Source organism: Loxodonta africana, chromosome 1 (genome assembly GCF_030014295.1).
Source record: "Loxodonta africana isolate mLoxAfr1 chromosome 1, mLoxAfr1.hap2, whole genome shotgun sequence".
Lineage (NCBI taxonomy): Eukaryota > Metazoa > Chordata > Mammalia > Proboscidea > Elephantidae > Loxodonta > Loxodonta africana.
Window position 1 is genome coordinate 110,634,138 of NC_087342.1, and position 288,358 is coordinate 110,922,495.

The 288,358-nt window shown below is 38.7% G+C and overlaps 2 protein-coding genes and 1 pseudogene across 2 annotated transcripts; 2 read left to right on the plus strand and 1 right to left on the minus strand.

Moving 5' to 3' along the window:
• Positions 1-43,422: 43,422 nt before the first annotated feature.
• Positions 43,423-44,558, minus strand: LOC100655968 (vacuolar protein sorting-associated protein 29-like; annotated as a pseudogene).
• An 18,224-nt stretch (positions 44,559-62,782) lies between these two features.
• CD2AP (CD2 associated protein) lies at positions 62,783-207,734 on the plus strand. Its single transcript, XM_003404448.4, has 18 exons — positions 62,783-62,920; positions 109,644-109,804; positions 131,893-132,046; positions 143,608-143,708; positions 147,012-147,132; positions 164,829-165,016; positions 167,155-167,233; positions 167,642-167,736; positions 170,434-170,538; positions 172,790-172,826; positions 173,942-174,004; positions 185,197-185,362; positions 186,202-186,344; positions 191,848-191,960; positions 192,671-192,775; positions 193,922-194,106; positions 198,534-198,597; positions 204,798-207,734. The coding sequence occupies exons 1-18, from the start codon at positions 62,917-62,919 to the stop codon at positions 204,837-204,839; spliced, it is 1,926 nt and encodes a 641-aa protein (XP_003404496.2). The 5' UTR covers positions 62,783-62,916; the 3' UTR covers positions 204,840-207,734.
• Positions 207,735-261,467: 53,733 nt separating this feature from the next.
• LOC100655690 (adhesion G-protein coupled receptor F2) lies at positions 261,468-279,320 on the plus strand. Its single transcript, XM_003404151.1, has 8 exons — positions 261,468-261,539; positions 266,079-266,121; positions 266,871-267,025; positions 268,150-268,383; positions 269,329-270,690; positions 276,519-276,560; positions 278,980-279,039; positions 279,210-279,320. Exons 1-8 carry the CDS (start codon positions 261,468-261,470, stop codon positions 279,318-279,320), a joined length of 2,079 nt encoding a protein of 692 aa, XP_003404199.1.
• Positions 279,321-288,358: the final 9,038 nt, after the last annotated feature.

Genomic DNA, 288,358 nt, shown 5'->3' on the forward strand with positions numbered 1-288,358 from the left:
GATCTCTACATGTGCTAAACTACATAGAACTGTATACCAAAAAAAAATTAATGTATGATAATTTTAAAATAAAAAAGTATATATATATACATATATACTTTTTTCTTTTTAAATTATAGTACATTAGAATTTATGTGTATGTATATGTAGATATCTCTCACCATATATGAATACATGTATACACATCAAACCAAACCAAACTTGTTGCTGTTTACTCAATTCTGACTCACAGTGGTGCTATAGGACAGAGGAGAACTGTTCTATATGGTTTCCAAGGCTGTAAATCTTTACAGAAGCAGACTCCCACATCTTTCTCCACGGTGCGACTGGTGGGTTCAAACTGCCTACCTTTTGTTTAGCAGCCAAGCGCTTAACCATTGCACCATCAGGGCTCTCTCTATCTCTTTCTGTCCCTGTCTCTATATACACATATATCCCCCACATGTCTGTCAGTTTGTCGTACTGTGTGTTTGTGTGATGCTGGAAGTATGCCACCAGTATTCAAATGCCAGCAGGTCGCCCATGGAGGACAGGTTTCAGCTGAGCTTCCAGACTAAGACAGACTAGGAAGGACCCAGCAGTCTACTTCTGAAAAGATTTAGCCGATGAAAACCTTATGAATATCAGTGGAACATTGTTTGACATAGTGCTGGAAGATGAGCCCCTCAGCTTAGAAGACACTAAAAAGACAATTGGAGAAGAGCTGCCCCCTCAAAGTAGAGTTGACTTTAATGACGTGAATGGAGTCAAGCTTTCTGGACCTTCATTTGCTGATGTGGCATGACTCGAAATGAGAAGAAACAACTGCAAATATCCATTAATAATTGGAACATGGAATGTACGAAGTATGAATCTTGGAAAATCGGAAATCATCAAAAATGAGATGGAATGGATAAACATTGCTATCTTAGGCATTAGTGAGTTGAAATGGACTGGTATTGGCCATTTTGAATTAGACAGTCATGTGGTCTACTATGCCGGGAATGACATCTTGAAAAGGAATGGTGTTGCATTCATCAACAAAAAGGACATTTCAAGATCTATCCTGAAGTACAGCATTGTCAGTAATAGGAAAATATCCATAATCCTACAAGGAAGATTGGTTAATACAACTATCATTCAAATTTACACACCAACCACTAATGCCAAAGATGAAGAAACTAAAGATTTTTACCAACTTTGGCAGTCTGAAATTGATCGAACATGCAATCAGGATGCATTGACAATTACTGAAGATTGGAATGCAAAAGTTGGAAACAAAGAAGGATTGGTAGTTGGCAAATATGGCCTTGGTGATAGAAACGATTCCTGAGATCACATGATAGAATTTTGCAAGACCAACGATTTGTTCATTGTTCATTGCAAATGCCTTTTTTCACCAACATGAATGGAGACTATACACACGGAGTAGATGGAATACACAGGAACCAAATCGAGTACTTCTGTGGGAAGAGACGATGGAAAAGCTCAGTATCATCAGTCAGAACAAGGCCAGGGGCTGACTGTGGAACAGAACATTAATTGCCCGTATGCAAGTTCAAGTTGAAACTGAAGAAAATTAGAACAAGTCCATGAGAGCCAAAGTACGACCTTGAGTACATCCCACCTGAATTTAGAGAACATCTCAAGAATAGATTCGATGTGTTGAACAGTAACGACTGAAGACCACACGAGTTGTGGAATGACAAAAGAAAGCAAAAGGTCATTAAAAAGCCAAGAAAGAAAGAAAAGACCAAAATGGATGTCAGAAGAGTCTGAAACTTGCTGTTTAACGCCGAGTAACTAAAGCAAAAGGAAGAAATGATGAAGTAAGACAGTTAAACAAAAGCTTTCAAAGGGCAGCTCGAGAAAACAAAGTAAAGTATTATAATGACATGTGCAAAGACCTGGAGATGGAAAACCAAAAGGGAAGAACACGCTCTGCATTTCTTAAGCTGAAAGAACTGAAGAAAAAATTCAAGCCTAGAGTTTCAATATTGAAGGATTCTACGGGGGAAAACATTAAATGACTCAGGAAGCATCAAAAGAAAATGGAAGGAATACACAGAGCCACTATGCCAAAAAGAATTGGTCGACATTCAACCATCTCAGGAGGTACCATATGAGCAGGAACCAATGGTACTTGAGGAAGAAGCCCAACTGAACTGAAGGCATTGGTGAAAACCAAGGCTCTGGGAATTGATGGAATACCAATTGAGACGTTTCAACAAACGGATGCAGCACTGGAAGTACTTACTCATCACCGCCAAGAAATCTGGAAGACAGCTAGCTGGCCGACCAAATGGAAGAGATCCATATTTATGCCTATTCCCAAGAAAGGTGATTCAACCGAATGCGGAAATTATCGAACAGTATCATTAATATCACACGCAAGTAAAATTTTGCTGAAGATCATTCAAAAATAGCTGCAGCAGCATATTGACAAGGAACAGCCAGAAATTCAGGCTAGATTCAGAAGAGGACATGGAACCAGAGATATCATTGCTGATGTAGGATGAATTCTGGCTGAAAGCAGAGAATACTAGAAAGATGTTTACCTGTGTTTTATTGACTAGCCAAAGGCTTTGACTGTGTGGATCATAACAAATTATGGATAACATTTCCAAGAATGGGAATTCCAGAACACTTAACTGTGCTCATGAGGAGCCTGTACATGGATCAAGAGGCAGTCGTTTGAGCAGAACAAGGGGATACTGTGTAGTTTAGTCAGGAAATGTGTGCATCAGGGATGTATCCTTTCACCATACTTATTCAGTCTGTATGCTGAGCAAATAATCTGAAAAACTGGACTATATGAAGAAGAATGGGCCATCAGGATTGGAGGAAGACTCATTAACAACCTGCCTTATGCAGATGATACAACCTTGCTTGCTGAAACTGAAGAGGACTTGAAGCATTTACTGATGAAGATCAAAGACCACAGCCGTCAGTATGGATTACACCTCAACATGAAGGAAACAAAAATCCTGACAACCAGACCAATAAGCAATATCATGATACATGGAGAAAAGACTGAAGTCAAGGATTTCATTTTACTTGGATCCACAATCAACACCCATGGAAGCAGCAGTCAAGAAATCAAAAGACACATTGCATTGGGCAAATCTGCTGCAAAAGACCTCTTTAAAGTGTTGAAGAGCAAAGATGTCACCCTGAAGACTCAGGTGCTTCTGACCCAAGCCATAGTGTTTTCAATCACCTCCTATGCATGTGAAACCTCGACCATGAATAAGGAAGACCGAGGAAGAACTGACGCCTTTTAATTGTGGTGTCGGCGAAAAATATTGAATATACCATGGACTGCCAAAAGATTGAACAAATCTGTCTTGGAAGAAATACAGCCGGAATGCTTCTTAGAGGCAAGGGTGGCAAGATTACGTCTGACACACTTTGGACATGTTGTCAGGAGTGCTCAGTTCCTGGAGGACATCATGCTTGCTAAAGTAGAGGGTCAGCGAGAAAGAGGAAGATCCCCAATGAGATGAGTTGACACAGTGGCTGCAACAATAGGCTGAAGCGTAACAAAGATTGTGAGTATTGCACAGGACTGGGCAATGTTTAGTTCTGTTGTACATAGGGTCACTATGAGTCGGAACCGACTGGATGGCAGCTAACAACAACAACATACATATATACATGTATGTAGCACAAACCATTCAACTAATGGGAGTAGAAGTATTTTAAAAAACTGTAAACTGGCCAGGAGGAATTTGCATGACAGTATGTCATGGACAACTGTCAGAATGAAGACTGGCTAAACTGGAGATTTGGTTAAATGAAGATCAATTTAACCTCTTGATCTATGTACTTTCATAGTTCACTCTTAGTATATTATTGTTTGAATTCTCTAGATTAAAAATCTCAGTATAAATGTCCTTCATTCTTCATGGACAATCCATTATGGAAAGACAGTAACAGTTTTTTGGTGATTTTAAAGCCCCAGGCATACTTTCCCCATGGGCTAATTCGAATTCTTTCTTAGCTTAAACTTCTCAGTTTCTCTTCACTGCCCTCACTTAAATTCTATGACCTTCACCACTCCCCTGTGGGGAATGCCTTATGTAGTGTTAGCACAGTCAAGGTCATGAGGGACTGCTTATATCTATTGATAGGAAGCACCCTGCAAACCCTGCCCATCACCCTGACAGAGGCTTGCTGCTTTCACAAAAGAAAGACGAGTGACAGCACGGAAGAGTAGCTCCATGAGGCATCCACAAGCACTGACCAATGCTTTTGAATACAGGCTCTACTGAGGCCAGACCTTGGGAATATTTCTTCTGAATTAGATAGACACCTATCTGGGGAACTCAGTATTTCCCGGTGTCTATCATATTTTTCTTCTCCAAAAATCCCTGGTGGTGCAAATGGTTTGCATCTGACTACTAACGGAAATATTGGGGGGTTAAACCTACCCAGTGGCGCCCTGAAAGAAAGGCCTGAGAGTCTGCTTCCATAACGACTATAGCCAAGAAAACCCTATGGAGCGGTTCTACCCTGTAACACATGGGTTCATCATGAGTCACAATCTACTCAATAGCAATGGGTCTGGTTTTTGTATTTTTATCATCTTTTCCTTCTCCAGAAGTCTCAAAGGAAGAATGTACTCTTCTCAAACACTAATAAGCCTCCTGTGTTCTGAACTTTACCACCTTTTCACAGTCAAAATCTCCTCCTTTTCTACAATGGAACACATTTTTCTATACTCCAAAACCATTTATCCTTTTGTAATCATTTTCCCCCCATGGAATCAAGAAAATATTTTGCTATTTTTTTTTTTGTTGTTCTTCTTTGCTTTTTATTTTTTTGTTTTGTGCTTTAGGTGAAAGTCTACAGCTCAAATTAATTTCTCATTGAAAAATTTATACACATATTGTTTTGTGACATTAGTTGTATTCCCCACAATGTGACAGCACACTCCCCCTTTCCACCCCAGGTTCCTGTGTCCATTTGACCAGTTCCTGTCCCTTCCTGCCTTCTCATTCTACTTTTGGACAGGAGTTGTCCATTCGGTCTCATATATCTGATTGAACTAAGAAGCACATTCCTCACATGTATTTTTTTTTTTTTTTATCTAATCTTCTTCTGAAGAGTGAGCTTCAAGAATGGTTTCAGCTCTGGGTTAACAGTGTGTTCAGGGGCCATAGTTTCGGGAGTTGTTCCAGTCTCCTTCAGACCATTAAGTCTGGTCTTTTTAGGTGAATCTGAATTCTGTTCTACATTTTTCTCCTGCTCTGTCCAGGACTGTCTGCTGTGTTCCCTGTCAGGGTGGTTATTGCTGGTAGCTAGGGACCATCTAGTTCTTCTGGTCTCAGGCTGGTGAAGTCTCTGGTTCATTTGGTCTCTTAACCCTTTGGGCTAGTATTTTTGTTTCTTTGGTTTTCTTCACTTTCCTTTGCTCCAGGTGGGATGAGACCAATAGATGTGTCTTAGATGGCCGCTCGCAAGCTTTTAAGACCCTAGACACCACTTTACAAAGTGGGATGTAGAACATTTTCTTTATAAACTATGTTATGCCGATTGACCTAGATGTCCCCTGAAACTATGGTCCCTGGGCCACAGCCCCTGCTACTCTGTCCCTCATAGTGTTTGGATGTGTCCAGGAAAATCCTTTGCTTTTGCTTTGGTCCAGTTGTGCTGACTTCACCTATGTTGTGTGTTGTAATCATTTTTGATGATTTAGATCATCTTACAATGGATGGAAAAATGTGGGGAGACTTCTTCATGCCTCATGTGTAGACAGTTGTTAAATCATTCGTTAGGTGCCTCTTCCATAATAAACAAATGATGACCTTACTTTTTCTAGATATTTATTTTCTATTCCTTTAACATTGTTGTTGCTCTACTCTGAAACTTTTCTGAAGGATAGGTAGAATTTTCCGTCTGGATACAGTGTGCTGTTAAGAGTACATCTGTCTACTTAAATCAATATATGGGAACCTCAAACCATTTGAGACGTATAGAACAGAATCTGCAGAGAGCCGAGTCCCTCCCAGACACTGTTGTTGTTTGTTGTTAGCTGAGACCCTGTGTGTTACAGAGCAGAACTGCTCCGTAGGGTTTTCTTGGCTATAATCTTTACAGAAGACGTTCACCAGGACTTTCTTCTGTGGGGCTGCGGGGTGGGTTCGAACCACCAACCTTTAGGCTAGCAGCCAATTGCAAACCACTTCCACCACCCAGGCTCCTTCATCCCAGGTATTATAGGATGGTTTGGGAGAAATCAGTTAGTATCAGATCATGACTGGGGCATTTCTTTTTCTATAGAACTCTTCTACCTGATGAGAGGAAGCTGCAAAAAAAGTCTGGAGCAGGAGAAACGGAGACCACAAGAAAGTCCCACTGGCTCGGTTGTCTTTAGCTGCCCTAACTCTGACCTGAAAAGAACTCAATATTGGTCTGTCAGAAGGAAGAGCATGGCAATTGCCTGGTGAAGAACAGATACTATGAAAGGGCCAGATGCCATCACATGTCTCTTCTCCCATACTTTACGAACACTCACAAGCACTTCTTGGAAGTCAAGGCTTTGAGCTCATCAAATTCAAGTCTGGGCTCATGTGCAAGATTTAATAATACCTGTCAAGGACACTGGAAACCCTGGTGGCATAGTGGTTAAGAGCTACAGCTGCTAACCAAAAGGTTGGCAGTTTGAATCCACGAGGTGCTGCTTGGAAACCGTATGGGGCAGTTCTACTCTATCCTATAGGGTCACTATGAGTTGGAATTGACTCAACGGCAGTGGGTTTATCAAGGACACTGGGGAAAGCGTGGGAATAACAAGGAAGTTTTGATTTAAAAGCCATATGATAATTAGACATTTTGCATGGAGATACCTAAAAGTCAGCACTAGCTAATTTTAACAGAGTAAACTTCTGGAAAATGCACAAGAAAGTAACTTCACTTCTGAGTTGAAATCTTAGTTGTTTATATATCCACTCCTGTCTCACCTACCTAGTTTCCTTAAAAAAAAAAAAAATACATTTCCTCTGCATAATTTCCCCAGGTCCGTTTCTCCTCTTTTAAAATAATGACTATACTATGTGGAATATGACTTTCATTAATAAGGCAAGTGAAGAGTTAATTCATCAAAATATTTATTAACCCTTACTGTGTGCAAGACAGGATCCCTGGTGGCACAGTGATTAAGTGCTCGACTGCTAACCAAAAGGCTGGCAGTTCGAACCCACCAGCTGCCCTGTGGTAGAATGATGTGGCAGTCTGTTTCCAAAAAGATTACTGCCTAGGAAACCCTTTGGGATGGTTCTAGTCTGTCATACAGGGTCTCTGTGAATTGAAATCGACTTCACAGCAATGGGTTTTTGGTTATAATCAAGACATTGTTAGGCTCTGGGGCTACAACTGACAAGGTTTCTGCAGGTCCTGCTCTTCTGAAGCTTACCCTCTAGAACAGTGTTTCTCTACCTTTTTTTTTTTTAATTGTCCCCCTAAGGAACTGTTTTAGACATTTTTTTTCTTAACCACTTCCACCATGAAATTTTAATACCACAGATACACTGTGTCAAGAAATCAAAAGACGCATTGCATTGGGTAAATCTGCTGCAAAGGACCTCTTTAAAGTGTTGAAAAGCAAAGACGTCACCTGGAAGACTAAGGTGCACCTGACCCAAGCCATGGTATTTTCAGTCGCATTATATGCATGTGAAAGCTGGACAATGAATAAGGAAGACCAAAGAAGAACTGACGCCTTTGAATTGTGGTGTTGGTGAAGAATATTGAATATACCATGGACTGCCAAAAGAAGGAACAAATCTGTCTTAGAAGAAGTACAACCAGAATGCTCCTTAGAAGCAAGGATGGCAAGAGTGAATCTTACATACTTTGGACATGTTGTCAGGAGGGATCAGTCCCTGGAGAAGGACATCATGCCTGGCAGAGTACAGGGTCAGGGTAAAAGAGGAAGACCCTCAATGAGGTGGGTTGGCACAGTGGCTGCAACAATGAGCTCAAACATAACGATTGTGAGGATGGCTCAGGACCAGGCAGTGTTTCGTTCTGTTGCGCATAGGGTCGCTATGAGTCAGAACCGACTTGATGGCACCTAACAACAACAACATATCTGTGCTTTATATATAAAACGATTTTTTGCCCCCACGAGCCAGTTTTTACCCCACAGGGGGTGATATTACCCCCACTGAGAATGCATGCTCTAGAAGGAAAGACAATAAGCAGATAAATAAGAAAAATACCTGTGATAAAGGAAATGAAAGTGACTAAAAACAAGGGCATGGTTACTTTAGACCAAGATGTCATCCAGTTGTTTGTGCTGAATAAAAGAGAGAAAGGAAACAGTTGTAAGGATAAACCCTTCTGATTTCCATTTCTTCTCTACCTCACTTAAACTGGAAATATAGGATTGTTTCATCATCCCTTTTTTTTTTTTTTTTTTGCGTGCAACTATAAGCCTGGAGGTAAGCATCTGGTAAGGATGCCCATAGTTTCCTGGTCCTATTTTCCCTGGAGCTTAGTTGTTAAAGCACCTCATCTTAAACTTGAAAGATAAAGATTAAATGTAATTCACGACGTACAAATAACTTCTCTTTTCCTATTTTTCAAACAAACTCACGTTAAGCTGTGCTGCCTCGCTTAAAGAAGCTTTTCACTCTAAGCAGCAACTTTGCCGAATACCAGACATGTGTGGAGTCCAGTCTACTTTCTCATTTACTTTTATACAACTCTGAATGGATCATTGTTCTTTGGTAGAAGTATGAGACAATCAAAGATAAATTTAACCTGCTGCAGTTGTGGTACAACAAAACATGGGTGTTTGCAAAATGTTCTCTCCACATAGGGGTGCGTTCCAACAAAATGATGAAAGCAGTGTGGCTTATGCCGAAGAGTGTATAATGTTCTGGCGAAGAGCATGGGCTTTAAAGTCCAGACCACTGTCTGCAGGTGGGCAAGTTATTTCACCACCCTGAGGCACAATTTATCCAACTATAAAATGGGAATAAAAACATTATCGTATTGGGTTGTTATAAGAAATAATGAAAGTAAAATATACAGTGAAATCTGTGAGAGGCGGAACCTAGTGGGACTACCCTGTTTTTCTGGGTCTCCCATGTTTTCCACTTTTGACAGGCACAGTCTTTGGACTTTTTTATAGCTAGTAGTGGAAAATATTTGAGTTTTACTTCTCTCACAGGTTTCCGCCTTACACAGGCTCTGGCTTTCACAGGTTTTACTGTATAAATTATTTACTATAATACTTGGAGCATGGTAAGTTCTCTTGCTGTTATTATAAGTGTTTCTATAAGCTAACTATGTTTTGTTTGGGCAATTCTTTCAACTTTTGCAATTGTTAGAGTAAAAAGAGATTCAGATTTGGTTAAAATCAGAGCAGGATCTCTGGCATTTAATCTTGAGTGACATCTTGCCTAATATGCCCTTTGATTACTCTTGCCCTTCGATTACATTTATTGATATGACTAAATCGATCTGCTATTTTATTTGACTCCCTCAACTGCTAAGTAACATTCATAAAATGTAATTTTTAGTACTCTTCATCCAGTGTCACGAGATGGTGAATTAATACTAATAGATTTGTCAGCTTTAGTCCTTACATAGGCTTACACATTTGAGTTCAGAAATCAAGAAAACCAAACCCATTGTCATCAAGTCAATCCTGACTCGTAGCAACCCTGAAGGACAAAGTAGAACTGCCCCGTAAGATTTCCAGGGCTGTAAATCTTTATGGAAGCAGACTACCACATCTTTCTCCCGTGGAGCTGCTGGGGGTTCGAACCACCAACCTTTTGGTTAGCAACCAAGAGCTTAGGGCTCCCGTAGTTGAGTTCCAGGATGTTCAAAAACAAACTGTCTGTCTTCCCAACCCCTCCTTGAGTCTGTATCAGTTCTGGGATCTCTATTCTGGTTATTGGCATCTCCATCTTGATAATCACCTGTGCTAATGCTCAAGGTCATCTCTTCTCATGCCCAGTCGAATTTCTCTCCATTTCTATGCAATATTTCTGTTATGTTCTCCTGCCTATCCATTCTCTTTCCAAAACCTAGCCAAGTACATTTCCTCAAGATAGATGCTATTCTAAATGCCAGATATGTGCTCAGGCACAGTGTAAGGGATATTCATCATGTCTGGGGCCACCCAGCAAGTTTAAACACCATTCTTATGCTTGGGGAATTTCCCGTTTTATCACTCTTGGCTCAAGACAGAAGTCAGGACTTGCTGTCTGGGCTCAGCTTAGTTAGAGTTGAAGGATGTGGCCAGAGGCAGATCTTGGAATTGTGGGGCTTCAAGTTTATACAAATGTGGGTGGAGGAATTTCTTTAAGAAAAAGACTACAAAACTATAAATTTAAAATTTGGCTTAAAAATTAGGTACTTATTTAGACTGAGAAAAAAACAAAATAAATTGCAAATTTAAAAAAGTTGACCGATACCACAAACATCACAAAATCAAGAAAAACAATGTCTTTTTCAATTAATTAACTGCCTAAAGCACCTCTGTAATACCTTTTTCTTTACTTCTTTAGCTGCATACTGACTGCCTTTTCACATGGCAATGGTTTTGTAGTATCTTCTAAAAAGAATGAAAAGATAATTTCGCCTTTCTTTTAGCATGGTTGATCAAAAACAATTTTATTATTATTATTATTTATAGTTTACAAAGGTTTCTTTAAGCTTCCCAGTGCATTGTTGGCACAATTCTGTAAATTAAGTAAATGTGACAGGGGGAGTCAGTTTTGGTTACAATACCTTGCTTTTACAAATTTTACATAAATGTACAGCCATGTGAATATCTTTCTAGGGCTCTCCCAGAGCCTTGGAAGGGCCTTGTGCAAAAGTGGGACCCTGACGCTTAAGGGACATTACCAAACCAAAACCATACCTCTTGCCGTTAAGTCAATTCTGACTCATAACAACCCTATAGGACAGAGTAGAACTGCCCCATAGAGTTTCCAAGAAGCGCCTGGTGGATTTGAACTACCAACCTTTTGGTTAACAGCCGTAGCACTTAACCACTATGCCACCAGGGACTCCTAAGTGACATTAGCTTCCTGGTAAACCCATCTCTGCATGTGGCTTAGGCTTCACCAGTTGGACGTAATTACCAAGATTTCAATTCAGAAGTGAGCATCCCCAGAAAGCAGGAGGACTCGAAATCTACCATTTCGCAAGAATGACAACAAAGGCACCAGCTCTTCTAGAAATCCTTAATGCAATTTCTGGTGTTAAGTCTCCAGAGCCTTTGGTGTAGGCTGTGGTATCTGTGCCAAGCAGCAGCTATAGTGTCGTCTCCCCTGGAGCAACCTCACAGTTTTTGACATGGGCATTGCTCCTGGATGTAGAGACCCTACAGATCCTGACTCTCTGGCCCTCTTGGAGATTCTATGAGATACCAAACATCCTTTATTTAATTAAAGTTATTTCCTGCCTAAACTAGCTAGGATAGCTTCTGTGTGTATTCAGGAATCCTGACTGACACCCATGGGAGTGTGCTCTACAGGACTAAGATTGGGGCTAAGGCGACATGAGCTTACATGAGACAATGGAATAATCCAAAGATGGAAAAGCAAATCAAAGCAGATTCCATGGGAGAAAACCAGTGTCCAGATAGCAGAAAAATATGGATGAAGATCAAATAAAAGGGGCCCACTTAAATGCTAACAAGCGGCCATCTAAGATGCATCAATTGGTCTCAACCCACCTGGATCAAAGGAGAATGAAGAACACCAAGGTCACACAATAACTATGAGCCCAAGAGACAGAAAGGGCCACAGGAACCAGAGACTTACATCTTCCTGAGACCAGAAGAACTAGATGGTGCCCAGCCACAACCGATGACTGCCCTGACAGGGAGCACAACAGAGAACCCCTGAGGGAGCAGGAGATCAGTGGGATGCAGACCCCAAATTCTCATAAAAAGACCAGACTTAATGGTCTGACTGACACTAGAGGAATCCCGGCGGTCATGGTCCCCAAACCTTCTACTGGCCCAGGACAGGAACCATTCCCGAAGACAACTCATCAGACATGGAAGGGACTGGACAATGGGTAGGAGAGAGATGCTGATGAAGAGTGAGCTACTTGTATCAGGTGGACACTTGAGACTGTGTTGGCATCTCCTGTCTGGAGGGGAGATGGGAGGGTAGAGAGGGTTAGAAACTGGCAAAATTGTCACAAAAGGAGAGACTGAAAGGGCTGACTCATTGGGGGAGAGTAAGTGGGAGTATGGAGTAAGGTGTATATAAGCTTATATGTGACAGACTGACTTGATTTATAAACGTTCACTTAAAGCTCAATAAAAATTATCTAAATAAATAAACGGGGCCCAGAGTTGAAGGTAGATACCAGGGAGCCAAGACTATAGATCCGTAAAAAGAAATGAAAGCAAAGGAAGTTGAGAAAAGGCAAATATGGGTAGGTCAAGGCTCCCTTTGGTAGACCAGTAGTTGGGTGGAGTTTGGTGGTGGGTATAGGGGTTTAGGGCCCTTACAAAAGAAAAGGAAAAGACAAGACAATATTATAATTTAGGCTTTCATTAGCTGGAAACGCAAAAGCCTTCTAACCTCCTCTTACCTTACTATCTGTCCTCCAATATGTTCTTTACAAGAAAAATAATTTGGGGCCATTGTCATTGCCCTGCTTAAAAAATCAATTGGAACTCTTCAGCTTCGAATTCCTGACTCTCCCTCACCCAGGTCAATCCCTCTGTCCAACTTACTCCACATTAATCTTCTCATATTCTATGCAAGAGCCACACCAAGCTATTTGTTGTTTACTGAACATGCACTTCATTTTCCCTTTCATTTGCTGTTCTTCCTGCCTGGGATGCCCTTCCTGCTGTGTCTCAGCACATGCAAATCCCAGTTCAAATGCTGCATACCTTCTTCAGCAGCAATCTTTTCTCTCGAAACCTGTTAACTGTACTTCCCATGTTACATTTCGCTTCCCATCCTGCATTACAGTTATTCAGGAACATATTTTTATTCCCTCTAAGAAACCATGGAAACCCTGGTGGCATAGTGGTTTAGCGCTACGGCTGCTAACCAAAGGGTTGGCAGTTCGAATCTGCCAGGTACTCCTTGGAAACTCTATGGGGCAGTTCTACTCTGTCCTATAAGTTTGCTATGAGTCGGAATCGGCTAGACGGCACTGGGTTTGGGTTTTTGGTTTTCAGAAACCATAAGCTCACTGTGGGCTGAATTTTTGGCACAGTGCCTCATTAAAAAAAAAAAAAATTCCAAATAAACCAAATCAAACCCACTGCCGTCAAGTTGATTCCAACTCATGGCTACCCTATGTTTGTCAGAATGGCTGAGTTTTTAAAAGTAGATCGCAGGTCTTTCTTCCAAGGTGCCTCTGGGTGAACTCGAACCACCAGCCTTCCAGTTAACAGCCAAGTGCTTAACTGTTTACACCACCCAAGAACTCGGCAAATGTAGTTTAAAAAAACCGAACCCACTACTGTCAGTTTGGTTCCGACTCATAGCGACTCTATACGACAGAGTAGAACTGCCCTATAGAGTTTCCAAAGAGTACCTGGTGGATTCGAACTGCTCACCTTTTGGTCAGCAGCCGAGCTCTTAACTATGATGCCACCAGGGTTCCGCTCATACCTTATATGTGCCCAAAATTGTGTTGAATAGAAAGTTGAATGAGGCAACTCTTGACATGTGATTTTTGTGCGCTACCCACAGTTTCTCAATTCATCTAACCTTAGAATGTAGATCAATCAGACATATGCTATCTTTTGAGTCTTAAAAAAAACAAGCCTTATTATTCCCCAGAAAAAATTTTTAACAACCCATTAAAACAGCACTGCTGCTATGAGCTAGCTGTTGAGAACATAAAGTAAAAAAAAAATAAATAAAGTAGTAGATACTAATACTTAATTCAAGACTTCTCACAACTGTAAGGGCTAAAATATAATATGGTAATAGTTTTGAAACAGAAAATCCATTTAAATATTAGTTTATTTTTAACCTTAAATGTTAATCTAAGGTTATGTTTTAAACACAATTTTCAGTTACTAGAAACATCTAAATTTGCTTTTAAAACACTTAATTTATGATTCCCTGTATTTTTAAAATTTAGTGGAATCATAAAATCTGCTTCTTATGATTCATTTGTTCATTTTTACCCCAAGCACATAAATCCCCCTTTGAATTAAAAGTTCTTTAAATATCTATAGGACCTAAAGCAGGGGGCCTCATGGTAGGAAGAGGGCAGGCTTTGAAATCAGACAACAGGAGTATGAGTCACAGTTCTGTCACTGACTAATAAAGAGTGTTTAGGAACATTGCCTAATCATACAGAGCATTGATAATATGGAGATAATAATCCCGATCATATAAGATTGATTTAAAAATTAAGCAAGGGACTACAAGGCCCCTGACACAAAAGTTCCTGACACAAAAGAGATGCTAGCTGAATGTTAGGGATTTTTTCCCCTTAGTTTTCTCTTCTTCAGCCTGACCAGTTCATTGGTTGTCATTGAGCAGTCTCTGAGTCATAGCAACTCCATGTGTGTCACAGTAGAACTGTGCTTAGTGGGGTTTTCAATGGCTGATATTTTGTAATTAGAATGCCAGGCCTTTCTTCTGAGGCACCTCTGGGTGGGTTCCAACATCCAAACTTTCGGTTACCAGTCGAGTACATTAACCATTTGCGCCATCCAGGGACCCCTTCTTCAGCCTTGTTGTTGTTAGGTGCCGTCGAGTTGGTTCCAACTCAGAGCGACCCTTTGCACAACAGAACAAAACACTGCCCGGTCCTGCACCATCCATACAATCGTTGTTACGTTTGAGCTCATTATTGCAGCCACTGTGTCAATCCACCTCTTTGAGGGTCTTCCTCTTTTCCACAGACCCTGTACTTTGCCAAGCATGATGTCCTTCTCCAGAGACTGATCCCTCCTGACAACATGTCCAAAGTATGTAAGACGCAATTTCGCCATCCTTGCTTCTGAGAAGCATTCTGGTTGTACTTCTAAGGTAGATTTGTTCATTCTTTTGGCAGTCCATGGTATATTCAATATTCTTCACCAGCACCACAATTCAAAGACATCAATTCTTCTTCGATCTTCCTTATTTATTGTTCAGTTTTCACATGCATATGAAGCGATTGAAAATACCATGGCTTGGGTCAGGCGCACCTTAGTCTTCAAGGTGATATCTTTGCTTTTCAACACTTTAAAGAGGTCCTTTGCAGCAGATTTACCCAGTGCAATGCGTCTCTTGATTTCTTGACTGCTGCTTCCATGGCTGTTGATTGTGGATCCAAGTAAAATGAAATCCTTGACAACTTCAATCTTTTCTCAGTTTATCATGATGTTGCTCATTAGTCCAGTTGTGAGGATTTTTGTTTTCTTTATGTTGAGGTGCAATCCATACTGAAGGCTGTGGTCTTTGATCTTCATTACTAAGTGCTTCAAGTCCTTTTCACTTTCAGCAAGCAAGGTAGTGTCATCTGCATAAGGCAGGTTGTTAATGAGTCTTCCTCCAATTCCGATGCCCCATTCTTCTTCATTTAGTCCAGCTTCTTGGATTATTTGCTCAGCGTACAGATTGAATAGGTATGGTGAAAGGATACAACCCTGACACACACCTCTCCTGACTTTAAACCAATCAGTAACCCCTTGTTCTGTTGGAACAACTGTCTCTTGATCTATATAAAGGTTCCTCATGGGCACAATTAAGTGTTCTGGAATTCCCATTCTTCGCAATGTTATCCATAATTTGGTATGATCCACACAGTCAAATGCCTTTGCATAGTCAATAAAACACAGATAAACATCCTTCTGGTATTCTCTGCTTTCAGCCAGGATCCATCTGACATCAGCAATGATATCCCTGGTTCTATGTCCCCTTTGGAAACCGGCCTGAATTTCTGACAGTTTCCTGTCAATATACTGCTGTAGCCATTTTTGAAAGATCTTCAGCAAAATTTTGCTTGCATGTGATATTAATGATATTGTTCTATAATTTCCACGTTTGGTTGGATCACCTTTCTTGGGAATAGGCATAAATATGGATCTCTTCCAGTCAGTTGGCCAGGAAGCTGCCTTGCATATTTCTTGGCATAGATGAGTGAGCACCTCCAGCGATGCATCTGTTTGTTGAAACAACTCAATTGATATTCCATCAATTCCTGAAGACTCATTTTTCGCCAATGCCTTCAGAGCAGCTTGGGCTTCTTCCTTCAGTACCGTTGGTTTTGATCATATGCTACCTCTTGAAATGGTTGAACATTGACTAATTCTTTTTGGTATAATGACTCTGTGGGTTTCTTCCATCTTCTTTTAATACTTCCTGCATTGTTTAATATTTTCCCCATAGAATCATAGCCTTACCAAAACCAAACCCAAACCCATTGCCGTTGAGTCAATTCTGACTAATAGTAACCGTAGAGGACAGAGTAGAACTGCCCCATAAGGTTTCCAAGGAGCAGCTGGTGGATTTAAACTGCCAACCTTTTCATTAGCAGCTGAGCTTTTAACCACTAGCCACCAGGGCTCCTCTTCAGTCTTAGGATCTCTAATTCCACACATGTTCCTCGCAAGGCCTGGTTTACTGGTCTGCTCTCCATCCTAATCATCCACTCAATTTGATCAATATTGCTCTTATAAGATGAATATTAAGATACCCCCAAGTGTGACATGACCATTTCACAGAACAAGGGGAATATGACTTGGCATGATCTTGATTTTATATTTCTATTTTTACAGTACCTGATAGCCATATCATACTTTGACTAATTTTAAGCTTTGTGATTAATTAAATAACCTCTTCAGAACTTTTTTAATGCAACCTATGGTCAGGTCACATGTCCATTTCATAATTGAGGATCAATGTAAACAATTTCACTTACCTCTGTTAAGTTTCAACTAACGTATTTAAGTCCAGAAAATTTTACGTTGCCCAAATCACTTGATTTTGCTAATCTTTAAAAAGGTATGGGGGCAGACTGGTGGGAGGGGCACTAAGCAATAACTTCAGGAGATTCTATTTACCCTGATTTAATTGCGAAACAAACACCTCCCCTGGTGATCTGTAAAGAAGGACATTATATTTCTGACTACGGGGAGGAAAAAGGATGATTTTGCACTTTGCCTGTGCCAAACACAGCCACCATGTGTAATTAAACTTCACAATTAAACTTGGTAATTGAAAACTAGAAATATATTCTTTTTTAAAAAAGATCATTTTAAGGACAAAGAAATGGAAAAAATGACCTTCCTTTAATTTCTATAACAGAAAAACTCTGTGTTTTAATTAAATATTTTGTTCCACAAATAGCACCGTCCAAAAACTTTGATTAGTAACTAATACTCTTGCTCTATTGCAAAAATATAATAAATTTAAGTTTCTCAGAATCTGTGCAGATAAAATTATATTTTTCTTTGAGAACATGTAAAATAAAACAATTTAAGATAAAAACCTTTTGAGTAACTTCTCTATATAGAGGCCACGAGCAATTTTGGTTTTTCTTTGTTAGAAACTCATAGGAAATATTTTGGAAATATTTTCCCTATAGGTATCAAATACAATTTTAAAGGGAAGGGTGTGAATAGAAACTTACTCAACACAAAATTTCTATAAAAGTAAAATAATTGCAGTAAATTGAAGATGTAAGAAAAATTCTGATAAAAATACATTTTTAATTTCAGGCCACACTTAAACTTTCATTGTTCTTCTGCTTGTGGTTCTCAGTATTCCTTTGCTGCTCCATTCTTCCTCCAGACCTGCACCTTTGCCCAACTTCGAATGCCTCAGCTCCTGTAATGCTTAACTACATTTTCAAAGCAGCTTCTGCACTATATTTTGTAAGTGTTTATGATATACATTTATGAGCACATAGGCCATGCTGATCCCCTGCATAGAAAACTCATATTCACCATTTGAGGAAGTGGGAGTTTTACCCATTTTAAATGCCTTGACAGCTTCAAACCACTATATTTCATTTACATTAATTTTTTTATTCTGGAAATGGGAAATGTCACACTGAGATATTCTAATTTCATACATTCTAGGGCAAACTTTTGCAAGTGAATTCTTTCTTTTCAACCTTAGCAAGCTAAACTAAGAAGAGGGGTTATCAATCAATTTTAATATTTAATGCTTATCTAATATTTTTCTGTCACCCCCCCCTTCCCACTCTAGTGAAACCCACTGCCGTCAAGTCGATTCCAACTCATAGCGACCCTATAGAACAGAGTAGAACTGCCCCATAGAGTTTCCAAGGAGTGCCCGGTGGATTCAAACTGCTGACCTCTTGGTTAGCAGCCATAGCACTCAACCACTATGCCACCAGGGTTTCCACTCTAGTGAAAGCAGGGAATTTCGTCTATTTACTGTTATCTCCCCTGGAACCTAAAACTGTAGCCAGCATATAAAAAACCAAACTAAACTCATTGCCATTGAGTCAATTCCTACTCATAACGACCCTGTAGGACAGAGCAGAACTGCCCCATAGGGTGTCTGAGGAGCAGCTGGTAAATTCAGATTCAAATTGCTGACCTTTTGGTTAGTAGCTGAGCTCTTAAAGACTGCACCACCAGGGCTCCACCTGTCATATACCAAAAACCCACTGCTGTCAAGTCAGTTCTGACTCATAGTGACCCTATAAGATAGAGAAGAACTGCTCCATAGGGTTTCCAAGGAACACCTAGTGGATTCAAACTGCTGGCCTTTCGGTTAGCATCTGTAGCTCTTAACAACTATGCCACCAGGGTTTCCAGTTTAATGTTAGACCTTCAAAATTTCCAACTAATATATATAACCAGAAATGATAAGCTATGCTACCAAGTTGGTGGGTTATACATGGGGTATTATCATATGAATCTGCCAGTTAGAGACAAAGTTGAACAGACATCATTTCTGCCTTCTTTGTGGATATTATGTCAAGACCCTTGGCTTTTTGGGATACTATTATGCAAGAAACCTATGGAAGTTATCCTTTTGCCAGAGGTTGGGGGAAGAAAAGGGGAACAGTTAGTGCTGCACTGTCCTCTTTGACATGGGCACATCACTCACTATCTTGTCACTTTTTTGTATACTGTGGCCAAAATTAGTAAAAGCAATCTGGGTTTTTATGGTATTACACCTCTGGCTTCTGAAGGTTTTTGTGTTTCCTGTGGGGCTGCACTGTTGAGTATTTAAGCAAAACCAAAAAAACCAAACCCAGCGCCATTGAGTCAGTTCTGACTCCTAGCGACTCTATAGGACAGAGTAGAACTGCCCCATAGAGTTTAAAAGGAGCACCTTGCAGATTCGAACGGCCAACCCTTTGGTTAGCAGCTGTAGCACTTAACCACTACACCACCAGGGTTTCCAAGCAAAAACAGAGGAGTTAAAAGAACTGTACAGTTCTGTGCTGGAAAACTCTAAGAAATTTCAAGTTATTTTTGTTAATAAGTCAGGCATAATCAAAACCCTGGTGTTGGGTTTTATTTTGATTGCTTATCTTCTCATGTATTAGTTCTTCAGAAATAATAAATTTTTACTTTTCATTTTAAGGATTTCAAAACTTTAATTGTTGGGGATTATAAATTGCTTTTTTTAATTACTATTAAGATACAATTTCCTAATTTATGGTCATTCTCTCAATATCAACAGAACTTAAAATGAGAAAGTTATCACTTTATATGTGTCAATCTACTTGACCACTTACATTTTCTAGAAAGTATAGTCTAGAAACTGGATAAGAATATTCTAGGAACTGGAGTCCAGAATTTCTGAATCCTTGATTTAAAATCCTAACTATTCAGAACACCAACCTTCAAAGTTAGCCAAGAGACATTTTGAGGCCAACGTGGCAGTATAGAGAGAAGCACCGTGTTGTCCCTCTGCAAAAAAGACACAAAAACTAAGTAAAACACACACAAACATCAATCCTAGAACTCTAAGTACCAAATGAAGGAATAAAGAACTCAAACAATCTCCAGATGGAATAAGAAACTGACAGAGAACAGAGAACAAGGAGAGCTCCAGAGATGCCAAGAATCAAAGTAGCTCACACAACCAACCTATTTGGGCATACCAAAACAAAGCAAGAAGCTAGGACACAGTAAGCAAACATAAAGCAAATAAATATAAGAACTTATTGATGGCTCAGAGACAACAGTCAATATCAAATCACAGAAAGAGGCAGATCATGATGGGTTCAGCAAGTGACCAAAACAAAGAATCAGGAAACCTACCAGAGGATGATAAAATCTGGGAATTACTGGAGGTAGAATTCAAAAGATTAACATTCAGCGATCAAGAAGGAAATCACACAAAATGCAGACCAAGCCAAGGAATACATGAAGCAACAGAGGAACTTAAGAAGGTTATACAAGAAATAATGATAAATTTAACAGGCTGCAAGAATCCATAGAGAGATAGCAAATAGAAATCCAAAAGATTAACAAAAAAGTTTCAGAATTAGACAACTCAGTAGAAAGTCATAGGAGCAGAATTGGGACAATGCAAGTCAGAATTAGTGAGATTGAAGATAAAGCACTTGACATCAATTTATTTGAGAAAAATCCAATAAAAGAATAAAAAAATGAAGAAACCCTAAGAATTATGTGGGACTGTATCAAGAGAAATAACATATGAGTGACTGGAGTACCGGAACGGTTGAGGATAACAAAAGAATAGATTTGATGCATTGAATGCAATTGACCAAAGACCAGAGAAGTTGTGGAATGACATCAAGGACATCATACCTGAAGAAAGTAAGAAGTCATTAAAAAGACAGGAAAGAAAGAAAAGATCAAAACAGATGTCAGAAAAGACTCTGAAGCTTACTCTTGAACATCAAGCAGCTAAAGCAAAAAGAAGAAATGATGAAGAGAGCTGAATAGAAGATTTCAAAGGGTGGCTCAAGAAGACAAAGTAAAGTATTATAATGCCATGTGCAAAGACCTGGTGTTAGAAAACTAAAAGGGAAGAACGTGTTTGGCATTTCTCAAGCTGAAAGAACTGAAGAAAAAATTCAAGCTAAAATTCTCACAAATGAAGCAATAAGCAACATCATGATAAATGGAGAAAAGATTGAAGTTGTCAAGGATTTTATTTTACTTGGCTCCACAATCAACACCCATGGAAGCAGCAGTCGAGAAATCAAAAGATGTATTGCATTGGACAAATCTGCTGCAAAAGACCTCTTTAAAGTGTTGAAAAGCAAAGATGTTGCCTTGAAGACTAAGGTGCGCCTGACCCAAGCCATGATGTTTTCAAGCATCTCATATGCACGCAAAAGCTGGAGGATGAATAAGGAAGACCAAAGAAGAATTGATGCCTTTGAATTGTGGTGTTGGTGAAGAATATTGAATACACCACGAACTGCCAAAAAAACGAACAAATCTGGCTTCAAAGAAGAATAACCAGAATGCTCCTTAGAAGCGAGGATGCCAAGACTATATCTCTGTTGGCCCTAACAGGGAACACAACAGAGAACGGAGCAGAAGAACAGTGGGATATAGATCTCAAATTCTTATACAAAGACCAGGCTTAATGGTCTGACTGAGACTAGAAGGGCACTGGGTGTCATGGTCCTCAGACCTTCTGTTAGCCCAAGAGTGGAACCATTCCCAAAGTCAACACTTCAGACAGGGATTGGACCAGGCTATAAGACAGAAAATGACACTAGTGAGGAGTGAGCTTCTTGGCTCAAGTAGACACATGAGACTATGTGGGCAGCTCCTGTCTGGAGGGGAGATGGGACAGGAGCTGGCTGAACAGACATGGGGATACAAGGTGGAAAGAAGTGTGCTGTCTCATTAAGGGGAGAACAACTAGGAGTACCTAGCAAGGTGTGTATGAATTTTTGTATGACAGGCTCACTTGATTTGTAAAACTTTCACTTAAAACATAACAATAATAATAAAAAGACTATGTTTCACAAACTTTTGACAGGAAGGATCAGTCTCTGGAGAAGGACATCATACTAGGTAAAGTAGAGGGCCAGTGAAAAAGAGGAAGACCCTCAACAAGATGAATTGATACAGTGGCTGCAACAATGGACTCAAGCATAACAACGATTGTGAGGATGGCGCAGGATCAGTCAGTTTTTCGTTCTGTTGCACATAGGGTTGTTATGAGTCAGAGCTTACTCAATGGCACCTAACAAGAACAACATACAAAACCAACAGCCAACATTCTTAATGCAGAGAGGCTGAAAACATTCCCCTTGAAAACGGCAACAAGACAAGCATGGCCTTTATCACCACTCCTATTTAACATTGTACTGGAAGTCCTAGCTAGAACAGTAAGGCCAGAAAAAGAAATAAAGGGAATCCGAATTGGTAATGAAGAAGTAAAACTCTCCCTATTTGTGGATGATACGATACTATACATAGAGAACCCAAAAGACTACATGAGAAGACTAGTGGAACTAAATAGAAAGATTCAGCAAAGTAGCAGGATACAAGATAAACATAAAAAAATCAGTTGGATTCCTATACACCAATAAAGAGAACTATGGAAAGGAAATCAGGAAAACAATACCATTTATAATAGCCCCTAAAAAACACAAAAAAACTTAGGAATAAATCTAGCCAGGGATGTAAAAGACCTATACAAAGAAAACTACAAAACACTACTGCAAGAAACCAAAAGAGACCCACATAAATGGAAAAACAAACGATGCTCATGAATAGGTGGACTTAATATTGTGAAAATGTCAATTGTACCCAAAATAATCTACAAATACAATGCAATCCGATCCAAATACCAATAGCATTCTATGAAGAGATGGAAAAACTAATCATCAACTTTATATGGAAAGGGAAGAGACCTTGGATAAGTAAAGCACTATTGAAAAGGAAGAATGAAGTAGGAGGACTTGCAATACCTGATCTGAGAACCTACTACACAAGTATGGTAGTCAAAACAGCCTGGTACTGGTACGACAACAGACACATTTATCTATGGAACAGAACTGAGAACCCAGATGTAAATCCATCTACCTACGGTCACCTGATCTTTGACAAAGGCCCAAAGTCCATTAAATGAGGGAAAGACAGTCTTTTTAACAAATAGTGCTGGCAAAATTGGATGTTTTTCTGCAAAAAAGTGAAACAGGGCCCATACGTCACACCATACACAAAAATTAATTCAAAATGGATCAAAGACCTAAAAGAAAACCAAAACCTATAAAGATCACAGAAGAAAAATAGAATCCACTCTAGAGGCCCTAATACACGGCATTAACAGAATACAACCATAACTAACAACACACAAACTCCAGAAGGTAAACTAGATAACCGGGATCTTCTAAAAATTAAACACTTATGCTCATCAACAGACTTCACCAAAAGAGTAAACTGAGAACCTACAGGCTGGTAAAATTTTTTGGCTATGACAAACCTGACAAAGTTCTAATCTCTAAAATCTACAAGACAATCCAACATCTCTACAACAAAAACACAAATAATCCAATTAAAAAATGGGCAAAGGCTATGAACAAACACTTTGCCAAAGAAGATATTCGAGTGGCTAACAGATACACGAGGAAATGCTCGCAATCATTAGCCAGTAGAAACAAGCAAATCAAAACCACAATGAGATACTGTGTTACCCTGACATTACTGGCACTAATCAAAAAAACAGAAAATAAAAAATGTTGGAAGGCTGTGAGGAGACTGGAACTCTTATACACTGCTGGTGAGAATGAAAAATGGTACAACCATTTTGGAAAATGATAGGGCACTCCCTTAAAAAGCTAGAATGATCCAGCAATCCCACTCCTGGGAATATATCCTAGAGAACTAAGAGCTGTCACATGAATAGACTTATGCACACCCGTGTTCATTGCAGCAAAAAGATGGAAACAACCTAGGTGCTCATCAACAGACGAATGGGTAAACAAACTGTGGTGGATACACACAATGGAATACCATGCAATGATAAAGAGCAAAGATGAGTCTGTGAAGCATCTCACAACATGGATGAATCTGGAGGTCATTATGCTGAGTGAAATAAGTCAGTCACAAAAGGACAAATATTGCATGAGACCACTACTATAAAAACTTATGAAAAGATTTACACACAAAAAGAAACAATCTTTGATGGTTACGAGGGAGGGGAGGGATGAGGGGGAAAATACTAAATAGACGATAGATAAGTGGTAACTTCGTGAAGGGTAAGACAGTACACAATACTGGGGAAGCCAGCACAACTTGTCCAAGGCAAGGTCATGGAAGCTCCATAGACACATCCAAACTCCCTGAGGGACTAAATTACTGGGCCAGGGGCTGTGGGGACCGTGGTCTCAGGGAGCATCTAGCTCAACTGGCATAACGGACCACAAGGACCCCAGCCTCCAGCAGACTAAGTCCAGCACAACTAGATGGTGCCTGGCTACCATTACTGACTGCTCTGACAAGGATCACAATAGAGGGTCCCTGTCAAGCTGGAGAAAAATGTAGAACAAAATTCTAACTCATACACACACACACAAAAAGACCAGACTTACTGGTCTGACAGAGACTGGAGAAACCCTGAGAGTATGGCTCCTGGACACCCTTATAACTCAGTAATGAAGTCACTCCTGAGGTTCACCCTTCAGCCAAAGATTAGACAGGCCCATAAAACAAAACAAGACAAAATGGGTACCCCAGCCTGGGGGCAAGAATGAGAAGGCAGGAGGGGACAGGAAAGCTGGCAACGGGGAACTGGGGGTCAAGAAGGGGAAAGTGTTGACATGCCGAGGGGTTGGCAAACAATGTCACAAAACAATATGTGTATTAATTGTTTTATGAGAAACTAGTTTGCTCTGTAAACCTTCAACTAAGGAACAATTAAAAAAAAAAAGATTTTGAACATCCGCTTAAAAAAAAAAATTTTAGCCAAGAATAGTAGCTGATGCAAAGGTTGGTTTTATATTTTAATATCATCCTGTGTTTTCTTTCTCCAGGCCAGAACTGAGAATTTCTTAAGAAAGTTTGACTATTTGATCAAAGGGAGGTGCGTTCAGGGCACATTCGGCAACGCCTATGCTTCACTACACCAGCTCAGTTTTCTTTCTCTCGTTTTGTGTCTCCAGTGCCACTTTTCCAAAAATATGTGAAAACAGCAGTGATTAAAAAGGAATGTGGCCCGTTCTTTTAAGTGTAGCCAGTGAGGGTTAAAAGTGTACCACTTGCAATCGAATTTTTTTTCTTCACACTCAGTGCACTTAACGATGAGGTAAATTTGATCGCATAGCTACTTCTGTAGCAGCAAAGAGGCTTTCAGATCTTTGCTGTTTAAAGAACCGTCATTAACCATTTGCATATTAAATTAGATGGTAAGCAAAGTGTCTTCACTTTTAGGCTCTCAAGAAGCCGTGGACAAGTTGCTATGTATTTTAACTTGTTTCTCCAGGGCAGTGGTTTTCTTTTCAAGCCACCATTTATTCCCGGTCACTGAACTCTAAGAAGGCTGGGGACAGGGGGGAGCAGTTACTTAAAATGAGAGGAGAACAGTGTCTGTGGCTTCTTACCACCCAACAAGAAGCTATTGGACATTTCTGAAATTGCACATAAGCTTCCCCATAGATTGTAGGAAATGGCACTTCAAATGAAATTTTCCTCCAGGATCATTAAAAAAAAAAAGGCTGCAGTTTCAGGATTCAATGAACATGCCACAAGCAGCCTGCCAAGTCCTGTGACTCACAGACACATGACGCTTCTGCTGGGAGCACGGACAGGTGAATGCAGACTTTCTGTTTGCTAACTTTGTTTGCAAAATCGGTCTAGTGGAGCGGGGGTGGGTTTGGATCTGGGAGACCTGAGATTCCATTCCTGCTCTGATATCTACAAGGGAAACTTGGGCGAGTTTCTTAATCCCCCCAAGCCTCTGCTTTATCAGATGGCACGGAAAACCACACCAGGAGATCCACAGTCCATTTGTAAGCAATCAGGGAGACCATGCAGAGCAAGGAGATGGTGATAAGACACCGGGAGACGGTGTCAGGAGAAATGTGATGAGACACCGGGGCGGCAAAACTAAATGCCCTGTGGAGTGACCTCATGGTGTGGTTTTATGTGTGGTCTGAGATTAAGAAATTCACCTGAGCCGTGGAGGCAGGGGTGGGAGACTGCAGGGTAGGCAGCACCCTGACGACCACATGGAGACTATGTATGTGTGGGTCTCCCCACCTCCCAAAAAAAAGAGAGGACGCTGGTAGGAAAAAAAAAAAACTTATTCATTGCCCTTGTAGAGTTCCCTCCTCTGGCATTTCTGTGTCCACTGGGGGCCCTGTTCTCTAGGATTTACTACCAGTATGGGAACAGACCTGACAGAATCAGTGAAACAACTGGGACACAGTATAAGATAAGGTATCAGGAGGTGACTAGGCACCCTAAAGCAGAGTGCAGCCTGTGCTGCAGGCAGTCAGGAAAGGGACATCCAACATGGCCCAGCCAAAAGCAGCACAATTTACCTTCACTGAGGACCAGTGGGCTTTTCTCCACAACCCAGTGAGGGTGGGTATGGTGGTCTCCACCACGTAGCTGAGGAAACTGAGGCTTACAGAAGTTAAATATCTTGCCCAAGGTCACATAGTGTCTCAGTCATCTAGATCTGCTATAACAGAAATACCACAAATAGATGGCTTTAACAAAGAGAAATTTATTTTCTCACAATCTAGTAGGCTAGAAGTCCAAATTCAGAGCGTCTGCTCCAGGGGAAGGCTTTCTCTCTGTTGGCTCTGGAGAAAGGTCCTTTTCATCAATCTTCCCCTGGACTAGGAGCTTCTCCATGTAGCAACCCTGGGTCCAAAGGACACACTCTGCTCCTGGCACTGCTTTCTTGGTGGTATGAGGTCCCCAGTTCTCTGCTTGCTTCCCTTTCTTCCTATCTCTTGTAAGATAGAAGGTGGTGCAGGCCACACCCCAAGGAAACTCCCTTTACACTGGATCGGGGATACGACCTGAGCAAGGCTGCTACATCCCACCCTACTCCTCTTTAGCCACAGGTAGAGATTATGATTTACAACACATAGGAATTTCACAAAATGGAGGACAACCACACAATACTGGGAGTCATGGCCTAACCAAGTCGACATGTATTTTGGGGGGACACAATTGAATCCGTGAAACACAACAAGGAGTTAAGGCTCAAACTCCAGTGAGTCTCACAGTAGAGCCCAACTTCCTCTTAACCATGAGAAAGTTGTGTGTGTGTCTGTGTGTGTACGCTTGTCTGTCCATGTGCGTGCAGCAGGTGTATGTGTGCATGTGTGTGCATATGTGTATGTGCGTGTGCTGGAAAAGAAGGAGCAGCAAGTGAGGGAGGACTCCTGGGCAAGGTGGAACTTGTAGCTAGTTTCAGCATCCCCTGGGGGGAAGACTCTGGCCAGACCAATGACATGTTAAAGTCCCTTTTTCCCCACTTTCCAGCCCTCAGCCCCCAACTCCATTTCACAGGAGGGCCCAAAGCACTTTCTCTTTAACCAGATTTTCCCTAACCTTCTCTCATGGCAGGCTTGGTCCCCAGCAAGATCCATATCTACTCAGCCCCTCATTGGCCCTAGGGCCTCTACTTCCAGCCCTGCAGGTCCCAGGAAAATCTGGGTTTCCAGCATCTGCCCAACCCTCTCCTCCCAAGGCCCACATGGTGCTTGAAGCTCCAGAGCCTGACAGGGGTAGCCCCCTCTCAGCCATTCAGATGGTTCCCTTTCCCCAGTCTCCCCAAACTGCTGTCTGGACATGGGGTTGCCATGAGTCGAAATCTGCTGAAGTGTCTCCGGCAACAGCAACAGCATCCAAATTTAAAATGCATATGCACTTGGTCCAACCATTCCACTTCTAGAAGGGGTGCAGAACAAATTTTACTCTTTGTTTTATAATGGAATATACTATTGAAATTTTTCCAAGTTTACATATTATTTTTTAAAATTTATTCAAAAAGTGTACTTTAATGAGGACTTTCATAACCACAACACACTTGTTAGTGATCATAAGTCTTCTAGGTACTCAAAATACCTACCCAACATCAAAATAGAAAGCTTTCTATAGTTTTAAGTATATCGAAGTAGTGTTATAAACTCTTATGATAAAAAAAAAGGAGTCTAATATAGTAGGAAGTAAGGAGCCAAAGTGGCACAACGGTTAAACACTCAGCTGCTAACTGAAAGCTCCTCAGTTTGAACCTACTCAGCAGATCCCTGGGTGATCTGCTCCTGTAAAGACTACATACAGCCTAGGTAACCCTATGGGGCGACTCTACTGTCACATCAAGTCACTATGAGTCAAAAATGAACTTGACAGCACCTAACAACAACCATAAAAGGAAATAAATAAAATCTGAAGTCAGATACGGATTTAAAGATCTGGGTCTGCCAATTTATAAATTTAAGCAAATTATATAACCTCCCTGAGCCTCAGATTCATTAACCGAGAAATAGGGGTTTTAACACTGTACTTACAAGGCTGTGTGTAAATTAAATCATATGATCCATGTAAAGTGCTTTTTATACAGCAGGTACTCAATAAATCATTTTTAGCCATCATCCACCCTAATCCCCAGCCAAGCACCATAATAAGAGATAGTTTACAGTATATTGACTTTATTCAGACAGTATTTTCATGCAAATATGTGGCTCTTTCATTGCTAATGTAGAAAATACATGAAGAGACTTCCTGAGCAGAGTACACCAGTCTGAACCCAAAGGCAAATGGGAGTTATTATACAGGCCTTTTTCTAATTACCAGATGTTCCGATCCTTTTCTGCCAGGTTTTCCTCATCACCTGCCATTTGTATACACATCTTTCTTCATTGGTGTTTCTTTATATATAACCACAGCTTTCAGCTTCACTGAACTCAGATAATGTTTGCGGGGGGTAATGTGTTTTTAGCTAGTAGACAGATGGATATGGGGTAAGCATAAGTCTTTGTTGTGGGTGATGGTGTTTCTTGCTTGCCAGGGACTGAAATGAATCAAGGAAGCAGATCAGGCTGCTGTTGAGTCAACTCTAATTCATGGCAACCGCATGTGTATCAGAGTAGAACTGTGCTTCATAATGGTTTTCAACGACTGATTATTTTGGAAGTAGGTCACCAGGCCTTTCTTCCAAGGCTCCTCTGGTAGACTTAACCTCCAACCTTTCGGTTGGTATCCAAGGGTGCCAACTCTTTGCACCACCCAGGGTGCAAATAGAAGCAGATAGGTTATACTAATACAATACATGGCATGTGTTTAGTGCTTTATAATTTTTCCACATTCCTCATTGAATAAGGTTAGCATTGTTATTCAGCACTCTCCTGCCAGCTCTGAAGAGGGTCTCTAAGTACCTTGCAAGTAGACCAACAGCATCAGCTGAAATTGTTAGAAATGCAGAATCTCAGCTGCCCCCTTCCCAAATGCTGAATCAGAATCTGCATTTTAATAAGATCCCTGGGTGACCTGGGTGCACAATACAGTTTGAGAAGCTCTGATGTAGGGAACAGCTAGGTCTTTAATCTGCCAGTTGCCTAGGATTACTATCTTGAGATGTCTTTTATGTAACTGTGAATATATTCAAAACCACACGGTTCGGAATAAGTTTACTACGTCTTCTTGGTGGGGCATAATGTCAGTCACCTTTCAGAGGCTTTAGAAGCACTCTGTTTACTGGAATCAGAGTCCACCCACCACTGCCGTCGAGTCGATTCCGACTCATAGTGACCCTATAGGCAGGGGTATTATTTTTCTCTTTACCACCCTGTTTCAAAACATTAGGAAGATTTTCCACTCTGAGCACCTCTCAATTCTCTAAAAAAAAAAAAAAATTTACAAAACTATAAAATGTTCCCCAGCCAGTGTTACAGGAGTTCAGATTGCTAAAGGCAGTGATGGGAATCTGGTTTGGTTTCTATTTCTTAAAAAGTTTACAGGGTTGTGGTTAAGGGGCTTGTTCATTACTGTCACTTGATTCGCCACTCGGCTGACACCTGTTAGCCACTATTAAGTTTTAATCAATATACATCTTATATCCTTTTAATTGTCAGTCATATATTTTTGCATTTATATTCACAATGGATTGTTGGCTAAAAACCCAGAAACAAAAGAAATACTAATGTCCAAGTAGAAGATACCAATGAGACCATAAATGTGATAGTAATAATTCTCCAAGTTATTTTCAGGTTAATCTCCGGATCCACCAGATGCAGTCATCAAATAAAATGCATCGATTGCTTCAAAAATCAAAGTTAAATGTAGAAACATCATGAGGATTATCGACAATGTGACTTTTCATTTACTGGACACAATTCTCACACAATGTGCTATTTGTAGGGAGGTGCTCAGACCTCTATTATCTGATCATTTATAAACTAAACACAGGCATAAAAACAAAGTTAATTTTCTCTCATGTGGAAAATGCAAATATTCCAAACACAGATTTATAAGAGCATTTATTAATTTTTGATGCCATAGCAGTTAAATTTCATCTACATTTTCATGTTAAATTTTCCCCAAAAGTACCACAATATGCCTTTTTTTTTTAATTAACTTTTATTAAGCTTCAAGTGAACGTTTACAAATCCAATCAGTCTGTCACATATAAGTTTGCATACATCTTACTCCGGACTCCCACTTGCTCTCCCCCTATTGAGTCAGCCCTTTCAGTCTCTCCTTTCGTGACAATTTTGCCAGCTTCCCTCTCTCTATCCTCCCATCCCCCCTCCAGACAAGAGATGCCAACACAATCTCAAGTGCCCACCTAATATAATTAGCTCACTCTTCATCAGCATCTCTCTCCCACCCGCTGACCAGTCCCTTTCATGTCTGATGAGTTGTCTTCGGGGATGGTTCCTGTCCTGTGCCGACAGAAGGTCTGGGGAGCATGGCCACCGGCATTCCTCTAGTCTCAGTCAGACCATTAAGTATGGTCTTTTTATGAGAATTTGGGGTCACAATATGCCTTTTAAAATTGATCTGTTGCTAAAGAAAGGTATCTTGTATAATTAAATAATCTAATAATATATTTCTTGCAATGGAAAAACAGTGGGAAAGTATTTTTATATATGCTGGTTATTATTAAGGACTTTGTATAATGACTTTTGTAATACAATATTAAATAATATGCCGACCTAAAGTAAAATATTTTTAACTTAAAACCTCTTCTTTAGTATTTTATTTCTATTTCTTAAAATATTTATAGGGTTGTGGTTAATGGGGCTCAGATGTGCTTGTTCATCACTCTGTCAGTTGGTTTATCATTGAGCTGAGACCTACTAGCCACTGTGAAGTTTTGTATTATACCACACAAAAAGATGAAGTTATTTTTTAATTCCTAAAAGAGTTCAGGTAATCATATATTAATATGGAAAAAGTTTGAGGTCCAAAAAGATTGGAAGAGTCTGCTAAGGTGTCTCCAATCTTCTTTCCAGTCCTTTTCTGATATACACAGGGAGTTTCAGCTCTCTCCGCTCTGCCAACACAACCACTACCACCAGCTGCCATGGAGTTGATTCGGATTCATAGCCATCTCCTATGTGCCAGAGTAGGACTGTGTTCCATAGGGTTTTCAGTGGCTGATTTGGTGGAAGTAGATGACCAGGCCTTTCTTCTGAGGCACCTCTGGGGGGACTCAAACCACCAACTTTCAGTTAGCAGCCAAATGCATTAACTATTTGCACCACCAGGGAAGTCCTCTCCACTCTAAAAACAAACCTGTCAATTCTAACTTGTCAATTCTAACTCGTGGCAACTCTGTGTGTTGCAGAGTAGAAGTGCTCCATAGGGTTTTCTAGGCTAGGGTATCTCCAATCTTCTTTCAGATCCTCTTCTCAAACACACAGGAACTTCCTGCTCTCTCCACTCTTCCAATACCACCACTACCACCACTCGCCATAGAGTTCATTCTGATTCGTGGCCATCCAATAAATGGCCATCCCTTGGCTATTTATTATAACAGAAGCAGATCACTAGGCCTTTCTTCCATGGTGTCACTGGGGGAACCCGTTCCTCCACTCTGCTCTCTGTTTAAACTCTGCTCTCAGAAAGGAGCTGATAAATTTACACCCACATATGACTGAAGAATTTAGTGTTATTAACTGTTGACTAATTTTAATAAAAGGAAAAACCTTAGAATTTTTAGAACCCAAGCCACTGGAAACAAATTGGAGATGAAGCCTTTGAAACCACCAGCCTGCTTCACCTATTTGTAAGGCCTGTCTAGCTGCAAATAGTTTGAGTATTTAGAAGAGAATGAAGCATACAATAGTGTGTCGGTGTCATCATGGAAGTAGGTGGTGTGCAGAACTCTGTCCTTGATCCTACTAGAAATTTGTGTATTAATAAAATGTCATGTCAAATTTCTAGACGACATGAAACTGATAGAAAGAGCAAGCAGATTGAATGGCAGTGAATCATAATCTAAAAAGATCACTGAAAGGTGAATTTAAGATTTAATGGGCACAAAATTAACCAAACTTGGAACAAAAGATGCCACTACACCACCAGGAAAAGATGGGTGAGATGCAGTCAATAGCAAACTGAGCACCTAAAGTGCTCACTGCTTCTTTATACAAGTACAGAGTCTAGAACAGCAGGTGGTGGTTCTCTCTCTTCTGTTCTGATCAGGGCATCTGACACATTTTAAAGTCTTGTAAAAAACCTGGAATGGAGAAGATCAACCAGGATGGTAAAGGTTCTTAAAACCATATCAGACACTCAACAACAAAAAGACAAACAACTAAATTTAAAAATGGGAAAAGGACATGAACAGAGACTTAACTAAAGCAAGCATCCAGACAGCCAGCAAATACATGAAGAAATGCTCACAATCATTAACCTTTAGAGAGAAGCAAACCAAAACTACAATGAGATACCATCTCACACCAGTAATAATGGCATTGATCAAAAAAACCCAGAAAACAACAAATACTGGAGAGGTTGTGAGGAGACTGGGCTTCTCGTACACTGCTGGTGGGAATGTAAAATGGTACAACCACTATGGAAAACAACATGATGCTTCCTCAAAAAGCTAGAAATAGAAATACTATATGATCCAGCAATCCCACTCCTAGGTATATATCTGAGAGCAATAAGAACCATGACACAAATAGCCACATGCACACCCACGGTCACTGCAGCATTATTTACAATAGCAAAAAATGGAAATGGCCCATCAACAGAGGAATGGATAAACAAACTGTGGTACATGCACACAATGGAATACTCTACAACATTAAAGAATAATAACGAATCCATGAAACATCTCACAACATGGATGAACCTGGAGGGCATTATGCTAAGTGAAATAAGTCAATCACAAAAGGACAAATATTGTATGAAATTACTATTATAAAAAGTCAAGAAAAAGTTTTCACAAAGACAGAAGAATTCTTTGATGGTTATCAGGGATGGGGGAGGGAGGAAGGAAAACCACTAACTAGATAGTAGATGCATACTAACTTTGGTGAAGAGAGAGATAATACACAATGTAAGAGAAGTCAGCACAACATAATCACGGTAAAGGTAGACGCTGAAAGATAACACAAGAGTACCAGGCAACAACGGTAAATACTAATACAATCCTGCAACAATAGTAATAAACAATGATGCACGAGTGAATATATAGGTAGATATTTAAACTGAAAAGGGATGGGAGGGCATGTGGAAGTACACCCACATACATATATATATGTACATGCTTCAAACATACCCATGTATGCAATAGTGCACACAGAGAACACAGTCATGAAAACTTCTTAGCCATAACCATATACTTCCCGGGACTGAGATACTGGGCTTAAGGGCTAGGGACCACAGTCTCAGGGGACATCTAGGTCAATTGGCACATCATAATCCATACAGACAATGTTCTACGCCGTACCTTGGTGAGTAGGATCTTAAAAGCTTATGAGTGGCCATCTGAGATACAACAGCTGGCCTTTTCCCATCCTAAGCGAAGAAGAGTGAAGAAAACCAAAGACTTAAGGAAACAATTAGTCGAAAGGGGTAATGGGCCACATGAACCATGGTCTCCACTAGCCCAAGACCAAAAGAACTACATGGTGCCCATTTACCACTACCAACCACTCTAACTGGGACCACAACAGTAGGTCATGGAAAGAGTGGGAGAGAAATGTAGAGCAAAATTCAAACTCATAAATAAGACCAGACTCACTGGTGTGATAAAGACTGGTGGAACTTCCAAGACTATGGCCCTTGGACAACCATCCTTCTAACTTGGAACTAAAATCATTCCTGGAAGTCACTTTATAGCCATATTGTTGTTGTTGTTGTTATTAGGTGCCTTCGAGTTGGTTCCGACTCAGAGCAACCCTATGCACAACAGAATGAAACACTGCCTGGTCCTGAGCCATCCTTACAATTGTTGTTATGCTTGAGCTCATTTTTGCAGCCACTGTGTCAATCCGCCTCATTGAGGGTCTTCCTCTTTTCTACTGACCCTGTACTCTGCCAAGCATGATGTCCTTCTCCAGAGACTGATTCCTCCTGACAACATGTCCAAAGTATGTAAGATGCAGTCTTGCCATCCTTGCCTCTAATGAGCATTCTGGCTGTACTTCTTCCAAGACAGATTTGTTCTTTCTTTTGGCAGTCCATGGTATATTCAATATTCTTCACCAACACCACAATTCAAAGGCGTCAATTCTTCTTCGGTCTTTCTTATTCACTGTCCAGCTTTCACATGCATATGAAGCGATTGAAAATACCATGGCTTGGGTCAGGCGCACCTTAGTCCTCAAGGTGACATCTTTGCTCTTCAACACTTTAAACAGGTCCTTTGCAGCAGATTTGCCCAATGAAGTGCGTCTTTTGATTTCTTGGCTGCTGCTTCCATAGCCATACAGTAGACCAAAAAACAAACAAACAAACCCATTGCCATTGAGTTGATTCCGACTCATAGTGACCCTATAGGACAGAGCAGAATTGCCCCATAGGGTTTCCAAGGAGTGAATGGTGTCTTCGAACTGCAGATCTTTTGTTCAACAGCCGAACACTTAACCACTATTCCACCAGGGCTCCATACAGTAAACAGGTGTATAAAATGAAAAATAATACCAGTGAAGTATGTATACCTCAAAACAATCAACTATACGAGTTCCAAAGGGCAGCATTTGCCCAAAAGCAAAGTTCAGAAGGACAGTCGGGACAGGAAAGCTGGGCAAATGGATGTGGGAAACCTAGGGAGGAAGGCTGAAGAATGCTGACACATTCAGGGATTTGCAACCAATGTCATGAAACAAGCTGTGTATAAATTGGTGAACGGGAGATTAATTTGTGCTGTAAACTGGCACCTAAACAACAATAAAACGTTCAAAAAAATTATTAGCTGGAAACAATTGAAGGAACTGGATATATTAAAGTTGCAAAAGGGAAGACTCTGGAATAAGAGATTTGTCTTCACATTTCTAAAGTGATCATTAAGAGAGAAGGATTAGACTTATTCTGTAAAGCCCTAAAAGGGCAGCATGCAACACAATAATATGAAGAAGAACTTTCACATTCAGAGCTACCTGAAAATAAGTATCTTTGCTTCACGAAGTAGCTAATTCCAAATTAAGGGAAACAATAATTTGTATAGTTGATTTAGTGTTTGTAACCTTTATAGCAGAGAAAGCTGTGACTACTACAAATCCAGAGTCAAAAATGGTTACTTTGCTCTCTTACACAGTGTGTACCATGTGTCAGAGAGTGTCCTAAGGCTTTACAAATAACAACTCATTTGATCCCCAAGACAACATGACATATGTACTATTATAATGGTCATGCTATAAATGAGGGAACTGAGGCACAGAGAGGTCAAGTAACTTTCTCAAGGTCACACAGGCAATGCGTGGCAGACTCATTCTTTGTGGTCATAATACCCTATCTTTCATCTTTTATTATAAAAAACCCAACCCCCTTTCTTGGACACTCCATTCTGTCTATCCTACATTATAATGCCAAATGATCCAAAACTAATTTTATTTAATTTTCCCTCGATTTCATTAAAATTCACATTCCCTGGTACAACTGCTATTAGGAAAAGTCCAAATCTGATTTAAACTAATTCATATCAAAGGGTACTAAATCATGGATATATTCTGATTTCACATACTTATTATTGCGTGAGTTTTCACATTTTAAAGGAGAACCCTTGTTATTTTAAAGGAATTCATCTCCAATGTAATTGCTAACAAAATTTGTTATTGTTGTTAGGTGCTGTCGAATGGGTTCCGACTCATAGCAACTCTATGCACAACAGAACAAAACACTGCCCAGTCCTGCGCCATCCTCACAATCTTTGTCATGCCTGAGCCCATTGTTGCAGCCACTGTGTCAATCCACCTCGTTGAGGGTCTTCCTCTTTTCTGCTGACCCAGTAATTTACTAAGCATGATGTCCTTCTCCAGGGGCTGATCCCTCCTGACAACATGTCCAAAGTATGTAAGATGCAGCCTCACCATCGTTGCTTCTAAGCAGCATTCTGGTTGTACTTCTTCCAAGACAGATTTGTTCTTTCTTTTGGCAGTCCATGGTATATTCAATATTCTTTGCCAACACCACAATTCAAAGGCATCAATTCTTCTTCAATCTTCCTTATTCATCGTCCAGCTTTCACATGCATACAATGCGGTTGAAAATACCACGGCTTGGGTCAGGCACACGTTAGTCTTCCAGGTGACATCTTTACTCTTCAACACTTTAAAGAGGTTCTTTGCAGCAGATTTGCCCAGTGCAATTTATCTTTTGATTTCTTGACTGCTGCTTCCATGGGTGTTGATTGTGGATCCAAGTAAAATGAAATCCTTGACATTCAAGTTAAATGACATCAAAATTTAGGAGGGTTGGATTTGGGGCCCAGCAGAAGAGTCCTAAATCTCAAACATCCAGCTTTAAATACAACAGTTCTGGTTTTGTATGTCAGGGCTGTGCATAAGATCTCATTTGTGAAAATAAAGGAGATTCCACTGCTTTAAATAAAAATAAATTGAAGCCACTGCTCTAATCCATGAGGGCCAATGAACTTTCTGGCCGTTTTTCCCTCCCCCTTCCCTCTGTCAAACAACATCGCCCCACCTCCACATGGTAGCACTTCAGTTGCTCCTTGCAAAGACCTGTCCTTCTGTTCCCTTAAAGATTACAGACAAGAAATCCCTACAGGAGCTTACAGACCAAGGGCAGAACAACTCTGCATTCTAAGAACTTCATGAAGATGCCGAGAAAGTAGTTTTGGAGCAGATGCTTTGAGCCTCTGACAATATGAAATTACACTGCACAGGTGAGCATTCCGGCAACAGGATTATTCTATTTGATACCTGATGCCAATGGCCATATTTGCCAGCATCCTGGCCTCAAAAGGGGCTTTATTAACCAAACTAAATGCTTATACTGGGCCTTACAGAAGCTGGAAAATCAGCAGCCACCTCCCTTCATGCCTAGTCCCACAGCAGCATTCCTTGGGCCACTCTCAGAAAAGCCCTGAGTCATCTGGGGGCCTAGGCTTTAAAGCAGTTTCTTCCTCCACGCCCAGTGAGTGCTCCAGGTCATCATAGGGGTATGTGCAGATTTCCACAGGCACATATTTGTATTTTGAGAGAACCTGAGAATTATCTTCCTGGTTCTAGTCAGTGATTAACTTTTGCAGGCAACTCTTCTACCAGTAAAACAAACTCTTCTACAGCTAGTTTAATTATACACGTGAGCGCGCGCTTGCGCAAGACATCAAGGACCTGATTTAAGTGTTTCCGCATAGTGACACACCCCTTTTCCTGACCAATCAGTGACCTGATTCAAAAGGATTGACTATTATTGAGTCACTAACAACAACAACAACAACAAAAACCATTGTCATCTAGTGGATTTCAACTCATAGCAACACTGTAGGACAGGGTAGAACTGCCCCATAGGGTTTCCAAGGCCGTAAATCTTTATCAAAGCAGACTGCCACATCTTCCTCCTGTGGAAGAAACCTTTCTGCTAGCAGCTGAGCCCTTAAACACTGCGCCATCAGGGCTCCTACTGAGTCACCAGTGAAAACCAAAGTCCTACTCTCACAGTAATTTCTCAACTGCCATAGAACAAGAATCAGCATACCTTCTCTGAGATGCTACACTGTGTCACCTGTTGTGGTTGTTTGGTGCCACAGAGTCAGCCCCCAAATTCTGGCAACTGCCTGCAATCTAGGTGCTGCATAAACTGTTTCCCACTTACTCCTTTACCCTCTGGGAGTACACAAGCCAATTCAGTGACCTGTGCCCAGAGGGATCAACAACTCAATTGCAGTTACCAAAACCAAAACCAAACCCAATGCCATCGAGTCGATTCCGACTCACAGCGACCCTATAGAACAGAGTAGAACTGCCCCATAGAATATCCAAGGAGCGCCTGGTGGATTTGAATTGCCGACCCTTTGGTTAGCAGCCATAGCACTTAACTACTAAGCCACCAGGGTTACAGCAGTGTTCAAAACACATTCCTCAGAGGAAAACCTCAGGCTACCATTTCTGGAATTTCCTAGGGAAAGTTTTCACTTTATGTTACTAAGAGGGAGGCTCTATCACAATGTACATTGAAAACGTACATGGTCTAGTCTCTGAGAAAGCAGTTTCAGGGAAGACTCTATGATGAAGGTTTTATATGTATTTGATGATTATTAAGTGGATATTTCTAGTTGTGCCCACTTTTGATTTCAGTTCCTCATTTTAACTGATGGCTCAGACTTTGCTATTTGAAAGACCGTGTCCAACTATCAACTCAAACTGAGCACAAATCAACTTGATATTTTCCCCAACCACAACAGCATTTCCTCGGGATTCCCCATGTCTGCCCTCAATTCTTTAAATAAGTCCTTCTACTCCATGGCACTGTTTTTTTTTTTTTTTTTTAAGTTCTCAAGCTCAGCCTTATATCTGATTTACTCTTCAGCTCAGCATTATATTTGATTTACTCTTCAAAATATTTTCAGTAATAATGTACTCTAATGCCCAGTATAAACATTTTGCTTGGTTAATAAAGCCCCTTTTGAGACTTATTTTGCCGGACTATCCTATAGAACTGTTCCCTGTTTGGCATCCTGCCCATAATTCTTGCAGGTGTCAACAGTGAAACTGTGGTTCCTGAAGATGGGAGCTCTGTCCAAATGGTAAGCCTTAACCAAGTGATGGATAATTACAGTACGAATCTTTTTTTTACATAAGTCAGCCTTTTGTGTATATATTAGTTAACTAGTCACCCTAAGAAATGGGTAAGAAAGTAAGAAATTACAGCAAAATGCAACATAAAGAAAATATCTAGATAGCAGCAAAGATTATTTTTATTCATATATGATGAAAAAATTAATAATATAAAACTAAATTCCAGTAATCATTGATCACTGCTGCACCTAACTATGATCTTCCTCAACTGGGTCAAATAGAAAACACACTTATTTCAGTAAGTGCTTATTGGTGTGGTTGCTAAACCGTGGCCTATAGAGCAGCTATCTCAGAATCATTATCTTTTTATTTTAAATTATTGGGTTTTGTTTTGCCCTACCAAATTAAAAAATATATATATTTAGCTTTGAATAACTAATACTCATGCAGAGTACAATTCAATAGTTACAAAAGGACATAAAATGAAAAGTAAGTGTCCTTCCCATCCCATCCTCCAGAAAGTCAACTTCCCTCCCCAGATGCATCCACTATACTAGCTTATTGTGTTTTCTTCCAGAAATATACCACGTGTTTCTGGCAGGTATCTTGTTTAATATCCATTCTCAATTTCTTTATAATATGCCTTCCTGTATTGTAGAGCCCTCGTGGCACAGTGGTTAAGTGTTATGGCTGTTAACCAAAAGGTCTGCAGTTTGAATCCACCAGTTACTCCTTGGAAACCCTATGGGGTTGCTATAAGTTGGAATAGACTTGATGGCAACAGGTTTTTTTTTGGGGGGGGGGGTTCTTGTACTGCAGAGGCTGTTGTTGTCAGGTGTCATAGAGTCGGTTCCAGCTCATAGCGACCCTGTGCACAACAGAATGAAACACTGTCCGGTCCTGCACCATCCTCACAATCGTTATGCCTGAGCCCATTGTTGAGGCCACTGTGTCAATGCATCTTACTGAGGGTTTTCCTCTTTTTCACTGACCCTCTAATTTGCCAAGCATGATCTCCTTCTCTGGGGACTGGTGCCTCCTGATAACATGTCCAAAGTATGTGAGACATAGTCTCACAATCCTTGCTTCTAAGGAGCATTCTGGTTGCACTTCTTTCATTTGTTTCTTCTTTTGGCAGTCCAAAGCTAAAAATACCATCTCCTAGACTTCAGTATAATCACAATTCCTGATGTGATTTTAGGCTTCTCTAATCAGATGCAAAGGAGCCCTGGCAGCACAGTGGTTAAGTGCTCAGCTGCTAACCAAAAGGTTGGTCAGAGGTTTGAATCCTCCAGCAACTCCGTGGGAGAAAGATGTGGCAGTCTGCTTCCATAAAGATTACAGCCTTGGAAACGCTATGGCACGGGCAGATCTACCCTGTCTTATAGGGTTGCTATGAATCAGAATCGACTCGACGGCAAGGGTAATCAGGTGCAGAAGTCCCTGAGTAGCGCAAACGGTTAACATGCTTGGCTGCTAACTGAAAGGTTGGAGGTTCCAGTCCATCCAGAGGTACCTTGGAAAATAGTTCTGGTGCTCTATTTCCAAAAGACTACAGTCATTGAACACCTTATAGAGCACAGGTCTACTCTGAAACTCACAGGGTCACCACGAGTTGAAATCGACTTGGTGGCAACTGGTTTGGTTTTTTGTTTTTGTTTTGTTTGTTTAATCAAATGCATTTGTATGATACTTGATCTCTGAACTGAACAAACGGAGGAGAAAGACAGGGCAGGAAGCATTCTTTCTACTCATGTGGATCATGGCAGAGGCAACACGGATCAACAGGGTAGTGTCAGCTTCCCAGTCTAGTAAAGGCAGCTTTCTGATAGTCGCAGAGGTGGTGTGGGTTCAGCTGACAACAGCTCTGCTGCAGCTTCCAGATCCCATAGACACCCACCTGACCATGACATGGGGGCCAGGGTTCTGGTGGCCTAGTTCTGTAGTGTGCTCTTTGGAAATGAATCCTGGAGCTTAGCTCAAGTTCAGTTAGTTCTCCAGACAATAGTTCTGAGGCTATTGAAACGAATTCCTTTCTGCCTTACCTAGCTAGAGATGATGTTTTCTGTAACTGAATCTTGACTTATAAAATATATATAAATACACACACTGTGCTAGGTAGAATAATGCCCTCCCCCAAATGTCTGCATCCTAAACCTCGGGTTTGTGAGTATGTTATGTTACATGGCAAAGGGGAATTAAGGTTGCTAATCAATTGAATTTAAAATAGAGAGATTATACTGGATTATCCATGTGGATGCAATGTAATCACAAGAGTCCTTAGAAGTAGAAGAGATAGGCAGAAGAAGAGCGTTGGTCAGAGGGAGATATGACTACTGAAGAATGATCAGAGGGATGCAAAGTCACTGACTTCAAGGATGGAGGGAAGTGGCCATAAGCCAAGGAATGTGGGTGGCCTACAGAAGCAGAAAAAGGCAGGGAAACATTCTCGCTTAGAGCCTCCAGAAAGAAACGCAGCCCTACAGCACCTTGATTTTAGCCTAGTGATACCCATGTCAGACTTTTAATCTACAGAGCTTTGAGAATACTTCTGTGTTGTTTTAAGCCACTAAATTTGTGGTAATTTTTGAGGGCAGCAATAGAAAACTAATACATAAAAAAAAAAAAAAATGCACACACAAATGTATGTATGCATGTGTGTATATATATTTACACAAATGGTAGTATAACCTGTTCTCTATTCTGCGCCACGCTTTTTCAGTTAACATTTCTTGGTGATTATTCCATGCAAGTGTATACAGAGTTGCATTGTATTCCCTTGTATGGTTGTATCCTCATTTATTTAACATGCCTCCATTTATGGACGTTTATGGACTTGACAGCACCTAACAGCAACAACAAATGTTGAGTCAGGACTGATACCATGGCAGTTAACAACAACAATGTTGTTTCAAATATTTTTCTATTACAAGCAAAAATAATAAGGAAATTAAAAAAATTCAGAATCTCATGCCTAAATTTAGTCTTGGATAAAGGAGCCCTGGTGGTACAGTGGTTAAGCACTAAGGCTGCTAACCTAAAGGCTGGCAGTTTGAATCCACCAGCCATTCCTATGGGGCAGTTCTATTCTGACTCAAGAACAACAGGCTTGTTTTTTTATTTTGGGTAAGAAGTAGGAATCTGTATTTTAAAAGTGTTATCCGGGTAATTTTGAAGTTTAGCCATGGCCAAGGTATTCAGCCAAATATGCTATTCAGCTTCAGGCTTGACCTCAGGCTTTGGAAGGCAAAATAGCTGAATGCCAACTTAACATTATTTTTAGTATGGCTGATCCCTTGCACGATCAATCATCATGCAATTATTTAAGCTGCCATCAACCTAATGTGTAACATAGTAATAGGCACAAGACAGGTCACTGAATTTATTATTCACTTATAAATATCAATGGACAATCTAGATGTTACTAAAACTTGTTGCCATCTCATCACTTCCACCTCATAGAGAGTCATAGCAACCCCACAGGACAGGGTAGAACTGCCTCATGGGGTTTCCAAGGAGCAACTGGTGTATTCAAATCACCGACCTTTTGGTTAGCGGCCATAGCTCTTCACCATTGTGCCACCAGGGCTCCAGATGTTACAAGGAGTGAAATTTTTTTTTGTGTTTTATAAGCTGAATTTTTCAGTCACGTGAGGTATAAATGTATGCTTATTATTGCAAGAGTAAAAGACTGCAGTACTGAGGGATCATTTTGAAAACTGTTGCTTGTATGTGCAAAACAATTAATAAGAGATTTCAAATGGTTAAACAAATACGGAACTATAGTCAGAGTAAAAGTAAAGATTTAGAAAACATTTGGGAACTACATTATATCCTTTTGGTGCCAATAAATACTCATAGAGTTTTAAAATAACAATACAAGGAAGAAAAAGAGACTGCATTTCCTCAAATTTGAATCTTTGTAGAAGTGTCCAGAACGCTGGCATTTAAGACATTAAACACAGTAATGTTGAGGAACTATATTTGATTTTTAGTTATTTCTTTACAGTTAAACAATCTTTCAGAAAAAAAAATTATATTTGGGAATTCTTTCCCTCTTGTGATGATAAATTAAATATAACCCATTGCGTCAATTCAATTCTAACTCACAGCGTCCCTATAGGACAGAATAGAACTGCTCCACAGAGTTCCCAAGGCTGTAATCTTTATGGAAGCAGATTGCCACATCTTCCCAGTGGACTGACTGGTGGGTTTGAATCTCTGACAGTTAGCAGCCCAATGCTTAACCACTGTGCCACCAGGGATCCTTGATAAATAATGTCAATTCTACCACCTCAACATTTCATTGGGAAAACTTTAAAATTACATACAACAATATCTGTGTTATCTTCCATTTAGATAACAAATGAGCCTTGGTGGCATAATCGTGAAGCGCCTGGCTGCTAACTGAAAGGTCTGTAGTTTGAATCCACCAGCCGCTCTTTGGGAGAAAAATGTGGCTGTCTACTTCTGTAAAGATTATAGCCTTGGAAACTCTATGGGGCAGTTCTACTCTGTCCTCTGGGGTCGCTATGAGTCAGAATCAACTAGATGGAAATGGGTTTGGCTTTTGGTTTTTATTTCATTTTATTTTTAAATGGAAGATAAAAGTTTATTTCTGAGTGGAAAAGAGAAAAGTATATGCAAGAAAGTCTAGATTCCTTCTCCTCACGCACTGCTTTCATAATAAAGCTCCAAGTATCAAGTTTGAAGATATTTACCAGGATAAACATTTTTTTTTTAACAGCTGATCATTTACTATGTGGTGGACACTTTTTCATAAAAATCATATACTGTGAACTAAATATATTCTTAAAGCTGACAAGAAACTTACAACAATTATGTACTAACAGAGAAGATACTATATTTTACTGCAAAATATTATAAAAGTGATACAATTTTGTGGCTTTAAATGTTTAATTACTTGATTTAAACAGGGGAATGGAAAAAAATAAAACTTTAGGATTTTTTGTATTTGATTGATTCTCCTTTCACGTCCTCTCTAATTAGTTGGTGCACATAAGTGACAACTGTTGAAGTCTGGACATTCATCAACACTAATGAAGGAATAATGTTTGTATCTAAGGCATCTGCTCCAGTGGCAGAACCTGGGTTAATGTCGAATTTATTTTCACGCTTCAAATTTGTGTGTGTGTCCCAAGATAAGAATGTTCACATCAAACTGCCTCTGCAACAGGGGTAAGCTGACCATATCTCCCTACAGAATAACTTGATGTCCAGGGATCAAATCAATTCTGAAATGTCCAACAGTCACAACTTTCTGTTCTGCATAATTCAGATTCTCACCGAAGTCTCCTTTCACAATATGAACATCACTAGCTAGAGCCTTGAGATAGTCGTAACTCTCTTTAGCACAGTTTCCCAGTGCAGCGAATGTGCTGAATCTTTCTAGACACCAGCTGCAGTTTTGTTTTTTTTTTTTTAACATAGCTGGCAAATTGTTGCAGCGGTGTGGGATGCGCAGATCTCCTAACACCAACACCAACTGGAGACAGAACAATCTTCATCTTTAAAGAGGGGTCCTCTGTGCCCAACCATCCTGTCACTGGGCTTCGCTTAGTCACCATAACTGCTGCCACCCTCTTCCTCAGGCTCCTCGGCACTGGTTTTTAGATAATAATACATAGAAGAAATTTAAGAACGAGAAAAAAATAAGAAAACTCAAATACTCTTTTCTCACTAATCGAACTACAAAACAAGATTTTAAAATAATGCTCTGAGAAGAGAATTCCGAATAGTTTTGAATTTATGGTTTTGAATTGTCTTAGCTAATTACCATTGCTGATGTCAGATGGATCCTGGCTGAAAGCAGAGAATACCAGAAAGATGTTTACCAGTGTTTTATCTACCATGCCAAGGCATTCGACGGTGTGGATCATGACAAATTATGGATAACATCGCAAAGAATGGGAATTCCAGAACACTTAATTGTGCTCATGAGGAACCTGTACTTAGACCAAGAGGCAGTCGTTCAAATAGAACAAGGGGATACTGTGTGGTTTAAAGTTAGGAAAGGTGCGCATCAGGGTTGTATCCTTTCACCATACTTATTCAATCCGTACACTGAGCAAATAATCCAAGAACCTGGACTATATGAATAAGAATGGGGCATCAGGATTGGAAGAAGACTCATTAACAACCTGCAATATGTAGGTGACACAACTTTGCTTGCTGAAAGTAAAGAGAACGTGAAGCACGTACTGACGAAGATCAAAGACCACAGCCTCCAGTATGGATTGCACCTCAGCATAAAGAAAACAAAAATCCTCACAACTAGACCAATAAGCAACATCATGATAAACAGAGAAAAGATTGAAGTTGTCAAGGACTTAATTTTACTTGGATCCACAATCAACACCCATGGAAGCAGCAATTGAGAAATCAAAAGATGCGTTGCATTGGGGAAATCTGCTGTAAGATACCTCTGTAAAGTGTTAAAAAACAAAAGTGTCACCTTGAAGACTAAGATGCACCTGACTTAGGCTATGGTGTTTTCAGTCGTCTCATATGCATGCGAAAGCTGGGCAATAAATAAGGAAGACCGAAGAAGAATTGATGTCTTTGTATTATGGTGTTGGTGAAGAATACTGAATATACCATGGAGTGCCAAAAGAACGAACAAATCTGTCTTGGAAGAAGTACAGCCAAAATGCTCCTTAGAGGGAAGGATGGTGAGGCCTTGTCTCACGTACTTTGGACATGTTATCAGGAGAGATCAGACAGTCCCTGGAGAAGGACATCATGCTTGGTAGAGGGCCAGCAAAAAAGAGGAAGATCCTCAATGAGAAAGACTGACACGGTGGCAGAAGCAACAGGCTCAAGCATGACAATGACTGTGAGGATGGCATAGAAACGGGCAACATTTCCTTCCGTTATGCACAGGGTCACTATGAGTCAGAACCGACTCCACGGCACCTAACAACAACAAAATTACCACTGGAGAAGGAGGGAAGCTTAGAAACTTGGTAGCAACATTACAGCAACACCCTATCTAGGCAAAGCCAGACTAAAAGTATCTTGTTCAATCACCTACTTCTGTTAAAATAAGCATATATTTAGCTTTGCAAAATATGCACAAGACTGACCACAGGAGCCAGAGAGCAGGAGAGATTATCGTCCCTGCTCTATAATGTTAAATTAAAAAAAAAAAAAGACTTCTAAAATGTTAATAAAATTGGAATAATAATTTTTAATTAAAAATTCTGATTTATTTTTGTTTGCCAGAATTTCAAGCTATGATGGTGATATCTAGCTCTGTTCATAAGTTTTGATAAATATTGGTTTTAATACTCAATCAGTTGGAATTTAGCCAAAATTGTGTTTGATGCACCTTTAACTCTGCAATCAGGCTTACCCACTGCCATCAGATGGATTCTGACTCATGGCGACCTTATAGGACAGAGTAGAACTGCCCCAAAGGGTTTCTAAGGCTGTAACCTTTACAGAAGCAGACTGCCACATCTTTCTTCCACCAGTCAGGCTTAGGAACTACTTATTTATGGGATATTTATCTGTGCCAGGTCTTGGCTAAACTGGCAAAAGGAAAATAAACATCTACACAGGGTTACACAAGGTAATTTATTAACAATGTTACCTGGCCTAGAGCTTGTTTTTGATATTTACTCACTTTTTCTTGCACGAGCAACAGCCTTTTGTAATTCTAAACATTATAACATTTTACATTCTGAGGATGAGTAATTAGGGTGAGGGGGAGTGCTTAATACAATTGTATATTAGGATACATTATGAAATAGTGAAATACAGACATGGAATAGATCAGAGTCAAGAAATTGATCGAGTATACTTAGAATTAAGTGCAGATGGCATTTTTCAAATCTGTGGGAGAAATATGGATTATTGTTTCCAAGCGTTATGAATAGCTAGTCATTAAAGAGAAAACAAACACACCTGAATTTCAACCTTATTCATCTACTGTCAAATCCAGTTTAGATATCATAATTTTAAATGTAAAAATAAAATTGTAACATTGCTAGAAATTTTAGAGTTTGTGAAAATTCAGTGAGCTGTACACTTACGACACATAGTTTTGTGACTACATACTATTCAACAAAATCTTTAAAACTACAGGTAATTTATTTTTATAATTTGGGAGGAGAAAATGTCGTTTATCTGTAACATAAAATTCAACAGTCATTTAAAAAAGGATTGATAAGTGAACTACATGCAGTTTTAAACTTTCTAAATGGCAGAAAAACACTATGAAAAGTCAAACAAACATCAAATTGGGAAAAGGTCTTTGCAACAATTTGACAAACTGTATCAAGCAGGCTGCAGCCAGGAAAAGAAACCTGTAACCATCCGGATTCCAACACGGGGTAACTCCATGTGTCAGAAATAGTTTGCACTAGGCTCTAACCAAAAGGTTGGCGGTTTGAACCCACACAGTGGCGCCATGGAGACCTGGTAGTGTAGTGATGAAGAGCTTGACGGCTAACCAGAAGGTCAGGAGTTTGAACCTACCAGCTGCTTCTTGGAAACCTACCAGCTGCTTCTTGGAAACCCTGCGGGGCAGTTCTACTCTGTCTTATAGGGTCATTATGAGTCAGAATTGACTACACGGCAATGGTTTTTTTTTTTTTGGTTTTAGTGGTGCCACAGAAGAAAGGGTGATCGGCTTCTGTAAAGACTACAGTAAAACAAAAACAAAAACAAAAAAAAACCTATAACACATGGGGTCCCCACGAGGAAAAGAAAGACCACTTTAAATATTTGAAACAGAAAAAATCTAATACAAAAATTGTTTTCATAGGTGATGGAAGAGCTGAAAACCCAAACAGGCACCTCAGAAATTATCAAGAGCAGAAAGCCACTTTGCTTTAAGCTGGAGGGACCCAGGGTCACCCAGCTGAAGCCAAAACAACATGAAATCTCTCTGGTGGGAGCAGAATACACAGAGAAGACACAGTGGCTGCTGGAGTTGCTCCTTGAAGTAGGGAAAAGGATAGAGTAGAAACGTCCTGGCATCTCCTGCCGGCTGCCCTCTGTATTAGTTTGCTATTGCTACTGCAACAAATTATTACGACTCTTATTATCTTGCAGTTCTGGAGGTCACAGATCTGAAAATGGTCTCATTGGGCTAATATCAAGGAGTAGGCTGGGCTGCATTTCTTACTGGAGGCTCTTGGGGAGAATGCTTCCTTGGCTCGTCCAGCTTCTAGAGGCCGCCTGCATTTCTTGGGTTGTGGCCCCGTGATCCATCTTCAAAATCAGCAGTTGCCTGTTGTGTCAGTTTCAGGTTTCCATCTTTCAGGTTCTCTTGCTTCTGTCTCCCTGTTCCACTTTTAAGGACCCTTGCAATTACACTGGGCCCATCTGAATAATCCAGGAAAATCTCCCTGTTTTAAGGTCCCCTGATTAGCCACCCTAATTCTATCTGCAACTTCATCCCCCTTTGCCGTGTAAGGTAACATATTTAAGGTTCTGGAGATTAGGACAGAGGCATCTTTTAAGGGGCCAATATTTTGCCTACCACACCCTCCAGTCTTCCACCAAGGCTTCTCTTTGGTCATATGTAGCTGGAAGCCTCCTGATAAGGAACCCTGGGAAAGCAGTCTGCAGTGGTAAACTCCCCACCCCCACCTCACACATATCTGAGAGCAAACGAGCACCTGGAAAAATGACTAACACTCCTACAACAAAGAGTTCATATAAATCAATAAGAAAATGATAAATAACAAAATAGAAAAATAAGCCAAGGATGTGGGTTGGCAATTTTTAGACAAAGAGGTAAAAATAGCCCATATACAATGCAAAGACTCTCAACCGCCATAATGTAAATTAGAACAATGAGCTATAATCCTTCCCCTTCCAGATGGACTAAATTCAAAAGATTGTTAACACCAGTGTTGGCGATAGCATAGACTATTGAGGAAGTATAACTTGGTACAAATTTTTTGAAAGACAATTTGGCAACATCGAATTGAAATGTAAATGTGCTTGGCTTTTGATCTAGCAATTCTACTTCTATGCAGAATGTTACACATGTGTGTAAAAATGTATATACAAAGATATTCACTGGGGCAGTATTTATGGTACCAAAACAAACACAAAACAACCTGGGAATAACTCAAATGTCCATTGATACAGAATTGGTCATGGTTCAATAATATAATGCCCTCCACCATCTGAAGGAATGACCTGATAAGGAAATAGAATGCACTGATGAGGAAACATGTCTATTGTTGGGTGAAAAAAGCGAGTTACTGACCAATATGTGTAGTATAATCGTAAAACATTTACATGTTCACACACGAGTAAAAATTCTGGTTGAATATAAACCAAGCTGTTAACAGGGCTTTTCTGAAATAGCGGATTTTGTGGGACTTTCGTTTTCTACTTTACAGATTTTTATATTTTTTGAACTTCATACAACAGTAATTTTTATATAATCAGAAACAAAGTATAAAAATGTGAACACTGATTAATAAATAGGTTTAAAAACAGGCTAATTTTTTATTCATACTGGATAAATTTGCTTCAAGTTTTCATTATATTAAAAAAAAATTTATCCTGATTTATGGTTAAAACATTCACTCCCCCTTCTCTCAAATGAATGAATAAATGAAAAAGTCAATAATAAAGAAGAGAATTTTTTTCCCCCTCCTCAGGCCTCCTTTTGGCTAGATTTTCTCTCTCTCACTAAATTGTTTAAATTAGAGACTTCCTCTTTCTCAGGGTTCTCCCCCCAAAAGACAAAACTGCCCCTGTGGCTTTCAATTCCTGTCTCTACAGTCTCTGCCATGACTTGCCTTTCCCTTTTATTTTAGTTTAAGTAATATTTAAAATAGACTCATTAAATAAAACTTACACTTAGAGGAAGAGAAACCTATAGATGAACTTATATTAATGAACATATATTAGAAGTAGGAATTCTCTTGGCATATCATTTTCCCAGGCCTTGGAAAACATGCTAGTGTTACAACACAACTCTGCTGTGTGGTGATCATACTACCTTTCTATTTTGTAAACACTTTATTTAATTGTTTAATTGGGTTCTGAAACATTCAGTGTGTCTTTGAGCCCCTGGTTCTTGTTTCTTACCTGGCTTCAGATTAAACAACACTCAGGTAGTGATTAGTTTCCTAAACAGCTGGTCATGACTCTTTAATATGTTTTGAGCCAAACCTTGTGGTGTTGTAATAGCCTGAATTTCTTCATTCTTTGTAAACTTTCTAGGGGTGAGAGGTGAAATTTGAAGAATAAGCTGGCGGTGCATTTGTGGAGAGAGATGTATATGCGTATGAACACAAATATGTGTTTATGTGCAGAAAGGCTAGGCTGTTGAAGCCCAGACTTCACCTCTTGGGAGTGGCGGCTTGGGATGAAGACTATAGGATAGACTGTTCCAGCATTTCTCTCATACTATCAGCATTTATTTCACTGCTTCCCCCACCTTCCCAGTAAGTCTTAGAAAAAATTACGACCTTATGATAAAAAGCAATACAAACCTGTTGCTGTTGAGTGGATTCTGACTCATGGGTGGCCACCCCATGTGTTTCAGAGTAGAACTCTGCTCCATAGGGTTTTCGATGGTTGATTTTCTGGAATTAGATCACCAGGCCTGTCTTCCAAGGCACCTCTGGTTGGGTTCGAACCACGAACCTTTTGGTTAATAGTTGAGCACTTAATCATTTGCACCACTCAAGGACTTTTTTGTGATGAATAGAATGTATCTATTCTAAATACACTTCTTCAGCTTTTTGAGATTATATTTCTAAGAAAATTCAGGTATTTAAAAATTAATAAAAAGTATTGCTTAATTGTTTAACAGGGACAGTCTTTATAAAAATTAGATAATAAAACACTCAGTTAAGCACACATTTTAGGCAACCACATCTTGACCATTACCTCCAGGAAGAGTTTGCCACAGAGCGTAATATTCATTTATAAGACAGCATTCACAAGAAGGATCTGAGGTAATTACTGAAGTAATAATGCCTTGATTTGAAATCGTGAGCACACTGACAAGTAATTTTGAATTGTCTTTATATTATTAAATTTAGCACATAGTTATTGAGAGCTTTCTATCTGTTAATAGCTGGCAAGAATGCAAAGGTAAGTAGGACATAACCCCAGTCTTCAAGGAGATCACACTCATAATAGGAGATAACCATCACATGAGAATAGTTATATTGCAAAAAGAAAAGACACTAAATGTCCAAGGAGAGGCATCATCACAATATTTATAAGGAAGGAGAGAACACAATCAATAAAGAGCGAGTCAGGTAGAAGGGAGCATGTGAGACGTAACAGTGAAGATTTGTGTACTTACCCTGGTGGCACAAAGGTTAAGCACTCGGCTGCTTATTGAAAGGTTGGTGGTTTGAACCTACCCAGTGACCCTGTGGGAGAAAGACCCGGAGGGCAATCTGCTTCTGTAAAGATTACAGCCAAGAAACACCTATGGGCCAGTTCTACTCTGTCACACTGGGTTGCCATGAGTCGGAATCTACTGGAGATCACCCAACAGCAACTTGTGAAATGCAGCTTCCTCCATTAGACCATAAGCTCCATAAGAGTAGGAATTGCATCTCCTTTACTACTTCTATACACCTATCAATACAAGCACTTTGTACAAGGCCTGGCACAGAGTAGGTCCTCAACAGATGTTTAAAGGAGGAAAGAGAAATTAGCACTGAGTACCTACTACATCCACCACTCATCTGTCAGTTTCTTGTGCTCTGGTGGGTTGCACTCTGTTATGATGCTGGAAGCTATGACACCAGTATTTCAAATATTAGCAGGATCACCCACTGTGGACAAGTTTCAGCAGAGCTTCTAGACTAAGATAGACAAGGAAGGTCTAGTGATCTACTTCTGAAAATTAGTCAGTGAAAACCTATGAGTCACAACAGAATATTTTCCTATATAGTGCTAGAAGATGATGAGTCCCCTAGGTTGGAAGGCACTTGAAGTACACAGTGGCCACAACAATGGACTTGAGCACACCAAAGAACATGAAGATGGTGTTGGACCAGGCAAGGTTTCATACTGTTGTACATGATGTTACCATGAGTCACGGCCAACTTGATGGCAATTAACAACAACAACACCTACTATGTGCCAGGTCCTTACCTGGTTGATCCATGTAACAAACCACTGAAGGAAGATTCCTTCTGCTCTTCCCCCCACTTTCTCTCTTTCCTTCTCTTACCCTTTAAATAGAGGAAGAAAGCACTATTCAAGGAGCAAATTGACCTGATGGAGGCTGGGGCATCAACTACAGAATTGGTCCTGAGTGCAAGCACTGACTCTGTCGTGTTATAACTATATGATCTTAAACCCATTGCCACTGAGTCCATTCCAATGCATAGCGACCCTGTACAACAGAGTAGAACTGCCCCATATGGTTTCCAAAGCTATAACCTTTATAGTAGACTGCCACATCTTTCTCCCACGGAGCGGCTGGTGGGTTTGAACCACCAACCCTTAGGTCAGCAGCCGAGCGCTTAACCACTGTGCCAGATCTTAGGCAAGTTAATTAACTCAAATCTGTTTCCTTCTCTCTTTTTTTTAAATTTCTTTTTAAATAATATTTTATTGGAGCCCTGGTGGTGCAGTAGTTAAGAGCTTGGCCACTAACAAAAAGTCAAGCAGTTCGAATCCACCAGCCACTCCTTGGAAATCCTATGGGGCAGTTCTACTCTGTCCTATAGCGTCACGATGAGGCAGGATTGACTCAATGGCAACGGGTTTTGGTTTAATATTTTACTGTGTTTTAAATGAAAGTTTATGCAGCAAATTAAGTTTCCATTTAACACTTTCTATACAAGTTGATATTTTTCACAATGTATCAACATTCTCATTATTTTTGTTCTGGTACTTCTATTACTAGTAATCCAGTTTCCCTGCCCCCTTACCTTGTCATCTTTGCTGTAGAGTAATTGTTGTCCATTTGGTATCACATAGATGATTTTTTAAAGAAGTACAGTACTCACAGGTGATATTCTTTATGAGCCAATCTGTTATTTAGCTAGAAGGTGACCTCAGGGGGTAGTTTCAGCTCAAGGTTTAAAGAGTATCTCAGGGCAATAGTCTCCAGGAGTCCTGTAGTCTCAACTGGTCCAGTAAGTCTGGACTTTTTAAGAATTTGAGTTCTGTTCCACATTTTTCCCCCATGTTATCCGGATCCATATATTGTGTACCTGATCAGAGTGGCCAGTAGTGGTAGCCAGGTACCATCTAGTTCTGGTCTCAGGGTAGAGGAGGCTGTGGTTCTTGTAGACCACTAGTCCTGAAGACCAGTTCCTTCTCTGAATCTTGGGTTTCCTTCTTTTTCTTTTGTCCCAGATGAGTAGGGACCAATAGTTGTGTCCGAGATGGCTGCTCACAAGCTTTTAAGATCCCAGACGCTACTCACCAGACTAGGACGTAGAACATAAACTTTATGGACCATATTATGGCATTTGACTAAGTTACCTCATGAGACTATGACTCTAAGTTTTCGAACCAAGACTACTAATCCTGTGAGGCAAGTGATTATGTCTAAGAAGCATCAGATTCTGTGATCCTTATTTGTTTTATTACATATATATATATATATACACATACATATACACACATGTTCATATATATACATATACATACATGCACACACACACATATATATGCATACCTACCTATACACATATATGAATTTTGGTTGTTGTTTTTGCAAAATTATATGTAGCATAGTATTTACCAAAACATCTTTGTGTGTGTGTGTGTGTATGTGCATGTGTTTGTATGTATAACCTAGTAGCATCAGTTATCTTGGTTAAGCTGTGCACATTTCTCCTCTATAGGGTGCTACCTTTCCCATTACCATAAAGAAAAAGTAACTACTGTCTAAAGAATGAATATTCCCCCCACTCCTGGTAACCACCAATAAATGTTGATCTTTGTCTATATATGTGTTTTTGTCATTTTACAAAAGTGAGATCATACAATATTTGGAATTGATTTATTTTGCTCAGCATATTGTCTTCTGGGTACATCCATGTTCCAAGATGCTTTCAGAATGCATTTTTCTTTATGGCTGTGTAGTATTCCATTGTATGTATATACCACATTTTGCTTATCTGTTTATCTGTTGATGGACACTTAGATTGTTTCCACCTTTTGGTTGTTGTGAATAGTGCTGCTATGAATATAGGTGTATATATGACTATTTGAATTTCTTCTAGTAGATCCCTAAGGTATATACCAAGGAGTGGAATTGCTGGATTATAGTTCTAATTTTTTGAGGGAACACCATACAGTTTTCTATAGTGGTTGTACCATTTTACATTCCTACCAGCAGTAGATAAGGATTCCAATCTCCTCACATCCTCATTAACACTTGTGGTTTTTTTTTTTTTTTTTTTTTAATCAGTACCATTTTCGCAGGGGTGAGATGGTATCTCATTGTAGTTTTAATTTGCATCTGTCTAATGTGAGGATTTTTTCATGTGTTTGTTGGCTGCTTGGTTGTCCTCTTTGGTGAGGTGTCTGTTCATGTCCTTTGCCCATTTTTTAATTTGGTTATTTGACTTTTTATTGTTGAGTTGTGGAATTTTTATACACATTTTGGACATTAGACCCTTATTGGATATGTTGTATCCAAAGGTTTCCTGACCTTTAAAATTGGGATGATAATACAACTACTCATAGGGTTGTAATGAGAGCCGTGCCATATGAGACATAGGAAGTGCCTGGCAGTTAAAACAGTCAGATGATATTAGCTGTTATTAACATTTTTGTTGTTAGTAATACTTTCAAGCTAGAAATAATGTTGTCTACTTTGCAGATTTATTTTAAGGAATAAATTAAGATTACATGCTATTAACACACAGAAAACTTTGTTTTTTGTAATAGTCTCAAGATGCCCAAGGCTATTCCAAAGTAGAGAGAGAGAGATTTGGTGGTAAGATCAAACAGGGTATGTGTGTGTGTGTGTGTGTATATATATATATATATATATATATATATAGGGCTTACTAGGCTGGGCAAACTGGATTGACAACAAAAGGTCAGTGTTAAAGGGTTCGGAGAAATACGGCATGAGATAGAGAAAAAGGGTGGGGAGGGAAGAATGAAAAAGAAAGATGCGGATATAGTCTAGGAAATTAAGGAAAAACAGAGATAGTCCAAGGATAAAATTATGATGGTTCACAAATTAGAGACTTGACTAAAAAAATCCAGTGCCATTGAGTCGATTCCAACTCACAGCGACCCTATAGGACAGAGTAGAACTGCCGCATAGAGCTTCTAAGGAGCGCCTGGCAGATTCAAACTGCTGACCTTTTGGTTAGCAGCCATAGCACTTAACCACTACACCACCAGGGTTTCCAGAGACTTGACTACTGAGGGGAAAAAACAAAACAAAACAAAACGGGCATGGTCCATGTTGAAGAAGAAGCAAATATGCAAGGAAGGAGACAGGGAGTGTGCATGGGATCACTTAGAATGACTCAGGCTTCAGGGTTATATGGCCTCAGAAATGGGGAGGTTGACAGGTAAGGTTTGATTTGAAGTAGCCGTCAGATATCTAAGTGGATGTGAGCAAAGGCAGATGCTGGGTGAGGTGGTATGAGCCAGCAAGGAGGATGGGAAGACCTGCTTATGAACCGCATAGAGAATGTGGTGCAGTTGTGGGAGTGGGGGGATGTGGCCAGGAAACAGGCAGAACGGAATGTGAGCTCTCAGGAATATGCAGAGGTGAACGTCTTGGTTTATGAGATTCTTTTGCTTTAACAGTCATTTAATTCTGGGCATTAAAATAATGTCAGAACAAGCAGTTTAAAAGCTCCCTTGTCAGATGGGTTATAATCCTCATTGTATTTATGCAGTCAAGGAAGTTAAGTGGCCATCTGAAACAAAGTTTTCACTTTTTGTTTCAGAAACAACTTATAGCCAGGTGAGCAGAAGCATAGAAATGTAATGACTTGATGATAAAACGGTAATGTCCAAGGGATAATAATTTTTGATGGAACCCTGTATTGAACATTGTCTTATTATTTTTTTAAATCCCTTTTTTCGTAATTTATGCACTCTCACAAATGAAGGGAACACAGATTTACTAATATTTATGTCTTAAGCTACCGTGTGGTAAAGTAACTTATGATATGGACAAGTACAGTGAAACCTGTAAGAGCTGGAACTAGATGGCTCTGCCTTGTATTTCCGGGACTTGCAAGTTTTCCACCTTTGACAGGGTACAATCTTACCACTTTCTATCACTCGTTTTAGTGCACAATATTTGAGTTTTCCTTCTCTGCCAGGTTTCCACCTTATACAGTTTCCAGCTTTCACAGGTTTTACTGTATCAGCTTCTAACTATTAGGCAAAAGGTCATTTGTATTTACTGCTTAAAATGTGCAAAGAGATCCAAATTAGAATAGGTACTGCGAATGCGTTATTAAGATGAGAATGTCCTTACTTTATTGGTCTGTGCCATGATTCTAATTCAGCTTCTTTGCAATAAAGTGAATTTTATTTAAGTAAGTTCAAAACATATTTTAGCCTTCTTAGCTAGAAATCATACTCCTTGAAGGTACAGGTTGAGTTTGCAGGGTTCCATGGCTCAGTGTCCAGGATACATATGAAAAATCCGTTGCTGTCTTGAGATAACTCTGACTCATGGCAACCCCCATGTATGTCAGAGTAGAACTGTGCTTCGCAGGGTTTTCAGTGGTTGATTTTTTTCCAGAAGTAAATCACCAGGACTTTCTTTCAGGAGCCTCTGGGTGGACTCCAACTTCCAACTTTCCAGTTAGCAGCTGAGCATGTTAACCATTTGCACCACCCAGAGACCCAGCATATATAGCGCCTTCTACGTACGAGGTACTGAGAACATGTTTACTAGTTGGTTGACCTTATTGAGGGCTTAATCAATGCCTACTGAACCAAATTTTTCGTATCTAATTTTTTGAGATATGTGTGATTTTTTTTTCTTCTGTGACTATAGATCTGGCTGAAAGAGCAAATCAGTTACATACTTAAAATCCCACATCAACTGCCTACGAATCCTAGGATAAGACCTCAAATCATTCCCATGGCACACAGGGCCCTCTGTATTTGGACTCTGGTTTCCAGCATCTGCCCCACTCACCCCCACCCCAAGGCACCCTGGGCTTATGATTATACACTTGTCTGTTGTCTTGGCTATCTGACTACCCTCCCCCATCCTTTGGCTTGGATAACTCCAATGTACCCCCAGACCACAACAGCCTCCCTAAGTGCGGGGGCAATATTTTTCCTTCTCTGTATTTATGACAGAGCAACTGCTGCTCTATAGTGGTGATCCGTAAAAGTCTGTTGAGTTGAATGAACACATACTTATGACTGAAAATTCTTCACACGATTTGTTGTTGGTTATCATTTAGTTGATTTAATTGCGACTCATGGTGACTGTGTGTGTGAAGAGTGGAATTGCCCCATTCGGTTTTCAAAGCTGTGACCTTTTTGCATCAGATCACCAGGCCTATCTTCTAAGGCATCTCTGAGTGGGTTTGAACCATCAACTTTTTAGCTAGTAGTCAAGTGCTTAACAGTTTTCACCACCCAGCTGCCCTTTTTACATGATATTAGTGTTTAGCCCTTTTTACATGATATTAGTGTTTAATTTAGCTGGTTATAAATTTAAAAGAGGAGCCCTGGTGATGCAATGGTTAAGCACTTGGCTGCTAACTGAAAGGAAGGTCCGTGCTTCAACCCATCAGGCGCTCCTGGGGAGATAGATGTGGCAGTCTGCCTCCATAAAGATAAAAGCCTTGAAAACCCCAGGGGACAGTTCTACTCTGTCCTATAGGGTTGCTGTGAGTAGGAACTGGCTCAGCAGCAATGGTTTTTTGTTTTTTTTTTTAAATATTTTTTTGAAAAATGCAAATATATTTGCCATTGAGGAAGCCCTGGTGGCACAGTGGTTGATGTGCTCATCTGCTAACTGAAAGGTTGGCAGTTTGAACCCGCCAGCCACTCCACAGGAGAAAGATTTGGCAGTCTGCTTCGGTAAAGGTTTATAGCCTTGGAAATCCTATGGGGCAGTTGCACTCTGTTCTACAGGGTCACTATGAGTTGGAATAGACTTGACTGCAGTGGGTTTGGTTTTGTCATTGGGGTTACTTAAAATATCTGGCCTTGTGAAAAGGGCTTGCTTTAATATTTTGATAGAATGGTGCTTCTTCAAGTAGACTCCCTTTGAGGGCCTGTGAGGTTCCTACGACTTATCACAGGCCAGCACTGTAATGAATAAAGTGTAAATAACTTCATTAAAAAGGTTCTTGCATTTGGCAAGGTGGTGAGTCATTTGGATGGGGTCAGCATGTTTTTTAATTAAACTAATTCTTCATGTGCAATAATGAAAAGTGCTTAGAGTGGTCATATGCCTGAGCACATCCCCAAATTGCTAGCAGAGTAACAAGATTTTGTTACAAGCTGATGGGTCACCATTTAGAGCAGGAAGATTTTTCTGCTTCAGTGACCTCACAGTTTAGGTATTGTAACTCAGAGTATTACTTCCTGCAATTGTTTTCCAAAGAATGATTTTTAAAATTCAGGTTATGCATCGATGTAATTTGTCTTTAAGTACACAGTAAGTTAGCCAACCCAAAACAAGATAATAAGAAATTGACCAAGAAACAGTACTGTGAAACTAAGAAGAATAAAGATACAAAACCCGAATTAGTTGTGCATAAGATTTGAGCTAAATGAGTTCTTTAAAGATAACATAATGAAGTTTATATTTAACTTATTTTCCTGGTCAAAATACTTTTAAAGGGAAGAAGGTAGATATCTATTTAATTTAGATACCTTGTGGTAAAATCCTGAGAAAACATCAGGAAGAACTAATGGCAGTTTGGCATCTATTAGATTGGACTGAAATTGTGTCAGTCACGCAGAGATTGTAATATTCTCTTTGACGCAAGATTAACATGTTGAGTATTTAGCAGGAAAAGAGGTTAATGCAGAGAGTGGTTGGTGTTAATCCAGTTTTCCTGGAATACAAAGAAGGGTGAGGACCAAAATGAAAAACGAACCCATCGCTGTCGAGTCGATTCTGACCCACAGCGACCCTATAGGACAGACCAGAACAACCTCACAGGATTTCCAAGGCTGTGGTCCTTATGGAAGCAGACTGCCACATCTTTCTCACACAGAGCAGCCGGTGAGTTCGAACCACTGACCTTTTGGTTAGCGCCACCAGGGCTCCTTGTAGGGTGAGTACAGATGGATGTAAACAAATCTAATTCAGTATGAGAATAGTAATTAAGGCAAAAAAAGGCAAAAAAAAAAAAATCTGTTTTTAGCTGAAAGGAATTGAGGTCTGTTGAAACAAGTATCATATTAAACCAATGATACAAATTGATTTGAAGTTTATTTACTATATGATTTGCAAATCGGGCAACACTTCTGATTAGAGAGTCAAAGTGTTCCAGAGATGAGAGAATTTCTAAAGACTCTTATACCCCATTTTATGGACAGAGCCATGGAAACAGGCCTGAAGTGCTTTCATAATGACAATTTACCCTAAAACACAGTTTTCAGGCTGATTCTGGAATTTTTGTTTCCTGAAAGTGACTGAATTCTTCAAAAGAGCACAAGGCCCAAGGCAAAATGGGCTTTACTAATTAGCAAGAGTACTGCTTGATTTAAAGGTGGCTTTTTTTAGACCAGTCTGCTCAAAGCTCAACTTTCAAAAGGTCACCCACCTCAGGCAATGGCTTGGGTGGAGTACTCCAACTCCATGGACCCCAGAAATCTTGATTTCAGAAGAATTAAAAACTGTTTTTCAGGTTAAATCTAATACATGTGTTAAGTATTAGAACATCTTCTCACCATATTTTCTTTCATCCAGCTAATGTTTACTACTGGGGAAAACAATGTTTTGAGCTGGGGAAAGTGTTAGGCATACAAAAATGTATAAAATGTAGTACTGTGCTTCAAAGGCCTCTTAAAGCTGGGTAGTAAGACTCATAGCAACCCCATAGGACAGAGTAGAGCTGCCCCACAGGGTTTCCAAGGAGCAGTTGGTGGATTCGAACTGTCAACCTTTTGGTTAGCAGCTGAGCTCTTAATCACTGTGCTACTAGGCATCCTATACATATACATAGGCATACACACATATATACACATGTACATACATATATATTGTTATATATAGTACTTTCACACACACACATATATTCCTGTATTTTGAATTTATACTTTCAAAGGACCTTTTTTTAAATTTCGCTTTAGGTGAATGTTTACAGAGCAAATTAAGTTTCCCATTCAATAGTTTGTATATAAAGTGTTTCATGACTTTGGTTTCATTGCCCACAATGTGTCAGCACTCTCTCCATTTCCACCGTGCTTTCCCCATTTTCTTGTCTTTATTTTCTACCCTCTCCTGCCTTCTCATCTTTGCTTTTAGGCAGAATTTTTTCCCCCCAAGGGAGACCTTCTTATAGTCAAATCCAGTGACCTTTTTTCCCTTTGTCTGTCTTCCTTGACTTCTCTTCAGTTCTATTCACTGGACTTTCCTCTAGAAATGTCTAGGATCCTAGAGGAATCTAGGTCTCTTCTAACATTGTATTTTTGTCTCTTTCCATGAATCCTCTTCTGCCTCTCTCCAGCTCCATTGTTTCAAACCTTAAACGGTGTACTTTCTTACGTGCTGCTGGAGCCACACAGATATCATAAAAGGTCAGGAATATTCTGTTTGCATTTCCACATCCACTCCTTATTTCTAGGATTCTTCTGGGTTGGGACTATTACCCTCCTCCAAGCTTTAGTTCAATTCATACCGTCTCCCTGAAATCTACATTCCCCATAGTAATTTATTTTCCTTTAAATTCTTTGTTAGGATGCAAAGTTCTTGACGACAAGGACTGTACTTAAGCTTTGTTTGCTTGGTAGGGGACAATGAACATAGTTAATAATAAATAAAAAGCCCATGTTCCATGGTTTCAATGCAACACAGCTAAGAGGTATATCTTGTTTGGGTGTGTACACTGATTTTTTCCCCTCTGCTTTTTGGCCTCTGCTTATCAGTTTGACAATTCTCATAATAAAAGCACTATATGCAACCCTTTTTAGAAGTCATAAATGAATTTAAAGACAGCAAAAGTAGGCCTATCGGATATAGTAGGAATGGATATTTACAAGGTTGCTACTATGTGCCAGATGCTGTGATTCGCACCATAAGAATAATTTATTTTAACAGATTCAGGAATTGAAGTCTAAAAAGGTTAATTTATGCAAGGTTTCACAAAAAGTAAATGGTTGTGCTTAGTTTCATAAACCCAGGTCTGCCAGTTTTACTGCTGGATAACTGTGAGAATTAAATGACATAATTTCTTTAAAAGGCACCAGGTACACTGGTTGGTGTTCAATAAATGTTGCTCACCAAATACACACATACCTGCTCAGAAATTGGGTCTATTTAACCAGGATGGATAAAAAAAAGACTTGCTGAATTAATCATACTTGTCTCTAAGAAAGGCTCATGTTCTGATTACAATAATCTTACAACATCCTTCATTTTGAGGGTAGAAAACATGCCTGATAATATTTCAAATTAAGATATATATAATTATTATGAAAAAAATTTATTATTTTTTTATATGTACATATATATAAATAAAATTTCGGATCAGGTAACTATTCACACATTCACAAAAGAGATTTAGAAAGTTGTCTTCAGCTGACTGTGACTAAAACCAAAAAAAAGCAAACCCGTTGCTGTTGAGTCTACTGCAACTCAGGGTGAACCTATAGGACAGAGTAGGACTGCCCCATAGGGTTTCCCAGGAGCGGCTGGTGGATTCGAACTGCTGACCTTTTGGTTAACAGCCGAGCTCTTAGCCATTGTGCCTTAAAGGCACCCAATTTATTCCCGCAAATCCGCATTTTTTTAGTGCCTATTCACCGCACCCCGCCCCCCGCCAAAGAACAAATGTTTCTGATCCATAGGGAACTCTGCAAGGTAAACTGCACGGTCCTGGCAACAGCAGGGCCTCTGAGGGGCGAAAGCGGGCGGGCTCGCTCTCCCCCTTGCCATCTCTTTTCTTTTGGTTCCCCCAGAGCCTAACTCTTGGGGAAAGCAACACCTCCGCGGAAAATGGGGCAACCTGGGCTCACTTTGCCTATCAGCAAAAACCCTTTTTATCAAGCTGAGCGGACAAACCACACAAAACGCCCGATCTAGCAGGCTGAACCGCAGGGCAGAGGACAAACCGCAGTTTCCCCTTCATCCCCTACTCCTCCGCACGCCGCACCTGGACGCGGGCGGCGCGCGACCCGGGGCCGTGACGTCATCGCACCTGGCACCAGACCGGCGACAGGGAGAAGAGTCCGAACGCGGCGGGGGCGGGGAGGGGGTGCGGGGAGAACATGGCAAGTTCTCGCGAGACTTGATTTCTCCTCGGCCCGGCTCTCGGCATCTTCCCAACCTCTGCCCGGGTCTCCGCTTCAGTTTTTGGCGTCGCGTTCTAGAACTACGGGCGCTGAGGGAGGGGCGTGCGCCGGGGCCCTGGGCTGGGAGGTCGCTCCTTGTCGGAGCTGGCGACCCGGGTGAACCGTCAGGTTCCCACCCTCCTGCGCGGCTGACCGGGTGGGAAGACCACCATCTGGGCGTGCGGGGAAGGGCCCTCCCGCCGCCGTGGCTTCGGTGGAGGCCGCGCGTGAGGAGCTGCCGCCATCGCCGCTTCTTCACGGGCGGCTGACGGGACTGGCCGGAGAGCGTCGCGGGCGGATGGAGGCGCCTCCTCGCCCCGCCTGAGGTCGGGAGGGGCGTGAGGGGCGCGGGCCCGCCTCCTGCCTCCTGCCGCAGGAGCGGCCGCGCGAACAGCAAGCCGGAGGAGGAGCAGTGGCGCCGGGCTTCTCCCCGCGGGAGCCCCCAGCATGGGTAAGAGGCGCGAGGATGTTCTCGGCCGCCCGGCCGGACCCTCCCGACCCGAGGGGGCGGGTCCCCTTTTCGGACTCGGCTGGGAGGGGACCGGGATCAACCCCTGCTCGGCGCCACCCCACCCTCCCCGCCGCCCCTCTCGCTCTACCTTCCACCTTGCTCTTCTGGAGAGAAACTGGGCGGAGGGCTCGCTGGTGCTTCTCGCGCTTCCCTCCCCGTCTCTTTCCTGCACTCGGGAAGGGTTGGGGGCGGCCGCCTCTCCTCGCCCCATGCCCGGCTGAAACCGGCGCCGGGCTCCCTTCCCTCCGACTCGCCCCCCCTTCCGATGGGGGAGGGTGATGAAAAAACTTGAGAAAGTAGCACTTTCTACGTCTTTATCTTTTGCGAGGCTTTGTTCTTAGAAAAAGAAAAAATTTTTCCTGCCAAAACATCCAAGGGATGCCTCAAGGACAAGGAGACTTTGAGTATTTACTCTGCTGGTTCTACCTAGGCAAGTGTGTTGGCGCTGAAATATTAAATCTTCTTCTGAGGTCTGGGCTGGAGTTTGATAGGATTTCAGTGTTGAGCCCTTAGAGGAGCAGTTTCCTGTTTGGGGTTAGACTTCTTTACTGGAGGACAGAAAAGTACAAGGTCTTAGGTTATGTATTGGGTGTTTTAAAGTTTTGTTTGGGACTAGAGAAAGTGGAATGCATTGCAGGCTGGTTTGAAAAGGAGTTTTGTTGAATAGTGTAACAATTCAAACAATTCATTTGATAACAGAGTTCGGTGTGGGCAAGGCACTCCCTCAATCCTTTAAAAATTAAAGACACTTTAAAAGAGAATAACTTTAAAAAATGAAATTCGTGCCACTGTAAGGCAGTGTTCTGTAAGAGTAATTTCAACTTTGGTTTTCAGAGGAGGATGCTCTTTTTATTGTAGTTGAGGAGTTGGTACTGCTTCATATCAACAAACCATTAACCAAAATTAATAATTCATGAAACAAACGAATGGTTTAGAAGCAGAATACAGAGTACTGCTGATGTGGCACCCTCTGCCCACACTTCCTAGTGGGGGATACTTTAGGCATAGTGTTTATAGACACTTGCCTTGCTATTCTCTGTTTTCTTAGACTTTCTACTTTTATGTCCCTCCTTCCCCTGTACTTTGAGGAAACTTTTATGCATAAAGTACACTTGAACTCAGAAAGAGTAAAACTTCTGCTATTTGGGACTTTCAGATTAATGCCTTTCTAATTGATTAATTGAGCTTACTAGATAATTGAGGAATTGCTCCTTTAAGCATCAAATTATAAAACCACTTTAACTGTTTTGGATGAAAATCATACTAAAATTAAATATACAATTATTTTCTGTCCTGAATAGAATACAGAATACAATTTAACCACTTTTGATGACCTTGGGTCGTTATCTTTGATGATCCGTTACTGTGATGCGTTGAGAATCTGTTGGTTTCTATGTAAGACTGTTGATCTTGCTTTTTCAAGTTATTTAAAAAATTTTATTTTCTGCCTTGCTACTGTCCTCCTTCACCCTCTCTAATTTTTTTAGAAGTGTGGAAATCACATTCAATTTTGTGATTCTACCTACATATGGGGAAAATAAATAGGCAGTGTGTGAGGACCTCTTTTGAGAAAAATGTCAATACCCGATCATTGGAGTATCTATTTTGATTGTCTAGAGTCACTTTCTTAGTGATTTCTTTGCTGTGTTCTGGTTAGGTGGATTGCCAGATAGTCCTGGTGAAGTGCCAAGTTAGCAACAGAATGTGTTTTGAAGGTCTGTTACCTGGGGGGATTTGTGATTAACGTTAAAAAAATATTCATCAAACATTTCTATACGAATGTGTAATTTAAACTTATCAGTCATGTATTAATTTGTATTAAAATTCTCAAATTAAATTTCATTTAAAGGGGGTTTCTTCTTTAATGTAAATATTATTTGCTTGGTTTTCTTTATTAGCAGTCTATTTCTTGTGATTTAATCTGACAGCTTAGAATATTTATGTATTATTTGATCTAATTTGTCACAAAATGCAAACATCTTAAGTGCCTTTGTTTTGAAATAATGGGGACACCTATTAAGTGATGGTTCTTACTTTGAGGCAGTGTACAGCTAGCAAATTATGAGCGCGGTCTCTGCACTGGGACAGGTGAAATCCTGGCTCTTCCACCTACTCTCCGTGTGACTGCGCAAATTACTTCTCTGTGCTTCATTTCCTAATGTGTAAGTGGGATAAAAGTGTCTACCTCATAGGTGGTTGTTGTTAGTTGCCATTGAGTTGATAATGACTCATGGCAACCCCATATGACCCCCATTTGTGTACAGTAAAATAGAACTGCTCCATAGGGTTTTCAAGGCAATGACCTTTTGGAAGCAGGTTACCAGGCCTGTCTTTCAAAGCGCCTAGCAGTCTATTGCTTAACCATTTGCACTGCCTGGGGCTCCTTATAGGTTGTTAGGGGGATTGAATGAACTAATACTTGTAAAGAGCTTAAAACAGTGCCAGTGCTGGTGGTGACAGTTTTTGTTTTCAAATGATTTCCTTAATTCTTGCACCAACTGGAAAAAAAAAAATTCTGAATTTTTGACCTTTACTAGAAGCAGTTGAAACCTCTCAACTGATATTCCATCAATTCCTGAAGCCTTGTTTTTCGTCAGTGCCTTCAGAGCAGCTTGGACTTGTTCGTTCGGTACCATTGGTTCCTGATCATATGCCACCTCTTGAAATGGTTGAACATCGACTAATTCCTTTTGGTATAATGACTGTGTGTATTCCTTCCATCTTCTTTTGATGGTTCCTGCTTTGTTTAATATTTTCTGCATAGAATCCTTCACTCTTACAACTCGAGACTTGAATTTTTTCTTCAGTTCTTTCAGCTTGAGAAACATCGAGCGTGTTCTTCCCTTTTGGTTTTCTATCTCCAGCTCTTTTCACATGTCATTGTAATACTTTACTTTGTCTTCTAGAGCCGAGCCGCCCTTTAAATCTTTTGTTCAATTCTTTTACTTCATCATTTCTTCCTTTTGCCTCAGCTGTCTGACGTTCGTGAGCAAGTTTCAGAGTCTCCTCTGACATCCATTTTGGTCTTTTCTTTCTTTCCTGTCTTTTCAGTGACCTCTTGCTTTCTTCATGGATGATGTCCTTGATGTCATTCCACAACTTATCTGGTCTTCGGTCACTAGTGTTCAATGCATCAAATCTGTTCTTGAGATGGTCTCTAAATTCAGGTGGGATATACTCAAGGTCATATTTTGGCTCTCATGGACTTGCTCTGATTTTCTTCAGTTTCAGCTTGAACTTGCTTATGAGCAATTGATGGTCTGTTCCACAGTCGGCCCCTGGCCTTGTTCTAACTGATCATATTGAGCTTTTCCATCATCTCTTTCCACAGATGTAGTCAATTTGATTTCTTTGTGTTCCATCTGGTGAGGTACATGTGTATAAAAAAAAAATAGTCACCATTTATGTTGGTGAAAGAAGGTATTTGCAATGAAGAAGTTGTTGGTCTTGCAAAATTACACCATTTGATCTCTGGCATTGTTTCTGTCACCAAGGCCATAGTTGCCAACTCCTGATCCTTCTTCTTTGTTTCCAACTTTCACATTCCAATCACTGGTAATTATCAATGTGTCCTGATTGCATGTTCGATCAATTTCAGACTGCAGCAGCTGATAAAAATCTTCTATTTCTTCATCTTTGGCCTTAGTGGTTGGTGTGTAAATCTGAATAATAGTCGTATTAACTGGTCTTCCTTGTAAGCGTATGGATGTTATCCTATCACTGACAGCATTGTACTTCAGGATAGATCTTGAAGTGTTCTTTTTTGACGATGAATGCAGCACCATTCCTCTTTAAGGTACTCACTCGTCTATGCCAAGAAATACGGAAGACAGCTTCCTGGCCAACTGACTGGAAAGATCCATATTTATACCTATTCCCAAGAAAGGTAATCCAACCAAATGTGGAAATTACAGAATAATATCATTAATATCACATGCAAGCAAAATTTTGCTGAAGATTGTTCAAAAACGGCTGGAGCAGTATATCGACAGGAAACTGCCAGAAATCCAGGCTAGTTTCAGGAGAGGATGTGGAAGCAGAGATATCATCCCTGAAAGCAGAGAATACCAGAAAGATGTTTACTGTGTTTTATTGACTGTGTGGATCATAACAAATTGTGGATAACATTGGGAAGAATGGGAATTCCAGAACACTTAATTGTCCTCATGAGGAACAGTTACATAGATCAGGAGGCAGTTGTTCGGACAGAGCTAGGGGGTACTGATTGGTTTAAAGTCAGGGGAGGTGTGCGTCAGGGTTTATCCTTTCACCAAACCTATTTAATCTGTATGCTGAGCAAATAATCCGAGAAGCTGGACCATATGAAGAAGAACGGGGCATCAGGATTGGAGGAAGACTCATCAACAACCTGTGTTAAGCAGATGACACAACCTTGCTTGCTAAAAGTGAAGAGGACTTGAAGCACTTACTACTGAAGATCGAAGAGCACAGCCTCCAGTATGGATTGCACCTCAACATAAAGAAACAAAAATCCTCACAACCGGACCAATGAGCAACATCATGATAAATGGAGAAGAGATTGAAGTTGACAAGGATTTCATTTTACTTGGATCCACAATCAACAGCCATGGAAACAGCAGTCAAGAAATCAAACGATGTGTTGCATTGGGTAAATCTGCTGCGGTGGACCTCTTTGAAGCGTTGGAAAGCAGGGATGTCACCTTGAAGACTAAGGTTCACCTGACCCAAGCCATGGTATTTTCAGTCTCATCATATGCATGTGAAAGCTGGACAATGAATAAAGAAGACCGAAGAAGAATTGACGCCTTTGAATTGTGGTGTTGGCGAAGAATATTGAATATACTATGGGCTGGGCAAAGAATATTGAATATACTGTGGGCTGCCGAAAGAGTGAATGAATCTGTCTTGGAAGAAGTACAATCAGAAAGCTCCGTAGAAGCAACGATGGCGAGACTGCGTCTTACATACTTTGGACACGTTGTCAGGAGGGATCAGTCCCTAGAAAAGGACTTCATGCTCGGCAAAGTATAGGGTCAGCGGAAAAAGAGGAAAACCCTCAACGAGGTGGATTGACCCAGTGGCTGCAACAATGAGCTCAAACATAGCAACGATTTTTAAGAATGGTGCAGGACCAGGTAGTTCTTTCACTCTGTTGTGCATAGGGTCACAATGAGTCGGAACCAAGTATAGGGCACCTAACAGCAACAACAACAACACTAGAAAGAGTGGTATGGATTTTGAAGGATGAGTGGGGTGAGAAAATTTTGTACTAATGAAGAAATGGAATTTTATGTAAGTGATATAACCTTGTAGAACTTATGTAGGAAGGTAGTGTTTTTTTTTTTTTTTCAGTTTTGAGTGTACTGTGAGAAAGCTCATTAGTTGGTAGTAAGTTTAGTAGTTAAGGGAAAGCTTTTAAGTGAGATGAGTACTGGAAGAGACTTATGTTGAATTTTATGTTAAAGTTATGCTTTTAGTTCCAACATTTGTTAGATGTGGAAAAACGCCTATCATTACGAAGCTTGAGGTATTTTGTGAAAGATCTTGGGGAGGGCTTTGGTGAGATAGAAGTGTGATGCTTTTTCATATTTCAGAAGTACAGATTGAATTTCTCTTGCTAATTTAGATGAAGTTATGAACTTTTTAGCTTAAATATATTTTATAAATCTACATGCATATCATTTAAAGTCAGTATGTTTAAATCATGAGATTATTTTAACGGACAGAAATTTTTGGTTGGTTTAGAGATGACGTTTGCACTTCTGTAGTAATTTATTTCTGTAATTTACTTGAGGAACCCTGGTGGAGCAGTGGTTAAACTGTTGACTGCTAACTGAAAGGTTGGCGGTTCGAACCCACTAGCCACTCCACAGGAGAAAGATGTGGCAATCTGCTTCTGTAAAGATTACAGCCTTAGAAACCCTATGGGATACTTCTGCTGTGTCATATAGGCTGCTGTGAGTAGGAATTGACTGGACAGCAATGGATTTGGTTTATAATTTACTTTGTTGCACTATTTAGAGAAAAATCCTGATTCGTAGGGTTAAGTAGTTGTAATGGAAATTGCCTGCTAATGATTTACCTTTGAGTCTCAGGATTTACTTCAGTTAAACTAATGGAGAACATGAAAAGGAACCCTGGTGGCACAGCGGTCAAGTGCACTCGGCCGCTAACAGAAAGGTCGGTAGTTCAAACCCACCGGCTCTTCTGAGGGAGAAAGATGTGGCAATCTGCCTCCATAAAGATTACAGCCTTGGAAATTCTGTGTGGCAGTTCTGCTCTCTCCTGTCGGGTCAGTATGAGTCGGAATCAACTTGATGACAACGGGTAGAGCATGAAAGAGGAATATTAGGAAGTTTTTGTCTCAAAGTTGAATCACAAATCTAATAAGTCATGGCATGGTGGTTAAGAGCTACGGCTGCTAACAAAAGGTCAGCAGTTTGAATCCACCAGGCACTCCATGGAAAATATGGAGCAGTTCTACTCTGTCCTATTCAGTCGTTACGAGTCGGAATCAACACGATGGCAACGCGTTCGGTTTGTGACCAGATTTCTTAAGTGTTTAAACCTTTGAGTAGTTTAAATTCCGTAAATCACATTAAGAGTGAAAATTCACGTTACTATTATTAGATATTGCCATATAGAAACCAGCCTGGGGTTTGCCATACATTTCTGTAAATGAGGGATGTCTTGGGCTGGGTTCTCTAGAGAGAGAGAGATGAGAGAGAGGGATTTATCTCAAGGAAATGGCTCACGCAGTTGTGAAGGCTTCTCCTGACTCATGTAGCTGCAGGGACTGACGAACCCAAGATTGGCATGTCAGATGGCAGACCATTGGCTCACAGGCTGTGGAGGCTGACAAATCCAAGATTGGTGAGTAAGATGGCAGGCTGCTGGCTCGCAGGCTGCAGAGGTCAAGACTGGCAGGCAGTATGGCAGTATGACAGGCCACTGATTCAGGTCCGAGAACTGGAGGTCAGATGATAACTAGCCGGATACAGTATCTAGAGCGAGCAAGTGAACTTTGCCAGAAGGTCCGTGTATATATATATTGGATGCGGGCTACACTCTTGAGGAAACTCCCCTTACAACTGATTGGCTGATCACATCAGATCACATGAAGAATGATTATATCATTACATAACTGTCAAACTGCTGAGAATCATGGCCCAGTCAAGTTGACACACAATCTTAACCATCATAAGGGGTTTGGAAAGTAAAATGATGTCACATTAACTTGATAAGGTGATCTTACTTTTCAAGGCATTTAAGATTAAAATAAAAAGTTATGAAACATGAAGTGTTTTGGTTCATGGCTGTATTGCCAATCAAAAATATCCCCCAATTTTTATTTACACAAATCCAAATCTTTGCTCTTTCCTCTCCTCTATCATGGAATATCTTTCTCTTGTGTTAAATGTATTTTGATTATTATAAAAGTGTTTCAATTTTTAATATTTATGTACATGTATTGTGTCAAGGACTTGAAGATAGGCAGAGATTTGGGTGATAATAAGACAGGTCTACAGATACAAGGAGTGATCAACAGCTCTTGCCCTCCTAGGTAAACTGGTGAAGCAAATTGTGAAAGATCTGAAAGCTTTCAGAAAGTTTGTGTTCAGAAAAGAAAGGGTTGTTACTGAAATTTAGGTAGATTGGGTAATCAACATTAAGGTGGAGATAGGACTTGCTTAGTTTTAGGATTTGATATTCTACTAATATGCAGACTGGATTTTAGCAGAATTTAGCCTTGGTAGTGCAGTGGTTAAAGCAGTCAGCTGCTAATCGAAAGGTCAGCGGTTCAAAACTACTAGCAGCTCCACTGAAGAAAGATGTGGCAATCTGCGTCCACAGAGACTTAACAGCTTTGGAAACCCTATGGGGTTGCTGTGAGTCAGAATGGACTCAATGGCAGTGGGTTTTTTTTTTTCTTTTGGTTAGGGATGAAACAGTCCTGGCAGCCAGTAAATAAGTGGACTTCTAGATGGAGGAGTGGACAGAACACTGGTCTGAGAAATCCAGGACTTTGAACTGGTTAGTTCTGGTTTGAACCCCTGCTGAGAATTCGCATTTCTAACAAGTTCCCAGGAGATGCTAATGCTGCTGGTTAGGGACTGATTCTGAGAACTTCTAGTAAGTTCTGGTTCTCAGAGCTTACTATACATAAGAATCACCTGGTGATCTTGCTGAAGTATAGATTCTGATTCAGTGTATCTGAGTGTGGAAATATAAATTCTCAGCAGGGGTTCAAACCAGAATGAACTGGTTTGAAACCCCCCTGAAGAGATCTGGTTGTATGGATCTGGAGGTCCATACATGCCTACAGCTGGCTTGTCAGTATTAGGGATATGTAGGAAAAGGCAGTGTGTAGGGCAAATAGGTGGAGCAGGTCAGCTTGGTGTGGGAGTGAAAATTTTTCTTTTTTTTTTGATAGCAGGCACTAACTAGATGTTCAGACTGACATCTGGGGGGAAAAAGGAGGAAAGAGGATCTGATAGGCTTTAAAGACCTAGCCACAAGAAAATGAAATTAGACAGGGTCCAGATTTCTTATGAGAGATACAAGGTAGGGGTTTGTTCCCACAACAAGAACTAACTTATTGAATTTCCTATCTTGGTCCTTCCTGTTCTACTTCTCAACTTACTTGCAAAACAAAGATGACTAACAGTATCTATTGTAGTACTCTGTTAGTGACATTTAGGTTCTTTTTGATGATTCAATGTCCAGGTAGTTCCAAGGGAGTGACTTTGTAGCATGTAATCACTAAGGGGTTTCTAATGGAAAAATACTTTCAGTATGGCAGTAGTAATAAGGAGCCCCTCAGTGGTGTAAAAGGAGCCCGGGTGGCACAGGGGTTAAAGCACTCTGCAGCCAACCTAAAGGTTGAGGGTTCAAACCCACCAGCTGCTCAGAGGGGGAAAGATTTGGCAGTCTGCCTCTGTAAAGATTACAGCCTTGGAAACCCTATGGGCAGTTCTACTCTTTCCTACAGGATCATTGAGTCAGGATCGATTTGACAACGATGGGTTTTTTTGTTTTTGTTTTTTTTTTGAGTTTTGTAAATGATTAATGAGCTCGGCTGCTAACTCAGAGTTTGGAGGTTTAATTCTACCCAGAGGTGCCTCAAAAGGAGGCCTGACAGTCTTCAGAGAAATCAGCCATTGAAAAGCCTGTGGGAATAGTTACTACTCTGATACACATGGAGTAACCATGAGTCTGAGTTGATTCCACGGCAACTTAAAAAAAAAAAAAGGTAATAAACAATTACCTCCAACATTGAGAGAGGATGGCTCTCTTACAGGGTCACATCAGCAACAATGAAAGGGCCAGTTTATGAGAGATTAATCAAGAAGTGTTTGCCTTAATGTGAGGAATGTGCTTTTAATGCTATGCTAGGTACTAGGGGATTTAGAAGAAATAAAAGCTTTAGAACTTCAAATAGTTTCTAGCACTATTAAGGGTTGGACTTACTAGAATTACCTGGGCTTTTTTGGATTTCCCACACCCCTAGAAATTCTGATATAAATCCTCTTGCCTCTCCCTCCATCCAGTTATTTGTGTCATAAATGTGTTGGGATGGTTTCTAGTGTTGTGGTAGGAATAAGATTTAAACACGATGGAGATAAAACTTAACATGTGAAGCCATTAGAAATCCAAACTGGAGGAAATGTAGCACAGTAAGAGAATATGTTCTAGTTTCAGAAATGTTAAAATGTAGTAGGAGAAACCTAAAGGCCAGGGTATGGATACCTACTTTGGAGTACAAATAAGATTTGTACATTTCTGGTTAGTTTGATATAGAGGGTACTTAGCGGTAGCCAAGATATTTTTTTTTATACTACTGACAATGAGTCTTTAGAGTGAAGCCTTCACTTGAGTTGGTATCTTTGAGATACCTTTACCTGAGACGTTGAAACTGTCTTAAGCTTCTTAGCCTTCCATCAGTGCCCCAGTACTGAGGAGGCCAGAACTTTACTTAACGTTTGTACTTACTTTGTTAACTATAAGGAATCTCATTAATATTTATCATGATTATTGTAATAATTAAGCACCAAATTGTTTGCTTTGTATTACAAGTGTAGAAGTTTATATAATTGTAAATTTGAGACTGTATGTTGTTTTTAGCTGCCATTGAGTCAGCTCTGAACTCCTGGTGATCCCACGTACAAGTGAATGAAACGTTTCCCTGTCCTGTGCCATCCCTGTGATCAAGTGCCACTCTGACCATTGTGATCCATAGGATTTTGATTGACTTATTTTTTTGGAAGTAGAGCACCAGGTCTTTCTTTGTAGTCCATCTTAGCTTGAAAGCTATGCTGAAACCTATTCGGCATCATAGCAACCACTGACAGATGGGTGGTGTCTGCACATGATGTACATTGTCTGGAGATTGAACCCGAATCTCACTGCTGACCAAAAGGTTGGTTTGTTCAAACCCACCCAGCGACTTATGGGAGAAAAACCTGGCAATCTGCATCCTTAAAGGTTACAGCTAAGAAAACCCTATGGGGTAATTCCCTTCTTTCACATGGGCTCGCCATAGTCCGAAAAACTTGACAGAATACAACAACTGCCACATGGAAGGTGAGACTTCTACCACCGAACCTGCTAGGGTGCCCTGAGACCATATAGTCCTGATTAAAGCACAGTAAAACTGGGAGCCATGAGTTGGAATCAACTCAGTGGCAATGGGTTAGGTTTTGGTTTATTGTATTTTTAGAAAACGGTTAAAGCTGGTCTTTCAAATATGGAATATTCTATATAGGTCTGCGTGGGTAGGTTCCCTCCCCCCATTCTTGGAAACAATTTTTAGTTTATTTCGGAATGTGTTCTCCTAAGATCAAAGTCGTGCACAGGCTTTAATTAAAATTCCTGCCCTGCTGTGGCAGGTTGCACTCTGAATACTTTGCCCTGCTGTTTAGGGGTGTGTGTGTGTTCATGTGAGCGCTATGTAAGACGAAGAATTCACTTTTTACTTACCTGCTAATTAGGCAATTCTTATCAAACATGTTTTATGAAGCATCTCAGAAAAATTACCTTAAATTGTGAAAGTACATCTTTCGAGAGATCAGAATTTTAAGAACGAGTGTGAGATAGAAATGTAAACACTGTATTTTAAATCTAAAGATAGCTCTTTTCACATTAAATTATCCTAAATTCCTTATGTTCTGTGAATTGAACTTATAATCAGAACCTCACAGTTTAAAGGCTAATTAGAATCTTCTTTGTTACTCTCATTTCATGTGTAAATGACCTAACTTGTCCTGAGCTCATTGTCACCAGAGACCACATCATTTAGTTTATTATATTTCAAAAACTTAACATTCTTAATAACCAGCATAAAATTGGAAGCCTGCTGTGTGTCCAGTAAGTCTGTGGTTCATTCATGCTTTAATTTGAACTAATTGAGTCTAACAAATACAAAATTTGAATATATTGAAATATGCCCACCTAATGAAAAAGGAACCCTGGTGGCACAGTTGTTAAGGGCTTGTCCGCTAACCAGTTCTAATCTACCAGTTGCTCCTTGAAAACCCTATGGGACAGTTCTGCTTAGTCCTATAGGGTCACTGTGAGTCAGAATCCATTAGCTGGCAATGTTTTTTTTTTTTTTTTTTTAAATGGCAACTAGCAACAACAAACCAGGATAACAGTGTTGCCTAGTGGAGTTACTGTTTCAGATTGCTAGATATAATTTAACTATCTTTCTAGAAATAAATTCTTTAATCCTCATTGGCACTCTTAAATTGTAGTCACTAATATGGAATACTAAGCATTTTGTCAGGTGGGTCTGCTGATTGCCTACTCCATGTATGTTTCATTCATAATATTACATGTTTCTAGTAAATAATGGGAAAATTACTTATTGTGCAGATGAGAGACATTTCTGTATAAGTCTATAATGTGTCGTGTTAAACCAAACTCAGGCATAAAGGCTTAGTTTGCTTAAAAAAGTTCTTTTAAAATAACCATCTTAAATGTTATTCTTTGGCATACCAAATTGACTCAACTTTGAGGAGCATTTTGGCAATATGTAACCAGTCACAAAGCTTAATAATCCCACTTTGGGAGTATATCTCTAGAAAATTAAACCAAAAGAGGGGGAGTAATGTGCAGGTTTGAATAATGTTTAGAGGCACAAATCAAAATAGCATATAAACGTTGATGATAATTATAAAAACTATTTTACCGTGCCAAAAGGAACGAACAAATCTGTCTTGGAAGAAGTACAACCAAAAGGCTCCTTAGAAGCAAGGATGGCGAGATTGCACCTTACATACTTTGGACATGTTGTCAGGAGGGATCAGTCCCTGGAGAAGGAAATCATGCTTGGCAGAGTACAGGGTCAGCGGAAAAGAGGAAGACCCTCAATGAGGCGGATTGACACAGTGGCTGCAACAATGAGCTCGTTTCATTCTGTTGTGCATAGAGTCACTATGAATCGAAACTGACCCCATGGCACCTAACAACAACAACAACAACAAATTTTACAAAACAAAATATGAGAAGAAATTTAGTTTGGTGTATGTTTAATGTACATTAGATTGTTTTCCCATTTCTTATATCAGTTTACTTCATTGAGGCAGTTCTGGAGTTGGTCAGATAATCTGGAATTGTTTCTGGGCTTTGTAGTTTATTAGCTTTATATGATTTCTCTCAGTTGTAATTGGCTCATCTTTAGAATAACCCAAAACCCAGTGCTGTCGAGTTGATTCCGACTCATAGCGACCCTATAGGACAGAGTAGAACTGCCCCGTAGAGTTTCCAAGGAGCGCCTGGTGGATTTGAACTGCCGACCCTTTGGTTAGCAGCTGTAGCACTTTAACAACTACGCCACCAGGGTTTCCATCTTTTGAATAGTGCTATCTAATAGAAATAATAATGCAAGCTACATATGTAGTTTAAAATGTTCTCATAGTCATAGTAAAAATGAAAAGGTGGAATTAATATTTTGGATATATTGGGGTAAAGAAAATATCAACATATATTCAATATAAAACATTTTTGGTGAGATAGTTTATTTTCTTCCCTTATTTCTCTTCCTGATATGTGTGGTATAGTTTACATTTCTTGACCATCTCAGCATAAACTAGCCACATAGTAGCTGGTCGTTACCATATTCAACAGTGTATTTTAAAAGTATAGACCTTACAGGTTTGGAAATTGAATGAAAGTATGTATGAAAGTATTTTTAAAACATTATATGACTATAAATCATTACATAAAGAATTACACGATTTGGGATTTGTTAATATAATAAACCATTATGGTATTACCTGATTTATTAAGTAATAAATTAATAAAGTAGTTTAAATATATTTTATGTCAAAAAATGCTCAGGTTAATAGATTGCATGTAGTAAGCCTTATGTTTATTTCATTCTCCTTTATAAATAAAATGTGATTTTTTTTTGCAGATGACCTACTGGTGTGTTAGAGAATTTGAAGCTTTTAAGTGACAGTTTTTTGGATTACTACTTAGAAGCATAATTTGGCCTTAGTAATAAGAGGGCTGTTCCTTCACTTTATGATGCTTATTTACTTCAGAGATAATGAAAATTTAAGAGTGATATTTCATAAATGCAATTGGTGAAGGACTCAAAAGGAAAACAGAAATATTTGTGATGTAACAAATTTCCAAAAATAACATGGGAAAAGCATTTCAAAAGTTGTCAGTTTTAAACTTGCAAAATTTTATGAGGGGTTTTGTGATGAAATTTTTCTGGGAAAAGGGTCTATATCTTGGATTTTCAATGAGATTAGACATCTGTGATAGGAAAAAAGTTCTGAAGGATTGTTATATAGCTTTTATGTGATCTCTTTTCCATATTGTAGCATCTTTTTTTTAAAATTGTGCTTTAGGTGAAAGTTTACAGCTCAAGTTACAAAAATTTATACACATATCGTTATGTGACCCTAGTTGCAATCCCTGTAATGTAACAACATGCTCCCTCCCCGCTTTCCACCCTGTGTTTCCGGTGTCCATTCAACCAGCTCCTGTCCCTTTCTGCCTTCTTATCCCGCCTCCGGACAGGAGCTGCCCATTTAGGATCCTGTACCTCCTTGAACGGAAACCCTGGTGGCATGGTGGGTAAGCGCTACAGCTGCTAACCTAAAGGTCGGCAGTTCAAATCCGCCAGGCGCTCCTTGGAAACTCTATGGGGCAGTTCTACTGTGTCCTGTAGGGTTGCTATGAGTTGGAATCGACTTGACGGCAACGGGTTTGGTTTTGTTTTTTTTTTTTTATCTCCTTGAACTAAGAAGCACACTCTTTTTCTTTTTTAGTTTTTATTGTGCTTTAAGTGAAAGTTTACAAATCAAGTCAGTCTCTCATACAAAAACTTTATATACATCTTGCTATGTACTCCTAGTTGCTGTCCCCCTAAGGAGACAGCACACTCCTCCTTTCCACTATTTTCGTGTCCATTTGGCCAACTTCTGACCTTCTCTGCCCTCTCATCTCCCCTCCAGACAGGAGCAGCCCACATAGTCTTATGTGTCTACTTGATCCAAGAAGCTCACTCCTCACCAGTATCGTTTTCTATCCCGTAGTCCAGTCCAATTCGTGTCTGAAGAGTTGGCTTTGGGAATGATTCCTGTCTTGGGCTAACAGAAGGTCTGGGAACCATGACCTCTGGGGTCCTTCTAGTCTCCGTCAGACCATTAAGTCTGGTCTTTTTACGAGAATTTGAGGTCTGCATCCCACTGCTCTCCTGTCCCTCAGGGGTTCTCTGTTGTGTTCCCTGTCAGGGCAGACATCAGTTTTAGCTGGGCACCATCTAGTTCTTCTGGTCTCAGGCTGATGTAGTCTCTGGTTTATGTGATCCTTTCTGTCTCTTGGGCTCATAATTACCTTGTATCTTTGGTGTTCTTCATTCTCCTTTTGTCCAGGTGGGTTGAGACTCATTGATGCATCTTTGATGGCCGCTTGCTAGCGTTTAAGACCCGAGACGCTACTCTCCAAAGTGGGATGCAGAATGTTTTCTTAACAGATTTTATTATGCTAATTGACCTAGATGTCCCCTGAAACCATGGTTGGCAAACCCCTGCCCTTGCTACACTGGCCTTCAAAGCATTCAGTTTATTCAGGAAACTTCTTTGAGAAGCACACTCTTCATGAGTATTAGTTTATGGTTTATAATCCAGTCTAATCTTTGTCTACAGAGTTGGCTTCTGGAATGATTTTAATTCTGGATTAACAGAGAGTTCGGGGGCCATGTTTTCTGGGATTCCTCTAGTCTCCGTCGGACTGTTAAGTCTGGTCTTTTTACTTCAGTTTGAGTTCTGCACCATGCTTTCCCCCCACTCCGTCAGGGACTCTCTATTGTGTTCCCCTGTCAGAGCGATCATTCGTGGTAGCCGGGCACCATCTGGTTCTTCTGGTCTCAAGCAGATGGAGTCTTCAGGTTAGTGGCCCTTTTGTCTTTTATGCTAATATTTTCCTTGTGTCTTTGGTGTTTTCATTTTCCTTTGTCTCAGATGGGTTGGGACCAGTTGATGCATCTTAGATGGCCGCTCACTAGCTTGTAAGACCCCAGACACCACTCACAAAAGTGGGATGCAGATCATTTTCTTAATACTTTGTTATGCCAGTTGACCTAGATGTCCCCTGAAGCCATGGTCCCCAGACCCCCACCCCTGCTACTCTGTCCCTTGAAGTGTTTGGTTGTATTCAAGGAACTTCTTAACTTTTGGGTTAGTCCAGTTGTGCTGGCTTCCCCTGTATTGTGTATTGGCCTTTTCTTCACCTAAGATAATTCTTGTCTACTATCTATTTAGTGAATAACCCTCTCTATCCCTCCCCACTCTTGTAACCATCAAAGAATGTTTTCTTCTGTGTTTAAACCTTTTCTCACGTTCTTATAATAGTGGTCTCATAAAATATTTGTCCTTTTGTGACTCATTTCACTCATCATAATGCCTTCCAGATTTATCCATGTGTTGAGATATTTCACGGATTCATCATTGTTCTTTATGGTTGCAGAGTATTCCATTGTGTGAATATACCATAATTTGTTTATCTGTTATCTGTTGATTGGCACCTAGGTTGTTTCCATCTTTTTACTATTGTGAACAGTGCTGAAGTGAACATGGGTGTGCATATATCTGTGTGATAGCTCTTATTTCTTTAGGACACATTCCAAGGAATGGGATTGCTGGATGGTATGGTACTTCCATTTCTAGCTTTTTAAGGAAGCACCAAATCGATTTCCAAAGTGATTGTGCCATTTTACATTCCCACCAGCAGTGGGTAAGTGTTCCAGTCTCTCCACAACCTCTCCAACATTTATTATTTTGTGTTTTTTGGATTAATACTAGTCTTGTTGGGGTGAGATGGTATCTCATTGTAGTTTTGATTTGCAGTTCTCTAATGGCTAATGATCATGAGCATTTCGTCATGTGTTTGCCATCTGCCTGAATGTCTTCTTTGGTGAAGTCTGTGTTCACATCCTTTGTCCATTTTTTAATTGGGTTATTTGTCTTTTTGTTGTTGAGTTTTTGCAGTATCTTGTAAATTTTATAGATTAAACCCTGATTGAATATGTCGTAGCCAAAAATTTTTTCCCAGTCTGTAGGTCGTCTTTTTCCTCTTTTGGTGAAATCTTTTCATGAGTATAAGGTGTTTGATTTTTAGAAGCTCCCAGTTATCTAGTTTCTCTTCTGGTGTTTGTGCATTGTTAGTTATGGTTTGTATTCTGTTTATGCCATGTATTAGGGCTCCTAGCATTGTCCCTGTTTTTTCTTGCATAATCTTTATCGCTTTAGATTTTATATTTAGGTCTTTGATCTAGTATGAGTTAGTTTTTGTGCATGGTGTGAGTTATGGGTCTTGTTTCATTTTTCTGCAAATGGATGTCCAGTTATGCCAGAACCATTTGTTAAAGAGCCTGTCTTTTCCCCATTTAAGAGACTTTGGGCCTTTGTCAAGTATCAGCTGCTTGTAGGTGGATGAATTTACATCTGGATTCTCAGTTCTATTCCATTGGTCTGTGTGTCTGTAGTTGTACTAGCACCAGGCTGTTTTGACTACTGTGGCAGTATAATAGGTTCTAAAATTAGGTAGTGTGAGGCTTCCCACTTTGTTCTTCTTTTTCAACAATGCTTTACTTTTTCAGGGCCTCTTCCCTTTCCTAATGAAGTTGTTGATTTGTTTCTTCACCTAATTAAAAAATGCCGTTGGAATTTGGATTGGGATTTTATTGTGTCTGTGGATCGCTTTGTGTAGAGTAGACATATTCATAATGTTGAGTCTTCCTATCCATGAGCAAGGAATGTTTTTCCACTTGTGTAGGTCTCTTTTGGTTTCTTGCAGTAGCATCTTGTAGTTTTCTTTGTATAGGTCTTCTACATATCTGGTTAGATTTATTCCTAAGTATTTTATCTTCTTGGGGGGAGGGTGGATAGCTTTAATAAAGATAAATTTATTCTCTTACATTCTAGGAGGGTGGAAGTTTGAGTTCAGGGTGCCAGCTCCAGGGGGAGGCTTTTTCTCTCACTGTCAGCTCTGGGAGAAGGTCCTTGTCATCAGTATTCTCTGGTCTAGGAGCTTCTCTATGCAGGGACCCTGGGTTCAAAGGGTACATCCTGCTTCAGGTACTGCTTTCTTGGTGGTATGAGGTTCCCATGTCTTTCTGCTCGCTTCTCTCTCTTGTATCTCCAAAGAGATCGATTTAAGACACAACCTAATCTTGTAGGTTGAGTCCTGCCTCATTAACATAACTGCCTGTAATCCTGCCTCATTAACATCATATCTGTTGCTGTTGAGTAGATTCTGACCCATAGCGACCCTATAGGACAAAGCAGAACTGTCCCATAGGGTTTCCAAGGAGTGGCTGGTGGATTTGAACTGCCGACCTTTTGGTTAGCAGCTGTAGCTCGGAACCACTCTGCCACCAGGCCTCCCATTAACGTCATAGAGGTAGGATTTACAACACGTAGGCAAATCACATCAGTTGACAAAATGGTGGACAATCACACAATACTGGGAATCATGGCCTAGCCAAGTTAACACATATTTTGGGGGGACACAATTCAGTCCATTACAGCATGTGAGAGTTGGATAATGAAAAAGGAAGAGAAAAGAACTGATGCATTTGATCTGTGGTGTTGGCAAAAAATATTGAATGTACCATGGACAGCCGCAAGAACTAGTAAATTGGTTTAGAGTAAATACAACCAGAATGTTCTGTAGAAGCAATAATGGTGAGACTTTGACTTGGTTACTTTGGACATGTCATTAGGAAAGACAAATCTTTAGAAAAGGACATCATGTTTGGTAAAATAGAAGGCCAATGAAAGTGAGGGAAACCCTTGTGAGATGAACTGACATAATAGCCCGAACAATGAACTCAAACATACCAGCTAGCGATCATGATGATGGGATAGGACAGGGCAAAGTTCCGTTCTGTTGTATAAGTTAATCATGAGTTGGAGCTGATTTCTATGGCAACTAATAACAATTAAGTAGAGTTTCTCACCCTTAACAGTATCATATTGCTGTTTCGAGCCAGATAATTTTTTGATGTACAGGGTTGTCCTGTGCATTGTAGGATGCTTAGCAGCATCCTTAGTCTTTACCTACTAGATGCCAGTAGAATCCTCCCACCTGTGACAACCAAAAATGTCTCTAGATGTTGCCAGATGTCCTGTGGGGCTAAATGAATGATTTCTTTAATAAGAATCATCACAGAGCTGGTTGCTATAAGGTAGAGGTTAAAGATGCCCCAAATGTCCAACTTCACCAGCCTGCTGTACTACTCCATCATCTCTAACGTCAACTATTCCTCCTTTTCTCAGTATTCTTTATCCTGCCTTTGCGTTCAGTAATTCACAGCAACGTCTCACAGAACTCATGATCTGTTCTTATAGTTAAGTAGTTTATTAGGGAAGTAACAGGCTACAATTGGGGAAATCAGAATAAACTTGGAAGTAACAGGAACAACTCAGGAGACAGGGTATAGTTTGCCAGTCAGAAGGGCTTCCAAGATTGCTCTCAGCTCCTCTTGCTACCAGGCCTTTCACTGCGACCTACTGCCACTGGGCTCTGCCGTCCCTCAGTTCTCACAGCTGCTTCTCACTGTCTCATGTTGTTTCTTTTTTTATATATAATTATTTCTGTCATTTTTCTACTTTATTTATTTATTTTTTAAAATTGTACCTTAGATGATCTACAGAACAAACTAGTTTCTCATCAGTTAGTATACACGTTGTTCTGTGACATTGGTTAGCAACCCCATGCCACGTCAACATTCACCCTTCTCAACCCTGGGTTCCCTATTACCAGCTTTCCTGTTCCCTCCTGCCTTCCAGGGCTGGTGCGCCCCCTTAGTCTTGTTTTGTTCCATGGGCCTGTTCCGTCTTTGGGTGAAAGGTGAACCTTAGGAGTGACCTCATTACTGAGCTGAAAGGGTATTCGGGGGCCACTCTCAGTGTTTGTCCAGTTCTGTCAGGCCAGCAAGCCTGGTCTTTCTTTTTGAGTTAGAATTTTGTTCTACATTTTTCTCTAGCTCTGTCCTGGACTCTGTATTGTGATCCCTGTCAGAGCAGTCACTGGTGGTAGCCAGGCACCATCTAGTTTTACTGGACTCAGCCTGGTGGAGGCTGAAGTAGATGTGGTTACTTAGTCCTTTGGACTAATCTTTCCCTTGTATCTTTAGTTTTCTTTATCCTTCCTTACGCCTGAAGGGATGAGACCAGTGGAGTATCCTAGATGGCCACTGACAGGCTTTTAAGACCCCAGATGCTACTTACCAAAGTAGAATATAGAACATATTCTTTATAAACTATGGTATGCCAATTGATCTAGGTATTCCCCGAGACCATGGTCCCCACAGCCCTCTGCCCAACAATTTGGTCCCTTAGGAGTTCGGATGTGTCTATGGAGCTACCATGACCTTGCCTTATACTGGTTGTGCTGGCTTCCCAGGTATGGTGTACTGTCTATACCCTTCACCAAAGTTGCCACTTGTCTATTAAGTGTTTTTCCATCCCTGCTCCTCCCCTCCCTGGTAACCATCAAAGATTGTTTTTTTTTGTATGTAAACCTTACCATGAGTTTTTACAGTAGTGGTCTCATACAATATTTGCCGTTTTGTGATTGACTTATTTCACTAAGCGTAATGCCCTCCAGATTCATCCATGTTATGAGATGCTTCACAGATTCATCATTGTTCTTTAACGTTGTGTAATACTGCATTGTGTGTACGTACCTCAGTTTGTTTATCCATTCATCTGTTGATAGGCATCTAGGTTGTTTCCATCTTTTTGCTCTTGTGAACAATGCTGCAGTGAACATAGGTGTCCAAATGTCTGTTCGTGTGACCACTCCACACGAGCGGTCCAGGATGTATTCTCAGAAGTGGGATTGCTGGATCGTATGGTATTTCTAGCTTTCTAAGGAAGTGCCGTATTGTTTTCCAAAATGGTTATATCATTTTACATTCTCATCAGCAGTGCATAATAGTTCCTATCTCCCTGTAGCCTCTCCAACATTTTTTATTTCCAGTTTTGTTGATTCGTGCCAGTAGTGCTGGGTTGAGATGGTATCTCATTGTAATTTTGATTTGCATTTCTTTAACGGCTAGAGGGAAACCCTGGTGGCCTAGTGGTTAAGTGCTACGGCTGTTAACCAAGAGGTCGGCAGTTCAAATCCGCCAGGTGCTCCCTGGAAACTCTATGGGACAGTTCTACTCTGTCCTATAGGGTTGCTATGAGTCGGAATTGACTCAGTGGCAGTGGGTTTGGGTTCGGTTTTTGGAATGGCTAGGGATCTTGAGCATTTCTTCATGTGTCTCTTGGCCACAGGAATGTCTTCTTTGTTGAAGTGTCTGTTCATTTCCTTTGCCCATTTTTTAATTGTATTGGCTTTTTGTTGTAGAGGTGTTGGATTTTCCTGTAAATTTTAGACATTAGACCTTTTTCTGATTTTTAATAGCCAGAATTTTTTTCCCTGCCTGTAGGTTCTCTTTTTATTCTTTTGATGAGGTCTTTTGATGAGCAGAAGTGTTTAATTTTTAGAAGATCACAGTTATATAGCTTATCCTCTGGAGCTTGTGTGTTGGTGATTGTGGTTTGTATCCTGTTAATGCCTTGCATTAGTGCCTCTAGCTCATGTTGTTTCTTGCTGTCTTTAGTGTTACAGCTTCTTCTGTCTCTGTGTCCCTCTCTCAAAACCTCTGTTGAATGAACTGCTTATATAGGAAGCTTCTTATCAATTTCAAGGTGTTACCGCCTCCTTCATCCCCCAGCAAGACCGTTAACTAACCAATCCCCTAGATAGGCCGTAGTCACCTTGTTTGCATACTAATTAACTAATCCCTGCAAGGGTTTTTGCATACTTTATTTGCATAGTCCCAGTCAGTTATTTTATGGGAGTTATAAAACCATGGCCAGAAGGGCCATATAAAAAGAGAAACTCTGAAGGGGGCACTTTATCCCTATTGAGAACCACTGCCATAATATAAATCAGTTCTGAATTTACATGCTATAAATCTAGTTACCCTGAGAGAGACGGTTGTTAGTTTAGCTCCAGAGCACATGTTTTTGGGGTTGAGTTGTCGTCCTGCTGCTACTCTTGTTGTGTGCTGTTGAGTCTACTCTGACTCGTGATGACCCTAGGAGCTCTCTTTATTGGGAGTAGAGGGGTGGGGCACGTGTGTATCGGTGTGGGCACACGTACACACATGCGCTTCATTTTTTTAAATACTGTTTTAGACACTGTGTGGATCGTGTAGTTTTTCTTATTTTGCCTAATTATGCAAAAAATTAGATTTCCCAAGATTACACTTGTCCTGTGATAGACCCAGCTTGGTTATGGTGGCTAATTACCCAATTATGCAGTTGAAGCCTCTTTATTGGCATTTTATTTAGAACCCTATCTATTTGAGAAAGTGTATTACTCGGTGCCATCTTTGAGCTTAATGTCATTTAGGAGTGTTTTTTAAATAGTGGAGCATTGTAGGCTTGATTTGTCTTCTCTGGCAGTTTTGCAAGAATAACCTGTAAATAAATGTCTACTTTTGGGAACTGATTTTGAGGCCGTTTTAGAACACTTTTTTATTTTATTCCTATATTATTGGTCTTTTGATGTTTTAATCTCTTGAGTAATTCATATGATTTAAAAAATATATTTTTATTTTTTAAAGCATTTTTATTGAAGAATGACATATATACTGAAAAGTACACAAATCAGTGGATTATCTGTAAGTGGACATGGCTATGTAACCATCACCCAGATCAAGCAATAAAATATTACCAGCCCCTCAGAAGTCCCTCTGACGATTGTTTTTCATTGTATGAATATACTAAAAACCCAACCCAGTGCCCCCAAAATGAATATACTACAAGTTATTTATTCACTCTACTTTTGGTGGATGTTTGGGTTGTTTCCAGTTTGTGTGTATTGTGAATAATACTGCCATGAGCATTGTTTTACTGTATCTTTTAGTGCAGTGGGCACTCATTTTGATTGGGTGAATGCTAGGAGTGAAGTTATGTCTGTATAAAGGGTTTTTTTTTTTATATGTCAGGGGACATATGTACCTACAATTTTAGTAGGTAATGCCAAACTCTTTTCTAAAGTGGTTGTAACAATTTCTGTTCTCATCAGTTATGTAGGACCCTTCCTGTTGCTCCACATTCTCACCAGCACTTACCATTGTTTTGTTTTTGTTTTTTAATTCTTTTTTATACTTAACATCACATCATGAACATTTTCATGTGTTATCTTTGTTTCATTATTCTTAATGGCTGTGTAGTTGTATTGCATGGAGCAGGGGTCAGCAAACTTTTTAATGTGTTTGGGACTAGTTAGTAAATATTTTCAGCTTCATGGGCCGTACAGTCACTGTCACAACTACTCAACTCTGTCATTGTAGCAGAAAAGCAGCCATAGACAATATGTAAGTGAGTGGCTTTGTTTTGATAAAACTTTATTTACAAAAATAGGCAGTAGGTCAGATTTAGCCCACAGGCCGTAATTTGCCAACCCTTGGTAGTTGGAATTGATTCCACAGCAATGGGTTTGGTTTTTTTCGGTTTTGATATTTACTCAGGAGCGCTGGTAGTGCAGTGGTTAAGAGCTCGGCTGCTGACCAAAAAGTAGTTAGACTCCACCAGCCACTCCTTGGAAACCTTATGGGGCAGTTCTGCTGTGTCCCATAGGGCTGCTATGAGTTGGAATTGACCTGATGGCAACGGGTTTGATTTTTGGTTTGATATGTATTCAATTTTCTAATTATTATAGCTTTCAAACTTGTTTTTAACCAGAGGAAAAAAAAAAAAAACTTAAATCCACAACAAACATCATCCATATATTAAACATCCATTCTGAGCTGAATAAGAACTACAGCTGCTAACCAAAAGGTTGGCGGTTCGAATCCACCAGGCGTTCCTTGGAAACCCTGTGAAGCAGCTCCACTCTGTCCTCTAGGGTCACTGTGAGTTGGAATCGACTTGACAGCAACAGGTTTGTTTTTTTGGTTTTTATGACCTGAATGGAGCCCTGGTGGCAAAGTGTTTAAGCACTTGGTTGCTAACCAAGAGGTTGGTGGTATGAACCCACCAGACACTGCCCCAGAGAAATCTGTGGCAGTCTGCTTCTGTGAAGAATTATAGCCTTGGAAACCCTATGGGGCAGTTCTACTCTGTCCTTAGGTCTCTATGAGTCAGAGTCAACTTGGCAATGGGTGGTTTTGGTATGAGCCGAATACTATGCTAGGTTTTAATAACCTGGGAGTGTACTACTCGTGGATAGATTCTTCATGGATCTTGAATTCTAGTTGAGGTAGACTGTCAATCACGGGAAAATGTGAATCCTAATTAGAACTTAATGTGTAAAACAGACAAAAGCATAACTATTTGAATTGGAAATATGGAATCCAGAATTTTAATGACTTCATCTGCTTTTGACCCCACTGGTTGTCGCTCTGTTTAACTCTAGGACTTTACTGAGCACAGCTTGAAAACTGTGAGCCAACTGTCAGCTGTTGGTGGTTGAGTGGTTTTTGTTATTATGCCACCGCTTTGAAACTTTTTGTATATACGTCTTTGATCATATTCTTTTCTTTATGTTTTAAAATTTTATTAATTTTGTTGTTGAGGATATACACAGCAAAACATACACTAATTCATCAATTTCTGCATGTACAGTTTGGTGACATTGCTTACGTTCTTTGAGTTGTGTAACCATTCTTACCCTCCTTTTCCGAGTTGTTCTTCCAGTAATACAAACTGACTGCACCCTAATGTTCCTATCTAATCTTTTGGCTTGCTGTTGTCAGTTTGATTCCATAGCTGTAATTTTTTTTTAATAGGAATTTGTACATTTTGTTGAGAGTTTTAGACATAACTTTGCAGCAAGAACCAGCCCTGTTTTATAGGTTCGCACGTGTGTCTGGGCCTTTGAATTTGGCCTAACTCTGCACTGGCTCTTTTATAGTGTTGAATTGATAAATCTCTTTATGTATTCTACTTTCTGGTGCCTCCACATTATTTTTTTGCTCATCCTAAGAAGTTTCTTTGAGGTATTCAGTCTTTTGAGATGCTTTGGAAGTGGGTTGCTGGTTAAGCTACCATACACATGCTACTTCTATTGGAGGAAGTTTAATAAAACCGGTCAGTAAAATAAGCATAATTTCAGTGTTTGGTTTTAGAGTATGGATGTCAATATATTGGCAAACACCTTTTTATGTAGGCTGAATTTATTTGGAGGTTTGTTGACTTTTCTAATGTAGTTTAATCTGAGAAATGTTAAAGTATAATGCTTTAACATAGATTTAAAAGTACCTTTTTTACAGCAAATTAATTTTTAAAGAATAAGTTAATCTTACTGGAAGAAACACTTGTGTACTGTTTTGAAGTAAAAATAGGACTTTTGTGTAGAGATTTGTTGAACCATCCCTGCATACCTGGTATGAATCCCACTTGGTCATGGTGAGTTATTTTTTTGATATGTCGTTGAATTCTATTGGCTAGAATTTTGTTGCGGATTTTTCCGCCTGTGTTCATGAGGGATATAGGTCTGTAATTTTCTTTTTTTGTGGTGCCTTTTTTTTTTTTTTTACCTGGTTTTGGTATCAGGGATATGCTGGCTTCATAGAATGAGTTTGGGAGTATTCTGTCCTTTTCTGTGCTCTGAAATACCTTTAGTAGTAGCGGTGTTAACTCTTCTCTGAAAGTTTGATAGAGCTCTACAGTGAAGCCATCCGGGCCAGAGCTTTTTTTGTTGTTGTTGGGAGTTTTTTGATTACCTTTTCAATCTCTTCTTTTGTTATGGGTCTATTTAGTTGTTCTACCTGTTTGTGTTAGTTTAGGCAGGTAGTGTGTTTCTAGGAATTCATCCATTTCTTCTAGGTTTTCAAATTTGTTAGAGTATAATTTTTCATAGTAATCTGATATGATTCTTTTAATTTCAGTTGGGTCTGTTGTAATATTGCCCATCTCATTTCTCATTCGGGTTATTTGCTTCCTCTCCTGTTTTTCTTTTGTCAGTTTGTTTAGTCGCTTATCAATTTTGTCAAAGAACCAGCTTTTGGTCTTGTTAACTCTTTCAGTTGTTTTCTGTTCTCTATTTCATTTACTTCTGCTCTAATATTATTATTATTATTATTTTTTCTGGTGCCTGAGGGTTTCTTTTGTTGTTCTCTTTCTATTTGTTCAAGTTGTAGGGACAATTCTTTGATTTTGGCCCTTTCTTCATTTTGTATATGTGTATTTATTGATATAAATTGACCTCTGAGCACTGCTTTTGCTGTGTCCTGAAGGTTCTGATAGGAACTGTTTTCATTCTCATTGAATTCTATGAATTTCTTTATTCTATCCTCGATGTCTTCTATAACCCAGTCGTTTTTGAGCAGGATATTGTTCAGTTTCCAAGTGTTTGATTTTCTTTTCCCTGCTTTTTCTGTTATTGATTTCCACTTTTATGGCCTATGTTCAGAGAAGATGCTTTGTAATATTTTGATGTTTTGGATTCTGCTGAGGCTTCCTTTATGACCTAATATATGGTCTATTGTAGAGAATGTTCCATGTGTGTTGGAAAACGAAGTATACTTGGTGGCTGTTGGGTGGAGTGTTCTGTATATGTCTATGAGGTCAAGTTGGCTGATTGTGGTATTTAGATCTTCCATGCCTTTATTGAGCTTCTTTCTCCATGTTCTGTCCTTCACTGAAAGTGGTGTGTTGAAGTCTCCTACTATAATTGTGGAGGTGTCTATCTCACGTTTCAATACGGTCAGAGTTTGTTTTCTGTATCTTGCAGCCCTGTCATTGAGTGCATAAATACTTAATATGGTTATATCCTCCTGGTATATTGTCCCTTTAATCATTACATAGTGTCCTTCCTTGCCCTTTGTGGTAGATCTAACTTTAAAGTCTATTTTGTCAGAAATTAATATTGCCACTCCTGCTCTTTTTTGATTGTTGTTTGCTTGATATATTTTTTTCCATCCTTTTAGTTTGTGTCTCTAAGATGTGTCTCTTGTAGGCAGCATATAGACAGATTGTGTTTTTTTAATCCATTCTGCCACTCTCTGTCTCTTTATTGGTGCCTTTAGTCCATTTACATTCAGTGTAATTATGGATAGGTATGAGTTATGAGTTTAATGCTGTCATTTTGATGTCTTTTTTTGTGTGTTGTTTACAGTTTGTTTTTCCCACTTAATTTTTTGTACTGAGTAGTTTATTCTTTTCCTCTTATTCATTGTTGTTGATTTTGTTTCTGCTGAGTCTCCATGTTTTTCTTGTATTTTACTTTGATGAGTAGGATTGTTAGTCTCCTTTCCGGTTACCTTAATATTTACCCCTGTTTTTCTATGTTTAAACCTAAGTTTTATTTCTTTATATCATGTAGAGATTTGTTAAAATAAGGTGAGTAAAAGGTAAGTCACTTCAGTATAATTCTCCTGCAAGATGGCTAAAATAATTTAAGGAGTACTTTAAAGAGTAGTTTATTGTAGTGAACTGACATTTTACTGTTGGAACATATTCTTTGCCACACCCTTCATAACTTACCACTATAATATTTTGAAGAAAAGGTAAAATATTGTAAAGGATACTGGAGTACTTAGCAATTGTTCTCATCCAGATATACCAAAACAAAAAAAACAAAAACATACTCCGTGCCTTTGAGTCAATTCTGACTCATAGTGACCTTATAGGACAGGGTAGAACTGCCCCCAGAAGGTTTCCAAGGAGCAGCTGATAGATTCGAACTGCCAGCCTTTTGGTTAGCAACGGATCTCTTAACCACAGTACCACTAGGGCTCCCATCCAGATATAGACACTATAATTAAGTAGATTGCTAAGAGTTAATACTCCTATTAAATTGAATGTTTAAGTAGTTAAAAAAAAAAAAATTTATTTATTTATTTTTTAAGTAGTCAGGTTCGTTGTTGTTAGGTGCTGTCAAGTTGGCTCTGACTCACAGTGACCCCGTGTACAACAGAACAAAACATTGCCAGGTCCTTTGCCACCACTTGTCTGTGAGTTTGTCTTACTGTGGTGTCTTGAGTGTTGCTGTGATACTGGAAGGTATGCCACAGGTATTTCAAATACCAGCAGGGTCACTCATGGTGGGCAGGTTTTAGTGGGGTTTCCAGACTACATCAGACTAGGAAGAAGGACCTGGCCATCTACTTCTGGGAAAAAAAAAAAAAAAAAAAAAAGGCCAGTGAAAACCTTATGGACAGTAGCAAAACGATGTCTGGATATAGTGCTGGAAGTAGTCAGAAACTTGAAAAATAGTGCATTTGTAAGTCAGGATTTCTTGTTTCGTATGACTTGTTGTGTGGAATTTGCAGTTTCTAAGAGTGATATTGGAGTAATTTGTGAGATTGGGGATAACCTTTTCATATTGAATTTGGTCCCCAACTGTATTACAAGAGAATCCTATCAAAGAAAGAGGAGGGAGAATGGGATTTATGCCTTTTTTATGATGCCTGTAGGGTTGAAACAGTTAATACATCAGAAATCCATTAGCTGACTCTACAGCTAGGTGAAAAGTTTTGGTGTGTACTGTGGAACATAACGTGGCATAACGTCAGGCAGAGATACTCTCCTGGATTACCCTGGAATGAAACTCTCATTGGAAAGGAATGGCATTATAGTAAGGAACACTGTTGAATAATTAGGGTTCTGCCGCACTAACATTCTGCAAACACAGCAGACATGGGATACAGACTTTAATAACATATTTCTGATTATAAAATTGTTTATCTGTAAGAGACCTGTAAACCTATATTGAGTGCCTTATTCATTTGAAATTTTATTGTGCATATTTTCCTAAAACATAATTTTTTTTAATAGTTAAAGCCTATAATTTTACCATATTTAATTAAAGCAGTCAACTATTGTTTCATACGGAAGTTACTTCAGATTTTTAGTATGTCAGTATTTTTATGATGGAAAATTTTGCTTTTGAAATTATGTAATTTATATTTTTCATAAAAAAGTAAGAGAATTCAAATAATGATAATGTGGGGAGACCTACCCAGAGATATTTCCCTATCAATGTGGTTATATATCCTTCAAGACTTTTCTTATGGTATATATTCCAGTGTATAAATACATATATACTTTATTTTTTACATAATTTGAAACCTGTTTTTTTCTCTTGACAATACATTGTAAATATCTGTCATTTTCTCTCTGTCTCTCCTAAGTAAATAGCCCTATTCTAACTAAAAGTAATACATTTTTTAAGTTAAGTATTTGGACAATTTAGAAAGTTAAAGAAAATTTTTAAAATTCCAGTTATCTCACCACTCAGAAATAACAACTGTTAACATTTTGGCTTATGAATTTACTCAGAAATTTCTAAGCCTGTGCCTTTTTGTCCTTTTAGGAAAAATAAGACTGTATGATACATGCCATTTTATAACATACTTTTCATTTGTCATGAACAACTTTCTGTGTCTACTTGTATAGAATTAGCATAATTTGTTTCGCCATATCCCTCTTGATGTCAGAAATATTATAATTATTTACTCTTAATAGTGTTACAGAAAGATAGGTTACTTCTCTACATGGTTGTTCTTTATTTTACTCGCCAAGTTAACACACAGGAAAATGGACTTTTTGGGGATGTACAGTTCTATGAATTTTGACGCATGTATAGGTTCTAGTAACCAGCACAGAATCAGTATAGAAATGTTCTAATACCTCAAAAAAACTAACTATCCCTTTGTAGTCATAGCCTTCCTCCACCCCAACCTGTGTCAATCATGGACCTGTTCTCCGTCTCTATAGTTTTGTCTTTCAGAGAATGTCATATAAATGGAATCATGGCGTATGTAATCTTTTTACGTTTGCCTCTTTCAATTAGCGTAACGCCCTTGAGATTCACAGTCTTTGTTGTGTGTATCAATAGTTCATTCCTTTTTATTGCTGAAGGGTATTCCACCCATTTTATGAGCATACTACAGCTTGCTTATCCATTCATTCATTGAAGGACATTTGGATTTTTTCCAGTTTTTGGCAGTTAAGAATAGAACTGATACGTGCCAGAGGCTCTTGGTGTCCTATATCCTTCCCTTTTCCCCACCTCTGATTTCATGAAGGCTCTGACTTTGACAATTTCCACTGCAGGTGGTAGGCTTTGGGCCTCTCTGATTTTCTGTTTCAGAGCCTTCTCACAAATGCCTGTTTAGCCTTCTTACAGGCACCAGCCTGGCAGTAAAGGGACTTAACACCACTGGGGGCAGCCCTCAACCAATGGGGGACCTGAGTTAGTGGACAAATGCTCCAGCTTCCTGTTGTTCAGGTGGACAATTCTGGGAGACATTCTGTACACTTCTCAGAAGTCTTCCTCTGTAGAATCACACCCTCTATGATGGCTTTTCCTTCTACTTTGTCTCACTCTTCCCTCTCCTTCACTCCTGCTGCCTAGGGTCACTTCCCAAATAAAAAACCTGTACCCAACAGACAAACAGAATAGAGCATAGAGCTTTGTATTCTTGTATATATACGTGAACATAGATTTTATGTGAATGTAAATTTTTACTTGGGTTTTAGAGTACATATGTAAAGGTCACTGAGTGGCACAAATGGTTTCACTCGACTGTTAACCTAAAGGTTTGGTGGATTGAACCCACCTAATGGTGTTGCAGAAAAAGGCCTGGTGACCTGCTTTTGCAAAGACTAGAGCCAGGAAAACCCTATAGAGTGAGCAGTTGTACTCTGTAACACATGGGCCTCCATGAGATGGGGGCTGACTTGACAGCAGCTGGTAACAACAGAGTATATGCAGCTAGGAGTGGGATTTCTGGGTCGTATGGTAAGTGCATGTTTAATTTTATAAGAAACAGCTAAACTGTTTTCCAAATTGGCTGTACCATTTTGTATTGCCACCAGCAATATATTAGAATTCCAGTTGTTTCAGATCCTTGTCTGTGTTTTTTATTTTTTTATTTTAGACATTCTAATAGGTGTGTGGAAGCCCTGGTGGCGTAGTGGTTAAGTGCTACGGCTGCTAACCAAAGGGTCAGCAGTTCGAATCCGCCAGGCGCTCCTTGGAAACTCTATGGGGCAGTTCTGCTCTGTCCTATAGGGTCGCTATGAGTCGGAATCGACTCGACGGCACTGGGTTTGGTTTTTTGGTTTAATAGGTGTGTAGTCTCTCATTATGTAAAATTGGTATTATTTCTTCTTTAAATATTTGGTAGAATTTGCTAGTGATACCATATGAGCCTGGAGATTTTCTTTTTTTCTAACAGATTTTTAACTGCAAATTCAATTTTAAAAATAGTGTTCAGGTTATATTAAACCAAACTACCAAACTTGAAATTTTGTGTGTGTGCAGCCTTGTTTGTAGTTTTCCTTTATTATCTTTTTAATGAATGTGAGATCCATGTGATAGTCCATCTTTCATTCCTAATATTGGTAATTCGAATCCGCCTCCCTTGGTTATACTTTCTAGAAATTTATCACCTTTATTGATTTTTTTTGAAGAACTAGTTTTCATTTCATCGATTTTCCTCTGTTTTTCTGTTTTGTGTTAATGCTTTTTAAAATTTTTATTGTGCTTTAGGTAAAAGTTTACAGAGCAAATGAGTTTCTCATTCAAAAATTTATACACAGATTGTTTTGTGACGTTGATTGCAGTCCCCACAATATGTCAGCACTCTCCCCCTTTCACCCCTGGTTCCCCGTGTCCATTAGTCCAGTTTTCCTATCCCTTTGTGTCTTCTTGTCTTTGGTTTTGAGCAAGTATTGCCTGTTCGGTCTCATATACTTGATTGAGCTAAGAATTAGCGCATTTCTCACGTGTTGTTGTTTGTTTTATAGACTTGTCTAATCTTTGGCTGATAAGTGGACTTTGGGATGGCTCAGTTGAGTTAGCAGGGTGTCCGGGGACCATAGTCTTGGGGGTTCCTTCTTCTCTGTCAGACCAGTAACTCTGTGTCTTTTTTTTTTTTTTGTGAATTTGAATTTTGTTCTACATTTTACCCTGCTCTATCTGGGACCCTCTATTGTGATCCCTGCCAGAGCGGTCGGTGATGGTAGGTGGGCACCATCTATTTCTTACGGTCTAGGCTGGTGGAGGCAGTGGTTCATGTGGTCCATTAGTCCTTTGGTCTATTATTTTCCTTGTGTCTTTGGTTTTCATCATTCTCCTCTGCTCCAGATGGGATGGAACCAATAGATCTATCTTAGATGGCTGCTTGCAACCTTTTAAGACCCTGGGTGCTACTCACCAAAGTAGAACGTAGAACATTTTCCTTATGAACTTTGCTATGCCAGTTAACCTAGATGTCCCCCAAGACTATGATCCCCAGCCCTCAGTCTTGGTAACTGGGTCACTCAAGGTGTTTGGATGTGTCTAGGAAGCTTCTGTGACTTTGCCTTGATCAAGTTGTACTGACTTCCTATATATTGTATGTTGTCTTTTGCTTCACCAAAGTTGACGCTTGTCTACTATATAGTTCTTTTCTCATTTTGACTATTTTATATACGTCCGTTTTATCTGCTGTCAGCATATCTGTTATACTTTTAAGAAGTTGGTTTTTTTTTTTTAATGTTTATCCTGGAATTTGTAATTCAGATTTGTAATTAATCTAAGCCCACCTTCAAAAAGCACTTTACCTCATCATGTGTAGAGCGTTTCCAACTCCTCTCTCTGTCCTGCATTTCACCTATCCAAATTCTGTAATTACCCAGTACATGGTTACTATTATATGTGGACAGTTATCTTTTAGATCAGTTAAAAATAAGAAAAATAAAGATTTTGTTTTACCTTCGTTTGTTCCTTCTCTGACACTCTTCCATTCCTAACATAGGTTCAAGTTTCTAACATTTTTTTTCTCCCCAGAGAACTTCTTTTAACATTTCTTGCAGGATAGGTGTGTGGTGATGAGTTCCTGTTTCTGTTTGCCTGAGAAAGTCCTTTACTCCTTTACTTTAGATAATTTCATTGGATATAGAATTTTAGGTTAGTGTTTTTTTGTTTTATTTAACACTTTAGATATTTCATCCCTCTTGTTGCTTGCATGGTTTCTAATGAGAAGTCTGTTGTAATTCATATCTTTGTACCTCTTCATCACCAGTTTCCGTCGGGTCAGTTCTGACTCATGGTTACCCCACGTGTTAATGGAATAGGAACTGTGCTTCATAGGGTTTTCAAGGCTGTGCCCTTTTCAGAAGCAGATCGCCAGGCCTATCTTCTGCGGCACCTCGTAGTGAGTTCTAACTGCCAACCTTATGGTTAGTTGTTGAGTGCTTAACCATTTGCACTACCCGGGGGCACCAGGTAGGTACGCCTCCCTCCACCCCACTTCCTTCACTGACATTGTTCCATAGTTCTTGGGTGTTCTCTTCTGTTTTTTTCATTTTTTTTTCCTCATTGAGTTTCAGCTTGGGATGTTTCTGTTGGTCTGTCTTGAAGCTCACTGGTTCTTTCCTTGTCCCTGTCTGGTCTACTGATGAGCCCATGAAAGGCATTTTTTAGTTCTGTTAGTGGTTTTGATTTCTAGCATTTCTTTTGATCATTTCTTAGAGTTTCCATTTCTGTGTTTACCTGTCTGTTCTTACATGTTGTCTATTTTTTCCTTTTAGTGCCCTTAACATATTAATCAGTTGTTTTAAATTCCCTGTTTGATAATTCTAGCATCAGTGTCATATCTGAATCTGGTTCTGATGCTTGCTTTGTCTCTTCAGACTGTTATTTCTTCCCCTTTAGTATGCCTTGTAATTTTTTTGAAGACCAGATATGGTGTATTTGGTAATAGGAATTTAGGTAACTAGAGCTTTAGTGTGACGTTTTGTGTTCATCTAGCAGGGAGTAACAAGAAGTTGAACAGTATGTAATGTTTGTTGTAGCTCTAAGTGCCAGAGGCTCAAATTTCTCTAATGTCCTTATTTTTGTCGCCTGTGTTGTCTTTGGTTTTCCCTAAGAATTACTCCTCAGATAGAACCTGTATGTTGCAGCTCTTTCGGCTCTAATCCACTGTTACTACCCTGGAGGCCCACTGGAGTGATGGTAAAGTGTGGAGGAGGGGTCGCATTCTTTAATCTAACAGCTAAATCTCAGTCTTTTAGTGGGCCTCTGTTCTTGGGCTCTGCCTTACACAAGTATTTGCTAGCTTTTCCTCTCCCCCTCCTTAAGAGAGACAGAGAGGTTAGAGGGGACTGGGGTCAAAGAAGTGCCCTTCCTGCAGGTGGGCTAAGTTAGGCCTTGGTAAAGTGTTCTCCCCTGGATAGTAGGCCTTTGTTATGGAGAATGCTCTGGGTGTGTTTCACAGTAGTTAGTTTACTTTACCCCTCCCCTGCCAGAACCAAAGGGAATCTTTCTTGGCTCTTCACCAGGAGAACCTGGTAGGTTTCCTGAAGTTGAAACCAGGGAAATGTGGGGACTCTCCTAAGACTGGGACCGACAAGCGCTTACCACTCTCATGCTGTTGTACACTGAGTCCAGCAATCCGTCAAAATTACCATTTATATGTTCGTAGTGGGTTGAATTGTGACCTCTCCATAAAAGATATGCCCAGTTCCTAACCCCCTGTTACTGTGAATGTGACATTATTTGGAAATAGGGTCTTTGCAGATTCAATTAAAAGCCTCAAGATGAGACCATCTGGATTTAGGATGAGCCCTAAATTTAAGGACTGATGCTCCTTGGAAACTCTATGGGGCAGTTTTACCCTGTTCTATAGGGTTGCTATGACTCGACGGCACTGGGTTTGGTTTTTTTGGTTTTTGGTTTTGATGGTAGTAAGGAGAGGGAGATTGAGACACACGGACCCAGAGGGGAAGGCCATGTGAAGACAGAGACAGAGATTGGAGTTATGAAAGCCAAAGAATGCCAAGGATTACTGACAGCCACCAGAAATTAGGAGACAGGTATGGAGAGAATTCCCTCTCTTGGAGCTGCTAGAAGGAGCCAGCCTTGTTGAAAATTTCATTTCATACTCTGGGCTCCAGAACTGTGAGAGAATAAATTTCTGCTGTTTTAAACTGCCCCATTTGTGGTAATTTGTTATGGCAGCCCTAGAAGACTTAGTATTGTTTCCACCAGTTTGTAACTCAGTGACTTCTACCCCAGGCAAGTAAATTTTGTCTGTGACTTTCCAGCTATGCTTGTCTTTCTAGATTTTGGAGTGGTGGTTTGCCCGATGTCCTCAATTTTCTGATAGGTCCAAGAAAGATTTTCAGTTTGTTCAGCCTTTTTTAAAAAATTTTTGTCGTGCATTAGATGAAAGTTTACAGAATAAATTAGTTTCCCATTGGATAGTTTGTACATAAAGTGTTCCCTGACATTGGTTTCATTTCCGACAATGTGTCAGCACTCTCCCCATTTCCGTCCTTGGTTCCCAGTTTCCTTTCACCCGATTTTCTACCCCTTCCTGCCTTCTCACCATTGCTTTTGGGCAAATGTTGCCCTTTTGCTCTCTTATAATTGTTCTAAGGAACATGTTCCTCTAGGGTGTTATTGTTTCTTTTATGGACCTGTGTCTGGTTTGACTGAAAGGTGATTTCTGGGAATGGCTTCACTTCCAGTTCAGAAGGGTGTTGTAGGTTCCTCTAGTCTCTCTCAGACCAGTAGGTCGGGGCTTTTTTGTGAATTTGATTTTTTGTTCTAAAATTTTTCTCTTGCTTTGTCTGGAACCCTCTATTGTGATCCTAGTCAGAATGGTCCTTAGCTTTTTTCTTGTAAGGGTGGGAGTAACAACTTCAAGCTTTTTACATGTTGGAGCTGAAACTGGAAATTGAGATTTTTAATCTTTTCATTCTTCCTCCCACAATGTTTGGCATTTTTGTACTCTTTCTGATATTTTAGCGATTACTATACTCATTCTTATAAAAGTCTAATGTTAATTTGACTCGATGGCAACAGGTTTTTTTTTTTTTTTGGTTTTATGCCATGCAAGGATCTTAGAACACTTTTGCTTAACTGAATTTATGCTACTTCTGCTTATTACTGTAATCTTTCTGTATTTTTAAACCCCTCAAATTATTATACATTTAATATTTATATATTATAGGTTACCATTTCTTTTACCTTTCTTTCCTTTCTGTATCTCTGACACATTTTACATATTGGATCTTTTTCCTTTTCTTTGTTCTGCGTTGAGAACATCCGTAAGGGAGTTTCTTTTACTGTGGCAAGCTCCCAGTTTTTGTCAGAAGTGTCTTTAGTTTTTTAGTTCATATTGAAGGATATTTTCTCTGGTGTAGATTTTGTTGTTTGCAGTTTTTTCTTTCTGCATGTTGAAAATATTAATATGCTGCCTTGTGGATTCCATTGTTGCTGCTGAGAAGTCAGCTGTCAATCTAAGTGTTGCTGTTTTTTTCCTCTTTGTTTTACTGTTTTGGGTTTGCAGATTTTTTGTTCATAATGCTTGGAATTGTTTGGACTTCTTGATTGTTCAGAAGCTCGCCCAAGCCTTGGTGTCCAGAGTTTTTATTGGGGAGACGTAGTTGACTGCCCGTGTGGTGGACCTTTAGTCTCCAGACATACAGAAGATACTGTGTGGCCCAAAGCTCCCATCGTAAATTACATTGTTAGACTGTCCAGTGTAGCTGATGGCCCCCAGGGAAAAAAAAAATGTTCTTCAAGAGATCACTTTCAAGGAGATGAGGGCAAAGGCCAGACCTCACTTTGGGTAAGGTGAATTCTTTACTACACATAAAGTAAAAGGAAATAGTAAACAGCATCTCATATTCATTCAAGCAGAAAAACTTTATTAACATTTTGAAATGTTACTCTTTAGACCTCCTTCTATGTATAGTTTTGTTTCTTTTTACAAAAACAGGTTGGTACTATACATATGTTTTATGACCTTTTTATTTAGGATTATATTATAAATATAGTTGTATAAATAAATATAAAACAACAAGAATTTAACCTTATTTACCATATGGCATTTTCTCTAAAATAAAATAATAGATTTTCTTTGCGATATTGAATTTCTTAATTATAACACATACATACGTGTGTTACACTTTTGCTATAACATTGGACAAGCCACTTTAATGCTTGCTTCTTTTTTTAAAAAAAAATCTTGCCAAAGGAATACCTGCATATGGTATTAAAAAAAAAAAAAAAGGCACTAAAATATTAAAGGACTTAAATGAAAAACAGTATTTTCTTACCTCACTGTTTTTTACTCCTATTCTTGTTGTCCAGAAGCTTTGGAAACCCTGGTGGCATAGTGGTTAAGTTCTATGGCTGCTAACCAAGAGGCTGGCAATTCAGATCCACCAGGTGCTCCTTGGAAACTCTATGGGGCAGTTTTACTCTGACCTATAGGGTTGCCATGAGTCAGAATCAACTTGACAGCAGTGGGTTTGGGTTTTCGGTTATCCTCCATAGGGTTACCACTTTAAACTGTCTAAATTGTTCTTTTTTTCTTTTTCATGTCTAAATAATACATTTCTGATCCAAATTCCAATGACATTTTTAATGAGGTGGAGAAACAAATCACCAACTTCATATGGAAGGGAGAGAGGCCCTGGATAAGTAAAGCATTACTGAAAAAGAAGAACAAAGTGAGAAGCCTCATACTACCTGATTTTAGAAGTTGTTATACTGCCACGGTAGTCAGAAGCACCCTGGTGCTGGTACAACAGATACATAGACCAATGGGACAGAATTGAGAATCCAGACATAACTCCATCCACATATGAGCAGCTGATATTTGACAAAGGCCGAAAGTCCATTAAAAGGGCGAAAGACAGTCTCTTTAACAAATGATGCTGGCATAACTGGATATCCGTCTGCAAAAAAATGAAGCAAGAGCCATACCTCACACCATGCACAAAAAACGAACTCAAAATGGATCAAAGACCTAAATATGAAGTCTAAAACAATAAAGATCATGGAAGAAAAAATAGGGACAACGCTAGGAGCCCTCATACATGACATAAACAGTATACAAAGCATGACTAACAATGCACAAACACCAGAAGAGAAACTAGATAACTGGGAGGTCCTCAAAATCAAACACCTATGCTCATCCAAAGACTTCACCAAAAGAGTAAAAAAATTACCCACAGACTGGGAAAAAGTTTTCAGCTATGACATTTCCAATCAGCGTCTGATCTCTGAAATCTGCATGATACTGTAAAAACTCAACAACAAAAAGACAAATAGCCCAATTAAAAAATGGGCAAAGGATATGAATAGGCATGTCACTAAAGATGACATTCAGGTAGCTAACAGATAGATGAGGAAATGCTTACAATCAATAGCCATTAGAGAAATGCAAATCAAAACTACAATGAGATACCATCTCACTCCAACAATGCTGACATTAATCCAAAGAACACAAAATAATAAATGTTGGAGAGGTTGTGGAGAGACTGGAACATGTATACACTGCTGGTGGGAATATAAAATGGTACAACCACTTTGGAAATCGATTTGGCGCTTCCTTAAAAAGCTAGAAATAGAACTACCATACGATCCAGCAATCCCACTCCTCGGAATATATCCTAGAGAAAGAAGAGCTTTTACACGAACAGATATATGCAAGCCCGTGTTCATTGCAGCACTGTTTACAATAGCAAAAAGATGAAAGCAATCAAGGTGCCCATCAATAGATGAATGGATAAATATATTATGGTGTGTTCACACAATGGAATACTATGCATTGATAAAGAACAATGATGAATCTGTGAAACATTTCATAACATGGAGCAATCTGGAAGGCATTATGCTGAGTGAAATTAGTTGGTTGCAAAAGGACAAATATTGTATGAGGCCACTATTATAAAAACTCAGGAAATAGTTTAAACAGAGAAGAAAATATTCTTTGGTAGTTACAAGGGTGGGGAGGGAGAGAGTTATTCACTAATTAGATAGTAGACAACTATTTCAGGTGAAGGGAAAGATAACACACCATACTGGAGAGGTCAGCACAACTGGACTAAACCAAAAGCAAGAAGTTCCCGTAATAAACCGAACGCTTTGAAGGCCAGCGTAGCAGGGGTGGGGGCTTGGGGACCATGGTTTCAAGGGACATCTAAGTCAGTTGGCATAATAAAATCTGTTAAGAAAACATTCTGCATTCCACTTTGGAGAGTGGTGTCTGGGGTCTTAAATGCTAGCAAGCGGCCATCTAAGATGCATCAATTGGTCTCAACCCACCGGGAGCAAAGGAGAATGAAGAACAGCAAAGACACAAGGTAATTATGATCCCAGGAGATAGAAAGGGCCACATAAACCAGAGACTACATCAGCCTGAGACCAGAAGAACTAGATGGTGCCCGGCTACAACCGATGCCTGCCCTGACAGGGAACACAACAGAGAACCCCTGAGGGAGCAGGAGAGAAGTGGGATGCAGATCTCCAGTTCTCTAAAAAGGCCAGACTTAATGGTCTGACTGAGACTAGGGGGACCCTGGAGGTCATGGTCCCCAGATCTTGTGTTAGCCCAAGATAGGAATCGTTCCCAAAGCCAACTCTTCAGACAGGGATTGGACTGGACTGTGGGATAGAAAATGATACTGGTGAGGAGTGAGCTTCTTGAATCAAGGAGACTCATGAGACTATGTGGGCAGCCCCTGTCTGGAGGAGAGATGAGAAAGCAGAGGGGGACAGAAGCTGGGTGAATGGGCACAAAAATAGAGGGTAGAGAGAAGGAATGTGCTGTCTCAATGAGGGAGAGCAACTAGGAGTATATAGCAAAGAGTATATAAATTTTTGTATGAGAGTGACGATTTGTAAACTTTCGCTTAAAGCACAATAAAAATTAAAAAATTCCTACTGCTTTTTTTATTTAATACTTTTAAGTTTTGAGTTGTTGATATGCTAGGTAATAATTTATCTTACTTACTGTAATCTCTCACCTTTTCTCCGTTTATCCCAACATAGTTCTGTTTCTCTATTGTGTGCCTTCTAATTTAAGAGTATATACATATACCTTTATTTCTTTTTCCAGCAACTAATACAGTATTTCTCGACTAACGAAGATATTAGCACCTCTATTTTTTCCTTTACCAACTGTTCCTTCCCCCATCCTTTTACTTTATCAAGGCTATTTAATGTTTGTATTTTGTTCTGTAACCATAATTTAGTCCTTTTGTTATGCTATAAGTTGATCCTCAAAGATAGTAGCTTCTACATTATTAAAAAAAAAAAAAAAAACCCAGTGCCGTCGAGTCAATTCCAACTCATAACGACCCTATAGGACAGAGTAGAACTGCCCTATATGTTTCCAAGGAGCGCCTGGCAGATTTGACCATGTAAATACTTTTCACTGTGCAGCCAGTTAATACATATGATTGTATTTCTGTGTTCTGCAACTGTGAATTTTCAGTAGTCTCTAATTGTCTTTATTACTTTTTTTTTTTTTAAAATCTGGCTTCATTGTCCCTTTGAGTTCCTGACTCTTAAGATAGTATAAAATATCACAACTTATCTCTCACCTCTCTTTCTCCCCAAATACCTCCTAGAGCTTTCTGTCTCCTAAGCGCTTAGTCTAGACTGTTTGTTCTTTAGATTTGTTGCACAATCACTGTCTTGGCACTTCTTTTCTTATTCTCTAGGATTGATTCTGCTAGTTCTTTAATTTCACATCTTCCTCTTTTTTGGTTTATGTTCTTGTTTTGCTGAATAACATCATGCAGTTTCATACACGGGAGTTTTCTGTGTCCTTGCCTGTGTGAAAGTGATTTTTACAGCCTGTATTTCCCTGTTGATTTGGCCAAATGTGGAATTAGTTTTCCTTTAATACTTCAGTGGATTTGTCTATTTTTCTTTCTTTCTAGAATCTGGTATTGCTAACTGGAAAGTCTTCTAATATGGTTCTCATTCTTTTATAGATACACTTTTTAATTTCCTCTTAGAGAGCTTTCTAGGATCTGTTAATCCTTATGAAATTTCACCTACATGTAAATGCTTACTTTGTTCATTTTACTGGACACTAATGAATCTGAGTTTGAAGATTTTTCATTTAACTTTGGGTTTTTTCTTGTATTATTATTTTATTGTCAAGTCTCCATTTTATTTTTTCCTGATCTGTTTATTGGGTATTAGATTGTCTGGATTGATACTCTGTGTCTTATTTTTAAGGAGTCCTGGTGGTGCAGTGATTAAAGCACTCAGCTGCTAACTGAAAGATCAGTGGTTTGAACCCACCAGCTACTTCGCAGGAGAAAGATGTGGCAGTCTTCTTCCATAAGAATTTACAGCCTTGGAAACCCCATGGGGCGATTTTACTCTGTCCAATGGAGTCACTATAAGTTGGAATTGACTACGGAAGGGGTTTGGGTTTGGTCTTATTTTTGCTTTCTTAATTTTCTTTATCTTTTGTCGATCTTTTTGGGAAAGATTTCTTGGATTTATCTTCCACTTCTGAAAACAAAAAATGGACTAATAAGACATGTTGGAAGGCATTAAAATTTCCAGAATTAAAAAAATTTTCTTATATCTTTTTCCGTAGTGTTCGGTTCTGATTTTATTAATTTTATTGTATCTTGTTGAAGATACGAATTTGTGCACGTGCTTTTAATTTTTTTCTTTTGAAACAGTAAGTTGTAGAAATGTAAATACAGTATAATTTTTTTCCCCAGACTGATGTCTTTCAGCTGAATTCTTTAGTGCGTAATTTCTATAACTGAGGACCTTTTATATAATCATAACCATCAAATTTAATAAATTAATATTGGTTTATTTACATCTGTAAAGATTCATGGTTTCTATTACTGTCATTATTTATTTTGGTGCTCACATTGCCCTGATTGACCAGTGGGAGCCCTTTTGATCTCACTTCTTTGTGTTCATTTGATATAGCCTCATCTTTCTTTTTGCTCTTTCTTGCTGTCTGGTACACCACAGTGTCCCAGGGTTACCTGGTACTTTTCTTGCCTTAGGCCTGGAATTGGCCATTTTTCCAAAGATTCCTGGTTCCTTTTAGTAGAAAGTTGTATGTATAAAATTTGGACATGAGGTGTGCTCATTGCTGTTGATTTGTTGCTGGTTTCAGGCTCTTTCAGTGGACGGAGCTAGGGAATGTGCGTGTGTGGGGAGCGTATGTGTGGATGTGTGTATATGTCTACATACCTGGATAGATACATGCATATACATACATTTATATCTATATTTCTCTGTGTGTATTGAAAACCATAAGTTCATGCTGATATTTCTCATTCCAATCCAATAGCACAGAATTTATTTTAGCTTTCTCCCTTTCTATATTTGTAACTCCCTTCTCTGACGTAGAGAAAGTTGGCTTCCATTATCCTTAATGTATTTACTTATTTGATCAATCTCCTTGGATGTAACCAATCTCCCATCTCTGCTGTTGCTCTCCACCCTTGCATGGACATGCTCCTCTTCTGCTTGGACTCCGATTCTTTATTCCAGGCTGCCTGTACCCTCCCAGCCTCCTTGCATTGGAAACCCATCCCTTATTCCACTTGGGCTTTGACATCCCTCAGTCCCACCCAGCTTGGACTGACATGCCATACTATGTTCCCTCTCTGCATGGGTGTCCTCCTTACTCTGCTCTGGCCCTGATACCTCCACTGCAACCCCAGCCTTGGATATCTTCCTTACTTTTCTTGGACTCTAACCTTCCACTCCACACACTCCCTTTTCCCCTTTTCTCCCATACCTAATAGATTTAGGACTAAGTTATTCTGTTAGGTTGGTGTGGAGGGTTAAATTTCTTCCAGGGCTGGTTTTTCATGATAAATTATTGTCTGGTCTTATTTAAGAACCAAAAACAAAAAGCATTATTTGCGTAAAATACGATATATTGATGTGCCTACAGATACACCTATGTATGCTCACGTGTATACACACATACACCTTCTTATACACATGCATGAATACTTATCTATGTAACCACTCATGTATTTTTTGTTTGCCAGATTGTATATGTTATAGCATTTACCAATAAATGCCCCTTATTCTTGTCTATTTCTTAGTGTCATTCTGTACCTTGATATATTGTGTTCACTTCACTAACATTTGGTGTTGCCTTTCCCATCACCAGAACTCAGGTGTCTACTGTCTAGAGAGTGATCCCTCCCTTTTCCTCCTCCCATCCCTGGTAACTACCAAAGAATGTTGATTTCTTTACATATATCAATTTTCGCCATTTTATAAAAGTGGGATCGTATAATATTTGTCCTTTTGTGCTTGATTTCTTTTACTCAGCATATCTTCCAGATTCATCTGTGTTATGTTTTGCAGACTCATCATCATTTTTTGTAGCTGTATTGTATTCCATTATATGTCTATACCACATTTTGTTTATCCATTCATCCATTGATAGGCACTTAGGTTATTACCATCTTCTTGCTATTGTGAATAATGCTGCAGTGAACACAGATGTGCATATGTCTATTTGTAGCACTGGTATTAGATCTATAGAATACATACCTAGGAGTGGGATTGCTGGATCATAGTTTATTTCTAGCCTTTTGAGGAAGCACCATACCATTTTCCATACTGGTTGTACCATTTTACATTCCCACCAGCAATGGATAAGGTTTCCAGTCTCCCCACAACCTCACCGTCATTTGTTGTTTTCTGTTTTGTTTGTTTTGGATCAGAACCATTTTTGCAGGGGTGAGATGATATCTCATTGTAGTTTTGGTTTGCATCTCTCTGATGGCTAATGATCACGAGCATCTTTTCATTTATTTGTTGGCTGCTTTAAGGCCCTCTTTGGTGAAGTGTCTGTTCATGTCACTTGCCCATTTTTTTTTTTTTTAAGATTTATTAGATGCCTTTAAAAAAATTTAATTTATTTATTGTGTTTTAAGTGAAAGTTTACAAATCAAGTCAGTCTCTCATACAGAAGTTATACACACCTTGCTGTGTACTGCTGGCTGCTATCCCCTTAATGAGACAGCACATTCTTCCTCTCCACCCTGTTATTCCCTGTGTCCATTCAACCTGCTTCTGTCCCCATCTTTCTTCTCATCTCACCTCCAGACAGGAGTTGCCCACATAGTCTCATGTGTCTACTTGAGCCAAGAAGCTCTTTCCTTACCAGTATCATTATCTATCTTATAGTCTAGTACAGTCCCTGTCTGGAGAGTTGGCTTTGGGAATGGCTCCAGTCTGAGGCTAACAAAGGGTCCGGGGACCATGCCCTCCAGGGTCCCTCTAGCCTCAGTCAGAGTATTAAGCCTGGTCTTTTTATGAGAATTGTGCGATCTGCATCCCAGTGTTCTCCTGCAGCATCAGGGATTCTCTGTTGTTTTCCCTGTCAGGGCAGTGATCAGTGGCAGCCGGGCATCGTCTAGTTCTTCTGGTCTCAGGATGATGTAGTCTCTGGTTTATATGGCCCTTTCTGTCGCTTGGGCTCATCTTTACCATATGTCTTTGGTGTTTTTCATTCTTCTTTGCTCCAGGTGGGTTGAGACCAGTTGAGGCATCTTAGATGGCTGCTTGCCAGCACTGAAGACCCCAGACACCTCTCACCAAGTGGGATGTAGAGCGTTTTTTCTTAGTACATTTTGTTGTGCCAATTGACCTAGATATCCCCTGAAACCGTGGTCCTCAAACCCCTGTTCCTGCTACTCTGGCGTTCAAAGCGTTCAGTTTATTCAGGAAACTTCTTTGCTTTTGGTTTAGTCCAGTTGTGCTGACCTCTCCTGTACTATGTGTTGTCTTTCCCTTCATCTAAAATAGGCCTAGTGTACTAATTAGTGAATATGCCTTTCTTTCCCTCTCTGCCCTCGTAACCATCAGAGAATATTTTCTTCTATGTTCAGACTTTTTCTGGAGTTCTTATAATAGTGGTCTCATACAATATTTGTCCTTTTGGAACTAATTTCACTCAGCATAATGCCTTCCAGATTCCTCCATGTCATGTTTCAGAGATCCATCATTGTTCTTAATCATTGCGTAGTATTCCATCATGTGAATATACCATAATTTATTTATCCATTCATCCGTTGATGGTTACCTTGGTTGCTTACATGTTTTTGCTGTAGTAAAGAGTGCTCCAGTGAATATGGGTGTGCATATATCTGTTTGTGTGAAGGCTTTTATTTCTTTAGGATACATTCCAATGAGTGGAATTCCTGTATCATATGGTAGTTCTATTTCTAGCTTTTTTAAGGAAGCACCAAATCGGTTTCCAAAGTGGTTGTACCATTTGACATTCCCACCAGCAGTGCATAAGTGTTCCAGTCTCTCCACAGCCTCTCCAACATTTATTACTTTGTGTTTTTTGGATTATTGCCAGCATTTTTGGAGTGAGATGGTATCTCATTGTAGTTTTGATTTGCATTTCTCTAATGGCTAATGATCATGAGCATTTCCTCATTTATCTGTTAGCCATATGATTGTCTTCTTTGGTGAAGTGCCTGTTAATATCCTAATTTGTCTTTTTGTTGTTGAGTTTTTACAGTATCATGTAGATTTCAGAGATCAGACGCTGATTGGAAATTTCATAGCTGAAAACTTTTTCCCAGTCTGTAGGTAATCTTTTTACTCTTTTGGTGAAGCCTTTCGATGAGCATAGGTGTTTGATTTTTGGGAGCTCCCAGTTATCTAGTTTCTCTTCTGGTGTTTGTGCAGTGTTAGTAATGTTTTGTATACTGTTTATGTCATGTATTAGAGTTCCTATTTTTTCTTCCATGATCTTTATTGTTTTAGAATACATGTTTAGGTTTTTGATCCATTTTGAGTTCATTTTTGTGCATGGCGTGAGGTATGGCTCTTGTTTCATTTTTTTGCAGATGGATATCCAGTTATGCCAGTACCATTTGTTAAAAAGACTGTCTTTTCCCCTTTCAGTGGACTTTCGGCCTTTGTCAAATATCAGCTGCTCATATGTGGATGGATTTATGTCTGGATTCTCAATTCAGTTCCACTGGTCTATGTGTCTGTTGTTGTACCAGTACCAGGTTGTTGTGACTACTGTGGCGGCATAATAAGTTCTCAAATTGGGTAGTGTGAGGCCTCCCATTTTGTTCTTCTTTTTCAGTAATGCTTTGCTTGTCCAGGGCCCCTTTCCCTTCCATATGAAGTTGGTGATTTGTTTCTCCATCTCAGTATATAATGTTATTGGTATTTGGATTGGGATTGCATTGTACCTATAGATCGTTTTGGGTAGAATAGGCATTTGTACAATGTTGAGTCTTCCTATCCATGAGCAATGTATGTTTTTCCACTTACGTAGGTCCTTTTGGTTTCTTGCAATAGGTTTCATAGTTTCCTTTGTATAGGTCTTTTACATCTCTGGTTAGATTTATTCCTAAGTATTTTATCTTCTTGGGGTGCTGTTGTCAATGGTATTGATTTGGTGATTTCGTCTTCGATGTTCTCTTTGTTGTTGTAGACCTTTGCCCTGTTTTTGATTGAATTGTTTGTCATTTTGTTGTTGACATTTTCTTTATATTTTTGAGATTAGACCCTTATGGAATATATCGTTCCCAAAGATTTTTTCACAATCTGTTGGTTCTCTTTTTAATCTTCCGATAGTTTTTTGATGAGCATAAGTATTTAATTTTTAGTTAGTCCCAGTTATCTAATTTGTCTTCTGCTGCTCCTGAATTTGTAGTTGTGTTTGGTAATCTATAACTGAAAACAGTTAGGTTCCATAGTTTTGTCCATGTATTTTCTTCCAGGAACTCCTTAGTTTAGCTTTAACATTTACGTGTTTGATCCATTTTGAGTTAGTTTTTGTGTATAGTGTTAGGTATGAATCCTGTTTAATTTTTCTGCAAATGGATATCCCGTTTTGCCAGCACAGTTTGTTGAAGAGACAGTTTCTTTCCCATTGAGTGGACTTTGACTCCTTGTTAGAAATTAGCTGCCCATAGATGGATGGATTTACTTCTGGATTCTCAATTCTATTCCGTTGGTCTGTGTGTCTGTCATTTAACCAGTGCCAGGGTGTTTTGATTACTGTGCCTGTATAATACGTTTTGAGATAAGAGAGTGCGAGGCCTCCTACTTTGTCTTCAATATTGTTTTTACTATTCGGGGCCTCTTTCTTTCCCATATAAAGTTGGTGATATGTTTCTCCCTTTTGTAAAGAATTTTGTTGGAATTTGGATCGGGGTTCCATTATATCTGTAGATCGCTTTGGGTGTATTAGGGTAACCAAGAAGTTTATTGTAATACAGTCAAATATTTAAAATCATTGAAACAGGGCTTGATGATCTCTTTGTAGTGTTAACTATTCTGGCTATGCATGATTCCTTAGTTGTAAGTTTATTAGTATGGTTTATAGTATTTTGTGAATTAGAGCTTATACTTTTTTTTCTTTTTTTAGTTGACTATATCGTGGAGTATGACTATGATGCTGTACATGATGATGAATTAACTATTCGAGTTGGAGAAATCATTAGGAACGTGAAAAAGCTACAGGAGGAGGGATGGCTAGAAGGAGAACTAAATGGAAGAAGAGGAATGTTCCCTGATAATTTTGTTAAGGTGAGTGTTCTCAGTTAAATTTCTAGCTATTGCTTTATAGAATTTAAGCTTCATGTGTTAAGAAATATATTTTTTAAAATGAAAATATTTTAAGTAACTTTTTACTCGGTATAATATAAAAAAAAAAAGGTGGTTCAAGTACTTCTGTAATGGGCATTATTGTTGCTTAATGTCCTGGTGAATAATAATACTGTGTATGTATGGATGTATGTATGTGTCTACCTTTTTTTGTTTTTAATGAATAATAGTTTACATTTGGGTGACACTTTGTAGTTTAGAAAGTAGCTTTGTTGCATGCATTATCATTTGAGCCCTGTAATAGTCTTGGAAAAAAAAGTAGGGTACGTACTAACCCCTTTTTAAATATGGTGATATTTAGACTGAGAGGTTAAATGATTTGCTGGTATTGAAGAGCTAAGACAGAACCTGAACTGAAGACTCAGTTGCCTCTTATTCACTGGTCTTACCCTGGTATCTTGCTTTTCATGGTCTTTCAAGAATGTACTAGATCATTATTTTTGTAGCAGTTATCTGAGCCGATATCAAAGTAACAATTACTCTTCAACTAACAACAAACATTCCTTTTTTTTCCCAATAATTTTTATTGTGCTTTAAGTGAAAGTTTACAAATCAAGTCAGTCTCTCACACAAAAACCCATATATACCTTGCTATGTACTCCCAATTACTCTCCCCCTAATGAGACAGCTTGCTCTCTCCCTCCACTCTCTCTTTTCGTCAGGTTCTGACCACCTCCACCCTCTCATTTCGCCTCCAGGCAGAAGATGCCAACATAGTCTCAAGTGTCCACCTGATCCAAGAAGGTCACTTCTTACTAGCATCCCACTCCAACCCACTGTCCAGTCCAATCCATATCTGAAGAGTTGGCTTCGGGAATGGTTCCTGTCCTGGGGCAGCAGAAGGTCTGGGGGCCATGACCACCGGGGTCCTTCCAGTCTCAGTCAGACCGTTAAGTCTGGTCTTATGAGAATTTGGGGTCTGCATCCCACTGCTCTCCTGCTTCCTCAGGGTTTCTGTGTTGTGTTCTCTGTCAGGGCAGTCATCGGTTGTAGCTGGGCACCATCTAGTTCTTCTGGTCTCAGGCTGATGTAGTCTCTGGTTCATGTGGCCCTTTCTGTCTCTTGGGCTTGTAATCACCTGTGTCCTTGGTATTCTTCATTCTCCTTTGCTCCTGGTGGGTTGAGATCAATCGATGCACCTTAGATGGCCGCTTGCTAGCATTTAAGACCCCAGATGCCACTCTCCAAAGTGGGATGCAGAATGTTTTCTTAATAGATTTTATTATGCCAATTGACTTACATGTCCTCTGAAACCATGGTCCCCAGGCCCCTGGCCCTGCTACGCTGGCCTTCGAAGCATTCAATTTATTCAGGAAACTTCTTGCTTTTGGTTTAGTCCAATGTGCTGACCTTCCCTGTACTGTGTGGTATATTTCCCTTCACCTAAAGTAGTTCTTATCTACTATCTAATTAGTGAGTACCCCTCTCCCACCCTTCCCCCTCCCCCCTCTCGTAACCATAAAAGAATGTGTTCTTCTCAGTTTAAACTATTTCTCCAGTTCTTATAATAGTGGTCTTATATGATATTTGTCCTTTTGCAACTGACTAATTTCACTCAGCATACTGCCTTCCAGGTTCCTCCATGTTATAAAATGTTTCACAGATTCATCACTGTTCTTTATTGATGCATAGTATTCCATTGTGTTAATATACCATAATTTATTTATCCATTCATCCGTTGATGGGCACCTTGATTGCTTCCATCTTTTTGCTATTGTAAGCAGTGCTGCAATAAACATGAGTGTGCATATGTCTGTTGGTGTAAAGGCTCTTATTTCTCTAGGATATATTCCAAGGAGTGGGATTGCTAGATCGTGTGGTAGTTCTATTTCTAGCTTTTTAAGGAAGCGCCAAATCGATTTCCAAAGTGGTTGTACCATTTGACATTCCCACCAGCAGTGTAGAAGTATTCCAGTCTCACCATAGCCTCTCCAACATTTATTATTTTGTGTTTTTTGGATTAATACCAGCCTCGTTGGAGTGAAATGAAATCTCATTGTAGTTTTGATCTGCATTTCTCTAATGGCTAATGATCGTGAACATTTCCTCATGTATCTGTTAGCTACCTGAATGTCTTCTTCAGTGAAGTGTCTATTCATATCTTTTGCCCATTTTTTAATTGGGTCATTTGTCTTTTTGCAGTTGAGTTTTTGCAGTATTACGTAGATTTTAGAGATCAGGAGCTTATCAGAAATGTCATAGCTAAAAACTTTTTCCCAGTCTGTAGGTAGTCTTTTTACTCTTTTGGTGAAGTCTTTGGATGAACATAGGTGTTTGATTTTTAGGAGCTCCCAGTTATCTAGTTTTTCTTCTGCATTCTTTATAATGTTTTGTATACTGTTTATGCCATGTATTAGGGCTCCTAACGTTGTCCCTATTTTTTCTTCCATGATCTTTATCCTTTTAGATTTTATGTTTAGGTCTTTGATCCATTTTGAGTTAGTTTTTGTGCATGGAGTGAGGTATGGGTCTTGTGTCATTTTTTTGCAGATGGATATCCAAAACATTCCTTTTTTTAGTAAATATTCTAGGCACCTTTGGCAGAAAAAAAAATGTTTAAAACTCCTAAACTTACTACATACTAATAAAATTCTCAATGATTTAGAGAGGGAAAAATGTAAGGAATATCTTTATATTTACATTTCACTTATTGTCTTATTTTCTGTTAGTTTTCTTATACCCAGCCACATTGTCTGGCCTCATTAGATTATGATTGTGAGTTTTGGGGAGCTAGATGATGCCTCATTTGTTTTTTTAACTTGCATTATAGTTGTTAGTGGAATGCCTGGACAGTGTAAATATGTGTTCCCTGTATAAAATCTATGCTTTTGGTGGTGGTTTCACATCCGGGTATGAACATATTCTTTACTCTTAATTGATTTCAAAGAATATGAATACTAACTATATTTTTCTTCTTAAAACAGAAAAGTTATAAGTAGGGAATTAAATTTAGTTGGAAAGGCCACTTTGTTTTATAAATAGATTTCTTTTTTTATAACTTGTAATGGGATGTAATGTATGTAGCATGGGAATTCGTAGTGCAGTGAATTATTTAATATTGGGCCTTTTAGCTGTGGGTGGTGTTGCAACTCCCACAGTGATTGTGTGGGACTATGCAAATAAGGTATTTGTAGCCCATCAGTTGGATTAGACAGTCTGCTAAGAATGCAAATAACGTTCATGGAGCCACTGTGGAGGTGGGGCCATGCAAATAAGGTATGTGGAACCCTAATGAGGAGACTGGTCAGTTTTGCCATCCTGCTCGGTTTGAAAAGAGAGCAATTCCAGACTGAATCCAGTATAACTAGGTGTTCTTGAGTGAGGATGGGATGCCCAAAACTGCTGGAACCACCTTGAGACAAGAAGAACGGTGTATGTGATTAGGATAGAAGAGAGGAAAGATGAAAATGAGTTGGATGCTTGCAGGATACATCAAGCTGCTAAATTAACCAACCTGAGAACCATCATACCCTCTAAACTTTTTGTTATAGGAGGTAGTTTCTTATGAATTAAGTATGTGTTAGATAGGATTTCTATTCGCAGCTGAAAACATCCTAACCTGGTAAAGGAGTCAGCAAGAGATTTTAACAAATTTCTGAAGGTGCACGTATAACCAATAAAACCAGGAAAAAGAAGTCCTGAAAACTTAAGGGAGATATAACTCAGGATGCCAAAGTGCTCTGCAGAACCCCAGAAAAGACTAGAAATTCAGAAAAGGAGAGCTCACATGAAATGTAGAGCTGAAAACGGGAATTTCTTAAGTCTTAAGAGCTAACATCCATTATCAACCACAGTGACTCTAAGGATAAGATCCTAAGCAGCCAGGTATTTTCCTCCCCAAGTGAAAAACTAAAGGGTTAATTTTGCCAAAAAAGCGGTATACTACTTTGGATGAGTGCTGGTTTCTCAGAGTGATGACTACTGAATTCCAAAATTTAGAGATCCTCACAGCAGTGGCCTATTTCCCACCTGCTAATTCTAAAACAAAACCCTAAGACCTACCCACATCTGATGCTGCTGCCATGCTGTTTTTGCAGTGTTCTATGACTAAATTTTCTATAAAAAGCCATTTTTCATGAAGAAAAAATTTCTAAAAAGGGATGAGAGGCCAGTGTCATGGCATACTATATAACCCATCAATATACCATTCTACAGAGGAGAAAACAGAAATTACATGATTTTCCCAACATCACACTGCCAGCAAAGGGCAAAGCTAGAACTTCGCTCAGTTTAAATTCAGTTATTCTGACTCCAATTCTGTAAGAATAGTGACGTGGGGCATCTGACCTCGTCCACCTTCAAAAGGGGAAAGAATCATCAGCATCAACAGCCCATGGCTGACTCCTATTAGGTGGACGTAAAACATGACTTCCACCCTCCAACCTTTTCACCAGTTCTGACACCAGCCACGTCTCCCACAGCACTCTGTACTCTCTGCTGGGTTTGCTAATTTGTTGCAGTGGCCACGTAGAACTCACAGACAATACTCACAGTTAAAGGGTTTATTAGGGAAGCAACAGGTTACAATTTAGGATCATGAAGGACTCAGGTATAGCTCCTTGGCCATGCCTACAGGCAGTCCTCTCCCTCGGTCCCTGGGCCCCTCAGGGTGGCCTCTGCCCTGCTTGGGCAAGTTTTATAAAGCTCTTTAGGTCCACTGAGAAGTGCCCAGAGGCACCCCACTCTACCAGGAAGCCTCCTGCCCAAGGCGCTTAGCTCTATCGCCTGTAAGTCAGCACACCCATTGTGGCTGCCTTGCATCAGGGAACAGGAGTCCTGCTGCGCCATCTTGTGCCAGTCTTCTGGTTCTGCTTCTGCTGTTCTATGCTCTTGCCTTTTGGCTTCTTGCACTGTTTCTGGTGTTAACAGCTCTTTCTCTCTCTGTCTCCTGGGTCTAGGAGCTTCTCAGCGCAGGGTCCCCGGGTCCAGTGAGTGCACTCCATTCCCATCTCTTTTTTATTAGTGGTAGTGAGGGCTCCCCTTTCTGCCTCTGGGATTTTAAGTCTAGCAGCTTGGCAAAACTGACCAATCCTCTTGTTAGGGCTTCATATACCTTATTTGTATGGTCCCACCCCAACAAAGGTGCCATGCACCATATTTGTAGTATCAGCAAGCTATCAAATCCTCTTGGTGGGCCACAAGCACCCTATTTGCATGACCCCACCCAGCCTTTTGAAGAGAGTTAAGGGACCATTGCGAGAAAGGCTGTATAAAAGCAATCTATCACACTGCAAACACTGATTAAAAAAATAAGTTAAAAATATTTATATAGTTCTCTAGATAATGTGATGATGATAAATGGTAGCGGTAGCAAGAATGATCCATCATGAGACTTTATGTTGAAATATATTTTCCTTTCCCGTTTCAGTTTAACTGACGCTATAACTTGAATTTAATGAACTGCCTGCTGATAAAGAATGCAGCTTATTAGTATGCTAGGTAATACAGGGAAACAATCTAGGATTAAAAATCAACCACACGGTACTGAATTAGAGTTGAAGACATTAGCATGAACTCATGTTTAGTTTAAAATATGCACTGATAGTTACAGAAATAATTATAGATGTGTGTACGTATATGGATTAGTATACAGACATATGTTTCTTAGCTCTTTCCACTAGGAGGGCCTTAGAAACAGTGACACCCCAGTAGCATGTGCATACTCAGTGCCCAGATCTTGGTTTCTAAATATTATTCAATAAAAGGAACCAGGACTCCTTGGGAAAATGGCTACTTTTAGTTCTGGGGCAAGGAAGATATAAGATGAGCTGCAGCATCATGTAGTACCAGAAAGTAAGGAAGTGCTGAAAACAAAACAAACAAAACCAAAAGGATGAGGCCATGTCAAAGGGAAACGGAAGTCAACCTGATATAACTCCCAATGTCCAAAGCTGGAACAATTGGAGCAAGAAAATAAATAACATAGTGTTGAGATTATTTCCCAAGGTGTATTTATTTATAGCAGCATGGAGATATATATAGATGAAAAAATGTATATATGGAGCTCTGGTGGCACAGTGGTTAAGAGGTCAGCTGCTAACCAAAAGGTCTGCAGCTCTGATCCACCAGCTGCTCTTTGGAAACCCTATGAGACAGTCCTACTCTGTCCTGTAAGGTTGCTATGAGTTGGAATTCACTTGATGCAACGAGTTTTTTTTCTTTTTTTTTTTTTAATCTATATATATCCCCATGTCGCTATAAATAATGACTGAATAAATAAATGGGGGAGAAATAATAAATTTTATAGAAGAATTTCAAATAATGTATGTAAATACTCCTCCCTCCAGAAGTCCCCCTTAAGTGTGGGCTGGACTTAGCAACTTGTTTCTAAAGAATAGGTAGGTGGAAAAGGAAACAGTAGTAACTTTACAGTAGAGAAACCTGGCAAATACTACCTTAACCAGATGATCAGGGTTAAGGTCATCAGTCACAATTCGATATCATGTATCCCCTGATGTGATGTGAAGGGCACTGTACCCCTGGTAACTTTCCCAAAAACCTATAACCACAGTCTAAGCATGAGAAAAACATCAGACAAATCCAAATCCAGGAGCATTCTTCAAAATACCTGACCTGTACTTTTCAAAAATCGAGGTCATAAAAAACAATGAAAGATTGAAAAACTGGTATTAGCCAGAGGAGACAAAGGAAACATGATGACCAAAAGCATTGTGGAATCCTAAAATTGGGTTCTGGGACAGAAAAAGGATACTGGTGGTAAAATTGATAAAATATGAAAAAAATCTTGAAGTTTAGTTGATAGTAGTGTACCAGTGTTACGTTTCTGAATTTTGACAAATATAACATGGTTATTCAGGATGTTAACATTAGGGGAAATTGGGTCAAGAGTATATGGTAACTCTTTACTACCTTTGCAACTCTTTGATAATCTAAAATTATTTCAGAGTAAAACTTTATTAAAAAAAGCCATAACAACAGCGGTGGATACTCTACAAATTAGTAAAGCTGTTGGCTTTATCACTTCAGGCGTTGTAGTTCATTGTCCACTTGAAAATAAGCCTTATAGAATGATTTTGGGAGCCCTGGTGGTGCAGTGGTTAAGCGTTTGGTTGCTGTCTGAAAGCCCGGTAGTTTGAACATACCAGCCAAATGTTAAAGAAAGAAAGAAAGACTGACAGTTTGTACCAACCCCGCAGTACTGGGGAAGAAAGACCTGGTAGTCTGCTTCTGTGAAGATCACAGCCTTGGAAACCCTATGGGGCAGTTCTACTCTGTCCTATGGAGTTGGTCTGAGTCGAAATCAACTCAGCAGCAACAGATAGAGTGATTTTAAGGAGCATACGCTATTTTGTAAATGTACAAAGCTCACATCTTTCTTACTGTTTTAGATAACTATACTAAAGAGCAGTGATATTTAATTTGGTCTGGAAAATGTATTAAAAAAAACAAACCTGTTGCCATCTAGTTGATTCCAACTCATGCCTGCCCCGTATGTTGCAGAGTAGAACTGCTCCATAGGGTTTTCTTGGCTGTAATCTTAACAGAAGCAGATTGCCAAGTCTTTCTTCCCTGGCAGTGCTGGGTGGGTATGAACTGTCAGTCTTTCTTTAGGTTAGTAGTCAAGAACAAACCATTTGCACCTAACGACCTTGGAAGATTGATAGAAAGGTCAAATCATTTTTTGTGGCCTATTGTAAAAAACTTTAAACTGTAGTTTTTTTGTGACAAATATCCAATTCACTGTCCATTTCCAGTGTTAGACAGACTTTACATAACCCAAGAGTATTTTACAGAGAATATAGAACAAAGATCTATGAAATTAAGGTACATTTTTTTCGTATTTTCAAAATGTCACTTTGCATTAAAGAGATGGAATATTACAGATAAAGTTGAGGCATTCTTTGTTCCCCTTTTTCATTTCTTTTCCTCTGGAGAGCTACACAGTGCTGAAGTTGTATGTATCTTTCCAGTAGTTTTATACATACATACCTATGCATAAACAAATAGTATTTTGTGTGACTTAAACATTTATATAATTATTGTGTCAGATTGCAATTTTTCTTTATATTTAACATGGAATTTCAATATGGATACATGATACAGTCTCTTCTGCTTCAACTTGTATTTCATAATGCTTGTTAGCCCTTGTTAATTATCTAGTGCTGCTATAACAGAAGTACCACAAATAGATGGCTTTAACAAAGAGAATTTTATTCTCTCACAGTTTAGGAGGCTGGAAGTCTGAATTCAGGGCACCAGCTCCAGGGGAAGGCCTTCTCTTTCCTTCTAGCTCTGGGGTAGAAAGGTCCTTGTCATCAGTCTTCCCTTTGTCTCGGAGCTTCACAGTGCAAGGACCTCAGGTCCAAAGGATGCACTTTACTTAGTCCTGGCACTACTTTCTGGTGGTATGAGGTCCCTGTGTCTCTCTGATCACTTCTCTCTTTTATATCTCAAAAAAGATTGACTTAAAATACAACCTAATCTTGAAGATGAGTCCTGCTTCCTTAACATAACTACTGTTAATCCCGCTTCATTAACATCATAAAAACCTGCCAATTCTTTGAAGCTCAATAAAAGTTAATAAAAAAAAAAAAAACCCGCCAATTCCAACTCTTAATGACCCTATAGGGCAGAGTAGAACTAGCCCCATAGGGTTTCCAAGGAGTGCCTGGTAGATTCAAACTGCTGACCTTTTGGTTAGCAGCCATAGTACTTAACCACTACGCAACCAGGGTTTCCACTTAGCTCTAAAGTGATTGGTAAATAGAGGAATGATATCAGGATAATGGGGAAGTTGTGTTAGTTCATTTTCTAGGTAAGTGTAGCTGTAATAAAGAGTGTCGAATTATAATTTCAGCAAGAAAGGCAAATGGTCTAAATAGGAGTTCTTTTGACTCTTAAAAAAACCCTTTTTTTTCCTCATTAAGTGAGCATTTGTACCTGGGTATCTTCCTCAAATTTATACACTACAAGCATTCTGAGGGCTCTTAAGTCCTGTTGCACAGACCTCACTTCTGTCTGGATTTTCTTAGCATTCACAAGTCAGCATTTCCACTTCATCGTCTTCATGCATTTTTAATATCTTTGAGGCATCCTTCAGTCACAGCGAACTGCCTCTTGGGCAGTCCAAGTTAGCAAGTATCTCTATATCTTAAATTTTATCATGCTTTAGGTGAACATTTACAGCACAAATTAGTTTCTCATTCAAAAATTTATACACATTGTTTTGTGACATTGGTTGCAATCTCCACAATGCGTCAGCACTCTCCCCCTTACCCTTTGAACCCTGGGTTCTCTGTGTCGATTTATCCAGTGTTCTTGTCACTTCCTGCTTTCTCGTCTTTACTTTAGGGCATGTGTTGCCGTTTGGTCTCATATACTTGATAGAATTAAGAAGCACATTTTTCATGTGCGCTATTGTTTGTTTTATAGACCTGTCCAATCTTTGGCTGAAAGGTGGACTTTGGGACGGCTTCAGTTCTGAGTTAGCAGAGTGTTCGGGGTGGGGGGCTTAGTCTCGGGGGTTCCTCCAGTCTCTGTCAGACCAGTTAGTCTGGTCTTTTTTTGTGAATTTGAATTTTGTTGACATTTTCCTCTGCTTTGTCTGAAACCCTCTATCATGATCCCTGTCAGAGCAGTTGGTGGTGGTAACTGGGCACTATCTAGTTCTTCTGGACTCAGGCTGGCGAAGGCTGTGGTTCATGTGATCCATTAGTCCTTTGGACTAATATTTCCCTTGTGTCTTTGGTTTTCTTCATTTCCCTTTGCTCTGAACGTGATGGGACTAATAGATGTATTTTAGATGTCTGGTTGCAAGCTTTTAAGAGCCCAGATGCTACCCGAGTTTCTGATTATTGCTGTCAATCTGTTGGCCTGTTTAATCTGATCTATCTCATCAGTTTTTATTTTTTAGTACTAAGTTTCAAAGTTATGTGGGTTTAGAGTGGTCTACCCCAATGGGTACTGGGTTACCCCAACCCTACTTTTTGCGTAATCATTGGTATTTTTAGTGTATGATTTTGAACTTTTTGCATAATCAATGGTATTTTAGTCTGTGACTTTGCAGAATGTCTCATTGTAGGAATGCATGTGTGGCATCATAGTGGTGTTGGTGAAGAATATGGAATAGATTGTGAACTGCCAGAAGAATGAACAGATCAGTTTTGGAAGAAGTACAGCCAGAATGCTCCTTAGAAGCTAGAATGCTCTTAGAGACTTGTTTCGTCTTGCTTACTTTGACATGCCATCAGGAAAGACCAATCACTAGAAAAGGACATCTAGCTTGGTAATGTAGAGGGTCGGTGAAAAAGAGGGAGACCCTCAATGAGATGGTTGATACACTAGTTGCGACAATGGGCTCAAACATAGCAGTGACTGTGAGGATGGCGCAGGATCAGGCAACGTTTTGTTCTGTTATACATGAGGTCACCTTGAGTTGGAGCTGACTTGATGGCGATTGTTGACCTCTCTTGTTACTGTTGTTAGTCGCTGTCGAGTTGATTCCAACTGTTAGTGACCCTGTGTGTGCAGAGTAGAACTGCTGTACAGGGTTTTCAAGGCTGTGACCTTTCAGAAGCAGATTACCAGGCACCACTTGAGTGAATTTGAACTGCCAACCTTTAGGTTAGTATTCGAACTATTTAATTTTCAACAGATGTATAATATTCTGTTGTATGGGTGTATCACATTTTATGTATATTAGGGCAGCTTTCCAATTTTAGTTATTAAAAGCAATGCTGCAGGGTGCGCCTGACCCAAGCCATGGTATTTTCAATCGCATCATATGCGTGTGAAAGCTGGACAATAAATAAGGAAGACTGAAGAAGAATTGATGCCTTTGAATTGTGGTGTTGGCGAAGAATATTGAATATACCATGGACTACCAAAAGAATGAACAAATCTGTCTTGGAAGAAGTATAACCAGAATGCTCCTTAGAAGCAAGGATGGTGAGACTGCGTCTTACATACTTTGGACATGTTGTCAGGAGGGATCAGTCTCTGGAGAAGGACATCATGCTTGGCAAAGTACCGGGTCAGCAGAAAAGAGGAAGACCCTCAACGAGGTGGATTGATTGACACAGTGGCTGCAACAATGAGCTCAAGCATAACAATGATTGTAAGGGTGGCGCAGGACCAGGCAGTGTTTTGTTCTGTTATGCATAGGGTCGCTATGAGTCCTAACTGCTATGAGTCCTAATGGACTCAATGGCACCTAACAAGAACAACAACAACAAAGATATGCACATATATTCAACTCTACTTTGTTACTTAAGTAGTTGAACCAATTTAAACTTTCGCCAGTAGTATAAAAGAGTACCTTTTTCCACATTCTCACTAGCATTTGCTACCCTTAAAACTTTTTTTTTTAAATCTATAGGTGTGCAATAGTATTCACCATGTTTTGGTGTTTTCATTTTCATGATTACAACTGCAGTTAGGTATCTTTTCACATATTTATTGGCCATTTAGTTTTTCTTTCCTGCGCACATTTTGTTCGTATGTTTCTGCTTACTTTTTTGGTCATTTTCTCGTAGACTTGTAGTAATTCTTAATATATTTTGAATACTGATCCTTTGTCTTCTTTCTGCTTTTATGCCTTTTATCCCTCGTAAGTGGTTTTTGTGCCTTGTCTAAGTATAACCTAATTGCAGGAAGGGTTTAATGATAGCCTTTGTCATGGATTGAATTATGTTTCCCCAAAAATGTGTGTACCAGTTGAGTTGGGCCATGACTCCTGGTATTGTGTGATTTCCCTATATGTTGTAAATCCTGCCTCTGTGATGTTAATGAAAGAGGATGGGCCGCAGTTGTGTTAGTGAGGCAGGACTCAAACTACAAGATTGGATTGTGTCTTGAGGCAATCTCTTGAGATTTAAAAGAGAGAAGCAGGCAGAGAGACTGGGGACCTCATACCACCGAGAAAGCAGTGCCAGGAGCAGAGCGCGTCCTTTGGACCCCAGGGTTCCTGTGCAAAGGAGCTCGTAGCCTAGGGGAAGATTGATGAGAAGGCCAACAGAAAGAGAAAGCCTTCCCCTGGAGCTGACACCCTGAATTTGGACTTTTAGTCTATTTCACTGTGAAGAAATAAACTTCTTTTTGTTAAAGCCATCCACTTTTGATATTTCTGTTATAGCAGCACTAGATGACTAACACAGCCTCCTTTGTTTTCTTTATTAGTTCTAAAATTTTGTTTTTCAATGTAATTCTTTTATCAGTCTCTTTTTTTTATATGTAGTATGAGGGTGGCACTAATTAAGCATTTTTTTTGCACATGAAAAAAAATTGAAAAGCCTACCCTTTTCTCATTGACTTGCAATGTTTAATTTAAGAATTAAACCAGAATTGAGAATATTCCTTGCTAGTTTAAAAAAAAAAAAAAAAAAAATTTTTTGTTTTTTTTTTTAGTTTATCACCAAAGGCACTGGTGGCGCAGTGGTTTTTGAGCACTCGAGGGTTGGTGGTTTGAACCCATCAACCGCTCCGCAGGAGAAAGATGGGTAGTCCGCTTCCATAAAGATTTATAGCCTTGGAAACCCTATAGAGCAGTTCTACTCTGTCCTGTAGGGTTGCTGTGAGTCAGAATTGCTGTGATTTTTATCACTGTTTTGATCTAGATGGTCAAGTGTCTGATTTATTTGTTGGTATAATATTTTGAATTTTAATATCAATGTCTTAGTTTGTTGACATTTGGCACTCTGCCATTGCAGTTGCTGCTTTGTCATTGAGATGAAGCAACATAAATGCACTTCAATAAACAAATCCTTAGCAATTTACTACAGTACTTTATAAAGTGTTTTGGGGTGTGGTAAGGAAAGTCTTTGCCCACAGTTTGTTTTTTTGAGGGAGGTCACAACATGAACACAAAAAGAGAAATAGCAATGCTTCATATGGCTGCGTGTCAGATGTGTGGTAAAGATTATAGATGCTAAAAGAACCTGGAAAAAATATTTGTTTCTCAAGGGGCGGGCAGGGCGGGGGGTGGAAAACGAAAGTACAAAGTATTGTGGTCTATGTAGCCAAAGCCAAGTCTTTTGCCAACTACCATACTAGAGATAAATCAGGAAGAAGAGAGCATGACATTGTGAAAAGAGCAGGGGATTTGGAGTCAGGAGGTGTACACTTCTTTTTGGCTTCTGACTCTCCCCTCTTTCTCTCACATACCCACAAGCATACCTACTGTGTGTTTTTCAGAAAGGTGCTTAACTCTAGAACGTTTAAGTTTTTTCCCATGTAAAAGTAGGGAATCCCCACTTCTTGGGTTTCTACTAGGAACTAGATTTTGTATGTCTTGCACATGAATACATGGGGGATTTTATTTTTTCATTCTGTTACCTCCTTGCTCAGGAGCTGCCTACCATATCTGAAAGGGGATTTTGGAGAAGAAAATCATCTGTATCACTGATTTAGTTAACAAATGTTTTTTTGCCAGGTATTATTAAATCAGATGTTAATAATAAAATAGATAAATAAGGTAGAACTTTTCTAATTGCCCTTAAAAATAAAAGTTTTCAAGGAAAGAGAAAAATAGAGAGTAATTAAATGAGAAAATATAGTACAAGTGATTAACCTGATTAGTCTATTTCTGTTTCCTTAAACCAAATCTGTATTCTCGGTGTTGGTGGTGGTGGCCGTGGAACAGATCAAGTCTATTTCAAATGCGCTGACTGGATGAGAAGGCTAGACGATTGAAAAACAAACAGAACTTTTAGTGTGTTAGGATTTGTTTAAGTTGTAGCGTCTTAGGGCAGAAGTAATTTTGATAGGCCTCTCTTCTGTGGAACCAAAGTCTTATATTTACAAAAAGGATCTGGTGAAAGTGATTTTTGTTGTTGTTGAGTCCTTTAGAATGGAAACAGTAGTTCTTTCAAGATTAAACCAAAAAAAAAAACAAACCCATTGCCATCGAGTCAGTTCCAACTCAGTGACCCTATAGGACAGAGTAGAACTGCCCCATAGGGTTTCCAAGGAGTGCCTGGTAGATTGAAACTTGTGCCCTTTGGTTAGCAGCTGAACTCTTACCACCAAAGTTTCTCTTTCAAGATTAAAACCCAAAACAAAAACAAAAACAAACCCACTGCCATTGAGTCCATTCTGACTCATAGCAACCCTATAGAACAGAGTAGAACTGCCCCATAGAGTTTCCAGGGAGCGCCTGGTGGATTTGAACTGCCAACCTCTTGGTTAGCAGCTGTAGCACTTTAACACTACGCCACCAGGGTTTCCCTTTCAAGATTAGGGGACTAAAATATGTCTTCAGAGAGTTGCTTCATTTACTAAGAAGGGAGAGAAAGCAGACATCTGTTTATTAAAAGTTGACAATTTGTGTCCAAGTCCTGGTAAAATTATTATTGGTAAAACTATATTTGGAAATCAGAATTTTTGTTGAAGACCTTGGGTCTAAATCTAAACATTATTTTACTCAAGAAAGAAATCTGTGGTGAAACAATAAAATGAGTCGTCTTAGAATCCAGGCTCCCAACTTGGCCTTTGTTGACACTTGCAGGGGAGGGGCTTCTTGTTATTGCTGGATGGGGGTTCAGAATCCTCACTCAGCCTCCACTGATACCACCCTGACTGGGAGGGGCAGGTGTGCCTCATTACCACCCTCCATGTGGCCTCCACTGACTTGGTAGAGATGAAAGTCCAGGCTCTCCACTTGGCTTTCTCTGACACCATTCCAGTGGCAGGCGGGGATGCCTCCTTACTGCCTGGCATGGAAGTCCAGGTTTCATGCTTGGCCTTTGCCGTCATGCATGGGGATGGAGCTACAGTTTTTTTCCCCTCTGTGGTAGTTGGCTGCAGTAGAGCACTTATTGTCTAAAAACTTTCAGTCCTGCTAGGCTGCCCCTTTCCTGGTCCTGTGGCTACAGCGAGTGGGCTTTTCTTGGAGCTTTTTTTTTTTTTGTCTGTGACCTTGGCATTCCAGGGTTGCTTGCTTTTCCAGTACCCATTCTGATAAAAAAAAAAAAAAAAATTCTGATAGAGGAGGCAAAAAGAATACCCAGGGAACTTACTGCTGGGAGGTTCCAGGGTCCCTAGTTCTTCTTTCCACCTTTCAGAATCTTTTGTTTTCTGTATACTGTCCATGGTTTTTAACTGTACTTAGTGGGAGAAATAGGGAAAAGCACATTGATGCCATCTTTCTATAAGGAAATCTAGATGATAATGCATTTTAATAGAGATGGTAGTGCACATCCTTAACAGTTGTTTATCTTGCTTGAAAATAAGGCTAATTCAGGTGAAGAATTCAAAATTATAGAAGAGCTTCTCCCTTTAGAAGTGGTATAGAGGAATAGCTGTTTTTCTTAAGGTGTTATAAAGCTGTGTTCAGAAGAAAATGTAATTAGTTACCATTAACACAATAATAGGTCCAACCCCCCCAAAAGGTAATAAGTATAATTGACCCCCTTGTCTTTTAAATTATGACTTTGCTTCTAAAGAATGAGATAACACATGAAATCACCTAACAGAGCAATTGACTAGATAGTTGTAGTTACGTAATAAATGTTGATGGACTCTGATTTCACTGATGAGGTTCGTCTGAATAGAGTGCATAGTCTGATCACCTGAGCAGGGTAGAGGAGGGTAGGGAGAAGGGGAGGAGCAATACTGTAGAAAGTTTAATTGGTAGTTTATTTTACAAGTTTTGAAGCACAGAGAGTTATGGAGAAAGCAGAGAAATATCAGTGAAATATCAAAAAAGGTTAACAAAATTTTTACTAATTAAAGAATGTTAAAAGGACAGTATTTATGGATATGGTAATCTGTGAGCTGCGAAGCTCCCTTCTTTTGAACTTTGTACTGATCTTGGAGGTACTACAGGTTATTACGTGACCTGTTAAGATGTTTTTACTTCAGTGCTTTAAAAAATAAGTATGTTCCCAGATGTCTCAATTGCTGGTAAGTGACTTGCTCTTACTTTTATTTTTAAATTTAAAATGAATTTTTGGGCTTTTTTCAAGACGCCCCTAAGCTTAATAACATGTTTTAGACTGTTTGTATCAAGGAACAAGGAAGCAAAAATGATTCACACGTAAGTATTTCAGGAAGCTGACAAGTGAGTAAAAATAATTGGGATTTTTTTTTCTTAGCTGTGACCTAAGTTCCTAGCAAAATATTTTTCCACTTTAAAAAGAAAGATTTGAATAATTGAATCTGCTTAAAAAATTAGACAATTTGAAACACTTATCTTGCATTAAAAATGTTTGTCACTTTATCCCTAGGTTCTATAAGCTGAATGTTAGACATCAGATCTTTAAATGTATTAAAAATTCTTTTTTAAAAACCACTTTGAAAGAAAAAAAAAGTAGCAGTATGGGAGGGGGATGATGATTTGGTGGATGTGGGTACTTTGGAAGGGTCTCATTGTTATAAATTTAATGTCATCACATTATTTTTCTAGAAGAGTACTGATTTATTTTTTGAATATATTGGTATTCCACTGTTCCCATCAAGAAGACATGCTGTTTAAAGAAATGCCAGTTGGGTTTTATATGCCCTTTATTTTTGAAAATCCTTTACTTTAGTTCTTTTGGGTAAACCTCAGTGATTTCTCCAAGTATTATGAAATGTATTCATGACAACAGTTTAGAAAACTATCTTTTTAACAATTAAATTGAAGAAGAACATTTGGAGTTTGATTTATTGTCATTAATTGGAGATAGAGTAATGGAGAAAACAACTCTGTAGATAACAAAATACTAAATGAAAGTTAACATTACTTAGTTATTAGGAATCATAATAAAAACAGTAGAAGAAACATTAAAGTTATGTATAGTTATTTATGATAAATCATAGTACATATTCTGTTATAGTATATAAATTATTAAATATTTTACACACAGACTTGGGTTATTTTAGATAATATTCTGAATTCCATGTAGACTGTACTCAGTGAGTTAGAGAAATGGTTTAATGTTGGTAATGCCAGAAAAGATAGGTAAGGATTTAGGCTTGCTCACATGACTAAGACCTATCTTTTTCCAAATGCCCTATAACAATTTATAGGGCTGTTATTTGTGGTACACCGAATCTTTTATTAAAGAAAAAAAAAAAAAAGTAATACATATTGAAACAAAAATTCAAGCAATATAGAATATCTCTTGTGAAAAGAACATTTTTATCTTGTAACCCTCCCCCAACCTCCTTTGAGTCTTAGAAATTTGGTAGATAACATTCAAGACAATTTTCCAAAGAAAATGTTTTAAACTGGATTGCAATATATGTGCTCTTCTTATATTACTCTTCACACTGTAAATACAAGTTCAAGACATTACGTAAATCATTACCCAGGAATTAATCTGGAAAGTTAAATTCTAATTTTTCTCCTTAAGAGGTTAATATATTTTATGTCTGCTAAGATATCTCAAGATAGTTAAAACTAAACAGTTGTTTTTGAGCCACTTCTAAAACTCATGGCGACTTCATGTATGTCAGAGTAGAATTGTGTTCTGTGGAGTTTTCAATGGCTGACCTTTTGAAAGTAGATTGCCAGGCCTTTCTTCCGAAGTGCCTCTGGCTGGATTTAAACCACCAACCTTTTGGTTAGTAGACAAGTGCTTAACTGTTTGTGTCACCTGGGGTCTTCTCAGGTTGGTTGCCACTGTAGAAATAATTTAAACCAGGTATCAGGGAAGCTAGAGTACCAGAAGCTGGGTATCTGGGATATATTCTCGGCTTACTTCTTGGACAGCGCTCATTGCCTGTTTGTCCCTGCCATCTGTGGCTTCAAGGAGTCTAGGGACTTTGAGAGAAGGATCTCCTATGCAGGCCTAATGTCTTTTGAGTCAGAGGATCATAGACAGAATAGATTCTCACTCCCTGCAGTTTTTATCCTGAGCCCTTTTTATCCTAGGGCTGAAAGCACAAATAAACTCAAAACCAAAACCTACTGCCATTGAGTTGATTCTGACTCATAGTGACCCTGTACGACAGCGTAGAGCTGCCCCAGAGTTTCTAAGGAGTGCCTGGTGAAAGCACAAATAGTATTTCTTAAATCAATAAAACTAGTATGAAAAAGTATGACCATTATAAATCATTAGAGATTTTCAATCCATTTATTGTGTGGTATGTTAGAAAGAATATGGTTAAGAGAACAGTTCTTAGTGTTTTCCTCTATACTTCACTTGCCTCTTGTTAACATTCATGAGGTAGAAAAAAGAAAGGAGTAGGATGCCACTGACAGTGAATGTACATAACTTTTTCCCCCTCTTTTCTTCCTCTGCCTTTTCCAGGCAGGGATGGGGAAGTTGAAATAGGGAGGCCATTTGTCCAAATTGGGAGAGACAACAATTATGTGGAGAAAAACAGATCTGGGGAGAAAATTAAATTTAGAATCTTTGAAACTGGACCTGCTGATATTATATCTGCCATTGTTGTTTTCCTTACTGATTTTGATATGTTCGCCTTCAGAGCATAGGATGCACTAATTTCATATTAAGGAGATTTTCTTTGGTCATTTTACTTTGCACTTAAGGATTTTTGGTAAATATCCAATTTAATTTAATCATAATAAAAGAAAAATCTAATAAGTGGTTAAGTGGTTAAGTGCTACAGCTGCTAACCAGAAGGCTGGCAGTTCAAATCTACCAGGTGCTCCTTGGAAACTCTATGGGGCAGTTCTTCTCTGTCCTGTATGGTCACTATGAGTCGAACTTGACTCAGCGGAAATGGGTTTTTGAAGTAGTTCCTTCTAGAATCATTCTTTATATACTATTGCTTATATTCCAAAAAACAGAATAACTTTAGGAATAGCATAAAACTTTTTGTCAGGTTGGAAGCTTAGGTCAGTCATTTCTAGACTAGTTTTTAAAATGTGGACTAAAACTGACTTGGTCAAAGACAAAACAGCCTGCTCCTTCTTATTTTTTATTAACATCACCTTTTTGTGTGCATCTTCTGGTTTATGTTTACATAAAGTAGGGGGTATTAGTTTTACATAACACTTCTGGAAATGCTGAATATTAAGTTAAATATAACTTAGTATATTCCTTAGATTTTAATTAGCATAAGAAGAACTATAACTCTTTTTAGGGATTTGGTGATTAGCTAACCTGTATCTTTCATTTGAGAAATATAAAGATAAAAAAAAAAGTAGCTACTGTCCTCTAATCTGAAGTCCCTGGGTGGTGCATATAGTTGGTTAATGGAAAGGCTGAAGGTTTGAGTTCATGCAGAAGTGCCCAGAAGAAAGGCCTAGTGATCTGTCTCTGAAAAAATTAGCCGCTGGAAACTTTACAAAGCACAGTTCTACTCTGACACATACGCTGTGAGCTGTGGTTAGGCTGACAGCAACTGGTCCTCTAATCTGGTTTTTATTTTTCTCTGTGACCTTTAACTCCGTAAAATGGAAGTTAATTGCTTTCTGTTTTCAAGCCATGATGCTGCACTAACCATGATCAGATAACCAAAACTGATAACCAAATATATCTATACATTAGATATATTACAATCTTAAGGAGTGATTTGCTAATTTTGTTGGTTATTGTCGTGCATTGAATTATGTCTCCCCCCCCATGTGTGGATCAATTTGGCTAGGCCATAATTCCCAATATTTTGTGGTTGTCCTCCATTTTGTGATTGTAATTTTGTGTAAAAGAGGATTAGATTGGAAACCCTGCTGGCGTAGTGGTTAAGAGCTATGGCTGCTAATCGAAAGGTCGGCAGTTGGAATCCACCAGGCACTCCTTGGAAGCTCTATGGGGCAGCTCTACCCTGTCCTGTAGGGTCGCTATGAGTCGGAATCAACTCAACGGCAACGGATTTGGTTTTTGGTTATGTAATACCACCCTTACCCATGTCACATCCCTGATCCAATGTGAAGGGAGTTTCCCCGGGGGTATGGCCTGTACCACCTTTTATCTCTCTAGATAAAAAAGAAAGGGAAGTGAGCAGAGAGGGGTACCTCGTACCACCAAGAAAGCAGCACCAGGAGCAGAGTGAATCCTTTGGGCACAGGGTTTCTGTGCAGAGAACCTCCTAGTCCAGGAGAAGATTGACAAGAAGGACCTTCCCCCAGAGCCAACAGACAGAAAAAGCCATTCTCTGGAGCTGACACCCTGAATTTGGACTTGTAGCCTACTAGACAGAGAATAAATTTCTCTTTGTTAAAGCTATTTACTTGTGGTATTTCTGTTATACCAGCACAGATGACTAAGACAGTTTATCTTTTTGGTTTGTTTTTGGGTTTTAGTTTAGTTTCTGGTTAGTGCACTCAGAGTTGAGTTCAAGCATTATGAGTTAATTATCATAATAGATGAAGAATAACTAGGTTTTTTCTAGACTTTTTTAGCTTACCCTTCTCCATTCACTTACATTTCTCACCCTATTCCTTATCTGTGAAACAAAACTAATCTATCTGTCTGTCTATCTAGTACATTCTTATTTATGTGAGATTATCCATATTGTATGTTTTCTTGGCCAATTTTGTGTGACATTATCCACTGTGCAGGAAGCTTTCACATTTGGAGAATGATATTCAGAGTTTGCCGTGTCGATATATGATGGCATCTCTAAGTGAGGACTTTTTTTTTTTTTTACTGAATCTCATTGAGTCACTTTCATAGTCAGGAAAGGAGGTTGGTAGAAAATAGATCCTAGATGGTACAATATATTTTATTAACTGGCCGATTAGGTAAAAAAGAATTAAAGGGCAGAGGAAGGAACACTGGAGGCCTTATTAAAGCTTCATAGGTACTCTGTAAAATTTGTTGTAGACAATAATAGCCAAAGGTTTTTTTCTGGGGGGGCAGGGCACTGTCTGTCTTTTTCAAACACAGTACAATTTGAGTTACCACCATAGAAGATTATTTATCTTTATCCTGATGTCTAATATCAGAATAATTTTATATTGTTGGAATACAGTTTTTTTTTGTTAGCTATACGTGTGGTAGATATCTTCTGGTTTTTCAGTTTGTGTTTTTACTTAATAGTTACTTTCAATGAACAAAAATTCATAATTTTAATATCAAATGTATCAGTCTTTTCCTGTATGGTTTGTACTTTTTAATGTCTTAAGAAAATACTTGCTTAAGTTACAAAAGTATTTTTACTATGTCTTCTAATATTTTTAGTTTTATTTGATACATTTAAGTTTTTAATTCACCTGGGCTAGGTTTTGGGTATTGTGTGAGGTAGGGATCCAGTTTTATTCCCTATCCCCCAAATATGAAACGTTAGCCTCACGAGCACCATGTATCTAATAATAATACTTACGCTTTTTATTACCATTGGAGTAAGAACCTTTGCTGACTTCATACTCGTCGAGACTTCTGTTTAGCTGTCATGTGTGGTATGATCACATAGGTTATTTATAGTCTTTTCTGATTGATTGATGCATTCTTTGTGATTACTCAGTGCTTATGTACCACCAGTTTTTTTTTTTTTTGAAGGTCACCCCTGTTCTTATCCCTCTCTGAATCTCAGATGACTTAGAGCAGGGGCCATCAAACTACAGTCCATGGGCCAAATCAACGCCACCTGTTTTTATAAGGCCATGAGCTAAGAAAGTTTATAAATGATTGAGAAAAAATCAAGAGTAATAGTTTGTGACATGTTAAAAAATTATATGAAATTGAAATTTTAGTGTTCACAAATAAACTTATTGGAACATAGCCATGTTTTTATGACTTAGTAATATATGACTACATTTGCACTACAATGGCAGAATTGAGTAGTTGCAACAGAGAGTGTATGGCCTATAAATCCTAAAATATTTACTATCTAGGCCTTTATAGAAAAAAATCTGCCCAAACCTGACTTAAAATATACAGTGCTTATCTCTATATCTTAGGGTTACTTTGTGTGTTGGCATAAGGGTGGTGTTTCAGTCTCCCTTTCTTTACCTCCATTGCCAGTTCTGGTAAGATTTAAAGTCATAATGAGCCACTGGTACCAAAGTGTGTTGCATTCTTCAGATGTGTTTGGGCAGAGAACAAGGTTGAAAACTATGAATACTATGATTTATGTAACACTCACTGTACCTGGTTTTATTTGAGAGTTTAAATAAAATACAATTTAATTAACCTATTTACTGATACTCCCTTTTATAGGAAATTAAGAGAGAGACAGAATCCAGGGATGACAATTTGCCCATCAAACGGGAAAGGCATGGGAATGTAGCAAGTCTTGTACAACGAATAAGCACCTATGGACTTCCAGCTGGAGGAATTCAGCCACATCCACAAACCAAAAACATCAAGAAGAGTATGTAAATACTTTCTTTTCTGTTTAATGTCATAAAAATAGAAGAATATTTTATAACCATTCATAAACAATGTTAAGAAAAATTAGCTCAGCCTTCTGCAGCAGACCACAGTAACTTTTTACTTCTTACATTATTAGATATTGGTCCAATCTTCATTTTTAGTTGTGTATAGTCAATAACATACTGATAGTCAAGCATGAGTAGCTGACAGTCTTCTATAGGAATTACAAGTTAAAATATAAGGCTTTATTATTAGTCTTACAGACCCCACTAAATGGTCAACACTTCGCCTCAGTTGCTTTCTAATACAGTTTATTTAACGGGACGCTACAATGTCTGCTGATCCTCACACAGTATAGATAGAAGAATTTTGATAGTCCTTTTTCTTTAGTGGTTAAACATATGAGCATATACAATGAAAACTTTGAGAGCTGGAACTCAACAGGACTGCTCATATTTTTCTGGATCTCACAGGTTTTCCACGTTTGAAAGGGTGCAGTCTTACCACTTTTCTGTTGCATGTTTTAGTAGAAAATATTTGAGCTTTCCTTCTCTGACAGGTTTCTGCCTTACACAGGTTCTGGCTTTCGCAGGTTTCAAGTTTTCAAAGGTAACTGGCCTAGCAAAGTGCCTTTTAAATATTTTGCACTTTTGTAAATATGTTGAAAGAACAAAGCTAACTTGTCGTGTGGAGACCACCATGTTTGAAATCAGATGGAATTGAGTTTGTCTTGTCACCTTGGACAGAACATTTAAATTCTCTTGAGTTTTATTAATATGTTAGAAAAGGCCAATACCTGATTTCACAGAGTTATTGTGAAGAGTAATCCAGTAGTTCAATAAACATTAATTCTGTGGCTGTTATTCATTATTCAATCCAAGTAATAGTAATTTTTCGTTTGTTATTTGCCAGACACCGAGCTCTGGGCTGCTGGTGAGACATTGGTAAAGAACACAGATAATGTTACTTTTCTCAAAGAACTTATAGTCTTAGGAAAGATTTATTTAAAAAGTACAAAACATTCAACATGTATGAAGGAGTACAAGATTCTACAGGAGCAGATAACCAAGTGTTTTAATACAGTAGAACCTGAAGCCCCTTGAGAGATTGAGTGCTTATTACTATTTTCAATTTGATTTGATAAGCAGTAAATAAATATTTAATCACATATACCTTAGATTAGTGGCTTTGAAATTGTTGTCTGTAAATCCCTTGTGATACTGAGTAGTCTATAACAAAGACATTTTGTTTATATAGATTTCACAAATTGGAAATTTAAGACAGTTTATGATTTTTATGGAGTCCCTTTATATCTCTAATAACTTGTTACTTTCTGTGCCACTGTCTGTTAAATTTGAGGAAACCTCTGCTCTCTGAGTTACATCATATTTTGATAATTGTTATGAAGAGGGAACAGGTTTTCTGACACTGACATAAACCAATAAAAAAGATTTTATGCGTTCTTTATTCCCCAGAAAATGCAGTGCCTAAACAGTTTAGATATTACCCACACTGCTTTCACTCCACTCTCTGAAAATGGACAGTTTCAGTTGCTCTGATGGTCTTGGACTCTGTAAAAACGAAATGGGGAAGGTGTCTGACCTCCTCCAAAACCCTACAAGGGGGAGGGAGAACCAAAATGAACAGCGCAGGGCTGATGCCCATGAGGTGGAGGCCAGACAAGCCTCCTCTCTACCATCTTTATTAATTCTGATGCCAACCGTCCCTCCTACAGCACTCCCTACTGGGTTCAATAATTCATGGCAATGGCTATGTGGAACTCACAGACTGTACTCACAATTATGGGGTTTATTAGGGAAGTAACAGTTACAATTGAGGCTCAAGAACTCTCAGGATACAGTTCTTCCATCAGGATAGCCTCTCCCCAGCTGTGCTCACAGGCATGCCTCTCCCTGGCCCTCAGTCTCTGCTCAAAGGCACTCAGCTTTCTCACTCCGTGGGCTGGGAAGCGCACTACACCATCTCCTGCTGCTGGGTCTCTGCTGCTGCGTCTGTCCTGCTGGTCTCTCCTTCCTTGATGGTGGTGGGCTCCCCTCCTCTGTTCTGAAATTGGCTCTCTTTAAGGCAAAACTGACCAATCCTTTTGGTAGGCCGCAGTTACCCTATCACACAATCACCTGGGTAGAGTTACAAGCCCATGGCTAGAAAGGCTACACACAGAAGTAATCGCACTACAGACTTTGAACGTCTGTTTGCTCAGGGGACAGAAAAGCAGAGTATGTCCTCATCCTGCAGCTTAATATCTATATGGAATTTCTGTGTACAGGGAGAAGTTTTTTTTTCTTTCTTTTTTTTTTTTTTGTGCTTTAGATGAAGGTTTACAGACCAAAAGTAGTTTCTCATTTAACAGTTAATACACACAGTTTTGTGACCGGGGTTGCCAACCCCCCCACTTGTCAACAGTCTCCCCTCTTCAGCCTTCAGTTTTCCATTTCCATTCTTCCAGGTTTCCTGTCCCCTCGTGCATTCTTGTCCTTGCCCCTGGGCTGGTGTGCGCCCATTTAGTCTCATATACAGGTTGAGCTATGTGTATTAATGTTTATTGGCCTGCCTAATCTTTGACTGAAGGGTGAACCTCAGGAGTGACTTCAGCACTGAGTTAAAAGGGTGTCCGGGGGCCATACTCTTGGGGTTTCTCCAGTCTCTGTCAGACCAGTAAGTCTGGTCTTTTTTTGTGAGTTAAAATTTTGCTCTACATTTTTCTCCAGCTCTGTCCTGGGCTCTCTATTGTGATCCTTGTCAGAGCAGTCAGTGGTGGTGATGGCCAGACATCATCTAGTTGTGTTGGACTCAGTCTGGTGGAAGCTGTGGTAGTTGGACTATTCTTTATGTCTTTGGTTTTCTTCATTCTCCCTTGCTCCAGACAGGGTACAGGGAGAAATTTTAAGCCCGTAGAAGAGTTATGATCTCTGCCAATAGTAAAATCCTGTTACAGCTTTCTTTAGCTTTAGTGAACTACAAAGGGACAAATTTCTTTTGAAGTAGAGGCTAGACAGAAAGCTTCAAGGTTATAAATATTTTATTCATTTTTGTCTCCTAATAGGAAAGGACATAGTAATTTTCACCTTCCTTAAGAACATTGGACAAAAGTCTTCTTGTTAAAAGGAAAAACCATTATGTAGTTGGTTGCAGAGGCTTAAACTTTTTCCTAAGGATCCTTTATAACTTGTTTTTAGATGCATGTGTTGAAAGGACTAAATTGATCATTTGGTATCAGCTCACATTTAAAACAGGATGCAGGTTGTTTTTGCCTTCCTGTTATTTATATATTATTGTTTACATTTATTAGATCTGAATTTTTTTGTTGCTATTAGTTTACATCATATCCCTAATTCACAAAATAAATAATTTATTCAAAGGTGGCTCATTGCTGGGTTAAATAGTGGTGGAAACTACTAACCAATATTATACTAATATTTTCAAAACAAAATAGAACAAAAATCCAGAATTTTTGTAAAGGTCAATAGTGCAGTGTGAATGTTCAATTTAAATCTCTGTGTGCAGAGAGAAGTGAATCTGTATGTGTACTGATTTTGTCTAAACAACTGAAAAGGAGAGGTTTAAATAGTATGATCTTGAATGTCTAGAAACTGGTTTTTATTGGACTAGTAAGCCATTTTTCCCTAGTTACCTATGTGTTGATTTTTTTAGTAGAACTTAGTCATGAAACCATTGAAACTTTTGCTATCATTTCTCAGTTAAACATGGTAACTTCTCAGGTTAAACAAACAGGTATTTTCTAGAGCAAGCACAGAATAGTGTTTCCCAGGATAAAGTTGATTACTATAGTTGCTAAAGTTAAAGAGATCGAATTTACACTTTTTATACCAAATACAGGTACAAGACACATTATTGCTGAGGTGCTTGCAAAATCAGTCACAATGATAAGAGCAGTTTATTTTGCTTAGAAAGTAAAAAAAAAAAAAAAGGTGTCTTTTGGCATCACAAATCTAAACGGCATTCAGTGTGAAGTGTTAGTAGTTATTTCACTTTACATTTGGAAGAAATTGACGCCAGATGTGAATCTACTTTTGGTGTGCGTGAGGGAAGACATCAGTGCTTGCTTTGTTTTCCTTATTACTGGAAACTCGCGCTGCAGAAGTGTTGTTTCATCTAGTTAATAATTATTTTGAATGTAAAAAATACATAGTGATTTGTAGTGATGGATGACTAGTGTGTGTACTGAAAGAAACGATGTTACTACGTGGAAAATTAGCGACAAGACTGCCAGGCTGCCCAGTGTTCTATTCCTAGAGAACAGTTGGTGGTAAACGGTATGCCTCCTGATGTGGAGTGAGTGCTGAGGAAAACAATGAAAATTCTGAATACTGTCAAATTGTGGCCACTGAATATGAATCTTTGCATCATACATTTTTTTTTTTGAAAAAATGGTCATGTATATATGTTCAGGCTCTGCTTTTTGACACTGAAATATTCTGACTCCTAAGGAGAAAAAGACTCATTCAGATGATTCCGGCCCAACCCCGAAGCCCTTAGATGAATGGGGTAGGGTATTCTAATTTTCTCTTTTGAAAATTTGTAAGAATAATTATACAGTGAACATAGTGCTCTCTTCGTCTAAATTTGCTGATAACACTTGCCACATTCACTTTATCTACAGCTACATTACTTTACTGAATATGGTGAAAGTACTTTGTAAGACATGACACATCATCCCTAATCACACGAGAATTTTTTTTCCCTAAGATTTTGAGTGTCTTACTCAAGGGGTACATCTCAGCAATATATCTAGTATTTTGAATAGCTTGAATCTTTCATTTAATGGGCTAAATATTATAATCTTTTTATTGAGGAGGAGAAGAGAAAGAATTTTTAAAGAAGATTCACCTGTGTAGTAAATGTCCAAGTTGTTGTGTTTCTTAACATTTGTTGATTTGCTTTGCTTTTTGGAGAAGGAAATTCATGAAAACTTTTTGACACATTAAAAAATTTAAATGTTACAATAAAACCTGAAGCTATTTCTTTCTAGACCCAAATAGAACTAAAAAGTGGATCAGGAATCCTTTTACTGCTTTTTCTGAAGGTTAAGTGTTTATAACCTTCCAGCTTCTGAGTGTGGCATACTCTTCATTTTAGCATTTGATGGAAGGATTAAAACAACAGTCTTCAATGAGAAATAGTTCCATAGTTTAAGAACTCTGTTTGATCTGAATATTTAGAACTATTTTTCAGAACCATAAAATACTTAAAATTTTTGATGACCTACAATTGAAAAATAAGGTATTTTCTGTTTCAGTAGAAAGAGAATAAGAAAAACAATGATTTAAATGATTGCCAAATTTCAGTTTTTTAAAATATAAGGCATTTCTGAAAAGTTTTTTTGAAATTTTTGAACACTTATTTACTTAACGCCTTATCACCTGAGGGTACCAAGATCATGAGAAACACTGTTAGTGTAAGACACTTAAATCATCTGTCAAGTAAAGCTGGGTCTGGATCCTGAGTCAGAACTTAGTCTAGCTGGGGAAAAACATCAAACTGCTGTAAAATAAGGATGATACTAATAATTACCTCATATGATTTGTAGGTATCATGACATGAAAAGTACTTATTGTAAAAAGTGCTTGATAAATGCTTGTAATTGCTATTATAATATTTTATTCTATTAACATTCAGAGGCATACATAATGTGCAGTGATGATTCAAATGAAGAGACAGTTCTATAGTGGGGTTGTCTAGCAAGGTGTGTATAAGCTGCTGCTTGAAGTACGATGTGTGATACACATCGAGACTGGGAAATAAGGCATTTTAGGTAGACTTGTTACCTTTGACAAAGATGCAGAGGTAAGCAAGGACATGGTATTTTCAGGAAATAAGGATCAAATGTGGCTAGATTGTTTGAGCTGTGTTACTTTGTAAAGGAGGTGGCATGATATAGTGTAAAGGTAATAAATAGGTTTAGGAGTCAGAAGTAGGTATAATTCTAGTTTTGCCTGTTTTTAACTCTACGATCTTGGGCAGATTATTTAACTTCTGAGTTTCTGTTTTCCTTATCAGTAAAATGAAGTCTTTATGATCTGTTGTCTGGTAAACATTTGTGAAATACTTCACAGTAGTAGCGGGACTTAAAAGACATGAAGTATGTCCCTGTTTGGGTATATATCCTTCATTCTCTCCCTTGTTAATATCTTTACTTATAATTTCTTTATAGATCTGTAAAGCTGTGTGGAGGTAACTTATGATAAGAAAATACTAGTCATAGTTATTTTTAAAAATTAACCTAATTTCTTATATTGGTAGTTTGTATCGGTAACTGTTCTCCCGCCCCCCCCCCCTTTTTTTGTACTTAGCATGGGTTCTGATACATTTCGAAATTTCATAAATACTTATTGACCAATATGTATAGGTAAAGGACCCCTGGTGGCAGAATGGTTTAGTGCTTGGCTGTTAAACGAAAGATTGGCAGTTCAAACCCATCAGCCACCCCGGGGGAGAAAAGTCCCAGCGATCTTCTCCTGTAAAAATTACAACCCAGGAAACCCTAGGGACAGTTCTACTTTGTCTTACAGGGTTGCTATGAGTTGAATCAACTCGATGCCACACAACTACACCATCCACATCTGTGGGTAGACTGTGTGTGTAATTCGAAATGTGAAAAATCTCCAAATTCCTTTATGTTACCAGTTACATTAACAGGTGAATTTATTATAGGCCAAACCACAAAGACCCAAACCTGTTGCTTGTCAAGTCAATTCTGACTCATAGCGACCCTATAGGACAGAACAGAGCTGCCCCATAGGTTTCCAAGGAGCAGCTAATGTATTCGAACTGCTGACCTTTTGGTTAGCAGCAGAGCTCTTAACCACTGCACCACCAGGGCTCCTCAATATAGGCAGTCACCTTAATTTATAAGTGAACAGTATTTTAAGTAGGGAATCATGTGAAAATTTTTTCTTTTTTTAAATAAGTGACACACATTTTGTGGTAGTAATGGGAGTTGTTAAGATGTTTTTTTCCAGTGTGGCAGTTTCTTGTGAAAAATGGAAAACACTCCGGAGAATTATGCTTAAGGTGAGATGAAAAAAAGTCAAGCATAGCTTTTTGTTAAAATGTAACGAGATCACTCAGTTAATTTACATGCTTTGAAGGGGGTTAATTAATACTCTTTGTTCATCTTAACTCTGATTTTAAAAGATATTGATACTTATTAAAAAAATAAGCAAATCATTTTTTAAAGAATTATCAGAAAGATAGAAAGGATTTCCTTCTTTGAAGAGCACCTTAGCAAAATAAATTTTTTTCTTTGCAATAATATTGTTTTTCCCTTGTCTATGAAGTGCTAACTGCAGAGAACACATTTATGAACAAATTTTTTCAAAGCCACTGCATCAGTTTGCAAAAAAGTACTTAGAAACAATTTTTATCTCTAGTGTAAGGGATGAGAAGCTTTCCAGCAGTAGGCATAAAACTCTTCTAGTATGCGGTCGAGTCGATTCCAACACATAACAACCCTATACAACAGAGTAGAAATGCCCCATAGCGTTTCCTAGGCTGTAATCTTTACAGGAGGAGATAGCCAGGACTTTTGCCCACAGAATGCCTGGCAGGCTCTAACCACCGACCTTTTGGTTAGCAGCCAAGTGCTTAACCATTGCACTACCAGGGCTCCTTTTGCGTAAAACTGCTATTCTTTAATTATTACTTAAAATTTTACCCTGACAACTGATGGAAGGTGACATTTGAAAAATTTTGTTGTGAACTCTAGGCTAGTTTTAAAATCATGAGCAGGATTTAGCTTGTTTAGTTTCTTTTATTGTAGAGCTTTTTTTTTTTTTTTTTTTAAATCAGATATAATTGTGAATTTCTTTAGGAAGCACAGGGAAAGCCTATTGCTAAAGTGAAACCTCCAATATCACTGTTTCTTATTTGGAAGTTCTTGATTCTTCTGATTGTCATGTCTGTTTTTCACCTTTGCCAGGCTGTTGGTTGCCTTTAATTCACCTTCTTTTTTTTATGTTATTTTGGGGGTTCAATTAGATTTATTTTTTGTCCTGACAAACAGTTGCATAGATTCATATCATGTTGGAGCTAAAGTAACTGTAATAGTTATCTAGTCCAGCTCTTTTATAGTTAAGGAAATTGATTCCTAGAGACTTTAGGTTAAATAACTGGCTATAGCTCCTCACCAGAAGGTCAGCAGTCTGAATCCACCAGGAGCTCCTTGGAAACTCTATGGGGCAGTTCTACTCTGTCCTGTAGGGTCGCTATGAGTCAGAATCAACTTGACGGTAGCAGGTTTGGTTTTTCTGTTTAACTGGTTAATGACAGCTAGTACTGAAACCCAAGTCTTCTGACTTCCAAGCCAGTGATGTTTCTATTGTTGATGGAGTCTTTCTTTACCGTGTAAAGTTTATTTGGAGATGGCTTATGACCGTGGTTTGATGCAGTAAAATTCTACTTAGCTAGATTACTTCTCAGGATGATTCTTCTTTGCTAGTAAAAAGTCTCCTTAGAATCTTATATTTGGTGTTGTTAGGTACTGTCGAGTTGGTTCTGCCTCATAGCGACCCTGTGTACAGTAGAAGGAAACACTGCCCAGTCCTGTACCATCCTCACGTTGCTATGCTTGAGCCCATTGTTGCAGCCACTGCGGCAGTCTGTCTCACTGAGAGTATTCCTCTTTTATGCTGACCTTCTGCTTTACCAGTATGATGCCCCTCTCCAGGGACTGGTTCCTCCTGATAATATGACCAAAGTATGTGAGACGAAGTCTTGTCATCCTTGCTTCCAAGGAGCGTTCTGGCTATACTTCTTCTAAGACAGACTTGTTTGTTCTTTTGGCAGTCCATGTTATATTCACTATTCTTTACCAATACCATAATTTAAAGGCACTGATTGTTCTTTGGTCTTCCTTATTCTTTGTCCGTCTTTCACATGCATGTGAGGCAGTTGAAAATACCATGCCTTTGATTCTTCAAAGTGATGTCTTTTTAACACATTTTTTAAAGAAGTCTTTTGCAGCAGATATTCCTAATGCAATAAATAGTTTTGATTTTTTGACTGCTGCTTCCACGGCTGTTGATTGTGGATCTCAGTAAGATGAAATTCTTGACAACTTCAGTCTTTCCTCCATTTATCATGATGTTGCTTATTGGTCCAGTTGTGAGGGTTTTTGTTTTCTTCATGTTGAGGTATAATCCATACTGAAGGCTGTAGTCTTTGACCTTCATCAGTAAGTGCTTCAAGGCCTCTTCACTTTCAGCAAGCAGGGTTGTGTCATCTGCATACCACAGGTTGTTAATGAGTATCTTCCAATCTTGGTGACACCTTCTTCTTCACATAGTCCAGCTTCTCAGATTATTTGCTCAGCATACAGATTGAATAAGTATGATGAAAGGATACAGTCCTGACGCATGTCCTTCCTGATTTTAAATCATGCAGTATCCACTTGTTCTTTTCAAACGACTTCCTCGTCATCTGTGTACAGGTTTCTCATGAGCACAATTAAGTGTTCTGGAGTTCCCATTCCTCACAGTGTTGTCTATAATTTGTTTTGATCTATACAGAGGAATGCCTTTGCATAGCCAATAAAACACAGGTAAACATTTTTCTGGTATTCTCTGCTTTCATCAAGATCCTTCCTATATTAGCAACTCCCATTTCATTGGTAAAATTGTTTCTTTGATCTAGACTATCTGCCACCTTTTTCCCACCTTCTTGCATCTTGTTCATCTTTCATTGTATAACTGCTACCGTGTTTTCTTCAAAGCCTTCCACATCTGCTCCAGTTCAAACCTCCCCTTTCTATAAAATTTTAGGATATGGGGCCCTGGTGGTACAGTGGGTAAGTGTTTGGCTGCTAACCAAAAGGTTAGCAGTTTGAATCCACTAGCCACTCCTTGGAAACCCTATGAGGTCGCTATGAGTCGGAATTGACTGGATGGCAACGGGTTTGGTTTTGGTTATTTAAAATAGTACCCAGCTGGCACAAATGGCTTTCTCTTTGCTGCTAACTGAAAGGTTGGTAGTTCAAACCCACCCAGCGGCACCACAGAAGAAAAGGCCTGGTGACCTATTTCTGTAAAGATTACAGCCAAGAAAACTCTACAGAGCCATTCTGCTTTGTAACACATGGGGCTAGCATGATTTGGAACCAACTCACCAACACAAGACAACAACAACAAAGTATTTTACTATCTTATTGTATATTCAGAAACCCTGGTGGTATAGTAGTTAAGTGCTATGGCTGCTAACTGAGAGGTCGGGAGTTCAAATCTGCCAGGCACTCCTTGGAAACTCTATGGGGCGGTTCTACTCTGTCCTATAGGGTCGCTATGAGTCGGAATCGACTCAACGGCAGTGGGTGTTGTATATTCACTTGCTGATACTAGTGCTTCATGTGCATATTTCCTGTCTCCTCAAGTCCTGTTAGTTCCTTAAGTATGCATTTAAATTATTAAGACAAATTTTGTTACAATTTTTGCTGGTAGGGATGGGGTTGATAGAATGTAGGCACTTGGATGATATTGGTTGATGTTCCTGCCATTTGTTAATTCAGAAATATTTATGAATACCTTTAGGTTTACTGTAAGCCAGGCACTATGCTAGATGCCCTGGTGGCACAGTGATTAAGAGCTATGACTGATAACCAAAAGGTCAGCAGTTCAAATCCACCAGCTGCTCCTTGGAAAATCTATGGGGCAGTTCTACTCTGTCCTATAAGGTCGCTGTGAGTCAGAATTGACTTGAAGACAACAGGTCTGGTGTTTTTTTGTATGTTAGATGAGTTTGTTAACAGAGCAGTTGACAAACTGAATGCCCAGTTTTCTTTATCCTACAGAGTAGAGGGGATACATGCAAGAAAATGTCATTATGATAGAATGAAAGGGAAAAAAAGTCAATTGTCAATAGAAGGCAGGTTGTTGAAGCCAATAGGGCAAGTACAGAATGCTGTGGAAGCACAAAGGAAGAGTACCTAAGAAGGCTATCTGGAGAAAATGCCTTCTAACCTGAGGTTATGATGAGTTGAAGGCAGACAAAGGTGGGCTTCCAGGATGAAGGTAAAGTGTACCTGGCTGAAGAAAAGTATATTTAATTCTCAGAAGGAATAGGGCATGCCATTTTCAAGAAATTAAAGGTCAGTGTGACTAGATCATCGTAAGTATTTCTAGACTTTGATCAGGAAGTAGAAAATCACTGTCCTGTAAAATTTATTTATGATTAATTTGTTGTACCAACAGTGTCTTTTATAGTCTGTATTTCTAGTCTGAGAATTGTCAGTGGATATTTTGCTTTTGTGTAATTGGTGGGATCAGATGTGTAAATAGATTTCATTGCCAGGAGCCTTAGATCCTTTTTGTGTTGGTTTGAATTGATTTGAAGATGAATAGACTAGTATGGGAGCTGAATGGAAGCTAACTAGGATTGATTGTGGTTAGCTGTTTAGAATGCTTATATGTTCTCTTTTTATTCATTCACTTCAGCCCTGTGAATGTAAATACAGCATGTAAATAAAGATGCTATTGTTTATTTTAATGATCTTTCAACGTGTAAGTTTTTATTATATCCTTCTTTTAGAGACCAAGAAACGTCAGTGTAAAGTTCTCTTTGAGTACACTCCACAAAATGAGGATGAACTGGAGCTGAAAGTGGGAGATATTATTGATATTAATGAAGAGGTAAGGAAAACATGTGTTAGAGATACAGCAGCAATTAGAATTGATGCTCTGAGAAACGTGCTTTGTAACAATATTTTTTTCTATGAGAATTTTTGCACATTTTATTGTTTTTAACATAAATTTTAAGATACAGACTTTAAAATGATCTTTAATGATTTTATGTAAGATTGTATTATCTGTAGAAATAAAGCTTTAAACATCTTTGCTATACCTAATATTTGTCTACTGTATTTGAATCTCTTACCTTTAGGAATAAAAAATTTTTTTTTCCCTAAAATTTGATGCAATCAAAGTAGCTAAGCCCATAAATAAGCCTTTCCTTTGATTCTGAATTCACTACAGGTATGAAGCAGTGAAATAGAAGGAATTTTTTCTAAGTTTTAATATCATAGAATGAGATTTTAAAAATATTTTAAAAATATCTTGTCACACCTCCGCTTTTACTATTGAAAGACTATTAAAGTTTTATTTGGCAATTGAAGATCTCATTTTCAGAGTGTATGTATTGATATCATATATTGTTGGAAAGATTGATTTTTGTGTCCTAATGCCATGTAACAATTTATCACTAATGTTTCTTATGTTTAGGTCAACTTCTGATGTGTTTATATAAAAAATAATTCTGTTTTATTTCCATCAACACTTATTGAGTCTGAATTATGTCCTAAGCATTGTGCTAAGTGTTTCACATTTATCATTTCCTTTGAACTTTTCAACAACCTAATGAGATAGGAAATTTTATGCCCATATTACATATGAAGAGATTGAATCAGAAGATAAGTAATTGCCTGTTCTAGTTACTGTTTTATAAAAAACCACCCCAAACTTAGTGGCAAAGACCAACAGTTTCATTAAGCCCATGGGTTGTGTGGGTCAGAAATTCAGGAGGAGCACAGCAGAGATGTGCATCTCTGTTCCATGATGTCTGGGTGTCTCAGCTGGAAAGACTCAAGGCACACGACTGAAATCATAGGAAAGTCCCGTCAATCACATGGTTGGTGCCTTCAGGGCTTGAAGACTAGGACTGCTGATCCAAGAGCTGTTGTCTTAGCTTTGTTACAATATGGGGGCCTTAAGCTCAGGATAGTTGAACTTTTTACACAGCCATTCAGGGCTTCATTTCAGAGAATGTGTTGATAACTGTGCTGCCTTTTATAATTTAGCCTTGGAAGTGATAACAGCGTCATTTTCAGCACATTCTGTTGGTCACAAATGCATCATAAGCCACATAGATTGAAGGAGAAAGGGACGGAGATCACCGCTTCTTGGTAGGAGAAGTGTCAAAGGTCACATTGTAGATGATTATGTGGGATGGGATATTTTGTTGCAGCCATCTTTGCCCAAATCCATGTGCTGAGTATGCAGGTGAGTCAGGATTTGAACTCAGGCAGCCTGTTTTTGGAGTTAGTATTCTTTACCCTTATACTACTTTTTCTTCGAAGAATTCGTTAATCAAATAACACTAACTGCCTAGTTGCCACCAGTTTGAAGTTCCATGTACAGATAATAGTCTGCTCTTGTTTCTCTCTCTCTCCTGTCCCAGTTTGATCTACAGACCCTCAATCACACCTGGTTTGAATCACTCCCAATTCTTCAGTGCCTCCTGAAGTCTACTAAAAAGTCTGAACTCCTCACACTTACTGCCTTCTCCTTATTCTTGCAAACAGTTTGTATTTCAGCTCCATCTTCCATGAATTAATCCTTTATTTTTTTCTTTTTTTTAATTGTTCTTTAAGTGAAAGTTTACAGACAAGTCAGTCTCTCATACAAAAATTTATATACACCTTGCTATGTACTCCTCCTAGTTGCTCTCCCCCCAATGAGAGAGCACATTCCCTTTCTCCACCCTGTATTCCACCTGTCCGTTCAGTCAGCTTCTGTCTGCCTCTGCCCTCCCACCTCCCCTCCAGACAGGAGCTGCCCACATAGTCTCATGTGTCTACTTGAGCCAAGAAGCTCACTCCTCACCAGAATCATTTTCTATCTTATAGTCCGGTCCAGTCCCTGTCTGAGAAGTTGGCTTTGGGAGTGGTTCCTGTCTTGGGCTAACAGAGGGTCTGGGGACCCATGACCTCCAGAGTCCTTCTAGTCTCAGTCAGACCATTAAGTCTGGTCTTTTTACGAGAATTTTAATCCTTTATTTTTTATGCCACCACATTTTTTCCCCATGCTTTTTACCCCTAAAACTCTTATTCAACCTTTAATATGCAACTCTTTCATCATTTCTTTTTAGGAGTCCCTTTTTTGATTCTTTCAAACCCCTCCTCTATGCTGCTACACCGTTCTGTGGATACTTTCCTGGAGCACCTCCTATAACTACCTGCATATTTTTGTTGTCTTCTTCTGTTTTTCAAGGACATGGATTTTATGCAAATTTGTATCTTTAGCGGTGAACACTGGCTCATACATATTGAGTGCCTGTTGGATGAATAACTTATTAAAAGTTTGCTTTGTAATTCTAATGAGGTAGAAAATTAAAAAAAATACTTTAAACAGAAAATGAGCTTTTTTTGCAGCTGCGATAGCATATGTACTTACTGCTGCTAAGTGAATTTTCACAGTGAACAGTTTACTTTAAAAAAAAAAAAAGATTTTACACATTAAATCATCTTAGCATCCCTAGCAGAAACTATTTAAACACTTATTAAATATTTAATTAAATAGCTTTATGGAAATTATGTAACCTTGTTATTAATGGGCGCTGGGTTATTAATGGGTGTAAATATTTTTTTCTAAAGAGTTTGGTTTATGAAACTAATTCTGGTTAAAGGGCATGGGAGGGGAGCTTAGTAGAGCCAGGCACCTGGATTTTTAAAAATAAGTGATTCTTCTGTTAAGAATCACTGTTTGAACAAAAGGCTTAGTGATTTTCTCTGTGAATTAGGAAGCTATATTCTTATATTCATCAGCCTTTTCAAATCACAAATTTCCAAATACCTTAAATACTATTTGTTATAAACTGGGGCTCAGTAGTGTTTAAGAAAGTGAAATTCCAGAATAATCTAGTTCTTGCTGTTAAAACATAACACCTGATTATCTGATATTTTCATGGAAATTACTTCATAGATGGCAGTTGAGTACAAGCTCTCATTGTGAGCGCTATTGATGATGATTTATTCCATGTCATTCAATCCATTTATATTTAGCTTAATATATACTTTTTCCTTGTTGTGTTTTCTTATAGTTTTAAAGGTTGTATCACCAACTTTTTGCTTATTCCTTTATTTAGCCTATTTTTCTCATAGGAAGAAGACTTTTACTTAAAGTACCCTTTTATTATTCTTGAATTGTGAACTCTTTCAGGTAGAAGAAGGCTGGTGGAGTGGAACCCTGAACAACAAATTGGGATTGTTTCCCTCAAATTTTGTGAAAGAATTAGAGGTAACAGATGATGGTGAAACTCATGAAGCCCAGGAGGACTCAGGTAGACTATTTGAACAATTTAAATTGATTTAAATAAACTTTATATATGATCTAGTTTTTATTATGTATTTTTTAAAACTCTGTTCTTATTTGGTAACTAACCCAAATCCAAACCATTTGCTGTTGAGTCAGTTCTGACTCATTGTGACCCCATTACGGAGTATTACAGAGTAGAGCTGCTCTGTAGGGTCTTCTGGCAGATCACCAGGCCTTTCTTCTGTGGTGCCACTGAGTTGGTTTGAACTCAGCCAAATCTTGGAGTTAGACGTTGAGCGCAAACCCACTTGGTAACTAAATGTGTAATATTTTGAGCTATTGGCTTCACTTTATCTACTTTTAGAAAATTACTTATGATAGGGGCCTAAAGTGAACTAAATAGGCAAATAATTTAATATTTTTCCTTTTCTGAATTTCGCTTCAACCCTAAGTAAGCATTTTGTACTCTGATTAGAAATGATTTGATATGTTTCATCTGATTTTTTTCCCAGTTAAGATATGTACAATTTTGATCTGCTGAGTTTGAAGATGTCCTATCTATTGCAGAAATTTTTAATTTTTTTCTTAAATAATATCTTTTTTATTGTTGTCCATATTCACACTATAGATTCCTCTTTCCTCTGTGCGCCAGAATGTCATATTATTTGTGATTGCTGTCATTTAGAGACTCATACACATTCATCTTAATTTGATCATCACTGAAGAGTATGATTAAGAAAAAATTTCCCCAAAGCCAGGTTTAAATTTTCTATTTTCGAGAATTGCTATGAGATTTAGGAAATTTTTTTTCTGCAAAAGAGGAATTGAATTTTTAAGTGGTAATGAAGAATAAGTAGATCTTTTTCTTGATGGAAAAGTATATATAGTGAAGATTTTTCAGGGATTTGTGCTGGTATTAATATTACTTGGCAGTTTTGCTAGGGCATTAGTCACCCTCATGGTAGGGACCTTGTCTTAGTCATTTTTGCTTACCTGTAGTTTTTTTTGTTTGCAAAATATGAATAATGATATTTATCTAAAAGGATTGTGAGAATTGGCAGGACTGTTTATAAAAATAACACTTGTAACATAGTAGATTGCTTTTAACTATTCCTTTTGCTTTCTTTTATATCTTCAGTGTTTTATACATGGAAGGTATAAATAATTTGAAATTAAGTAGGAAGATAGTGTAAGGTTTTATGCATAGGAAATGGATTTATAAGCCTCTGTGGAAACTGTGGTGGCGTAGTGGTTAAGTGCTATAACTGCTAATCAAAAGGGCAGCAGTTTGAATCCAGCAGGTGCTCCTTGGAAACTCTATGGGGCAGTTCTGCTCTGTCCTATAGGGTCGCTATGAGTTGGAATCGACTTGATTGATGGCAGTGGGTTTGGTTTTGGTTTTTGAAGGTACTCAACAGTAAGGGATAAATTTTAGAGGAAAAAAGTTCATATAATTTAAATTTAATAAATTTTGGTTTTGGTTTTTGGGTGTACTCAACAGTAAGGGATACATTTTAGAGGAAAAAAGTTCATATAATTTAAATTTAATAGGTGATGTGGTATTGAATATAATTTGATAAAAGAGACATGGAGATCATTGTAGATTACTCCTAAAGTTCATGTGATGTGTTTTTAGTTCTACCATTTTAAACTTTATCCAGAGTTTCCTAAAACTTTTATTTTCATGCATAATTACGGTTTGTTTGCATATAAACAATTTATGCAAGGTTTTTTTTTTTCCTACTCTTCAATAAGTCTTGAACCTGGAGAAAAGCCAAGTAATGAAACTATATAAAATGGCATGAGGAGATAAAGCAAACTTAAAAACATGTAGATATTGAGCTAGAAACTCCTAGTATAACACCCTCATTTTTTAGCAGAGAAACAAAGACTTTGAGAAGTTATGATTTACGTATTTTTCTACATACATATTCTCCTTACAAGAACCAGGACTTCTAAGAATTTTGGCTTTCAGATTCCTTCTTGTGTACTTTCCTTGCTACTTCTGACCTTGTGGGTCCATCCTTTCAACGCCAGTGTGGTGATGTTTTTGAAACATTTTTTAACTTGGAGAAAAATCACAAAAATAGTATAAAGAGCCCCCATATTTATATATACCGTTTACCCATAGCCACCGATTGTTAACATTTTGCCCTGTTTGCTAATTTATTATTTACTCTGTCTTAGTCATCTAGTGCTGCTATAGCACAAATACCACAAGTGGATGGCTTTTACAAAGAGAAATTTATTCTCTCACCATCTTGTAGGCTACAAGTCCAAATTCAGGGCATCAGCTCCAGGGGAAGACTTTTTCTGTTGGCTCTGGAGGAAGGTCCTTCTCGTTAATCTTTCCCTGGACTAAGAGCTTCTCTGTGCAGGAACCCCGGATCTAAAGAATGCACTCTGCTCCTGGTGCTTCTTTCTTGGTGGAATGAGCTGCTTACTTCTCTCTTTTATATCTCAAAAGAGATTGGCTTAAGACACCATTCTAATCTTGTAGATCTCATCAATGTAATTGCCGGTAATCCATCTTATTACGTCATGGTGATAGGATTTACGACACACAGGGAAATCACATCAGATGATAAAATGGTAGGCAGTCATACAAGGGAATCATGACCTAGCCAAGTTGACAGATATTTCTGGGGGACACAATTCAATCCATGACACTATCTAAAAAAAAACCAGAACAAACCAGTTTCTGTGAAGTCAGTTCTGACTCATGACAACCTCATGTGTACAGAATAGAAATGTACACCATGGGGTTTTCAGTGGCTATGACATTTCAGAAACAGATTGCTAGCCCTTCCTTCTGAACCCACCTCTTGGGTTTGAGCCACCAACCTTTATGACTACTAGTTGAGTACTTAACAGGTTTCACTACCCAGGGACACTTACTCTATATATCAGTATATTTTTTACTTTTACCGTTTAGTTCTCAAGTGTGTATTTCCTAAGAACAAGGCCATTCTTTTATGTAACCATAGTATAATTATTAAAATTCCTCCCTCTAATTCCAATTAATACCACAGGGTACATTCTAGTCTCCGGTAATTTTACTTTTAAGCTCATCAGCAGTAGAGATGAATGAAATGAATAATTGAGCTTGCTTTAAGGGAATTTAATTTTCTTTATTAAAAAAAACCCAAAAAACCTGTCATCATTGAGTTGATTCCAACTCATAGCAACGCTATAGGACAAAACACAGCTGCCCCATAGAGTTTCCAAGGCTGCCACATCTTTCTCCTATGCAGTGGCTGGTGGGATCGAACTGCCGACCTTTCAGTTAGCAGCTGAATGCTTAACTACTGTGCAACCAGGGCTCCTTTTAATTTTCCTTATAGGTTTTAGCTATCTGTGCTTTTGCAAACCATACCATGTTGCTTTTGAACATAAAGGCAGTCTAGTACTAGACTTGGAAGGATGAATGCTTAAAGAGCAAATTATAATCTTCATTGTTATCAATAGACTGTGATGGGTATGGAAAACCCAACATCAACTCATCATCAGTTCTAACAGAACAAGGGTATACCACATGGCTTAAAATCAGGAAAGGTGTGCATCGGGATTGTATCATTTCACCGTACTTATTCAGTCTGTATGCTGAACAAATAATCCAAGAGGCTGGACTATATAATGCAGAACACAGCATCAGGATTGGAGATTAGTTAACAACCTTGACTTGCTGAAAGTGAAGAGAACTCAAAACACTTACTGATGAAAGGACAAACTACAGCCTTCAGTATGGATTACAGCTCAACATAAAGAAAACAAAAATCCTTACAACTGGACCAATAAGCAACATCATGATAGACAGAACATTGAAGTTGTCAAGGATTTTCTTTTACTTGGATCCACAATCAGTGCCCATGAAAGCAGCAACTAAGAAATCAGACAACATATTGCATTGGGCAAATCTGCTGTAAAAGACCTCTTTAAGGCCCCGGATAAGTAAAGCATTGTTGAAAAAGAAGAACAAAGTAGGAGGCCTTACTCTACCTGATTTTAGAACCTGTTATACCGCCACAGTAGTCAGAACAGCCTGGTACTGGCACAACAACAGATACATAGACCAATGGAACAGAACTGAGAATCCAGACATAATTCCATCCACATATGAGCAGTTGATACTTGACAAAGGCCCTCAAAAAGTTAAATGAGGAAAAGACAGTCTTTTTAACAACTAGTGCTGGCATAACTGGATATCCATCTGCAAAAAAATGAAACAAGACCCGTATCTCACTCCATGCACAAAAACAAGCTCAAAATTGATCAAAGACCTAAATATAAATTCTAAAACGATAAAGATCGTGGAAGAAAAAATAGAGACACTGTTAGGAGCCCTAATACATGGCATAAACAGTATACAAAACATTGTTAAGAATGCAGAAGAAAAACTAGATAACTGGGAGCTCCTAAAAATCAAACAGCTATGGTCAACCAAAGACTTCACCAAAAGAGTAAAAAGGCTACCTACAGACTGGGAAAAAGTTTTTAGCTATAACATTTCCGATCAGCGCCTGAACTCTAAAATCTACGTGATACTGCAAAAACTCAACTACAAAAAGACAAATAACCCAATTAAAAAATGGTCAAAAGATATGAACAGATACTTCACTAAAGAAGACATTCAGGTAGCTAACAGATACATGAGGAAATGCTCACGATCATTAGCCATTAGAAAATGCAAATCAAAACTACAGTGAGATTTCATCTCACTCCAACAAGGCTGGCATTAATCCAAAAAACACAAAATAATAAATGTTGGAGAGGCTGTGGAGAGACTGGAACACTTCTACACTGCTGGTGGGAATGTCAAATGGTACAACCACTTTGGTAATTGATTTGGTGCTTCCTTAAAAAGCTAGAAATAGAACTACCATATGATCCAGCAATTCTACTCCTTGGAATATATCCTAGAGAAATAAGAGCCTTTACACGAACAGATAATATGCACACGCATGTTTATGGCAGCACTGTTTAGAATAGCAAAAAGATGGAAGCAACCAAGGTGCCCATCAATGGATGAATGGATAAATAAATTATGGTATATTCACACAGTGGAATACTACTCATCAATAAAGAACAGTGATGAATCTGTGAAACATTTTATAACATGGAGGAACCTGAAAGGCATTATGCTGAGTGAAATTAGTTGCAAAAGGACAAATATTGTATAAGACCACTATTATAAGAGCTTGAGAAATAGTTTAAGCTGAGAAGAAAACATTCTTTTGTGGTTACAAGCGGAAGGGGGGGAGGGAGGGAGGGTGGGGGAGGACTATTCACTAATTAGTAGATAAGAACTACTTTAGGTGAAGGGAAAGACAACACACAATACAGGGGAGGTCAGCACAACTGGACTAAACCAAAAGCAAAGAAGTTTCCTGAATAAACTGAATGCTTCCAAGGCCAGCATAGCAGGGGCAGGGGTTTGGGGACCATGGTTTCAGGGGACATCTAAGTCAACTGGCATAATAAAATCTATTAAGAAAACATCTGCGTCCCACTTTGAAGAGTGGCATCTGGGGTCTTAAATGCTAGCAAGCAGCCATCTAAGGTGCATCAATTGATCTCAACCCACCTGGATCAAAGGAGAATGAAGAATACCAAGGACACAAGGTAATTACGAGCCCAAGAGACAGAAAGGGCCACATGAACCAGAGACTACATCATCCTGAGACCAGAAGAACTAGATCGTGCCTGGCTACAACCGATGACTGCCCTGACAGGGAACACAACAGAGAACCCCTGAGGAAGCAGGAGAGCAGTGGGATGCAAACCCCAAATTCTCATAAAAAGACCAGACTTAATGGTCTGACTGAGACTAGAAGGACCTCGGAGGTCATGGCCCCCAGACCTTCTATTGGCCCAGGACAGGAACCATTCCCAAAGCCAACTCTTCAGACATGGGTTGGACTGGACAGTGGGTTGGAGAGGGATGCTGGTGAGGAGTGACCTTCTTGGATCAGGTGGACACTTGAGACTATGTTGACATCTGCTGCCTGGAGGGGAGATGAGAAGGTAGAAGGGGTTAGAAGCTGGCGAAATGGACACGAAAAGAGAGAGTAGAGGGAGGGAGCAGACTGCCTCATTAGGGGGAGAGTAATTGGGAGTATATAGCAAGGTGTATACAAGCGTTTGTGTGAGAGACTGACTTGATTTGTAAACTTTCACTTAAAGCACAGTAAAAATTATTTAAAAAAGAAAAAAGACCTCTTTAAAGTATTAAAAAGCAAAAATGTCACCTTGAGGACTAAGGGGCGCCTGATCCAAGCTGTGATATTTTCAGTTGCCTCATAATGCAGTCGAAAGCTGGTCAGTGAATAAGGCAGAGTGAAGAAGAACTGATGCCTTTGAATTATGGTATTGGCAAAGAGCATTGACTATACCATGAACTGCCGGAAGAACAAACAAATCTGTCATGGAAGACATACAGCCAGAATGTTCCTAAGAAGTGCGGGTGGCAAGACTTTGTGTCACATACTTTGGACGTGTTATTAGGGGGGACCAGTTCCTGGAGAAGGACATCACGCTTGGTAAGGTAGAGGGTCAGCAAAAAAGAGAAAGACCCTGGATGAGATAGATTGACACGATGGCTGCAACAGTGGGCTCAAACATCGCAACAATTGTGAGAATGGCACAGGACCAAGCAGTGTTTCTTTCTGTTGTACATAAGGTCACTATGAATCAGAACCGACTCAACGGCACCTAACAACAACTGCTATAATTTTAGAATAAAAACAGAGGCAGTTTAATTAAGTGAATATTTCTTAAGCTGTGCTGAAGTTGTGATGGTACAAAATCCATCCCGCAGTCTAAAAGGTTAAGGTCTAGGCCTAGTGGATTTAGACAGATACAAACTCAAGCAAGTATAATTAGATCATAGAGTAAAATGATCTAAGTTTCCTTAGGTACGTACAGGAACTGTTGGAGGATATATTTCTAAATGGAATACTTCACAAATTTTCATCTTTTCAGAAAAGTTTCAGGAAACATTAGGAATATTATCTGTGACTCTGTAACTATTTTAGTTTGAATGTTATCTTCTAAACTCCTTTTTTTTCCCCCTTCTCCTAACTGTCCTTTGCTTTGTTTCCCTTACTGTCCTTTATTCATACTCTTACGATGGCATCTATACCTATCATACATGTTTACGTATCTTTCCTCTCCACAGGATTTCAGCTGTTTATGGGTGGAGACCCTGCCTTTTCTTCTTTCCCCACTGCGTCTTTATAAAGGCCCAAATCACTGATTTATTTTGTTTGTATTCTAGAGCTTTATGTTTTCTCTTACGTCACTTAGATATTTTTTGATAGTGTTGCCGCTTGGGGAAGCATAGTGTAAATAGAACTTGACAATCTATGTATGGAACAGGTAGCCCTCATACCAGTTGATTGTGTCATCTGTTTCCTGTGTCACAAGTGTATGGTATTTGTGGTTTCTAGGGAGAATAGATAAATCTCTGCTATGGCTGTTAGTGTACTCGTATAAAGCATTGCACTGTGAGAATAAAGTCAGAACTTGATCATTTAGTAGTATTTGTGTGACTGTTGTATTCCTAATTGACATGATATCTTGATTATAAAGAGGGATGGAGTATTGTTTTCTTCATGTTTCTTGGTTCATAAACACCTTTGAGAAGTGGGTAAAAGCCATGCACTGTTTTAAAAATACATATAATTTTATGAATAAAATTTTACATCTCATTTCATACGATTCATGAGTTGTTTTGATATACTTTTGAATTTTTTGAATAGATAATACATTCTCATAGTTCCAAAATCAAACTCTATAAACAGGTGTACCTTAGAATACTTGCCCCATCCAAGTGTTCTCCTCTGCTCTCTATGAGAAAGCATTTTTATTTTCTTTTTATCTTTCTGGTGTTCATTTGTGCTTATATGTACAAAATCAAATGTTCATATTTTCTTTTTTTCTTAAACAAGGTAGCATGCTCTGGTGGCCAGAATATGTTGCAGTTAAAACAATTTGAAAATTTTATTAAAACAACATAGTCACTTAGGGACCCGGACTTATAAAGGCTCTGTCCATCTTGACACATGGTTAATGCTTATAGAGGCAGGGAAAATAGAGCATGGCTTTTAAGAATCCCTTTTTTAAAGCGAGTTAGATTTTCATAATGAGAAGAGCATGAACTTCATGGCTATTTAGTATGACTGGTGGTACACGGTGGCCTTCTTGTTAGTTAAAGTTTCCATTTTTAAGTTGCCTCCCATTTCTAAGTGTTCTTCCACTGTATGTTTTCTGTTTAATTTTGTAAAGAGCTTACTAGGATTCTAAGTTTTCTAAGACTCTACTCTAACCTATATGAGTCAAACAAAGAATCAAATAATTGAATTTTTATTTTTGGTCTTTCTCGTTTGGTGGCAGAATCAGGTGTCTCATATAAAGCTTACTCCTAATTTTTAGGTGATGTATGAATGGAGCTTTAGCACAGTGTCTAGCAAATTTGTAACCACAGTAGATACTGGTTCTTTTTATACCACATTACTTCATTTCTTATTCCTTTCCCCTTTTCTTTTCTTTTTATATAAAAACCCATTGCTGTCAAGTTGATTTCAACTCATAGTGACCCTACAGGACAGAGTATAACTGCCCCCATAGGATTTCCGAGGAGCTGCTGGTGCATTCAAACTGCCAACCTTTTTGTTAGCAGCTGAGTTCTTAACCACTGTGCCACCAGTGCTCTGACTTCTTATATAGAATTAACTACATTTAAATATATGATAAAGTTATGTTAAGCAGAGCAGTTTTTATTACTGGGAGTTAGAACAGGATGGAGTTGGAAATCAGTGTTCCTCAATGCAGACGTTCATTCTTTAGAAAGATAGAAAATCATTGATAGGAATAAAAAGAGAAGAGGTCCTAGCAAATAGATTATACTCTTACAATTTTATGTTTCCTTTATTTGAGGATATTTGGTATCAATTCTAAAGTCAGAACTTAAATTTGAGGCCATGAAAAACCATTAGGGAACAAAAATAAGTACAGAAAAACATCTGGCTTAAATTTAGTGGTACATTATTACTTAGCGAGCTGTCCTTTTAGTAACTTCTGATGTATTTTGATATTTCTGTGGTTCACAAGTATTGGCTTTTCTCATTTTTGTGTTTCACATTAAAAGTTCGTATGAGTTAAAACTTACGGTGAAACGATCTATTGATGCCGTGTAAACTGAGCTCTTAAAATATGTACAAAATTTCAAGTGCATGCAACTGACCAGAATAAGAAGTCTGATTTACATTTGGTTTTAGTTCATTACATTTATAATTATAAATACTTGGAGCATTTTATTGCACTCTTCAACCTTACTTGAATTTTAGTAGCTTTGGTGAATTATATGTGTTAAAAATACACTTCCTTCTTTGCTTAACCTCTTTACAGTAACAGTGCATTCTAAATCTAGAGCTTTGTGATTATGGGGTGGGAAGTCAGTGGTTGAAGTGTACTATAATTTTTTTTTTTAAACTTTAATTTTTAGGCAGAGAGGTTCTGAATATTGATATGAATGCCAGGAAGTAAGTGCTTTATAAGGAGTGACTACTTAGAACTTTAGTGATGGTCGTAACCTAGTTCTTTAAGTTTTAATTTGAGAGAGTTTGTATCATGCATTATGGCTTGAATTGATGTCCACTATTCCAGTGTCTTTTTTCTTGTTTCCATTTTTTTTTTTTTAGTGCTTCTGTGTCTTAATAGTGTAATAGCCTGTCTTTTATTGGTATTTTTGCAGTCTTTTCAGTCAGTAAAATAGTGTATGTTCATGTGGTTGTTGTTAGGTGCTGTCAAGTTGACATTTGACTCAAAATGACCCCATGTGACAGAGTAGAACTGCCCCATAGGGTTTTCTAGGCTGTAATCTTTATGGGAGCTTGTTACCAGGTCTTTGTCCCAAGGAGCAGCTGGGTGAGTTCAAATCACCAGCCTTTTGGTTAGCAGCTAAGTGCTTAACCATTGCGTGACCAGGGCTCCTTTTGTTCCTAGTGTCTGTTAAAAAAAAATTATAGTAGATTGTAGTTATAAAATGTTATTTTTTGCTTAGAGAATTGTAATGTCATAGCCACTATCTTTGATTCTTTTACATAGTTTCCTCTTTAAATTGAATAAGTTTTTAAAAAAAAATCGACAAACCGAAATAAATGGGATGATCTTGGTTTGGCCAGTTAAATCCTAGCTATTACCACTAAGAAGATATTTCTGATTCTAGACAGAAATGGGCAATATTACTTGAGCCTTCACAGATAATTTCTTTCTCATGCCCTCAATATGGATTGAAAAGATACAGGATAAAACTTATAGAAAGCCACTTTGTATTTTCTATAGGAATGTCGTGAATTTACAATCTTTCCTGTTAGTGTTTTTTTTCTATAAAATCCAAGGTAAATTTTCAAATCAGGAAAAGTTTTGCTTTTCTAGGGAAATGATATATTTAATTTTTATGATAAAATGTTTCCTTTTTCATTTTGTCAGCTATACTTAGCCATTCTTTTTATTTAGAGTGTGTGTTTTTGCCGGTATTCAGATTCTACTTGTTTACTAAGTAGGAACTGCTTTCAGTTTTTCCCCTTGTTCTGTAAAATTCTAAGTCTTCTCCCCGACTTACGCAAAAAAGTTAAAAAAAAAAGTAAAGTAAAAATTTTCTGTGACTAATTTGTTCTGCCTCCACTTTATCCCTTGCTTTTAAGACACATTGATCAGGTAGAGGTTTTGTGTTTTTGAGGGAGGTTGATAATAAAGGACAAATATGGTTTTCTCATTTTATCTCTGTTATTGACTTGTATTCTTTTGATATCTTGTAAATCTCATTCAGTCTCATGACTTGAGCTATCATTATGCTTAAACTTCCAGATTTTTTTCTTTTGGCTAATCCTCCCCCCCCCCCCCCCAAGTTCTAGATTCATAAATCCCACTGACTAGCAAAAAATTTATTTAGGTATCTAATAAGCATCTCGTACTTAAGATGTCTAAAACTGATTGTCCACCCTTTTCCCTGTAGCTAAATCTGCTGTATACAGTCCTCCCATCTTAGTTAAAAATGGCAACTGCATTCTTCTTTTACTTAGGCCCAAATCCTTAAATATATGCTTTACTTTTCTTTTTATCTCATACCCCACGTTTGATTCATTAACAAATCTCTCACTACTAAAAAAAAAAAAACGAGAATCTGTGTTCTTTTTACCAATGCTACTACTGCTACCCAGGTGTCGTTTCTTGCCTGTGTAATTGCATTACCCTGCTATTTGCCATTACTTCCCTACTAAGTGGTCCTAACATTGTAGCCGGTAGTCCGGGAGTGATCACAGTCCAGAAGGGGGATTTATGTCAGCAACTTCAGTAGATTCCAAGTCCTTCCACTCAGTTTTCACATTTTATTTTACCTTGTTGAGATGAGATACTCAGCATTGTTGTTGTTTGTTAGGTGCTGTCGAGTCAGTTCCAACTCACAGTGACAGAATTAAACACCGCCTGGTCCTGTGCCATCCTCATAATCTTTGTTATGCTTGAGCCCACTGTCACAGTTACTGTGTCAATCCATCTCATTGAGGGTCTTCTTTCTTTCGCTGACCCTTTACCAAGCATGATATCCTTCTCCAGGGACTGGTTCCTCCTACTAACATGTCTAGTTCCTCATTTACTTTAATGATGAACTTGGATTGCTGCCATTAAATGCTTTGTATGTTCACCTGATCCTACTTTGTATTTTTTTTTTAGCACTCAATGCAGCTAACATACATTTTCCTGTTTGTTTTTTCCAAGAAGTAGTTATATTTTGGAGCTTTTGGCTGTTTTAATAATGAAGTCACTTTATATGGCAATAGAAGCTATCAAGCAGTTTTGCTTTAGAGATTTAAAGAGAGGGAGGGAGGTAAGGAAATCTAATTTTTAGGCTTAATGGAAAGATGACTTGCTATTATATTTTATGATTGTGACAGTGTTACGAATAAAATGCAAATACAGTTTTTCTACAAGCATAGCAACTAAAGGAAAATCTGATGGATAAAACATATAGACATAAAACCATTAGATATGCCATATTGCCAAGTTACTGTTCTGTCTCATTATGAGACCTTCCATTCTTCTTTTTTTAACCCCTCCCTCCTTTTTTTCATTCTAGTGACTGATATCTTTTTCTCCCTTTTATTTTGTGTTCATAAATCTTTGTCCTTCTGTGTGGTCCTGCTCTCTCTTACTCGAATGGTTCTCAATACTGAATATTTAAAACTCTTTAAAAATAATAGGAACTGAGCGAGGCAGTGTTTTAAGCACTTTATGGGAATCCTCATAGCCATCTTATGAAGAATTCCTATTTTACAGGTGAAAAAACTAGGTTCAGACAGTATAGGAAATGAAGTATGAATGAAGGGACTTGGTTCCTGAGTCCCTGTGCTTTGCGGCTATACTATGCTGCCTTCGAGCCATTGATTTAATAGCAGAACAGCATCACAGAAGAAAGGCCTGGAGATCTGCTTCTGTAAGCTTCACAGCCAAGAAAACCCGATGGAGCAGTTTTACTTTGTAACACATGGGGTCGCCATGAGTTGGAATTGACTCGATGGCAACATTTTTGGTTTTTCGTGGTAGTTTTGAAGTGAAATTTGGTAATTTTCGGTGAGCCAAAAATAATCAGCCTATCTTAGTAGCCTATCTGTTAGTACTGGATATTTTCAATATTTAAGCATCTATTCTAAAAAAAAAAAATTCTAATGATACATATTTTAATGACTGTATTAAAAGCTACAGTCACTAAACCCAAAAGAGAGCTTTTGTTTAGTACCCGTAATCAAACACACAGACTAAAAGTTGCACCTTTGAACCAACTGCTAAAGTTGCCTTTATCCATCTTTGATTTGTTAATACCATAGATTGTTTCACCTTAAATGCCTTTTAGGTAAGTACCTTATATACTCATCTGTGTCTGAATATTGTTTTGTCTGACAGGCTAGTTATTTAAGCAGTGTATAAAAAATACACCAATTATAATTCTTGCAATGAGGGAGCAAGATGGTGTGGAATTACCTTCCCACCATAAACGCTTAGAAAATTGCATAAAATATAGAAAAAATATTATCAGACAATGGGTGGTAACACAGGACTGGGATTCCTGAAAAAAGGGAAATAAACTAGGAGAGAGCCTACGATTGTCCTGGATTTCTGCCTGGAGGTAATTTCTGGGCTACAATGCAGGGAGGGGGAGGCGTAGCAGATGACTATCAATTTTGCTGAATTGTAGAAGCAGAAATGCGAGTTTAAGGAAGCTGGCAAAAAAACTAAACCCGTTGCTGTCAAGTTGATTCTGACTCATAGCAGCCCTATAAGACAGAGTGGAACTGCCCCATAGGGTTTCCAAGGAGCTGCTGGTGATTTCAAACTGCCAACCTTCTGGTTAACAACCGTAGCTATTAACCACTGCACCACCAGGGCAGCTAGAATTTGTGGCACTGAATACCTGAGGCGAGAGCAGTGTAGAGAAGGAGCTCCCCAAAAATGCTTTTAGTAGGTTCTCTATGCGTTTGACTGAATAGCAGTGTGTGTATACATACCTGTATTAATGTCCCCCCGTGCCCACAAAAAAAAAAAGTCATTGCTTTCAAGTTGATCCCTACTCATAGTAACCATGTTGGGCAGAGTAGAACTGCCACATAGAATTTCCAGGGAATGGCTGGTAGATTGAGACTTCCGACCTTAAGAGCTGTAGCTCTTAACCACTGCACCACCAGGGCTCCATATTAATGTCAAAGTATATTACAGGAAAAGAAATAGAGATAGAAAAGGGACATTTCATAATGATAGTCAGTTCATAAAAATTATATAACAATTCTAAGTATGTGTAAGCTAATAACAGAACTTCAAAATACATGAGACAGAAACTTCCAAAAGTGAAAGAAATAGACAAACCCACAAATAGGAGATTTTAGCATGCTTCTCTCAATAATGGATAGAACGAGTAGACAAAATTTAGTAAAGATTTAAAACACTTGAACAATATTAACACCTTACTGGAGCGAATTGACATCTGCAGAATAGTTCACCCAACAACTATAGTAAAATACATATTCTTTTGAAGTATACGTGGAATATTAACCAGATAGACCCTGTGTGTTGGGGCATCAGACAAGTCTCAACAATTTGAAAGAATTGAAATAATACAATTATGAAATAATAAAATAGGTTTTGTGATCATAATGATGAAATTGTTTTAGATACAGAAAGATAAAACAAAAATCAGTAATCTAAGCTTTCACTTTAAGCTAGGAAAAGAAGAGCAAATTAAAAGTAAAATAAGTAGAAGAAAGGAAATAGTAAGAGCAGAAGGCTATGAAATAGAAAAAAAATTTTGAGAAAATCAAGTTCAACAATTGAATTTTTTTTAAAAGATAAAAAAATTGATAAACCCCTAACAAGACTGATCAAAGAAAAAAGAAATTATCAGTATCAGAAATCTATTAAGGGGTAGCATTAAAGAACCTACAGACATTAAAAGGTTAATAAGGAGATAAAATGCCAGTAAATTTGATGGCATAGATGAGATGTACAAATTCCTTGAAAAGTACAACTTAGCAAAACTGACATTGAAGAAATAGAAACTCTGAATAGCCTATATCAAAGAAATTGAATTTATTATCAAAACTCTTCACACAATGAAAATTTCTTGTGTAGATATTTTCACTGTTGAGTATCAAGCATTTTATCTTACACAAATTCTTTTAGATTTTTTAGGTCTTTATGACTTTGATAATGTCATCATAAGAAAGATAATTATAGACCATTGTGCCTCATGAACAATGAACACAAACGCAAAAATTCTTAACAAAGTGTCTTTAGTCATCTAGTGCTGCCATAACAGAAATGCCACAAGTGTACGGCTTTAACAAAGAGAAGTTTATTTTCTCACAGTGAAGTAGGCTAAAAGTCCAAATTCAAGGTGTCAGCTCCAGGGGAAGCCTTTCTCACCAATCTTTCCCCAGACTAGGAGCTTCTCTGCGCAGGGACCCTGCCCAGGTCTAAGGAACGTGTTGTGCTCCTGGTACTGCTTTCTTATGAGGTCCCACTATATCTCAAAAGACACAATCCAGCCTTGTAAGTTGAGTCCTGCCTCACTAACACAACTGCAGCCCATCCTCCATCATTAACATCGTAAAGCAGGATTTACAACATATAGGAAAAGCACACAATACCGGGAATCATGGCCCAGACCAATCGGTACACATATTTTTGGGGAACATAATTCAATCCATGACACAAGGTATTCGCAAATCCAATCCAGCAAAATATATAAAGGTTAATGCCTCATGTCTAATGGGGGTTTATCCCAGGCATGCAAGGTTGGTAAAAAACAATATAATCTACAATATTAACAGTTGAAAGGAGAAAAACTGTATGGTCATCTCACTAAATGCAGAAAAAGAATTTGACATGTTAAGTACTTAAGATAAATTGATAAAGCTAACCTACATAAAACCTACAGCTATGTAGATAAATAGTGATATATCTGTACAGTAGAATACTAATCAGCAATTAAAAGGAATGAAATACAGATACATGGAACAGCATGGCTGAATTTCATATAAAGCCTGCTCAGAAAAAGAAGCAGACAGAAGAGGCTTTTGTACTGTCTGATTCAATTTATTTGAAACTCTAAAAAGGATAGACCTGAAGTGACAGAATGATGATGGGAAGTTTCTTGAGGTTAGGGGTAGGAAGGATTGGCTAGGATGGTATACCAACATTTTTTGGTGGGTGACGGAAACGTTTTAAATTTTGTTGTGTTACATGGTACATAAGTTTGTTAAAAATTAATGAAATGTTCTTTTAAAATGGGTCCATTTTATTGTATGTGAACATTCCCTCGATAGAGTTGCTTTAAAACTATATTACAAAAATATGTATCTTCTCCCCACCATATTAGCTTAAACTGATATTGAAAGTGACTGTGGTAGATTATTGTATTGGTTAGTATTATTTGTTAAGTCCATACAAGTTGTTTCTATAATCCAGTTCTAAAATATTCACAGATCTGTGATTGGGACTTTGTGGCTGTGAGATGTATTAAAATGCTTAAGAATATGGTTTTGGGATCTTTTAGAATTCAACACTGGCTTTGTTACTTGCTACCATATGGCTTTGGGAAAGGTTCTTAATTCCTCTTAATATTAGATGAGTTTACTCATCTGTAAAATTAGGAGTAGTAATGCTTAATGTTAAGCCCATGGCGGTAACCATACACAGTGTTTAGCAAAGTGTCTACCACAGAATAAACCCTGAATAAATGGTAGCTACTCAATTTTTTTTACTCTCTTTATTATTAACCCTGTTGTTGTTATTGTTATGCTTCAGCAGACTCCTTTAGTTTCATGTACTGGTACTACATTTTTCATTACTCTTCACCTTCAATTTGAAATTCTTCTGGGATTTTTTAGATGATTTACTCTGGAACTTTGTTGTTTAACTTTCTTAGATTATAAGGCCTTTTGAGAATCTGATAAAAGCTGTGACTCTTTTCCCCTAAAAATGTACTGATAAGATAACCCATACAGTTTTCCATAGGGGTGTTCATGGACTCACTGAAACCTATAAATAAGAATCCTACTTATTTAGCAAGAACATAAAAAAACAAACTTCCTTACCCATATAATGTTAAATATTCTTTAAAAAATATTGATTATTGTGTTTAAAAATTTCTGATGGCTGCTTTAAAATTAAAGTTACTTTATCCTAGTGTTAAAATGAAAGGTTGTCTTGAACTGTTCATTTTTTTAAAATGAAAATTTGTTAATATTCCCAGGTTTTATACTTAGTATCTCACTCCAACTTTGATCAGATTTGAATCATATTACTTTAAAAAATATATATATTTTATCATGTTTAAAGAAAGTTTACCCAGCAAATTAGGTTCCCGTTTAACAATTTCTATACAAAGTATTAAATGGTATTAGTTACATTTTTCACAGTGTGTTGTCATTCTCATTTTTCCCATTCTAGTTGTACCATTTCCAGGGCTCTAGTTTTCCTGCCCCTCATCTTAGCTTTAAAGTAATTTTTGACCTTCTGGTCTCGCATAGATGATTTTTTTAAAGGAGCTCATTACTCACGGGTGATATTCTTTATTTTACGAGCCAATCTGTTACTGAGCTAAAAGGTGACCTCAAGGGATAATTTTGGTTTAAGGTTTAAAGACTGTTTCAGGGTGATAGTCTTGGGGAGTCCTGTAGTCTTAACTGTTCCGGTAAGTCTGGACTTGTTAAGGATTTGAGTTCTGTTCCACATTTTTCTTCTGCTCTGTCAGGATCCATCTGTTGTGGCCCTGATCAGAACAGTCAGTAGTGGTATGAATCATATAACTTTTTTAAATGGTTATACTTTCTGTCTTTACTGTTTCAGTCTTGCATTATACTGTCTTTGTCCAAGACTTGAAAATTTTGATGTACTCTTGTTAAGGACCTCGTGTGATATGATTTCCTAGACTGCTTAGTTAATAATTTACTGTTAATACTTGAAGTCTTTGTTGTTTCAAATGACAGCAACAATGAAATCAATGTAAAATGGATTGTGTTCTCAGGTATTCAGTACTCAGTCACTGAATTCATTATTTTTATTCTGCAGTTTCTGTCTAGGAGGTATAGAATATACATCTTATGGAAAGGCATGTCAAGATTTTTGTGATTCTAGGTGTCATTCTTCAAAAACAAATTATTCTTTCAGAAATTGTTTTGACCGGGCCTACCTCACCCTTACCCTCTCCGGGGAATGGGAACGAAACTGTACTTGGACCAATTGCTCAGCCAAAGAAAATTCGAGGAATTGGATTTGGAGATATTTTTAAAGAAGGCTCTGTGAAACTTAGGACAAGAACATCCAGTAATGAAATAGAAGAGAAAAAAATTGAAAAGGTAGTAAAGATGCATTTTACTTAGATTACCTCATTTCATTCCTTTATTAAGCATTTTTTAAAATGGAAAAGTCAGTTTGCAACTCTATTCCTTTTTTTTTTTTTGAGGTGGTTATAATTTGTTTATAAAAAAGATGGCTGTGTGAAATCATTTTCTCCTCAAATTTACTGTAATATAATGTTTATGTTTGAATCTTACAAAATTAAAATCCTTGTTTTCTGGAGCTTTAACTTTTCTAAACGGAAACTTCAGACTTTTTAGTATCACGTTGTAAATATAAATAGAAAAGGGAATTTTTTTTGCCTTTTTAAGCTAAAATTATATATATATGTTTTTATTTTGAAGAAGACCTAAAATGGGCCTTTTAAAAATGATTTCACAATGAGAAGTAGCCATTACCTAACTTTCTTCTGGATTGTCAAGAATGGTTAAATTTACTAATCTCCCTCTCTGAATGTATGGAGACTTATTTTTCATTAGCATCTCACTTGCATTGTGAAATAAATGAAAGTAAATGTACTATAAATTTAAGGATCTAATAAGAAACTTTAAAATACACCCTTAAGTTTTTATTTTGGGAGCAAGATAGCTACCATCTTTAGAATATTTATTTCAGTGCTGTTTATGGTATATCAGTACCTTAGAGAGTCAGATAGGAGACTTTCCCCTAGACTTCTAGGTAGTTGATTAACCTGTAGTCCTTATTTGTATTTTTTGGTTTAACTCTTAAGGGTTTAAAATATTTGGGTATTTACGTAGTTACTTAGTTTAATTACATATTACTTATAAGACTGTGTTTTGGTTGGTGAAATATATTCTGAAGTTTCCTCCTACAGTCATTGTTTTCAGCATTTTGTTTTTCCATCTTAGTACATATTTCCTTATGTAATAATCAGTAAGGTTCAGGAAAGAGAACTGCTTCTATCCCACCCTCTCGTAGCTCTGAGAGTGTCTGATCTTAAGATTTTGGGACCTAATTAATTCTTAGTTTTAAAGAATTCGGGTAAAGATGAGAATTCTCATGGGTTTTGGAATTATGCCGTACAGCCATATAACTGGTAGGAATGTTGAAGAAGCAATTCTTGCATTAGGAAACATTAGGAAGAACATTAGCCCCTTACAACTCTAAAATTTGGGATTATATTGAATAGCTTTATTTGATTGATGGTTATATTGGTAACCTTTCAATCACCATTAATAATGTCCACTACCTAGAGTAGTTCAGAGTCACCATATATGATGGGTCTTTGAGACTTGCTTTGATCGCTGACCTTGGAATTACAAAGTAGGGAGCACATTTATGTTTGGAGGTGGCACCAGGTTGGAGGATATGGTAGAACTGGGGAGAAATTAAAATGAGTATCTTTATAAACAGGAAGATAAACAGAAAACACAGTGATAGGTAGGTTAGTGGTACGTTCACATTTTTAACTAATAAAATCTAAGGTCAAATGTGATGTTAAGTAAGTATATGATGATAAAGGACTTAACTGTAGTCAATTACAATGGAAAAATGTCTACAGGGCTATAGTTTTAAGATTGTAACATTATCTAAATGTTTTCATTCATATAGCAACAATGAAATGTAAAGACTTTGCTTTCTTCTCTAAATCTCTATCACACCTGGAAGAACTTCATTGCTGTTTAAGAGTACACTTTCTGGAGTTTGTCTTTGTAGGCTCAAATCTGGGCTCCGCTTTCAAATTACTGTTATTGTGGGCAGATTACTTAATTTTTCTCATCTATAAAAGGGTGAATAATAGTGCTTGTTTTTATGCAGATTGTTGTGAGGATTAAGTTATAATGTACCTGAAGTTCGTAGGCCAGGGATTGGTACATAATAAGTTCTCAAAAACTATTATTGGTATTTATTTTAGAGGTTCTGAAAATGAATGACAGTGCTGTATTGTAAGCATGAGAACATGTAATCTTAACAGAGAGTTTTAAAAAATTAGCAGTTCTGAGCTGTTATTTAAGGAGCTTTTGAGATCTTTATCTTTTTTGCTGAGTTTTCAGTCATATTACGTGACTATAAGTACCATTCAGGGAATGCTATATAACTATAAATGGAATCTTTGTTTAACAATACTGTCTTTACTCTAACTTAAAATTGTTGATACTATCCTTTTCTATTCTAGCCCTTACTCATACAGTCAGTAGGATCCAAAACTCACAGTATGGAGGTAACAAAAATAGATACTGAAGGTAAAATTAAAGGTAAGTTTTTGAAAAGAATTTTCAAAAACATTGGGAATACTAGGAGCATGCTCAAATTTATTATTAGTCTTGTTGAAGGCATTTGTTTCAGTGTACTATTCAATCAGAGTAATTAAATACTGCTAGATGTAAGCACCATGAAGTCAAGGATTTTGGTATGCCCTGGTCACTGATATATTCCCCTGCATTTAAAACTGAAACACAGTCGATACTTAATAGATATTTGAATGAATGATTAATTAAATTATTATTTACTGTATAGTATTGGCTGCAATTTTAAAATCTAAAGATGAGTTATTAAATTCATCTTTAAAATTTCTAGTGCACGTTGCTTTACACAAAAGAGGCTTAATATTTAAAGAATGAATCAGTTTGTATAAGCTACATTATTTGTGTTCTTTATTTCAGCTAAGGAATATTGCAGAACATTATTTGGTTATGAAGGTACTAATGAAGATGAACTTAGTTTTAAAGAGGGGGAGATAATCCATTTGATAAGTAAGGTGAGATGAAAACAATTTCAGTTTTTTAAAGTCTTGTTAATTATAGAAGTATTTTTGAAAATTCTTACATTCCCTCTAGAATGTAAGTTCTAGAGAGCTGGGACTTTGTCTTGTTTGTTTCTGTGTCCTGAGAACCTGGCACCTGGTGAGCAAAGTTTTATTGTCTGTCTTTGTTATCAATGATTTATTGGGAATTCTTTTTTATAATTTTTATTGTGCTTTAAGTGAAAGTTTACAAGTCAAGTCAGTCTCTCACACAAAAACTTATATATACCTTGCTACATTACTCTCCCCTTAATGAGAGCCCGCTCCATCCCTCCACACTCTCTTTTTGTGTCCATTTCACCAGCCTCTAACCCCTTCTACCTTCTCATCTCCCCTCCAGGCAGGAGATGCCAGCCTAATCTCAAGTGTCCACTTGATCCAAGAAGCTCACTCTTCACCAGCATCCCTCTCCAACCCACTGTCCAGTCCAATCCATGTCTGAAGAGTTGGCTTTGGGAATGGTTCCTGTCCTGGGCCAATAGAAGGTCTGGGGGCCATGACCTCCGAGGTCCTTCTAGTCTCAGTCAGACCATTAAGTCTGGTCTTTTTATGAGAATTTGGGGTTTGCATCCCACTGCTTTCCTGCTCCCTCAGGGGTTCTCTGTTGTGTTGCCTGTCAGGGCAGTCATCGGTTGTAGCCAGGCACGATCTAGTTCTTCTGGTCTCAGGATGATGTAGTCTCTGGTTCATGTGGCCCTTTCTGTCTCTTGGGCTTGTAATTACCTTGTGTCCTTGGTATTCTTCATTCTCCTTTGATCCAGGTGGGTTGAGACTCATTGATGCATCTTAGATGGCCACTTGCTAGCATTTAAGACCCCAGACGCCACTCTTCAAAGTGGGATGCAGAATGTTTTCTTAATAGATTTTATTATGCCAGTTAACTTAGATGTCCCCTGAAACCATGGTCCCCAAATCCCTGCCCCTGCTATGCTGGCCTTGGAAGCATTCAGTTTATTCAGGAAACTTCTTTGCTTTTGGTTTGGTCCAGTTGTGCTGACCTCCCCTGTATTGTGTGTTGCCTTTCCCTTCACCTAAAGTAGTTTTTATCTACTATCTAATTAGTGAATACCGCTCTCCCACCCTTCCTCCCTCCCCTCTCTCGTAACCACAAAAGAATGTTTTCTTCTCAGTTTAAACTATTTCTCAAGTTCTTATAATAGTGGTCTTATACAATATTTGTCCTTTTGCAACTGACTAATTTCACTCAGCATGATGCCTTCCAGGTTCCCCCATGTTACAAAATGTTTCACAGATTCCTCACTGTTCTTTATTGATGCGTAGTATTCCATTGTGTGAATATACCATAATTTATTTATCCATTCATCCATTGATGGGCACCTTGGTTGCTTCCATCTTTTTGCTGTTGTAAACAGTGCTGCAATAAACATGAGTGTGCGTATATCTGTTCATGTAAAGGCTCTTAGTTCTCTAGGATATATTCCGAGGAGTGGGATTGCTGGATCGTATGGTAGTTCTATTTCTAGCATTTTAAGGAAACGTCAAATTGATTTCAGAAGTGGTTGTACCATTTGACATTCCCACCAGCAGTGTATAAGTGTTCCAGTCTCTCCACAGCCTCTCCAACATTTATTATTTTGTGTTTTTTGGATTAATGTCAGCCTTGTTGGAGTGATTGGGAATTCTTTTTACCATCATATCCTGTTTTTCTATTTTAATTCACACCCACAAATTTCTGTTCTCACTTCTCATTCCACCCTTTTCTATTTTTTTTTTTTTTCTTTTCCATCTACTGTTTGGAGCACCGTTCGTAATATTGAAAGAAAGAGAGGAAAAATAGGGAAGGAATCTAAATGTTCATCAATGTGAAAATGGTTATGAAATTCTTCACACTATAGAAAATAATGGAGCTGTTTCAAAGATTGAGGTAGATTCGTACTTACCCGCAATGAATTCTAAGGCAAAATGAAGAGAAAGCTCAATCGTATTGGGTGGGAGGTAGGGGTGGGGCAGAACCTTTTAATAGCTTTGTCATATAGGAAAATTATAATTGTTTGTTTTTGCTGTAACCTTGAAGAATAATTTTTGGAATTTTTTACTGTTTGTTGTCAGATGGTTTAGGGTATGTAATTGCAAATTGTCACACAATTTGGACTGATGACACCTAATTTCTCATGCAAGGGTAGGTGTTGAAAAGGAACCGTAGATGATCTTGTTAATTAGTAAAGCAACTGAATAATATTGATTAATTTCATTAGTGTATAAAATGTTAAGAATGTTAGATGAGATACAGTTTGGAAATCCCTTCCTTCCTTCCTTCCTCCCTCCATCCCTTCCTCGCTCCCCACCTGCCTCCCTCCCTCCTGAGCTACCCACCTGCCTCCCTGCCTGCCTTCTCTCCCTTTTCCCTCCTCCCCTGCTCCCCTCCTCTCCCTTCCTCTTTCCTCCCCCTTACCCATTCTTGAGAACCTTTAAACCTTGTAGACTAAATTTTAAAATTATTTGACTTACTTAAAAAAAATTAAATTATAATTTTGAAGTAGTAAGTGGGAGAACATTGTCTTTTAGGAAACCTCATGACCTTTTTTTTTTTTGTAAAAATATAGTTGAATTATTTTGCTATTTTGTTGTAAACTTTTCTCCATTTAAAGTTAATTCCTGTTGTCTTAATTATTCTTTGTTTTGTTTTTTTAGGACACTGGAGAGGCTGGCTGGTGGAGGGGTGAACTTAATGGAAAAGAAGGAGTGTTTCCAGACAATTTTGCTGTTCAGATAAGTGAACAAGATAAGGACTTTCCAGTAAGCTTTTGTCAATGATGACAATACTTTAAAGAACCTTTTAGCAATATTTTTTTTCCAAAAACAGATTTTTTTTTTTGCATTGTTAATGATTTTTATGAAGGGGGTTCCAGATTTATATATTCGGGTAAAAATTATTTGAATTATAGTAAAACAAAATGAAGTTTCAGTTCTGTGTTTTATTTCTGCTTTTTTCCTCTGAATGTGGGAGGAAGACCTGGCGATCTGCTTATGTAAAGATTAACCCAGTGCCAGTTAATAAAGATTACAGCCAAGAAAAACCTATGGGGCAGTTCTTCTCTGTCACATGGGGTCGCTCTGAGTCCTTATGACTCAATGGCACCTAACAACAACAGCAATATACTGAAAATTAACCTCAGACAGCATTACATGATAATTAAAAAAAACTGACCATGATAGTGGATAAATTAATGTTTGCCTGAGAAAAATTGTATTTTTGTTTAATTTTGTTGAAAAGTTTTAGTTTAAGCTTCTGTTGATATTACTATTATTGGATCAACATATTCTTGGTAAGGCAAGAAGCAGAGTCTTTCCTTATATTTCTATCTCATTTATCAAAGAGAAAAAAGCAACATTGAGTCATTCGTCAGTGATCTTTTGCCTTTCTACACCTTGATCCCCTTTTTCCCTGTTAGAGGGATCCAATTTAGTTTTTAAATAGAGAGAAAGAGAGAGATAGCAGACACATACAGCAAGAGAGACTACCATATTTGGTTTAAACCAGTGAAAGGCTATGTAACCTTTGTTTTCATTTAATTACCGGAGGTACCCTATGGAGACTTAGGCTGTTTTGGAGCTCTTCCTTTGCTAGATCACATTCAGTATTGGTTCAGCCTTCAGAATGCTTTACTTTTATACATTCCTTAATGAATACATTTTCCTGCTTGTATTGGGTGTTTTTACAATATTGCTTATCTGTTGTCCTTAATTGTAAAGTCAAATTCACATACTTAGAAATGTGCCTTAGTTAAATTTTTTAGACATAAAATTAACTCTTAAAAAGAGTGAATGCTTATAAATTCAAGAGGCTTTGAATAAATTGAGAAAAATAGGCCTTTGGCTTTAACCTTTTTTTGGAGAATTCTGAAGAATTAATAGTGAAAACAATCTATTAATTAGCTACTCTACTTTTATCCGTTTTTTAAAACAATGTCTCTCTCTCTCTTTTTTTTTCTGTCCCTCCCCTACCTCCTCCCTACCAACCCTTATTTGTGAAATGAGGTAAAATTGTGGATAACAAAACCAAACCCAGCCCTTTGCCCTAAGTCAATTCCAACTCGTAGTGACACTGTAAGACAGAGTAGAACTGCCCCATAGGGCTTCCAAGGCTGTAATCTTCACAGAAGCATACTGGCACATCTTTCTTTTGTGTGGTGGCTGGTGGGTTCAAATCGCTGACCTTTTCGGTTACCCTGAGGACTTAACTACTGTGCCACCAGGGCTCCTTAAAATGGTGCTTAGGAATCTTAAATTAGAGGAGACAAGACAAAATATTCTTGGCAATTAGTAAGGTTTTTAGGTTTATCCAACCCAATGATAACTTTTGAAATATTTGATTAAATTTTGATCGAGGAGGAATTTGTTCTAACAATAATTTTTCTGTCAGTGACCCTTTGTGGAGATGTTAAGATCTTAGCATTTTCTGTGCCTGGCTACCACCACTGATTGCTCTGACAGGGATCACAATAGAGGGTCCCGGGCAGAGCGGAGAAAAATGTAGAACAAAATTCTAACTCAAAAAGAAAAGACCAGACTTGCTGGCCTGACAGAGACTGGAGAAACCCTGAGAGTATGGCCCCCGGATACCCTTTTAGCTTAGTAATGAGGTCACTCCTGAGGTTCACCCTTCAGCCAAAGATTTTGAACAGGCCCATGGAACAAAACAAGACCAAAGGGGCGCACCGGCCCTGGGAACGGACTGGAAGGCAGGAGGGAACCGGAAAGCTGGTAATAGGGAACCCAGGGTTGAGAAGGGAGAGTGTTGACATATTGTGGGGCTGTTAACCAATATAATAGAACAATGTGTGTACTAACTGTTTGATGAGAAACTAGTCCTGTAAACCTTCATCCAAAGTGCAATTAAAAAAAAAAAAGATCTTAGCATTTTGTAATGGGATGGGATGAGGAGAGACGCTCATATACTTCAGATTATTAATGATCAGAATTGATTTTACCTATAAATATTTAATATGTAAGTGTTTAACCATTATTATTTTGCCATTATTAACAGAAACCAAAGAAACCACCACCTCCTGCTAAGGGTCCAGGTATGTAAGAAACACAATGTTCAGATTGCTTTTTTCATGTTTTTAAATACTGAAATAATGAAATTGGATCTAGTTTAAATAGTTTTATTGGCAAAAACAATTGTGATGTGCTATACAAAAGTTTAAAAATATGTAAAATTGAGTGTTCGCGTGAACTAATGTGTCTGAATTTTTTAAAGTACAAATGGTGTAAAATAAGATTCTTGAATATAATTAGGATAGTTTATTTATATTTAGTTTTGAGTTAAAAAATTGATCAAGTTTAAACCTGTTTTAATAAACTTGATATATTGACTTGGCCAATTAGTTATTCTACCTTTTCAGATCAAATCCATTTGTTAATGTCTTAAACAAATACTAATTATTTACTCTTCCTTAAATAATGTGCTAAAGGGTTAGATAAACTAGAAGAGTTTTTTTTTTTGTTTTAACAGTTTAATAGATTATGGTACAATTAGAAGTGTCTTTCAGAGCCAAAGTTTTGTAGTCTGGCTCCCTGTCTATTTCTGTAAGACCTACCCCCAAATTTTCTGATTTTTACAAGTATAGTACAATTTTTTATTTCTTAAAAGATTTTTTTATTCTTTGGATTAATCCACATTTCTCCTCCCCATGGATTCAGCTTTGTATTTGCTGATGTAATCCCAAGCAAGGAAAGCGTAAATAAAAGGTAATTTTTATAAGGGTTGGTGTTGCAGGCTTACTCTAAAGCTGCACTGTTCAATATGGTAGCCACTAGCCACATGAGTCTTTTAAAATTAATGAAAATTAAATAAAATAAAAAATTTGGTTTCTTAGCCAGTCACATAAACCACATTTCAAATGTTCAGTAGTCCAATATTGGACAATACAACATTGGAACATTTCCATAGTCATAGAAAGTTGTACTGGACATTGCTTCTGTAGAGGATGTGAACAAGAGGATATGACAAAAGAAAGGAACTGTTATCAGAGTTTTTACTTACTCAGGGCCATAGGTCCAAGATTAGAAATTGAACCCAGCGATTCTGGTAACAGTGTTGTTTGTATTAAACCATGTTGTCACCTGGTGTAATTTTTAAACTAAATTCTTTTTAATCGTTACAAAAAAATAAACTTTATGTTTTTCGCCTTAGCTCCAAAGCCTGATCTGATAGCTGCAGAGAAGAAGTATTTTCTTATAAAGCCTGAAGAAAAAGGTGAGGCTGTTTTTCTACTCTCAGAAAAATAATTCTTTGTTTCATTATTGTCATTGTAAAGAAAAATGTCTCTTTACACTGCATCAATTACACTGATTTTTAACAGGTATTCTGTATTTGCTATGCTGGGAGTTTTCTGGGAGAGAGTAGTTTATCAAGATTGATAGGAAGTTAAGTTTTACTCAAACTGATAATTTATATTCATTAAAAAATTGTCATATTTGATCATAGTTATTTTAAATAATGTATAAGAAAAGAAAGCATAAAACAATTATGCTTTTACTATTTTTATAGTGTCTTAGTTAAAATAATTTTTTAAGAATTTCCCTGAAGAAGTACAGAGTAAGTTTCTGTTTTGTTGTTAGGTGCTGTCGAGTCGGTTCCAACTCATAGAGACTGTATGTAGAACAGAATGAAACATTACCCAGTCCTGCGCCATCCTTATAATTGTTGTTATGCTTGAGCCCATCGTTGCAGCCACTGTGTCAATCCATCTCATTAAGGGTCTTCCTCTTTTTTGCTGATGCTCTGCTTTACCAAACATGTCCTATTCCAGGGACTGGTCCCTCTTGATAATGTGCCCAAAGTACGTGAGATCAAGTTTCGCCATCCTTGCTTCTAAGGAGTATTCTGGCTGTACTTCTTCCAAGACAGATTTGCTCGTTCTTCTGGGAGTCCATGGTATATTCAGCATTCTTTGCCAACACCGTAATTCAAAGACATCAATTCTTTGGTCTTCCTCATTCATTGTCTAGCTTTCACGTGCAGAAGAGGCGGTTGAAAATACCATGGCTTGGGTTACATGCACCTTAGTACTCAAGGTGACATCTTTGCCCTTTAACGCTTTAAAGAGGTCTTTTGCGGCAGATTTGTTCAATGCAGTACATCGTTTGACTTCTTAACTGCTGTTTCCTTGGGTGTTGATTGTGAATCTGACTAAAATGAAATCCTCAATAACTTCAAGTTCCTGGTAAATATCAAAGTGATTTATTATGTAGTCTTTAATCTGACTGCATATATTTGTCATGTAAATTTGGAAAGTTATTCCAAGGTATAATATGTATTTTGTTAAAAAACATTACTCATTTTGTTGTTGTCAATTTGGAGAATATACCTACTTCCCTTTATACAGAAAGATCTGCAATGGTTGACATGGATGAACTTGCATACTGTTTTAGAATATTTTAGTTTGTACTGCCAGTGTTTTAGTTTTGCCCATCCTTGTCTGTTGCCTAAGTGTTATTGTAGCCTTTTAATTTCTCTTTCTTCATTCCCTTGTCTAACTATACTTCATATTGTTGCCAGATTCATTTTTCAGATCAAAACCGAAAGTACAAACTTAATACCCTCCAGGAACTGACTGCTAAGTTACATTTTTGGTGTCATCTTCTACGCTTTTCATTCATTAAATGTACCAACCACACTCTCCATTCCCTGAACGTGTCATGAAACTTCAGAGCTTCATCTCATTCACGTGTTTTGTGCTCAGCGTGGAAGGCAAACTCATTTTAAAAGATATATATATATATATATATATCCAAATGTAAGAACTTTATTGCTGGCTTTGCTATGTACAGCATGATAGCCGCCTTATATTCACCTCTACCAAAAGATAGGGGTTTTGTTAAAATTGAGATAATGACTTTGCATATTCCCTAAAATCAGTCAGTTGATCTTATAAACAAAGTAGAAGACAATGCATTTGTATTGCATTTATCTGTTCTGAATCCTGGCCGTGATGGAATAACAGGGACTGAGTTTACCCTCCTGCTTGAACAACTAGACCACAGAACAAAATACATGAAATAATGATTTTTAGACGTTGGGCAACAGGCAGCTTTGGACTGTGATCACTGAGAGAAAAATGATTTTAAGTGAGTCCTCCCCGCCTGGGCACCTAGAAACAGTTTATGGGCAGGAGAAAAGAGGAAGTGAAACAGAGCTCGGTGTCTGTGTATTTACTTTGCTATGCTGGGCGTTTTCTGGGAGAGAGTTGTTCATCAGGGTTAATAGGAAGTTAAGTTTTTACTCAAACCGATAATTTATATTCATTAAAAAATTGTATTTGATCATAGTTATTTTAAATAATGTATAAGAAAGCATTAAACAATTATACTTTTATTTTGTAGTATCTTGGTTAAAATAATTTTTTAAAAATTTCCTTGGAGAAGTACAGAGTAAGTTTCTGTTGCTAGGTGCTGTCGAGTCGGTTCTGACTCATAGCGACCCTGTGTACAGCAGAACAAAACATTACCCAGAGAGTTGAGGAGACAGAGAGGCCAAGGCTGCTGCAATTTTTGGAACAGAGTGTCAGAGTGGAGAGAGCTGCAGACAGTGCTCAGAGATCTGTATGGGGCGTAACATGAGGTTCAGTATTGATCTACACATGCATGAAAGGAAACTTTTGTAGCTGGAGAAATAACTGCTGGAAAGTATGAGGCAGAACATTTTGTGGAACTCACAAATATTTCAGTTCTCACAACTCAGGGTGGAAAGACCTTATGCACAGGGCATCAAATAGAGTCCATAAAAGGGTAAAGGAAAGGCTTAGACTTAACACCTTTGACTAAAGGCTCCTTTACCTTGAGAACAGATCTAACTAATTCCAGAACAAAGTTTAATACCATTTCGATGAATGTGACTAAATTTAGCTCCCAAGATTGTAAAATTCACGTGTCTTTTATCTGATCAAAAATACCATGCATACAAAGAAGCAGGAAAATAAAAACCCATAACCAAGGGGAAAAATTAGTTGATAGATCCAGAAATGGCAGAGATCATGGAAATAGCAGGCAAGGACGTTAAAACAGCTATTATAAGTTTATTCCATGTGCTTAAGAAGGTAGAAGGAAAAATGAACATGATGTTGAGAAAAATGTAAAATATTAGAAAGACCTAAGTTGAACTTTTATTGATTAAAAAATACAGTACCTGAAAAAAAAAACAAAAAACTAAATGGTATTACCGGCAGACTAGAGACTGCAGAAGAAAAGATCCGTGAACTTGAAGACATAGCAGTAGAAAGTATCCAAAATGAATAGGAAAAAGAGTGGGAAAAAAGTGATTGGTAGTAGTAATACCAGGCAGTCTTCCTTAAGTACAATTGGGGTCCCTGAAGGAGAGGAGAAATAGCGGGGACAGAAAAAGCATTTGAAGAAATAGTGATTGAAAACTTTTCAGGTTTGTTGAAAAGTATAAATCCACAGTTCCAAGAAACTCAGTGAATTCCAAGCGTAAGAAACATAAAGGAAACCACCTTAAGGCACATCGTGATAAATTTGATGACAACCCATGACAAAGAGAAAATCTTAAAGCCTGAAAGTAGCTGTCAACTTAGAGTTCTGTGCCCAGCAAAAATACCTTTCAGAAATGAAGTCAGAAGAAGAGCTTTCAGGCAAAATCTGAGAGAACTTATGGCCAGCAGACCTGCAATACAAGAAATGTTAAAAGTAGTTCTTTAGGCAGAAAGAAAATGATACTAAATGGGCATTTGGATCTATATAAAGTAATGAAGAATGCCAAAAAATGGTAAATATGAGTAAATATAAAAGACCTTTTTTTTTTCTCGTGTTTAAACATCCTGAACAGTACCCAGACTCTTCATTTGAAAAGTTCTTCTCATTAACCTGACATGGCTGTAAGAGATCTAGTGAAAGTAATAGGAAAATATGAATGCTTCCATGTATTTTTCATTTACTTGGTCTCCATTAGGGTAATTACATGATCTTTTTTTTTAGTCTAATTTCTTTGCAGGAATCTTTTTTCTTTTCTTATCATTGTGTTTTAGGTAAAAATTTACAGTGCAAATTAGTTTCTCATTCAAAAATTTATACACAAATTGTTTTGAGACATTGGTTGCGTTTCCTGCAGTGTGTCAGCACATTTCCCTGCAGGAATCTTTTTAAGCCACTTGTCAACTTTCTGAAGACTCCTTTAGTTAAATTCAAACCAGACAAAATTATACTAAAATTCACTTAACTGTATTCATTCAAACCATGAAATGTCACAATATGTAGATAGGAAATGATGAAGTGATGGTAGAAGTGTCAGCATCTCCACATCGTGAACTTCCACTGTTAGTACAAGAAATCGCTTACAATGCTGTGCCAGTGACCTTTGGATACGTGCGTTGTTAGAGCTAGTGTTAATCTGTGTTGAGTATCAGTAAGGAGTTAATGATTTATTTTTAAATAAAAACACATCGAAGTTCTACCTGCACTTCCACAATCAACAGAGTGAGGTTTTTCAAACCATGGGTAGGGCCAATTTGAGGAACATTAAGCCTCTGACAAGGAAATAGAGTATTTTCCACAAGTACGCGTGTTCGTGACTTTTATTTTTCTTCTCGACGTTCCACAGAAGATGTGCTTTGAAAAGCTATTTTGTTGGGTAAAAAGCACTACTAGAAACCATGGGTCACCCTTTTACCCTTGACTCTTAAGTGGCCCCCTATGGTTTCATGGAGCATTTTCCCAAATCTTTAGAATGGAAGTTAATAGCTCCCTCAGTCTGTGGGAGCCCTCATTGTCTACAGGCTACCTCAAGTAACCATGTGGATTTTGTCAAAGCTGTTCAGCAGTTTCTGCCCCCTATTATTTTCTCAGGAGCCCTGGTGGCAGAGTGTTTAAGCACTCTGTTGGTAACCAAAAGGTCAGTGGTTTGAAACCACCAGACACTCAACAGGAGAAAGATACTGCAGTCTGCTTCTGTAAAAACTTACAGTTTTGGAAAGCCTGTGAGGTAGTTCTACTCTGTCCTATGGCATCTCTAAAAAAAAGGTTGGAATTAACTCTACTGCAATGGGTTTTTGTATTTGCTTGAATAGACTTAGAGTGATGACCATGCTGTGCCCCAGAAAAGAGCACTTTGAAACACTAATTATCCTGCTGTTTTGGGAAGCTTTTCTTAGATATATGTTTCAGTAGCTCACTTCTTTCTTGGTGCCCCCATTTTATCTTTGGTGTGGAGTACATAACGATATGAAGGGAGGAACTTTCATTTATTCTCAAATACCAGCAAGTGAGGCATAGGCATAGGCATAGGCGAGAACATAAGAAAGGCTCTATTAGGCTTCTAAAAAGCCACTGCTGACGAGTCAAAATCACTTAAACCTTTATCTCTACAAGTCCTTCTTCTCCAACCTCCCTGCTGCCCGAATCACACCCAAAGGAGGGCCGTAAAAGGCTGTCAAAGCCTAGCTTGGTTCCACACTTTTTTTTTACTGGTAGAGGCAAAGGACTTGTGTCCCAAGGGCATTTCTTTGAGGGTTTCTATTACAGCAGAGGTACTGAATCTGCCTTCTTGTATTTGAGTTGATTTATAGGCAGGATGTAACCAGATGATACATCCCTCCAAGCAGAGATTATGCACCAGTGTGGTTATGATGGTAATCTAGTTTCCTTATTCATAGACTAGAGAGAGTTGTGGTAACAGATGTTCCTTGAGATTTTGTTTTCGCCGCTTCTCACACAGACTTTAGGCTGGCATTAAAGGGCAGCAAGTTACTATGGCTAGGATGATACAGACACATGCTAACGATTCATCGATGGCACACGAGGTTGCAGATATTGAGGGCCTGATTAACTGATTCCTGGGACCTTCAGTGCCAGTAATTGAATTGCGATGCTTACTCTGTCTCTTTGAAAAAGCGCGGGGCCCTGTTGCCTACGTGTAGTTTACCTATTACAGAAGGTGGTTGTGGCTGATACTGGCGCCCCTCCCCTCAAAAGGCCCAGTAGCATCATTAATTCACTCATTCACTGAGCTAAAACTTAATGTGGGCTATTCATTTTCAGAACTATTATTCTTTTACTGTCTTATTCTCAGCTCTCTGGGCAATCATATACAAAAAGGCTCACAGCTTCGACCACCATCAGTGTGCTGCTGATTCTCAGTCAGCATTTGGTTGGATTTGTGCACATTTCTTGCTTCCTTACTCTTCTTTCGCATTTCACATTTTTGCCTAAAATACATTTTTAAAAGAATTTCTTTTATGGAGGATCTAAGCAGAACCTCCATAAAGGAACATGTTTTGTTTGTGAAACATGTTTTGTTTGTTCAAGAATATCTTTCCTCCTTATTCTTGGAAGATATTTTTGTCTTATACTGTATAGAATTTTAAGTTGGCAGAATAGGCGGCCTTGGTACATAATTCAGCATATTGCCTAAAGTGAAAGTCTTGAGGCAATCGTTAAATATCTTTGCTTGACTGTAGATTCTTACACAAATCAGTATTCATATTTGTAAGTGATTTGTTATGTTCTGTGAAACCTTGGTGTAGTATGGTTTACTTTGGTGTAAAATTAAAATCAAGGTCCACGTGTTTAAGACTCATTTAAGGGCATTTCCTATTGGAAGTACTGAACTCAAATGCCTTTTCATCTGTGAACAATATGTAGTGTGGAGAATGAATCAAGAGCTGTGGCAGGGCTTTATTGTATTTTATATTTAGTGTGCTTACCAAAAAGGAAATGATACTTATCTCTAATTCTCTACAAAGAACATTTTGATACCTGTTATATTACTCCAGTTTGAATCTAAAAGTAATCTTTACTTTTTAAGAAGTAGTGGACAATATCCTTTATTTACACTTACCCACATATGAAATAGACTTCTAACTAAATGTTAAACACACAGTAACATGGAGTCAGTCAGTACGTACTTATGAGGCAAGTGGCTTGTGCCAGTTTATAGGGAGATTTTTTTTTAAAAACATTAAAAAATTTTTTTTCAGTTATAATAGTGATATTCTGATGATTGCTAATTGAATAGTTACATGCATAATACTGAGGAGGTTGTGATTATGCAAAGACTTAGAAAATAAACAGAATATGATGACTGGAAAAGTAAAGATGGTTCCAGGTCTCAGAAAGAGCATACGAAAAGAAGAAAAAGCATGGCATATTCAGGAAATGGCTGTAGACACCCTAGGAGGCATTTTGAGAATTAAACTGGAAAGGTAGCTTTGTACAGTTATTCTTAATCCTAGCTATGTATTAGAATTATCTGGGTGTCTTTTTAAAATATACTGATGCCTAGAATCTTCTTCAGACCACCAGTTAAATCAGAATTTTTACAGTGTGTCACTCAGGTATTAGTATTTTTAAAGCTTTCCAGATAATTTTAACGTGAAGACAAAGTTGAGAACCACTTGTTTAGGCCGTGAAAGGCCTTACAATGTTATGGCAAGGAGTATATGTTTAACTATTTGTTTATATTTTGCACTGGATGAAAACAAAACAAACAAAAAACCGTAACTTGCTAACAAGAGACACACCTTAGTATTAAAGATTCAGGAAGAATTAAGTTGAAAGGATGGACAAAGATATACCAGGCAAACACCGATGAAAAAGAAGCTTCTGCACTATGTTAATACAAGACAAAGGGGCCTACAAGGCAAGAACCATTGCAAGAATTTAAGAGACATTAAAGGCCATGTGATTTATAACAAAGTTGCTATTGCAGTTAAAAAATGGAGTAAATGGTGTTGGTTAATTGATAACCATGTAAGAAATTAATAAATCTTAACCTTTTCCTCATATTGTACACAGATTCGATTCCAGAAATAGATCAATAGGTGCTTTATGACAAAAGTTACACTGTGAAACAGTGGGAAAAGGATGTCTTTGCAATAAATAATGCTAAACAAACCTGAACCCTATCTTATAACATGCTTAAAAGACAACTGTATTTGAATTGTGGCTGTAAATGTAAAAGGGAAAACAATTTTCTAGAAGATAATGTAAGCAAACATCTTTGTATCCTTGGAGTGGGGAACTATTTCTTTAACAGGACACATAAGACATTACCATAAAGGAAAAGATTATTTGGACTATATTAAAATTAAGAATATTTGTTAATAAAAAGTCACCATTAGAAGAGTGAAAATGCATTCCACAGGGTGGAAAAAGATATTTACAGCAGAGATAACTGGCAAAGCACTCATATCCAGAATATATAAAGAATTACTACAAATTAATAAGAAAAAGACAGCCCAATAAAAAAATAGGTAAGAGTTTTGAATAGAAACTTCATTTTAGAGGAGACTATCCAAATGGTCATCAAAGTATGAGAAGTTTCCCAATTTTAGTACTCATCAAGGGGATGTAATTTTAAACCACAGTAAGACACACTAACCACAATTGCTATTTATTTATTTATTTTGAAACAATATCAAATGTTGGTAAAGGATACACATTAAGCAGGAATTTCATTGGTGGGAGTATAAATTGGTATATCCAAGCTGGAGAACTAAAGTTGAATATACCTATACCCTGTTACCCAGTACTTCTCACTTCCAGCTATATACCCGGCAGAAATGTATGCTTCACGTATGCAGCAAAAGACTCAAATAAGGAAGTTTATTCTAGCATTATTTGTATTGGCCCCTAATTGGAGATAACCCAAATGTCCATCATTAGAATGGATAATTTGAGGTATATTCATATACTGGGATACCGTATAGCACAAATGAAAGAACTAAAGTTACATGCAGCAACATGAATGTTATGATTCCATTGCTGTAAAGTTCAAAAATAGGCAAAAGTAAAATTTGGAAGAAACATGAAGGGAACTTTAGAGATGTGGATAATGCTTAGTTCTTGACCTTGGAGGTGGTTGCTCAGGTGTGTTCATGTGATGATGACTTGTCGAGCTTTATAACTTAAGCTTCTGAAAATGCTACATTTTAATTTAACAAGTTAAAATTCTTGGAAGTGTCCAACATTGTCAGGTGCCACAGAGATTTCAAGGGAAGATTGGGACTGAAACTCGTATTATAAAAACAAAACCTGTTGCCGTTGAGTTCATTCTGACTCATAGTGACCCTATAGGGCAGAGTAGAATTGTCCCATAGGGTTTCCAAGGCTGTACTCTTTATGGAAGCAGACTGCCACATCTTTCTTCCATGGAATGGCCGGTGGGTTTGAACCACCACCCTTTTGGTTAGCAGCCGACTGCTTAACCACTGCCCTAACAGGGCTCCTTGAAACCTGTATTGGGGGTTTGACAGTTAGGAGGTCATTGCAGTCATATGTTTCTGACATTTAGTTTCATCATGCGTTTTAGTGATACATGCTGAGTCAAGTGCAATGATAGCTTTTCAGAACAGTTGTGTAACTTTTATGTCGTTGAGGTAGTTTATACACTTCAGGACAGAGTAGAATTGCCCCATAGGTTTTCCAAGGAGCCACTGGTGGATTTGAACTGCTGACCTTTTGGTTAGCAGCCATAGCTCTTAACCACTGCACCACCAAGGCTCCTCAGAAATAATAATATGGGGAAATTTCTTTTGTCTTAAGTTGTTCTAAAATAGACACAATTAAGAATAACTCACTGCTTTTCTGATAGTATTTTTTTTTTTTAATTCTCTAGTAAATCTCCAAGTGACCGTTAATAAAAAGAATAAAATATTTGATCTTTAGTTAGAAGTTATGCACTTATAATCATTCATACTTCGGTGCCAGCATTATTTATTATTTTTCAGTTCCAATTCATGCATCAGGGCACTAACCCTTATTTAAATTTCTAAGTAGATTAACTTATTATATATAGTGTTAGTAATGTATTGTTGTACTCTGTAATAAATAAGATAGGACATAATTATATTTTTGTGTTTTGTCAGCTGCTATATATATGTTATATCTATTTTTAGTCAAAAATTTTTCTTTATATACTTATGCTATTCTTGCTCCTTTTCTCTATTCTAAATTATCATAACATCTGTATCTTGCATAATTCTTCCTTTAGGCATTAGGGTGGCTAACATAAGACTTTTTGTTAGAAGACTTTTTTTAGTTGAACTAAAAATCCAATATTCAAAACTGGATATCCATATGCAAGACATCAAAGTTGGACCTCTGCCATATACATACAGTAGTTCAGAAAGGCTCAGTGACTTAAATATAAGAGCTCCAACTATAATACTCTTGGAAAAAAACATAAATCTGATGGCCTTGGATTTGGCACTGGATTTTCAGAGATGACACAAAAAGCATGAGTAACGAAAGAAAAAATAAATCGGACTTCATCAAAATTAAACTTTTGTGCATCAGAGGACATTTTCAAGAAAGTGAAAAGACAACCTACCGAATGGGAGAAGATAATTGCAAATTGTATATTTGATAAAGGTCTAATATCCAGAATATATAAAGAACTCATAACTCAATAACAAAAAGACCAAAAGCTCAATTGAAAAATAGGCAAAGCACTTAAATAGACATTTCTCCAGAGAAGATATACAAATGACCAACACACGGAAAAAGGCTCGACATCATTAGTCATTGTTGTTAGTTGCCATCAAGTCGATTCCAACTCGTGGCGACCCCATGTGTTACAGAATAAAACTGCTACATAGGGTTTTCTTGGCCATAATCTTAACAGGAGAAACCCTGGTGATGCAGTGGTTAAAGCACTTGGTTGCTAACTGAAAGGTCAGTGGTTGAAACCCACCTGCCGCTCTGTGGGAGAAAGATCTGGCATTCTTCTTTCACAAAGCTTACAGCCTTAGAAACCCAATGGGGCAGTTCTGCTCTACCCTGTAGGGTCGCTGTGAGTTGGAATCGACTCAGGGCAGTAGGTTTTGGTTTGGAATCTTAATGGAAACAGATTACCAGGCCTATTCTCCCTTGTACCACTGGATGGGTTTGAACCACCAACCTTTAGGTTAGCAGTCTTGTGCAAACTATTTGTACCACCTAGGGGCCTCCTTGGTACTATAGATCTATTGATCTTTAAAAACAGGTAAAACTAGATAGGGTAGATAGATGGATGGATAGATAGGTAGATATATATTTATATATGTATATATGAGTAGAGAGAGAGAGTGAGAGATACAGAGATATAGATAGAGCTAAAGAGAGAGAGAGAGAGAGATACCCAAAAAACCAAACCCTTTGTAATTGAGTCGATCCTGACTCAGCAACTGTATAGGACAGAGTAGAACTGCCCCATACGGTTTCCAAGGAACTGCTGGTGGTTTCAAACTGCTAACCTTTTGGTTAGCAGCTGAATGCTTAACCACTGTACCACCAGGGCTCCAGATAGACAGATAGATATATAGATTAGATAGATAGATAATGAGAATTAATGTGTCTCACTTTGCCATACTTTTCCAGCCTGACATTGGCTTTTACAATTAGAAAACCTAAGTAGTTTTGATTGTTAAAATTTGTTAAATATTTTGTAATCATCAGATGAAAAATCAACTGTAGAACAGAAACCTTCTAAACCATCTGCTCCACAAGTCCCGCCCAAGAAGCCTACCCCACCCGCCAAAGCCAATAATTTATTGAGAGCTCCTGGAACAGTGTACCCAAAGCGACCTGAAAAACCAGTTCCTCCACCGCCTCCTATAGCCAAGTAAGTTTTCCCAGTTTTAAATTAGCCTATTGATTGGTCTGTCTTTGACCTAAATGCCTTTATAAATCCCAAAGTAATACTTTAAGTATAGCCATGTGCCGCATTACTTCCGCTGGGGCAGTGTCTGACCACGTGTATACATCCGTGGTTCAACCCCCATAAAGCCTGTTACATTAAAAATTTGAGGTACATACAATGGTTTGTAATAACAAGTGGGTGCTACTTTGCGATGTGCGTTAAAATGTTACTATTGTTATTACTACTGTATTATGTTAAAGATGTTTTAGAGTACGTGGAAGTGTTTCGTTAACGTTTTTTACGGATAGAAAGGTACGTTATGTACTATACATAAAGACAAACATTTGACTAACTGATATTAGATAACAAACTGTACCTAACTGTTCTGACTTACATACAAACTTGAGTTGCAGACAGATTTGGGAATGGGACTTGTTTGTAATCTGGAGACTGCCTGTATATAATACGGTGTTCGCACAGTGTCCAAATCACATAACGTCCTATTTCACAGACTGTATTGTGGGTGTTAAGTAACACATGACAGTATTTTCTACTTTTTCTCTATAGTTTGAAATCATTCTGTATTAAATTCTGTTTTATATTCACTCTAGGTGAATACATATTAAAAGTTTTTACATTTCTGATTATACTGTGGTCAGCCTTAGGGCAGAGTTTTATATTTATAGAAATAATTTTACAGAACAGAAAGAAATCAGTGTTAAATACTATAAAATCTTTAATAGCACTAAATCACAATTTTTAAAAATGGTTGTATTTCACATACAAGTGATTTTTGTATATGTTTGTTTTTCTCATTTCAGGATTAATGGGGACGTTTCTACCATTTCATCAAAATTTGAAACTGAGCCAGTATCAAAACCAAAGGTAGATTCTGAGCAGTTACCACTTAGACCGAAATCAGTAGAGCTGGACTCCTTTGTAGTAAGGAGCCCAAAAGAAGCAGGTAAGTCAGCATGTGGAAAGGTGATATGTTAAAAAAGTTGTCACTATAGTTTTTAGAAACTATAAATAAGGAGTTTGTGTATACATTTTGTATGTGGTTAGATACAGTGGAAATTAATTGAAGTTTGTTTAAAATTTATATAGCCAAAATGAAATAAAGCTAAAAAAAGATAAATAGCCAAAGTGTAGTTATAGTTCATATAATTTTTTTTTTTATTGGTCAGAAGATTGAGATAGATGTTAAAAGATCATCCATCTATTAGTCTATTCCTTCATCACAGAATTAACCATACCACCTAACTCAGGCACAAATAATTTTATTTTAAAAAATTTAAAAAATGAGATGATTTTGTCCATTAGTACCAGCACTAGATAATGTTTTAAAAGAAGGTTTTTATTTCTACACTTACCTGCAAGATTGTTTTGTTTCCAATAAAAGAAAATAGGCTTTTTATGACTCTCTAATATGAATCAGCAGGCTTTACTTCTTAATTAAATGTTTTTCCGTAAGCTTTAGGAGTGATTTTTCAGGCCATTAATCATCTTTATATCTCTAGTCTGAACTTTTTCAGGTCTCTTGTACCCTTTAGTTATAAAATCCAAAACTTGAAACAGAGAAGTCTTGATAAAGATCTTATCATGTATTATGCAATCATTACTCTGTAGTGGTGGTTATTATTTTGTATAGTGCTTTGCACTTGTTTTTACTTTTTCAAAATGCTTTCTCATACTTATTTTATCTTTACAGTAACTCTAGGAGGCATATGACATTTTTTCCCTATTTTGCATCTAAACAAAGTAAGCTACGGACACATGAAATATCCAAGATCACAGAAATCAAAAGAGAACTCTCTGAATCCCCATTATATGAAGTGCTTTATGATATTCTTTAAATTTTTAAAACTCTGTCTTAATGTATTTTTAGCTTCAATATTAGCATTTCATATTTCTATTTCAACTTGAAGGCCAGTTACACTTAGATGTTTTTTGTGATCATATTGTAATATGTGCTATAACATTTCAGTTTTTTTCAGGTGATTTTATTTTTTCTCTCTCTTTTCAGTTTGCCAGTGCAAAAGCTCTGACTTAAGCATGGCCTCTTTCATTCTTTTAATTTGGATGATTTTTAGATTCTTTCCTTAATACATTTTATACTGCCTGGTCTGGATAAAGCCATATTCATTACTAATTTCTGGTAATTGAGATGTTGGTTGGATTGTAGAGGCATTCACTCAAGTATATTCAGTATGTTTTTAACTGGCAAGAGTCGTTCTTACTTACTTAAATGGAAAAAAAATCATGTCATGGCTTTTAAAAAAAATCCCGTATTTCCTTTTATTGAGATTAGTGGTAAAAATAGGATTCTATCAGTTTATGCTATGTTCTGTTACGATTTAAAGTATAGTTAGAAATCTGTTTTCAAAAGTAATAGTTGGAGGAAAAAAAATGAGTTGCACAGTTGTAACTCTGGAAAGCAAAAAAAAGTTTTTTTTTTATTTATAATTTTTGTTGTGCTTTAAGTGAAAGTTTACAAATCAAGTCAGTCTCTCACACAAAAACTTATATACACCTTGCTACATACTCCCAGTTACACTCCCCCTAATGAGACAGCCCGCTCTCTCCTTCCACTCTCTCTTTTTGTGTCCATTTCGCCCACCTCTACCCTCTCATTTCCCCTCCAGGCAGGAGATGCCCACATAGTCTTAAGTGTCCACCTGATCAAAGAAGCTCACTCCTCACCAGCATCCCTCTCCAACCCATTGTCCAGTCCAATCCATGTCTGAAGAGTTAGCTTTGGGAATGGTTCCTGTCCTGGGGCAACAGAAGGTCTGGGGGCCATGACCACTGGGGTACCTCTAGTCTCAGTCAGACCATTAAGTCTGGTCTAAAAAGAAAGATATTTTGAACTTACATAATTTTCTTTACCCTTTATCACAAAAGTCCTCAATTTTGACAGAAAGGAATAATATTTAGAGCCTGTGTTTATCTGTTGTTTTGTGTCATTCTTAAACATTTCCTTTATTAAGTTTATATCAAGGTAGTGGAAATTTAAAATAATTTTTTTTTAGATAAAAGAAGTTTTCACTTAAAAATAAAATTTCCTGTATACAATCATCTCCTTTGCTACATTTCCAGGAGAAATAACACTTACACCAATGTCAAATTATTGGTAGTCAAAGAGTTCTTTTTTTGTTTTTGGTCCCTAGTTCTGTCTTAACTTACATCTACAGCCATTATTTAATTTTTATTTAAAAAAAAACAAGTAAACGTTGTGGAGCAGTGTTTGAAGACTTATAAATTTCTGGTCTATTTTTTTCTTCAAATAAATAAGAAAATTATCCAGAGATGCTAGACTTATAAAAAATCAAACCCACTGTCACTGAGTGGATTTTGACACATAAGCGACCCCATAGGACAGAGTAGAACTGCCCCATAGAGTTTCCGAGAAGCAGCTGGTAGATTCAAACTGCCGACCTTTTGGTTAGCAGCTGAGCTCTTAACCATTGCGCCACCAGGGTTCCTCTAGACTTATAGAAGGTCAGAAAATTTTGTCTATAACCCATTCCAGCTAATGGCCAAACTGCTGTTTTTATTCCATCCACTGGTTGTCTTAATTTATATTTTTATGGTGAGCTATTTAAAAATAATATTTGGCGAATTTTTCTTTTATGATAGCATAGAATCAAAACTGCCTCCTTTATCGTAATTATTTTCGTGCGCTAAAGTCTAAAACTTGACTAAAAGGTGGTTTAATTTCAGTTATAACTATATTATGAAATGTTACTCTATTGATTTATTACTCTGGCCTCTAAGAGTAAAGCCCTAGGTTATACTTCGGAAGCTGTCTTGTTCAGTGAGTAATTGGCTTCATTTTAGCTTAATGTATAATGAAGTTAATGCTGACCGTGGTTTTTCCTCTTGTAAGACAAAGGAATAAATCTAAAACTCAGTACACACGTTGTATAAATTTAGATAACCTGCAATAATTATATACTAATCATTGAAATTATTCTACTCATTCTACAACTGTTCCTTTTCCCTGCTTTGTAGAATAATTTTTTTGGTTCAGTCTTTTTTCTAGACATTCCTATCCTTGACTTTTCTTTCCAGATTTTGTTTCCTAGCCTGTTTGCCATGTTTTCCTTACGTGTCAGGAAATTATCCTACCCTTCTCCATTTTGGTAAGATGACAATTTTTAAAAGAAATCAATATAAATAGGTGGTGCACACTGATTTTTTTTTATTTGTAATTTTATTGAAAGTGTACATGTTTGTCTGTGTATTTATTCTAACCTTTTTGGTTTTCCATTTCATAAAATGATATTCATTTTGGAAACATTTTCCAATTAGTTTCAAATAGTCTCTTAATAAATTTTATTTTTTTAAATTGGCATACTGTAAAGGTCAGTTTATTTTTTCTAAAAATTGGATGTTTTGTTTTGTTTTCTTTAATTCCATGGCCTCTTAGTTAATATGCAGAAATGTAAGTGGCTGGCAGAATGACAGTGTGATGGCAAGTTACATGATTGCCATATATTTTATGCCATGTATACAGTGTAAATCCATTGTTTTCACTCTTAGGTAAATTTAAAAGTATTCAGATACATCATGCATCCAAAATGTGCACTGTTTGATTTTTACTAACCTAATGACTTAAATGGAGAACCTGAGAGACTTTTAGAATAGTAAAAATATTTGTCTTGTTGTTATAGCCCAAAACTGGATGTATGGCTGGCATTTTACATGAGCATGGTATATAATTTTATAAATCTACCTTTTTTTACCCCTTTCAGTTTCGTTTGTCCTCATCTCTTGTTGTGTTTTCATTTTCTTTCTGCAAATTGCTTAAATATGCATTTGAAAATAATCTCCACAGGCCAAAATGATTATATTTCTGAAGGTTGTCAATACACACGTAACATTTACTAAAAAGCAGTCTTTACTATAGGATATTTTTTAACATACCTTTTTAAAAACTGTTTTCTTCGTTTATGGTATTTATAAATAAAATGACATATTAAAATATGTATTAAGTTCAAGATCTTTGGGATTGTATAATGCATTTACCATTAAAGCCATTACATTTCTTATTATGGTTAATTGCATTTTATTATTACTTACAATTACTGAAAGACTCAAAAATTAAACCGACTATATTAGAGGGCCTCTTGCAATATATTAGCTTAGTGACTTAATCCACAATGTTGTAACACACAAAATGATCTTAGGATGTGAAGATGGAAGGGAATGGACAGCATTCAACAAAAAGTTTCAGTTGTAAAATGCGTATTGCCAGACAGTGATGCCTTTTTCTCTGCCTTACCTTTGTGCCCTCCATCCCTGTTCCCCACCCCCACTCCCCCCAAAGAAACCTCTAAATAAATTACTTTGAATATGAAAGTAGTTTAGTAAACTTTGAGGGTGGTAATGAATACTACTTTTAGATCTCTTTAAGAAATAACATATCACTGAGTTGGGACTTCTAAATATTTGACAGGAAGTTTTATAACTATTCAGGCAAGTGGCAACTTGAAGAATGAATCCAGAACTGGCACGGTCCAAAGATGTCTGCTGCCATGTAGAACATCTTGGCTGTGGTTAATATTTATATTGGAATCTGGACTAAAGGAAGATTATATTGACAATGGAAGTGTCTGGAGTTTACCTTTAGTATTCTTGTATAGATAGCTGGGCTTCAGAATTGAAGATGAACTCCTTTAGTAAGATTTTTTTCGGATAATCTAGAAGAAAACAAAGTATTATACGCCACTGTTTCAAAGATACAAATTTGTCCTTAAGCAAGGCGATGATCTTTGTAGCATTTTCCGTTGGTGTCTGATTTCTCTTAGATTTATAACTGTTATGAGTTCTAAACATGATAATGTTTAAGTACAGGTGCAGTGAACCATAAACAGTTTGGGTCCCAGCTATAATATACTGTGCACATACATGTATATACAGATAAAGACACATTAAATTATGTTTTCACTTTACATTAAGAAATGCAAATGGGATGCAGCAGGGTGCCAGGTACTTAAAAATTTGAATATTAATATACTTCCTGAAGTTTAAAGCAAGTTTTATTTGTAAGTTTTCTGATAGAAAAAAAATTTTTTTTCTGATAGTTATAATTAATTATGAATTTAAGAAGTAGAACATGTAATTTTACAAGCAAGAACTTAAGATGACAGTTTTTTATGCTACCACCAGTCATAGTGCAGATTTCTGTCGCTATTCTTTGTATCTTTCAATAAGAACTTTTTGTTGAGGTCTAAGTCTCTATTAGAAGCACAAGGTTTATACTGTTATAAAGCCTTAGATTGTGAAAGGATCAGGTGAAGAGGATGTTTGTTTTTAAGGGTGAGTGTGGTTTTCCAAATGCATATGAAAAGCACAGTTTAACTTGTTAAGTCATTAATAGTAGTGGTACTCTTAAACATTGTTTTTTACCTTTTAAAATGTGCGGTTATCCATTAGTAGGTATGTTTACTTTTATTCTCTAGATCTTGTAAATTTTGATGATATAGCATCCTCAGAAAACTTACTACATCTCACTGCAAATAGACCTAAGATGCCTGGACGAAGGTTGCCTGGTCGCTTCAATGGTGGACATTCTGTAAGTTGTTATCACTGTCACAAAACACAGAGAATTTATCAAATCCAGAGTACGTCTGAAGAAAAGAATGAAAGAGGATTTATAGCTCCACTAAAATATAAAAATCAGAAAGATAACTATATACCCAAGTGGCAAATACTTGAGCGTGAGGATATACAAAGGCAATAGATAGTTCCATTTCAACGAGGCCTGAAAACAGGGAGTTGTCACGAGAGCATAACCACAGAGCACAGGGTCAGAAAGGGACAGGGGGCCTGTTTTAATCCTCCTGTCCAATATTAATGATTACAGTTGAGCAGTAGATACTCACTTTAAAAAAAAATTTTTTTTTCCCCCCTGAAATATTCATTCTTTTTATAGTAGTTGTCCTGGTTTCTAATGTGTAATTTCTTTTTATGCTTTCTATGCATTGCCTGGGATACTGATAGCACTTTAGTGTTAGTATATTAGCTCTTAAGTAGTATGGTACTTCCCAAATTATCTAACTGGAAAAAAATTTTTGTCACCAAGAGGCAAGTTGTTTTTGCCATCAAGATATGCAAATGTGTTATTTAGCTTCAAATTATGTAGTCCTGTTAACGGTAATGGAACATCAGGAACAGTAACAGCTGAAAACAAAGGAATATAAGTCACTTGTTTTATTATCCAAATGCTTACTACCTTTTCCTTCTTTGGTGTATTCCGTCTCTTGATTTTAAAAAATCACTAAGCCAACTCAAAGCCCAGAAAAAATCCTGAAGTTACCAAAAGAGGAAGAAGATAGTGCCAACCAAAAGCTACCTGAATTTAAAAAGGATACAAGCTACTCTCCAAAGGTGAGGTGATGGTAGTCTAAAATTTGTATAATTTCTATAATTCTTTGTTAACGTCAGAATTTTGCAATTTAAAGTATCCTTCAAGAGAAACTATTCTTTAAGAAATAAAATAATTTCTGCTAAAATTTGAGAAATTTGTCACACAATTCTCTGCAGATTTTTTAAAGAATGGCTTATATTATTTTAACCACTGCACCACCAGGGCTCCGTAAGAATGGCTTACATTATTTTAAATGAATAATATAAATGTTATATAGATTCATATTTTTTTAAGGCATAGATCTATGTATCAGTTTCATTTTGCCATTAAACACATGCGCTTATGGTCAGAAAATTTACTCTTTACCTAGCTTAGTGCTAGGCACCGCAGTAAACACTCAGTGTATAATGGAATGAGAGATAGAATGAATGAATCCTTCTGTCTGTTACACACTTGTTAAGATAAGGACGCCGTGAGTCTGAGCCAACTCAAAGGCAACTAAGAAGATTCTTTCCTAAACTCTTCCCATTTTTATTTAAGACAGAATTACCAAAACGGAAACACATCTAATATTTAAGAAAGTCATGTTTCCTCCTAAATTATTCCTCAGTTTTATTCTAGGTCATTTGGCTACTTTTTCAGTTAATTGAATATACTAAATCTGATTCTCTCAGCTTTCAGCAGTTCATTGAAATTTTATTAAAATGATTTTCTGTTGTTTTAGTAAAATAGTAAAAGATGTCAAGCCGTGGATACTTTTTTAATGCTTCTTGCACAAATTTACAAAATTTTTCATAATTACTTTTAAGTGAAGCTGTTTGGATTATTAAACATTAAATATTTAATATGTAGGAACAAAACAAACTCTTAATAATGCTGATAGATTCTTGCTTCTAGGCAAAAACCATTCATAAGATAAATCTGTGGGTTTTTTTTTTTTGTTTTTAAATAAAACCCCTGGCATTTCTCATAAAAACTATTTCACTTACTAGTGATTACAAAATTATTCTTTGGTTATCCAGTTAAGAAAAGCAAACTGCTTTTTGAAGTGTGAAATTTACCTTTTTTTCCTGAAGTCTCTGTTTAATCATGTATCTTTTTAAGTTAAGTATAATAGTAAATATGTAAATAATGCCATTAAAAAACTTAAAAAAAAATCTTTTCAGCCATCTGCATACCTTCCAACACCTGCAAATGCTTCTTCTAAACCAAATATGGCTGCTTTCCTAACTCCATTAGAAATCAAAGCTAAAGCAGAAACAGTTGATGGGAAAAAAAATCCCCTGGACGAACTCAGAGCACAGGTTATTGAATTACTCTGCATTGTAGAAGCACTAAAAAAGGATCATGGGTAAGTTGTCCTTATTTTCGTCTTTAATGAGTACTACTTAAAGAAGTCTTTCAAACCGTATCTAGTAAAGATGTCCTCTGCCAGATCTCTGGTAAGAACAAGTATGTTTTCAAAAGAAATTTTCATTAGTGGTACTTTTGTCCTTTTGGCAAAAAGCTTGATTTGGAAAACTTGTTCCAGTAGCCCAATTATGAAAAAGGTATGTATATACCTATAATTTTAGTCTAGATATCTTTTGGTCAGACATAGAGGTTAATTATTCTTGAAAATATTAGGAAAAGCCATATTACGTTTTGGATATGATGTGTATCTATGTTTATATTCCTCTTATCAGATCAGTTTTTATCACTGGTCCTTCTAGGGTTGAGTTGTGTGTTTATAATATGAATGGGTTGACATAGATGATCTCTAAGGCTGTTCTCTAAGATATACTCTAATTGAAAGTTAGGGGCTTTTTAGAATGAAAGTAAATTTTAAATATCACAAAGCTCCTTTTTTTTTTTTAATGAAGTATAAAAGTTCAGAGAGATAAAGGTGTTAAGATTACACAGCTCTTAAATGGTAGAGCTAGAACTGAAACCCATATTATCTACTGGTTTAGAGATCTTTTCTACAACCACTAGTATTTAAATTTTATTTTAAAATTTGTTAACATTTAAAAAATCATCCTGTAAAAACCCAATGGGTAAAACAGATCAAAGAACATTAATCAAGTTGAACCAAGGCTCAGGATTCAGGTTCTTTTGCTGCTCTCTTCCTGTTCTTCCTCTGAAGCCTCTAAAAGAATTCAGTGGAATACGGCATGAAAGTCATTGGTAGATTCCATGCTGCCTCTGAGCCTGGTTTTACCATTCCACCTCTTCCATTCTCAGTTGGCATAAAACCAAAACCAAACCCGTTGCCGTCGAGTTGATTCTGACTCATATGAGTCAGTTGGCATAGAGTTCTTTATTACCAACAATACTGAGATTAACAGTATGAGGTATTTGTAGTTTGCAGAGCACTTTTACAAACATCTCTTAGATGTAAACAAAAAAAATGTATCTTGAGTGACTACTTTTAAAATATGTATTACACTAGTAGAGTTTGTAATTTGATACATGATGGGTCTTTCTTCAGATTTTTAGTTTCCCTGTTTCAAATCCAGCAGCTTTTTCCCCAGAGTCTATAATATACACATTATAAACAGCCTGTAATTTCATCCAACTGGTAAATATTTATTATGCACCCTCATGTACCTGTTAGAAAACGCTCCTGACTTACTGATTTTGTCGTTTTGCATTTTTTATACCAAGTGTACTGTTTTATGAACTGATTGCATATGCAAGTTGCTTGTATGTGCTCTTAAATTAGCTATAGAATGAATAAAATATTTGTTTTATATATATTTAAAAACAGGTTTATTTACATATCTTAGATATTTTAGAAGTTTTTTCAAAGGACATTTTCAAGTTCTTTGTCTCGTAAAATGAAATGAATGACAATTTACTTTGAGTCTGACAAAGAAGAGCCGGAGAAAGGATAAATATTATGCTGGTGTATATTGATAGAGAAATACTGTACAGCAGGAAAAATAAATTGTGGCAATATGCATTAACATGGATTAATCTAAAAAATGGGAAAAAGCAAATCAGAAGAATATGTACAATATTATTTATATAAAGTTGACAGCAGACAAAACCAAACAATATATTGTTCAAGGTATATTTGTATATGTGGCAAAATTAGAATGCAAAAAAAAAAGCAAAGAATAATAAATACAAAACTTGAGATGGTGGTTTCCTAGGGAGGAGCGGGGAGAATGGGATTGAGGACTGTGTCTCGGGGTAGCAGAGAGAGCAGTAATATTTTATTTCTTAAGCTGACTTGGACTTTGTAGAGTTTTGCTTTAGTATTATTTTATTGTAACTTACAAATACATAAATATTCATGTATTCGATATTAGAGTCTAATATGTATAGAACAAGTCATTAAAAAATTGAGGGAGATTGACATGGAAAAATGTGAGTAAGATTGACAGAGAAATACATCAGTAATGTATTCTTAAATAGAAAAGTTACAGAACAAGATGTATAGGTTGATATCCTGTTCTTGTAAAAACAGCACTTTGTATAAAAATTGTGCATTTGTAAATGTGCTTTTAAAAAAGAGCAATAAAAATATGAGAGTGGTACTAAATTATCAGATCAAAAAGTAATAATACTTAGAATAATCTAATACTATTATAAATACAGAGAAATATACATTTAGATATACAATTAATGTATAATAAACTCAGAGTATAGATTGATTGGCAAAAAGCATTATTTAATTTAGGGATAACTTTATAGGACTATAGGGTCGCTATGACTCGGAATTGACTCGACGGCAGTGAGTTTCGTTTTTTTTTTGGTTTTTATGGGAGTATGAAACTAATCAGCTTGGATGAACATTCTAATGCCACATAGGAAAATAAGTTCTAAATAAATTTGAGTTTAAATTATTATTTTAAAAATTATAATCAGTAGAAAGCTGTAGAGAATTTATCCCCGAAAGCTTCCTTTCTTTCTCATGTATTCTTTCCTTTCAGAGCATCTCATGAGTTTCTCAAGCAGTTCTTTGTAAAATACTCTTGAAGAGACTTTTTCTAGTATATGTCAGGAAGTTGAACATGTCCATCTTTTGACTTAGGAATTTTATGTACTGAAACATTCATGTTGTTGTATAAAATCCCTCTTTCTCCTCCTTCCCAACCAAAATAAATATACATACACCCACCCACCCACCCCCCTGGATATTTGAATGCCCAAAAGCAAATTTGATAAATAGGAACATTTTAGCAACATGAACATGTTTTAAAATAATTTGTAAAAGGCATAATACAGACTATATACTTATAGCTATTGAGAGAAAAAAGACAATGTAAAAATGACATGAGGGGAGTGTCTGACCACCTCTAGCTTCACAAGGGGAAAGGAGAATCAAGGTCAACAGCCCAGGGCTGATTCCTGTGAGGCGGAGGTCAGACGTGCCTCCTGTCTTTGCCATCTTTACCAACTCTGACACCACCCGTCCCTCCCACAGCATTCTACTTCTCTTCTCGTTTCTATAATTCATTGCATAGGCCACATAGAGCTCACAGACAATATTCACAATTATGGGGTTTATTAGGGAAGTAACAGGCTACAATTCAGGCTTGGGAACACTCAGGATACAGTTCTTCCATCAGGATAGCCCCTTTTCAGCGGTGCCCACAGGTACACCTTTCTCTGGCCCTAGGCCTCTGCCCTGCTCAGGCAGTTGTTACAGAGCTCTTTTAACTCCTGCCAGTAAGTGCCCAGAGGCACCCCACTCCACCAGTAAGCGTTGGCCCAAAGTCAGTCAGCTTTCTCACTCCGTGGGCTGGGAAGCCCACTGTGCGGTCTCTTGCTGCCATTTCTCAGCCACCACTTCTCGCCGTCTTCAGGGTTACAGCTCGCTCTCTGTCTCCTGGGTACAGGAGCTTCTCCGAGCAGGGATCCCTAGTTCAAAGGATGTGGTCTCTGCTCCTGGCTGTTCTTCCTTGGTGGTGGTGGAATCCTTTCCCTGCTCTGGAATTGGCTTTTAAGGCAAACCTGACCAGTCCTCTTGGTGAACCACAATTGCCTTATTTGCACAGTCCCACTCAATCACTTGCTTGGAATTACAAGACCATGGCTAGAAAGGCCACATAAAAGCTATCCTTTGCTCCACAAACCAAAACCAAACCTAGTGCCATCGAGTTGATTCTGACTCATAGCGACCCTATAGAACAGAGTAGAGCTGCCCCATAGAGTTTCCAAGGAGTGCCTGGAAGATTTGAACTGCTGACCCTTTGGTTAGCTGCCGTAGCACTTAACTACTACGCTACCAGGGTTTCCCCATTGTACCACAGACTGTATAAAAAGGTAGAAGGGAGCACAGAAAAATGAAAATATGAGTTAAGGAAGAGGGATTACTGGCTGAAGTTTTTCTATTTCTTTATTGCTTTGGTTATTCAATTTTAATGTAATATTTAAAAAAGACAGCGGAAACATCAAATTCAGGTATCTTATTAAATAAACTGTAATTTGCCTTGTACTGTGACATGTGCTGACACATTCATTTTACCAAATTGTTTGAGCTCTGGAGTTTCCAGCCTAGGAAATGGGTGCTAACTGAATATGCAGTTATTGTTATTTGTTTAAGCATGAGCTGCTTTGTATAAATTTCCTTACCTCAGATAGCTTTGCCACGGTTTTATGGAGTTTTTAACTGTCATATTGAACCATTCATACCTAGAGAATATGAAATTTTTCTGTCAGCATGGCTATTACCCTTATAAACATTTCCCTTTGTTTTGGCAGGCTAGGCAACAGAGATTCTGTTAACTTATAGTCAAATATATTGTTTCATCGAAGAGTTACCACTAATAAATACTTTATTTTTAGGAAAGAACTAGAAAAACTACGAAAAGATTTGGAAGAAGAGAAGGCGATGAGAAGTAATCTAGAGGTAATTCAGTTTTCCCAGTATTGAGATTTTAGTCAGCATAAACTGGATTTTTTTTTCTCCAACCCAGCTAGGTGATTGATTTCACTAAAAATTATGCTGCCCTGCTTCAGTTGGACACTCCCTGCTGCCTCATAGCCATTTAATTAATCTCTTGTTGACTCCCTGTCACATTCCATTCATTCATTCAGCACTAACTTTCTTAGGCACCGTGTGAGGAATTTGGTATCTACTAGTGAATAAAACTTTTTTTTTTAAGTGAATAAAGCTTACATGGCCCTTGCCTCTTGTGAGTCTCAAGCTCCAGATCTTTTGCTTACAACACTGCTTCCTCCTTGAGCTGTATGCAGTTCTCTTTTCTTCATCATTTGTCTTCATTTGTTTACTTCTTTCTGCATATCTTAGAGAAAGTCGTGCCCTGCCATTTTTCAGAGACTCTTCCTGTTCTTCATTTAAGTATTTCATATCCTTCCCTTGCCTCATTACTTAGGCTTTTTCTTTTGTCAGAATTATAGAACAGAGAGAACATGGGACTTGCATTTGAAAGACTAGAGCTCCAATTCTGATCACAATAGTGACTAACTTTGAGTTCTATGAGTCAATTAGATTTAACACTTTCTGCGTATTACCTCATTGGATACACATAACAAGCTGTAAGGTTTATTGTTCGTATTTTAAGGATAAGGAAACTTGGGTTTAGAATTAAGTAACAGCAGTGGGGTTGAAATTTTTAACAGGAGCAGCCAGACTTTTCAGAGTCTTTGCTCTTAGGGATTAAGTTATATACTGTACTGCTTTGGGTAAGTCACTTAACCACCTTTAGCTTTAGTTGTTCAGATAATATATGGGAATGTAATTTATAAGTTATCAAATACTTCACTTTTACATTTGAAATATCTCCTGTATTGGTTCTTTTCTGGCTATCTATGAAAATACTAAAAATTTTCACTTATTCAAAAACAACCCTACCTTTCAGGCTCATCTGCCTTCTTGATCGGCTGTAGTGCTTTTCTTTTTCATTTAGGATTCATTTGCTGTAAAACAAAGCTAAGAGCCAACCAGACAATAGCCTACATTCGTGCCCTCTAATTCTTCACCTTCAATTTAGTGCTTAAGTGCATTTTAGGTTTACTGATGCCAAATCCAGTGTTTCTTCTTCAGTTTCTGCAACATTTCACATTTTTACCACTGCCACCTTTTCAAAGGTGTGTCTTGGTTTGTGCGATAGTGCATTCTTCTGTCTCCAACTTCTCTACCTCCTTTTCTTTTCTTATAACCTGAATATGGGTGTTTCTTCAGTACTGTTTTTGGCCCTCCTCTCTGCACATTCACTCTGATTATCTAAACCCATGAATCTAGTGATTACCATATTTCACATAAATAATGTGCATCTTCTGTGCTTGTGGGCTGTGGGGGGTGAAGGGGAGGTATTTTTGTACCGTACTGTGCTAATTTTTTTTTGCACCAACATGTGGAACAGGATTGACATGAGGCACTTGTGAGGGTGCCTTGTGGGGAGGGGGGAAGGGTGTGGCCAGCAAACCAGTGCAGAAGGTACGTGTTATTTGTGTTAAAATATGGTAGTTCTATGTATCCCCCCTCTGTACCTAACTCTTCTGCTCCCGGCTTCTATCCTATGTTTCTAGGTATTAAGCCCCTCTGGATGTTCCACTGGGAACTTAACACTTAGCATGTCCTCAATTCCTCATCTTCCTTTTCTGTTCTTCCTGATTTTCTGTTTCTGCTAATGCACGTGTGTTTTCTTTTAGTCTGTTCTTTCAGGCCTATTAGCCTTCTCTCTCTCTCTTTCTCTTTTTTTTTTTCATTATTTCTGTCCTGTTTAGCTTGCTCTAACCTCTCTCATTCTTAAATTAATCTTTTCTTGGTCAGATTGCCAAATGAAGTTCAGACTTCTTCACTGGCCCTTTATTTCCTGGTTCTAGTTCATCTTTTGGCCCTTTATTTCCTGGTTCTAGTTCATCTTTCTCTCCTCACTTTCTAAACCTCGATTGTGCCTTGTAGTTGATTAATCTGATTTTATTCTTGCTGTATTCTCCTGAATTGTCCTTTTTTCCTCATCTTCTTATGCTCACATTCTATAGATTCTCAAGGCCCAGCTTATACCGTCACTTCTGTTAAGTTAGTATCAGTCTTCCTCTAATTAAAAGTAGTTTTGTCTCCCTTCAGATGTGTCCATGAGTTGGAATCAACTCAGTGGCAACTGATTTAGTTAGTTTTGTAAGAGATGTATAAGTAATACTTTTCTATCTTATTACTATTGTGTACTTACTTAGTTCCTCTCTAGACTGTAAGAGTGGGGTAGGATCCTTGTCTGTTTCATCTTTGCCCATAGATAGATCATAGCACGGTGCTATGGAGGTAATAGTTATCTAATTATTGCTGAATTAATGTTAAAGGATACATTTTGAAAATGTCTTAAATTCATACTGTGTAGCATGTACAGTTGAGAGATTTTTAAAAAATGTTTTTTGGCTTTTAATTCCTTATATTTTATGCACACACACTTATATTTATACATGGAAATAAGGCAATTACCTTATTACAAAGCAATAGAAAATAGTGTTGTGCTTAGTATGCATGTACAATTTAATTGGTCTTATGAGTTATGACAGGAATCAAATGAACTATTTCTATTTTGAGCTATTTGATTTGATTCAGTTTACTAATATATACATTCATTATTTCTGCAAAGCCAACAGATACTTGGTTGACTTGTATCTCATTGAGTTATAACTTTTTTTTCCTAATGGGAAAAGTTTGACCCTTGTATTTGTAAAAGCACACTTAATAAGGCATTAAAGTCTTAAGATCAGATATTAAAACGAAAACTGTTTCCCCAAACATTATAAAGGTACTACTTTGTACTATTTGTTAACATTGTACAGTATTAAACTATACTGGAGAGTGATAAAAAGGACTAAAAATGAACAATAAATGTGGAAGTGCTAGAAGAGAAGCTCTAGCAATACAAGTATTTGCTGATAACTACATTTATGTCACAAATTGCAGTCTATAAAGAGAATTACTGACTTCGTGTATGTTGTTGTTATTCCCAGTCCCTTCTCCCTCTTCTACCAGTTTTTTTTTTTCTTACTGCTTTCCATGCATCCTTGCCTATTAAGTTGGTACAGTTGGTTAATGTATCTTTGGAATAGAGACAATAACAGCACATCAGGATGAAGACTGAAGTATCTTGTCTCAATTCAGTTAAAGACTAAGGCTTGTCCCAAACCTGTGCTGCTAAATTGGTAGCTAATAATCATATTAGTAAAAGAATAATACCAGGAAAGATGCTGAAATTAGCAAACCATTCTTGTTTGGTTGGAATCCTTTATGAGATTATGGCCATATCAAAATTATACTTTTTGAGCATGGCAAAGTGCTAATCATTAATAAATGACTATTTGTCCGAGGGAAACCCTGATGGCATAGTGGTTAAGAGTTTGGCTGCTAACCAAAAGGTTGGCAGTTCGATTCCACCAAGTGCTCATTGGAAACTCTGTGGACAAGTTCTGCTCTGTCCTATAGGGTCTTTATGAGTTGGAATCAACTTGATGGCAATGGGTTTGTTTTTTTGGTTTTATTTGTCAGAGATTAGCCATAGCATGCATTGTTTGTGTATATTGAAGATGGTGGTGATGTCAGGCGAAGGCAAGGCCTACTTATTTCCATGACACATGCAGGCAAAGGTCAAAGATGATTAACATACTAAATAAATGGAAAGAGAATACAGAAAGCCTGGGCTTTGGAGCCCTAGACCTTACCAATGCAAGTCCTATGTCATTTGCTTAGCATGGAAACATTGGCACGCTACTTAATCTCTTCGAGCCTCAGTTTAACCATCTGTAATATATCAAAATTAAATAGTTCTGTGTAGTTATTGTGAAAATTTAATGAACTTAAAGAAGGAAAATCTGATTTCCTTCTTAGTTCCTTAAGTTGTGAATTTCTGTTAAGTGAAAGATGCCTTCTGCCTAATGGTGGGAATATCTTCAATATATTGACTGAGTCTTAGAGGTATTCCTGGGCTATGAAGATAATTTAATCTAAAACATATGGGTTACAAATGGGGAAACTAAGACTAAGGTTAAGTGATTTAACCTCTTAGTGAAAACATGGAACCAACCTGGCCCTTTCTTTATTCTTTTTACTGTTCTGTACTGTCCCCCTTGATTAATTGCAGTTCCAGTTACATTTCTTAATTTGGTTTCAAGGATTTGTAGGACTCTAATGTTTTTTAGTAGTTCTTTTCAAATACTCCTATTACTTAACATTGTTCTGGCTGAAAGAACTACAGTTGCTTTTTTCTTGTTGTCACCTACCATTGTTGTTGTTGTTGTCGTTAGGTGCTGTCGAGTCAGTTCTAACCCATAGCGACCCTATGGACAACAGAACGAAACACTGCCTGGTCCTGAGCCATCGTTACAGTTGTTGTTATGCTTGAGCTCATTGTTGCAGCCACTGTGTCAATCAATCCACCTCGCTGAGGGTCTTCCTCTTTTCCGCTGACCCTGTACTCTGCCAAGCATAATGTCCTTCTCCAGGGACTGATCCCTCCTGACAACATGTCCAAAGTATGTAAGGTGCAGTCTCGCCATCCTTGCCTCTAAGTAGCATTCTGGTTGTACTTCTTCCAAGACAGATTTGTTTGTTCTTTTGGCAGTCCATGGTATATTCAATATTCTTCGCCGACACCACGATTCAAAGGCGTCAATTCATCTTCGGTCTTCCTTTTTCATTGTCCAGCTTTCACATGCATATGATGTGATTGAAAAAACCATGACTTGGGTCAGGTGCACCTTAGTCTTCAAGGTGACATCTTTGCTCTTCAACACTTTAAAGAGGCCCTTTGCAGCAGATTTGCCCAATGCAATGCGTCTTTTGATTTCTTGATGGCTGCTTCCATGGCTCTTGACTGTGGATCCAAGTAAAATGAAATGCTCAACAACTTCAATCGTTTCTCTGTTTATCATGTTGTTGCTCACTGGTCCAGTTGTGAGGATTTTTGTTTTCTTTGTATTGAGGTGTAATCCATCGTGAAGGCTGTGGTCTTTGATCTTCATTAGTAAGTGCTTTAAGTCCTCTTCACTTTCAGCAAGCAAGGTTGTGTCATCTGTATAACGCAGGTTGTTAATGAGTCTTCCTCCAATCCTGATGCCCCGTTCTTCTTCATATAGTCCAGCTTCTCCTATTATTTGTTCAGCATACAGATTGAATAGGTATGGTGAAAGAATACAACCCTGACGCACACCTTTCCTGATTTTAAACCAATCAGTATCCCCTTGTTCTGTCCGAACAACTACCTATTGATCTATGTAAAGGTTCCTTATGAGCACAATTAGGTGTTCTGAAATTCCCATTCTTTGCAATGTTATTCATAATATGTTATGATCCACACAGTTGAATAACTTTGCATAGCCAATAAAACACAGGTAAACATCCTTCTGGTATTCTCTGCTTTCAGCCAGGACCCATCTGACATCAGCAATGATATCCCTGGTTCCACGTCCTCTTCTGCATCCGGCCTGAATTTCTGGCAGTTCCCTGTCTATATACTGCCGCAGCCATTTTTGAGTATTCAGCAGAATTTTGCTTGTGTGTGATATTAATGATATTGTTCTATAATTTCTGCATTCGGTTGGATCAGCTTTCTTGGGAATAGGCATAAATATGGATCTCTTACAGTCAGTTGGCCATTATAAGAACTTTTTGTGACGTTTTCATCTCTTTTGGACATTTTTCATCTTTATTACACCGTGGAAATAAAATCTAGAAATTTGAAAGTATGATCAGATCTTAATGACATAGAATAAAATCAAGAAACTTTGTTGTTGTTAGGTGACATTGAGTCAGCCCCTGACTCATGGCAACCCCATGTACAATGGGATTGGACCATTGTGGTCCATAAGGTTTTCATTGGCTGATTTTCCAGAAATAGATCACCAGGCCTTTTACTAGTCTTAGTCTGGAAGCTCAGCTGAAACCTGTTCAGCATCATAGCAACACAAGTCTCCACTGACAGCTGGGTGGCGGCTGCAGTAGAAGTACATTGGCCAGAAATCAACCCCCGGCCTCCCACATGGAAAGCAAGAATCCTACCCTGGAGCTACTAATGCCCCCATAAAGAAACTTTGCTAAAGGAAAATATTTTATCTATTGCTCATTTTTGTTTTCTATTTTAGACAGAAATAGAGAAGCTGAAAAAAGCAGTTCTGTCTTCTTGAGGTGGTGTGGACCCAGTGTTCTTAATGTTCCAGGGATTTGGAAGCGACACTATGAACTTCAGCTGACTTGTTACTGAAAAATAACAAAAGTTGGTGTTGTGATAAAGAAAAATGAGCTATAATATCTATAGAAAATTAGGGAAAGGGTAAATTTTTTATATATATTTTGTTTTGCCAATATGAAAAAAAAAAAAAAAGAGGCCTTATTATTGTGCTGGAATTGCAAACTTTCTTTTTGTTTTTAGTTTGCTTGAAAATACTACTGAATCTGTATAAAAAGGAAAGAAAGTTCATAATAGTTTTTTTTATTGAAACTTGTAGTATTATTTTTAAAAAAGATCTATACTATAAATATGGTGATATCTTTACAAGTAATCTGTAAAATATACTATTTGAGAGGGCAGTTTAGCTTTATAATAACTATAGTCACTACTTTTCCCATAATACATAAGGGATATAAACTTTGTATATATATATATTTTTTACTTTTAGCTTTCTTACCCAGGATTACACTGTTGTGCCTGTTTGTCTGCAATGCTGTTTATACTTTGGGTGATGAAGTAGGAGTTTTCCTAGCTATAAACCAGATTATTCACCCATGCATATAGTAATAACTAATGAAATAATCAAAATAATTTCTTCAATTTTTAGATTATTTCACATTGCTTGCACTATAGGATTCATAAAAGGAATTTAGTTAAAATGTATTGAATTGTTAAATGTATTTGGGAAAATGTGAGTTTTATTTCAAATTCATTAGATCTAAGAAGTCTAAAACTGTCGATTTAACCCTTCACTTGGTGTGCCTACAAACTACAGCACATATATGCAATTACCAGCCTTATTGCTGTATTCTTCTGCTTATTTTATAGGTTCAGATATTACTCATTTCATGATTTTATAGTTTAATTCTTCATGGCCTTTTCTCTGATTTTTAATAATGTTAGCATTAGGAAAACGGAACTCAAAGCTTTCAGAACTTCAGTGTGAGGTTTCATATTTTGACAAATAATCATCATGTAAACGCTCAGGTTTTTCATTGTGTGATCTTCCTAATAGACCGGGTTAACTAGTGGAGATATTTTGGACCGCCGTTTAGGTACCAACTTTGTAGGGTGTTACCCGTTGCCATCGAGTCGATTCTGATGCATAGCAAGCCCCTAGGACAGAGTAGAACTGCCCCAAAGGGTTTCCAGGGGGTGCCTGGTAGAGTCGAACTGCTGGCCTTCTGGTTAATAGCTGTAACTCTTAACCACTATGCCACCAGAGTTACCATTAGTACATCATAAAATATAACATTACAGCTTCTTTAAAACCAAATATAGCCTACTGTATTCAATATGCATTTTCACAAAATGGGTGAATTAGCAGTTTTTTTCCGAGTCATTTGTCATCAGTTGAGTATTTAAAGTGTTCTATCTCTAGGAAATATGTATAAAAACATGGGTTTATATTAAAAACTATTTGACATTTTTTTCACTCACAAAAACACTAGGTTTTAAGCTTTGTTATAGCAAATGATTTTCAAATTTTTGAGTACCAACTGTCATGCTTCCATTGTATTTCATTTTAAACAACCTAACTGATATTTTCCTTTAAATTTTAGTTTTAACTGAAATCTTGTGTAATTGAAGTTTTCTCATGTTTCAAGTAAAAGAGAACTGAAATAGAAATGAATAGAAATGCCAGTACATGATAACTTAATGACTGATTCACAGCTTACATGAGTGCTTTTGGGAAAAGCTGAGTGTGCACTGAGGTGTGCATATTACCCCTTTAAAGCCTTCGAGCTCTTCTCCTAATGAGATCACTCCTGGACAAAATTGTTCCCTCCTGTTCTAAAATATTAGAATAATGAATCAATTGAATAATGTCCTTCTTGGTAATTAAATTGTTTTTTTTTCTTTTAACAGTTCTGTCCTTAGATAAAAATAAAAATAATGACAGTGTATCCTAGAAATCACCCTTCAGCTTTCTCAATGGGAAATCTATTAAGTGGTCCTGCTCCTCAGTAATGGGGTGTGGAAGTTTCTGGCAGATTTCAGACTGTTTTCAAAAGTTTTTGTTGGTCATTTTCTCACTAAGCATAAAATCAAGATGGTCGTGAGTATTGAAATACATTTAAAATTTTTGCTTGTGTATTCCTCAGTCAAAATAGAAAAGTATTTGAAGTATTCATGTCTCAGTTTTTCTGTTTGACCAGAGTAAAGAAAAGAAAACCAAACTCAAAGGAAAAAAATGATTCCTTTAATCTAGCAATTTACTAGTATTTGTTCTTGATATGGGAACTTGTATTCCCATTCTTAAAGTTTGTATCACAAAATGGTGTGTAATCGTAGTCTTTACCTGGGAGTAAATCGTTGAATAATTTGCCTTTTTTTTTTTTTAATGTGAGTATAACACACTCTAAAGGTGAAAAGTATGGAGTCTGTCATTGCCAAATTATAGGTGAATGTATTATTTATGTTTCTTATTCTCTGAAACACATAATATTGCTAATTACCTAATTGTATTCCAGTATTGTGAGTAAAAAAAAAAAAAAAAATTTTTTTTTTTTTTTTTATTGTGAGTAGTTTTGTGTGACCATTAAGCTTCTGTCTTATTTTAAAGTTGTTACCTCTTTATAAAGCTTAAGTCTGAACATGCAAAGAGAGAATGGGCCTGGTGTAACAGAGGATTCTTTTATGCTTCTTACAGTGATTACAGGGGGAAAAAAAAAGTGCTCTTTCGGTAAACATTTTATCCATGCATTTAAACTTGAAATGTGTGAACAGAATGAGACAATCAGTTAAAATCAGAAATGAGAAGTATTGTAATCTAGTGGCCTTGTTTTGCTGTAGCAATAAAATGACCAAGTGCAATGACTTGATTTAATAAAATTATCTTTTAAAAGTTGCTGCTATGAGTATTTTTAGCCATAAATTTTTACCCTTGTTTTAGCCTGACTTGCCTTCAGTAACTGTTACGTAATACAGTTGATGTTGTGGTATTCTAACATTCCAAAAAAGTGTGGGGAATCTCAGAATGCTGTGTTTCACTGACTTGTTTACAGGTGCTGTAAAAATGCATGCTTCTCTCTCAAAATGAAAAATTAATAATAAAGAATAGTATTGCCAGTTATGTCCGTCTTTATGAGTTATTTTTCATTAACTTCAGCATGTGCTCATCTAAATCAGAGTCTGATGCAAATTATTTTATATTACCTTGTGTTTTCAACAACAAAAAAAAAAGTTCTAGAACTGGATGACCTTTGTTTAACCTATTTTTTCATCTGACACTGGGAGATAATAATTCCTACTTCACAGGATTATTGAGAGAATTTGAAATGATTTATATAAAGTGTCTTGTAGAGTGATTGGCATAAAGGAGATTCTCAAAAAAAAAGAAAACTGGTATTTTGCTTTTCTCAAAAACATTTTACCATGTGGATATGATGAAAATTAGATGAATAAGATTAAAAGAAAGGAGGCCTTGTACTTCCTCTTCCCCTGTTCTTGAATACAGCATTTGTTTCTTTGAGGGAGATACTTTTTCCTTTGTTATATTGTTCGAATGGGAGCTGCTACCATCATACAGATTATACTTCCCTGGTCGTCCATTGGTTTTTTGGTTTGGTCACCCGTTGATTGATCGAAATTGAGTAATCAGAGACTGAGATTTTAAAAATTGGAAACAGAGCTAATCTCATGATGGGCACTCTCCACAGTCATGTTTTTTCTATGATCTGGGGAAAGCTGATTTGAAAGAACAAACCCAGTAGAGGATGAAAAGATTGAACAGAATTCAGAAGGTTTTTTTAATCTGATTGCATTCATTCCCGAGCCTCAGCCATCTGCTTTTTGGTTCCATGAGCATAAACTTGCTCATAAACTTATTGGGTTTCTGAACTTGCAACTGGAAAGGTCCTAATGAATACAGAATACATCATAGAGTTTAGAAGCCATCAAGACCCACATACTCTTATTGAAAATAAGCCACATGCATGGCTCTAGGCTTTCTAGAAATCTAATAGAAGATATGAATCATAGAGAAGTAGGATTTAGTGCCAAACGAAAAATATGGAACATAGCATGACACATCATGTAAGTTAAAGATTAAAAATTTCTGGTTGCTTCTTACTGTTCTTCATAAACACTGGAGAAAAATTGAGCCTTGTAGGCACGCGATGGTATATTTTTGAATTAAAGAATTTTAGTGTTTGAAGGACTTTAGAGGTTGTCTAATACAACACTCTATAGATGGTTTTGTCTGAAAATACAATTTCCAGATTTAGCCTCATTCTAAGAAATGAAAGCAGATAGAAATTTAGCTCAAATGGATCGATTAGGCTCTATTGTTTTCCAGTTAAGACTCCAGGGAGATTGGGACCGGGTGCCGAGTATTTTTTTCTGAGTCCTAATCATGATTGCTTTTCTTTTACCAACACATTATTTGCCAGTCTTCTTGTTCCATATAAGGAAAATTAAGTTAGAAATTGTTGTTGTTAGGTGTTGTCAAGTTGGTTCCAACTCCTAGCAACCCTATGTACAATAGAATGAAACTCTGCCTGGTCCTGCGCCATCCTCAATGGTTAGGCTGGAGGCCATTGTTGCAGCCACTGTGTCAATCCATCTCACTGAGGGTAGTCTTTTTTGCTGACTTTCTTCTTTACCAAGCATGATGTCCCCTGGTCCCTCTTGGTAACATGCCCAAAGTACGTGAGACAAGTCTTACCGTCCTTGCTTCCAAGGAGCATTCTGGCTGTACTTCCCAGACAGATCTGTTCATTCTTCTGGCAGTCCATGGTATATTCATATTCTTCAACACCATAATTCAAAGGCATCAATTCTTTGGTCTTCCTTATTCATTGTCCAGCTCTCATATGTATATGAGGTGATTGAAAATACCATGTCTTGGGTCTGGCACACCTTAGTCCTCAAATTTAAAAATAGGTTTCAGTATTTTCTGTGTGGAGTCAATCATTTTTTCTATCACAAGAGGTTATATGGTTATTATTTTACAGCTGTTTGGTAGGATTTCCTATCATATTACAAAGGTGTCTTCTTACTACATTTCAGTTCCTGGAAAAATGTGTGAATAAAGTTATTAAAAGTAAAACTATTTTAAATGTGCCGAGTAACTTTTTAATCCTTTAGTAATGGAAATCACTCATTAATATTGTATTTATTTTTAGAAATATTCTTAACTGAGTGGAATAAGTCTTAATTTGATTTAACAAAGTAATGATTTTTTACTCATCTTCTCCCTTGAAAGCTCTAAATACAACAAATAAATTAAAAAAAGAAATAAAAAGTCCCTCTCAAATGAAATCAGGAAACCATAATTTATAATAATAGTAAAAAAAAAAAAAAAAAAAAAGACTTCCCAGTGCTTTGAGATTTGGAGCAAAATGAAAACCAGTTGCAGCAGAGTCGACTCTGACTCATGGCGACCCCATGTGTGTCAGAGTAGAACTGTACTCCATAGGGTTTCCAGTCGCTGATTTTTTGGAAGTAGATCTCCAGGCTTTCTTCCGAGGCACTTCCTGGTGGATTCGGACTTCCAACATTTTGATTAGCAGCTGAAAATGAAGGAGACTAAAACCTGATGTAAACCTCCCCAGACCCTTGTGCCAGGTGCAGATTTAACAGACCCATCTGATCATTTTAGGCCTAAAGCCTATGCAGCAGAATGAAGGGGATGTGAAAGTGGCAGAAACCCTGCTGACTCTAAGCCCCGTTAACCATTTGAAGGCTGAAAACCGAAGCTAGGGAGACTTAGTCCTAGGGAAGACAAATTTGATGAGTATTTTAGATACCATACGCAGTGGTTAAGCTTTTGGCTGCTAACCGAAAGGCTGGCAGTTTGAATCCACCATACACTCCTTGGAAACTCTATGGGATAGCTCTACTCTGTCCTATAGGGTCGCTGAGTCAGAATCAACTGGACAGCAATGGATTTGGTTTTCTGGTTTTCGTATCGTCCTCATACTATCCCTATGCTATTCAGCAAATAACTGACTCCATTCAAAGGTGAACAATCTCACACACACACAAGCATGGTTATAGATGTTGTGTTATATTCAAATATATAAGAAAAACAATTGTCCCAAAATAGAACTTGATTCTTCAAATGAGGGGCACCCTATGTCCAAGGATAGGGGTGGGGCAGAAGAGTAACGAGGTTATTTTAGTGTACCAATGCACATCTTTGTTAAATTATGGAACTTTAAGGATAAAGAATGAATATTGACTTCCTCCCCCCGCCAAAAACTGAAAATTTTGATTAATCAGGAAATGTCATTAAAGCTGTACCACTGAAAAGGCAACTTGACCAAATGAGTTAATAGCTGAGTTTTAACTGATCTTTATTTAAACTACTCAAATCCACTCAAAAGCCATTCTTCTAAGGAGTATTCTGTTTATTCTTCTGGCAGTCCATGGTGTATTCAGTATTCTTCACCAACACTGTAATTCAAATGCATCAATTCTTTGCTCTTCCTTATTCATTGTCCAGCTTTTACATGCATATGAGGCAATTGAAAATACCCTGGCTTGGGTCAGACTCACCTTAGTCTTCAAGGTGACATCTTTGCTTTTTAACACTTTGAAGAGGTCTTTTGCAGCAGATTTGCTCAATGCAATACATCCATGGATTTCTTGATGCTGCTTCCATGGGCATTGATTGTAGATCCAAGTAAAATGAAATCCTTGACAACTTCAATCGTTTCTCCATTTATCAATGAGACCGAGCCCTCACAGTGTTGCATTAAAAATCCTGTTTTCTTTGCTTGGCTTTCTCCCCACAGGGTTACACTAAAAATTCTGTTTCCTCAGTACAGGAGAGGTCAGCACAACGGGACTAAACCAAAAGCAGAGAAGTTTCCTGAATAAACCAAATGCTTTGAAGGGCAGCATAGCAGGGACAGTGGTTTGGGACCATGGTTTCAGGGGTCATACAGGTCAATTGGCATAATAAAACCTATTAAGAAAACATTCTGCATCCGACTTTGGAGAGTGGTGTCTAGGGTCTTAAACGCTAGCAAGCGGCCATCTAAGATGCATCAATTGGTCTCAACCCACCTGGGGCAAAGGAGAATGAAGAACATCAAAAACACAAGGCAACTATGAGCCCAAGATACAGAAAGGGCCACATAAATCAGAGACTGTATCATCCTGAGACCAGAAGAACTAGATGGTGTCTGCCTACCACCAATCACTGTCCTGTCAGGAAACACAAAAGAGAATCCTTGAGGGAACAGGAGAGCAGCGGGATGCAGGACCTCAGAGGTCATGGTCCCCAGACCTTCTGTTAGCCCAAGACAGGAACCATTCCTAAAGCCAACTCTTCAGACAGGGATTGAACTGGACTATAAGAAAATGATACTGGTGAGGAGTGAGCTTCTTGGATCAAGCAGACACATGAGACTATGTGAGCAGCTCCTGTCTGGAGGGGAGGTGAGAAGGCAGAGGGGGACAGAATCTGGCTGAATGGACATGGAAATAAAGGGTGGAGAGAAGGAGTGTGCTGTCTCGTTAGGGGGAGAGTAACTAGGAGTATATAGCAAGGTGTATATAAATTTTTGTATGAGAGACTGACTTGATTTGTAAACTTTCACTTAAAAAAGCACAATAAAAATAATAATAATTAAAAAACCACAAAAAAACCGGTTTCCTTTGCTGGGCTTCCTTCCCCTCCCCAGCTTTACATTTGAATCCTGCTTTTGCTTTGAGGTTGTATGTAAACCCCATCACGCCTGTGTAGTATGATTAAGAATGTTGCTAATATAACTTGTATGAACTCCCTACTTGTAAACCCCTTAAAAGTAACTTGTCTCCTCGCCCTTGGGGAGCAGTCTTGGCGGCAGCAGCTCTGACTGACTCCTTTTCCTTGTCCAATGAAATAAAGGTGCCTCTTCTGTTCTCCCACCTCAGTCTCTCGTTTATTGGCCAATACAAGTCATGCAGAGCAAGAACCTAGAGTTTTCACCCTGTAACATCATGATGTTGCTTATTTTTCCAGTTGTGAGGATTTTTTTTTCTTAATACTGAAATATAATCCATACTGAAAGCTGTAGTCTTTGATCTTCATCAGTAAGTGCTTCGAATCCTCTTAAATTTCAGCATGCAAAGCTGTGTCATCTGCATGTCACAGGTTGTTAATGAGTCTTCTTCCAGTCCTGATGCCCATCCTTCTTCATACAGTCCAGCTTCTTGGATTATTTGCTCAATTTACAGATTGAATAAGTATGGTGAAAGGATACTACCCTGACACACACCTTTCCTGATTTTAAACTATGCAGTATCCCCTTGTTCTGTTCAAACTACTACCTCTTGGTCTATGGACAGGTTCCGCAAGAGCACAATTAAGTGTTCTGGAATTCCCGTTCTTCACAATGTTACCCATAATTTGTCATGATCCACGCAGTCGAATGCCTTTGAATAGTCAATAAAACCCAGGTGAACATCTTTCTGATATTCTCTAGTTTCAGCCAAGATCCATCTGGCATCAGCAACGATATTGCTTATTCCACATCCCCTTTGGGTTGAATTTCTGGCAGTTCCTTGTTGATGTACTGCTGCTGTTTTTGAATGACCTTAAGCAAAATTTTACCGGTTTGATTTTTGGTTTTTGGTGTGATATTAATGATGTTGTTTTGATAATTTCCACATTCTGTTGGATCAACTTTCTTTGCAATGGGCACAGATATGGATCTCTTCCAGTTGGTTGGCATATACAGGTGAGCACTTCCAGTGTTGCATCCCTTTTTTGGAACATCTCAGTTAGTATTCCATCGATTCCTGGAGACTTGCTTTTCGCCAATGCCTTCAGTGCAGTTTAGACTTCTTCCTTCAATAATGTCGGCTCTTGATCATATGCTACCTCCTGAAATGGTTGAATGTTGATCAGTTCTTTTTGGTACAGTGACTGTAAATCTATATGGCTGTGTATATGTGTCTAATCTAATCATCTCAATGATCCTTTGTGATCAGTCCTGTCATTATCCTTTACAGATGGAAAAAAAAAAAAGGCTCAGAAAGTTAAGCAACTTGATAAGGTCACCCAACAAAAAAGGGGTGGAGCTGAGCTTTGAAATCAGACAGCCTGGTTTTGAAGCCTGTGCTCTTCTTGGTCATACGCTGCATTGCCTATCTATATAGATAATATGTAGGAAAGGAGTCTGAACTGGGCATCAGAATACCTTCTAGTTCTAGCTCTTTCACTCTTTGTGATCCTTTGTATCGTCACTGAGTAGCAATTTTTTTTCGTTTGTAAGAGAAGAGAACTAGACTAATTTATAAAGTCCATTTTCAGTCATCCACAGTCTGTTTAGCTTTCCATATGTGACACGGCTTCAGTTAAACTAAGATTTTAGGAAACATTCTTCAATTCTTAACGTACATCTTTGCAAAGCTTAGATGATTTTTCGTGACTTTTCTGCAGAAACGAAAAACAAAAACCCTACTTAGCCTCCGGAAAGAAATTTAATGACCACTAGATGGCAGCCAAGTGAAGCTCAGCTTCTTTTGTGTATCCAGTAAACTACAAATATTTTTAGTAGCCGCAAATGAACTCATGGAGGGCTGCAGTCCATAAAATTCACCCGTAAGTGGGACACAGGCACCCCACTTCCCCATTCTGGCCACTTCCCTGAGCTAAGCGCCAGATGATAGAGTGGAAGGTGCCAGGGTTTTGTAATCTGATTGACCTGCCTTTGAAAACTGGTTCTAAAAATTACTTAGCTGCGTGACCTTGGCAAATCACTCAAATCTTGTTACTTTCCTTATCTGCAAATCTAAAAATAATTCTCTTGCTACAATTTAAAGCCTTTCCTTCTTGTCATGAACTCAGAGAAGAGAGAGAAAGCAGGCTCTGAGGTCTGCAAACTTGTTTTTCACCCAGGCTGATGCAGCCTGGGAGAGGAGTCACAACAAGCAGTGACAAAACCACTTTGCTCTTGTTTGTCATCCTGCTGCATGCTGATGCCACGAAGGCTCCTTTTACCCCAGGATGACGCAGTGGGTTGCTGGCCCTTCCCCACACGTGTATCATTTACCATTGCCTGCCTTGGATTCTCTAGGAGCTGCTCCTGTTTCTCCATGTTTTCCTGCCTTGTGCTCTAATGTCAGCAGGCCAAAGGGAGAGCTCAGGTGTGTACTTATGTAGTGAGCTCAAAAAGTAGCAAGCTTGTGGCTCACAAAATAGTGAGCTTGTGCTGTGGGTTTCTTAAAGAGATTCTGGGGGGCCATCTCTCATTTTGCCACCTCTGCCTTCTCCTCAAAGGCCTGCTGTAATTGACACAGAGTTGGGGCCTGACAGCACAGGCCAGAGGAGGTGGTCTGTGGGGAGCCTACAGGGCCGTGACGAGGGCTGAAAAAGCAAATCCATGTTCAGATCAAATTCTAAGCAGGAAAGGGCTTTTCTCTCCAAAAGCGGTTGAAAATGTCCATGTCATGGCAACAACATGACTAGAAGTTCACAGAAGCAGAGAACAGAAATACTCCAGAAAAGACATGGCATCTGAAAGACTGTAGACACGGAACACGTCGTGCCAGAGGACAGAGAGAGGCAGCATCGCACAGCTCTTTCCACTAACAAGTAAAACGACAGCCATCATCTGCATGCACTTGGGGGAGAAGCAATACTTTCCATGGACATCAGTTGGTAAAAACGTACAGTTTACAGATGGTATTTTGAGCAAGTGCCCAAACTAGGGATTACCCGTGGTTTTTAATAGCAATAAAGGTCCTAAAGTACGAGGAGAACAACATAGGCCACAGAGAAAAGTACTCAGTGTAAAAAGAGGCCATTTCATTAATCTCACCGAGATTATCCCTGAGCCTGTGTGGGATGGGAGGGAAATGGAGAATGAAATAATAATGGGCATTCCCTTTAGTTCTTTGCATATGTGAGTGTATGTGTAATACAAAAATGTCTTTATGTTGATTGACCTTATCTTGACCTAGAGCCCTTGCTCCCACTGAAGGCAGGGGTAAAAATAGAAAAAGAAAACTTAGCATTAAAAGGCAACACTCTCATCTGGTTTGAATTATAATCAGTATACACAATAACTAACAATCAAAAGAAAATTCTCCAGCTGTTTTCCCCACTCCAGGCTTGCCTTTGTTCTCAGGACAGTGCCTACATGTGGGAGAAGCCGATCATCCTGATGGCCACAGGAGAGGCAGGACCTTTATGACCTCCCTGGCTTCCTGGGCAGTGTCTTCCCTGGTCAGCCATAGGGCTTTTGTCCTGTGTTCACTGAGGTGTTGCTGGTCCTGCCCTTCACTACCAAAAATAACATGATTAAAAACATTCTTCAACATAAATACCTGGACACATCTCTTGTTATTTCTTTAAGATAAAGAAGACCTTGGAAGTAGCCTTACCAGTTGGGTTAAAGGTATGAGCATTTTTACTGCTTTTGAAACTTGTGGCCAAAGGTCCACTCAATAAATGGCACCAATTTGCACTCCCACATCTCTCAGCAAGGCTCGTATCAGTCTGCATGGGCTACGAGAGACTGACCACACATCCCAGTTTGCCCACGACACTCTGGTCTATCCTGGTATGGATGATAAATTCTGTGGTAGCTCTAGCTGTAGATGACGTTAGCACAAGTCCGTGGTGGGGCAGGGAGAGAAAGGTGAGACTAGAGGACACTTCGCTAAGTTAATGCCCTGCTCTACACAAAATCCCTCCTGATCCTGCTGCATGGTCCTGGGGCTAAGCTTTCTCACCTCACTTTGACAGTTTGTCCATTTAGGATCAGCTCTTTACCATCAGACATTGGGTTCCTAAATCTAGTATACCTGTTGCTATGGTGTCAATTCCTTCTCATAGTGACCCTATAGGACAGAGTAGAGTTGGGTCCCTAAAGCTAGTAGTCCCCTAGAAATCCTGCCTCATTGGTTTTTTGGACCTGTCTGACCATAGATTAGTTGAAAAGCCTGGTACCTAGCACCTTGCTGCCCAACATTCAAAACCCTGCCTAGTATGACCTGTGCCTACTTTTCCAGTTTTATCTTTATCATTATACTCATCCTGCACAGGGCAGGTATGCTCCAAGCAACACTGTAATAATGAGTGATGGAAGCAGCAGTAGTAGTAATGGTTAGTAACTGAAGCAATAGTAGTGGTAGTAATGATAGCTAACACTTGTTAAAGACTTAAGTTATGACAGACACAATTCTAAGTGATTTTGTATGAATCCAAACTACCCTCTCAAATAGGTAATATTATCAAATTCTCCGGTTGGCTGCAAGTGACAAAAGTCCAGCACAGTGCTTATTTTTCTCATAAGATCACAATCAGGAAGTAGTCAGCCCAGATTTTGTGTGACTACTTGGAGCCCTGGTGGTGTAGTGATGAAGGGCTTGGCTATTAACCAGAATGTTGGCAGTTGGAATCCACCAGCCACTCCTTAGAAACTCTATAGGGCAGTTCTCCTCTGTCCTATAGAGTCAGAATCCACTCGAAAGCAACAGGTTTACTCAAGGAAGGAATCAAGAACTGCATCTTTTTGGGTGGCACATACAGTTAAAGGGCTCAGCTGCTAATTGAATATATTCTTTTTCAGCCATCTTTAGCATGTGGCTTTCATTCTCATGTTTGCAAGGTAGATAATGCATTTGTATCCTGGGCAGAAAGAGGGAAAAAAGTAGGCCAAGGTCCATGCTTTTTTTCTTTCTTTCTTTTAATCAGGAAAAAAAGGAATTTTTCCAAAAGCAACTTCGACTGATAACTCATTACCCAGAACTTGGCCATAGCCCCACCCCAGTTGCAAGGGTCTGTACGATGATACATATTTTAACTGAGCATACTGCCACCCTAGAAAACAACAGGGAAAATGAATATTGGGTGAACAAACAGCAGTGTATGCCACATCCCCGTTTACAAATGAGAAGACTGAAAAAAGGAGAGGTCAAATAGTTTGACCAAGTTTACCCAGTTGGTAAGTGAAAGAGCAAGTGTTAAATTTTCTGTTAGAAAATCAAGTTCCGGTGCAGTAGATCTTAATGTTTTGAGAATCTGCAAAAAGCATGATCTCTCTTCTCAGGAAAATGTACCCATGCACATACCCACACAATTTTGCATATGGTTCTAAGGGTTTCATACATTTCTAAAGCCTATTAACAGATGCCATCTTAGGACCCCTTACGGTCTTTGGGGAAACCCTGGTGGTGTCGTGGTTAAGAGCTATGGCTGCTAACCAAAAGACCTGCAGTTTGAATCCACCAGGCGCTCCTTGGAAACCCTGTGGGGCAGTTCTACTCTGTCCTATAGGGTAGCTATGAGTCGGAATCGGCTCGAGGGCGAACAGGTTTGGTTTTGGTGTAGGGTCCTTGGGGAGATCCCTGGGTGGTGCAAATTGTTTGCACTTGACTACTAATCAAAAGGCTGGAGGTTTGAATTCACTCAGCAGACAGAAAGGCTTAATGATCTGCTTCCATAAAGATTACAGCCAAGAAAATCCTACGGAGCTCAGTTCTACTCTGACACACATAAGGTCTCCATGAATTGAAATTGACTTGAAGGAAATGGGCTTTGTTTGGTCTTAAGTAAGGTCCTTGGGCAATCACTGGGTGACACAAATAGTTAAGCACTTGCCTACTAACCAAAAGTTTGGTGGTTTGAACTCATCCAGAGGTGTCTTGAAAAAAGGCCTGGCAATCTGTTTCTGAAAGGTCACAGCCATATGGAGCAATTCTATGCTGCAACACATAGGGTAGCCATGAGTCAAAATCAACTTAATGGCAACTGGTGGGGTCCTTGGATGGTACAAATGGCTAATGTGCTCAGCTGCTAATTGAAGGTTGGAGGTTCGAGTCCATCCAGAGGTAGTTCAGAAGAAAGATCTGCCAGTCTATTACCAAAAGTCCAGCCACTGAAAATCCTATGGAGCATAGTTTTACTCTGACACACACGGGATCACCATGAGATGGAGTAGACTTCACGGTAATTTTTTTTCCTTTATTTATCGGGTCCTTGATGTCACTAAGAGCTTGACATCTAACAAAAGGTTGGCAGTTTGAATCCACTAGCTGCTCGTTGGAAACTCTATGGGGCAGTTCTACTCTGTCCTATAGGGTTGCTATGAGTCAGAATTGGCTCAACTGCAACCAGTTTTGTTTTTTTGGATGTCGCTAAATTGAATTTATCAGAACTAAGCATTTTCTTTCTTATTACAATAAAGTTTTGAGAGAGTATACAGACAAGCAAGGGAGAAAAGTGGCATTTCAGTAGTTTTTTCCACTACTGAGTTGTTTTATCCCCTCTTGAACTAGAAGACAGGAGTTAAGAGATTTGGATTCTAACCCAGCCTTATAGTCACCATCTCAGGGACATTGAGTAGATTTCATCATGTCTTTGAATCTCTTTCTTCAGGAGCTCAAATTTGAAGAGCCTTTCTAACTATCATTTTATGGGAGACAAAAAAAAAAAAAAAGGCCCAATCTTATGAGTTGATTTGCATCCTTCCAAAAGATATGTTACAGTCCTGACAATGGTGTTGTGAATGTGACCTTTATGGAATAATGTGTTTGCAAATATAATTAGTTAACATGAGGATGGGCTCTAATCCAGGAATGCTAGTCACCTGGTAGTTAAAGCACTTGGCTGCTAACTAAAAGGTTGGAGGTTCAAACCCATCAACCACTCCATGGGAGAAAGATGTGGCAGTCTGCTTCCATAAAAATTACAGATTAAAGATTACAGCCTTGGAAACCCTATGAGGGTCACTATGATCAACTTGACGGCAAGGCAATGGGTTTGGGTTTTTGGGTTTTGGGCTCTAATTCAATTTGACTGCTGTCTTATAAAAAGAGGAGTAGAGAAAAAAAGAGAGGAAGGGAAGGAGTGAGAGAGAGAAAGAGAGGGAGAGGGAGGGGGAGAAGACAGTCAAGGGAAGACGGAGGTAGCCTCAAGGAACACCTGTGCTACCAGAAACTGGAAGGGACAAGGAAGTATCTTCCTCTAGGCCTTCTTCTAGGGCCCACTGACACTGAATCCTGACCTCTAGACTCCAGACCTGTGCAAGAATACATTTCTGTTGTTTTAAGCCACCGGCTTAGTGACAATTTGTTACAGCAGCCCTAGGAAACTAATACAACCAAGGGGTGTCTTTAGAATCTTGCCTTCATGCCCTCGATACCACCTACATAAACAGTAAAGTAGTTGGTTGTAACTCCTCTTTAGAGTGTTACTGTTTTTAATCTTAGATGAGGTCTCCACAGTCAATGCTGTCTACCAGCAAGCCTGCCAAATACTGAAGAAGGCTGGGAAGCAAGTGTGCCTAGATGCCTTCACCTGAGGTAAGCACAACACCGGGCCCCAAGCAAGGACAGCAGCATCAACACACAATCATGTTACTGGGAGATGAATCTGGAAGTGGCAGGAACAGTAAATATTTAACAACACAGGAATTCAGCTGAAAGGACCAGTCCTCTAAACAGAAAGCAAGGAGGAGGAGAACTGATGAATACAATGAAAAGAAACACTTTACCCCTGGAAGTAATTCACAATCACAGCCCATTTCAGCTGCCAGGCTTTTAAAGTTAGCCAGATAACCATAACAATGTAAGAAAAAGATGGTAAGAGCCACTACTGATCAAATTCTGAACTTAAAAAGCTATTTAGCGGTTAAAAGGTGATGTTATTGACTATTTTAAAAATGGAGTTGATGGAATCTAAATTAAAACCATGGGGGTAAATTTTAGAACTTTAAAAAGTAACTTCTGATTGTTTAGAATTGAAATCAACATACTTTCTTGTCCTTGGGTTAAACAATGCTGGAATTGGGCTTACTTCCTGTCCCAACATTAAATAATAACTAAAAACAACCAAATATAACATAGTACTTGCTCTCCAGGAAATATCTGTTCCTGGAAGATAAGATTCTGAGCCTAGTAAAACAGCTTATTATCGAGAGTAGCAGCTTGCACATCAAGACTTGTTCAAGACCTTCACCTTGTGACCACAATACAACCTGTTACATCATAGACTATACTCAATCCCAACCAGTTCCCCAATTTTCAAGGCCTGAAAACCCTATAAGTATCTTCCCCTGATTTTCCTCTTCTGAAGCCAACTAACCTGGTCAAGGTGTATCATTTCCCTTCTTGCAATAGTTCTAAAAAACTTAGCTTTGCTTGACCAGTGGGTTTTTCTGGTGATCTTCTGGGCACTTGACATGTCAATAGTAAAGTGTTCCCATTAGATGGTTGTTGTAAAAAAAAAAAATAGAATATAACAAGTATTGGTGAGGATGTAGAGATATTAAAACACTTGTCCATTGCTGGTGGGACTGCAAAATGGTTCAACAGCTGGGAAGTTCCTCAAAATAGTTAAACATAGCATTACTATATGACCTATCAATTCTCCTAGATATATATACTAAAAAAAAAAAAAAGGAAAAAAAAATTGAAACCAGGTACTCAATCAGATACTTGTACACTAATGTTCATTACACCATTACTCGCAATAGCCATAAGGTGGAAACAGCCCAGATGTCATCGATCAATAGATGACTGGATAAACAAAATGTAGTATACACAGACAATGAAATATTATTCAGCTATAGGGAGAAATGAAGACCTGATACATGCTACATCACGAAAGAAACTTTAAAATATTACGCTAAGTGCATATATGCTGGGAATGACAATTTGAAGAGGAACGGTGTTGCATTCATCATCAAAGAGAACATTTTGAGAGGCGGGGCCAAGATGGCAGACTAGGTAGATGCTACCTTGGATCCCTCTTGCAACAAAGACTCGGAAAAACAAGTGAATCGATCACGTACATAAGAATCTACAAACCCTGAACAACAAACACAGATTTAGAGACGGAAAACGAACAAATACGGGGAAGCAGCGATTGTTTTCAGAGCCTGGAGCCAGCGCCCCAGTCAGGTAACCTTTGGCGCCCGATCTAGGGCGGAGCCCAGGGGAGCGGACGGCGCAAACAAGGGGCCCAGCCCTACTCCCCTGAACTCACCCCGGGAGGGGGTCCAGCCGGTCCGCGAGGGCGGCGTGGCGACGCAGCTGGTGGGAGAAGTCCCTGGAAGGCAGTGACTGGTCTTGGAGCTGGAAGAGCAGAGTCCCAGCTGGGTAATCATGCCGCCGGGATTTTGACTGGGCGTTGTCATGGCACAAGCACGGGGAGCTGCTCCACGCCCCTGAACTAACCCCGGGAGGGGGCCGATCCGGTTCACAGAGGCGGCGCGGCGATGCGGCTGGCGGGAGGAGAAGTCCCCCGGAGGCAGCGACTGATTTTGGACCCGGGAGTAAAGCATCCCAGCAGGGGAACCTTGATGCTAGGATTTGGATTGGCAGCGGGTGGCTTCAGAGGGCCAGACCCCCGGGGGCAATCTCCACACAGCCAACACACATAGGTGACACGCCCCACGGGAATCTCAGATTTAATAGTCATTCCAAGCAAGACAAGCAACTCTGGCTATATTCTGAGGTGCTACTCTCCTATCTCACTGATCCCTCCCCCACCCTCCCCAGGCGGCTTCATTAACATTGGAATTGCCTGAGCCAGAGGGAGAACGGCTCTGGCTCCGAGGCGGCTTTGCTTCCCCCCCCCTTTTGTTTTTTCTTTTGGTCTTTTCCTAACCCACTCTTTCGGCCTGAGAGAAGGAAGAAAACAAAAAACAAACAAACAAACAAAAAAACCCAGGGACCAAAAATCCGCCACTAATTGGACTAAAAACACAGAACCAGCTACAGCCAAGCATATACGATCCAAATCTCAGACTTTCATCCTTACAGGGAACAAGGTGGCAGTTATAATCCAAAGGCAATTCTGGTAGGGATCTGACTGCATTTTTTTTTAGCGGATTTTCTGGAAAAACTAGTTTCCCAGTGATGGCTCAGAGACAGCAGTCGATATCAAACCACATAAAGAAGCAGACCATGACAGCTTCTACAACCCCCCAAACAAAAGAATCAAAATCTTTCCCAAATGAAGATACAATCCTGGAATTATCAGATACAGAATATAAAAAACTAATTTACAGAATGCTTCAAGACATCAGAAACGAAATAAGGCAAACTGCAGAAAAAGCCAAGGAACACACCGATAAAACTGTTGAAGAACTCAAAAAGATTATTCAAGAACATAGTGGAAAAATTAATAAGTTGCAAGAATCCATAGAGAGAGAGCATGTAGAAATCCAAAAGATTAACAATAAAATTACAGAATTAGACAACACAATAGGAAGTCAGAGGAGCAGACTCGAGCAATTAGAATGCAGACTGGGACATCTGGAGGACCAGGGAATTAACACCAACATAGCTGAAAAAAAATCAGATAAAAGAATTAAAAAAAATGAAGAAACCCTAAGAATCATGTGGGACTCTATCAAGAAGGATAACTTACGTGTGATTGGAGTCCCAGAACAGGGAGGGAGGACAGAAAACACAGAGAAAATAGTTGAAGAACTCCTGACAGAAAACTTCCCTGACATCATGAAAGACGAAAGGATATCTACCCAAGATGCTCATCGAACCCCATTTAAGATTGATCCAGAAAGAAAAACACCAAGACATATTATCATCAAACTCGACAAAACCAAAGATAAACAGAAAATTTTAAAAGCAGCCAGGGAGAAAAGAAAGGTTTCCTTCAAGGGAGAATCAATAAGAATAAGTTCAGGCTACTCAGCAGAAACCTTGCAGGCAAGAAGGGAATGGGACGACATATACAGAGCACTGAAGGAGAAGAACTGCCAGCCAAGGATCATATATCCAGCAAAATTCTCTCTGAAATATGAAGGCAAAATTAAGATATTTACAGATAAAGACAAGTTTAGAGATTTTGCAAAAACCAAACCAAAGCTACAAGAAATACTAAAGGATATTGTTTGGTCAGAAAACCAATAATATCAGATACCAGCACAATACAAGGTCACAAAACAGAACATCCTGATATCAACTCAAATAGGGAAATCACAAAAACAAATTAAGATTAATTAAAAAAAAAATACTCATAACAGGGAATCACGGAAGTCAATATGTAAAAGATCACAATAATCAAAAAGAGGGACTAAACACAGGAGGCATAGAACTGCCATATGGAGAGGGATACAAGGCAATATAGAACAATACAAGTTAGGTTTTTACTTAGAAAAATAGGGGTAAATAATAAGGTAACCACAAAGAGATATAACAACTCCATAACTCAAGATAAAAGCCAAGAAAAACGTAATGACTCAACAAACATAAAGTCAAACACTACGAAAGTGAGGATCTCACAATTTACTAAGAAAAACGTCTCAGCACAAAAAAGTAAGTGGAAAAATGAAATTGTCAACAACACACATAAAAAGGCATCAAAATGACAACACTAAACACTTATTTATCTATAATTACGCTGAATGTAAATGGACTAAATGTACCAATAAAGAGACAGAGAGTCTCGGACTGGATAAAGAAACATGATCCGTCTATATGCTGCCTACAAGAGACACACTTTAGACTTAGAGACACAAACAAACTAAAACTCAAAGGATGGAAAAAAATATATCAAGCAAACAATAAGCAAAAAAGAAGAGGAGTAGCAATATAAATTTCTGACAAAATAGACTTTAGACTTAAATCCACCACAAAGGGTAAAAAAGGACACTACATAATGATAAAAGGGACAATTGATCAGGAAGACATAACCATGTTAAATATTTATGCACCCAATGACAGGGCTGCAAGATACATAAATCAAATTTTAACAGAATTGAAAAGTGAGATAGACGCCTCCACAATTATAGTAGGAGACTTCAACACACCACTTTCGGAGAAGGACAGGACATCCAGTAAGAAGCTCAACAGAGACACGGAAGACGTAATTACAACAATCAATCAACTTGACCTCATTGACTTATACAGAACTCTCCACCCAACTGCTGCAAAGTATACTTTTTTTTCTAGTGCACATGGAACATTCTCTAGAATAGACCACATATTAGGTCATAAAACAAACCTTTGCAGAGTCCAAAACATCGAAATATTACAAAGCATCTTCTCAGACCACAAGGCAATAAAACTAGAAATCAATAACAGAAAAACTAGGGAAAAGAAATCAAATACTTGGAAACTGAACAATACCCTCCTGAAAAAAGACTGGGTTATAGAAGACATCAAGGAGGGAATAAGGAAATTCATAGAATGCAACGAGAATGAAAATACTTCCTCTCGAAACCTCTGGGACACAGCAAAAGCAGTGCTCAGAGGCCAATTTATATCAATAAATGCACACATACAAAAAGAAGAAAGAGCCAAAATCAGAGAACTGTCCCGACAACTTGAACAAATAGAAAGTGAGCAACAAAAGAACCCATCAGGCACCAGAAGAAAACAAATAATAAAAATTAGAGCTGAACTAAATGAATTAGAGAACAGAAAAACAATTGAAAGAATTAACAAAGCCAAAAGCTGGTTCTTTGAAAAAATTAACGAAATTGATAAACCATTGGCTAGACTGACTAAAGAAATACAGGAAAGGAAACAAATAACCCGAATAAGAAATGAGAAGGACCACATCACAACAGACCCAACTGAAATTAAAAGAATCATATCAGATTATTACGAAAAATTGTACTCTAACAAATTTGCAAACCTAGAAGAAATGGATGAATTCCTGGAAAAACACTACCTACCTAAACTAACACAATCAGAAGTAGAACAACTAAATAGACCTATAACAAAAAAAGAGATTGAAACGGTAATCAAAAAACTCCCAACAAAAAAAAGCCCTGGCCGGGATGGCTTTACTGCAGAGTTCTACCAAACTTTCAGGGAAGAGTTAACACCACTACTACTGAAGGTATTTCAAAGCATAGAAAATGACGGAATACTATCCAATCCATTCTATGAAGCCACCATCTCCCTGATACCAAAACCAGGTAAAGACATCACAAAAAAAGAAAATTACAGACCTATATCCCTCATGAACATAGATGCAAAAATCCTCAACAAAATTCTAGCCAATAGAATTCAACAACATATCAAAAAAATAATTCACCACGATGAAGTGGGATTTATACCAGGTATGCAAGGCTGGTTTAATATCAGAAAAACCATTAATGTAATCCATCACATAAATAAAACAAAAGACAAAAACCACATGATCTTATCAATTGATGCAGAAAAGGCATTTGACAAAGTCCAACACCCATTTATGATAAAAACTCTCACCAAAATAGGAATTGAAGGAAAATTCCTCAACATAATAAAGGGCATTTATGCAAAGCCAACAGCCAATATCACTCTAAATAGAGAGAACCTGAAAGCATTTCCCTTGAGAACGGGAACCAGACAAGGATGCCCTTTATCACCGCTCTTATTCAACATCGTGCTAGAAGTCCTAGCCAGGGCAATTAGGCTAGACAAAGAAATAAAAGGCATCCGGATTGGCAAGGAGGAAGTAAAATTATCTCTATTTGCAGATGACATGATCTTATACACAGAAAACCCTAAGGAATCCTCCAGAAAACTACTGAAACTAATAGAAGAGTTTGGCAGAGTCTCAGGTTATAAAATAAACATACAAAAATCACTTGGATTCCTCTACATCAACAAAAAGAACACCGAAGAGAAAACAACCAAATCAATACCATTCACAGTAGCCCCCAAGAAGATAAAATACTTAGGAATAAATCTTACCAAGGATGTAAAAGACCTATACAAAGAAAACTACAAAGCTCTACTACAAGAAATTCAAAAGGACCTACTTAAGTGGAAAAACATACCTTGATCATGGATAGGAAGACTTAACATAGTAAAAATGTCTATTCTACCAAAAGCCATCTATACATATAACGCACTTCCGATCCAAATTCCAATGTCATTTTTTAAGGTGATAGAGAAACAAATCACCAATTTCATATGGAAGGGAAAGAAGCCTCGGATAAGCAAAGCATTACTGAAAAAGAAGAAGAAAGTGGGAGGCCTCACTCTACCTGATTTCTGAAGCTATTATACAGCCACAGTAGTCAAAACAGCCTGGTACTGGTACAACAGGCACATAGACCAATGGAACAGAATTGAGAACCCAGATATAAATCCATCCACGTATGAGCAGCTGATATTTGACAAAGGCCCAGTGTCAGTTAATTGGGGAAAAGATAGTCTTTTTAACAAATGGTGCTGGCATACCTGGATATCCATTTGCAAAAAAATGAAACAGGACCCATACCTCACACCATGCACAAAAACTAACTCCAAGTGGATCAAAGACCTAAACATAAAGACTAAAACGATAAAGATCATGGAAGAAAAAATAGGGACAACCCTAGGAGCCCTAATACAAGGCATAAACAGAATACAAAACATTACCAAAAATGACAAAGAGAAACCCAATAACTGGGAGCTCCTAAAAATCAAACACCTATGCTCATCTAAAGACTTCTCCAAAAGAGTAAAAAGACCACCTGCATACTGGGAAAGAATTTTCAGCTATGACATCTCCGACCAGCGCCTGATCTCTAAAATCTACATGATTCTGTCAAAACTCAACCACAAAAAGACAAACAACCCAATCAAGAAGTGGGCAAAGGATATGAACACACACTTCACTAAAGAAGATATTCAGGCAGCTAACAGACACATGAGAAAATGCTCTCGATCATTAGCCATTAGAGAAATGCAAATTAAAACTACGATGAGATTCCATCTCACTCCAACAAGGCTGGCATTAATCCAAAAAACACAAAATAATAAATGTTGGAGAGGCTGCGGAGAGATTGGAACTCTTATACATTGCTGGTGGGAATGTAAAATGGTACAACCACTTTGGAAATCTATCTGGTGTTATCTTAAACAGTTAGAAATAGAACTACCATACAACCCAGAAATCCCACTCCTCGGAATATACCCTAGAGAAACAAGAGCCTTCACACAAACAGATATATGCACACCCATGTTTATTGCAGCTCTGTTTACAATAGCAAAAAGCTGGAAGCAACCAAGGTGTCCATCAACGGATGAATGGGTAAATAAATTGTGGTATATTCACACAATGGAATACTATGCATCGATAAAGAACAGTGACGAATCTGTGAAACATTTCATAACATGGAGGAACCTGGAAGGCATTATGCTGAGTGAAATGAGTCAGAGGCAAAAGGACAAATATTGTATAAGACCACTATTATAAGATCTTGAGAAATAGTATAAACTGAGAAGAACACATACTTTTGTTGTTACGAGGTGTGGAGAGAGGGAGGGAGGGAGAGGGTTTTTTATTGATTAATTAGTAGATAAGAACTGCTTTAGGTGAGGGGAAGGACAACACTCAATACATGGAAGGTCAGCTCAATTGGACTGGATCAAAAGCAAAGAAGTTTCCGGTATAAAATGAATGCTTCAAAGGCCAGCGGAGCAAGGGCGGGGGTTTGGGGTCCATGGTTTGAGGGGACTTCTAAGTCAATTGGCAAAATAATTCTATTATGAAAACATTCTGCATCCCACTTTGAAATGTGGCGTCTGGGGTCTTAAATGCTAACAAGCGGCCATCTAAGATGCATCAATTGGTCTCAACCCACCTGGAGCAAAGGAAAATGAAGAACACCAAGGTCACACGACAACTAAGAGCCCAAGAGACAGAAAGGGCCACATGAACCAGAGACCTACATCATCCTGAGAGCAGAAGAACTAGTTGGTGCCCGGCCACAATCGATGACTGCCCTGACAGGGAGCACAACAGAGAACCCCTAAGGGAGCAGGAGATCAGTGGGATGCAGACCCGAAATTCTCATAAAAAGACCATACTTAATGGTCTGACTGAGACTAGATGAATCCCGGCGGGCATGGTCCCCAAACCTTCTGTTGGCACAGGACGGGAACCCTCCCTGAAGACAATTCATCAGACATGAAAGGGACTGGACAGTGGGTGGGAGAGAGATGCCGATGAAGAGTGAGCTAATAATATGAGGTGGACACTTGAGACTGTGTTGGCATCTCCTGTCTGGAGGGGGGATGGGAGGATAGAGAGAGTTGGAAGCTGGCAAAATTGTCACAAAAAGAGAGACTGGAAGGGCTGACTCATTAGGGGGAGAGCAAGTGGGAGTACGGAGTAAGATGTATGTAAACTTATATGTGACAGACTGACTTGAATTGTAAACGTTCACTTGAAGCTCAATAAAAGTTAATTAAAAAAAAAAAAAAAAGAACATTTCAACATCTGTCCTGAAGTACAACGCTGTCAGTGATAGATAATATCCATATGCCTACAAGGAAGACCAGTTAATACTACTATTATTCAAGTTTACGCACCAACCACTAGGGCTAAAGATGAAGAAATAGAAGATTTTCATCAGCTGCTGCAGTCTGAAATTGATCGAACATGAAATCAAGATGTATTGATAATTTCTGGTGATTGGAATGCCAAAATTGGGAACAAAGAAGGTGGATCAGTAGTTGGAAAATATGGCCTTGGTGATAGAAACAATGCCAGAGATCGCATGATAGAATTTTGCAAGACCAACAACTTCTTCATTGCAAATATCTTGTTTTGCCAACAAAAACGGCGACTATAGACATGGACCTCACCAGATGGAACACACAGAAATCAAACTGACTACAACCGTGGAAAGAGACCATGGAGAAGCTCAAGATCATCAGTCAGAACCAGGCCAGGGGCCGACTGTGGAACAGACAATCAATTGCTCACATGCAAGTTCAAGCTGAAACTGAAGAAAGTCAGAGCAAGTCCACAAGAGCCAAACTATGACCTTGAATATACCCCACCTGAATTTAGAGACCATCTGAAGAACAGATTTGATGCATTGAATACTAGTGACCGAAGACCAGATAAGTTGTGGAATGACATCAAGGACATCATCCATGAAGAAAGCAAGAGGTCATTGAAAAGACAGGAAAGAAAGAAAAGACCAAGATGGATGTCAGAGGAGACTCTGAAACTTGCTCTTGAATGTTGAGCAGCTAAAGCAAAAGGAAGAATTGATGAAGTAAAAGAACTGAACAGAAGATTTCAAAGGGCGGCTTAAGAAAACAAAGCAAACTATTATAGTGACATGTGCAAAGAGCTGGAGATGGAAAACCAAAAAGGAAGAATACGCTTGGTGTTTCTCAAGCTGAAAAAGCTGAAGAAAAAATTCAAGCCTTGAGTTGAAATAGTGCAGGATTCTATGGGGGAAAATATTAAAATGACACAGGAAGCATCAAAAGAATGGAAGGAATACACAGAGTCATTATACCCAAAAGAATTAGTCGATGTTCAACCATTTTAAGAGGTAGCATATGATCAGGAACCAATGGTATTGAAGGAAGAAGTCCAAGCTGCTCTGAAGGCATTGCGGAAAAACAAGGCTCCAGGAATTGATGGAATATCTATTAAGATGTTTCAACAAACAGATCCTGGGCTGGAGGTGCTCACTTGTCTATGCCAAGAAATATGGAAGACTACTTCCTGGCCAACTGACTGGAAGAGATCCATATTTATGCCTATTTCCAAGAAAGGTGATCCAACTGAACGTGGAAATTATCAAACAGTATCATTAATATCACACACAAGCAAAATTTTGCTGAAGAAAGATCATTCAAAAATGGTTGCAGCAATGTATCGACAGGGAACTGCCAGAAGTTCAGGCTGGTTTCAGAAGATGATGTGGAACCAAGGATAGCATTGCTGATGTCAGATGGATCCTGGCTGAAAGCAGAGAATACCAGAAGGATGTTTATCTGTATTTTATTGACTATGCAAAGGCATTCGACTGTGTGGATCATAACAAATTATGGATAACATTGAGAAGATGGGAATTCCAGAACACTTAATTGTGCTCATGAGGAACCTTTACATAGATCAAGAGGCAGTTGTTCGGACAGAACAAGGGGATACTGATTGGTTTAAAGTCAGAATAGTTGTGTGTCAGGGTTGTATCCTTTCACCATAACTATTTAGTCTGTATGCTGAGCAAATAATCTGAGAAGCTGGACAATATGAAGAAGAATGGGGCATCAGGGCTGGAGGAAGACTTATTAACAACCTGCGTTATGCAGATGACACAGCCTAGCTTCCTGAAAGTGAAAAGGACTTGAAGCACTTAGTAATGAAGATCAAAGACCACAGCCTTCAGTATGGACTGCACCTGAACATAAAGAAAACAAAAATCCTCACAACCGGACCAATGAGCAACATCATGATAAACGGAGAAAAGATTGAAGTTGTCAAGGATTTCATTTTACTTGGATCCTCAATCAACAGGCATGGAAGCAGCAGTCAAGAAATCAAAAGACGCATTGAATTGGGTAAATCTGCTGCAAAAGACCTCTTTAAAGTGTTGAAGAGCAAAGATGTCACCTTGAAGACTAAGGTGCGCCTGACTCAAGCCATGGTATTTTCAATTGCATCATATGCATGCGAAAGCTGGACAGTGAATAAGGAAGACTGAAGAAGAATTGACTCCTTTGAACTGTGGTGTTGGCGAAGAATATTGAATATACCATGGACTGCCAAACAAGCGAACAAATCTGTCTTAGAAGAAGCACAACCAAAATGCTCCTTAGAAGCAAGGATGACGAGACTGTGTCTTACATACTTTGGACACGTTGTCAGGAGGGATCAGTCCCTGGAGAAGAACAGCATGCTTGGCAGAGTCCAGGGTCATCAGAAAAGAGGAAGACCCTCAACGAGGTGGACTGACACAGTGGCTGCAACAATGAGCTCAAGCATAACAATGATTGTAAGGATGGCTCAGGACCGGGCAGTGTTTCATTCTGTTGTGCATAGTGTCACTATGAGTCGGAACCGGCTTGATGGCACGTAACAACCACAAGAACAACAACAAGTGTAATAAGTCAGATACAAAAGGACAAATACGGTATGGCCCCACTTAAATGAAATATCGAGAATATGCGAATGCATAGAGACAGTAGATTAGTGGTTACCTGTACTGAAGGGAGGGAGGGATGGGGAGTTATTGCTTAACAGGTGGTGAGTTTCTGTTGCACAAGTTTGGACATAGGTAGTGGTGATGGCTGCAGAACATTTTGAAGGTGTACTTAGAAATGGTTAAAATGGTAAATTGTATGTTATGTGTATTTTACCACAATGAAATAAAAAAGTAAAAAAAGTGTTTTTCTTATGTATGAAAAAATGTATCTTGTAAGAAATAAGTCCACTATAATATCAAATGCCTTAAATTTTGAAGAGTGGTTTAAAGGTCAAGATTTCTCTGGACCCTTCTAAGAATCTTAAGTCTAGTAATCCTTGAATTCTTTTTGCCCTTGAAACTTGAAAAAAATTCACATAAACCATATGTCAGCTCTCCCTGCCCTTTCTTCGACTCTCTCCCAGAAGGCTGGAAATGGTGACTAGATTGATGGAGTTTGAAGCTGCGTTCATTAAAGAATGGCTGCAGTGATTGTGACTATTAAATTCCTTCAAAAACAAACATTTATTATGTGTGTGTAGCAATTGGGGGTGAGATAAATAGATAGCCTCTAAATAAATATGTTTTTGTTGTTAGGTGCCATTGAGTCAGTTCCGACTCATAGCAACCCTATGTACAACAGAATGAAACACTGCTCATTCCTGCACCATCCTCACCATCATTGTTATGCTTGAGCCCATTGTTGCAACCACTGTGTCAATCCATCTTCTTAAGGGTCTTCCTCTTTTTCGATGACCCTCTGCTTTACCAAGCATTATGTCCTTCTCCAGTGACCGATCCCTACTGAGAACATGTCCAAAGTATGTAAGATGCAGTCATGCCATCCTTGCTTCTAAAGATCGATCTGGTTATACTTCTACCAAGACAGATTTGTTTGTTCTTTTGGCAGTCCATGGTATATTCAATGTTCTTCGCCACAATTCAAAGGTATCAATTCTTCATTCTTCATTCTTCATTATCCAGCTTGCCCATGCATATGAGCTGATTGAAAACACCATGGCTTGAGTCAGGAGCACCTTAGTCTTCAAGGTGACATCTTTGCTTTTTAACACTTTGAAGAGGTCTTTTGCAGCAGATTTGCCCAATGCAATGCATTTTTTGATTTCTCGACTGCTGTATACATGGGCGTTAATATTAACCCAAGTAAAATGAAATCCTTGACAACTTCAATCCTTTCTCCGTTGATCAGTCTGTTGCTTATTGGTCCAGTTGTGTGGATTTTTGTTTTCTTTATGTTCAGGTGTAATCCATACTGAAGCCTGTAGTCTTTGATCTTCATCATTAATTGCTTCAAATCCTCTTCAATTTCAGCAAGCAAGTTTGTGTCATCTGCATAATGCGGGTTGTTAATTAGTCTTTCTCCAATCCTGAGGCCGTGTTCTTCTTCATATAGTCCGGCTTCTCAGATTATTTGCTGAGCATACAGATTAAATAAATACGGTGAAAGGATATAACCCTGACCCACACCTTTCCTGACTTGTTCTGTTTGAATGCCTGCCTCTTGATCTATGTACAGCCTCCTCATAAACACAGTTAACTGTTCTGGAATTCCCAATCTTTGCGATGCTATCCATAATTTGTTATGATCCACACAGTTGAATGCTTTTGCGTAGTCAATAAAACATAGGTAAACATCTTTCTGGTATTCTCTGCTTTCAGCCAGGATCAATCAGACATCAGCAATGATACCCTGGTTCCGCATCCTCTTCTGAACTGGGCTTGAATTTCTGGCAGTTCCCTGTAGATGTACTGCTGTGACCACTTTTGAATGATCTTCAGCAAAATTTTACTTGTGTGTAATATTAATGATATTGTTTGATAATTTCCACATTCAGTTGGATCATCTTTCTTGGGAATAGGCATAAATATGCATCTTTTCCAGTCAGTTGACCAGGTAGCTGTCTTCCACATTTCTTGGCATAGACCAGTGAGCACTTCCAGTGCTGCATCCATTTGTTGAAACATCTCAATTGGTATTCTGTCAATTCCCAGGGCCTTGTTTTTCCCCAATGCCTTCAGAGCAGCTTAGACTTCTTCCTTTGTACCACTGGTCAGTACCATTGGTTCCTGATCATATGCTACCCCCTGAAATGGTTGAATGTCAACTAATTCTTTTTGGTGTGGTGACTCTGCCTATTCCATCCATCTGTTCTTGATGCTTCGTGTGTTGTTTAATATTAATATTTTCTCCGTACAATCCTTCAATACTGTAACTTGAGGTTTGAATTTTTTCTTCAGTTCTTTCAGTTTGAGAAATACCGAGCATGTTCTTCCCGTTTGGTTTTCTACCTCCAGGTCTTTGTAAATGTCATTACAATACTTTACTTTGTATTCTCAAGCCAACCTTTGAAATCTTCTGTTCAGCTTTTTCACTTCGTCATCATTTTTTCCTTTTGCTTTAGCTACTCGATGTTCAAAAACAATTTCAGAGTCTCTTCTGACATCCATCTTGGTCTTTTCTTTCTTTCCTGTCTTTTTAATGACCTCTTGGTTTCTTCATGTCTGATGTCCTTGCACGACTCTTTTGGTCTTCTGTCATTAGTATTCAATGCATCAAGTATATTCTTAAGATGGTCTCTAAATTCAGGTGTGATATACTCAAGGTCATATTTTGGCTGTAGTGGACTTGTTCTAATTTTCTTCAGCTTCGACTTGAACTTGCATATAAGCAGTTGATGTTTTGTTCTACATTGGCCCCTGGCCTCATTTTGACTGATGATACTGAGCTTTTCCATTGTGTCTTTCCACAAGTGTAGTCAATTTGATTCCTGTGTATTCCATCTGGTGAGGTCCAAGTGTATAATTGCCGTTTATATTGTTGATAAAAGGTATTTGAAATGAAGTTGTTGGTCTTGCAAAATTCTATCATGCAATCTCTGGCATCATTCCTATCACCAAGACTATATTTTCCAACTACCAATCCTTTTTGTTTCCAGCTTTTGCATTCCAATCTCTAGTAATTATCAATGCATCTTGATTGCATGTCTGATCAATTTCAGACTGCAGAAATTGGTAAAAATCTTCGATTTCTTCACCTTTGGCCTTAGTGGTTGGTGCATAAATTTGAATAATAGTTGTATTAACTGGTCTTCCTTGTAGGCTTATGGATATTATCCTGTTACTGACAGCGCTGTACTTCTGGATAGATCTTGAAATGTTCTTTTTGATGATGACTGCAACACCATTCTTCTTCAAGTTTTCATTCCATATGATTGGCCTATTCAAAATGGCCAGAACTAGTCCATTTCAACTGACTAATGCCTAGTATCTTGATGTTTATGCATTCCATTTCATTTTTGACAATTTCCAATTTTCCTAGATTAATACTTCTTACATTCCATGTTCCATTTATTATTGGATGTTTGCAGCTGTTTCTTTTCATTTTGAGTTGTGCCACATCAGCAAATGAAGGTCCTGAAAGCTTGACACCATCCACATCATTAAAGTCAACGTTATTTTGAGGAGGCTGCTCTTCCCCAGACATCTTTTGAGAGCCTTCCAACCTGAGGGGCTCATGTTCTGGCACTACATGGGAATATGTTCCGCTGCTATTCATAATGTTTTCACTGGCTAATTCTTTTCAGAAGTAGACTAGCAGGTCCTTCTTCCTAGTCTGTCTTAATCTGGAAGCTCAGCTGAAACCAGCCTGCTATGAGTGACAGTGCTGGTATTTGAATACCGGTGGCATAGCTTCCAGCATCACAGCAACACACAGGCTCACCCAGTAAGACAAACTGACAGACGCATGAGGGAAATAAATAAATATGTAGGTGGCCATAAATTGAGATAAATTACTTGAAGGGAGCAAACAGGGAGCAGTGGAAATAGATGAGATATTCTAGGTAAAGAGAGAAGAGAGGAGGGGGAGGAGAAGGAGAAGCTGAGAGTGAAGGGGAGGGAGAAAAAAGGATTTAGGAAACTCCAACACTTAGAATCTGGTAGAGAAGAGACCAAAGAGGAATAAGGAAAGTGAGGAACACATAAATTTAAGAGAGGCATGTGTTTTAAGAAAGGCAACACTGGTCAACTAAATTAGGTGCTGCTGAGAGAACAAACTAGATGAGAGTTAATATAAATTTGTTAACATGGAGATCATTGGTGACCTTTATAAAATAGGTTGGGCAAACCTATTGGACTGGTTACGAGTCACTTTACGGAGCATGACTTCATGGTCATTTTATAAATGATCATTTTCTAAAACCTGGTTTTGTAAAGAGGATGAAACCTCGACTGAGAGAACTGTTAGGTTAGGAAGCCTACGTGGACAGTTCTCAGGCAAAGTTTAGCTAGGAGGGAGGACAGGGAAATGAGGAAGAGGCAGTAGGAGGATGAGGGACCAAGGAGGACTTTTGTTTCATTTTGCTTTGTTTCATTGTTATTAGGTGCCATTGAGTCAGTTCTGACTCATAGCGACCCTATGTACAACAGGATGAAACACTGCCCGGTCCTGCACAATCCTCAGAATCCTTGTATTAGTTGAGCCCATTGTTGCAGCCACTATGTCAATCCATCTTATTGAGGGTCTTCCTCTTTTTTGCGGACCCTCTACTTTACCAAGCATGATGTCTTTCTCCAAGGACAGATCCCTCCTGATAACATGTCCAAAGTATGTGAGACATAGTCTTGCCATCCTTGCTTCTAAGGATCATTTTGGTTGTATTTCTTCCAAGACAGATTTGTTCCTTCTTTGGTGAGGATCCATGATATATATATTCAACATTCTTCACCAGCACCACAATTCAAAGGTGTGAGTTCTTCTTTCACCTTCCTTATTCATCATCCAGCTTCAGTATGTATATGAGGCCATTGAAAACACCATGGCTTAGGTCAGGTGCACCTTAGCCTTCAAGGTGACTTCTTTGCTTTTCAACACTTTGAAGAGGTCTTTTGCAGTAGATTTGCCCAATGCAACGTGTGTTTTGATTTCTTGACCGCTGTTTTCATGCCTGTTGATTGGGGATCCAAGTAAAATGAAATCCTTGACAACGTCAATCTTTTCTGTTTATCATGATGTTGTTTATTGGTCCAGTTGTGAGGATTTTTGTTTTCTTTATGTTGAGGTGTAATCCATATTGAGGACTGTGTTCTTTGATCTTCATCAGCAAGTGCTTCATGTCTTCTTCACTTTCAGCAAGCAAGGTTGTGTCATCTGTGTAATGCGAGCTGTTAATGAATCTTTCTCCAATCTTGATAGCCCATTCGAATCTACCAGGTGCTCTTTTGAAACCCTATGGGGCAGTTCTAGACTCTGTCCTACAGGGTTGCTATGAGTTGGAATCTATTCGACCAAAATGGGTTTCTTTTTTTGCATTATTTAACATTTTCCCCACAGAATTCTTCAATATTGCAACTTGGAGCTTGAATTTTTCTTTCAGTTCTTTCAGCTTGAGAAATGTTGAGTGTGTTCTTCCCTTTTGGTTTTCTATCTGCAGCTCTTTGCACATGTCATTATAATACTTTGTCTTCTCGAGCCTCCCTTTGAAATGTTCTCTTCAGCTCTTTTACTTCATCATTTCTTTCTTTTGCTTTAGCTACTCGGTGTTCAAGAGCAAGTTTCAGAGTCTCTTCTGACACCCATTTTGGCCTTTTATTTCCTTCCTGTCTTTTTAATGACCTTTTGTTTTGTTTATGTACAATGTCCTTGATGTCATTCCACAACTTGTCTGGTCTGCAGTCATTGCTTTGTTTTAGGATGGAAGCTACTTGAGTATATTTATATGTTAATGGGAATGATCCAATATGAAGGGAGATACTGAACGTGCAGGAAATAGAAAATCTAAAACAGAAAGTCTGAAGAGATGAGACAGAGCTCCTGTGAAGGAACTAGTTTTGACAGGAAGGTGAACACTTTAACATGACAGAAAAGAAGGAAGAGAAAGTGAGCATACAATCCGGAGGGGGGTTAATGCAGGTGGGTTTTGGGTTTGGAAGTGAGAAGCTGAGGGAGTTCTTATCTGATGGCTTTCTGTTTTCTCTGTAAAGTGTGAGGTAAGGGTGATAACTTGAAGACTAGGGAGAATATGAATCAGTGGTTTGAAGAGAGCAATGAGTGCCATTAGTTGTCCAGAAGAGCAGAAAACAAGCCTGTTGTGAATCAGAGCAGGGTTGCCCAACTGCTGGAGGAGCTGTAGAATTTTGGATTTATTATTTTAAAGTGAAACTGCCATGTTTTTCCAATTCTAAGATGCACAATTTTCAACCTTTGAATTTGGGATACATCCTATAAGACTTGCTTGCATTGTTTCATTGTTGGCAGCCTTTCTTTTCTTATCCATTGCTGTTGAGTCAATTTCTTTCTTAATGGTCCATAAAATAATGTTGCACCTTAAAATTGATGGCATCTTAGAGTCAATGAAATATGGTAGATGACTCCATTCTGTGATTTTATCCCTGCCAGGTTCAGATGCCTTTGTACAGATGTAGAGAAGGCATTTCTTTCAGGGTTGGCTTTTAAAGATAAGATGCAGTAGATAACGCCTTGACAATAGCTGTCAGTCACAAAGCGGCGTATTTGGGCCCACCTGAGAATAAGATAACTACAACGTGACTGCCTCTTGTGTTGATTAACTCCCCATTACTGGAAGAATTCCATCTGGAAGTTTCATCTACAAGGCCAGTGTCTAAGATCCTTTGCCAGGTTAAGACTCTATCATAAATTTCTGTTAAAAGCTTAACTATCTTGAGACAACTATTCAGAATTCCTTCACCAAGCTTCCCAAAATTGAATGCTTAGGACTTGTATCCTAAGTGCAGGGGTGGTTATTGGAGAAGGGGTTCGGAGGATTCAGCTGCTAACTGAATTGTCAGCTGTTTGAATCTACCAGTGGCTCCTTGGGCAAAAAGACCCGAAGATCTGCCCCCATAAGGATTATAGCCAAGGAAACCCTACGGGGCATTTCTACTTCGTCCTATAGGGCCACAATGAGTCAGAATCAACTAGATGGCACACAACAACAACAACATGTCAAGCAGCCTGTTGATTTTTGAGTGAACAAAAATAAAGAAAATCTGAGTCTCAGACTTTAAGGGCTAACAGTCTACTAACAGAGAAAGAAAAAACAAACAAAAAAACTCCAGAAAATTGTCACTTTGGGTATACATTCATACAATCACTCGTTTGACACATATTTATTGAACTCCTGCTCAGGGCCAGGCACTGTTCTAAGCGCTGAGTATATTACCATAACCATTGCTGTTAAGTCGATTTCAACTCATAGTGACCCTATAGGACAGAGCAGAACTGCCCCATAGGGTTTCTAAAGAGCTCCTGGTGGATTCAAACTGCCAACTTTTTGGTTAGCAGCTGTAGCTCTTAACCACTATGCCATCAGGGTTTCCACTGAGTATATAGCAGTGATAAAACCTACAAGGTCCCTTATAGTCCTTACCTTCGGGTGGGGTGAGACAGAAAATTAACTAATAAACGTATCAATAAGCATGATAACTTTGACTAGTGATATAACGTGAGGAAAGTAAGTAAAATGTTGTAGAGAATTTTTGGGAGATTGGATGTTAGGAGTATCAGTTAAGCAACTTTTGGCTACAAGTAACAATGGTGTAAGACCTCGGGCATTTATTATTAATTTAAAAAGCACAGAGGTTAGGGGTACAAGAGTACTTTCAGCAATTCAGCAGTCTCATCAAGGACCAAGGTGTTTTCCAACCTTCTATTCCCCCATTCTTAACATATTGGGTTTTTTTCCTAAGGTTTTTTGCCTCATGGCTGCAAAATGGCTGCCACAGATGCAGATATTACATCCTCTCATCGTTTCCAAAGCCAGAAGGGAAAAAGAGGGATTCTTTTTTCTAGTGTAGCTCTCTCATTTAATCAGAAAAAATCCTTCCTAGAAGTTTCCTCAGCACCTAACAGACTCCCCAACCCTCCCACCCCCCGCCAAATTCATGGAATAGAACTGGTCACCTGCCTACATCTAGTTCAGTGGCTTGCAAGGAGGACCTGAATTGCAGCGATTGATTCAGAACACTCGTCAGTCTTCAAATCTGGGTTCTTTTGACAAGAAAGAAGGTAGAATGGCTGTTGGGTAGGGAAATAATGACTGCCACATCATGGAATGCTTCTCTGAGGAGATGGCAGTTGAACTGAAACCTAAATGATAAGGTAGCACCAGTCTTGTGTACCATGTACTGTGGTAGGGCAAACAGGGGGGGTTGGCAAGGATAGCTGGTCTGACATAGAAGGAGATGCTTGAGAGCAAAAATGAGTCATCCAGGTAAAGCCATGGGTGGAGATGGGAGGAGGCCTTTCTGACTGCAGCAAAGGCCAGTAGAAAGGAAAATGGATGTGAGCCAGTTTGTATGACCGGAGCAAGATGAACGAGATAGGGTAGGTCACAGCCTTGGTGGAGATGACTCCAGAGGGGAAGATTCAGACTCTAACATTGCAAGATAAGTGATAAAGTAAATGCATGCAAAAGGAATTGCTCTCAGTTCCACATGGGGCTTTGAAAGAAACTTCCTCAAGGAAGAGAGAGTAGGGCTGAATCCTGACTGATGACAAGGAAGTAGCCAATGAATAGAAGGGGGAAGGATGTCTTAGGCATAGGGCATAGCATGTGCAAAGCCTTGGGACATGAAACAACATGATGAAAACATTCAATAAGGCATTCCAAAAAAAAAAAAAAAAGTCCGTTGCAGTCAAGTCTATTCTGACTCAGGGTATAAAGTGTGAGTCAAAGTCCTTGGTGGTTCAAATGGTTAATGTTCTCAACTGCTAACGTTGGTGGTTTGAGTCCACCCAGAGGTGCCTTGGAAGAAAGGCCTGGTGATCTACTTTGGAAAAACTGGCCATTGGAAACCTTGTGGAGCACAGTTCTACTCTGAGACACACAGGGTTGCCATGAGTTAGAACCAACTCGACAGCAACTGATTTGGTTTTGGAATGTGCAATTCAGAGAGCTACTGGTGGTGAGGCAGGAGCTGGCTCAGGGGCTCTACTGTGTTTAATTTAAGCCAGTGCCTGCTTTTGAAGAAGCAGGAAGTCCTAGCTCAGGTAGTAATGACCAAGTTGGTGTCCGATGAGGGACTAGCCTGGATGATCTCCATGAACATTTCTTTTACATTTCTGATCTCTTGTTGATGCTCAATAAAAGTTTGCTGAAAAAATGAACTACAAACAAACTTCAATTTTTTTTTTTTTTTATGCTGCCAAAACTTTACTTATCAGTATAAACTGGATGTGTTCTTCAAGGCCTGATCTGGCCCTACATGCTCCATGAAGTGAACCCTGAACAGTCCAGCCTCCAGCAACCCCTCCCTGCTCTGGATTTACTGCTTCAGCACTTAACAAGGAAGGCCCTGTATGTTTTTCACATTTATGTGTCTTCCCCTCCTAACTAGACTCTGAGCTCTGAGAGGGCAAGGGCTATATTTTATGTAATCTATATATTCACCCACCACCCAACTGTCAGTTTTTTGTACTGTAGTGGTTTGTGTGTTGCTATGAAGCTGAAAGCTATACCACTAGTCAGGTCAATACCAGCAGGGTCACCCATGGTGGACAGGTTTCAGCAGAGCTTCCAGACTAAGATAGAATAGGAAGAAACGCCTGGAGATCTACCTCCAAAAATTAGCAATGACAACCCTATAGATCACAAAAGAAAATATTCTGATATAGTGCTGGACGCTGAGCCCCCTAGGTTAGAAGACACTCAAAATACACAGTGGCCACAACAATGGACTTGAGCGTATTGATGACATGAAGATGGCACAGAACCAGGCAACATTTCATTGCGTTGTGCATGAGATTGCAATGAGTTGGAGCCAAATTGATGGTAACTAACAACAACAAAATACCCACTGACATATGGCATACACTAAGCATATGGTATATATACATGAAATGTTGCTGAATTTTCTCATCCTAGGGATGTGCTTGAGTGGATTTCATGACAGGAGTCTTCAGGTCTGAAGGGGACTCTCAAACCCAGAGTTAGCTGCTATGGACTTCCCCATCCTGCCTCAGTCAGTCCCTAGAAGATCCAGGGGGGTCCAGTTGACAGCACAAGGGTGAGGGAGTGCTAGGATTAAAAATAAGAGTGCTTCTCATTATGTTACAAGGACTTCTTAGTGAGGATTTTGAAAAGTGCCACACCCTGTGGTTTTTGAAACATGTGATGGGGCACCTATAAAGTCCTTGAATACTAAAAAAAAAAGGAAAAAGAAAAGATTTTTGTGTGTTTCAAAGTTAGAAAGATACATCATTGACCATGCTGCCTTCCAGGAACCTTGATTCTTATATCAGTTAGCATAGGCTAGGTTATGCTGAGGTAACAAGTAGCTCCTCAATCTCAGTGACTAAGAACAATAAAGATTAATCTCTTGATTATGCCTATCATGGGTCACCAGGGGCCTCTGCTTATCACAGGGATTCAGGGAGTCAGGCTGATGGAGTTGCTACCATTTTGAATTGTGGCCACCATGGCAGAACTAAGGAGCTTTGGTAGCACAATCGTTAAGTACTCGGCTGCTAACCAAAAGGTCTGAAGTTCGAACCTACCAGTCACTCGATGGGATAAAAGACTTGGCTATCTGCTCTGTGAAGATTACAGCCTAGGAAAACCTATGGGACAATTGTACTCTGTCATATAGGGCCATTAAGAATGGGAAATGACTCAATGACACACAGAAAAATGGGCAGAATTACTTGCAAGGTCCCACCCATCACAAGGAGGTTAAGACTTATAATCTTACCTTGTACCTGGAAGTGGGATCACCAGAAACAATTGAGGAACCATACTACCATAATCCTAGTGACCAAAAAGCCAGCCAGGGACACAGCCCCAAACTTAGGCATTTGTGGCTCCCATATCGCACCTTCATGCTTAGGCCAATGCATCGGAGTGTGACAGTTAAGGCCAAGTACCACAGATCCCGGGCTGCGCAACAGTCCAGGGTCTCTTGCCAAAGAGGGATGCCTTTGCTTTTTGTGTGGTTCCCTATGTGTCACCTAGTGTGTGACTGACTCATCCATTCTCTGGCATCGTGCCCCTCCCAGGCAGGAGCTACTCCCATGCAGGACCTGTCTGTCAGGCTACAGTGCCCCTGCACGTGTGACCGGCTCCCTGAGAGACGGCAGGGCCAGCCTGACTGCCTAGACTGGGATCTGCCATTCAGGGTTCAATTGACAACTCAGGTGCAGGAGCCCAGCTGGCTGATTGGTAGCAAGATATGACAGAGGGAAGCCGCTGACGCCTGTTTGTTTCTCTGGCTGCCAGGGAGTGGGGCAGATTTGTCGGTGACTTTGTCGTTTGGCCAGACACAGTGAGTAGTCCCACGTCCTCCTTTTCCTTCCCATGACTTCCTTTGGAGAGGAATTTCCAAGAGGAGCAGCCAATTATGATCCTACAGTTGTGAGGCTGTGGTAATTTGGGGTTTAATGAACAGCATATACAGGGAACAGGAGTTAAAAGGGAATCTGGTAATGTGGAGGCACATTTTACATAATTCAAAAAGAGTCTCAGTCGGGTATGAAAATATTTCCATTTTCATTTATTACTCTCTCCTCCTCTGGTCCCACCCAAATAACAGAACCAAGGAAATTGGCAACTCTATAGGACTGATGAATTTTTTTTTTCTGATTACCTGTAAGTGCCGAAGTCGAGAACAGATGAAGATAACTGTTTTTATCATTATGTCTCCTCATCGAACTTTGTAACATTTTATTTACAATTTTGACTTATTATCAGTCCATTGTCACCTTTAAAGCCTCCTTGAAACCAGAGAAATATTTTTATACCTCTAAAAAAAAAAAAGAAAAATGAAACCTTTACTTCTAACAACTTATTTAGAGCACTAAAAGCTCTTTTTCCTTGACTGGACATTCTTTTCCTTAGATCACTTTCTCAACAAGAGTGTACACTTTGGGGAGATTTCTCTTGGTTCATAAACTTGTCTTTATTATGTCTTTCTTTGCATGGAAGGAGCGTAGGTAAAGTGCCATGTCTACATTTCTATCACACATCGTATCATTCCTTAAAACATTGCTGTAGTTGGCGCTTAACTTTATTCTTTCCTTTTCCTGAAGTGGTTCTTTGCCAGTATTTGTATTTTAATACTTCACTTTTCTTTAAAAACGTTGACCCTTTGAAGTTTGATAAAATGCATTTTCTCCACTTAAACTAAACTTTTATATAACTTTATATATATGTATACAAATTCAAGCCTCGCATGATTTTATGTCACCTGATTTTTGATTTATTACAATTCTGCTTTCAAAGTTCATTCATATTCTTATAGTTTGAGAAAATCAAGTTACTTGTAGCTTAGAGAAATGATTCCTAGTATATTTCTGAGCAAAAGCAACTGCAGCCTTCAAAGGCTGCAAACCTTGTTTGATGTCTTTAGGGATTAACCTAAAACCGTATAGCCAAAACACTCTTCCAGGAATATTTGCATAATCTCCAACATCCTTGTCTTTTGCAAAATGAATGAAAATTTGTAAGCAGAAACCAGACTCTTATCAAAGATAATGAGATCAGGGGACAACGCAAAGCCTGCTGACCGGGGATCAGGAGCACAGGGGTCTTAGGGAGGGGAGTCATTTGCCCTGGGGCTGAGCAATAAGGGCCCGATAGAGAATATTTCTAAATATGCCTAAAAAAGAATGATAAAACCAACTAAAGTCAGTTTGACTTTTATTATCAGCATGTTCTAGCAGTTCTAAGCAAGGTCAGTAATAAAACACTCCTCCCCGCTGGGGCAGATGGATTCCTCCCTCTTGGTTCTGCCCTGTGTGTGGTATTTGATTTACTTCACCAGTGGACAAAGAACCTACCTTAGGACACAGTGCCTGCTTCCACTAATTTTAGTTTATAAAACTAAATTTTAGCAGTGGTTGGCTAATCCCATTATCTTGGGGATTCACAGCCCCTGGGTTGATTATCAGATATTTCTCTTAACATAATTCCCATCTCTCAGGCTAGTAAAAGCCCTGGCTTAATTCTTACTTAGGGAGGAAGCTGTAGAACCTTATTGTCTGTACATATTACTCCTTAATCTTTTAACTGTAATGAACAGAATACGAAGTCACACTGGTTGAAGCTCCAAATGTGATTTTACTATAACAATACTCAGGTGTCTCGTAGAACCCACGGCATGAAGCACAGGCTCTCAGTCTCACCAGGACTGTCTCTTTTATCTTTTTTCTTCTTGGTGTATCTGCTTTATTTTGCTCTGTCCTTTTTTCTGCAGTGGGGTTGTTCTTAACCCTTCTGTGGATTAATATCCCCTGGGGAGTTTTGAAACACCATCCACGCTTAAACGTTAACACTGAGTGGAATCCAGGTGAAGGCGTATGTAGGTGTTCCTTGTACTATTCTTTCAATTTTTTAGTAGTAATGAATTTATTCAAAATAAGCAATTTGGGGGAAAATGTTAGTGTTTGAACCTTGCCCTCAGAAATTCTGATTCAATAGACTTGGGGAAGGTAGTTTTTTAAAGCTCCCAAAGTGTGCAATCAAGGTTGGAAATTACTGCTAGAGGCTCTCTTGATTTTTCAGCTTCTGTTTTTTTGTAGAAGACAGTGAGTCCCGCCTCTTTTTTCCTGTCAAAATTTCAAAGTTCCTGGGGGTAAGGACTAACTGACCCTTGGGACAGCTGCCATCCTCTAACCAATCAGCTCTGGCCAGAGGCAATGTTCAAAATAACTGTGCACACAGTAAATTTGGAAGTGGTAAGCAATTTCCAGAAAAAACAGGGGTAGGATGAGGAGGTGGCTAGACAAGATAATTAATAATAACATGTCTTAGGTATCTAGTGCTGCTATAACAGAAATACCACAAGTGGATGGCTTTAAAAAAGAAATTTACTCTCTCACAGTTTAGGAGGCTATAAGTCTGAATTCAGGGAGCCAGCACTGAGGAAGGCTTTCTCTGTTGGTTCTGGAGGAAGCTCCTTGTCATCAGTCTTCCCCTGGGTCTAGGAGTTTCTCAATGTAGGGACCCAGGATTCAAAGGACGTAATCTGCTCCTGGCTCTTTTTTCTTGGTGGTAGGATGTTCCTCCACTTTCTGCTCATTTCTCTCTTTTATATATTAAAAGAAATTGACTGAAGAAACAGTCTCATCTTGTAGATTGTGTCCTGCCTGATTAACATAACTGCCTCTAATTCTGCCTTATTAACATCATAAAGGTTAGGATTTATAAAATATAATTATATCAGATCACAAAATAGTGGACAGCCACACAATACTAGGAATCATGGTCTAGCCAAGTTGACACATATTTGGGAGGGACACAATTCAATCCATAACATAACAGTAACAAATAATAGTAGGTGTTCACTGTATTTCTTCAACAGAAATGCAAGGTGAGTCCTGAACTGCTAAATTAGAGAACACCTGGCTATTGTTGATAAGTTAAAGCCTTTGTTTATTTACTTTTTTTATTTTTTAAAAAATTGTCTTTGTTTTAGAAGCATGGAATGGTGAAGAATTGTTCTTTGTTAATTTGAAAGTGTCACATAGCAAAATTGATTTATTAAATCAAATATATTTAATAACAAAAACAAAAACCCTGCCCATAGCACAGCAGGCCTTAAAGTTGCTACACATTTAATAACATATATTAGCAAATACAATTTATAATAAATATTATTTACAGATGGACATCATGCTTGGTAGGGAAGAGGGTCAGCAACGGAAAACAAGATGGATTGACACAGGGGCTGCAACAATGGACTCCAGCATAACAAGTGGATGGCTTCAATAAACAGAAATTTATTCTCTCACAGTTTAGAAGCCTAGAAGTCTGAATTCAGGGCGCCACCTCTAGGGGAAGGCCTTCTGTCTCTGTTGGCTCTGGGGAAATGTCCATGTCATCACCCTTCATTCGTTCTGTTGTACGTAGTGTCACTCTGAGTCAGAACTAATTCAGTGGCACCTAACAATACCAATGACAACAACATTTATAAAAGTTACTGTTTGCCAAAATGTTCCAGTTGTAGCAGGTACTAATTTTACTCCGTATAGCATATCTGGTTTATAAAAAACAACACATTTCCATAAAGAAATTCTCTAAATCAGTTAATAGGCTCTGAGTCATTTCCCCTCTCCTACAACTACTTTCAGGAAATTATGTTTGAAGGGGCTGCCTCTTGCCAAGTATTGGCAAGAATTCAGAGAATCTTAAGCAGTCTCAAATGGTGATCATAGGAGGAAGAGGGTGGCACTATATCACTTAGACATGAAGACCTTTTGTGGGGGTTTCTAAGGCCTTGGCTCTCAGAGTTGAGCTCTCCCATTGGAGGTCCTATCATCTCTAAGGGCATCATGTGGAGGACATAGCCCCATAACTAGGGAGGCCATAAAACATGCCCTCTTCCCCATTCCAGGGAAAACTTGTCTACTCCCCTGTTCCAAATTCCTCTGTTTTTTTTCCCCTATATTCACTCACTGTCACTACTTGAGCTATGTGTTTAAATAAAAACAAAAACCTGGGTGAGAATTGTGTTCTGGGTACATAGAAATTTCTTCTTTAGGTCGTGTGGCACACAGCCTTTAATAACTTCATGAGGCAGAGTGTTCAGAACTCTGTAATAAAAAAAAGTTCAGGGAGGATACTTCTTAGTTCGTCCATTCTCTGACAGCAATGAGAAATGTGTGTGCACACATACAATCTCAAGACATTATCCCGCCATGCAAATATCCAGATACAGGTCTCTGTGCCCAAAGCTATCATGGCCATCAACAAGTCTATGTTCTTTGAGGGGGACGTATTGGGCTTCCTCTACAAGAACTGGATTTTGGCAGAGAGAAAGGCTCTACGGTTTCCCAGGGAACCACAGCAGGAAGAGAGAGGGCGAGGAATGCATGATGATGGAAGAACAGCGTCCCACGGCCCTGATAAGTAGCAGAGACTGAGCCTGACACAGTCTCTAGCTATTGAGAAAACAAACAAAATCAGTGTGATCTATGGGTGCCTGGCTACTAGAGAGTAGAGTGGGACACGGATGTTTCAGTGTGGGTACAGCAGACTGAGTACAGATGCCCAAAGACCAGCAGGGATTGTACGTCTCAGCAGAAGCTAGCTGGGCTGGGGGCTCATGCTGGGAACCCAGATGCCTCTCTCTTTCTGCGTGGATATCATCCCTGGGGAAAAAGGAAGAGGAAGAGAATTGGGAAAGCTGAGTTGACCAAAAGAGACTTAGTTTAAACTGAAAGTCAATGAATCTGCCTTGCATGGACAAATTTTATATCATTGGCTTAAATAAGGGCTCCCCTGCTAATTAATTTCAGTTATAGAGAAAAAAACTGTTACATCTTTGCACATCTACATTTCATGACTGCTAAATGCATACCGCTACACATAGTCAAGGGCTTGTTCTAAGCATAGATGCTGTGTTTCTTTTACCTGAGCCCTCTGAGTCTCTGTTCTCCTTGACTGATATCCTTTTTCTGGGATCTCACGCTATTGAAAAACATTTCAAAGCCTACTTGGTGCAAAAGTTTTTTCTCACCCAAGGACCAAATTGTAAGCAAGTCACTCTTCGAATGGAAACATTAATGCCTTGACCATTTGCTTAATCAGTTAGTCATCCAGAATGGGGGTAAAATAAAAATATTTCCAGATATACGAAGATTAAGAGAGTTTACTACCCACAGATCTTCATTAAAAGTTTAAAAGGGTACCTTTTTTTTTTTTCAGCAAGAAGCAAAGGGAACATAGAGAAAAGACATGTCCTATAAGAAAGAGTATGAAATGTAAGGAATCAAAGGAAGAGAGGTGTCTTTTTCCAATGTATAGAACTGAAGAGGGTGGAAATATTCTCTTTTAGGAGTTAGATAACTCTTTGTTTTCACATTGCTTTTTACTTTGAAGATTCATTATTTGAGAGCATTTTCATTTTTCCATTTATAAAATAATCATAAAATAACTTTTCATAATTCTACCACACACACACACACACATATACAGAGACAGAAACAGACAGTCAGAGACAGAGAGATAGCACCAAACATCAAATGAGATGGAGCTAAAATTCATAAAAAAAGAATCTTGAAATTATTTCAAAAGTAATCTGAAAATCTAACTTGCGATCTAATTAAAAAATATCACTGGTTGGGTGAGTATCCATATTAAGTACCCATATTAAGCCCTTGAATCAAGAGGCCTACATTTTTAATCCTTCTAACCCTTGCTGATTGGAATAGGGATGCTACCTAAAGTTTCTCATTTTACTGTTCTTCTCTGCTGAAAGCCAGTTAGGTGTACTACATAGATACTCAAATGTGAGGTTTTGATAGTCATTTTTAGTTCAGAAATCATTCTTATGTGATACTGTGATATATACTTTTACGTATTTTTATCTTACGACATATGAATTTATGCTAGACTCATTTCTAAATCTTTACCAATGTGAATGATATAGTTTCGGGATGCTTTTACAAAACAGTGTCATGAAGCATTACAGAACGATATATTCTACAGTAATAACAACAACATGGCTTTCATAGGGAAAAAAAAGGCTGAAGTCCATTGAAATCTGGATAGTAAAAGTGCTTCGGAAGAAAATTGGCACTCATGTAAATAGATAAATACTGAAAGAAATTTCAGGGTAAATGTTCCACTCCTTCATTCCTCTACATTTCCAGAATTTGTGCTCCTTTTCTGTTTCTTCTCTTGATTAATGTCATCAAAATTCACCCAGCTGTTCAGTGTAGAAACATCACTGTCATCTTTTTGTCTGTTGTCTTTTCACATCTGCTTTCTTCCCTAAACTCTTGCTTATCCCTCTAAACCCAATTTTTAGTGGTATTTGCTTCACTCTTCCCTTTTTCTCTTTGTGGTCATCAGGTCCTGTTAATTTTACCGCTTTTGAATCTATTGTCTTGGCTCAGGTCGTTATTATTGTTCACCTGGACTGCAGAATGGCCTCCTCGCTGGCTACTTCTCTCTTTTTTCACCTAGCCCCTACGCTGCTGATAAACTCATCTTCCTAAAATGAAATCTTATCACATCGTTGCCTCATTAAAAGCGCTGATGGCTCCTCACTGTCCGTAGGAGAATCCCGTTGCTTTATCATGACGCAGACCGGCCTTGCTTTGGCGTCAGTTGATCTTTAACTGATGAGCTGCATTTATCCCTTTCCCACCAACACCTGACGCTGCATTCTCCGACAACCCCAGACACACTTGGTTGTTTCACATCCCTTGCCTTCAAACTTGCTGTTTCGCATCCCTGGCTTTCCCAGACCTGCCAGAAATATTGTACTTTTCCCCTGGTAAGGTACACACAGAACACCACCTTGCTTGTGATCTTTCACTAACCTTCCTTGGGGAGAGTTTAATCACTTCCTGCCCTAGGTTTCTAAAGTATTTTTTATATACCTCAAAGAGGATAGCCATGGAGTTAATTTATTCGTATTTATATGATCTGTCTTCCTTAATTAAACTGTAGATTCCTGTTATGGATTGAATTGTGTCCCTCAAAAATATGTGTTGACAGTGCGATGCAGACCTCAAATTTTTGTAAAAAGACCAGACTTAATGGTCTAAGACCATTAAGAAGCCATGCCCCCTGGACCTTCTGTGAGCCCAAGACTGGAACCATTCCTGAAGCCAACTCTTCAGACAGGGTTTGGACTGGACTATAATATAAGAAAATGATACTGGTGAGGAGTGGGCTTCTTGGCTCAAGTAGACACATGAGACTATGTGGGCAGCTCCCATTTGGAGGTGTGATGAGAAGGCAGAGGGGGACAGGAGCTGGTTGAATGGACACTGGAAATACAGGGTGGAGAGAAGGAGTGTGCTGTCACATTGTAGGGAAAGCAACTAGGATCACATAACAATGTGTGTATTAAGTTTTTGTATGAGAAACTGACTTGAACTGTAAACTTTCACTTAAGGCACAATAAAAAAAAAATTGTAAAAAAAAAAAAGTTGAATTCCTGGCCCTTGTATCTATGGATGTAATCCTGCTCGGCAATTGGATTTTCTTTGCTATGTTAATTAGAGCATACCTGAGTAGTGTGGGTTCTATATCAAATCACTTCTGAGTTATAAAAAGAGCAGATTAGACACAGAGACACACGTTCATGAGAGAAGACAGATCCCTTGTGAGGATTACCAAGGAAGGTATGCCCAGGGCTACTGGTAAGGAAGTAATCCACATGGTCAAGACCCTGAATTGGGACTTTGAGCCTCCAGAATTGTAAGAAAATAAACTTCTGTTCTTTTAAGCCCCCGCTTGTGGTATTTGTCTTAGAGCAGTGCAAGGTAACTAAGATAATTCCTGAAGGGCTAGACCATGTCTTACTTGTCTTTATAACAATCTCAAGAGTCTAATTTTTACCTGGCATGAAACAGGCCCAAAGTTAGTGTTTTATGAATAAATGAATGAAGAACCAAGGTCCAGAGAAGTCAAGTGTCTTGCCAAATGTCATAAAACTGGTTCATGACAGAATTGGGGGAAGAATATAGAGCTCCTGACTTTCCACTTGCTTCATCCTCTTTCTATCATAATGTTAAAAAGTTTATTTTTTTTAATTATAAAACTAATGACTTGTAGAAAATATAAAATATAGAGAGAGCAGACAGAAGAAAAATATTGCATTCCTTATTTGTAGTGTTAACATTTTGTGTATCTCTTTCCAGTGTTTTTTAATTTTTCCTTTTTAAATATAATTTTTAAAAATTAGGAAAAACTCAAGTATAAATATGAAAATAATAACCATCTACATTATCATCTTCAGAATTAGCTTCTGTTGACATCTTGCTACATATACTTCCAGTCTATATCTTATTCACTTTCTCCTTTTTAAATCACTCTTGTGTTTTGGTAAAAATGATGCATGCTTATCATAAAAGAATCCAAGTAGAGCAGAAAACTTAAAGGATGAAAATAAAAGAAACCATCTCAGATCTGCTACCTAGAAATAATCTTTGTTAATGGTTAAACATTATTCCAGATGTTTTTCTGTGTATATGTGTTCATATATAAGGATATGAAAGATTGTTAAATAGATAAACATGAAGGAAAATAGAAAATAATACTATTAAAAAAAAATTAGGGAGAGACAATCGTACTTTTTTTGTTATTTTTAAGTAAAATGACCAAATTTAATTGTATTTATATCAAATAGAAAAAAAAAAAAGAAATCCTGGTGAAACATAAGGTTTATTTTTTATTTTTTTATTTTTAACAAGGGATATTATTTCCCAAAAGATACTTTTAATATTCAAGAGAGGGATCATGAAATATATTGAGGTTGGAGGATGTAATTTGTTTTTTAAATATCTCCATATTAGTGATATTCAGTAGTGTACATTTATTCAGTCAAAACTGGGAAGACGAGAGCTTAGCATCCTCACACTTTCTGCCTTTTCTGCTCATATCTTAGTTTTTGGAAGTTATATTATCTATTAAGTTCTGCCTCTTTTCTCAATTTGTTGCAATTAGTCAAAATTTTGCTGGTTTGCACTATATTTTCCTTATTTTGTTAAATAGTATAGATAGGGGATTAATTTCCGATAAAGCATCTTAGCTGAGATATTCTTCCAGTGTTTCCTGTGGATGTACGTATTTTACAAAGAGCATGTCGTTTACCGCTTTCTCCATTAATATCATAAAATTATAATGTAATTATACTGCTACCTCATAGTAATATGTTATAAAATTGTTTTATAAATGTTTTTAATATTTGTGTAATATTCCTTTATGTAGATCATGAGGGAAAAAATCAAAGCTTACTATTCCAACACCAAATGTATAAAAATCAAATCGCACTCTAGTATCAGTTCTGTTCCCCTCTATTCTGACACCAGCCGCACGTGTATCACTTCTGCCAACCCAGAAACCAGGAGCTAGGTCAGGCTTCACAGGTTCAAATGCCGAGTCTGCCTAAGACCTCAGATGCCAGCCGCAAACTTGGCAGTCCCCACGATACCCGCACTTCTGAGCTGCTGGCTGCAGATCTGGGAATTGCCCACTATCATTTCAGGATGCTGGCTGTGCTCAGGGGTCTCCTGCCCTCCTCACTTCCAAGTTGCCGGCTGCTACTACTCCCTCGGGTTTGGTAATTCACTAGAACTCACAGAAGCTACGAAAGTGCTACACTTACACTTATAACTTTATAATAGCAAAAAGATACAGATTAAGAGATGCATAGGGTGAGGTTTGTGAGGATTCCCAATGGATGTGCTACCCTCCCATGCCCATTGATGTCTATCACCAATGTGGAAGCCCATGGAGCTTCCATGTCCAGACCCTTCAGAGGCATGATTCATTGAATTAGTCTCCCTCCCCTTAGGTCTTCTGATTTATAGGCCGTGGGTTTTTCTGGCCTGGCCAGCTTCCACCTGAGTCAACTCATTAGCATAAACCCTCAGCTGTGGTCTGGAGGCCTCGTCAAAGACACTTCATTCACTGGGGAAATACCAAGGTTTTCGAGAGTGTCTCTGTTTTAGTTATCTAGTGCAGCTATAACAGAAACATCACAAGTGGATGGCTTTAACAAAGAGAAATCTATTTTCTCACAGTCTAGGAGGCTGGAAGCCTGACTTCATGGTGCCAGCTCCAGGGGAAGGCTTTCTTTCTCTTTCAGCTTTGGGGTAAGTTCCTTGTCATCAATCTTCCCCTGGTCTAGAAGCTTCTCAGTACAAGGACTCTGGATCAAAAAGCCATTGTCCCCTGCTGGTTCTTCGTTCTTGGTGGTTTGATGTCCCCAACTCTCTGTTCACTTCTCTGTTTTATATCTCAAAAGACATTGACTCAAGGTACAATCCACTCTTGTAGATTTAGTCCTGCCTCATTAACATAACTGCATCTAATCGTGGCTCATTAACATCATAGGTAGGATTTACAACACATAGGAAAATCACATCAGATGACAAAATGGTGGACAATCACACAATACTGGGAATCGTGGCCTAGCCAAGTTGACACACATTTTAGGGGGACAGAGTTCAATCCATAATAATCTATCAAGAATCAAAGACAAAGACCAAATTCTCTGGGTAAAGTTAAATTCTCTTCTCCACATGAAAACCAATGTTCTCGAGTCGAGTCCAACGCACGGCGACCCCATGTGTGGCAGAGCAAAACTGTGCTCATTGTCTTTTAAATGGCTGACTTTTTCAGAAGCAGATCACCAAGACTTTCTTCCGAGGGGCCTCTGGGTGGACTGGAACCTCTAGCCTTTTGGTTAGCAGCCAGGTGTGTTAATCATTTGCACCACATGGGATGCCTTACCCCACATAGACTTATCATCATTTACTGTCTATATTACATCTATACTGTCTCCATATTCAGTTTTTGCTAATATAAATACAACTGCCATCAGCAAACTTGCACATCATGCCTTTTTCTGTATTTCAAGTTATTTCTATATGAGAGTCCTAGAAGGGCTGCAGTGCTCCAATAATTTGGATTTAAGTGATTATGTAGAGTGCCTTTCTAAATTTTGTGTATTTTTGTAGTTTCTTTATCCTGACAGCCTCTGTTCATCAGATTAAATTCTCTCTTTGGTTTTGTGTTGGCTCATGAGGTGATGATTCTTGGGGTTCGTCTTCAGCAAATGCCAACACAGACATCACCTGCACACATTTACCCTGTTTATTATTTACATCTTGGGTATGAGTACTCATTCACTACGCAGCACTGCATGAAACCTGCATCAGGTATCCAACTCTAAAGAGGTTTAGAGAAATGGGCCAAGACTCAGGAGAATCAGCAAAAATGACATAAAGTTTTAAAAAATTGGGCTTCTGGAGAAAAGTGCAGGCTTACCCAAATATATGGGTAGGTAGATCTATCTGTGGGTGTGGTTTGGGAGACATGGAAAGTTATCTTTGCTTACAACTATTTGGCCTACTACCTGTGACAATGCCTGTATTTCCCACCACTGGTGAGGTTAGCTCTAGAAAATCCCCGTTAAAGTTTAAGTACACTTGCCTGGGAAGACTAAAATTGCAAAACCATTAGGATTCCTTTTCACATGGCTGATAGTTAGCTTATCTAATTAGTTAACTGTCCCTTGTTGGCCATCAAAGGGATCCTGAAATACTAAGACCCAAGAAAGGAACATCTTGATATGAGAAAGTCAGGTTTAGAGTGAAGAGCTTTGTCCAGGGAGGGAGATTTTGGCTTGGTAACGAAAAGTGAGACCCTGAGCGTCTGGGACAGCATGGGCGATGACTCAAGAGGGTTGAAATGAGAGTCAAAAAGCATGAGTCTGGATAAAGGAATCCTGATGACAGTTCTTATTAGTTTGCAAAAAAATTTTAAGGTGAGATAAACCTAGAAAAAAGATGATCCAGATAAAGAAACCTAACTGCCTTTAAGTCTTTAAAAAAGGGAAAGCATGACGTATCAACTGGAAATGCTATTAGTTGCCAGTGGTATGTTATCTAACTAAGAATATTTAAAATAAGGGTCGATTTGTCTTTTATTTCAAGAAGTCCTAAGGAAGGCAGCTGTTGGTATTGATTCAGTGACTTGATGGTGTTAGGCTCAGCACTTCTGAAATGTTCTTGACCTTTTCCTCATGTTTGTGGTGGTCACAAGATGGCAGCTGTAGTTTCAAATCTCATGTATGGTTTCCAAGTAGGAGGAACCAGGAGAGGAGAAAGCAGAACAGGGCACTTCTGGTTTGTCTTATTGGCCCAAAGTGTGAAAAATGTCTACCCTGGCTGCACAGAAAGCTGGGAAATTATTTACTTCTTGTAACTTCTGGAGTAGAGACAGGCAAGGAAAAAATGAATGATTTTAACTGAGTCAAACTTTCTTTCCACAAAAACACACACATCCACATCCACATATATGTATGTATGTATATATATACATATATATATATATATATATACACAAATATGCTTTTTTTTTATTTGCTAGACATGGTGAGCAGCCCTTGCACATTTCCAATGAGTGCAGGAAAGGAGACATGGACAGATGATGTAGTTAAAAGAGTACCGGGTCAGGAGTCAACAAGAGTGTTCTGGTTATTCCAATAAATTGGGTATCACCTTGGGAAAGCCACATGGCATCTGGGCCACAATTACCTATTTGGTAAAAAAGGGAAAAATGATACTTTCTCTGCCTACCTTATAAAATTATTATGACATTAAAATAAATGTTACATATGAAAATGCTCTGAAAGATTTAAACCCCATACAAAGATCAGCCATTTCTTATTCCAGAAAAGCCACATGACATAATGAAAAAAAAAAAAAAAAAAAAATCACAGATCAAATCCCAAATATGTCACTTACTAACTGTAAGGTTGAGCAGGGTCGATTTTTAGCCCCTTAATTTTGGGAAATTGGGGAAGTCATTCCAATCTCATAGAATTATCTTATGACTTTTAAAACGCTAGTGTAAACATAGTGCCTGACACATAGTAAACAGACAATAAATATGCATTTTGTTTTTCTCTTCTCTCCCATAATGTCAGCATTCAGCCAGCGGGGACTGTACTGGTCATTAAGCCAGAAGTAAAGCAGTGGAATGGTTAACGACAGACTCAGTGGAATCTTCCAGCCCTGAGATCATCTGAAGCGTGTACCCACAGTCTGTCTGGGAACATCTAGAGCACTTTGTGGGATCTCACTTAAGCCTCAGCAATTCATTACAAAACCTAATTGTGCAAGTAATACCCACAGACTCTCAGCTGACAAAACTGGTAGTTGAAATACTTTTGGTTGGTTGATAAATTTCTTAATGGAGTTTTGTTTACTAGTATATGTCATGGTTTGACTGTATTCTGAAACTTCCATTCTTTTTTTCCTAAACAAGATTTAAGAGTTCAAGTTTTAGAGTTTTTACTCAAAATTACCATTTAAATTTTTTCCCTCCATCACCTGTGTGTGTGTGTGTGCATTCAAATTAGGCAAACGCTTATTTCTGATGGGGCCATAACACAGAACACGTTCCAGCATGTGGCTCCCGTGTTTTCTTTCTGTCTGTTTTGTCTCTTATTAGTGAGCTGTGCCTGTTCCCAGTCAACCGTATGGCTTTGGGGTGGAGGAATTCTACACAGAGATAGGAAGGGATATTTCAAAATTAAATCGCTAAGAAAGATGAGAAGCATTTGGTGGAATCCAGAACTATGGGATACTCCCTGCCATGTCTATTGGGCTACCTTTGACTCCTAAAGCCAGCCGTCTCTAGGGAGCAAGCCGAGATACAGTTCCCCACCCCCTCAGTGTTGGCACATCAGAACACCCATTAGACTGTGACTTTTTAGAGATACTGAGAAGGAAAATTCACAGAAGCCATCATTTGTTGTATAATTTCTAGCCGTTAGGGAATTGCATGAAAATTGGGTGCTCGTTTTATTTTGTTGAGTAAACAAATAAATGACTAATATCTTAAATACTTTCTTCAGCCTAGGTTCAACAGTTGGAGTGTTATCTCTGCAGATTTAGCCAATGCATCCATATACTTGGCTGTCCTTTTTTATTTAAGGGGAGGGCAGTTTTTAAATTTTTGAAAAATTCAAATACTTAGTATTTTATTTCCGTTGTGATGTAATTGCTTTTTTTTTGAACTTCAAATCACATGAGGTGACTTTTTTTCAGGTGTGTGTTTTTGGCAGATAAGCTTTTTCTGGAATGAATGACTATTGTGAATTCTCTGGTTTGGGCAGCATGAGGCCAACATCTCCAAACATTTCTTTGAGAGGGAAGAGTTGTATTCCAGCTACCCCTGCATTTCAGAAAGGTGTGGGACCGACCTAGGGGACAGAGTTCTGATCCACTAGAGTCCTGTGGCTTTTTAGAAAAAAATTGAGAAGCAGAAGTTGAGGGGGGCGGCTAAAGGATTAGATCCAGCCTACTGTTTTGCCACTATACTTCCAAACTTCCTGCATTCATGAAGCTGGAAAAGGAACTAATGAACATAGATTAATGTCAACAAATCTGAGAGAAGAATATTTTTATTTAAATCCAGATTAAAGCATGCCACTTTATCAAAGAGCCCCCAGTTTCACAGTACAAAAAAATTTTTCTTTGAAAAAAACCTAAAAATGAAAGTCACACTGTTACTGAAACTTGGAGAAAGACAGCATGCCAGAGTACTGGGCTCCAGATAACAGTGTAAGAATCAAAAATGGACATAATGAAAAGTCTAATGAATATCTCTCCAAAATAAAACACCAGGTGCTTATTTCATCATACATAGATACCTTGATTTTATGAATAATAAAAAAGTATTTTTAATAAAAGGGAAACCTATCTATATTTAAAATTTAAAACAAAATGACAATATAATGAAGAGTATTTTTGTCAATACAATGCATTAAAAATTTTAGGCAATGGTTTTCATCTTGATTTGTACAACTCATCTAAGCATTCAACTTCCTTTCTAAAAAAAATCTACTTAGGTATCAGGGTGCAGTAGTGCTAACTCTGAAAATTTGTTGCTTTGTATCACTGGTTTCTGGTATCACTCTTTAAATAATTTTTAAAAAAAATAATTTTTATCGTGCTTTAAGTGAAAGTTTACAAATCAAGTCAGGCTCTCACATAAAAACTTATATACACCTTACTACATACTCCCAATTACTCTCTCCCCAATGAGACAGCCCGCTCCCTCCTTCCAGTCTCTCTTTTCATGATTATTTTGCCAGCTTCTAACCCCCTCTACCCTCTCATCTCCCCTCCAGAGAGGAGATGCCAACATAGTCTCAAGTGTCCACATGATGCAAGCAGCTCACTCCTCATCAGCATCTCTCTCCAAACCATTGTCCAGTCCAATCCATGTCTGACAAGTTGGCTTGGGGAATGGTTCCTGTCCTGGGCCAACAGAAGGTTTGGGGACCATGACCGCCGGGGTCCTTCTAGTCTCTGTCAGACCATTAAGTCTGGTCTTTTTATAAGAATTTGGAGTCTGCATCCCACTGTTCTCCTGCTCCCTCAGGGGTTCTCTGTTGTGTTTCCTGTCAGGGCAGTCATCAGTTGTGGCTGGGCACCATCTAGTTCTTCTGGTCTCAGGACGATGTAGTCTCCAGTCAGTGTAGCCCTTTCTGTCTCTTGAGCTCATAATTACCTTGTGTCCTTGGTGTTCTTCATTCTCCTTTGATCCAGGTGGGTTGAGACTCATTGATGCATCTCAGATGGCCGCTAGCTAGCGTTTAAGACCCGAGACGCCACCCTTTAAAGTGGGATGCAGATGTTTTCTTAATAGATTTTATTTTGCCAATTGACTTAGGTGTCCTCTGAAACCATGGTCCCCAAATCCCTGCCCCTGCTTCGCTGACCTTCAAAGCATTCAGCTTATTCAGGAAACTTCTTTGCTTTTGGTTTAGTCCAGTTGTGCTGACCTCCCCTGTATTGAGTGTTGTCCTTCCTTTCACCTAAAATAGTTCTTATCTACTATGTAATTAGTAAATACCCCTCTCCCACTCTCCTCCCTCCCCCCTCTCGTAACCACAAAAGAATGTGTTCTTTTCAGTTTAAACTATTTCTCAAGATCTTATAATAGTGGTCTTATACAATATTTGTCCTTTTGCAACTGACTAATTTCACTTAGCATAATGCCTTCCAGGTTCCTCCGTGTTATGAAATGTTTCACAGATTCCTCACTGTTCTTTATCGATGAGTAGTATTCCATTGTGTGAATATACCATAATTTATTCATTCATCCATTGATGGGCACCTTGGTTGCTTCCATCTTTTTGCTATTGTAAACAGTGCTGCAATAAACATGGGTGTGCATATATCTGTTCATGTAAAGGCTCTTATTTCTCTAGGATGTATTACGAGGAGTGGGATCGCTGAGTTGTATGGTAGTTCTATTTCTAGCTTATTAAGGAAGCACCAAATTGATTTCCAAAGTGGTTGTACCATTTGACTTTCCCACCAGCAGTGTATAAGTGTTCTAATCTCTCCACAGCCTCTCCAGCATTTCTTATTTTGTGTTTTTTGGATTAATGCCAGCCTTGTTGGAGTGAGATGGAATCTCATTGTAGTTTTAATTTGCATTTCTCTAGTGGCTAATGATCAAGAGCATTTCCTCATGTATCTGCTAGCTGCCTGAATGTCTTTTTTAGTGAAGTGTCTGTTCATATCCTTTGCCCATTTTTTAATTGGATTGTTTGTCTTTTTGTGGTTGAGATTTAGCAGAATCACTTAGATTTTAGAGATCAGACACTGGTCAGAGATGTCATAGCTGAAAATTTTTTCCCAGTCTGTAGGTGGGCTTTTTACTCTTTTGGTTAAATAACTTTTAAAATTAGTTTTTGCTAGGAGAAAGAACCTTCTGTATGATGAAAATTAAAAAAAAAAAAAAAGCTAATGTGATTCAGAAAAACAGGGGCTTGTTCTCAGAGTTTACAAGAATTATATTCACAAATTCATAGTTTTATTTTTTCCAATTCTGATGATTTTACTCAAAGCAATAATTGCTTTGGTGATGATCGTGTTAAGTCACTTTGAAGATTTTCATCCATTTGAATGACTTAGGCTGGAATAAAGGATGCAAACGTGGCCCCAATTTACTGGAAATTGTGTGTCCATCTGGGTTGCTACTAAATAGAATTTAAAGTAATCAGCATCAAAGTAATCCTTTAGCTTAAAGAACTGCAGAAATTCAGAAAAGTGTATTAATAACAGACTAAGACCAGCAATGATTTTTTTTAATCATTAGATTTTAGTGGTATTTCAGCTGAGTGAGTATTCCAATGCAAGAGACATAACAGAAAAATCGATTTTACTTAATCTTCAAAGTAATAGTATTGACCACTATAGAATTATGCATCATTGGGATAAATGTGTCTATTTCTTTTTGCCGAAAAGTGATCAAATAGCAAATCTCAACCATTGTGATAGCTGCTGGTCTTTGTTGGTGATACCCAAGTCTTCCAAATTCTTTCATCTAAGAGTAAAGAATATCAAATACCTTTCAAACAATCTCACTTAGGATGAAAAATATTAAAATTGTTAACATTTAATATTGATTTACATGAGGCCTCTATAGAGCATGGACTCTGACGCACGTCTTCAGGTTTTTCTTTCTCTCTCCCTTCTTCCTTCGTTCGTTTTCGCTTTCTTTCTTGAGTCCCTTGTGAACCCACCATGTATTAGTTACTGTTCTAGATGCTGATGATTCAGTTTAGTCTTCACATCTGAAATAATAATAACAGGTAATGTCCAAGATCTGCTTTTAAGGAATTGCTACCTGTTTATAAAAATACAGCTGCAAATTTAGGTGGGAATGAGGGATAGTAAGCCAAGCCTGGTGCCTTTTCCCCTTTAAAGAGTGTTTCTAGGCTGAGTTTGGACATAGGAACTGCAGACGAACTCACCTTCTACTGGAGCCACCCACACATTTCTCAGCCCTGCCTAACCAGGAGAGTAAACCATCAGCCCGGCTCCCTGAACGTGGGCTGTTATTTATTACACCATGGTAGGAGAGTGAAATCAGGCAAGCAGCTTCCTTTAAAGGGATTCCCAAGCTAGGTGTCTCCTGGGAACAGACAGCAGCAGGTGGGTGATATCTGAGCAATTGCTTGGCCCGTTTTTTTTTTTTTCACAGTGTAGGCTCACAGAGCAGGCTGATACTCATGCCTGCAGTGTCCTGGTGAAATCTAAGGGAGAACACAGGGGGTCCCCCCACCCCACTGAAGCAGAAACGTCTGAGCAGACAGCACTAAGAACAGAGCCTTGTCTCATAGGACTGGCTGGTCTAGAGTGCCATGGAACTATGAAAACTTCAGACTGGAGACATTTTACCTTTTAATTTTTTTCTATAGAAACAAGAAAGTCATCTGTGTGGAAAACCATGACCCATATGCTTTGGCTGTACTGTTTGGTGTTTCTTTTGCCCACAGAGTCTTGCAGAACATTATACCAGGTAAGAAAAGGGGGAAGAGGATGAATTGATGGAGGGAGCAAATGGAAAATAAAATGAGTCAGTCAACCAGTTCTCAGGTATCTGGGCTGAGGTGTAGGGAGAAGATAGTGATGTGATGACTGGACAACCAGAAGAAACTGCAACTACAGGTAACCAAAAAGCCATTTTAGCCAATAGCTGCAAATTATTTTCCCATCAGTTCGAGAGATGCAATGAAGCTCAAATGATTTAACATTGATGAACTCTTCTTTCCATATCATATGATGGAGAAGATTTTAGTTGCTCTTAACCGGGATGGTACCACTTCCTTAGAGGCATTTGGAAGTGTGTGGGGGTAGTGAGGGTTGTCATAATGAGTAGTAGGAACTAATGGCATTCAGTGAGCAAGGCTTTGGAATGGTCTGGTACAATGAAACACTGTCCCACCCAAAATGGCAATGGCATCTCCTTTGAGAAACCTGCTAGTGAACCTCAAGGTCTGACTGGTATAGAGTCTGTAGTAAGGTAATAGTTGTAAGTTTTGTGGGTGGTGAGTCCTTGGCTCCCTCTGGAATATTTTTCTTCATACCGTATGTTGTTTTAATTTCCCTGTTAGTTCCTTGTTTAAAATAAGCTGTGGAGGATCATTGAGAGAGGGAGAACATAAAAATATTTTGAGCTTCTTAGGAAGAGAGTGTTATTATTTGACCACTTTTGACCATACAATCTAGAAGGGAATTTTGAGATCGACTAGTGAATCTCCACTCCCTTATTTTATAGATAGGGAAACTGAGGACCAGGGTATGGAATGTGATTTGCTTTAGTCACAGGGCCAAGCTCAAAACTACTGTCTTCAGATTCTCAGTTTCTTGCTCTTTCAATTTGAACACATGCCTTCTTAGCAAAACCTCATCAGGAAAGAGAGAGCTTTGGAGTTCTTTTTAGGAGTTTTTCAAATGACAATAATTTTACCCTCTGAGTCGTTTGCCCCTGGTTGGGAATCTTCTCCATGACTCTCCTTCTTTCACTAACACTCCACTGGTGCCTAATTTCTGGGAAAGCTTTAGGGGCTCCTTCAGAAAGATCCCTTCTCTGAGACATTCCAAGCCCATACCTGGTATAAATTTTTCCCCTCTTCATTCTACTTCCTCATTCACATTTTTTCACAAGACAGAGTATAGAGAGTAGGCAGAAGCAATAGAAGTTGGCTTTGTTTTTTTTCTTGATGATTTGGGATTATCTTACCAGAAAGGTTCCATCCTTTTCCTCCCATTATACAAGTTGTTGGATGCTGAGCTCTGGGTGCTACCCCTCCCTTGACATTGCCTACTCACCCAGGCAGCTCAGCAGATTTAGCAGCTTGAAGGTTTGCAAGTGTCTTTTTCACAGTATTAGGTTGAGAATTGGTATCTGAAGTGGCCTATGCCAGGTGCCAGTCTAGAAATGAAATGACCATGAAATGACCAGAGAGAGCCTTCTGTGTGTGTGTTTGGCAGATTAGTTGGGTAGAAGTGAATCACGTCCTTCACTTAAGAAAGGAGTTTCCAGAACTCCTTGTAAACAGCATACCTTCGTCTTCTGCCCATGTATCTCATTAATAAAATGTTATTTCACTAGAATCTGTTTAATGGGCCAAGTATCACCTAGAGTTGTTGATTTCTAAGTGCATTCACTATAATGTATTGGAGACCACGGGCCTATCAAGATAGGTTTTCAGAATCTTGAGATGCCTGTACTTCTGCATATCCTCCCCTGCTCCTGTACTTGGACCTAGCTGGCTTGCTGAAAAGGATGCTAATCCAGGAGCTGGGAGAGCTAAGTTTTCATTCCGGCTCTGAAAGGAACTCCCTACGTGACCTGGAGCAAGTCACCTCATCTATCAAAGCCCACTTTCTCATCTGTAAAACAAGGGGCTAGGATTTGGTGATCTATAAGGTCTTCCAAAACTCTCAAAGTACTATTTTAGCTTTCTCGTGGAGTAGAAGAACTTTAGCTCTTTCACTTAACATAATAAGGCTTTATTCTCTTGACTGTAAAAAGGAAAGTTTTCTCACATCAGTGATTTCAAGGACATTGTATTCCATGAAACTTCAGTGATACCTTCTTGACCATGGACAGACACCAAATGCTAAATTTAGATTCCCCATTAGTTCTCATTTGATAGAAAGAACAGGGAAGATTCAACCTTGCTTCTTGATAACATAGAAAGAAACAACCTTGTGAGGGAAAAAGGAACATGATCCCCAAGTGTTAGTCACACAGCTTAGCCACTGAACTTCCAGTTGTTTGGTAAATGACTTAGATCTTAAAACGCAAAACCAAGGTCCTCCCAGTCACTAGAAGGCTCCCTTCTGGTTCACAAACAGGAAAATTCAGTGCCCTCTCCATACATGCAAGACTTCCTGGGTGGTGCAAATGGTTAATGTGCCCAGCTGCTAACCAAAATGTTGGCAGTTCCAGTCAACACAGAGGCCCCTTGGAAGAAAGACCTGGAGATCTGCTTCTGAAAAAACAGCTATCGAAAACCCTGTGGGGCACAGTTCTACTCTGACACACGTGGTGTTGCCATGAGTCGAAGTTGACTTGATGGCAATTGGGTTTTTCACATACACATATGTATATGTGCAAAATACTGAACTAGGTACTTTGAGGGATACGAAGAAGCAAAATGCACAATTCTTGTTCTCAAGGAACTTACGATGTAATTGGGAAGATAGTATACATATATAAAAAAGGTTACATCGTAAGATAGCCAGTCAGGTGAATGTATGCTAAGTACTGAATGAGTGCTTTGGTGGTATGGGCAATAAATCCCACAAGAGCCAGAAAGGAAAAGATGTGTCATTCAGAACTGGATCTGAGTATGCTTCTTGGCACAGGCAAACTTCGGCTTTGAGTGTACTAAACATTCAGTAAGTCCATGTTCAGAGAATAATAACAATAGCTAAGTATCTCATTTAGCAAATATTCCAGCACCTGTTCTAAGTGTTTTTCATAGATTATCTCATTTATTCCTCATAAAACCCTCTGAGGTAAGTATCATATGATTATAGTATTATAGTTTCTACCCTGCAAACCCTGGTGGTGTAGTGGTTAAGAGCTATAGCTGCTAAACAAAAGTTCACTGGCAGTTCGAATCCACCAGGTGCTCCTTGGAAACCATATGCGGCAGTTCTACTCTGTCCTATAGGGTCACTATGAGTTGGAATCGATTATGGATAGGGAAACTGAGGCTCAGACAGATTAACTTTCCGAAGGTCTCGTGTGATGGTATTGGGACTTGAAATCAGTGTTGTATTCTCAGATTACATGCTCTTTAGGCACACGTGACACTGCCGCTCAGTGAAGGATCAAGTATGATACAGATGGTGGAATAGACAGGGGCGCTTTAATCAGGAGATGTGGGAATGCTTATGATATGGGGGAGCCAGCTTTTGGGGGAGCCTTCTTAAAGAAAAACAATGCAAAATTAAAAATACAAAATTAAGTTAAAAATGAATATGTACTTCAAGTGAAAAAAGAAATCACAATAGGCTTCACATTTAAAAATACTGGAAAGTATTACAAACTCACAAAAATAGCATAACATTTTTCTCAGTGAACTCCCTGACACACCTCTATAACACTTTCCCCTTACATTTTTGGCTGATTTTACTTACATGACAGTGGCTCTGTAATATCTTTTTCTATAGACAAAAGAGAAAGATCATCTAGTTTTCCCTCTAGTGTTGTTGATCAAGTTTTTTTTTTTTTTTTTTTAATTATTAGTTTAGAGAAATATCTTTCAGCTTTACAATTTGTTATTGGGAATGCCATGTAAATATGCAAGACAGCTGTCAAATTTTGGAAAATCTGTAACAAGTTTCATTTGTGAGCTTCAGGATATCATGACATTTAGAATTTTCTTGTGCTGTGACTAATTGAGAAATACTCGTTAAATTGATGCCGCTTATCTGCCAATATCCTCTTTGTAATGCAGGGATGACTGCAAACTACATAAATATATTTTGTTAAATGAAACTAAATGTGTCTCCATTCGATTTCTACTTGTCCAGATCCTGTAAATACTTGCAGCCTTTCTAGTGCTACCCAAGAGGAGGGAAAACGTAAAGGAGGGGCAGTTGGAGTAGCAAAATATAACGGTCTTAACAGATGGCTGCTAAAATACTTTATGTTTAAAAATTTAATAAAACATATGTTCATGTGAACACATTGGGAGGCCTCCTCCCAGAACTTAGAAGGGGTCAAGGGACCCTGAAATTCAAGCTTCGTTAACTTCCTCGTAAATCCACCTCTGCTCATGATGTGTTTTCTCAACAGAGTGTAGGTCATTCTCACTGGAGTGGAAAGAGGGCTCCTACCCAATAGCTGTGGGAGAGAAAGCTGAACCGGCTGAAGGAGAAATGGGGCCTTGGTGACATACTTTATGATCTCAGCTTTTATTGGCCAACCTGGAATCATAGCCATCTCTGACATGGGTGTAGTCTGTGACTGAAGTCAACCTTTGGGCTGGTGTATCAACAGTTGATTTTGACTTGAGTTTTGATTCTCCCTTTCTAGGCTGCCAGAGAAAGCAAGGAGAACGTGTCTGCCGGGCCACAAGGTATGCTGGCAGCAGTTCCTAATCAAATGGACATTTTGCTGTGCATCTGTTGAGCTGCATCTTCTATACCCCTTTGGTTTATGGCAAGGCTGAGTGAAATCCTTGATGGCTTGCATTTGGACTTTGTTTTTTCCTTCGTATTAAACTGGACCCTTGACTCCAGCCCTGTCCCCCTCTTCTCCTGGCACTTTCTGCTCTACCTCAGTCTAAGAGTTCTGAGTGTTTTGCCACAGATTCTTTGGATTCAGTCAGCTCAACTTGGGGCAATGGCTAGAGTAGGACTGTGAGAAGTCCTTGCTGATGGAACTCATTATAAGTTCTAGATCTGGGAGTCTTCTTAGAGAACATCAGGTGCAGTAGCTTTCAAACTGTGTTCTGGGGAGCTATTGGGATCTGAGTGGGTCTTGGGGGCTGCTATAGGGATTGAGGTAGGTCTTGTAGTGTATGAGAGTGACCAAGTAGACTGATCTGTAGGCTCATCACTCTTACTTCAACAAGGGCAGTTCCTTCTTCATCTATTTTATATATTGGTGATCAGGATAAGATTTTTTTGGAAAGAACAGGATTTTGTTGTCTAAAAAGTATGACAATCATGTACCTACTTCAATCCCCATCCATTTTACAAAGAATTAAACACCCAACATCCCCAGGATTTATGCGACTTCACTTTGGGGACACTTTGGTGATTGGCCCAGGGCAGCCCAGAGCTTAGACCTCTTCATCTGATGTGATGCTTTTTCTTTCCCCAGGCCAATGTGATGGTGCCTGCAACAAGGACAATTCCCAGTGCAGTCAACTCTGTCCTCCAGATGTTCAGGGAAACATGGGGTTTTCATGCAGGAAAAATAAATGGCACAAGGTCACTGATACCTGCCGAACACTCAATGCCTTCAATATCTTTGGGGTAATGTCCTTTCTCTCACAACATGGACTGTAATGTGGCCAATTCAAATGCCAAAATGGAGCCCCAAATTAGCAACGCGTGTTGCCCTCACTAAGAGAGAGGAAGAACACGAGGCAGAGGAGCATGTATCCGTGTTTTATGAGAATACACCACACCTGTCTATTCTCTCTACACAAGAATCATGCTCTTAACTTTGGGCATCTAAAAGTTTGTGCCTGAGTCGCTTTGGTGACATGAAGTAAGTAAATATTTTAGGATATTGTGGGCCATATAGTCTCTGTTGCGGCTACTCAACTCTGCCTTTATAGTATGGAAAAAGCCCTAGACAATATGTAAGTGAATGAACTGGCTGTCTTCCTATAAAAATTTATTTACAAAGAAGAGGTGACCAGCCTAGAGCCATAGTTTGCCACCCTGATCTAAAGGGTGGGACCCAAATCTTAAACCTATGGGAGATTATCTCTATTTTCAGTCATTTTTCTCTCTTGGTGTTCTAGTTCATTCCTCTAAATCTGGTTCAGAATTTCCATTTTTAAAATATGCTTATGTCTCATGCTTTGCACCTTGGGAATAGCAAAAGTAAGCTTAAATCACATCAATAATTTGTATCTACACACATACACACAGAGTATAGAACATAGGTGGCACAGTTTGCAGTCAACTGCTAACCTAAAGGCTGGCTGTTCAAACTCATCCAGTGGCACCACGGAAGCTAGGCCTGGTGATCTGCTTCTGTTAATATTACAGCCAAGAAAATCCTATGGAACAGTTCTACTCTGTAACACATAGGGGCTCCATGAGTTGGAATAGACTTAATGGGAACTGAAAACAACAACATAAAAGGAGTCTGAAATGGTCTGCTAAAGATAATATTTGCTATGTTGGGGGTGGAGTGGGGTTAAGAAGTAGGCAGTTGGGAAGTTGGGACTTTGATTTTTTGGCTCATATACCTTGGTGTTGGTCAAATTATTCCACAGGTGATGTGACATTGGAAACATAAAATAGAAAAACATTATGCCATATACAGTTGTACAATAAGGCTGTCCTAGATTTTAGTAAAGGTACTTTTACATTGAAGACAAAAGTAACATAATAGAAATTTCTTCCTTTTTGCCATTTCTTAGGAGAATTTATATTCAGTTCAACCAAATACAGAAAGTATAAAAATAACCCACTATGCTGGAAAATCTGAGACCATCACAGAAAGGTTAATGCAGACATGTCCAAAGGATTTGTCTTGTGTGATTAAAGGCATTCGGCAGTCTCCCCGGATCCCAGGAAACATTGCTATGATTGTTCAGCTCTTACATAACATATCAACAGAGCTAAAGGCAGATGTTGATGAGGCGAAGATGCAGGTGAGTGGCCTTCAATACCCGGTGGAGCATCATTTCAGTGGGAAAGGAATGTGGGTTACATGGAGTATCCTGTGAGCTTCCTGGGGACTGGGGATGTTGTCTTTCACCTCATTATCTCCAATGCCTCGCATAGTACATATTCAATAAATCTTAATTGTAAGAAATAAGTGTATAGATACAGCAAATACATTTAATCAACATGTACAGAGAGTCCTTACTTTGTACTGTGGTGGACATTCGAGTATGCTTTTCCAGTATTTATTCTGGCTACTCAAAATCCCTAAGAACTATTCTAGGTCCTCAGAAAGAAAGGCTTCTTATTTTCATTTGTGAGTCAGAACAGGTTGCTAAAATGGAAAATAATCGGATGCAAAGAAAACAGCTATACATGTCTGCCGCAGAAATGGGAAATGGAATTGGACCCGTTTTGTTTGTTTTTGATCTTCAAAACAGGATAATAAAAGGTAGATTCAACCTCTGGGGCCAATTTCCAGTTTAGTAGGCTCCTATACAGGACCCTGCACACAGTTGGGATTTAATAGATGTTCATTACATGATGGACACTCTGATCACAGTAAGCAGGTTGCTAGTTTCACCCAGGTGTGAAGTGGAGCTGATGATGGAAATGAGAATGTTGGAGGTTGCCCACTTGCCTGTCTCATAGGAAGGCATTTTGTAAATGGTGGAGGGCAGGCTGAGGTAATTTCCTTATGGCTGTATCCTTTAACTCAAACTTCAATGTGCACTTGAGTCGCTTGGGGATCTCATTAAAATGCAGATTCTGATTAATGAGGTCTGTGGTGGGGCCTGAGCTCCTGCATCTCTAAGAAGTTCCCAGGGGATGTCTGTACTGCTGGTTGGAAGGCCACACTATGAAAGTGAATCTTTAATGAGCTGGTGGGTTCAGAGAGTGGCTCAATACTAACACCTGTTCTTCGTTGATAGAGTTACAGCATTATTACCAACCACATTCTTAACAGCGAAAGCATCTCAAACTGGACTTTCACCCCTGAGAAAAACAGCAGCTGTGTCCTGCTACACTCAGTCAATTCCTTTGCAAGAAAGCTATCTATAAATAAACATCCCATTGACATATCAGATGCCTTCATCCACATCAAAGGCAGCACCATATCCAGAGACAACACTGAAAAGAATTTCACTTTTTCTATGAGAGTTAATGACACCAACCGTAAAGTCACTGGGCAAGTGTTCATTGCTAGAGATGAGCTTTGGGATGTGCCTTCCTCTTCCCCAGTTGTCAGCATTGCCTTTCCAACCCTTGGGGCCATCTTGGAAGCCAGCCTTTTTGAAAACATCGTTGTGAATGGGCTTGTCCTGTCTGTCATTTTGCCCACAGAACTTAAAAACGTCTCACTGACTTTTGAAAAGATCAGCAAGTCAGAGGAGAAGAGGACACATTGTGTTGGCTGGCACTCCTCAGAGAGCAGATGGGACCAGAAGGCCTGTCAAATGATTCAAGAAAACTCTGACCAAGCTGTTTGCAAATGTGAGCCAAACAGGTTCTATACCTCTTTCTCAATTCTTATGTCACCCCACGCCATGGAGAGCCCGATCCTGACTTATATCACGTACGTAGGCCTGGGCATTTCAATTTGCAGTTTGATCCTTTGCTTGTCCATCGAGGCCTTGGTCTGGAGCCAAGTGACGAAGACAGAGATCACATATTTGCGCCACCTATGCATTGTAAACGTTGCGGCCACTCTGCTGATGGCTGATGTGTGGTTCATTGTAGGTTCCTTTTTTGCTGGTCCAATGACACGCCATAATGGATGTGTAGTGGCAGCATTTTTTGTTCATTTCTTTTACCTTTCAGTGTTTTTCTGGATGCTTGCCAAGGCACTCCTTATTCTCTATGGAATCCTGATAGTTTTCCATACACTGCCCAAGTCAGTCCTGGTGGCATGTCTCTTTGTAGTTGGCTACGGGGGTCCTTTAGTCATTGCTGTTATCACAGTTGCTGTCACTGAGCCTGGCCAAGGCTACTTGCGTCCAGAGGTGTGTTGGCTCAACTGGGACAAGACCAAGGCCCTCCTGGCCTTTGTGGTCCCAAACCTGACCATCGTGGTGGTAAACCTGACCACAGCCACACTAGTGATTGTTAAGACCCAAAGAGCCACCGCTGGCAGTTCCATGTTCCAGGAAGTGAGATCCATTGTGAGAATCTGCAAGAATGTTGCCATCCTCACACCGCTGCTGGGACTGACCTGGGGATTCGGAATAGCCACAGTCATCGATGGTAGCTCCCTGGCCTTCCACGTTATCTTCTCCTTGCTCAATGCTTTCCAGGTAAGTCCAGGTGCTCCCAAACAAGTCCGAAGTGAGGATTCCTGAAGAGCTTTTATGATGATAAGCTTGTGGCATTAGGTTTCTACATAATAGATAATGGATTTGGAATAGTGTATTGAGTAAGGAAATGAGCTATAGATCCAGAAAGGCCTAGATTCAAATCCTGACTCTCTCATTTACTAATGTATACTATGATCTTTGGAGTCCCTGGGTGGCACAAATGGTTAAACACTCCCCTATTAGCTGAAAGGTTGGCAGGTTGAACTCACCCACAGGTGCGTTGGAAGAAAGGCCTGGTGATCTGTTTGGAAAGGTTACAGCCTTGAAAACCCTACGGAGCACAGCTGTACTCTGTACACATGGGGTTGCCATGAGTTGGAATTGACTTGGTGGTAACTTAAAAAAATTTTTTTTCCCATGGTCTTGGAATATTTGTGTAACTTTTCTTAGCTGTATTTTTCTCACTTGTAGAATGGGTATAATACTGCTTACTTTATAGCAGTGTTTGGAAAATGAAATAAAATGGTGAATGAGAAAGCACCAAGTACTAAAATGATGTAAAGATGAGAAAACAGCCGAACGGTAGACTCAGTTGGTATGTATAGAAATTAAACAATATCATCCCCCCAAACAATTTAGGTATGTATCTGGAATTATTAAAATTTGCAAGTTTATTATATTTCCTTCCACTTATTGTAGTTTCTGTTGGAAAACAACTTATTTTAACAAAGCAAATGATACACAGTCGTGTTGCTGTTGTTGTTGTGTGCCATTGAGTCTATTCTGACTTAGTTACTAACCGAAAGGTCAGTGGTTCGAACCCCTCCAGCAACTCTGTGGTAGAAAAGGCCTGGGGATCTGTTCACATAAAGACTACAGCCTAGAAAACTCTATGGGCTAGTTCTACACTATCCTATATGGTTACTATGAGTTGCTATGAGATACATAACCAAAACCAAAACCAAAAAACCATACCCGTTGCCGTTGAGTCAATTCTGACTCATAGTGACCCTGTAGGACAAAGGAGAACTGCCCCATAGGGTTTCCAAGGAGCAGCTGGTGGATTTGAGCTGCCAACCTTTTTGGTTAGCAGCTGAGCTCTTAACCGCTGCATCATCAGGGTTTCTATAGTCATATAAAAAATTAATGGTCTGTCCTCTCCTCTCCTCTTTTGTGAATTAAGCAATGTTCACAGTTTCATGTGTAACAGTGCAAAATTTTCTATGCATGTACAAATATGTTTACACATAATATGGGGTTAAAAAAATATATTAAAAAGCTCACTACCATCAAGTCAATTCCAACTCACAGTGACCCTATAGGACAGAGTAGAATTAAATGACTTACTTTTTCACTTAGAAATACATCTTGCCTGGTCACTATACATAAATATGCCTCTTTGTTTTCAATGGGTGCATAATATTTTATATTCAATAATTCCCTTCTTGATTAAATTTTTTTTCTGTTACAGTGTATACCAATGAGCTGAAGTGTATTATATTGAATACTAAATATATAAATAACACCTAGTTGAAAAGAAAGCTTTCATTTTTCTAAAGACCTCTGAAATATTTGTTTCTGGATACACACAGTAGCCAGTATGACTACATTCAAGTAATTATTTCACTTAATGGATAATAGAGATTTTAAGTCAAGGATCTAATTTTTCTCTTTCAAAACTTTATTATATATATCATCTTACAACAAACATTTTGATGCTATGGAGAACAATATTAATAATAGTGGAGGCCTCACGTTTTGGCTCTCTGCTTTTATTTTTACATTTACATGCTGTTGTTGGTAGTTGCCATCAAGTTGATTTTGACTCATAATGTCCCCATGCATGCAGAGTAAAACTGAGTCCAATAGAGTTTTTTTTTGGCTGTCATCTCTAGGGAAGATCACCAGGCTTTTCTTCCACAGTGTTGCTGGGTGGCTTTAAACCACCAACCTTTTGATTTCAGTTTGTGCCATCCAGTGACATTTGTATTATATATAGCCCTTAGTAATTACCAAGTGCAAGTTTACACAGCTAGTTTTGAATAGAACTGGGATAAAGACTCTGTTTTCCTAAATTTCAGTTCAGCGTACCCCATGCCTACTCTTCATGAAGACTTAACGGGTTCACATCTTACTGCTCAGCATTTTCCTTTCCTTGTGTCCCTCGGGGCCATCTTATGTGTGAGTTTGTTTTGGACTAGGTTAGGAGCACTTCTATTTTGATACTATGAATGGCTCGTCCCTAGCTCCTTTACCTGTCATCACAGGGTTAATACATAGTTTCAATTCAGTTTCTGCCCTGACTTCTGACAAGGAGGGAGGTGGAGCCATCTTAGGGCCAGCAGTGAGAAGCTGAAGGCAGGGTTGGGCCAAAGCCAGACTTTGGGGAGGGCAGTAGGCAGGGGTCTGCTAGAGCTGGCTCATACTGGCTCACAAGAGCTGACTGTTTTAGTTTCACGAACTTTGTGAGCTGGTTGTAAACACAGACATCATTTAAAAATAAACTATATAGAAAAAAAACCTATACAGACATGCAATTAAGTAACTTATATGAAAAGCAAGGGCCCTACTCAAAACTCACCACTTCCTAATTATTTTAGTCATTTCACCATGCTTTTGAAGTTGTTTTCATCTATTGTGCCTGCGTGGTGGAAACACTGGAAGATGGTGCGTTTCTGTACTTCTCTTCCCAACTCTGTATTTAGTCACAGCATGTTGCTAGATTTAAATGGGCCATTTGTTGTTGTCGTTGTTGTTAGTTGCCAAGGAGTTGATTTCGACTCATGACAACTCCATGTACTACAGAGTAGAACCGCTCCATAGGATTTCCTTGGCTATAATCTTAACAGAAGCAGATTGCCAGGCCTGTCTTTGGTGGTACTGCTGGATGGGTTTGAACTGCCAACCTTTAGGTTAGTAGTTCAGTGTGAACCTTTGCACCATGGTGGGAATATTTAACCAATGAGATCTGCAAATGCTATAAATTAGGCCCTCCCCCTGCCACCCCGGCCATCCAGACTCAGTTATTGCCACTTACCAGCACATTAGGGAATCAGGGCGTCCATGGAGCCCAGTAAGGGAGGAGAAAAAGGGGAGCCATGGATCTACCAAGGTGGGAGACAGACTTCACTGAACGGAAGTAGCAGGACAGGCGAGTCCTAGGGTGAGCTGAGATGAGGAGCAGCTGAGGCTGAGGAGCAGGCAAGCAAGAAAGACTCAGAGACATATTTGGGAGGCCCAGAAGATGTAGGAAGCAGAGCCTATTGGAGATTTCCTGGTCCTGACTCCAGGGTGAGGGTGGATTAACCAGGAAACAAGGTAGGCATGAGCTTAACTGTGTTCACTTATTAATCTGCAGTATACGATTTCGCATGGGTTTCACCACATCATGAGAAATTGTGCACTACAGATTAGTAAATAAGCACAAGGAGGCCCATGTGTACCTTGCTTATTGGGTAATCCGACCCGGGCAGTACCCACATTGGGTGAAAGATCAAAGATCTTCTTTATTAGGGAAGTATTACTACCTTGACAGCCCGTATTGTTAATCCATGAGTCCTGGTTTGTGTCCTATCTTGTGTTTAGTGAGAGTAATTGTGGGTAGGTGAAGTTTTGGGACCCCTCATGGCTATTTTGATGAGAAAAAGAAGAAAGCACATATTTTAAAACCTTGAGCGTTACCTGCTTTATCTACTAAAAGATTTCCAAAAATGCTGCTTCCAGTGAATTCTTTCTAGGTGTATTTTCTCATCCCTTCTCAATCGGATATTGAACTTACGACGAATTTTTTATCCAAATTACCTGGTTGATGTTTTACATAAATTTTCCCAAGTTGGCATGGACCAGTGATAAATGATCCTTGTGGAAGATTTCCCTGTTAAGTATTTAAACAAACAAAGAAACAACACCCAAATGAACTGTCATCAAGTTGATTTTGATCATGGCGACCCCATGTGTGTCAGAGTAGGCCTGTGCTTCATAGGGTTTTCAAAGGCTGATTTTTTGGAAGTAGATTGCCAGGGCTTTTCTCCAAGGCTCCTCTGGGTAAACTTGAACTGCCCACCTCAAGGTTAGCCGCCCAGTGAGTTAACAGTTTGTACCACCCATGAACTCCTGCTATACAGATTGAATAATTACATAATTAAACACACACACACACACACACACACACACACACACACACACAGAGCCTACAATTACTAAGCATATATTTGTGCCAAGCCTTATCCTAAATGTTGCAAATACAAATGTGAATAGTCCAACCTCAAGTGATTAAAAATTTTGTGAGGGCAGAAATTCTTCTTTAGCCAAAGGAAGCTGTATATGTGGAGGGATCATGCTAGAATTGTGGTTCCCAGATACTTGAAAAAGATTAATTCTTGGGCCAAATGCCTAGAGATTCTGATTTGTAATGTATTCCTAGTACCAAAAACTTTACAGTAATGATGCTTTCTAATTAATAGACCATGCTATCAATGCTGTTTTTTTAGTGGACAGAATGACAGATTTCAAAAATTTTCTTGTAGGCTAAGAGTATCAAACAAAAAAAGCAATCCAGTAAAAGCTACTCAAAGACCATGGTTTTGGGTGTTGACTGGCCTGGCTTAATGAAGGGATGTGTTTTAGTGTAATGGGGAATGAACAAGCTGCATGGCCCCTTCAAAGACCTCCTCCTCTTAGCTAAGCTTTTGACAAATCTTAGTGGCAGTGGGTTTGGTATTGCTTTCCCTAATGAGCGCCTGGCTGTATCAGATTTATGGTGCCACTTGCATCCCAGTCATGTGCCTCTGGGCTGGGTAGGGGTTCACATCAACTTACGAAATGGGAGCAACTTAACAAGGAGCATACTTGGCCATCATCCCAACTCCCTTCTCTGGTGAGCCAAGAAAGGAGTGACCACATACTCAAGAGAAATTTTGTACAACATTTGTTGCTTTCTATCACATTTTGAAAGTTGAATCTCTGAGCTTCCTTTTTCTTATCTGTAAAATGGGGCTAATACCTGTCCTGCCTTCTTTCAGGATGGCTTTCTGCCAATAGATGCGGGGGGAGGGGGAAACCTTTGAAAACTACAATGAACTATAACTATGGAGGAACAATCTGCTTATGACTTTAATGGGGTCTCTCTTTGCATGGACCCTAAGAGACATGAAAAAAAAAAAAGCTAATTAGTTCCCTTTATACCTTCTTATTTGCAGCCCCTCTTTCTGAGCCCTGTTTTGGCTTAGAGATGCAATCTATTTGTGTTTTATCAATTTTTCTGGGGATGCATGTATTTGATTTTTTTTGCAAGTCTTATTACATCCTTTGGCTGTAGACGGGGGTGGGAAGTTGAGGGGCTTATGGGAAGATGAGCACAGCTGCTTATGTTCTTTCCTGTGGAGGCTTCTTTTATGACTGATTGTTCAGACACTGGACACTAAAGCTACCATCCACTACTTAACATCTTGGATTCCTTCTTTGACCGTTATACTAAGGTAAGATGCACAGCTCATGTTACACGCAAAGGACTTTCATTTTGCCCAACTTAAAAAAAAAAAAAATTCCTAAAATATTCCCAAATGAAGGCAGAGACCTTGATCTGTTTGGTTTACTGAACAGGGGCTGGCATATGGAAGATGCTCAATCAATACCTGTTGAGTGAATGAATCTAGGTGTTGTAACCTTAAATGAGAGTTTCAGATTTAATGTTTCTTTTTACCAGAGTAAAAATATTTTTACCAGAATTGGAACTGATAACGAATGCTGGTTATTATTACTATTACTGCTACTACTACCATTATTATTTTGTGAATAGATCTCCTCCTCTCTTCTCCTGTGTTTATCAGGGCTTCTTCATCTTGCTGTTTGGAACAATCCTTGATCCGAAGGTACTGTGAATTCTTCTTGTTGTTTTCTTTGCATTATTATAGTTGGCCCTGAAATGCTCACTTGTAAAGACCAGTCAGTGACAGTCTTTCTCAATCATTTGTCCAGGCACATGACCAGGGCATTCCTGCTCATCACAATACAAGTAATATATATCATCTTTTAAGCATTTCGTACCCATTAACATTAATCCTTAAAACAATCCTGGGTATTAGTAGTTTCAGTTTTACAGATGAGGAAACTGAAACTCAGAGTGATAAGTAACTTGCTCAAGATTTCAACAGATACCTGCTCTAACTAGTTAAAGCAGAAAAGAAATTTATTAAAGTTTGGGATATCATCTTTGGGTGGGTCTCTTTTTGCCTTGGAAGTCTGGAGGCTACGCATTAGGAATGACTTCCAATTTATGGCACAGAACTATTTCAAGAGAGATGGCATTGTCCTTTCTCCTCTGCTGGGCACAGACAGCACAGTTTACTTGGGTGCTTAAGTTAGAATTGGATGCTTAAGCTCCACTCTGCCTGTTGGAGCCTACTTCTTTGCATTGTTGTATCTGATTGGCTGACACACAGCCAATCAGGATTCACATGCCTGCATCTTAACTGCAAGCGAGGTTGGGAGAATGAATTCTTGGCATTTACCTTGAAAAGCAATTGACTCAAGGTAGGGAATTCTGCAAACACAGAAAATAAATAAATGAACAAAACATCAAATGTTTCCAAATATTTCCTCAGGTTCCTTTTACCATTGTGTTACTGTGACTCCTGAAATAAGAAACATAAACCCTTCTCAGCTGTGGTTGCAAACAACTCCACTACATGGCTATTTTGTGGTTTTTTTTTTTTACTATCAAGTCGTATTGTGAAGGGAAACCTCACAGTGTTCCTTCCATTCTTTCTTCTCAGATCACAAAGTAAAAATTATTCAGAGGTGAAAGTCAGAATCTTAGGTCTGATATTTCTTTTTACTAGCTGTGTGCCATTAGGAAGTTCCTTAGCCTCTGTGAACCCCAGATTCCTCAAATGGAGTGCAGGGGATAGTAATGCTTTCCCTGCCTACCCCACTAGATTATGGGAAAGAACAAATGCTAATTTGTAACTAAAAACACTGGAAGAATTTAAGATATATATCATACGATTATGTTTTTTATTACTCATAATACCACAACTAGCATTTGTAGCCAAAGTATCAGCAACCCACCATCTGCAACTCCAGCGAGTGTTCCTTCTTCTTTGGAGCCTACCGTGTCATGATGAACACTGCTTTTTTGGGGGGAAAGGTGAAGTCACTCTGAGCTGCAGAACTTTGGTATAGATTAATTGTGAAGACAAAACTTCTACAAGGCCTTGAGAGAGGTGAATAACATTTTGTGTAGCAGAAAGGAAAAGGGAGGGGGAAATAACAAAGTGCCTGCATTCAGCCAGGAAGATCTAGGGAAACTGATAGGATGACCTGGAGTTAGACTACATGAGTTCAAATCCTAGTTCTTTCTCTTAGTAGCTAAATGACTTTGAATGTCACTTAATCTCAGAGTCTTAATTTCCTCAGTTGTAAAGTGGGGATAATAGTATCTATCTTAGAGAGTTATTTCCAGGATAAAATGAGATGGCAAGTGTGAGAAGCACTTTGAAAATTATAACACAAGATACAATTATTATTTATTATTCTTATTTTCCTGGCTCTGCAGACCTATGCTATGTAGTCTTGAATTCTGTTTTTTGTAACCATTAATTGGCCCTCTAGAAAAGGAGGTTTGAATAATTGATAAACTATAGGAATTGTTTAATTATTCAAGTGCTTGAGAAAATAATCCCAAAGCTATGTCAAGGAATCTTCGAATTTGTGGCAAAACTGTACTGCTTAGTCATTAGGTCCATGTTTCAAAAACCCAAACCCACTGCTGTCGAGTTGATTCCGACTCGTAGCGACCCTAGAGGACAGAATAGAACTGTCCCATAGAGTTTCCAAGGACAGCCTGGTGGATCTGAACTGCCGACGTTTTGGTTAGCAGCCATAGCACTTAACCACTACGCCACCAGGGCTTCCAGGTTTAAGACCCCTGAATTGTCAGTGTCCTATACCAAAGGGAGAAAATAGCTAGTGATCTACTCCTGTAAAGTTCACAGCCTAGAAAACCCTATGCGGCAGTTTCTATCTGTCACACAGGGTTGCTATGAGTCAGAATCCACTTGACGGCACACAACAATAAAGACATACCAGTTCCACTTCTCTCATTTTTCCTTTTTTCCCTACCTTGTCCTAGACCATGTGGCCAGAGTACTGACCCCTCCATATCCTATTAATAGGAGTGAACTGGTAACACACACCCTTACCACAGTATTTTTCAGCCTCAATCACATATGTCAACTTCTTAATTTCTTACAGTGTTTAAATTCTTAACTCCTTTTGTTTACTATCCAGATAAGAGAAGCCTTAAAGTGTCGAGTAACCTCTGCAAAATGGATCTCCAGGTTATCAGAGGTAACACTTTTATACTAAATTTTTAATTTTAAAAGTTTGACAAAATTCAAACAGTGTTGGAGTTTCTGGCATATGGAATGTTGCAAAAACTACTGCCTTAACACTTTGTGCTGTGAGTTTTTCAAAAGTGTTAAGTCATTGCCTTCTTGAGCGCTTCATCTTCTTTCTAGGGTATGGGGACCACAACCGAAGGAATGAAAGCAGACTTAATCAGTTTGGAGGAGACTGACCAGGGTGGCAAGGTGGCAGGGGAAGAGGGGAGATTTCAAAGGACATCATAGGAGAAGCAGGTGATGAAACAGAAACGAAGGGAGGTGAGAAGCCTCAGGATCCCACAACAGCTCATATATTCTTTGTGATTCCATTTGGCTGAACCACATTCAAAGGATGAAAATTCCTGGGAAACAAATTCTGACCCTACACAAAGAGCCTCTTGATAGTTTGATTCTCAAGAGGGGGTGGCAGCCATGATTTCTGGAGTGGTCTAAGTAGGCTAGGGACCTGTTGAGGGGTGTTAGAGAGAATCTTCAGGCCGGAAGGTTGGGCCATTACATGTTCTATTGTCTATTCCCATAATTTAGAAATCATTTACTGTTATGCAGACGATGAGACCCATCAACTCTTCTGAGTGGGGGGAAATTACAAAGTGCAGTAAGAGGGGGTACAGGATTGGCACAGGGAACACACTCAGTAACAAGAGAAAAGGTGATCTAGAGTTTTCCATGCCAGCATCTGATAGGACCAACATCACCCGGCATGGATTGGTGGATCATGCAGGAAACTGGACACTCTGTGGCCTGAGTTCCTACATTGCCCTCTCCCCATTTTCCTTACCTTTTCACTCTCTTTCCTTTGATTTCTCCATCCCTCGTCTTCTCTCCCTTTTCTTCCCCATGCCTTTTTCTTCCCCCCACGTGTCTGTCAGTTTGTCATACTGTGGGGGCTTGTGTGTTGCTGTGATGTTGGAAGCTATGCCACCAGTATTCAGATACCAGCAGGGTCACCCATGGAGGACAGGTTTCAGCTGAGCTTCCAGACTAAGACAGACTAGGAAGAAAGACCCGGCAGTCTAATCCTGAAAAGCATTAGCCAGTGAAAACCTTATGAATAACAGAGGAACATTGTCTGATACAGTGCTGGAAGATGAGCCCCCCAGGTTGGAAGGCACTCAAAAGATGACTGGGGAAGAGCTGCCTCCTTGAAGTAGAGTCAACCTTAATGACGTGGATGGAGTAAAGCTTTCGGGACCGTCATTTGCTGATGTGGCACGACTCAAAATGAGAAGAAACAGCTGCAAACATCCATTAATAATCAGGACCTGGAATGTACGAAACATGAATCTAGGAAAATTGGAAATCGTCAAAAATGAAATGGAATGCATAAACATTGATATCCTAGGCATTAGTGAGCTGAAATGGACTGGTATTGGCCATTTAGAATTGGAAAATCATATAGTCTACTATGCTGGGAATGACAGCTTGAAGAGGAATGGTGTTGCATTCATCGTCAAAAAGAATGTTTCAAGAAGTATCCTGAAGTACAATGTTGTCAGTGATAGGATAATATCCATACGCCTACAAGGAAGACCAGTTAATACGACTATTATTCAAATTTCCCCACCAACCACTAGGGCCAAAGATGAAGAAATAGAAGATTTTTATCAGTTTCTGCAATCTGAAATAGATCGAACATGCAGTCAAGTTGCACTGATAATTACTGGCAATTGGAATGCAAAAGTTGGAAACAAAGAAGAAGGACCAGTAGTTGGAAAATATGGTCTTGGTGATAGAAACACCAAATTTTATCGAATGATAGAATTTTGCAAAACAAACGACTTCTTTATTGCAAATACCTTCTTTCACCAACATAAATGACAACTATACACATGGACTTGCCAGATGGAACACACAGAAATCAAACTGACTACATCTGTGGAAAGAGATGATGGAAAAGCTCAATATCATCAGTGAGAACAAGGCCAGGGGCCGCTGTGGAACAGACCATCAATTGCTCATATGGAAGTTCAAGCTGAAACTGAAGAAAATCAGAGCAAGTCCTTGAGAGCCAAAATATGACCTTGAGTATATCCCACCTGAATTTAGAGACCATCTCAAGAATAGATTTGACGCATTGAACACTAGTGACTGATGACCAATTGTGGAATGACATCAAGGGCATCATCCATGAAGAAAGCAAGAGGTCACTGAAAAGACAGGAAAGAAAGCAAAGGCCAAGATGGATGTCAGAGGAGACTCTGAAACTTGCTCTTGAGCATCGAGCAGCTAAAGCAAAAGGAAGAACTGATGAAGTAAAAGAACTGAAGATTTCAAAGGACCTCTTGAGAAGACAAAGTAAAGTATTATAATAACATGTGCAAAGAGCTGGAGATGGAAAACCAAAAGGGAAGAGCATGCTCGGCATTTCTCAAGCTGAAAGAACTGAAGAAATAATTCAAGCTTCGAGTTGCAATAGTGAAGGATTCCATGGGGAAAATATTAAACAACGCAGGAAGCATCAAAAGAAGATGGAAGGAATACACAGAGTCATTATACCAAGAAGAATTAGTCAATATTCAACCATTTCAAGAGGTGGCATATGATCAGGAACTGATGGTACTGAAGGAAGAAGTCCAAGCTGCTCTGAAGACATTGGCGAAAAACAAGGCTCCAGGAATTGTTGGAATATCGTTCGAGATGTTTCAACAAACAGATGCAGTGTTGGAGGTGCTCACTCGTCTATGCCAAGAAATATGCAAGACAGCTTTCTGGCCAACTGACTGGAAGAGATCCATATTTATGCCTATTCTCAAGAAAGCTGATCCAACCGAATGTGGAAATTATGGAACAATATCATTAATATCACATGCAAGCAAAATTTTGCTGAAGATCATTCAAAAAAGGCTGCTGCAGTGTATCGACAGGGAACTGCCAGAAATTCAGGCTGGCTTCAGAAGAGGATGTGGAACCAGGGATATCATTGCTGATGTCAGATGGATCCTGGCTGAAAACAGAGAATACCAGAAGAATGTTTACCTGTGTTTTATTGACTATGCAAAGGCATTTGACTGTGTGGATCATAACAAACAAACTATAGATAACACTGTGAAGAATGGGAATTCCAGAACGCTTAATTGTGCTCATGAGGAACCTTTACATAGATCAAGAGGTAGTTGTTCGGACAGACCAAGGGGATACTGATTGGTTTAAAGTCAGGAAAGGTGTGCATCAGGGTTGTATTCTTTCACCATACCTATTTAATCTGTATGCTGAACAGATAATATGAGAAGCTGGACTATATGAAGAAGAATGGGGCATCAGGATTGGAGGAAGACTCATTAACAACCTACGTTATGCAGATGACACAACCTTGCTTGCTGAAAGTGAAGAGGACTTGAAGCACTTACTAATGAAGATCAAAGACCACAGTCTTCAGGATGGATTACACCTCAACATAAAGAAATCAAAAATCCTCACACCTGAACCAATGAGCAACATCATGATAAACGGAGAAAAGATTGAAGTTGTCAAGGATTTCATTTTACTTGGATCCGCAATCAACAGCCATGGAAGCAGCAGTCGAGAAATCAAAAGATGCATTGCATTGGGTAAATCTGCTGCAAAGGACCCCTTCAAAGTGTTGAAGAGCAAAGATGTCACCTTGAAGACTAAGGTGCACCTGACCCAAGTCATGGTATTTTCAATCACATCACATGCATGTGAAAGCTGGACAATGAATAACGAAGACCAAAGAAGAGCTGATGCCTTTGAATTGTGGTGTTGGCGAAGAATATTGAATATACCATGAACTACCAAAAGAACGAACAAATCTGTCTTGGAAGAAGTGCGGCCAGGGTGCTCCTTAGAGGCAAGGATGGCGAGATTGTTGTGTCTTACATACTTTGGACATGTTGTCAGGAGGTATCAGTCCCTGGAGAAGGACATCATGCTTGGCAGTGTACAGGTTCAGCGGCAAAGAGGAAGACCCTCAACGAGGTGGATTGACGCAGTGGCTGCAACAATGAGCTCAAGCACAGCAACGATTGTAAGGATGGCGCAGGTCCGGGCAGTGTTTCGTTCCGTTGTGCACAGGGTCGCTATGAGTCAGAACCGACTCGACGGCACCTAACAACAACAATAATGCCTTTTTTTCCTTATTCTTCCCTGAACTTTGATCTTTTTTCTAGTCCTTGGGTCTCCATGCCTGGAAGGCTACTGACCTCTCTACATCCCTTCCAGCTGAAAAAAGGCCACGTTTCACTGAAAATAAACATGAATAATTATGTAAAGCTAAGGTTCTCAACCATGGCTATGTGTTGGAATCAACTGGGAAGCTTAAAAAAATTTCTGTTGCCTGGGCCCCACCCCTAGAGATTCTAGTTGAATTGGAATGTGGCCCAGGTCTTGGGAGTTTTGAAAAATTCCCAGGTGATTCCAATGTACAGCCAAGGTTGAGAACAGTGGATATAAAGCCGTCTTGGACTATCTTAGTGGTATGGAGATTTGCCTCCCAGCATTGTAAGAATTCTCCTCACCCTGGCCTGCCGCAGAGCTCTCTGGAGAGAGCAACACCTTTGAACTCTGTCCAATTTAAAGTTTCTCCTTTCTTATGTGTTTTCAGTATTGATCCATTCAGGCTACCATACGGAAATTCTGCTCTTTAGTGCTATAGAGGAATCATCATTTTGCCCACTTCTCTTCATGTTTTTACATGAAAGACAAGTTGGAGTTATACCAATCTTGTTATTATCAGTGGTTGGTTACTGGACTCAGTGGTTTCCAATACTGGCTGCACATTAGAATCACCGAGGGAGATTTTATAAAATTACCAATGTCCAGGCCCCACCCAAGAAAAATTGAATCAGAAACTCTTGGTGGTGGCACCTTCATATTTTTTTTTAAAAGCTCCTCAGTGATTTGAATGCGCTGCTAGCGTTCAGAACCACTGGTGCAGGTACCAGGTAAATTCATCCTAACTTCCTGCAGTCCTTCCTTTTTTCTACACATTACCTTTAAGCCATTGGATGTTGTTATTTTTATCAGCCCTAGTCAGAGGGTGGAAGTGGACATATCAGCTGTCCTCTCCTCTCCCTGCACTGTGGGCCTCTGATCCCCAGGTAGTAATCTTCTGCTCTTGTAGTCGTTAGCTGCTACTGAGTCAGTGCTCAACTCATAGCAACCACATGCACAACTGAACAAAATGCTGCCTGGTCTGATGCCATTCCAGCGATCCGTTGAGGACTGGACTGTTACGATCCATAGGGCTTTCATTAACTGATTTTCACAAGTAGATCACCAGGCCTTTCTTCCTAGTCTGCCTTAGTCTGTAAGCTCTGCTGATGTCTGTGCGGCATCATAGCAACATGCAAGCTTCCACTGATAGATTGGTGACTGTGCGTGAGTAAATTGGTCAGGAATTGAATCTAGGTCTCCTGCATGGATAGAGAGACTTCTACCAGTGAACCACCAATGCCCTGTCTTCCACTGTCCAAATTCACCTCTGGACTCTCATGGTGCCTGCTGGGTACTGTCGGTTCCATCTCACTCAACCCAGGATGATAAGCACGTGTGTGTCTGTGTTTATTTCATATCGGATTTGATAAGTTAGTCTATGCTCAGGTGGTAATAATTCTACCAATGAGTTTATGAATTACCCATCTTAGGAAACATATACCTAAAACACAAGGATATTTTGGACTCAGGCACATTGCAAGGGAACAACTTTGATGTTGCGGATTTCAGCAGACTAGCTGAGAAGGAGCTATTTGAGGGCTGGAGCTATTTTAGTGCCACACAACCGCCCCTGCCTTAGGGCTTCCTTCAGGAGAGTGATCCAGGCCAGGCAGGGGGAGGAGGATCCCTCACACCAGCCTGCTCTCATGTTGTCAGTGGTTGTAATATAAGGAAGGAGAGGGATGGAGGGAAAGGATAAAATAAATTGTTGTGGATCACAATTCCCCATACTCTTTGAATAATTATGATAACTGAAAATGAACGAATGATGACAACTGCAATCGTATTTTTGTCTTCAACAGAACCTTTCTTCTGAATACACTTGTCACCCCGCCAAAGGGTCAAGCTAACGGTCAGACTACACCCCTCCACTTGGGAGGTGAGTGCACAGCCAAAAGGTCCTCATGTGCATCTCATACACTTGACATTTCTCTTAAAAATCACAATTTGTTTCATTATAATTAGAAAATCATTTTTTCCCCCTTGATTGGAGTATTCACATTTTTCATTTTTGGCTACTGAATTTTTTTATTATCATTTTAAAACAATCAGGCATGCCTGGGGATGCTTATAAATTAACCAACCAGTTGCCGTGGAGTTGATTCTGACTCACGGTGACCCCATGTGTGTCAGAGGAGAGCTGTGCTCCATCAGGTTTTCAATGGATGATTTTTCAGAAGTAGATTGTCAGGCCTTTCTTTCAAGATACTTCTGGGTTGACTTGAACCTCCAACCTTTTGGTTAGCAGCTGAGCACATTAATCATTTGTATTACCCAGGGACTCTGCCTATAAATGAGCCTGGGTGCACGTAAGAGGGGAGCGAGCAGACGTGCTGGCTCTGCTTAGCTGCTCCTTTTCCTCCATCTCCTCTCTTAGTTCTCCCTCTCCTGGACATTGTATGTGATATCAGAAATATTTTCCCATTGTCTTGAAAGATCAGGGAATTATGGAAAACAAGATCTGTGAGAGGCCTTGGGAACAATGTAGAAGTTGATTACCACTCAAGGAGCTTACTGAGAGACAGACAGACAGAGAAAGAGAAACAGAGTTAGAGAAGGGGGCCAGCGGGACAGACAAAAGTTCAGAGATACATTGATAGGGGGAAGACAACCACCTGGATACAAGGACATGTAGACACATCTTTCAACCCTGTGTCTTGATGTCTCTCCAAATCTAGAGAGAGATCAGAGAGAGACTCAGACCAGAGAGACACTCACATTCGCAGAGAGAGAGAGATGCAGAGGGAGGCTGAGAGATACATAAAGAAACCCAGAGAAATGCAGGCAGATCAACATGCACAGAGACCGAGTCTCAGAGAGACATACAGAACTACAGAGACAGAGACAGTGGGAGATACAGAGAGAAAAACAAAAACAGATGCCATTGAGTTGACTTTGATTCATGGTGATCCTGTATGTGTCAGAGTAGAACTGTGCTCTATAAGGTTTTCAATAGCTGATTTTTCAGAAGCAGTTTTCCAGGCCTTTCTTCCAAGGAGCTTCTGGGTAGGCTCAAACCTACAGCCTTTCAGTTAGCAGCCGAGTGTCAACCGATTGCACTACCCAGGCACTCAGATATGTAGACTGAGTCAAAGAGAGACTCCCTTCCTCTCCTCATGCAGGTGTACACCTCTGGCTGCAGCCCAGCACCTTGTACAAAGAAACAGGTATTTTCCAAAGGAGTTACACTTAAAAAGAAGTGGTCCAGCTTAGAGAAAGCCACAGTTTATAACTGAGCATTGCTAGGCAATAAAACAAGCCTTTCCCAGGTTTCCAGAAGGACTTAAAATGGAGAGACTCTCCATCTGTGAAGGGGGCTCTACAAAAAGGGGCTTGTTTTTCAACAAAAAGTGAGCTTATAATGCATGAGGCGTTTGCTACTTGTCCAATCAAGCCGTGATTTTCTGTTTTTTACAAAGTCATACGTTCCAGGCGTGGCGTAGCCCCAAGGAGAAATGTACGTGGTCCTGTCTTCTTGCCCGTGGAGAGTATGAACAAAGCCTTACACACTGTGGTGCTGATGGAGGTGGGTGTGGAGCATGGAACATGGAAGAGCCCACTGTCAAAGCTCTTCTGTGGTGCCAAACAATTTCCCCCTGATCAACTGTGAACATATACCCTGCTGGGTATCCACAAGGGAGTGGACAGACAAGCGGCCACAGCAGGACTGTGGCCTTGTCAGGGCCTCCAGCTCCATGGTGCTGGGTCACACTTATCCTCAGGAAGAGAGCTCTGGCTCATCTTGGCAAAGATGGCCTGGGACGTCACCTGGCTGGATTCTGTGGGTTGCAGAGGGAGGAACCCTCGTGAATAATCACCAGCAGTTGGGCTGACTCTAAGTAGGTCATTGCTGGTTCTTTTTATGAAAGGAATCCAACTGCCAGCATATTTCGCCCCTCCAACTTTGAATTGGTTGGATGGTCAGTCTGATTTGGGCTTAGAAGCAGCTTCTCTGGCCATGGCCCAAGTGAAAAGAATGGAGTTTTGGAACCAGAAAAGAGGTTCATTTTAAGTTAAGAAGACTGAAGCCTGGGGTGATGGGTCACAGCTAATCAAGGGTTAAGCCAAGGGTAGAAACTCAAGTCTCCTGGTTTCCAGCCCTGGACTTTCTTCCGAGACCTTGTAGCCACTGGGTAACTTTCTGTCCCGACAGTATACAGTCAATGTAAGATTAACCCTCGCCAACAACATGAAGCCTGGGATAGGGAAGGAGAAAAACCGTATCTCAAGTAGAGAGCTGCTCATTTTCCTAACAGTGTGTATAAGCAAATTCCGCATTCAAACCAGGAGCCACCTGAGAGGAGAAGAGTACTGTAGGTAGAAGCCCCTTTAGGAAAAAATAAAACGAAAGAAGCCCTCTTTCAAAACAACCACAAGGAGCTGCAGCAGAAGAAACCTAGTGACTAAAGGTAAGGGGCAATAGGCAGCCCCTAACTGCCCGTCAAAAGGTCAATATTAAAGATGTTACATTGCAAATGGGAAAGTAAGGCTCACTTTGTGAATTAGAGGGGTCTCAGTCTTCTCTCTCTCTTTTACTATTACAACTGAAAAAATCCTCCTCTAAATAGCGGAGTTTGAGAAGGCAAAAGTGAAGTAGAGAAAAGAGTTTTTCTCCAGTGTTTTAATTTGAGAGAGAATATATTTTCTCGTTTGTTTTAGTATAACTGTATAAACTGTGATTAATCTCTAGTCTTTAGAAAATGGCTCAGGTTCTGTTCAAGATATGGCTGAGCAGCCTGTTACACTCTTAACAAACACCCTAATGCCATACAACATGTTTTCTCCTATTCACAATGGATGATTGAGAGCTTGACATAACTAACGCCATAATGATGCTCTAAGTAATCTCTGAAAACATTTTTTTTATTGCACCAGCTGCACTGGTCTCTTTCAAAGGGGTGCGGAGCTCTCTCAGCTCCTGTGATCTTGGTCTCTCTTCTCTTCTTTGTTCTCATGAGAAATGGCCTTCAGCCTATAAGATGGCAGCTAGAAAAGATGCCTGACATTTTTGATCTACAACTTTCTTTCTTGCTCCCTATCTCAGCCAGAGTGGACTTGGCAGGACAGTTCCACTAGCCGAGAGATTCTTA

Coding starts and splice junctions, on each gene's coding strand:
- CD2AP (XM_003404448.4), top strand. Junction 132,047..143,607: donor AACCAAAAACATCAAGAAGA/GTATGTAAATAC, acceptor TCCTTCTTTTAG/AGACCAAGAAACGTCAGTGT. Junction 198,598..204,797: donor CGATGAGAAGTAATCTAGAG/GTAATTCAGTTT, acceptor TTTCTATTTTAG/ACAGAAATAGAGAAGCTGAA.
- LOC100655690 (XM_003404151.1), top strand. CDS start 261,468: ATGACCCATATGCTTTGGCTGTACTGTTTGGTGTTTCTTTTGCCCACA. Junction 261,540..266,078: donor CTTGCAGAACATTATACCAG/GTAAGAAAAGGG, acceptor CTCCCTTTCTAG/GCTGCCAGAGAAAGCAAGGA. Junction 266,122..266,870: donor CGTGTCTGCCGGGCCACAAG/GTATGCTGGCAG, acceptor TTCTTTCCCCAG/GCCAATGTGATGGTGCCTGC.